A 288,358-nucleotide genomic window follows, 5' to 3' on the forward strand; every position below is an offset into this window, starting at 1 on the left:
TGCAGTAACTTTTTTCAACGTGCTTTTCCAGACGTAACGAGTGGCCCTGATGAATCGCAGGCAACGGAGACCAGCGTGTTTTCCCCCGCGGTCACCAGTACGTTATAAAGCTGACAAAAATATGTATATATTTAAAAACTGATGTGTAATCCTTAATGGTTTTGTTGTTTTTAATTGTAAACTTAAATTGCCCATGATAAAAATTGCACACTGGGCATTGTTCAAGCTGGGCAAACAATTGTTCATTATTTGTAGTGAAAACACTTTAAATAATTAATTGATGGTTTCTATTGTTTCATGGTTGCCTTGTGTATTAATTTCCATGTGTTTCTGTGCAATTTTTCTACTTAGAGAAAAGGAAAAGGGACTGTGACTTTTTTGATGCACTGAGGGACATGGAGGATGCTAACCGGGCCGTCCTGCAGCATGGACAAGAACAGCCTGACCAATACATGCAGCTGTTACTGGATGGCCAGGCCGAGGAGAGATGAGGAGGCAAGAGCTGGCATTCCACCACTCAGAAGCGGAAGAAAGCAGACGGCAGCAGAGGGACTTTCAGACCGGGTTTCTGTCTGTTCTTGGACAGTTTGTCCAGTCGTTCAAGAAGTAGCCACAATGACCAGCCGCTTGAATGAAGCATTTGCTCTACCACACTTGTACTTTATATATTGTACGTGTTGGCACAGCTCTTGGAAAGGTTACTGAAAAATACACTTTTTTTATATTGTTTTCACATTTTATATTTTCATTTTATTGTTCTAGTAATTTATTTGTCTTTGCACACTTTTATTTTAATTTTGTAAGAACTAATCTGTCTAAAATAAAGTAAAATGTGTAAAATGTCACTGTGTCTTTAAATTTCCACATTCTGACTATATAACCACATTCTAATTGTATTCATATAGTGTAGGAAGCAAATAAAAGGGCTGCTGCTCGCAAGTCTTTCTGAATATGCACATAAACATATCTAGAAAACCCAAATATTATATTTTTAAATGTATAACTATGTGAATGTAGTATAATAACTTATAACCACAACTTAAGTGAAGCCATAAGTGTGGTCCTGCTTCATTTCAAATTTGAGGAAGAAGTCTCTAAAATTATGCATTTAATGAAGCATATTGTAATACTAGTCATGTGAATTTTTTTTTTTTGTGAATGTTAAGAGATGTTATTGTGATAAAAAATAAAATACTTGCAGTCTAGTACCTAATCTTTCAACTGCTTAATTCAGTCTATTGTTTTCATTCAATTAACTTTTCACACGTCTATCATGACTGAAACCTCATTATCCTTTTATAGAAAATGTTTTGTTTTGGAATTGAGCTATTACAACACATTCAGATTTTGGATTGCCCATCATCCCATTTTGCATTGTAGTGTAGTAAACATAGAACTGACTACGCCACCTCCTTATTTAAGGCAGGAGGAGCCTTTTCACAGATAGTGGGATTATAAACAACAACGCTAGTTTGGCAATAATCACAGTTTTATTCTCATTATAACATCGCAATATCAAAAAGGGTTAAAACCAGTTAAAATATGTCTGTAGTAAAATATCCATAAAATCTGGATATTAGCTCTCCTCTAGAATGCAAGAAGGGTCGGGCCTGCTCTCATGCACCACCTGCCACCTGTAAGAAACAGAAGAAGAAAACAGAAGAAACCCACAGCATACACCGCAAATAAGTAATCTTTAAATCACCGTTTCAGTGCCAACCATCTAAACACCACACAGCAGTGCCACACACCACCCAGATCAGCCACACCAAGGGAGATTAGGTGTAAATGCAGGCCCGGCCCTGTACAAAGCCACTAGCACTGTAACAGAAGAAAAGGAGAGCAATTCCACACAAAAAAACAAATAACAAAAAGAACAATAATTTATATAACTCAATATTGAATCAAGATAAAATACAACCCACGAAAATGAAAACTTAAATACACAAGAAACAGTGGCTGGTCTGCCCTTTAGCGAAAGTACAACTGCAGCACAGTTATCCAATCTCAGCGCTCAATCCCCAAACATGATACAAAAGATGCAGTTATTCATTTTTTACGGTCTATGGTTCCAGCACAGCCGTCAGCCCATTGAAGGTACTACAGCAATAAATGTTTGACCCGCTTCCCAAACAGAGTGCAAAACTTCAAGTCAGCCTCTATGAAAGGGTAAAGAGGCTGCACGTCGAGCACAACTTCAACACCATACCAATCTAACCATCTGCTGCTGCAACTACTATTTATGCTTCCTCAGTCATATGATTAGACACCCGCACCTGAAACTCATTGCTGGAAAGTCCCCTCCCACAGCATTAAAATGGTCAAACCAGGTGAAAGTGCACGTTTAAATAAACAGTGTTGGTAATGTGTGTACATAATCAGCAAAAGCAGCGCTGCTTGCATCACCTACACTTGTTATTGTTGCAGACAGTATCGCGCAAAAGTGATTACTGTCCGTCGGTAACTGGGAGAAGCAGTCGCGCGCATTCCCACGTCACCGGACTAATTTGCCTAATCTCCCCGGTACTTTAGACCGCGGTGGAAACGCAGATTGTAGCAGGTCTGGGGGAGAAAAAGTTCCTGGGAAAAAAGTTCCTGGTACAAATAGTTCCGGGTAATTTCGGTGGAAACGCGGCTTTAGATCCAAAGACATGTGGAGTTAGGCAGACCCAGGTCCAACAATTTACAAACCAGTCTGTGGGGGAGGATGGTGTTGAACGCAGAGCTGTAGTCCACAAAGAGGAGCCAAGCGTAGTTCCCTTGCTGCTCTAGGTGTGTGCACTCTGTGCATCTATTTGCCCTGTAGGCAAACTGATGTGGATCAAAGGTGGGGGGTAAAAATGATAGGATATAGCCGCGTTTCCACCGAAATTACCCGGAACTATTTGTACCAGGAACTTTTTTCCCAGGAACTTTTTCTCCCCCAGACCTGCTACAATCTGCGTTTCCACCGCGGTCTAAAGTACCGGGGAGATTAGGCAAATTAGTCCGGTGACGTGGGAATGCGCGCGACTGCTTCTCCCAGTCACCGACGGACAGTAATCACTTTTGCGCGATACTGTCTGCAACAATAACAAGTGTAGGTGATGCAAGCAGCGCTGCTTTTGCTGATTATGTACACACATTACCAACACTGCTTATTTAGACGTGCACTTTCACCTGGTTTGACCATTTTAATGCAAAATGGGATGATGGGCAATCCAAAATCTGAATGTGTTGTAATAGCTCAATTCCAAAACAAAACATTTTCTATAAAAGGATAATGAGGTTTCAGTCATTCATGACAGATGTGTGAAAAGTTAATTGAATGAAAACAATAGACTGAATTAAGCGGTTGAAAGATTAGGTACTAGACTGCAAGTATTTTATTTTTTATCACAATAACATCTCTTAACATTCACAAAAAAAAAAAAATCACATGACTAGTATTACAATATGCTTCATTAAATGCATAATATTAGAGACTTCTTCCTCAAATTTGAAATGAAGCAGGACCACACTTATGGCTTCACTTAAGTTGTGGTTATAAGTTATTATACTACATTCACATAGTTATACATTTAAAAATATAATATTTGGGTTTTCTAGATATGTTTATGTGCATATTCAGAAAGACTTGCGAGCAGCAGCCCTTTTATTTGCTTCCTACACTATATGAATACAATTAGAATGTGGTTATATAGTTAGAATGTGGAAATTAAAGACACAGTGACATTTTACACATTTTACTTTATTTTAGACAGATTAGTTCTTACAAAATTAAAATTAAAGTGTGCAAAGACAAATAAATTACTAGAACAATAAAATGAAAATATAAAATGTGAAAACAACAATATAAAAAAAAGTGTATTTTTCAGTAACCTGTCCAAGAGCTGTGCCAACACGTACAATATATAAAGTACAAATGTGGTAGTGCAAATGCTTCATTCAAGCGGCTGGTCATTGTGGCAACTTCTTGAACAACTGGACAAACTGTCCAAGAACAGACAGAAACCCGGTCTGAAAGTCCCTCTGCTGCCGTCTGCTTTCTTCCGCTTCTGACTGGTGGAATGCCAGCTCTTGCCTCCTCATCTCTCCTCGGCCTGGCTCTCCAGTAACAGCTGCATATATTGGTCAGTTCTTGTCCATGCTGCAGGGTTAGCATCCTCCATGTCCCTCAGTGCATCAAGAAAGTCACAGTCCCTTTTCCTTTTCTCTAAGTAGAAAAATTGCACAGAAACACATGGAAATTAATACACAAGGCAACCATGAAACAATAGAAACCATCAATTAATTATTTAAAGTGTTTTCACTACAAATAATGAACAATTGTTTGCCCAGCTTGAACAATGCCCAGTGTGCAATTTTTATCATGGGCAATTTAAGTTTACAATTAAAAACAACAAAACCATTAAGGATTACACATCAGTTTTTAAATATATACACATTTTTGTCAGCTTTATAACGTACTGGTGACCGCTGGGGAAAACACGCTGGTCTCCGTTGCCTGCGATTTATCAGGGCCACTCGTTACACCTGGAAAAGCACGTTGAAAAAAGTTACTGCAACGTGTTTAAACACTGCAACGAGTTTAATAGATGATACCAAGATGAGATATTTAACTTACCTTCAACCCACTCGGATTCCTGGATGGTTTCCAACAACGCACTAGCCGAGTCTTTCGTTACCGCTGCCCTAGAAAAGGACGGTCTGTGTCCCAGCAACGCGTCCAGGCGGTCATACCACTTGTTGATACGCCGGTCGGAACCGCTCCGGTTGTTATGATCCTTTAATTTCTTGTAATCTTGTCTAATTTCTTCAACTTCTCTCTGCACTGTTTTCCAGTGTGACTGGAACCGAGTCGATATCTTCAGTTATACCTTTTCATTGCGGGTCGCCGTTTCCAGTTCCCGCTGGATGTCCTCCTCCGCATATATGCTCAATAAAGCCTGAACCTCGTCGTCGGTCCATCGGTCGAATTTTTTGTTGAACTCCATTGTTGCAAAAAAAATATTTACTGAACGCAAAACCCACGGAACCCACCTCGCAAAAGACTTGTAAATATGGCGATGGAAAAAAAAATAGCTGCGAGAGCTCAACCAATCAGCATGTTCAGCGCCCAAGTCCCACCCCCGAAAGTTCGGGAACTTTTGAAAAGTCCCACCTCGCAAGCAGGGCCGTTTGGAGGGGGAAATATTTACCCGGAACTTCATTTAGACCCTGGTTCCTGCGGTCGAAACACACCGAGTTCCCCCCCAAAGTTCCTGGTTCCGGGGTAAAGTTCCTGCGGTGGAAACGCGGCTTATGTCTCCGTACCAGTTTTTCGAAGCACTTCATCATGAGTGCTACAGGCAGGTAATCATTAAGGCTGGCAATGAATGGTCTTTTGGGCATTCATATTCAATTTTAATACATATTATTTTGATTAGATAACCTTCAAGTGTTTTAAAGAAGCATATGTTTGGATTTATATGTAATGATAACACTTTAAAATAATATTCCATTTGTAACATTAAGTAAGGTTAATACAATTTGCTGTAGAGGTATTATTCATTGTTAGTTTTATCTGTTAACCTTAATTAATGCACTATGAACTAACATGAGTGATCAAGGTACAATTGTATTGCTCAAATATTAATACATGCTGTAAAATGTATATTGCATAATGCATTTAGTTCACTTAAGGTAGCTAAATAAGCTAATACAAATGGGACTTGCAGTCTGTTATGACATTTACATACATGTTTCTAGGTTATAGCTAAAGAAACATTTATGTATAATATTATTTTAATGTTTAAATTATTTTCTGTAGAATTTTTTGATAGAACTTCTCATTTTAATATATTAATATTTACATATGTAATTTAGCAAATTTTCATGGTTCAGTACTGTTTTTTATTTTATTTCTTGTAATAAAGTTCAGCAGTGTTTTAATTAAGAGTGTTATTTTTTTTTAAACCAGTATCCATTTTAAAAACTATCGGTCGATAAATCGGTTATCGGCAAGTGCAGTCCAACCTTGTTATCGGTATCGGTAAAATCGATACTGGTACATTACAAATTAATTACCAGTGTCCAGTGTTGGGTGTAACAAGTTACTAAGTAGTTACTGTAATTTAATTACTTTTCCCTTGAAAAAGTAAAGTAAGGGATTACTCTTATTTTTTGTGTAATTTAATTACAGTTACTTCACATGTAACTGAACTAAATACTGTGTATAGACTGTAGAATATATATATATATATATATATATATATATATATATATATATATATATATATATATATATATATATATATATATATATATATAAATACAATAGTGGAATTAACAACTTAAAAATGCATGTTTGTATCTATCCTTCTCATATTTGTAATACTTTTGTCATTTAATAAGAATAATTGATGTATTTTTATATTATGTATTTAATTTAATTAAAAGAGCTGTTTAACGAAGTCGAGGTTGATATAGGATTTAGAAAGTAATTAGTAATAAGTAATGAAATACTTTTTGGAGAGGGTAATTTGTACAGTAATCTAATTACACTTTTGAAGATGTAATTAGTAACTAGTAATTCATTCCTTTTTTAGAGTAACTTACCCAACACTGCAAGTGGCTTTAGAACACACAAGCAATATACTATGAATATATATATTTTTTTCAGGTTTATTTATTTACTTCATTGAATTACCTTGGCTTATTCCTAAAAAATATACACTTTGTAGTCAATAACAATATAATTTATTACTTAGCTATACATTGTACATTATACTTTAAATTAGGCTACATAATGTCACAAAATACAGTATTTTAAATGTGCTACCAACTACATTTTAATTAATTACTTACTGACTTATTTTCCCAATGTTGAATGCATTTGTTTTCAAGGCCATTAAAATAAATTAAATGTAACAACGTAACTAATGAAGAGACATATTTCATTAACAAGCCCAACTTTTTTTATTTAAACTTCACATGGTTTCAGCAAAACTGAACAAAATGAACTTACCATGTTTTTTCATTAAAAGAACACAGGAAGATTATATTATCCATCCATCCATCTTCTTCCGCTTATCCGGGGCCGGGTCGCGGGGGCAGCAGTCTAAGCAGAGATGCCCAGACTTCCCTCTCCCTAGACGCTTCCTCTAGCTCTTCCTTGGTCTTCCCCGGGGCCTCCTCCCGGTTGGACATGCCCGAAACACCTTCCCGGGAAGGCGTTCAGGAGGCATCCGGAACAGATGCCCGAGCCACCTCAGCTGTCCCCTCTCGATGTGGAGGAGCAGCGGCTCTACTCCGAGTTCCTCCCGAGTGACTGAGCTTCTCACCCTATCTCTAAGGGAGCGCTCCGCCCAGCCACCCTACGGAGAAAGCTCGAGGAGTGTGGTTCCAGAGCCCAAGCCGTGCGTGGAGGTGATTCCGACTATCTCTAGTCGGAACCTCTCAACCTCACGCACAATCTCAGGCTCTTTCCCCGCCAGCGAGGTGACATTCCATGTCCCAAGAGCCAGTTTCCGTGTCCAGGGATCGGGTCGTCTAGGCCCCCGCCTTCGACTGTTGCCCGATTCGCTTTGCACCGGCCCCTTACGGTCCCTCCCGTGAGTGGTGAGCCCACGGGAAGGTGTCCCCACGTCGCTCCTTTGGGCTGAGCCCGGCCGGACCCCATGGGGGAGGGCCCGGCCACCAGGCGCTCGCATACGAGCCCCAACCCCAGGCCTGGCTCCAGGGTGGGGCCCCGGCTGCGCCGTAGCGGGCGACGTCACGGTCCTTGTTTTTGTTTTCTTCATAAGGGGTTTTTGAACTGCTCTTAGTCTGACCCGTCACCTAGGACCTGTTTGCCTTGGGAGACCCTATAATCAATGTTATTGATTATATTATTAAAAACATATATTATTGGACCAATTCCACTCTGACCCTCAACACACAAATATAAATGACACATTATATAAAATTTTCTGATGAGCTGCTCATTACACTTGCATCTGATGGCTGCTTTTACACATCAGAGACAGCTGACTGCAGAAACCCATGAAGAACAGCATCTGTTAACAGAATATACAAGAGATAAGGTCAGACAGCATGATCGTACAATTTTGTATCCATGTTTACATTAGTCTTAATTATTATTTGCCTCCAAACAGCAGGACTATTTCTCCCGTTCTTTTCGGGATCGCGTAACGTTAGGCCATTTTATTCCGGCCCAGTTTATCGTTGCCATCAAGCTCAGGCTGCGATGTCACTTCCGAATACCCAAGAATCAGCGATGTACTTTCCGCTTTCAATGTTTTATTAAATAAATAATGTTAAAGCTGCAGTCCGTAACTTTTTGCACTCTAGCGGTTAATAAACAGAACTGCATGCGTCTTGTGGAAGAACATTGCAGCCGTAGTTACTTCTCTCTGTTTATGTCTATGACGAGTCATGCAGGGACTGTGCTTCTCCGCAGCGGTTCCTACCAGTCCGGTCTGAAATAGTCACTTATTATAAGTGTACCATAATGATTCAGGGTAAGACAAAAACACGGTTTGGAAAATGGATTCATGTTGTACATTTTCATTATATAATTTTTGTAAATCTTGAACTTAAAAAAAGTTACGGACAGCAGCTTTAAGCGACATTGTACTTCACCTCCAAACCTCCCGTGAGTGAGCGAGCGAGGGAGAATCAGACAGACGAGTACCGTCAGCAGCTCTGCCTCTGATTGGCTGCAGGCAGTGAGCAACAAAATCTGATTGGTCACAGACCAAGTTGAAGAGACATTTAGATAAGACTCAACTATTCAACTCATATTGTCTTGCGTTGTATTTTAAGTGTGCTATAAGTGTGATATAGATGTGTGTACGATTGTAACACGATTCTTCTCTGCCAGTGTAAACTCATTAAACATATTTACACTTAAATAACTACACTAGGCCTTGTACACTGCATATATTTAAAAATGGGCTTTTAATGCATGCGTCATATTTGAACACTTTCTGAAAGTAATATACAATAAAGTACTGAAGTGAATTCAAAGAATTAATAAATAAACTTAAACATTATTCAAATTTAACATTAAATATACTACAACTTCAGGATATTAAATAATGTATTTTTAAAATATACTTGCAGTGCAATGACAATGACAATTTTGAGAATACAGTTTAAAATTAAAACATATTTTTTGTTTAAGTAATGTTCAAATAAGCACACTTTAAAAAGTACACAGAACTTCCATTTTAAGTATATTTTTCTAAAATATATTTTTAGAAAATATACTAACCCAGCAGGCACACAACGTCATAAGACGTTGATATTTGGTTACATTTTGGTTACGACGTCAGGTGACCAAAATTCAACATTAGCTCAACGTCTAATGCCAACGGTAATTTGACGTCCAATACCAACGTCAGCTGATGTTGATATTTAGTTGTTTTTAGATTGTGTTGTAAAGTAACCAAAATCCAACATTGAGCCAACGTCTCGAGCCAACGTCTCAAGCCAACATCATATTGACGTCAGATTCTAACATCAATAGACGCTGATCCCTTGTTGGTTTTAGGTTGTGGTATTAACTAACCAAAATCTAACGATTCTAAATCTCAGTCAGTTGTTTATTGCTTCTTCTCTTTTTTGTGTACATATTCACAACAGACCTAAGTAAATGTTTAGAGATCTTTAGGTTTTAGATTTTGGAATTGCATGTTATCACTTGTGTTGCCAGACACCTGGCAATCTGGGTGAGCCCATGACCTTCCATCTAGCACCAGAGTAGAACCAGTGTGACATCTGCATTAGATATGACGAACCTGACAAAAACTTTGACAACCGGTTCATAATGTGTTACGTATTATTAATTATTTGGACATTTAAATCCTTTTCTTTTATATCCACAGGCTGATGACAAATGAGATAATGGCCAGTTTCAATATGAATGTAATGCAACGTCTGTCCAACGTTGGAGGTTGATGTCAATCTGGTGTTGAGTTTAGAACCCAATGTCAGATAGACGTCAACATCCAACGTTGGACGGACGTTGCATTTTGGTTGAAAATGAAAATCGGGTTGACGTCAGAACCCAACGTTATATTGACGTCAGAACCCAACGTCAGATTGACGTCAACATCCAACGTTGGACGGACGTTGCAATTTGGTTGAAAATGAAAATCGGGTTGACGTCAGAACCCAATGTCAATCTGATGTTATGTTCTGACGTCAACCCGATTTTCACTTTCAACCAAAATGCAACGTCTGTCCGACGTTGGGGTCCAACGTCAATCTGACGTCATATTGACGTCCGGTGCCTGCTGGGAAAATACGATTATTTTAAAGTGTGTTAAAAGTTGTATTGTGAAAATATGATGCTATACTTGTTATATATTTAAAGATGGTATAATTTTTTGTTAGTACATTTACAATATACTATTGAAAAAGAGAATATATTAGAAATACAACAAAGTATACTTTATTCTCACCAGGGATTGAATATCATCCAGCTCTAAATCCCAGTTCACACCACCAGAGACTTTGTTGCTGCAACGGCTTCCAATCACAAAGTGACCTCATTTCATTCACAAAATTGAAGTTCAAAAAAAGTTCACAAGTTCACAAAATTGGGCGACACGAGTGACAATGTTTTTCCACAAAACATTCGTTTTAGCTGCAAATAATTAGTTTTCACAGTCAAAATGTGTTGATATAGTATATATTATTGATGCCTACTAGCAACTTCACTGTATAGCTACAAATGGCCTGTAGCAACAAAGTCAACTTGAGAGTTGGGTTGCGACAGTGCATCTGAAAAGTATCACAGCGCTTCACTTTTTCCACATTTTGTTATGTTACAGCCTTATTCCAAAATGGATTCAATTAATTATTTTCCTTAAAATTCAGCTGATTGGACATGATTTGGAAAGGCCCACACCTGTCTATACTGTACAAGGACCAGTAGTTAACAGCGCATGTCAGAGCACAAACCAAGCCATGAAGTCCAAGGAATTGTCTGTAGACCTCTGAGACAGGATTGTATCGAGGCACAAATCTGGGGAAGGGAACAGAAAAAAATTCTGCAGTATTGAAGGTCCTAATAAGCACAGTGGCCTTCATTATCCGTAAATGGAAGAAGTTTGGAACCACCAGGACTCTTCCTAGAGCTGGCCGCCCGGCCAAACTGAGCGATCAGGGGAGAAAGGAGAAATTTCCAGAAATTTCCTCTGGTCTGATGAAACAAAGATTGAACTCTTTGGCCTGAATGGCAAGCATCATGCCTGGAGGAAACCAGGCACTGCTCATCACCTGGCCAATACCCTCCCTACAGTGAAGCATGGAGGTGGCAGGAACTGGGACTAGTCATGATCGAGGGAAAGATGAAGGCAGCAATGTACAGCGACATCCTTGATGAAAACCTGCTCCAGAGCACTCTGGACCTCAGACTGGGGCAAAGGTTCATCTTCCAACAGGACAACGACCCTAAGCACACAGCCAAGATAACAAAGGAGTGGACAACTATGTGAATGTCCTTGAGTGGCCCAGCAGAAGCCCAGACTTAAAACCAATTGAACAGCTCTGGAGAGATCTGAAAATGGCTGTGCACCGACACTCCCCATCCAACCTGATGGAGCTTGAGAGGTCCTGCAAAGAAGAATGGGAGAAACCGTCCAAAAATAGGTGTGCCAAGCTTGTAGCATCATACTCAAAAAGACTTGAGGCTTTAATTGGTGCCAAAGGTGCTTCAACAAAGTATTGAGTAAAGGCTGTGAATACTTATGCACATGTGATTTTTTTGAATGTTTTATTTTTAATAAATTTGAAAAGATTTCAAACAAACTTCTTTCACGTTGTCATTATGGGGTATTGTTTGTAGAATTTTGAGGAAAATAATGAATTTAATCCATTTTGGAATAAGGCTGTAAACATAAAATGTGGAAAAAGTGAAGCACTGTGAATACTTTTTGGATGCACTAGTATAATAGTATAAAAGTCACTACTACTGCACTATGAAAAGTACTTATATTCAGCAGAAACAAACAGCAGAATAAACAGTACACTGGAGTGTTTACCAGCTAGCTCTTGTGTTGAATTAATTATTCATGCCTCATGAATCCAGACATTAACCTTTAAAGCAGGATGGCCACAACGATCCTTTACGCCTGTCAGAGTGCTTTCGCCCACTACTCGCATACTCACTCCAAAGGTCAAGAGGCTCATTTACAAAAATTGTGTGACAACACCCATAACAAAATAACCTTCAAGTTTATATGTCTATGTTCTAAAAATCATAAATTACTTGAGTGTACAAACTACTGTGTGAAAAACAAAGCAATAAGCCTGTGGAAACCCTTTAGGAGCAGTAATTTCCATTTAATAAAACAGTCATAGCAAAACTTTTAGTCCTGACTGATTTAAACTCAAATTGAATCATCACAATTTCATGTAAACAGAAAATACACAAACTCTAGATTCAATTTAAATAAGAAAACACTTATTATTTACTCACCTGTGTCTCGTGGATGATAGATTTTTTGAAGTAAATTGGGGTGAAAAAAGGTTTGCACATCCATGTAGAATTTAGCAAAAGTTCCCAATCCTTCTCTAATTGCAGACAAATGATTGATTTACGTCTTGTTTATGAATGAGCAGCACACTAATTCTTAGTCACAAAATGACAGCAATACTAATGTAACATAACATTTAAGGTGCACAGTAAAGCAGCAGCTCTCCAGCAAAGCTCATGTTCAGTCCCTTTTCTCCATTTGCATAAGGAGCTTTATAATGTGGGCAATGAAGTGAAGCCGCTTAACTCCGCAGAAGCAGCACAGAGGAACCATGAGAGATCAATGGGCTGAGAAACGAACAATATGATATATGTGCTGAACGATATGAGTTTTAAATGGACAGATAGATTTACCTCCTAACAACAGAATTAGCTCAGTTGTAACAGTCTGAAACAGTATCTGAAAAGTTCTTACATCACTTTACAATAAGGTTCATTTGTTAACATGAACTAATAATGAATCTTGCTAACATTAGTTAATGCACTGTGAACTAGCATGAACAAACCATGAACAGCTGGATTTTTATGAACTAACGTTAACAAAGATTAACTAATGCTGAACAGAGGTGTTGTTCATGGTTAGTTTCACGTTAATTAATGCATTAACTAATGTTAACTAATACAACCTTATTGTAAAGTGTTACCTATTTTATGATGATTTGCTAATGTTTTTATGCTATTTTATTTCCATCCAAAATCTTTGATCACAGAAACTTTAATTCATTTCAGATTATTGGTTTTCACATGAGGAGTTTGTGAAAATTGCATCATTCCTTGTATAATATGGAAGTCTAAAACATACACACATCATGAAAGCAAGAATAAAGGAAATAGTGTTTTTAATTTAAACCATAGACAGATACATTTCAAGTATGCATGTCACTGTTTTTATTATAAATAATTTCAATGCCACTGAATTTTTCCTGCCAGCAAATGGAAAAATTATGAAAGCCACAAAGCAAAAACAAAATGTAAGTTGTTCATTGCAGCACACAAGAAAAAAGAACAAAGAAATAGATGTCACATGGTAACCAGTACCGTAATATCATAGAGCAACTTTCGGTAGAAAACAACATCATTAAACAGTTCACTCAAAAATACTGACATAAGGTATAGTATTTCTCTTTGTATAAATCAGAGAACTCGATTTGTCTTCCCTTTTCCCAGTGAGGAAATTTAAAGCACATTTGTGGCACATTCTGTACATTATTATTATTATTATTATTGTATTGTTTACTATTATTATAACCACTGCAATGTGAACTAGTTTGTTTCTATTTAATGACATACAGAGACCTTTTTCCTTAGTCCTTAGGACCTCATTAAACATGTGGCAGAACATGCTCCATAGGATATGAGCAGATCGCATGATGGAAAACAAATGACCGCATAAGACTTTCTTTTTTAGACTTGTGCAATAAATATCCATTGGAAGATAATGCAACATATTCAATGGCAAGGACAAACCTTTGAAAGTTGCACTAAAGGAGTTGGATTGTACAGATTTGATTCACAAATATTCACTAATACAGTGAATGCAGATCTGAGGTAAACTCCAGTGATTGCTGGGGACTGGTTGGGACATCAGGAGGAAGTCTTGTTATAACCAACGCCTAAATGTTTGGACAACCACAATTGTGCCAACTGCAGTGTGGATGCGTAAGTGCTTGCTTTGGACCCGATGCACATTTTGTATTGCTTGGGCTCTAAATGCGTGTCACAGAAGACAGTATGAAAAATATGTACAATACCCGTTTCTTGAGAGCGAAACACTTTCAAGTCAGAATTGATGACTTTAGTGAACAAATCAACATCCTCTAAACCCCAGCCTTGTATTGAGGTGTCAAACCCCCCAGCTCTCAGCAAGTCACTTTTGAATATGCAGGTGACACCAAATCCATAATCTCGCCAGAATCCACTCTTCTTAGTAAAGACAAAGTTGCTGTCTTCAGGAGGGTCCCCAGCATAGACAATTTTGGGATCATACTGACTGAAGACAACAGGGAAATACACCTGACTTCCTTCAATAGTGTTGTCTCGACACCTCTGGAGGGTGTCGGTGTTGAAGACCAGGTCCACATCACAGAAAAACAGAAGTGAGTTGTTCCTCAGCTGAGAAGCGCCTATCTCAAGGGCCAGGCCTCGAGAAAAGTCTCCCGTTATAAGTATGAGAGACAGGTCTGCTTTTGGATATCGGTTGTGATATACTTTTATCAGCTCTAGATGTCTTTCCTTATCCTGGTTTGTATCATTGTCAACCAGGATTATGGATAGTTTCACGTTCTGGTTTGGGATCAGACAGATTCTCTCAAAGTTTTCCATGAAACGTACAAAGATTTCATAGCGACCGGTGAGCGGTACGAGGAAGTGGACTTTGGTCTGACTCTGGACTTTCGTGGACTCTGAGCTCTGGAAAGAAGAGAAGATCTTGAGCGAGCTGGAGAGGAAAGAGAGTGAACGAGTGTCACCGTTGATAGTGTTTTCTAGTTGGGCAACATCCAGTTCCTCTGCCTCACTGAAGAACGGTTGGCTGAAGGACTGCTGAAGGTAAGCGTGTCTCCGTACTGGCACTGTCACTTTCCTGCCCTTGTGCTTCTTGTAGAGCAGCAGAAGGTCCAAGATGTATTCAGCACCATGAAGTGGATCCACCCTTCTATAGCCGTATTGGATCTCCTTGAAGTCTATGACGCGACCTCGAGTTTTAGAGTTCTTATTGATCATTTCCATCACTTGAAGCACTGTGTCTTCGAGTGCTGAGCGAACCAGGTTTCCAAGGCCCTGACGGGGCGTCTGCTTCTTACTGGTAGAGTACAGGTGCCTACCGGTAACAAACTCCCACTCAATGACATCTTCCCGCTCTGTGGGCCGGTACCGTGTGTAGGAAGGTGGCGCCCCCAGTAGCTGGTCCTCCCACTGCACTGCAGCGTTGCTGAGGCGGCTCATGGTGACAACTTCACGGTGCATCTGAATAGTGCGGTACCGCAGCTGAGAGATCTTGCGACTGAGCAAGTAGCTGTGCAGCCGGTACTGATAAGCTGGACGCTTGTTGGGGTGCAACGTGATGGCATTGTGGATCTTGCTACTGTGAAAGTCCTGGATGAAACCTTTCTTGTTGTGTTCATAGTTCTCGTAGAACAACTGCTGCATCTGCAGAGAGAAGGAAGAAGAAAACAACAACAGACAACTTGAGTATTTTAGTGACTTTTAGTGAACACCCAAACCCTTACCCTTGTTTATCATAATAAAAAGCATGAATCCCTCCCTACAACAGCTTCCACTAGATCAGGGGTCTCAAACTCAGGATGATATTTTGAATATTTCTTCTCTTTTGTCTCGTGCACACTGCACAGTCTTCACACACAGACGAGCGCGTCAATCTATCGCTTAATGCCGTTGCTGAGAGAGACTCTATTCTTTCCGGTGAAATCACAAAACAAAATGCAAACGTGTCCATGGTCTTATTATACAATCATTGATGAACATCTTTGATTTTAATGAAGAAAAACTATATGAGAGCGGATTAGAACCCGGAACCTTTGACACGGTAGACAAAAATTCTACCACCAGACCACTAAAGAATTTGAAATTAAATTGCGGATCTATGTATTTATTCACTCACTCATGCGAAGAATATCGGGACTAATAATATATTTGATGCAAATTAATGCAAATATTGTATAAAAGATTCCCAAAAAGATTATTTCCCAACTAGAATTAGACCTAGAATTTCGCTCACTGTTCTGTTTGACCTGGTTACGGCCTTGCTGTGAAATAGTCTTCTATAGGCTATATTTAGTTCAAATTCAGAGGAACAGTTCATGTTCAGAAGAAACATTCATGTTAAAGAACTGTTAATAATAAAGATTGAGAAGATTGGATCAGTTGTGCTACTTTTTATTGGAATACTTGAAACACTTTTTATGTGTCATACTTGATGCGGCCCAGCCTGACCCAGAGTCTACCTCCAGCGGCCCCCAGGTAAAATGAGTTTGAGACCCCTGTACTAGATCCTCAAATCCTACTATTTACTATTTTGCAGACCCTTACAAAAAATAGGTATACTTCAAGTACATTTTATTAAGTTTTTAATTTGTACTGCAACTATGCTACAAGTGAACTTATAGGTATACTGCTAGTCAAATACTATGTTCCTATCTAGTTAAGTACTATTTTATACTTAAAATATACCTTCAACTGTACTTGAAGTAGATTTGATGTACACTACCATACACAATAATCCAGATACTCTACAATTAGAAACATATGTTTTCATTTTAAATCAATATTTTCAAACAAATTAGAAATTGATTAGAAAGAGTTTAAAATTGTACTGTTGGTGTGACTCCAGGAGCAGGGTTGGGAACCACTGATTTAGCAGACACTTTTATTCAGAACAACTTATGTTACACATTTATAACAAGCAATTCCTCACAGAGTCACCAAAATTATTAGTATACTATGCCAGGTTTATTAAAAGGAGTAGTTCACTTTAAAATGAACATTACTAAATAATAAAGGCCTTCTGAAGCAAATCGATGGGGTTTTGTAAGAAAAATATCCATATTTAAAACTTTATAGAGTAAAATATCTAGCTTCCGCCAGATCGTATTCAGCCTTCCATATTCAACTTATGAAAAAAGCGATGTATCACTAGAATGTAGCACAAGAGTTTTGAACTGTGAGAGGCGTTACACTTTCTGCATAAGTTGAATACGGAAGACGATCTGCTGGAAGCTAGATATTTTATTTTATAAAGTTTTCAATATGGATATTTTTCTCTTATTATGGATGTATGTGGGTTTTTTGAGCTTCAAACTCACTGGACTGAGTTTATAATGGCATTGCCATTATATTCCACGCTTATTTTCACGTTACCTTACGTAAACCTCGCTCCAGACAAAGATGCTATCAGTCTGCTTCAGCCATGTGTCTGCATCAGGTCAGTAATTACTTTGCATGTCTGTTCTAACTATGTGGAGTAGTGTATCAAATTAATGAGATTATAAACCCTTTAATTTAAACATGCTTATGTGAATATATTTTATATATAGTAGTTCTGTTTTTTTTGTTTTATGTTTTTTCTTAGAATTGACATAACTTTGTTTTCCTCAACGGAATTACTACACAACTTGTACTATTCTAAAACAACATACGGACGCAATAAATAACTACATTAAGGCAATTCAAATGACATTCTATGCATTTGTCTTGTGTAATAAAGTCTGTCAATCACCACTGGAGCACCATCCTCAGGCTGAATAATGTCAAAAGTGTGTCTGATGTGTTCAACGATTAGGATATAAAGCTTACAAAATGTTTATCAGGGAGGGAGCATACCCTTGTAAAGGTGTAGGGCTATTGAGGTAAGATATTGCCGTTCCAGTAAATATGATTCTGGTGGCTGCTGCAAAGTCTGAAATATCCAAAATGCCAATGTATGAGGTATCATTAAGAAATTACTGGAAAACCCAATTTTGTCCAGTAGAAATCTAGGTTGCCCACAAACTTATGACCATACAGTGGATCTCACACATAATGCTTGCTCACTATGTCAGCTTTGTGTTTAAGAGCATTATAAGACAGCGGTAGATCCTAGCATAAGTTATATATGGAGTCTAGGGCAGCAGCTCTCAGACACAGCTTCACTTCTCTAATGCTCTGAGAAGCTCCCTGTGCTTTTCTGCCCTGCCTTCTCTCACTTCTGCTGCTCATGTCTGATCTCACCTAAGGCCCTATGTGAGTCAGAACCACCACTGGTATGAGATTTGTACTGGAAAGCAGGACATGACTGTGTTCTAGCCAAGTTCAGCGCATGGAAATTTTGACCAGCCCCATTTAGCCTAATGTGAAATATTAACGGCTAGACAAAGAGACCATGTTAACTCTGGATATTACTTGAGAGAGAGGGGAGAGGCCTAAAAGAGAGGCCATCAAAACGGAGCACAGCTGTGCAAACTATAAATCTGTATGGCATCAGTGCCAGATTAAAACATTTTCAGCTCCGCAGCATTGATACTCTCATCCTCAAACACGCAAACCTGCAAGAGATCCCTCCAAGTGCGCCATATTTTGTATTTGAGAGATCTGTTAATCCACATATACAACCCCAAATCAGAAAAAGTTGGGACAGTATGGAAACCGCAAATAACATTTCTAAATTTACTTTGACTTGTATTTCATTGCAGACAATATGAACACAAAATATTTCATGTTTTGTCTGGTGTTTATTACTTCATGTAATTTGTAAATATGCATCCTTTCCTGTCATTCAGACCCGCAACACATTTCAAAAAAAGTTGGGACAGGAGCAATTTAGGTCTAGTAATGAGGTAAAATGGTTAAATAATAATGTGATTTGAAACAGGTGATGTGATGTCAACAGGTGATTGTAATTATGATTTGGTACAAAAGCAGCATCCAAGAAAGGTCTAATCCTTTAGGAGCAAAGATGGGCCGAGGATCGCCAGTTTGCCAACAAATAAGTGAGAAAATTATTGAAATGTTTAAAAACAATGTTCCTCAAAGAAAGATAGGAAGAGATTTGGATATTTCACATTCAACAGTGCATAACATAATTAAAAGATTAAAGGAATCTGCAGGAATTTCAGTGCGTAAAGGACAAGGGCGCAAGTCTAAGCTGAACAACCGTGATCTCCGATCCCTCAGGCACTGCATCAAGAATCGTCATTCATCTATAAGCGATATCACCACATGGGCTCAGGACTACTTTAGCAAACCTTTGTCAAGTACCACAATACGTAGTTACATCCACAAATGCCAGTTAAAACTGTACTGTGCCAAAAGGAAGCCCTATGTTAACAGTGTCCAGAAGCGCCGTCGACTTCTCTGGGCTCGGAGGTATCTGGGATGGACAATCACACAGTGGAAATGTGTACTGTGGTCAGATGAATCAGTATTTGAGGTATTTTTTGGGAGGAATGGACGCCGTGTGCTCCGGACCAAAGAAGAAAAGGATCATCCAGACTGTTACCAGCAACAAGTCCAAAAGCCAGGGTCTGTCATGGTATGGGGTTGTGTCAGTGCCCTTGGCAAAGGTAACTTGCACTTCTGTGAAGGCACCATTAATGCTGAAAAGTACATAGAGATTTTGGAGCATAATATGCTGCCTTCAAGAAGACATCTTTTCCAGGGACGTCCATGCATTTTTCAACAAGACAATGCAAAACCACATTCTGCACACATTACAAAGTCCTGGCTGCGGAGGAAGAGGGTACGGGTACTTGACTGGCCTGCCTGCAGTCCCGACCTGTCTCCAATAAATGCGACAACGAAGACCCCGTACTGTTGCCCACCTTAAGACTTGTTTGCAGGAAGAATGGGACAAAATTACACCTGAAACACTTCATCACTTGGTGTCTTCAGCCCCTAAACGTCTTTTAAATGTTTTGAAAAGGAAAACTTTTTTTGAAATGTGTTGCAGGTCTGAATGACAGGAAAGGATGCATATGTACAAATGACATTAAGTTGACCAGACAAAACATGAAATATTTTGTGTTCATATTGTCTGCAATGAAATACAAGTCAAAGTAAATTTAGAAATCACTTCTTTTTTATTTATTTGCGTTTTCCATACTGTCCCAACTTTTCTGATTTGGGGTTGTAGATGCAGCACGGGCAGTAAGCAGCTTTCTCCACACCTTTCTGTTACTTTAGTTGTCCTGCGTTTTTCCACACAGATTTCGTACCCTTAAAAAAACCTGTAAGAATACCGCTTATGCATTTACATGACCACTTAAGCCTTGTTCTTTAGTAGAATCCAGGTGTGTTAAACACTACTAACATCCTTCAAATGGCGTAAGGATGGCATTAGTGTTTACATGATGTTTCAGAACGCTGCTTTCAGCAAAACCCTGCAATAAATAATTTTCTTAAATGCATGTAAAAAGGATAAATTAAAATAGTCCTACAAGGCATATTTTTGAAAGTAGCATGTTTATCAGCATTGTAGACGAACCTCGTTTTATAGACATGACGTAAATCTTTATTTCAAGCTTACCTACAACACAATTTTTTTAATGGCTCAATTTATTTCTAAGAAAAAAAAGTAATAAATCCTCTATATTGTACGTTTAAACTCAGCTTCAGTGCACTTTGTTTCAAGGGCCTGGCCTCTTTAACACTTTTTTTTTTTCATCTCAATATAATCCCCTAGCTGAGTCATTTTCTTTCTCTCATAGTGAACAAACTCAAACTTGCAACAGAACAGTTGAGTCACCCTTACATGTGAACAGCTGATGACGTCATAACTCCTCAAGATGTCTTTAATTTCATGCTTGGAAGTTATGGAAAAAATATTGTTCTTCACCTCTAGCATGCATTATGATTATTAGTTTTATCCCATTTGCTAAACTCGATGACTCACCATAAGACGTCTCAAACAGCTGCACTACTGCTTTGATGTGCTTCTTGACAATCAGGGTCAAATATTAACACGTCATTTTCTGACCGGTCCTGTCCTGTACTTATGCATTTTGCTCTGTAAGCTTCTTCTAGCACGTCATTAATGATGTTGTGTTGCTGTTTGAGTGACTGAATAAACACTGGACTGTGGTGTAATTCCCTTTTTCACACCAGAACTCCAGACGTGCGCAATCACTGCAGAGTTCCCTCCAGTGTTCAGACTGTTCTACATCATGTACAGAGATAATCGGGATCCCCTAATGACCCTTAGCCCCCTAAGATCCTACTATGTTTTGATTATCAAGAGTGAATTACACTAAATTGCTTGCAACAATGCTCAGAGAGTGATCATGTTAAAGAAGGAATGCTAAAGCTCTATGACTAATTTCTAGCAGCTAATAGCAGTTTCATAATGTGATAAATGCTGATGTCTGCAACTTAACCTATGAGCCTTTTTGGTCATTTGTCTCCTGACAGGATGTAAATGGAAAGTTGGCTCTGGGTTTTAGTGGTCCGTTTATAAATACTGCAGTCGTCGGCGGTCGGCCGGTCCAGGATGTTTTGCATCAAGTATAAAGCAGCCAGTGTCACCAGAGCAAAACTCTAATTCAGACTCAGCTCTAAGAAGCATACGTTTGTAATTGGTATATATTTAAATAAGTGAAAGCAAAACAAGCAAAAGTGATGCTGGATCAGTGATGGGACACAGTAAATCTGCATTAAACCTGCCATGAAACATGTATAAGTCTAGTCATGTGATGTATCATGCACAGACCGGAGGAAATGTATAAGCCTCTGCAATGTGGAAGAGTAATAGAAAGTGTCAAGTCAAGTCTGGTCACGTTTATTTATATAATAGCACTTTATATAATACAGACGGTTTCAGGGCAGCTTTACAGTGTTAAACAGGAAAAACAGTGTCAGTATCGCAACATTTTTGAATTTCAGGAACCATTATCATTGGAACAGGAACAGTCATTTCCATTATAACTACAACTTGAATTCTACACCGATCAGGCATAACATTATGAGGCATGGCATGGATTCCACTAGACCCCTGAAGGTCTGCTGTGGTATCTGGCACCAAGATGTTAGCAGCAGATCCTTTAAATCCTTGAAGTTGCGAGGTGGGGCCTCGATGGATCGGATTGGATTTTTCCACACATTGCACAGATGCTCGATGGGATTGAGATCTGGGAAATTTAGAGGCCAAGTCAACACCTCAAACTCGTTGTGCTCCTCAAACTATTCCTGAACCATTTTTGCTTTGTAGCAGGGCGCTGAAAGAGGCCACAGCCACCGTTTCCATGAAAGGTTGTACATGGTCTGCAACAATGCTTAGGTAGGTTGTACTTGTCAAATTAACATCCACATGGATGGCAGGACCCACGATTTCTCAGCAGAACATTGCCCAAAGCATCACACTGCCTCCACCGGCTTGCCTTCTTCCCATAGTGCATCCTGGTGCTATGTGTTCCCTAGGTAAGCGACACAAACGCACCCGGCCATCCACGTGATGTAAAAGAAAACGTGATTCATCAGACCAGGCCACCTTCTTCCATTGCTCCGTGGTCCAGTTCTAATGCTCACGTGCCCACTGTTGGCACTTTCAACGGTGAACAGGGGTCAGCATGGGCACTCTGACTGGTCTGCGTCTATGCAGCCCCATACGCAACAAATTGCAAAGCACTGTGTATTCTGACACCTTTCTATCAGAACCAGCATTAACTTATTGAGCAATCAGTAATTTGAGTAGCGCGTCTGTTTGACCGGACTACACAAGCCAGCCTTCATTCCCTATGTGCATCAATGAGCCTTGGCCACCCATGACCCTGTCACCGGTTCACCACTGTTCCTTCCTTGGACCACTTTTGATAGATACTGACCACTGCAGAGCAGGAACACCCCACAAGAGCTCCAGTGTTCACTTGCTGCCTAATATATCCCACCCACTAACAGGTTATGTGATGAATAGACAATCAGTGTTATTCACTTGACCTGAATAGGTCATAATGTTATGCCTGATCTGTGCATATGTATATATTTATGTATTAAATATGAAGCAGCTCTAAAACAGAGAATATAAAATGTCAAGAAAGATATATAATGAAAGTTTTTATTACTTATAATTATTATTAGTGGTGTCAACAATAATCGATTCAGCGATGCATCGCAATGCGGGGCATGCACGATTCAGCATCGATGCGGCAAAGTGTCATAATCGATTATGTCACCGTTTATTTTCTGGCCTTGAGTTGGACAATAAAGTTGTGAAGTTTCAATTACTTCCAGGGTCATAACAACAACAATCAAGATGGCTGAGGCGGAGGGAGATGACCGCGGTAGACGGGTAATTAAAAACGCACCCAAAGCTTGGAAAGCGGACATCTGCACATTTCGGATTCTGACGCCGGCTTCACATCGCACGCGGTAGCAGGGCAGGAGCGGTGGGTATGGAGAGCGGGAGCCCGCGCCCCCATTGTGGATTCACACTGGCAGCGTTTGTCTCGCGCAGATATTGCAAATACAGACAAATATTGTACATTATGTCACATTTTCTGGTCTTCTCCTCCGAGCCCTGTCTGTCTCGTGCTTTGATTTATGATGGGCAGCATATGCTGTGATTGTGAAACACACGGGCAGGGCCGGCCCTGACCAATTTGCTGCCCTAGGCAAGATTTTACTTGGTGCCCCTTGTATCAAGGTTTAGCACTACATGTTTTCAGTCTAAGTTGTGGAAACACTCGTAATGTTTTATTTTTGTAATGCATTGATGTTTTATTTTTATTGTTGTTGTTTTATATGATGTCCAGTCCATTCTACCCCATCATTATGTTCATGATATTATTATTATTTTTTAAAGGCTGATGATAGTAAAACTGTACAAAAATTGCACCTATGCCACATTACAGCCTAAAAACAAAGAGCAAGAGTGCATCTAACATTCATGCACAAACTATTCATTGAGAACTAGCAAAAGTGTTTGTTTTCCAGTGGATGGCAGCAATCTTCCACTAAACTATGAGCATTCATGTTTTCACCAGGAATTAAACTGACAAATTTTGATATTTAATGTGAATTTTACATAAAATGTTGCTATTTTAAATAAACCTGTATATAAATATCATTACTAATTTAAAAATTCTATACACCCCCTTAAAACTGCACAACTGCAGAGTAAAAACATTAGGCTATTAAAAAAGTGATATTACATGCGTTTAATATTTTTATATTATTTATTTTTTACAAAATCACACTGGCTGTGGCCTCTGGAGAACCCAGAACAGCTGCTTGCATAAAGTTTAAAAATAACTGGAATTAATTAGCAAACATTAGTATTTTACTACTATGCAATTAAATAAACTGCTCATTAATTTGCCTACATCACTTTACTTCTGCCTTTACACTGCAAAAAATGCTCTTCTTATTTAGAATCTTTTTCTTGTTTCCAGTCCAAATATCTAAAAACTCTTAAATCAAGGTCATTTACTAGATAAGTAAAACGACATGACATTTTTCTTGTTTACTTGAAAATAAAATCAAAATGAAGTGAGTTTTTGCTTAAAACAAGCAAAATTATCTGCAAATGGGGTGAGAAAAATAATCTTATTTCTGTTTGGGACAGAAACAAGATTTCAATCAGAAACAAGATTATTTTTCTCACTCCATTGGCAGATACTTTTGCTTGTTTTAAGCAAAAACTCACTTCATTTTGATTTTATTTTCAAGAAAACAAGAAAAATATCTTCTGTCATTTTACTTATCTACTAAATGCACCTTGATTTAAGAATTTTTAGATATTTAGACTAGAAACAAGACACAAATACTAAGTAAGAAGAGCAGTGTATCCCTTATCTTCCATGCATCAGAGGGCTTCTGTCTTTTTTGACACTTCAATTCGGCCATCCGTCATAAATATTCAGGCAACTTTCACTGTGTCTACACCTGGCGCGAGCGGCCAAGCACCCTAAAAAAGGAAAGCAATCCTGTCTGCGTTGGATGCGGCGAGAGGCGGTGCGACACAACAAATTGATCGCACGTTATATTTCTGACGCACTTCAAGTAGCTCGGCGGGGGGAGATTGATGAGGCGGACCGAAGAGGCGGGGGACTTATTTACGTTTCTTTTGTTGCGCTTTATTTGGTAATATATTTCAAATTAATATTAAAGGTCCCATGGCATGGCATTTTTCTATTATTTTATAGTGTTTCCTGAGGTGTACTTATATTGTTAGTATGATTTTTACATCATAAAATGTCATAATTTAGAAATAAAAGGCACTTTTTCCATACTGCTGTTTGCCCTGTGGCTGAATGCCCTGCTTCAAGAGGCGTGTCTGCTGTGAGACTTCAGTAAAAACACCCACTGTTGTGATTGGCTGACATCTTTGGATTTGAAATGAGCGGAGGGGGCGTGGTTTAACGAGGTCTACGAGGCACGAGCAGGCACGAGCTGCTGCCAGAGAGACGGACCTGAGTTCACTTCTCATCAGTTCTCTCAGCATGTCTCAGTTCAGGGTGAACTGTTGTAGTTACAGCATATACTTCAGGTTATAAGTTTATTTCTAGTCGGAGGGGCTGTCACTCATGTCAGAAAGTTAGTAACTTTAGTAAATTATGGATCAGCGCTGACTCGAGACGCGAACCGTTTAGAACGATTCAGTCCGATTTGGTGAACTGGTTCGGTTCACTAAAAAGAACCGATTCAAAAGAATGATTCGTTCGCGAACCGGACATCACGGAGACGGAGCGATTGCTAACAAAGTTATTTATAGTAACTACTGAGTTATGAGAGCGCTGTCTGTCAGCGCGAGTTTGTGTTTGTATCCGAGAGTTCTGAATAAACACGAGTCCCAGTCACGCCGAGTCCGTCTTCATCATTATTCTACCAACTTTGTAACACATGCAATGTACCATTACAGCGAGATGAACGAGTTAGTAAGTATTGATTAAAGCATTATTTCTAGATATGTTCCAATCATATGAAAAGCGCCAGTGACGCGCATTGAGTACACAGCGCAAACAAAGACACAACAGCAGTAATCGAATGTAATCCAGTTTATTGTGGGGAAAGCTGGCTAGCCTAGCCGGATACCCTCACGCTTACCCCCCTTCTGCTTAATCTCACGCCGCGTTTGGTGCCTCCGCTGTGGGCCAGATGCAGTACTGGGGGTCGGGGATGTTGAAGGCCGAGCTTCGGCGTGCGTGAGGTTTATCTCTAAAGATGTGGCTCTGCCGATGTTGAGCAGAAACTCCCGACTGTATGCACATTTAAGAACAGATAGACTCGACGAGGACGTACAAAAACACTGACTCACAAGATAGAAAACACGAAAACACCGTTCTGTCGGGAGAGAGAGAAGCCGCAGCGTGTGCACGAATAATAAATAATAAGCTACACATAAGAAATCACTGATCACAGATCAGAAGGAACTGAAAAAAGACTTCTGTTTTCATTTGTACATCCAAACACTGAGAAACTGCCAGCATTCACTCGTTCACAACCCATGATCTCTCGAGCGCTTGCATGGGCGTGCCAGATTCTCTGGGTGGAGGAAAGGGAGGTAACCGTTCCTGCTTGGACGTCAAACCAGGAGACTTCAGGATTGGCTCGTCTGGCCTGTCATTTTCTCAAAGGCAGAGAAAGACAGCCACAACTCGTTTTTACACCAATCAACATTTCTATCCACTTGGGGACAATATTCAGGCTAGGGGAACTCATATTAATGTTGAAATACCTCATAAAATGAACATTTCATGCCATGGGACCTTTAATAAAATAGTATCAGTAATACATTTTGGCGCCCCTATGGATGAGTGGCGCCCCTAGCATTTGCCTATTCCGCCTATGCCATGGGCCGGCAATGCACACGGGGCACTTCACTACATGATTTCATGGTGAAATTTGTTATTTTCCATGTTAATCTGGTCAGTTTTGATCAAGAACAATCCACTGTGGCTTCAAATCAGCGTGAGCAGCGCGGCAAAAATAGACTCGGCGCCGAAACTATCGCGGCACTGCTGCTCTGCTCCTGCGATGCGATGAGCTGAGCTGCCGTGCCGCCTCTGCGCGCGATGTGAATGCTCTAATCTGTTAACATGGGCTCCGAAAAAATATGCGCTGCTTACGCCCTGCTAACGCCCTGCTAACGCGCCTGCCACACTAAAATCAAGCACGAGAATTGACGAGTCCCTAGTGTCAACGTTACTGTGTGTGTTGAACTGAATATTTTTATTGCTGGGTGCCTGGGTGGTGGTTGTTGTTACAATAGTGTGACTATAATTACAGATTAATATTTGCACGGGAGTTCATGAAGTGCCCTGTCTTAGAGCTTTTTACTGAGTGTAAAAAAAAAAACATTTATGTTCACTGCTGGAAAAAGTTGGCTTAGTTGGTTATTATTGCTCTATATAATTTCAAATGGTTCTAAAGCAGAGAGAAGAGAAACATTTCTCATTCAAAGCACTGAAAGCAGTGATTTATGTTTTCTTTTTCAGGTTTGAAAATGCCATATCCAATACCCTGTACCATTCAATTTTATTTTATTTAATGACATTTAATGTCAAAGATACATGAGGGTGATAATAGCAGCCAATACAATCTGTTGTTCAATATCTGACTGCTTGTATTGCCTCATGACTGATTAAAAATTTGCCTTGTTGTGTGCAGTAGAATTTTGATGCATCTTAATGCATCGTAGAATCGAATTGAATCGTTACCTGGTGAATCGTAATCGAATCAAATTGTGAGGGCAGTGCCAATGCACACCCCTAATAATTATTACTTCAAAAGGATTATTTTCAAATGGTTATTTTCAATAACTTTAACTGGTCACTGTTAATTTTATATTTGGCAAATATAAGCTGACTTTACACATCACCTGGTTTCTGTATTAAAGCATGTTAGACCCGCACTGAAGTAAAGCAGAGCAGATTTTACAGCTCAATTTCAATCTCAAGCCCATTTCCAATAAAACTCTGGTATAAATAAGAGGAAAGCGACTTTAGAATGAAGCTCTGTTATTAATGTTCTGCTTCACATCACATTAAAGCATTGAAACTGGCAACGGCTCCACTCACGCAAATCAATAATCTACTTTCAAGTCCATGATTCGTGTGGGTTATCTGCGATTGTGATTTGGTTTAAACCCCTGTGCAGCATTAAAACGTCTGATGATGATTGATGTCTTGAAGAGTAAACTGTATAATCACTGTTGCCATAAGCTTTGGTTTACTTATTTACAACCAATGTAAGGTTCATGCCCTTCCCTTACGCCAGTGGATGAGTGCATGTCAGGGTCAGGGGTGAGATGATGTCCACAGGTATGTGTCTACAGATAAGTTTTCAGAATGACCACAGAGTCTGGCACAACTGACACAAAGCAAAACTAGATTGCAAAACATTACACTGCATCAACGGCCAGTAAGGTGATGCTATATCTTTACAGATATCACGTGTGAATTCACTGCTAGGAATCTTAGAGTAAATAAGATTTTTTGAAAAAAGTCTCTTCTGCTCACCAAGGCTGCATTTATTTGATAAAAAACAGTAAAAAGATAATACTGTGAAAATTGTATTAATTACTACAATTAAAAATAGCTGTTTACTATTTTAATATATTGTAAACTGTAATTTATTCCTGTGATCAAATCTGAATTCTCAGCATCATTACTCCTTCAGAAATAATTCTAATATGATGATTTAGTGCTCATTATTATCAGTTATTATTTGATGCACAATTATTAACAATGGTTCTTCCTATTATCATGGTACCTTTTATTTTTCAGGATTCTTTGATGAAAAGAAAGTTCAAAAGAACAGCAGTTATCTGAAATAGAAATCTTTGTAACATTATAAATGTCTTTACTGTTGCTTTTGATCAATTTAATGTGTCCTTGATGAATAAAAGTATTTGTTTATTTTGTTTCTTTTTTTAAATCTTACACCAATGGTAGTGTACGGTGTTCACTAATGGTTACACCACATGGTAGTGTGTCACGGTTTTCACAAAAATATTAAGCAGCAAAAATGTTTTCAAAATGAATTGTAATAACTATTGTTAATTGTGCATCAATAATAACTGAGCATCAAATCAACATATTAGAACGATTTCTGAAGGATCATGCGACACTGAAGACTGGAGTAATGATGCTGAAAATTCTGCTTTGATCAGTGGAATAAATTACATTTACAGTATTCACAATATTCCAGTCTTTATAGTATTTTTGATTAAATAAATGCAGCCTTGAAAAGCAGAAAAAAAAAAAAAAAGAATTATTCCAAACTTTTGACCATCTTTCAGCTCTCAGGGCAGGTGTACTGTGGGCCGGTTCACAGATCACAGACTCCAGAAGCTTTTCGTTCAGATCAACCGCTCTTCCTCAGTGTTTCCTACATCCTTCGCCCACACCTGGGGACAGTGATTTGCTGAAGGTAATGAGTGAGGGATAAGCAGTGTCATTGTAGCATCTCTGAAGTGTATTGTAGCTGTTGGTGCAACAAAGCACAGGCTTATTTTCACCACATTAACTCCAATCGGAGGAGTCTCATTTGATTCTCCCTTGAGCTACAAGGCAATAACACCATTAAGACCTCTGCAATTTCACTCACAGTCGGGGGGTTCTGTGTTTAGACGCTGTTATTCGTTTGCATGAGGAGATGAGAATGTGAGTGGAGAATGAACAGAGATTTTAAGTCTTCAGAGGGACAACTGCTCATTCAGTTTCTCAGTGTTGTGTTTCCTGCACAGCCAGTTCAGAACAAAATATGTCCGCATCCTCCATGTGAGATCAGCCTTATAGGAAAATGTTGCTGTTTCAAATTCAGAAAGAGAAATTTATTAAATGTATTAAAATATCAAATGCAGAAGCTCACATGTCAATATAATCTGGCTGGTTGTCTGTAATGGAGAGCTTGATCTAACACTCCCTGGACTTACTCAGGTTTGGGGTGTAGGACTGTTGCAGGACTGAGGTAGGCAGCAGTTTATGAGTGAAATCCAAAAGGCATTTTTGCACCATTTAGCCCTATACGCACAGGATTGGTATTATCTGGGGACCAGATGTGATTTAGAAATTACCCCCCATAAATCTGTATAAAGTTTTCCTCTCTCTCACTACCCCCATCGGTGGGGTGGCAGTGCCACTGGCAGGCCACCTCCGCCCTGCGCTCTTTGTGCACGAGGGTAGTTCTGAGCCGAGGTTGAGCTGTGCACAGCGCTGGCCCTTGGCCAGACGATGTCCACCCTGGTCCAGAAACACCATTGACCCGGATTTGGTCAGGAGCTGCTCTCCTCCGGAGGAGGGCCGGGGGAAAACCATTGGTAATTCTGTTCTGCCACTGGTGTTAAAAACAGCCAGTGATACCCAAATTCTTGAGAGCAGTTCAAATACCTCTGGGTCTCAGGAGTTCAGGAATGTCTGCGTGTGACGCTACAAAGCCTCCCCACTCTCATTCCCCTCCCCACAAGAGGGCGAGAATGGCAGTGTGTGACGCTACAAAGTCTCGCCACTCCCATTCCCCTCTTCTCAGCGGTACAAGGACGACAGTGTGCGACACTATGCCTCGCCGCTCTTGTTCCCCGCTGAGGAAGGAGGTGAGGCAGACCGTGTGCGACGCCACAAAGCCTTGCCACCCTCAGCCCCTCCTTCAATCGGAGAGTGCGCTTGCCGGTGTATGACGCTCCCATGCATTGTCACCCTCTGGTGCCTCTCCAAATCGCCAGCAGGGGGTGCTGGCTGTGGGGATGCACATAAGCGGCCTTCCCACACTTGCACAACCCCTCAGCGGAAGCAGGTAGTGTTGCACAGCACACTCAGACCCACTTCGGGCCGCTACCATGCTGTCCGAGTCGGGTCCCTGCACGCCGCTACGCTGCGGGTACGTCTGTGGTGCTGTTGGTCCGCTTGCACGGTCACTGGGAGCCTGGCTAGTGCTTCCCAGCCCATCTCGCTGGCTCGTCCGTACCATCAGACTCGGCTGTGCGATTCAGTTCGCCTGGCGCTCCCCGGTTCACTTCACCTCCGTGTCGAAGGAGGACGCCCGTGCTCAAGGTGGAGATCGCAGTCCTACTGGCGAAGGACGCGATAGAGCCAACCCTCCAGCCGATATGAAGTCCGGGTTCTACAGCCCGTACTTCATTGTACCCAAGAAAGCGGCGGGTTATGGCCGATCTTGGATCTGCAATTCTTGAATCGGTCCCTTAAAGAAATGCCGTTCAGAATGCTAAACGCAGAAATGCATCTTCAGGTGCATCCATCCCCAAGATTGGTTAGCAGTGATCGACCTGAAGGACGTGTAGTTTCATGTCTCGGTTTTCCCTCCACGCAGACCATTCCTACGCGTTGCATTCGAGGGACGGGCACATCAGTACAGAGTCTTACCCTTCGGGCTGTCCCTGTCGCCCCGTGTCTTCATGAAAGTCGCGGAGGCGGCCATTGCTCCCATGAGAGAGCATGGGGCACCTCAGCCGTTTGGGGTTTCAGATCAAGGGAGAAAAGAGCAAACTCTGCCCCACGCAGAGGATCTCTTTTTACTGCTGGACTCGGTCGGTCTGACAGCGCACCTCACCGAGGAGCGCATCCAGTCTGTGTTGAACTGCTTGAACTCGTTCAAACGCAGGACGCGGTACCACTGAAACATTTTCAGAGGCTCCTGGGGCATATGGCATCCGCAGCCGCAGTAACGCCGCTGGGATTGCTTCATATGAGGCCGCTTCAACGCTGGCTACTCAAACGAGTCCCGAGATGGGCGTGGCACAGCGGAACCGTCCGTGTCCAAGTGACGCTGAGTTGCCGCCAAACCTTCAGCCCGGAACCTGTTCGTCGATTGGTGCTCTTCTCGCCGAGAAGACCCCCGAAGATGTTTGATCAGTTCTGTGCTTTCCTTCCTACAAGATGGTTTGGAGCAAAGGCTGTCTCCCTCCACCCTCAAAGTTTATGTTGCCACTATCGCCGCTAATCATGACATGGTAGATGGAAAGTCCTTAAGTAAGCATGTTCTGATCGTCAGGTTCCTGAGGGGGGCGAGGAGACTAAATCCGCCTCGCCCTCCCTCTATACCCTCTTGGGACTTAACTCTGGTGCTAACCGCAATGCAGAGAGCGCCCTTTGAGCCTTTGCAGTCAGCTGAGTTATAAGTTATGTCTCTGAAGACAGTACTCCTGACTGCATATGCCTCCATCAAGAGGGTAGGGGACCTGCAGGCATTTTCGGTTGGCGAATCGTGCCTGGAATTCGGGCCTGGTAACTCTCATGTAATCCTGAGACCCCGACCTGGATACGTGCCCAAAGTTCCCACCACTCCCTTCCGGGACCAGGTGGTGAACCTGCAAGCACTGCCTTCGGAGGAGGCAGACCCAGCCCTAGCTTTTCTCTGTCCGGTTCACGCCCTGTGGACTTGCGTCGACAGAACATAAAGCTTCAGGACCTCAGAGCAGCTCTTCGTCTGTTACGGAGGACAGCAAAAGGGAAAGGCTGTCTCCAAGCATAGGATGGCCCACTGGATAATGGATGCCATCGTCTTGGCGTATGAGACCCAAGACGTGCGCTGCCCGCTCGGGTTAAGAGCCCACTCCCCTAGGGGTGTTGCTTCTTCCTGGGCGTTGGCTCGTGGCGCCTCGCTGACATATATTTGTATAGCTGCGGAATGGGCGACACCTAACACGTTCGCTAGATTCTATAGCCTGCGTGTAGAGCCGGTAGCTTCCCGTGTGCTCGCTTCCCATAGTCAGTAACACCGGAGTACCCGTTCTAGTGTCGGCTTGCTGCGCCATTCCCTTCCCCATGGAACGGATACGTGTGCTTATCTGCTCCAGTCGAGTTCCCTAAGGATAGGTGAACCCTGTCGAGTCCTCCGCCACCTGCAGCAGTCGGATGTGGCGGAGCATCCGACGCCAGGTTTAACACTCGTATGCATTGGTGGAACTTGTGTTAGGCTGGGTTCCATATGTTGTGACCCCCATGGCGGTCCCATATGTGTATTCTTCCACGGTACAGCTCCCTACGGCAAGCTTGTATCTTTCCTTCGGCAGAGCTCCTCTGCTGTCCCAGTACGGTGTTGTTTTCCCGGCGTAATTGGCCGGGCCACCCCTGGTACTTCCGTATGTTGCACTGCCCAAGGCCAGTCCATAAGTGTATTCTCCACATGGTAACTCCCTCCGGGCACGCTTCCCAGCGTTATCCAATAGTCTGCTGAGTGGGTCTTGTGGAACAGCAGTGTGACTCTCCCTGCATGAGTTTTCCCGCCCGGTACAGACGGGGTCTGAGGGGCTCTTCGCTGGGCGCTGGAAGTGGTAGTAACTGTGGCGTTTTCCAAAGGGAAAAACAATAGTGCGCTGCTCTCGCTTCCTGTTTATACCCACAGTGCTGGGCGGAGCACGAGATGCAAATCTCACACGCCAATGGCCCATTGGCCTGTTCTCTAGATCTCGAAGCTGATAGGGGCTCCCTGAAGTGATCCCAATTCGTTGGTAACCTTCCGACGTACGTCTCCGTTCCCTCCTTCAGGGAACGAGGGTTACCATACGTAACCAAGACGTTATATGGTGTATAGCGATATGACCCAGCACCCAAAATACTATCAAAGCATTCCAATGCAGCCTCCATCTTCGCGAAAGATGGATAAAAAGGCACGCAAGAAACCTCAAAAAAAATATATATACGAACCCACCAAATCCTGGCCAAATCACAGAGATGCCAACGATACACACAGGACTAATATTTTCACAGGACCTCTGTGTTCGGCAAAATATGGTGCACTGTGGGAAGTCATTCTAAACGAAAGTGAGCAACTTCACCCTCCATTGAGTGCCCTCCCAACAAGACTGCTAGCAAAGGGTACATGTGATCATTTCAAGGTTTCAAGATTATTTTATATTTAAGAATGTGTTTAATAGTAGTTATGGCAACAATCTGATGACATCGTCCTTCATTGCTTCCTTCAAGTGTGTTCCAAATGGCCACATTATGAGTTTCCACTTTGGAGTGAGTAGGGCATAGTGATGTTCACTTCCAAATGGAATTCACTCAATAAATATATACATGCTTACTCTTATGATTGGTTGGAGTACATGAACATGCTTCTACCTAACCATTGTTAAGAACTCAAAAGTCATAGCTCTCAAATCTTTCAGCATATTTAAACTTGCCACATCACTTTTGATCATGAGACATGCAAATAATAGATTTGAGAGCTCTAGTGGAGAGAAGCATCATTTACTACTTATCTACTTATCTCTAGTGCTCATTTCACAGAGTATCATGCTTCATTTTCATGTTAGGCTGACTTTGAACTGCAAATCACTGAAGTTCAAATATGCTCTGAGCAAGAATGGAATTCAACAGCAAGAAGAAAAAAAAACTACATAATCAAGGGTCATCAATCAAGGGTTTTGTGAAGATCTTAACACTACGCAGACATTGATTTGCCTTTGAACTTCAGTGTGAACTTCAGACTGTAGACCATGATATTCAGCACTCAATACTGGAGAGATGAATAAACGTGGACATCTCTTCCTCAGAGAGGAACTGTTCAGAGACATCTCTCTCTTGTGATGTAGAGAGCTGGTCTCAAGCTGAGTGATTATGAGCCAAATCATGGAACATTCACACACTTTAAAAAATTCTGGTTAACTGTAGCCAAGTTTCCATCCACTTTTTGTGCTGTTTTGTTATCAACAAAGTGAATATGCGTTAAAAAAGATTGCAAAATTAGCTGTCTCCAGCCTGTTTCCATCCAATGGGCCTTTTACTGATAAAATGGTGTGCATAACATCATCCCTAAAAAAAAGTTGTTTCCATATATAATTTCGCAAATTATATTCTATCTTTCGCATCCCAAATAAAATGCAAACGTCTGCCTTGTCCACCCAATCAGAATGTAGGAACAGATAGTGTTAATCTCTTTTTAAGATTCGTGCATTGATTAAAAAATGGGTCTCAAACTTGCAGCCCGCGGGATGATATTTTGTGGCCCCCTACTTGACATCAAAGTTTAGTGTTAGTGCGGCCCGCACGTTGTTCTGAAAAGCACCTTTTTGCTGAGTCGTTACGTTTTCCGTGCTTGCCACGCTTGCTGCCTCCTTTGTGTGTGTGTGTGAGAGAGGGAGAGAGTTGGCTTGCCCCTCCCTCATGCAGCAGTATTATTGGTTGACACTGTGTGATTGACAGGAACAGAATGTGAGGCTGATCAGACAGTCGAAATGAATGTGGTCCAAGCGTGTAGCACTCCTGTCAGAAACTGAAGCCTCCGCGCCTCGATCGCCCCCAGGTGGTTGGTCCCAGCTCATAACCCCCGCCCCTCCGTGTTTTCTAGTGGACGCGAGACAAACTAAACAATTAAATTACATTTAAAATATTTTTTTTTCCAAAGTCGGTTTCTGTCATTCTAGGCAAATTTTATTCCGATGATTTCATTTCAAGTGTTCGTTTTTTAAATAAGTTTAGTTTTAGTTAGTTATTTGATGCTATAAAAACGGGGGGTGTGACATGATTGACAGCTGAGATTGATGGCTTCTCTGAGTGAAGTTTTCACTGAGGCACTAACAGATTTTTTTTCGGTCCCAAATCTGCGCAAGATGTCAGCGCCATATTAGGACCTTCAGAGGCTTCCATATTTTTTTACGCTCTATGATGTGGTCTAACAGTGCTCGTCAATGTCAAAATGATTGAGATGGCCAATCAAATCACGTTCTCTTTTGGCTCGTGCACAGTCTCCACACACAGACGAGTGCGACAGCGCGTCAATCTATTGCTTAATGCCGTTGCGGAGAGAGACTCTATTCTTTCCGGTGAAATCATAAAACAAAATACACACAAACATGTCCATGCTCTTAATATACAATCATTGATGAACATCTTTGATTTTAATGCAGAAGAAAAAGAAGAAGAAGAAAAAAAATATGAGAGCAGATTAGAACCCGGAACCTTTGACATGGTTTACTACAATTCTACCACCAGACCACTAGGGAATTTAAATGCTAACAGTGGATCTATGTATTTATTAACTCATGCGAAGAATCTCGGGACTAATAATATATTTGACGCAAATTAATGCAAATATTGTTTGCAAATTATTTCCCAACTAGAATTAGACCTAGAATTTCGTTCACTGTTCTGTTTGATCTGGTTACGGCCTTGCTTTGAATTAGTCTATTATTTTAAATAAAATTAAAATCATTAATTATTTCATTATTACATAATTATTTAATTTCTATAAGCTATATTTAAAAAAATAAAGTAGGCAAGAGAAGCCTATGTTCTGAAGAACCGTTCATGTTCAGAGGGAAAGTACAAATTCAGAGGAACAGTTCATGTTCAGAAGAAACATTCATGTTGAAGAACTATTAATAATAAAGATTGAGAAGATTGGATCAGTTGTGCCCCTTTTTTGGGGGGGGGGGGGATACTTAAAACACTTTTTTTGTGGAATACTTGATGCGGCCCAGGCTGACCCAGAGTCTACCTCCAGCAGCCCACAGGTAAATGGAGTTTGAGACCCCTGGATTAAAACAATCTGAGGTGGGGCTCTGTGTTGAAAGGTTTGATGAAGGGCTGTAGAATGCCCCAGACAATCACAAAAATAACACCAGCAGTATTTTTTCCTTTATTAACTGAAAGGAGTGGCGCGTTTCATAGCCTACTCATGCGCTTCAGACTTTAGCAGAAAAGCAGAGGCAGACAATCACCCGAGCGAAAACGGGCAAAAATATTTGCGTGCTAAGGTGTGAATTACGAGGAGTTGTATTCGGGAATATGTATCTTGTGTAAATATTAATATACAGCTCTGATTTGATTTGATTCATGCCAAGTTGATATTAGCTATAAAAAAAAATGTGCTCGCTCATTTAAGAATGAGCATTTATTGCATGGACAGAGCTAGAACATAATGTAAGTGTTTAAAATGCATATGCATAGTTCAGTTGAAACCTTGCAAGCCAAAGAGTGCAAGGTTTCAACTGAACTATGCACAGGGATGGGCAGTATTTCAGATACATGTATTTAAAATACATATTTGAAATACAAAATACTACTTTGTATTTTAAAGACTTTGGAAAAAATCTAAATGTAATTTGTATTTAAATACATTTAAGATGAGTATTTTTTTATTTTCAAAATACTCCAAATATTTTGAGCCAGTCAACCACTTTATCAGGATGCTGTTTTTTCATGCATCAACTTTAAACCAGACACGGCCTCCCCCCAACCCCAACATTCATGCACAACTTTTCTGTAACAAGGATGTCATGGTCAATTCTACTTATTGATTAAAGTAGCTTGTCAAATGTGTTTGAAGCATTAACGTTACTGCATGTTAGGGATGGGTGATATCATATGACAATACATATCGTAGATTCATAGCGATGATAATTGTGAATCGATGGAACTTTTTCTAAATCGTTTACATAGATAGGCCTATCGAGGTAAGCAAATATATCTGTGCAGCTTTTAGTGGGCAGTAATAATTGGAATGGAAAAAGACGCAAGGGCGAATGAGTTATTGGGTGTGATGTGATTTGTGTTATTACAACTGCCACAAAATGAAATTCAAATTCACACTTGCACGTTTGGCAGGCAGTTTTTTTTTTTGTGCGCGCTCAAATAAACTTGTGACTTAATGGCCTTTTTAACGCAGCAAGCGGTGGAATAGGCACACAGTTGCCACTATCTCTTTAGCTTTGTGTAGTTGAAGCCACTGTTGCCAACAATTTTTCAGGGGAAGTTGCTAAAGGCAGATTGAGTTGTTGCTAAAAGTTGCTAAATGACGTTGTGACGTCATTTGCGCTATGACGTCATCATGTAATCGCAAGGCAAAGCTATGCAATTATGTAACGCATAGATATTATTTGAAATGCTAATTTAGATTTGTTTGTAAAATAAATTAAAGCAATGTGTTAGTTAATATGTACGGAAACCCACACATGACGTGCAAGAAAAAAAAAGTAAATTGTGCGCAAAATTTACTCATTTGTTCCCTCGATTTATAAATCATGTGCATGATTTAGCCTACTAGTTTTTTCCTGCATGTCATATGCAGGGCTCCGTAAATATGCTACCTAAATGATCTTCCAGTTTTTACAGCGATTTCCACATTTCCACAGCGATCTTAAGGAATTATGAATGAACTGCTCGGCCTATTGAGCTAGCTTGTATGTGTGTTGTTTGGATTAGAGTCGCTTTCCAGAAGTTGCTAAAAGTTGCCAAATAAATTTAAAAAATTGCTAAATTTGTTGGTAAGTTAGTCTGAAAAGTTCCTAAATCTAGCAACAAAATTGCTAAGTTGGCAACACTGGTTGAAGTCTTGTTTATACTTTCGCAATTCGCATGGTTCTGTACGTCGGAACCTGCGTGCGCTCCTCAGTAAAGTAATGATTGACGTGCTCTCCGTTGTATAATTCTGTGAAATGACAGTTGTAGTTCAGTAATGGCGGCGGTGAAAGATGCGAGTGTGTGGCACCCAGTGTTGGCTACTTTAACACTACTTCCGCGGGCTGTTTTTCATGTCCGCGGGTTGATGCGACCCCAATTATGTGATATTTAGCCCCGGGAATGCGAAGGGAACCCTACCTGGACGAGCGAGCGAGACATGGGAGAAGCAAGCGAGATCGGTGTGCGTGATTGAGAATGAGACACACCGCTCTCGAGTCCTTTCATGAGGGAGCACGGAGGCATATAAGGACGAGCGACACCAGTGAACGTACAGAACAACCACTTCTCTTTTATTTAGCCAACACATTTCAAGTTAACGAAAATGAACAATAGACAGCAATTACTATGTTTCATTTACAAATAATTTGCATTAAAAAAAAAATAATAATAATATAGAGAAATTGTTCTGTGCATCCCGGCCACGACTTTACATTCAGCCTTTGGAGAAGACTTTCGGTAATGGACCGTCCTCAGTGAGCGACATTCATTCATTCATTCATTCATTCATTCATTCATTCATTCATTCATACATATAAAATACTTTATTTTGCAGTAAAGTCAGCAGTTTTTGTTTATTTGCATTTTGACTTAGAGTTTTGAGTGACAGATGTCGCATTTGATTTAGCCTATTTTTGTCTGTGACATTTTTTAGCTATGGTGTTGACAGTAGCCTGATAAGAAAAATAGCGGGTGAGCACGGAGTGAATTTGAAGCATGAGCGGGAGGGTGCGATGCGGAATAGATCCTATTGCGGGAGCGGGACGAAAAAACAGCCCTGCGCAGATCTCATTTGTATTTAAAGAAAGTGCAGAAAAAAGAAAGATAAAAGAAAAAAGAAAGAAAGAGCAAAAAGGGAGAGAATGGACTGATTCCTCTTCTTGAGAGAATGGTTGAGAAATAAATAACATTTATGCAAGTTAAAATTGGGAAATTAAAGTTTATCTTAGGGCAGGGAACTGGGGACTGTGCGAATGCACTAAACGTTTTGTTTACTTCAAGTTCAAGCAGTTGCACTGTTGTGTTCAATAGTATCCAGGCTACAATTGAGTTACCGACCGCTACCGTCTTTCACTGGTAAATTTAAACCCGCGCCGCAAGAAATCTGATCGAGTGCCACGGGAATGCGGACCAGTCAAATGCTGTAGTCACCAGTGTGCTATGAATTCTGGGATAGGGTAGGCTGCAAAGTTGTGCAAAGGTTCCATCTGCTGTACCCTTCCTTTGCCTGAGAAACGGAGGGCGCATTTTGAAGTCGCTTTCAAATTGCGGCAGCCTTCGTCGCGCCGATGTGACGCAATCGCACTTCAAATGTGGCCTTCAGAGGTGCAGCTTTCACATTGGGACACCCTTCGTAGTGCCGCTATGACGCAATCGCACTTCAAATGCGGCCTTCAGAGGGTGCAGCCTTCACATTGGGACACCCTTCGTAGTGCCGCTATGACGCAATCGCACTTCAAATGCGGCCTTCGAAGTGTGCGCCCTTCACTTTGGGACACAGCTACTGTGAGAATAAGGCGAACGCCGCGTGACATACGTCACGACCAAACGTTAGCGATTGGTTAGGCAGATCCAGAGTGACTCTTGGCAGATCCAATAGTTTTAAACTTCAACAGAGTTTCCGCCTTCAAGGAAGTAAACTCTTGTCAATGGAGAGTAGCCAGACTCTATGTACAAATGAAATGTACAAGAGTCTGGTAAGACCCATAGACAGTAAAAGAAATGGACAGAGCGACTCCATACACTTCAACGGGGAGAATTGAAGTCAGGTAGAAGCACTCACTTCCTGATGGCTGAGCGTACTACGCAGCCTCAGACTGAGTTTGACGACGTAGATGTGACGTGATCAGCCTGTCCGACAGTGGCAAGTCTTCTAGTAGTTGTGCAACGTAAAATCTGAATCACTGAATCTCGCAGAGACAGAGAGGGTGAGCAGGAGCAACTTTTGATGAATGAAGCAGGATCTGCAACATCTCTATCTGCGTTTATGCCTCCACGTCCCCCCGATTGCCTCATAGACAGTAAAAGATTGCCTACGAGCTTCTCCTCGGGTCTATACGGTAATTTGCTCAACAGCGGGACACAGTCGCGTGGTTATAACGCAATCGTTAGCCTATATTTTACAAAAACAGCTTCAACGGGGCGATAGTGTAAGATACAAGGTAATGGAGCCTTTTATACATTGTCGTGTTTGTTTAGAAATAAACAATGGACGAATGGAGTCTTTAAACGCCTCAGATGTAAAGATATTCACTGTCAAAGTGAGGCCAAAATGAATGGGAGTCAATTGGATGCTAACAACAGGTGATGGCTTGGTTAGCAATGGCCGCGCCTATGGGTGGTACGCTTTCCGGGGGCTGGGCTACCCCCTTGGTAAGACCAGGCTACGATGACAGGAAGTAGTTTGCCGAATAATTTGTGAAACACTCGTCTCGTGAGAAGTTTGTGAATAAATGGATTTCTTCACATATAATCTGATTAGGTTGTGGGTCATTTTGAGGACACATGTGATCGTTTTTTAGGTGCCTACACTTCTTAAACCCTAACCAAATAATCAAGTTAAACCCAGTAAACTTGAAATTGTGACTTGTTGTGACATTTGAACAAAACATATTAATGAATAGGCCCAGATAGGTTTCAGCCTAATAGGGATACCTGCACTGAATTGCCAATTTCACATGTATTTTGTGTATTTTCAAAATACAAAATACTGTACATCGAAAATCATAGAAAAGTAGTGCGATGGAATGAAAAAACACATTCTGTGTAGCATTTAATTGCCCCTTTCCACGCAAATAAATTTGCATTTAACATTGGCTTCCATTCTGTTTTCTTTCCAAATTATCACTAGAAGACATCTATAGACAGTAGAAGAGAGGGAGAGAGAGATAGAGAGAGATTTGATTTTCAACAGAACTGTATTTGTTCACTTAATCATCCATACAAATACACAATTCTACAAAACCAGCTTAATATTCACATGACAGCAATGTTCCACATTAAACACAAAAAATCATTCCAATGTTGGTGTAAAGATTAAATTGTCCTCAAATAATGTACACAGAGTCTCATTATAGCACCACTGGTCCAGAAAAAACTCACAATTATTCATAGCTTTATAGAATTTATAATCAACCAAAATTCTGGCCTTTACAAACTCTTTGAACATTAAAAGTACTTCTTGTCCTGATTTACTCTAAATTTTGTTCTTTCTGCTAATATAAATGGCCAGTTTAGCTTGACCCACCAAAAAATTTAAAATCTGACTTTTCTTTCTAATCAAAAAGTAATATTTTGGTCCAAAAATTAAACTCTTAAATGAGAACACTTCTCCAAATTTAAAAAACAAACCCGTAAGTACACTAAATAAATCAACCAATCTGTCACATTCCATAAAACAATGAAAAACAGTTTCTCTCGTATCACAAAAAGGACACCCACTCTGCACATTATGATTAATGACAGAAATAGGGATGAAACGGTATGAAAATTTTACATCACGATTATAGTGACCCAAATTATCACTGTTATCAATATTATCACGGTTTTGTTCAAATGAGATGAAAGTGTTCAAAAAGAACAGATGCACACACTTAAAACATTTCAACAAGTTTTATATTTGAAAATCAACAAACAACAAATAAATAAAGCAGCTCTATGCACTTTTTTAAGCTAGATTCTATTCAGTGGGATTTCCTTCCTTATAATGGCCGTCGTCAAAAGCAACGCATAAATAATAATAATTTGACGTAAATCTCTAATATTATCTCTGTAATATTCTCAAGCAATATTCTCATCAGTGTTCAGCAATGATGCATTTAAATCTAGCATATTTTGTGTAAGAGCCCAAACAGTATCCTAGTGAAATAATGCATATCCATATTTCCATAGATTTGACAGTTTATTTTATTAAATATCAAAATGTGTGCATCATACCTGACACCTAAATGAACACTTTACAGTCAGTTTTATGACTGTGATTCTCTTCAAATGCTAGTGAAGTTTGAAACGTGTATAACGTTACCAATGTTGTATGTAACTTTAGAGACGGTCCCTAAATTCGCCTGCGTTATGCCAGTCATATCAGATGCGCTATGGTTCTGTGTTTTTTTTTAAAAACCATTTTCGCTGCTGAAATAGAACAAAAACAGTCAACCACTGTATGATGAGTGAATCTCCTGCGTAGGCTACATCGCACGTTTATCTCTGCTTTGAGTGCAGATTTCAGTGAGAGCGGCGTGCGCTCTGAACAAAACTCCGGCTAATCTGAACGCCTCTGATTATGAGATATTGCATTCATAAACTCAATAGAAACACGTGTAAGTTGTTATAATGTGCAACGCGATTATAACAGATGGCTTTTGAGAAGACTATAATAAGTTCAACAGCCAGAGTGGCTAGTGTGCAGCCGAAATAACGTTACACCCGCAAATGGCGGTTGTTAATGTCAAGCCCTGATTATTATCCCTTAAATGTGAAAAGGAAGTTATGACGTTCGCTCGGCGGCTGCTATGACACTTGTTCACACTGCAGTGAGAGTACAGCATTTCTGCTAAATAAAACCGGAAACCGAGGGTAACGCAGATATGACGCAATCGTCAGGCGACTCCCTCAAACGCATAGCTCACACGTCCCGGCTCCTTGGTTAAAATAGCAATTTCTCACGATTTATAAATAGTTGGAAACATTTGGGATATTCTAAGTACTCAACTGAACAAAATATATAACACTGGCCTAGTGGTTTTTGGATAGTTTACTGCAAAAATCTTACATAGTTCACCTCTAATAAAGACTACATTTATTTTCTTAACTGTGCCTTTAAAATCATTAGATGCCCATCCACCACATTTTGAACTTTATAGGATATTGGGATAAAATTCTTCTGAAAAAGAACAGCCACTCCTCCACTAACTGCAGTTTTATGGCTCAGTATTATTTCACCATCCCATTCCTTCTTCCACTCAATTTCATGTAAGGTACTTTGTCCACCTCTGATAACAGGGGAAATTTCAATATCTGGGAAAATATCTGTATTATCAGGGATAAATGTTCCTCTACCAAACTCTTCTAAAAGTGTCTTTTCTTCAGCAGTTTTAAAAAAGCAGTTCCAAAAATTTTAGCAAGCCTGTCAAGAATTTTTTTTGCAAAATGTATGGATCGAATTCCCAAAAGGGTAGCAACTTTGTCAGGTCTCTATAAATCACTTCCTGGTTCATTTATAATGTTTTTTAATTTAAAAAGCTTTTTACAACATAATAAATCTGATAAACCAGGAAAATCTTCCCCAGAAACATCAAGACGAGCACTAAACACAATTGGCTCTTCCAACAACCAATACAGAGAATTAGCTGGTTCCATCCAGCGATATTTAAAAAAAAACCACACTTTAAATAGGTTTTGATAAAAAGCAGGGATTTCAACAAAATTCAATCTTTTATGATCCAATAAAAACAATGTTAAATCCATGTCCATATTACCTAGTCTTTTCAAAATGCTTGATGCCAATGGTCTCCACACAGGTGAATACGGTCCCATTAAAAGTTTCTGTATATATCGGAGACGGTAAGTGGCTCTTCTGCTTGCAAGATTAACCAATCCTTGACCTCCTTCGTCCTTGGGCAAAAACAAAATACTCTCAGGAGTCCAATGATATTTGTCCTCAAAAAAGTTCACCAGTTCTCTTTGAATATTTACAAGGAGTCCATTTGGAGGGTCCACACAAGCAAGTTTATGCCATAGTGAAGACGCCACAAGTTTATTAATTATAAGAATATGCCCTATATAAAGACATCTGAGGGAGTAACCATCTCCATTTTTCCAATCTGCCTTTCATTTTCTCAATTAGACCTTCCCAGTTTTTCTTTATGAAGCTTTAATTTCCCAGATAGACACCAAGATACTTTAAACCACCTCTTTTCCAAATCAATCCTCCAGGTAAAGTGGTAAGATCTCCACTCCAGTTTCCCACTAATAGAGCTTCACTTTTCCCCCCAGTTGACTTTAGCAGAGGAAATACATTTAAAATCATTAACAATTTTACATCATCTTTTCCATTTACAAAAACAATAACATCATCAGCATAAGCTGAAAGATGTAAAGAGTTATTACAACCAGGGAAAACCAGACCTTTTTAAATAGGTTCGTAATGTCTGAAGTAAAGGTTCGATGGCTAGGGAATAGAGCATACCAGACATGGCACATCCCTGCCTAACTCCCCTCTGAACTCTGAATGGAGCACTCAAACCACCATTAATCTTAAGAACACTCTCAATGTTACAGTACACAACCTTAATCATTGATATAAAAGAAGGGCTAAAACCAAAAGCCTCTAAAGTATTCCATAAAAACAGATGTTCTACTTTGTCAAACGCTTTCTCTTGAACGAGAGAAATCAGACCAGAGTTAATTCCCAAGAGTTTAGAAGCATCAAAAATATCTTTGATTAAAGCAACATTATCAAAAATAGATCTGTTGGGAATGCAATAAGACTGATCAGAATGTATCAGTTTACTCATAACTTTACTAAGTCTTGTGGCCAAAGCTTTAGACAAAATTTTATACTCTGAACATAAAAGTGAGACAGGGCGCCAATTGCCGATACACTGAAGATCACCTTTTTTAGGTAACAGTGTGATGACTGCTCTCCTGCAGCTTAGTGGCAATAGTCCTCCTTTCAGACTGTCATTAAGAACCGTCAGCAGATCATCTCCCATGACGGGCCATAGAGTCTTATAGAACTCAACAGGTAGCCCGTCAATTCCTGGAGATTTGCCATTTTCCATGCTCATCATGGCATTATGAAGCTCTTGCAATGACAAAGTCTGTTGCAGCCCATTATTGGACTCTTCATCCACCTTTGCAAGTCCTTCAAAGAAATGATCAGCATCTGCACCCCATTCCATCAGTTCAGATTTATACAGGTCCGAATAAAACTCTACGGCACAGCTACATATGTCAGCAGGCTCAGTGAGCTCTTGTCCTGTAGCTGAGCGTAGAGAATGAATCAATTTACTTTGACCTTTTTTCATTTCCAAATTAAAAAAGAATTTTGAAGGAGCATCCATTTGGCCCACAGTTTGAAACCGTGAGCGGACTAAAGCTCCTTGTGCTCGTACTCCCAACAGATCTACCAACATCGCCTTTTTTTCTTCAAATCATCAACATGTTTTTTTATTTTTTGTAAATGCCAATAAATCCTGCAAAACAACAATTTCCATTTCTAATGACTTCATTGACTGGGCTATATCTCGAGTAACATTTAGAGTGTACTTTTGACAGAAATCTTTAATAAGAACTTTCCCGCAATCCCACCATTGCAGTAAAGAAGCATATAAGTGTTTTTGCTGCTTAAGGGTTTCCCCAAAAAAACTATAATTATCCAATACATTTTTATCATTTAATAATGAAGTATTAAAAGTCCAATATGCACTCTTATATTTAACACTTTTCATTAAAACACTGCACAGAACTAAACTGTGATCAGAAAACCCCACTGGAATAATTTTACAAAAATTAAAAAGATTGCGTTGATACTGAACACTATAAATTCTGTCAAGTCGTGCCAAAGAGATAGAATGTTCAGTACTATGAGCCCAAGTGTACTCTCACACATCTGGATTCATACTTCTCCATATATCACACAAATCATGGGTCTCAATCAGTTGTCTGAATGTTCTCTGAGAAGCAGCATGTGGTTCTATATGATTTCTATCCAACTTATCATTGGCAGTACAATTAAAATCTCCACCTATAAATAACAGCTCTTCTGGATTTAAATCCTTTAAAACAGCATCCACCTTATTAAAGAAAAAAACTTGTTCTAATCCCTTTGTAGGTGCATATAAATTCAAAAGCACCATAGTGGTTTTCTCAAATTTAACTTAAAAAAAAGGCCACCTATTATTTCATCTACCTCACAAGATAAAGGTAAAAAAATTTTGCAAACAAAACAGCGACACCTCCACTAATAGAGGACTTGTGACTTAGTGACAATCTGTCCATCCCATTCTCTTCTCCAGTCCGTTTAATTTTTAAAATCACTGTGTGTTTCCTGTAGAAACACAATATCAATTTGTTTTTGTCAAATAAACTCAAATAACATCCTTCTTTTATGAACATCTCTGGCACCATTTAAGTTTAAAGTTCCGATTTTAAAATTTGTCATATTTATTTTAGAGACTAAAACAAAAGAAATGAGAAATAAATTTTTTTTGGCACTATTTCAGAAATTGACAGCTTCATCATCCTTAAAAAATTAGTTTGAGTTTGTTCACAAGTTTTCTAAGACGATAAACCTCTACATCTTGAAAGGCTCCCTCTTTCATTAGATATCTCACATCATTAATGAATTGTTTACAGTCAGGGAAAAAATCTTCAACTTTCACTCCTTTCATTCCCTTTGTTTCTAGCAAAAACTTGCTAATGTCTTCAGCTCTATATAAACAAATCAAGTTTTCACTTTGAGAACTTATGGATAGATCTGAACACTGAGACACATTTGAATCAGAAGAATCACTGTCTGATCTCACAGTCTCACCACCACCATCATCTTTCTTAACTTGTTTAATGGCCTTTCCGCTCCTTTTTTGTTTCTTTTGACTGGGATTTTGAAAACAGATTCTGCTTCCTTCTCAAATTCAACATTATTGTCTTCTACTTCCATTTCATCAGCGTCTGTCACACACAGGTTTCTAGAATGTTCAGCCTGCTCATCAGACTTCGACAGCATATCATTTTCACAAGGTTTAACCATCTCTGTTGTGTCGGATTTATTCTTAGTATCCAACTACAATCAGCCCTCGCTCACTGGCTTCGACCACAAATACAAAGACAAATACAGTACGTTAAAGAGAAGATTAAGACAAATCTGATTTTCTATACAGAGAGGAGCCACATTTGGAAATGTGCTATTAGTAACCATTTCCCATACACTAAGAAGAGGGGAATCTGTAAAGGTTGCCAGATCAGTGTTTTTGACTCAGCTGAGCTCTCCTCACAGATCCAAACCATCAATCTCTACAACAGTGGAATGGTCTTAATTCAAGGGAACGAAGCTAGTCTCCATGCTTTCGAGAAATAATTTCCCCTTTTAAAACAGACAGTCCGGGAGGAAACTGCTTGCACCGAGGAGGAATCTGAAGAGGAGAATGGACTGATGCCCTACTTTCCAGTCAGCACATCTCCTGCTCTATTCCCATTAAAATGGTTCAGCTTTGTTTTTAATGTCAAAGTAGTTGTATTTCGTTTTGTTTCGTTTCTTAAGTTAATTTAGAAAAATGTTTGGAGCAATGTTTGCAATTTTCACTTTAATCAAGGGGGTAATCCAGCCCCTGGAAAGCATGCCTTCCATAGGGGCAGCAATTGCTAACCAAGCCATTACCTGCTGTTAGCATCCCATTGACTCCCATTCATTTTGGCCTCACTTTGACAGCGAATATCTTTACATCTGAGGCGTTTAAAGATTCCATTTGTCCATTGTTTATTTCTAAACAAACACGACAATGTATAAAATGCTCCATTACCTTGTATCTTACACTATCGCCCCGTAGAAGCCATTTTTGTAAAAATGTAGGCTAACGATTGCGTCATAACCACGCGACTCCGTCGCGCTGTACCGTATAGACCCGAGGAGAAGCTTGTAGGCAATCTTTTACTGTCTATGAGGCAATCGGGGGGACGTGGAGACAAACGAGATAAACGGCGATAGAGATGTCACAAATCCTGTTTCATTCATCAAAAGTTGCTCCTGCTCACTCACTCTGTCGCTACAAGATTCGGTGATTCAGATTTTACGTTGCACAACTAGAAGACTTGCCACTGTCAGACAGACTGGCGAAGACTTGATTGGCTAGGATTGCATTTTCAATTCCACATTGAATTTTGCTACATTCATTGCGGGACATATAATGAAAATGCAATCGCAAATATCTTAACTGTGAGTGTAAATGCAATTAAGAAAAATTACATTTAAATGATCATTTTGCTACAAATTTTGCTTGAACATGTTAAACACATTTAATAATTTCTGTAATACATTTTAATTTTAATTTTGCAACTTATAAAGTGTTAAAATATATGTTTAAATTATATGTTAAAACTAGTGTATGAAATAGCAAATGTAAATTGTACTACTCAATTTGAATTATCATTTTGCAACAAATGTTACACACATATGTAAAATGTAAATTTAAATACTGAAATGCATTGCCATTTTACATTATTGCATTGCCATTTTGCATATTACATTGCAAATTGAATTCTGCGACTTATAAAGCGTTAAAATATATAATTAAATGATATGTTAAAACTAGTGTATGAAATAGCAAATGTAAATTATATTATTCAATTTGAATTATCATTTTGCAACAAATGTTACACATGGTATGCAAAATGTAAATTTAAATACTGAAATGCATTGCCATTTTACATATTGCATTGCCATTTTGCATATTACATTGCAAATTGAATTCTGCTACACATAAGCTTCCATACTTTCCTGATCATAATCCTTCATTTCCCAGGGATATTCTTTTGAGCTTTTCTCTTTTGTAATTTCTCTCAGGCATCTCTCTTTCAACAGTCTTTCTACAAATCTCCCTCTTGCTCGTTCCCTCTCCTCCACCATCATACGCCCCGTAATGCTGATTGGCTACACGTTTGTTGTTGTGTCTGGTTGTGTCAGACCAACCAACTGTCAAACAGCGTTTTTCAAATACTGCTTACCCCTCCTTTAAAAATATCTTAATTTTTTTTAAAAGATGAATCAAAGTTTAGGGAACTACGCGATGGTGAATAATTGATGACAATATTTTGGTAACGCTTTAGATTACAACTCGAAAAGTTTTTTTCTTTCTGTAATTATAGTGTAACAAAGTACGTACGTTTAGATATAAGTGAACAATATGTAATATTTGGGGAATAAAGGGGCAACTACCAGGAAAATTATCAAATTATTTATACGGCAAGTATTTATTATTACGGGGAAATTATCTGTGTAGTTACAGGGTAAGCATGAATCAGCGGGTTGTAAATTAAAGTGGTGTTTGTTACTCTCGTTTCATGTAGTTACCGGGTAAATACAATAAAAACACGAACGCAATCTGATATCACTCAGAAACCTTAATTTGAAAAACAACTTTCAAAAAAGATTTACAACACTTCTTATTCGTTTATCTTGCTTGGCTTCATCCTCTTGTTTCTCTTCTTTTTTGTTCTTGCCGCAGATGCTTAAGAAGGAATCCTATGTCTCTAGCTATTCTGTATTATGTATTAAAATAAAATCCAGTACACCCAGAAATGTCACCATTTACTCATCTTTTACCCTCATGCCATCCGAGATGTATACGATTTTCTTTCTTCAGATGAACTCAGAAAAATAAATAATCTCTGCTAATGAAAACTCATTTGGGTTCCTAAAAGTTCAAGCATCAAACCGCACATACAGCAATAACTACAGTAATCCATGATCCCAATGGATGAATCAATGTCTTATAGGTAATGTCTCATATAGGTAATGGAAAAACTTTGCTTATCACACAAACATTAGTTTGGACAAATGTACTGTACATTTTATTTAATTAGGTCAATTTTGAAGCTTCATAAGTTTTGTCATTCCTTGTATGGAAAAGAGTAGAGAGAAAATTTTACTAAACTTCTCTTGTTGTGTTCCACAGAAGAGAAAAAGTCATACAGGTTTTGAACGACATGAGGGTGAGTACATTTTTTTGACATGTAGTAAGAAGTTCTTGTATTAAAGGTGTCATTGCAGCAGTCTGGTAACTTGTAAACACAGCGTTCTATCCAGGTGGACAGATATAAATCTGTGGAGGTGGAAAAAGGGATCCTAAGTAAAAGTCAGCTTTTTGTTTCCCGAAAGCTCTTAACATTTTGGCAACGTGTATCAGACTGTCTGTGAATCTAATAGTCTTTGGATTGATGCCTGCAGTCTGAGCTCAGGATCGGCAGATAAATCAAGTGATCAGAAGCGATTTTCTTCAGCCTTTCTGCAGTGAACTCATCAGCTCATGTGACTGCTCTTAGCTGTTTATGTGAGAGATTATATGAGTGAGTTGAGAGCCTTTAGGTGGGAATAAAGGCAGATTTTCAGGTTGGTCACAACAAACTCATCGAGCATAGGCGGGGAGTGAACTTCAGGGTAAGGTTTTTTTTTCTTTTAAAAAAACAAACATTTAAATAGAATGTCATGAAATGGTTTCAAGTTGTCATATGGCAACAACCTACACATCCCAGCATAAACCCTCACAAGCACTGGGCAAACACTTCTGCATTTTGAGAGGTGAGTGGATTCTGACTTAACCCTAAAGCCCTCTTGGGGACACATGTGGGCAAAATATTTTTTTAATTTAAAAAATATATACTTTCCTTAATCTGAGCGGTACAAGACTTGGCTACTTTTCCTAAGTTTGCCACCTGAACACGTTGTTTTTTTTTACATTTTTACTTTTTTACTTTTAGTGCTTGAAAAACAACAACTCCTTAATCCCTTTGTGGACAAAAATGGGCACCCATAGGAATGAATGGGAAAAACTGTAATTCCGAGCATTTTTATTCTTATTTGTCCAATAAAAATCAATAAATCCAACACAATGCAGATCATACATGCATACAAATGAAGGAGTGAACCTATATGCAACATTCTCAATGTGGCAAACACACTCTCTCTCACGCGCACACGCACACGCACACACACACACAAAAGCATTGCATTGAAAGCCATTGAATTTTATTGTTTTATTTTTGTCAAATAAAAAACAGTCACTCACACAGTCACTCACACATACACAAACAAAGGAATTAAATGAGCCAATAACTGGGAAAAAAAAAAAGTTTGTTAAAACATTGGTTTACAGAGTTCAGCCCATATGCAGCCATTGAGTTCTATTGCCATCTAGTGGCTATTGATAATGTAGCTTTAAGAAAGAATTAATACCATCATAGGTCACCAGATGTCACCAGTCACCACATTTTTAGGTTTTGGCTCTCTGGACTTGCTGATATGTTTTTTTTTCTTTTTACTGAAGTTAAAGAAATTTTAAATATAACATAAAAATAAGCAACATTTACATTAAAAAATCGTACTTTTAGGAGGTAAATAAATTCACTAATACCCCCCCCCCCCCCAAAAAAAAACCAAACAAACAAAAAAAAGTCATAAATAGAATTTATTTTAATCGAAGGTGGTGATATAATATTGATTTTAAAAAAATGTTATGCGAGGGGGGCTTGGGGGTTAAACACGTCTGATTGGTCATTGCGTTCAGGAAATCAACAGATATGTTTCTGATTGGCTACATTGCTTAAAGCAAAATCATGTTGTAAATAGAAACCTTTGATGCTCTCAAGAGCGCAAACGCCAAATCTGTTTTGCCAATGTGCCATTATTACAGACATAACTGATCCTAGACCAGCAGTTATGGACAGCTTTTCCTTCTAAAAAGCAATCAGATGCAGCAGCAGTCAGTGGTTTGAGTGAGCAAATTACAGGCTAGTCTCAAATCCATGGCTTTGCCCGGCCTTCCACACACTCTGCCTATGCCATCGATTCATTCCGTTTTGAGCTCAACATCAGCAAACATAAGCTGTAACCCAATTTCATATACTGTCCTTAATAGTATGTGAGAATTACTTTGCCCCCACTGTAGCCAATGGTGCTCAGATTATATATCTTCTGTTGAATTTTTTAAATGTGCATCTTTGCATGTTTTAAGGCTAATTTCACAATACTCCCCACCACCGCTTATGCTATGGAAAACCAGGAATTTGTTACAGTTGTAGAAAAATAAATGGTGAGCAATGTGAGGCTGAAGCTGCCAGGTGAAGTCAATTTAAATTGAATAAATTCAGTATTTTAAAGTGGTCATGACATGAGACATCAAATTTTCCTTGATCTTTTAACATATAAGAGGCATTTGTTTCATTAAAACATCCTGCAAGTTTCATAGCTTAAAATGCCCTCATTATGAAAAAAAGCATTTGTGCAATCAAGCTCCAAAACCGACTTATTCTAATGGCTGATTCCGGTCTACAACTGATGTGAATATCACATCAAAAGTTATTAGAACCCATTATAATGACAGATGCGGTCTACACTGTATACAGTATACAAATGTGTGTGTTCAGTTTCTAACAAATTTACACGCTTGAGCAACTCCTGACAACAGGACAAATGGAAGAGTGAATGAACATTCGCTTTGACGCGTCCAGTTTAAACAGCTGGTTTGCGTCTCTGTACAGACTTCAGAAGGATCCCAGCGTCAGGAACAAGTGGAGGTTTATTTTTAATTGCATCCTGAATCGCGTTGGAGGATAATACAGTGCATCCGGAAAGTATTCACATCGCTTTACTTTTTCCATATTTTATGTTACAGCCTTATTCTAAAATGTATTAAATTAATTATTTTCCTCAAAATTCTACAAATAATACACCATAAATGACATCATGAAAGAAGTTTGTTTATTTGCAAATTTATTAAAAATAATTATGTACATAAGTTTTCACAGCCTTTGCCATGACACTCAGGTGCATCCTGTTTCCACTGATCATCCTTGAGATGTTTCTACAACCTGATTGGAGTGCAGCTGTGGTAAATTCAGTTGATTGGACATTATTTGGAAAGGCACACACCTGTCTATATAAGGTCCCATGGTTAACAGTACATTTCAGAGCACAAACCAAGCCATGAAGTCCAAGGAATTGTCTGTAGACCTCTGAGACAGGATTGTATCGAGGCACAGATCTGGGGAAGGGTACAGAAAAATTTCAGCAGCATTGAAGGTCCCAATGAGCACAGTGGCCTTCATCATCCATAAATGGAAGAAGTTTGTAACCACTAGGACTCTTCCTAGAGCTGGCTGTCCGGCCAAACTGAGGGATTGCAGGAGAAGGGCCTTAGTCATGGAGGTGACCAAGAACCCGATGGTCTGGTCTGATGAAACAAAGATTGAACTCTTTGGCCTGAATGGCAAGCATCATGTCTGGAGGAAATCAGGCACCACTCATCACCTGGCCAATACCATCCCAACAGTGAAGCATGGTGGTGGCAGCATCATTCTGTGGGGTTGTTTTTCAGCAGCAGGTACTGGGAGACTAGTCAGGATCAAGGGAAAGATGAATGCAGCAATGTACAGAGACATCCTTGATGAAAACCTGCTCCAGAGTGCTCTGGACTTCAGACCAGGCCCGTCGCGACAAGGCAGGCAAACCAAGCAATTGCTTGGGGTCCCGAGCTGACCTGGGGCCCCAAGACAACGACAGGTTAAGAATAAAATGAAACGACAAACTGTGTGAGCGCCCCTTTGATAGTCAATGCAGCAATGACACTGTTATCGGGATCCCCCTTAAGGGGGCCCCTCTCAGTAGTCGCTGACAGCAGCCAGCCAACCACGCGATCTCTGCTGCCGGCAAAATACAAAACCTCCTCGGCAGTTATCATGAAGCGGAATTTTAAGCTTCAGGAAGCCAGAAAAGAAAAAAGAGAAAGGAAGAGGAGGATAAGAAAAAACAAGATAGTGGTAAGTGATAAATTACACTGGATAAAATAGCTCTTGTCTTGTACAAAAATGGTGTAAGTTTGCAGCAGGTAACATTAGGCTAGCAAAAATATGTTTATGTTAGCTATCGTTACCTGCCTGATGGCAAATGCTGCTTGTAACGAACAGTTAGTGCAACTTTTTTTTTTCGAACGGACGGAATATGGTTACATACTGTAATATGTTTTTTAACGGGATAAGGAAGACGCAGATCTGTTCCAGAATCACTGTTTATTGTATTTAATGACATGACATTGCTATAGCTTTGTAATAGGTTTTGATGAAAGTGGCTTAGCATGCTATACTATTATTTATGCTATGCATAAATAACCTGGAATAGTTAATAATATAGCATGCTATATTAACTATTATTATAAACATTATTTAACCAGAAAGAGGCAGAGGAACATGCTTTTTTCATAGCTTATCTCAATGTGCTAGTGTCGGGATATACGGTAGTGACAGTTTGCAAATATGACATTATTTTTATAAGTTACCAATGGATCTTGAACAATTACTTTATTCTCTAGCAATTTTTACACGGTTACATTTTGAAGTACAGTATCAGGACAACCCACATGTTTTACTGGTACTGTTTATTAACTATTTGACAAAGTAACTATTTTACAAACATTTTTTAATGATACAGTGGTGTTTTTTGCAAATGTTTTCAAATTTTATGCACAGTTTATGCAACAACAGTATTTGCACTGTAAACCTTTTTATTTATATAAAGTGTGGGTGAACTTAAACTGTATGGCTATGCTGTGGTTCCTGTAGGCTTTGCGTGCTTGCGGGTGGGATGAGTTTGGGTATTGGGGGGGCCTCCATGTCCATTTTGCTTGGGGCCCCCAAATTTCTTCAAACGGCCCTGCCTCAGACTGGGGGCGAAGGTTCATCTTCCAACAGGACAACGACCATTCTGAGTAAAATAATGAATTGAAGCCATTTTGGAATAAGGCTGTAACATAACAAAATGAGGAAAAAGTGAAGTACTGTGAATACTTTCCGGATGTACTGTATGTTTGTTCAGAGCATTTGACAATAGATTGTTTTATAATCGAGGCACAGTGTAATGGAGAGTTTGCAAATATAAAGCAGCTAACTGTATTGGATCTGACAGCAACATCTCTTACCGTCAGTAAACAATTTCATAATGCTTTGTCTGTAAATGACAACATGTTCCCTTTCAAGGGAACTCGCGCTGTGTCACTGCTTTGGGAACGCCTCTGCGTGATTGCGTTGTGAAGCACGTATGTCATCAGTCCAATAGAGAGACGGAATGTCATAGGCGGGTGACGTCATAGACCCGGAAACTATAAAGCACACCGGCAAACATACCCCGTTAGCTTCTGTTGCCTTCAACAAGTGCTCTGTGTCATTGTTCCGGTCATTTCTGTGTTGTGTCTGAGTTCAGACTTTTTTGTTTTCTCCCACAAAGTTTGCACTCACACTGACAAAAAATAAGATAACTTATGGCGAGTGAACAGCATTTCAGACAATGTGTTCCTCCCTGCTCACACTACATCACGAGCGGGGATACACATTTGATGTGTGTTGTTTGTTTGGGTGAGCAGCACTGCCGGCTGCGAGCATTGTGAGGCGCTGCCTCTTTGCGTGCTGTGATCCCGCCGGGTGCATTCTTCGAGAAGGGTGTCCCGGTTCGCATTCCCCACGGCACGGGTCCCGCTGCTGCTGAGGCTCAGCGGCGACTTATGTTGTAGGGTTCGCAAAAGGATCTGTCGGAGGGGCTTGAGACGGGCCCTGCCCTATCTCAGCCTTCACCTGGCAGATCCAGCACCGCCTCTCTGGGATCGGGAGCCCGCGCTGTGGATTCTACCACCCCGGGAGCGGCCGCGGTGTTACAGTTATCTTCCTCTGAGGAGATTGATATCTGTAGCATCGATGCAGGGGGTGAGGACTCGCCACTTCATTCCCCTTCAGGCGAGGAGCTAATGGATGTGCTGAGCAGAGCTGAGATTACACATAGATTGGCCACAGGCCAGGCCAGCTACACGCTCTGTTCAGTCTCCACGTAGGAGTCTGCCGTTTTTCCCAGACCTCCACACCGAGGTGTCGAGGTCTTGGAAGCGGCCCGTGTCATCACGTATTTTCACCCCACATACTTACGTGTACTGCAATATCGCGGGGCTGAAAAGACACGGTAATGGTCAGATGCCTCGGGTTGAGCAGACGCTTGCGAGCCATCTCTCACCCGAGTCTGCATCTGCCATAAAGGCTCCGACTTTGCCCACAAAACCCCTTAAAGTGACATCATCTTTTGTGGGCAAAGCGTACTCGGCAGCAGGTCAGGCCGCTGCATGTCTGCACACTATGTCCATCGTGCAGGCATACCAGGCTGATCTGCTTAGAAACCTGGGTGAGAGCCACGAGATCGGAGTTGATACCATCAATGAGCTCCGATCTACAGCTGATCTCGCTCTCCGGGCCACCAAGGAGACGGCCAGATGCGTCGGCCGTTCTATGTCAGCCCTGGTGGCCACGGAGAGACATTTGTGGCTCAATCTTATGGAGATTAAGGAACGGGACAAGAGCTTTTTGCTTGATGGGACGCTGTCTCCGGGAGGCCTGCTCGGTGACGCCGTCACCACTGTTACTGACAGGTTCCTGGAGGCAAAGAAACAGGCGGCGGCGCTCAAGCAGTTCCTTCCACGTAAGCCCGTGCTGCTGGGCGGGAGCAGCAGACGCTGAGTACAAGCTCCTCCCATAGGGCGCAGCAAAAAGTGAGTGTCGCCACTCGTACACCCCCTCAGAAAGGGTCGTCCGGTGCGTGGCGCTCACAGGCGCAGGCTTCTAAGCCAAGGGCTGATCTGAGGACAGTCCTTGTGGCGAGGAAGGCTGTGTCTAAGAAGTCCTGACGCCTCTGGGCCCAGGACAGTGAGGGTGATCCCCTCACTGGGGTCATTCCGCCAACCCCGCCCGAGTGCCGGGGCGTGGAGGGGCCCCACGGGTCATCCGAGGATGGCCAGCACCCTCTTCGGAGGGAAACTATGCCGTCGAGTCAGTCGTTCCCTGCCGGTTCGCCGCTTCAGGGCGCTGCACTCGCGGTGCAGAGTACATCAGAGGCCAGCCTTGAGAGGCTGGTACCTTTAGTAGATTTTGTGTCAGAGTGGGAGAATCTGCCTCACATATCTCGTTGGGTCCTGCGATGTATAAATTTGGGGTACGCCATTCAGTTCAGATGCCATCCTCCCAGCTTCAACGGGGTCCTCTCCACTGTGGTGGACCCCGAGCAGGCTCTGGTGATGACTCAGAAAGTACAGACTCTGCTGCAAAAGGGGGCTATAGAGAGGTATATGTTAGGTCTGATGGCAGCCGCGTCCAACGTGATTCCTTCGGGCCTGCTGTTCATGAGGCCGTTACAGTGGTGGCTCAAGACCAGGGGCTTTTCCCCGAGGGGAAACCCCTTTTGCGTGATCAAGGCAACACGGCGGTGTCTCCGCACCTTGGTTATGTGGAAGGACCCTTGGTTTCTGACCCAAGGCCCGTCCCTGGGGGCACCGTGTCAGCCTCCCTGACGGGCTGGGGGGCGACCATGAGTGGTCGCTCGGCCCAGGGTCTGTGGCAGGAACACCAGCGTTCGTGGCACATAAATTGCCTGGAAATGTTGGCGGTGTTTCAGGCCCTGAAACACTTACTGCCACATCTCAGGGGCCATCATGTGCTTGTACAGACAGCACATCGGTGGTCTCCTACATCAACCATCAAGGGGGTTTTTTGGTCCCGTCGCTTATACAAGTTGGCGCGACTTATCCTCCTTTGGGCTCAGGAAAAATTGCTGTCAGTCAGGGAAATGTACATCCCAGGGAGACAGAATGTGGAAGCAGATAGTGCTGGGCGGTATGACCAAAAATGTATATCACTGTATTTTTCTAAATTATATCGGTTTCACGGTATATGACGGTATTTTTTCCCCTATGCATGACTGGGTGTTAATCACATTTTCTACTGATTAAGAGAGGAAATACTGCAGTAGATTGACTAGAATGCCCTATTTTACTGTCACGACGAGTGAACAATTGTAGACAAATTCCACACTTAATAGGCTTACATGTTTACAAAGCCTCACAAAATGATGCTGTGGAGAGACAACAACCAATAAAACACAGACCTGCAACACACTCAGAGTCATACTTACAGACACCTGAATATTAAAAGTTGAGTTGAGGGCACCTTAAGCATTTAAAAAATCTAACCCTATATAACAACAAACTGCCAAAACGAGGAGAAACGCGGATATTTGCAATACATTTAAGAGCACTCTCTGAACGAATGACACACATCAGTTTAACACAGAAAGAATAAACCAGTTACTTTTTTGGCCATTCTTCTTTGAATTTTCAGTTTATTTATTCATTTACATTATTCATTGTCTTTTGTGTAGCAGAATAATATATCGTGTCAGCGCGGTCGGGATCAGACATACGGTTGTATCAGTGTAATCAGTGCATACATTTCATTTTAATAAGACGTGATGAAATATGCACTCATACACGCTTCTGGTTCATGTCTAGAGCACTAGAGTTTATGAAATATGTCCATAAAAAACTTAAAACGCGCTCGCTCCGGTCTATATCAGTGCTATATGATCCATGTGGTGAGCGTTGTTAAACCCATCACGGCGCTCCGCGCAGAAACCGCTCTCTCTCGTGCGGCGCGTGTAGTTTGAATTCAATACTGTAATCAAGGGCTGAATCCAAATCGCCCCCCATAACCTCAAATATAGCATTATTTGGAGGGGACAGTGCTTTGTAGTGGTGTCCGAAACCCTAGTGGACGTTATTGAGTGCACTCATTCTGTCTACCGCAATAACGAGTGTACAGCCGATGTACACACATTGCCTGTCCGACTTCAAGCACGTTTTCATTCACTCCTTCAAATAAAGTGATAACAGGGAACAGTGAATGAGAGTATAGGATTCAGCCATAGGTTGTGCTGTAATGTGATCTCAACTGTGCTCTGACTGCTCTTACTACAGTGCATCAATGAAATGGGTCCCCTCTCAAACAATGATGCGCTGCGCCGTGTTCCGAACGTTGTTTAAGCGACATATTGCGGTATCATCAAAATTAAGCGACGTATTGCGGTATCATCAAAATTCATATCATAACAAAAGTAAATACCGGTATTCGGTATGAACCGGTATACCGCCCAGCACTAGAAGCAGACATCCTGTCGAGGCAGGGGCCGAGGCCCGGGAAGTAGAGACTCCACACCGAGGTGGTGGAGCTCCTTTGGGAGAAGTTCGGCAGGGCCCAAGTGGACCTGTTCGCCTCTCACGAGAATGCGCATTGTAGTCTGTGGTTCTCCCTGTCGCCCCCAGCTCCTCTCGGACTGGACGCGATGGTACAGGAGTGGCCGAGGCTGCCCCTGTATGCTTTTCCCCCGATTGCTCTGCTTCCGGGAGTTCTAGAGAGGGTGCGTCGGGACAGGGCCCGTCTTCTGCTAATAGCCCCGTTCTGGCCGGGCCGGGTATGGTTCTCGGACCTACTGAACAAAGATGGCGCCGCCGTGCTCGGTCGCCGTTCAGGTCGCTCCGCTAAGACTTTGCTTTTATTTATTATTCTACTCTCTTTTACTCTCCATTTTTTCCAACGGATCATCTGCTTTGATCTGTTACGACAGCAAAACACTTCTGGAAATTGGTTACCGCTACACTGACCTGTTTCAGGACACTTTCTCCAATCTTCCATCTGAGATTCGCCGGGACGCCGAGTTGAACAATGGCCACTCGAGTCGACGGCGAAGATTCAAAAAACACCGCGGGAAACGCGCTGGGATCCGCAACAGACTGAGAAAAAGAGCATTCAGTCCTCCTCTCCCGAGCATTTTGCTCGCAAATGTCCAATCCTTGGAGAATAAGATGGACGATCTTAGAGCCAGGATAAGTTTTCAACGGGACATGAGAGACTGCAACATCTATTGTCTGTCCGAAACATGGCTCACGCCAGCGGTCCCGGATACAGCCGTGACGCCGTCCGAGAACTTCTCTGTTTTTCGGATGGACAGAACAGCCGAGGCCGGGAAATCTAAAGGCGGTGGAGTGTGTTTCATGATAAACAAGAAATGGTGCGATCCTAGGAACATCTCCATTCTTTCGCGATCCTGCTCGCCTCACTTGGAACATTTAACTCTCATGTGCCGGCCTTTCTACCTGCCGAGGGAGTTTTCCTCGGTCATCGCTACTGCCGTTTATATTCCACCACAAGCAGACACGGGGCTGGCTTTATCTGCCCTCCATGATGTGACCAGCGGCTTCATAAACAAACACCCCGACGCTGCTTTCATCGTCGCGGGTGATTTTAACAAAGCAAACCTAAAGAAAGTATTGCCAAACTTTCACCAGCATGTCTCCTGTCCCACACGAGGAGCAAACACACTGGATCATTGCTACTCTCCGTTTAAGAACGCCTACAAAGCTCGTTCACAGCCAGCTTTTGGCAAATCGGACCATGCCGCCATTTTCCTCACACCGGAATATAAACAAAGGCTCGTTCAAGAGCCCCCGGTGAGGAGGGAAGTCAAACGCTGGTCATCCCATTCAGAGATCACGCTACAGGCAGCTCTTGATGACGTCGACTGGGACATGTTCCGCGCGAGTTCTGAGGACGTCAGCGAGTTCACAGAAGTGGCGCTCTGCTTTATTAACACACTGACAGAGCAAGCCACACAAACAATAACTATAACGTCCTTCCCTAATCAGAAACCGTGGGTGGACAGTTCAATTCGCACTGCAGTAAACTCGCGCACCACCGCTTACAATGCCGGTCTCCTAACGGGGGATATGAGGGAGTACAAAGCTTCATGTTACGCCCTCCGGCGCGCCGTTAAAGCCGCAAAACTCCGCTATAAAGACCGAGTGGAATCTCATTTCCAACTCAACGACTCCCGGCGGATGTGGCAGGGACTGAGAACCATCTGTGCTTTTGGAACTAAATCCTCTGCAGAGGTGAGAGCTGATCCGTTACTGGTGAACGAGTTAAACTCTTTCTACGCTCGCTTTGATGGTAATCGCGGCAGCGCGACTCCGGCGAGTGACGCGTCAGAGAGAGTCCCTCAGAGCAGCAACGGTCACGTGATCTCTGTCTCGGAGGACGAGGTTCGGAGGGCACTCAAACGTGTGGATGTCAGGAAAGCTGCTGGGCCGGATGGTATTTCAGGTCGTGTTCTGCGGTCCTGTGCTGATCAGCTCGCAGGGCTCTTTACATCCATATTCAACGAGTCCCTTGCTACATCTGTTGTCCCCACCTCCTTCAAACGATCCTCCATCATCCCTGTACCTAAGATCAGTAAACCCTCTTGCCTAAATGACTATCGTCCAGTGGCTCTCACATCTTTAGTCATGAAGGTCTTTGAGAGACTCATTAAAAACAACATTTGCTCCTCCATTCCTGACACTTTGGACCCTCTTCAGTTTGCCTATCGTCCCAATAGATCGACTGAAGATGCCATTTCTCACGTCCTTCACTCCTGCCTCACTCACATCGACAGCAAAAGTGGGAACTATGTCAGGCTGCTATTTATTGACTATAGCTCAGCCTTTAACACCATAGTTCCCATTAAGCTAACACACAAACTCCTGGATCTAGGCCTGAATTCTTCTCTCTGCCTCTGGATTGAAGATTTCCTCACTGGCAGACCCCAGGCGGTGAGAGTAGGCCAGTTCACCTCCACCTCCATCACCCTGAGTGTTGGAGCTCCACAGGGCTGTGTGCTGAGTTCCCTGCTCTACTCTCTCTACACCCATGACTGTTTGTCCACACACAGCTCCACCTCGATCATCAAGTTTGCTGATGATACTGTTGTCCTGGGTCTCATCTCCAACAACAATGAGACGGCATACTTGGACGAAGTGGAGCAACTGACATCATGGTGCCAGGACAACTGTCTCTCTCTGAATGTTAACAAGACCAAAGAACTGATTGTGGACTTCAGGAAGAGACAGCATCGGTCATACTCCCCTCTCATGATCAGCGGGACACCGGTAGAGAGAGTGAGCAGCTTCAAATACCTGGGTGTGAACATCTCCGAGGATCTGACCTGGACTACACACATCCAGACACAGGTGAAAAAAGCCAGGCAAAGACTGTACCACCTGCGCCAGCTGAGGAAATTCAGGGTTTCACCAGCCATCCTGAAAACTTTCTATCGAGGGGCGATAGAAAGTGTCCTGACTCAGTGCATCACAGCGTGGTACGGGAACAGCACCAGTCACGACTGCAAAGCCCTGCAAAGAGTGGTGCGCTTATCCGAGCGCATCTCAGGCTCAGCTCTCCCGTCTCTGCAGGACATCTTCACCAAACGCTGCAGAGGTAGAGCTACTAAAATCATCAGAGACATTAATCACCCTGCAAACTCTCACTTCACCCTGCTGCCATCTGGTAAGCGCTTCCGTAGCCTGATGGCAAAGACTGAAAGACTCAGGAGGAGTTTCTTCCCCCAGGCCATCAGACTCCTGAACTCAGTCACGTGACTCACTTCACCCCCGCACACACATAAACATACAGTCTTTCAACATTAACATCCACATACTGCAATTGCACTGCACTTTACGTCCCTATTGTTACTGCGTAACAACCTGTAATAAACCTTGCACATTATACTTCTTTATATATACATATTATATATTTTATGTTAACCACTTATTTTTAAGTCTACAGTTTATCTCACTTATCATATCCACATATTTTTTATATTTTTATTTTTTATCTTATTTCCTATTTTTATCTTTTACTTGATTTATTTATAATTCTACTTATGTTAATACTTTTTATTCTAATTTTATTCTATTTCTATTTAATTTCTTGTAACTGTTATTTGCACTGTCCATGGAGCGGACCTGTTTACATTTCACTGCCAGTTGTATATTGTGTATATAACTGTGTATGTGACAAATAAAACTCTTGAATCTTGAATCTTGAAAACCTAGTGTCTCTCCTTGACGGCTCTCCCCTGGAGATTCCGATCAGGAGGGACCTTCTCTCTCAGACGGGCGGAGTCTTCGTACACCCCCGCCCGGAGCTGTGGAAACTGTGGGCTTGGCCTCTGAGGGGGCCCAGCTCATAAGTTCCGGTCTCTCAACCGAGGTTGTTGAGACCATTCTACACTCCAGAGCTCCCTCTACGAGGAAACTTTACTACCTAAAGTGGAGACTCTTCCCCTTATAGTGTCGCGTTCGCCTGCGGGATCCAGTTAACTGCCCTGCGAGCGTGGTGCTGGAGTTCCTGCAGGAGAGATTCTCTGCTGGGTTAGCCCCCTCCACACTGAAGGTGTACGTGGCGGCCATAGCAGCTTACCACACTCCTTTGAGTGGAGTTTCTTTAGGGCGACACCCGTTAGTAACCCAATTCCTCCATGGAACCTTGAGACTGAGACCTGTGACATGCACCAGGGTGCCGGCCTGGGACTTATCCATCGTCCTTCAAGGCCTTTCCGAGGCTTCCTTCGAGCCGCTCAAAGAAGTCTCTGAGAAGTTTCTCACTCTGAAAACTATATTTCTTCTTGCTATATCTTCCCTTAAAAGAATAGGGGACTTGCAAGCCCTCTCTGTTGCACCCTCGTGCTTGGAGTTTGCCCCGGGTATGGCTAAGGCCTTTCTCTCTCCGAGGCCCGGGTATATTCCGAAGGTCCTCACTAATCCTGTGAGACCTGTTGTGCTCCAGGCCCTCTGTCCTCCTCCCTTTACGATGTCAGACCAGGAAAAATTAAATCTGCTTTGTCCCGTTCGCGCACTAGACACCTATGTCCACAGAGCTGCCCTGTGGAGGAAAACTGATCAGTTGTTTATTTGTTACGGACCTCCCTCAAGAGGGGGTCCAGTCTCAAAGCAGAGAATGAGCAAGTGGGTGGTCAGGGCTATCTAACTTGCTTATGTGGCGGCCGGACAGCCCTCCCCTTTAGCTGTTTGGTCCCACTCCACTAGGAGTATGGCTGCCTCTAAAGCTCTTTTAGCAGGGGCCTCCCTGCAGGAAGTTTGTGATGCGGCGGGGTGGTCCTCGCTTCATACTTTCATCAGATTCTACGAACTGGATTTGAACGCTACTCCTGGGTCTCGGGTGCTCGCCTCTTAGCTCATGCCACAGGCGGGCATCCAGACTCGCATGGGGACGTGGGTATTCTCGTTCCCAAAGCGGTGACGCAGCGCGAGTTCCCTTGAAAGGGAACGTTTCAGTTACAACTGTAACCTTAGTTCCCTGAATAGGGAAGAGACGCTGCATCACCCTGCCATACTCCTCGCATGCCCGCAAGCACCTTGTTTCAGGCCTTCTTCAGAAGCTAACGGCGTGTGTTTGCCGGTGTGCTTTATAGTTTCCGCGTCTATGACGTCACCCGCCTATGAGGTTCCGTCTCTCTATTGGACTGATGACATACGTGCTTCACAACGCAATCACGCAGAGGCGTTCCCAAAGTGGTGACGCAGCATCTCGTTCCCTATTCAGGGAACTAAGGTTACAGTCGTAACCGAGACGTTTTCAAAACACGTACTTGCGTGCAATTGGGAGGGGCCGTTGATATGTTTCCCTATTCAACAATGTTGGCGTTCAATGACTAACCTTAAAGGAGCCGCCCCCCTTAAAAACATATTTCAGACAGAGGGTCAGAATGAGGGTTGAAAATAATCATTTTCTGTATATGTATATTTTTTTTCGCTAAAAACTTTTTAAACAAACTTTAAGGAAAATCTTAAATCAATAAAAAAATCCATGTCATGACCCTTATAAAACAATGAATAAAGGCTATTAAAATTCTGAAGAACATTCTGCATAATTTGACATGGCAACTTCTCACGCATCAGTAAGGCGATTCCAGGAGAACCAATGAGGCATGTTCTCACTCACCAAGCACACACCAAGGCTGCACTTCTGTTTGTTGTGCTCTATGCATGTGTGTTGATCAATGTTTAAATGAGAATAAAAGCCTAATTTAAATGAGCGTTCATTTGTGTCGTTATGATAGTCTATTCAGAATGATGTGTCTAGTAATATTGAGTGCATTTATCATTGTTATTTGAATATTTATATTTAGACCATCAAATGTAGTTAATAGGTCCACAATAAACAACAGTGTTTGACAACAGATAATAGCAGAGACAGAAAACATCTATGCGACTGAAAGATGAAGAGTACTGCAGTCAACACTCCATCTGTGAGTGGGTGTCGCTCCTCAGAGAATGCCGGGTAAAGATCTCCAGCAGAGATGCTGCCATGTGTGCTGTCAAACTCATTTATACACTATTATATGATTTCCTCAATTCCTGTTTCAGATATATTCAATGAGATGTTAGACTGTTTCATTTATTGATAAGCAATAAACCGTCTTCATAAGAAGATGTGCTGCTGATGCCTTTATGATTCAACAAGAAATAATTTTTTCACTTCATTTGTACCTTCACAAAAACACGGATCTATCTGTCCAAACAACACATGGCCTGACATTTACAGCTCATTTGTCAAAAGTAGACTGGATGCACATTTACTTCATCAAACAAAGTCAATCCCCTAAAACTAAAACGCATTATGCATTCATCAAAAGTTGTTAACTCCTTTTTTAATTTCATCTGTGGCACTCTAAACACATTAGCTGGCAGAAAATAACTGGTAGAAAGACAAATATTACAAGATGATAATTCAACGAGACACTCGGAGTGGAATCTGAAGTGGCAGATTATTTTTGCAGTTTCCTCTTGTGATGCTAGTGGAGCTGGAATTACACACTTCAGCTTCCATGTTTGATCAACAAACACTTTTATTTTCAATTGAGTAATGTTCCTCACTCTTGTTGACTGAAGATATGAAGTAGTCAGAGTAAACTGACTAGAGCTGCTGTTTGCCACAGTTCATTTCACATCCTCCTCACATATAGAGCTGTCATTCACCAGTCGTCTGTTGGAATAGGAGCATAGGGACATGGAGAACAGAGACCTGTACGGCATATTTAAACAATATCAAGTTTTCTGTAGGTTATGCACTTCTGCAGTTTACATAACTGTGAATACTGTAGACCCAAAGGAACTTCTATGTAAACAGAGGCCTGTCAGGACTGAAGACAACTGCATGAGTAGAATAAGAATTATAAGAAACTGAACAATGCTGGTTTCCATTCCATTAAATGTCTCTGTATGTACTTGAAGAAGTGCTTTGTTCGTGTACATAACAGTAACAACTCTGGGTTCATATCGAGGTGAAAATCAGTAGCTCAGAAATGCAAGAACCGCTTGACCAATTCCTCAATGATAAAGTATTTACACCATGTCTTAACCAGATGCAATGCGATGCGCATGGTCCAAAAGGGTTGTACTTAATATCTTAAATCGTCATGGGTGTGTTTTGGGCGTAGATATGCTAACCAATCATAAACCAATCAGAGTCTCATCTCCCATTCCCTTTAAAAGCCAGTTGCACTTGCACCATGGCGGAGTCGCTATTTACATGGCGGAATTTGCGAACGTAAACACTGATCGCTTCTCCAGAGAGGAATCCTTTTATTTTTAATATTAAAATGTTTGTGTGCTGTGTGTGTAATAAGCAGAGTGTACGCACGTTGTGTACCCGCCTATAGGCAAATACTACTTACGCGCTCTTTAAATAACAAAAAATACTGACTTTAGACCAGGTTTTTGTTGTTTAATGGCAAAGTTGCTTTCAGTTGCCTCAAATTAGCAACGTGCCAACAATGCGCCTGAACACACCTTGTTTTAAGACCAGCACGCCCATGGCCAAATAGATGGGCGCAAGTGCATTTGCTATTTAAACAACGTGACGCTGGACGTGAAAATTATAACTGCGTCGGGTTGAGACTAGCAAAAAACACTTGCCTGCCATCGCATTGCGCCAAGTATATGATAGGGACCTGTGCGATACGATTGCAGCAACAAGCAATTTGTCTCTCCACACCAGAACCAACACGACTATGAGACGCAAAAAAAAAAAAACAATCTATAAAAAATCACAGCAAATCAGAAGAGAGTGTGGGCAGATTGCTAGTGTTTTAAAGGCAAACACTAGCAATTAAATGGACAAGTACATAATAAAAATTATTCAATTTTAACATTATTAAAAATACATACTGAGTGAATAAAACAATCATTGTTCACACTGAGTTCATCTTTTGGAAGTTCTTATTTTGAACATTATTATTCAGATACTCCAACAATATCGACCGGCTATAAATCGGAAACAGCCGGTTTTGTGCTCAAAACACAGAATTAGCAACCAGACGGTTTTTTGTTTAATTTTGTGCTGATCTCTATTCCAGACTTGCACACAAACTGCATTGCAATCATTTGTATGAAAATATTACGAAGTCTGTTAACAGGACGTTTACACGAGATGGGACACGCTGAAGACGGATGCAAAGAGGAGAGTGCAGACACGCAGCAGAGAAAATACCAGACACAGTGGGCCTAAATTTTACTCCTCCCAACAATACTAATAAATAAATGTGTGAGTGTGTTATACAGTGGGGAGGACAATATTTGATACACTGCTGATTTTGCAGGTTTTCCAACTTACAAAGCATGTAGATGTCTGTAATTTTTATCATAGGTACACTTCAACTGTAAGAGACAAAAACCCAGAAAATCCCATTGTATGATTTTTAAATAATTAATTTGCATTTTATTGCATGACATAAGTATTTGATCACCTACTGACCAGTAAGAATTACGGCTCTCACAAACCTGTTCGTTTTTCTTTAAGAAACCCTCCTGTTATCCACTCATTACCTGTATTACGTTACCTGTATAAAAGACACCTGTCCACACACTCAAACAAACAGACTCCAATCTCTCCACATTGGCCAAGACCAGAGAGCTGTGTAAGGACATCAGGGATAAAATTGTAAACCTGCACAAGGCCGGGATGGGCTACAGGACAATAGGGAAGCAGCTTGGTGAGAAGGCAAAAACGGCACCGCAATTATTAGAAAATGGAAAAAGTTCAAGATGATGGTCAATCTCCCTCGGTCTGGGGCACCATGCAAGATCTCACCTCGTGGGGCATCAATGATCATGAGGAAGGTGAGGGATCAGCCCAGAACTACACAGCAGGACCTGGTCAATGACCTGAAGAGAGTTGGGACCAAAGAAAACCATTAGTAACACACTACGCAGTCATGGATTAAAATCCTGCTGCGCACGCAAGGTCCCCCTGCTCAAGCCAGCGCATATCCAGGCCCGTCAGAAGTTTGCCAATGACCATCTGGATGATCCAGAGGAGGAATGGGAGAAGGTCATGTGGTCTGATGAGACAAAAATAGAGCTTTTTGGTCTAAACTCCACTTGCCGTTTGGAGGAAGAAGAAGGATGAGTAAAACCCCAAGAATACCATCCCAACCGTGAAGCATGGAGGTGGAAATATCATTCTTTGGGGATGCTTTTCTGCAAAGGGGACAGGACGACTGAACCGTATTGAGGGGAGGATGGGTGGGGCCATGTATCGCGAGATTTTGGCCAACAACCTCCTTCCCTCAGTAAGATGGGTCGTGGCTGGGTCTTCCAGCATGACAACGACCCGAAATACACAGCCAGGGCAGTGGCTCCGTAAGAAGCATCTCAAGGTCCTGGAGTGGCCTTACCAGTCTCCAGACCTGAACCCAATAGAAAATCTTTGGAGGGAGCTGAAAGTCCGTATTGCCCAGCGACAGCCCTGAAACCTGAAGGATCTGGAGAAGGCCTGTATGGAGGAGTGGACCAAAATCCCTGCTGCAGTGTGTGCAAACAGGGTCAAGAACTAGAGGAAACGTATGATCTCTGAAATTTCAAACAAAGGTTTCTGTACCAAATATTAAGTTCTGCTTTTATGATGTATCAAATACTTGTGTCATGCAATAAAATGCAAATTAATTACTTAATACAATGCGATTTTCTGAATTCTTGTTTTAGATTCCGTCACTCACAGTTAAAGAGTACCTATGATAAAAATTACAGACTTCTACATGCTTTGTAAGTGGGCAAACCTGCAAAATCGGCAGTGTATCAAATACTTGTTCTCCCCCCTGTAGCCTATATGTTATAGTGATGACAGCGCTACTGCAGAACGCATCGCCGCAGACAGCTGCATGAGTATCTCTTCAGCAAACTGCCACAAATAAAAGTGAAAGTTGCAGACGCTCAATACACAATCATCATAATTAAAAGTAAAGAAACTAAATGATCTTACCAGTGCTTATGACACACTCTCTCCTATTGCGGTCTTTGATTTTGAAATTAGCTGTTGATCAATAAAATGCAGCTCATATTTGTTGATTTCGGTGACGTGAACTCCATTAAAAAATCATATAGCGCAGGAATTGAAGATCAGATTTATATCCGTTTTGCGTAGACACATTTGTGAGCAAGTGTAAATGGAATTGTTCTGATAAATCAGATATCTGATCTGTAAAAGCGCATGAAGTAGACCAGGTATAAATAGGCCCAGCAAGATCACTGTTCGCGATGCTTAAAATATAGGAAGAAAAATATAAATATTGAATTGGGGAGGGGGGTTACATGAATAGTGATAGTTTCGATGGCATTTTTACAGCAGTACCCAAAGAAACCCTTCTTTTCCATAAGCACCACTTAGTGTCAGAGAGTGAATTTGCATTTTTATTCAGTCCATATGTTTTTGTTTTGTGCAGGTGTGTCTTATGCAACAATTCCACAAAGCTAAAGTCAGACCATTCTGTATTTGTCTTGAAATTATGCAATCTAGTAAAAAAAAAAAAAAAAAAAATGCTCATGCTACATGTGTGTATCTTTGTTTGGATTGTGATTAAAATGCAGTGGTTGGCTCTAATTTCAAATGGCACATTTTTTTAAGGCCAGTTTGGCCTGTTATAGAGCAAATAAACAACAAATACATTTAACAAAGAAAAAAAATTGTCAGCTGGTATCGGAAATAACCAATTTGCTCGTAAAAAAAACTCTGAATCGGCCATGAAAAATCTACAGGTAGATCTTGCCTCTCATCAAGGCTGAGGTCAGGGATCTTTGGCTTGAAAAGATTGGTGACCACTGCTGTAGGGTTTGTAAATATTTAGTTCTTCTCAGGACTGTAGATGTTTTACATGCCTCGCTTCACTCAGAACAATGTTTGAGCGGGAATATAAATGAGCACTTCTCCAGCAGCGCAAGGTTACAGCAATGACATCCCCTGCTGTTCTACATCCGTATTATGATGAAATATTCAGGTTGACTAATGAGGCTAGTGAAATTAGTCCTGACACTGACCTTTGACATTCTGTCCAAAAAGGCAGACAGTGTAACATGGTGCAGGGCTGCACACTGCTTCCTGTTGTCTCTGGTCACAGTAAAATTTTCAGAGAGGCCGAGGGCCATGATGCATTTGGGCAGGCTGTTTATCATGCCGGTGTGGTGGGCAGTGGAAGTGGGATGCACAATGTTTATAATGTGGTTTGTGTGGTGCAGTGTTTCTTGTTCTTGCAGTCATCGTCTAACACTGGTCCTCCGTGTGTGGGTTGTCAAATCTCATTCACTTCATTACAATCAAATCTGCCGTCTTGATGTTGCACAAGAACCAATAAAGTTTGTGGACTTTTTTCTTCTTGTCCTGATACAGGTCTTGATTGGAATGACATGTAGGTGAATAAATGATAGCATTCAGACCCTTTGCTATGACACTTTAGCTCAGGTTCACTCCATTTCTCTCGCGCATAATTGAGAATAGTGCGCGAAAATGAACTGAGTTCTCTTCCTCATCTTTTTGCACAGCACACAAACAGACAAATACACACAAAAATATGTCAAAATATTCTCATAAACACAATCGGTTATGTCTTAAAGGGTACCTATTATGCTCCTTTTTACAAGATGTCACATTGGTCTTGGGTGTCCCCAAAATGTATCTGTGAAGTTTCAGCACAAAATACACCACAGATAATTTATTATAACGTGTTGAAAATGTAATTTTGAGGCCTGTCTATAAAAAGCGCTGTTTTGGCGTGTACCGCTTTAAATGTAAATGAGCTGCATATCCCCGCCCTGTCTTTAGAAGAGGGCGTAGCATATACATCTCTCCTGAGCATGGCAGATTGCATACAGGTCTCACAGGGAGGGTCTATGTTAAAATGGCAGTGTCAGTCAAACCTTGCGGGCAGGCCTTTGCAGTGTGATGTCACACTGCAGAGAATCTGAGAACAGCTTGTTCTGAAACACTGCTTATGATATTTGGGGATTAAAAAAAAATACTGGGTGGATTTTTATCGTTATAGGTCGGTTGTTTACACACACTGTCAACACACATTTGTGTTCAAACATCATGTAAAAATGGATTTTACATAATAGGTGCCCTTTAAGACAGTTGAAAAGAAAAGATAAAAACATGTCAGTAGCCTATGGGATACATGCAGCTCTTAAAGGGTAACTAAACCCCTGCTCAGAGCTTAACTCCACCCACTGGCAAATTTTGAAAAATGCTGGAAAAGTAGGCAGAGCCCAGCGGAGACAGAGGGGACGAACCGAGGGCGGGGCTCAGCGGAGGGTGTGCACCTGAGACCCGCAGTGATGGATTGATTGACAGCTGTCAGACTCGCGAGTCACAAAGATGGAGAATGACTGGAGTGACCCCAGCTTTGCAACAGAGCGGTCATTCTCCTACCTTCACCTGAAGTGGAGGAGGGTGGATTGTCTGTAGACACAAACCTGGAGCCTTATCAATGCGAGCCGCTGGCTCAAACTGCGTTAACTCCCGATGCAGACGATGCTAGTGAAGCAGCCGCGCAAGAGAACTGACCTAATCTATGAACAGTCAAATCCTTACACTGAATGCCACTAAAAATAGATCAGATATCTGATATACATACAATGTATTTTCATTCAAATTAACTGAATCAGCGCAGCAGCGCAGGACCAATAAGTTCAGACCTAAAAGCCTATTATAAACAGATTTCCTCAAATAAGTTAGACTATAGAATATACGCAAGCACGTTACAGTATTGTTATTCGTTACCGTGTCCGCGGCAACCACTTGCGTGTCAGGGTTTGAAAGTGCGTCTCATGTATGAAAATGATCTGTACACATGACGGGCGGCAATAATATCACAAGAAAAGCCTGACGTGTACTGACAACTGCATTATTTAACCGTATTTTCTTCAATACAATGTTAAAGCAAGTGTCAAGTCAGTTTCATTCATAATGTTTCTACTTCATGTAATATGACAGTTCATATTGGAGTGAAGCCGTTCTCATCATGTGATTGGGGGAAACATTTCTGAGGGCGTGGTGAGCTCGTGCCAGGGGCGCGGATAGTGAGCCGTTGGAAGTACCATCCTACGTCACGATGTACCACAATGTCCAATAGGAAAATTCAACTGCAGTAGCCACCGTTCAACCTTAAGAGGGCAGCACTTTGGCGGTTTTACACCATATTTTATAGAATTAAAACACTTTATACTCAAATGTCAAAACATTTACTCGAATCAATGAACAGCATTAATAAAGCCCCAGTATTACAGATCATTAACTAAAAAAAGTTGGTTTAGGGTTTAGTTACCCTTTAAAGTAACGGCAGATTTTCCTGATGCTGTCCCTATGATAACGTTAATCAAACAACAAAAAACTTTTGTAACTATACTTGTAATGTATAGCCTATATTTTATTAATAAAGTGCCATGTTATTTTACAGTTGATTACAGTTTCTGTACCTGAATACCTGAAAATGTTTTATTTCAATTGTATCTTTTGTTCAATTGTATTTATTTGTGCAATTGCTAATACGTTTATTTGTTCTTTTTTAATTACCGAGTGTTTAACCACATTGTCTTGTCTTAATGCTTGACATTTATATTAGTTAGGCTAGTTGTCTTTGCGATGGTATTTTTAATCAATAGGCAAAAGTTCCTTGTCTGTTTTTGTTCATGGTATTCAGCTACAATGAAATGTTTTGCAATAAGACTTAGAATAAATGTGAATGATAAATTTTTCTGTTTACCTTGTTGGAATCGCAATTAGGAATCTATAAGAATCTGAATCGATAAGCAGAAACTGAATCATTAAAATTCAAACGATACCCAACCCTACCATAGACCCTCCCCTCGAAGAAATCAGGACATAATTTGATGAAAGAAGACAAAAGAGATGGATTAAAACAGCAGGTGTAAACAGAAATGCGCCTACCTCATCTACTTGTGATTCGATCGACCAAAATGCATCTTAACACCAGGTGTAAACAGGGCCTATGGTGTATGGAGTTGTAGTGGACAGCACATTCCAGGGCCCAGTTTATGGCAGGGCCACTCTCTGTCCATAACAGTGGACAAAGGTTTGCTACATTTTGATTGGATCTTGGTAGACTGAGACAAACAAACTGTCCAACGCCATCAGATAAGATGCTATGACAACATCCAGACACCTCTTAGAGGCTAAAAAGACCAGCTCTTGTACCAAGCCCAGGAAGGACAAGACATCTCATTGGCCCAAATGCAGTACTTGCCCTTCACCCACATCCCTAATGTTCTGGTCTATGACTGCCATAAAAATTCCACAGGACCTCAGCAGTAGTGGGTGAAAGAAAGACCACAATGATTCATCCAAATCCAGTCATAACTATGTTTGGAAACCTTAAGACTGATGTAAACTACACACATCCATTTCATACTTATTCAGAGAAATAAGTATTCTCAGTGACAGCTATTTGTAATGCAACATCTTACATAGAATCAGCTGTTAATGAACAAATGAATGAACAGTTAAATTTTTTCCCATCATATTTGGTTTCTATTTGTTAAGAATATTGCCAAGGGTATTCTGATGGTGGTTTGGAAAGTGAGAAATGCATTGGTAAACTTTAAAGACACTTTAAAGACTTCTAACTGTGTACAGTATGCAAGTGAGTTCCACAGGAGAAAGGAGGGTGAGTCTCACTGTGGACCCCCTCTGATGCCAGCAGCCAATTGCAACACTGGAATGGAGAAGCGCCAAATTGCAATCTCCTCCTATTCGGAAAAGGATAAAGGTACCCTTTCAACAGACACACCTCGTTTCTGAATTTCTCCTTGAGAGAGATTGTGACAGAGCAACAAGTTCTGAGTCTCCCCAGCAAGGATGAGACTGTAACAGTTCACCACGTTCTGAGTTTCTCCTGCAAGGATGAGACTGTGACAGAGCAACCAAGTTCTGAGCCTCTGGTTCATCCAGAGAGACAACAAAAGATCCAAGGATCTGAGTCTACAGCCTGTGAGGCAGCAACAGATACGACCACGTTCTGAGCCTCCAGCCTGTGAGGAAAGAGACATTAACAACCACTACGTTCAGAGTTTTAGTCCAGCGAGACTACAGCACGTCCCGAGTCTCCATGCCAGAGAGACCAAAGCAGATTGACCAAGTCCTGAGTGTCTGACCCACAGAGTCAAAGGACACACAGAGACATTTGCAACAAGGTTAAGCTCAGGAGAGCAAACCTTCACTTCAAGGTTCCTTCGTCTGCGTGTTCCAGATTAAGGACCTTCTGCACCTACTTCAGGGCCTCATCTGCGTGTTCCAGATTTTAGGACCCTTTGGTGCTCCAGGAGATCAGCATCCCACAGATCTTCATGTTCAAGACTGTTGAAACGGATTCCAGCTCCTTTCCCACTGCATTGTCACCCAGCACAACCAGTGGAAGAAGTCACCTCCATCGGACTGCTTTCTCAACCAAGTGGAATGTAAATATCACTTAACCAAACCTCTTTCCAGAGACCTTGGCATTGTTGTATATTATCAGTATATGATTTTCTAATTTACATTAGAGTTAATTTAACTGATGCTAGTTAATACCAAATAACCTTTCGTTATTTGTTTGATGCATAATAAGGTTCTTCACCTTAGTTTCAGAGAAACAACAGTTTATCTTTCCATAAGATAACGCAACTCTTCCATAGCCACACTCACCTTAATCACATGTATTTTATGGATCTTATGCACTTTATTCCTTTATCATTCCTTGTATTCACTTAGTAGTTGTGTTAGTTATTCTTGTTTATCTTTTGTTAATAAAATCTATTTTATTACAATTGTGACTTACTTGTGCTGATAATACAGAAAAGGCTCTACAAGTTAGAAATCTCACCAATCTTTCAGATAAATCAGCTGACCAACTCTCCCCACTTTACATTCAATCTAAAATGATTGAACAGCCTCCTGTGTGGAGTGTTCTCATAGAGCCATGGTAAAAGACCTTGACTAGTGTCCCAAACTAAGAGAGGGGGAAGGTGGTCATCTGATGTACTCATAACCACACCTTAAGTGACTGGTGATCCAAAAATCACAACGTCAGCGGTGACGTGAGTACCAATCACTACCTTACTTAACGTCCTTGGATGGACGAAGGTAAAATCACTACATAATTGGCGTCCCTTGTTTGGGCCCAAAAGTGAAATTATTACAGAGTTTACACTGTGTAACAAAATGTAAATATTTAGAAATAAAGAAAAATCCCTTTGGATAAGTATTATTAAAGACATACACCTGTCTATCCATGCAATATCTTGGATAGACAACTTTTCTTTTTCTTTTTTTGCCACACGAATATTGCTTGGGCACTTTAATATTGAGAATAGGCAACATATTTCTATCTGGATACTTTAGATCGGTCTTGGCCCTGTGTCTTACCTAGCTGTCCATTAGTGGCAACACTGCCCAGCAACATTGCTCAAAGAGTTGCCCCGGTGTATCACCTTTACACACTTATCAAAGAAGATCAAGATCACATAAAACTATAAGACCAATTCATACAGTTTTATCTCATTTAGATAAATCCACCACTGTACATTTGGCAGTTTTGGATAATAAAAGTGTAAAATGAATAATGTTGAATTGCCAAGAACCAGCATTCAGTGTATGCAATAATACTAATAGCTGCAGCACAGCATCATCAATTATTCTGTTTCACAAGCACTAATAATATCTCCCACAGCTCATAATATTAGGCTGTCTATAGAAATAAATCACCAAATGAATCATAATGTGCTGTTAGGAAATCATTCACGAGAGGAACACATTTGTCAAATACAGACAGCATAAGAGTGCGGAATGTTCTCAGTGTTTACCAGGAAAAAAGGCCCTACACTACAATAAAATCGATTTTATCACGATATCAAGTGCAGTATTTAAGTGGCTCATATCCTGCTGCTGTTAGGTCTGATGAAATGAAGAGGAAGGATGGAACACAATTATGAAAGATAAAAGAACAAATCACACAGGCTTAAACAGATCAGTGCTCAAAGACAAATTCAAGCCTAAATGCAGTCACAGCTTCATCTGGCAGCCCAAAAAGCAAACTCATAATTTAGAATAATAGGACATTGAATAAATCTCATAAAACGTATGATTGATGATGGTCAGATATCTTTTTCTCTCAGTGCTTTCTTGCCAGTAAACCATTTAAAACCAAATAATTATTATCTTTTAGGTTAGAATACTAATTAAAATCATCCCAAAATGAGATCCAGTGAATATCTGCATTAACATGATATATTTAATGACAGCTCAATACAGTACATACAGAACACATTATTAGCATTGGGGCTGTAAAATAATAATAATAATAACAGTAATAAAAATAAGGGAAGGTGTCAAATATTAGCCTTCATCACAGACAACATCATGAAGGTTATTTTCTACTAGCATCTTTTTGTTTGTGTTTAGTCAAAGCCTTTGAATTGTGAATACAACACTCACTCTCATCACACCATTATTCTTTACATACTAAGTGATCATGGCAAGAATAGATAGTGTCTCTTCATTCGTCCTCAGCATATTACTAAGCTAATGCACGCATTGAGCATGATCAGCTTTACTTCTTTGTGACGGTTTATGCAGTGTTTTGGGTAATGGCTGCGTTTTTGAGAGTTATGTGGGTGTTTCATACTGAAGTGCTCCAGGAATATCAAATATTACATCTGCATAACTGACCTGAGCAGTAAACAGCCTGAAGTGTTAACGCATCAACCATTATGAGGCTTCACACCGAAACTGCTCTGCGCTGGGCTGCATATGAAAAGGAAAGCAAAGCTTTTTTCTGGACTGAGAATAAAAAGCACACTACCACTAAAAACACTGCTTCTATTCTGATATACATTGATTATTACAAGGCTTAAGTCTAGTCCCAGACTACAATGCATGTTTGAGCTGTTTTAACTGAAAGCAACTTGCACTGAGATATCTTAAAATATGTCACTGCCATTGTTTTGTCTCAAGATACACACCGGTGATATTTTTTCTAAGGCATGTTTATAAAAGCTACCCTGGCTTAATCTAAGCCCTGTCTATGAAACCCAGCATACTATATAATATCTGATTTTAACCTTCCAAAATCAATCTATCCTTAACATGAGGAGAGGTACATAAGCATGAGGAGAGGTACACAAGTCCAACAAAATGTAGCTGTGGGCTGAGTTCCCTTTCAGTCGGTCACGTTCGACGTACGTCGGACGTCACCGACGAATTGGGATCACTTCAGAGAGCCCCTATCAGCTTCAAGATATGGAGAACAGGCCAGTGGGCCATTGGCGTGCGAGATTTGCATCTCGCGCTCTGCCCCGCACTGCGGGTATAAACAGGAAGCGAGAGCAACACGCAGTTGTCATTCACTTCGGAGCCGAACTGCCGTTAATTCTGAGAAAACAGACGCAATTCTTCAAAAGAGAGAATTTCGCTTCAGCAGAGAGAGAAAGGAGGACGTGGGGATGCTCGTGTTGGCAAGACGGCACAAAACTGTGAGACAGCGTGCTCACCGCTGCATTCGGCAAAAACTGCTGTTCTCACAGCACCACAGAAAATTTCTGAGTTGGTTCGGTGAGGGCGTTCCGTTACAGTGAGTGCAGACACAGGCTGAACCTTTTCCCTGTGTTCTGCCGTGGTCATCCCTGGGTGCTTCAGCACTAAGAGCGTTTCCTCACAAAAGGGTACACGGGTGTGACACTGCGTCTTTTTCAAGATGTCATTCCACCCGTGCGTTTCTGGATGCGGTCGTTCCCTATCGCCTGCTGACGGTCACAATCGCTGCATCACGTGTCTGGGCATCCTGCACGTTGAAGCAGCGTTTGCGGATAGTTCATGTTCCCACTGCGGGAACATGACTATCTCGGCGCTTAGGTCGAGACTCACCTACCTTCGGGAAGGCGGAGTCCCTGATCGACCTGAAGGACGCGTACTTTCATGTCTCGATTCTCCCTCAAACACAGGCCGTTCCTACGATTTGCGTTTGAGGGACGGGCATATCAGTACAGAGTCCTACCCTTCGGGCTGTCCCTGTCGCCCCGTGTCTTCACGAAAGTCATGGAGGCGGCCATTGCTCCCATGAGAGAGCGTGGTGTTCGCATCCTCAACTATCTCGACGACTGGCTGATCCTTGCCCAGTCACGAGAGCAGTTGTGCGAACACAGGGACATGGTGCTTCGGCACCTCAGCCAGTTGGGGCTTCGGGTCAACTGGGAGAAGAGCAAACTCTGCCCCACGCAGAGGATCTCTTTTCTCGGGATGGAGCTGGATCCGGTCGCCCTGGCAGCGCGCCTCACCGAGGAGCACGTCTAGTCAGTGTTGAACTGCTTGAATTCGTTCAAATGCAGGACAGCGATACCACTGAAACACTTTCAGAGGCTCCTGGGGCATATGGCATCCGCGGCCGCGGTAACGCTGCTCGGATTGCTTCATATGAGACCGCTTCAACGCTGGCTACACGACCGAGTCCCGAGATGGGCGTGGCACAGCGGGTCCCTCCGCGTCCAAGTGACGCCGGGGTGCCACCAAACCTTCAGCCCGTGGTCGAACCCTTCGTTGCTGCGGGCCGGAGTGCCCATTGAACAGGTGTTTAGGCATGCTGTTGTCTCCACGGATGCCTCATCCACGGGCTGGGGTGCCACGTACAACGGGCATGCAGTTTCGGGTCTGTGGACGGGGCCTCAACTGCAGTGGCATATCTGTTGTCTAGAGTTGTTAGCGGTTCGTCTTGCACTCAGCCGCTTCAAGGAGCCGCTCAGAGGCAATCACGTTCTGGTTTGCGTACATCAACAAACAGGGTGGTCTACGCTCCCGTCACATGTCACAACTCGCCCGCCATCTCCTCTTATGGAGTCAGAAGCATCTGAGGTCGCTTCGAGCCATTCACATTCCGGGCCTGCACAACCGTGCGGCCGACGAGCTGTTGCGGTTACCAGTGCTCCCGGGAGAGTGGAGACTCCATCCCCAGGCGGTCCAGCTGATCTGGAGTCACTTCGGGGCTGCACAGGTAGACCTGTTCGCCGCGACGGATTCGACCCATTGCCAGTTGTTCTATTCCCTGACCGAGGGGACCCTCAGCTCGGATGCTCTGGCACACAGCTGGCCCCGGGACCTGTGCAAGTATGCGTTTCCCCCAGTGAGCCTTCTCGCACAGACACTGTGCAAAGTCAGGGAGGACGAGGAGCAAGTCCTGTTGGTTGCTCCATACTGGCCCAACAGGACTTGGTTCCCAGAACTAGTACTCCTCGCGACAGCACCTCCTTGGCCCATTCCTCTGAGGAAGGACCTCCTGACTCAGAGACGGGGCACCCATGTTTGGTCCCAGGACGGGACACGGAGGTTCTAGGTGGCCCGCCACAGAATGTGGTAGACACCATCACTTCCGCTAGGTTGAAGTGGAACCTGTTCGTCGATTGGTGTTCTTCTCGCCGAGAAGACCCCCGGAGATGCTCGATCGGTTTTGTGCTTTCCTTCCTACAAGATGGGTTGGAGCGAAGGCTGTCTCCCTCCACCCTCAAAGTTTATGCTGCCACTATCGCCGCAAACCATGACATGGTAGATGGTAAGTCTGTTGGGAAGCAGATCTGATCGTCAGGTTCCTGAGGGGGGCGAGGAGACTAAATCCGCCTCGCCCTCCCTCTATACCCTCTTGGGACTTAACTCTAGTGCTAACAGCACTACAGAGAGCGCCCTTTGAGCCTTTGCAGTCGGCAGAGTTGAAAATCCTGTCCCTAAAGACATCCTGTCCCTAATGATTGCATTGGCATCTATCAAGAGGGTAGGGGACCGCAGGCATTTTCGGTCGACGAATCGTGCCTGGAGTTGGGGCCGGGTAACTCATGTAATCCTGAGACCCCGGCCTGGATATGTGCCCAAGGTTCCCACCACTCCCTTCCGGGACCAGGTGGTGAGCCTGCAAGCGCTGCCTTCGGAGGAGGCAGACCCAGCCCTGGCTTTTCTCTGTCCCGTCCGCGCCCTGCGGACATACGTGGACAGAACGCAAAGCTTCAGAACCTCAGAGCAGCTCTTCGTCTGTTAAGGAGGACAGCAGAAGGGAAAAGCTGTCTCCAAGCAGAGGATGGCCCACTGGATAGTGGATGCCATCGTCTTGGCGTATGAAATGCAAGACGTGCCCTGCCCGCTCAGGTTAAGAGCCCACTCCACTAGGGGTGTTGCTTCTTCCTGGGCGTTGGCTCGTGGCGCCTCGCTGACAGATATTTGTAGAGCCGCGGAATGGGCGACACCTAACACGTTCGCTAGATTCTATAGCCTGCGTGTAGAGCTGGTAGCTTCTGGTGTCCTCGCTTCCCATAATCAGTAACACCGGAGTGCCCGTTCTAGTGTCGGCTTGCTGCGCCATTCCCTTCCCCATGGAACGGATACGTGCGCTTATCTGCTCCAGTCGAGTTCCCCTAAGCTTAAGCGAACCCTGTCGAGTCCTCCGCAACCCACGGCAGTCGGATGTGGCGGAGCATCCGACGCCAGGCTTAACACTCGTATGCATTGTGGAACTTGTGTTAGGCTGGGTTCCATATGTTGTGACCCCCACGGTGGTCCCATATGTGTATTTTTCCACGGTACGGCTCCCTACGGCGAGCCCGTGTCTTTCCGAGTACTGTGTTATTCCCCCGCTGACTTGGCCGGGGCCACCCCTGGGACTGCCGCATGTTGTACTGCCCAAGGCCAGTCCATTCGTGTCTTCTCCACATGTTAACTCCCTCCGGGCATGATGTGGCTTCCACAGTGGGCCCTCCGGGCACGCTTTCCCAGCGTTATCCAATAAAGGTCTGCTGAATGGGTCTTGCGGAACAGCAGTGTGACTCTCCCTGCATGAGTTTTCCCGCCCGGTACAGACGGGGTCTGAGGGGCTCTTCGCTGGCCGCTGGAAGTGGTAGTAACTGTAGCATTTTCCAAAGGGATCCCAATTCGCCGGTGACATCCGACGTACGTCGAACGTAACCGACTGAAAGGGAACTTCTCGGTTACGTTTGGTAACCATCGTTCCCTGAAGGAGGGAACAGAGACGTACGTCCCGTCGCCACAGTTGCTGTACCATCACTGCATGGCCGAGTCACTAGTTCGGCTCCTCAGTGAAAAACAACTGCGTGTTGCTCTCGCTTCCGGTTTATACCCGCAGTGCGGGGCGGAGCGCAAGACGCAAATCTCGCACAGCAATGGCCCATTGGCCTGTTCTCCATATCTCGAAGCTAATAAACAAAATGTCAGTCTACTGGGTTGCATGCAGCCCATTTACACTACCAACATCGCATATCTGAGCTGTCTTCATTTGACAGGAAATGGAATACATAATAGAGCGTTGCAAGGATGACATTAAACACCGGAAAACTAATTCGCCACTGTTTTCCTCAAGATTTTTCTATGGGTTTTATAATGTTTTTTTTCCCCAATGAGTATAACTTGACGATACTTTGACATTTTGTTCTATAGTGAGAACTGCACACACTAGGGATGAAACGATTACCGGTTTCACGATAAACCACGATAAAATTTAGTGACGGTTAGTAATATCGTAGAAAATTTAATTATCATTAAAACCGCGTGTGATTATCACGATTGTGAAAACTCGCGGTAAATCTTGTCCAGTCAGCGTCAGTCTGGCGCAGTGCACGGCTGTTTTTGAATGAGAAGAAATGGAAGAAGGCAGTGACAGCGCCGGGAGATTTTTCAGCCTTCTAAAAGGACCAAATCTGAGGCGTGGTCATATTTTGCCTTTTACAAAAGTCCTGAGGGAAACTTAATCGAAGATGGTCACCCTGTCTGCAGAACATGCCAGAAGAAAGTCGCTGTAATAGGGGGAACACTTCAAAACTACGAACGCAAGGCAAGTGGACTTTGACCTCAATACCAAAACTATGTCTGGCAAATAATATGAAGCGAACGAATTCAGACAAGACTAGGGAGACATTTAAGGGATAATATTCAGGGCTCAACCGCCATTTGCGGGTATAAGTTAACGTTATTTCGGCTGCACACTAGTCACTCTGGCTGTTGAACTTATTATAGTCTTCTCAAACGCCGTCTGTAATAATCGCGTTGCGCATTATAACCACTCACACGTGTTTCTATTGAGTTTATGAATGCAATGTCTCATAATCAGAGGCGTTCAGAGCGCGCGCCGCGCTCACTCCCTGAAATCTGCACTCAAAGCAGAGATAAACGTGCGATGTACGCAGGAGATTCACTCATCATACAGTGTTGGACTGTTTTTGTTCTATTTCAGCAGCGAAAATTGTTTTAAAACACACAGCAGAACCACAGTGCATCTGATATGACTGGCATAACGCAGGCGAATTTAGGGACCGTCTCTAAAGTTCAACACAACATTGGTAACGTTATACACGTTTCAAACTTCAATAGCATTTGAAGAGAATGACAGTCATACAACTGACTGTAAAGTGATCATTTAGGTGTCAGGTATGATGCACACATTTTCATATTTAATAATTAAACTGTCAAATCATATGGAAATATGGATATGCATTATTTCACTAGGATACTGTTTGGGCTCTAACACAAAACATGCTAGATTTAAATGCATCACTGCTGAACACTGATGAGAATATTGCTTGAGAATATATTTACAGAGATAATATTAGAGATTATATTTACGATAAATTATTATTATTTATGCATTATGCGTTGCTATTGAGGCCATTAAGGAAGGAAATCCCACAGAATCAAGCTTAAAAAAGTGCATAGAGCTGCTTTAGTTATTTGTTGTTTGTTGAATTTCAAATATAAAACTTGTTGAAATGTTTTAAGTGTGTGCATCTGTTCTTTTTGAATACTTTCATCTCGTTTGAACAAAACCGTGATAATATTGATAACCGTGAAAATTTTGGTCACTATAATCGTGATGTTAAATTTCCATACCGTTTCATCCCTAGCACACACGCTTCTAAAGTTTCTTATCTAGTTACCCATTAGAAACATACTTTTAAAAATAAATAAACATAACTGCTTCAAAATGCACATTTTCAGTATGGATGGGTGTAATTTACATTTACAAGTAACATACATTTACATGTAAACGTCCCAGTATGTAATATGTACTCGATAGCCTATTCTTTATTACCAGCTATGCATTCCGTTAATCTTGTGAATTGGTAAGTTTCTTCAGGGCGTGAAGAAATATAGAGCTGAGTATCGTCAGCATAACAATGAAAACTAACGCCATGCTTCCTAATGATATCTCCCAGTGGTAGCATGTACAGGGTGAGGAGCAGCGGTCCTAGCACTGACCCTGTGGTACTCTATACTGAACTTGTGATCGGTGTGACATCTCTTCATTTACTGCTACAAACTGATAACGGTCACATAGGTATGATTTAAACCATGACAAAGCAATTCCACTAATACCTACATAATTTTCGAGTCTATTCAAAAGAATGTTGTGGTCGATAGTATCAAATGCAGCGCTAAGATCGAGTAACACTAATAGAGAGATACAGCCACGATCGGATGATAAGAGTAAATCATTTGTAACTCTGATGAGAGCAGTCTCAGTACTATGATACAGTCTAAATCCTGACTGGAAATCCTCACAGATACCATTTCTTTCTAAAAGGAACATGATTGTGAAGACACTGCCTTTTCAAGTATTTTTGACAGAAAGGGTAGATTGGAGATTGGTCTATAATTGACTAATTCTGTAGGATCAAGTTGCGTTTTTTTAATAACTGGTTTATTAATATCCAACTTAAAAGTTTTCGGTACATATCCTAATGACAAAAATGAATTAATGATATTAAGAAGAGGATCTATGACCTCTGGTAGCATCTCTTTTAATAGCCTAGTCGGTATAGGGTCGAGCATACATGTTGTTGATTTTGATGATTTAACCATTTTAGCCAATTCTTCCTCTCCTATAGCAGTGAATGAGTGTAATTTTTCCTCAGTGACACTATAATGCACTGTCTGATGTGATACTGTATTAGACGGCTGCATGGTTATAATTTTCTTCCTAATATTATCAATCTTGTACATAAAGTAGTTCATAGGGTCATTACAGCTGTGCTGTTTACAAACGTCAGAAGTTGAAGCTTTATTTCTTGTTAATATAGCCAATGTATAGGGTTGTGTTTGTTTTCTTCTAAGAGAGTCGAGAAATAAGCAGATCTAGCCATTTTTACGGCCTTTCTGTATGCAATCATGCTCTCTTTCCACGAAATGCGAAAAACCTCCAGTTTTGTTCCAGCCTCCAGCTGCGCTCCATTTTTCTGGATGCTGTTTTAAGGGCCCAAGTGTGCTCGTTGTACCACGGCGTTGGACTATTTTCTTTAATCTTCTTGAAGCGCAGAGGAGCAACTTTGTTTTATAATCGAAACCGAAACTACTGCTGTTGAATTGTTTTTGAAAGACACGGTACAGACACATGAAATAATTTGGCCAGTCATCACTGCTATCTAGTAGGCAGTCATTGCTGTATTTTAACATTATTAGGAGGACATAAAGGGTCACAATATCTACTATTTGCTTAAAGTATATCATGGATGTCTTCAAGATTGATCACGATATAAAATCGTCTGATCGCCCACCCCTAGATCACAGTATAATTAAATTATCTTGCAAGACACATAAAGTGAGGTGGCGGGCCGGTTTTGGGCCACGTGCCTTTAATTTGATGCGGATATTTCTGGACATTTCTGTATATATGCACTTTATTATCTAATGTTGTACTTATGGAACAATATACAGTTTATTATTATTAAAATCATATTATTCGTATTCTCCTTGGTATTATTAATGTGATGGTGTAAATATTGTATAATGTGCTCTGGGAAATACATGTTAAACAAAAGATGGTGGATTCATGCTTTAAACTATCGGGAGAATAACATTGTTATTGCATGGAGTTTAATACATGCTTCAATTGGGTTAATTTAGAGTTTGTGTTTAATTAATTATTGGAAGATTGTGCGTCTGTACTGGAAATAAATGTTGAGGGGTTTTTTTTTAAATAATTTATAATGACGCGGTGATTTAAGGGAAATTACTGAATAAGTAAATACCTTTGAGATATGCTCAAATGTACTGTCGGTCAGTTTGTATTCTTTGGCTCCCGTGTTAAAGGATTAGTTAACTTCAAAATGAAAATTTCCTGATAATTTACTCACCCCCATGCCATCCAAGATGTTCATGTCTTTCTTTCTTCAGTGGAAAAGAAATTTAGTTTTTTGAGGAAAACATTTCAGGATTTTTCTCCACACAATGGACTTCAATGTCAACCAAAATGTTGAAGGTCCAAATCAATGCAGTTTCAAAGGGCTCTGCATGATCCCAGCTGAGGAATAGGGTCATATATAGCTAACCCATTGGTCATTTTCAAAAAAACGTCGGAAAATCACGCACAATCACGTCGGAAAGGTCACACTAGATGTGGGCAGAAGTACTACCAAGCAATTGTCTGTTCCACTGTCACATTCATAAGCAGTTGTCTGCTGTCCACTGTCACATTCATATGTGTATCTACTGTATGTACTTTTATGTGCTGTATTATGTCTTGTGTTTACTGTAGTCCCTAAATATTACTGTAGTCCTAAATGTAATAGTTTTATGTACATCAGCACCAAGATCATTAGAATAAATTCAAATCTAATCTACAGATTTTTTTCTTTCATTATTTAGCCTTTTCCTAGTGTCACATCTAACAATTTTCTGTCTGAAACACAGGAGATTACAGTACTGAACACAGGAGCTCAGCCTGTGAGAACGGCTCCTCACTCATTCCAGCTGGACTTCATTCAGTTGGTACTTCAAACTGAACTTAGAGGGATGGGGGCATTTTTCCTCCAATGTCACCTTGGCATATTCTTAAATTTTTTTATCTGTGCACATCAAAATTAACGTGCCTCGTAATCTTGAATCAGAATAACTTCCCCTCCTCTTGCAGCGACATCTCTTCTCTTCACTTATGACAAGGGTGGAACAACTTGCCCAACATTTATTCTTGTTCCACAAATCGTTTCACTCAGATATACGTCACTATACAGGGAAGAAAATATCAGCGCAACTTCTGTTTCATCTCGACTGTAATGCAATTTTGTAAATGATTGTACTAAATTAACTTGTTAAATTGACAGGTTTCATTTAAATATATACATTCAAATGGAAATGCATAGTGACATTTATTTGAGCACAAACATTTTTCTCAGTAAAGACGGATGAGATGAGTTTTCTTTATTTGCTTGCTTCTCTTGCATTGCAAATGTGGCTTAGTTTGTATTGCATCTTAAATCATATTTAGAAATATAATGTCTGTTACATGTTTAGTTGTATATCAAATCCCATATCAATGTTTCTAGAGGATATCAACAGAACATTAGGGCTGTAATAGCCATGTTTTCTTTATATCTTTATATGTGGACAGTTATTGTGGTCATCTACAGTATAATGTGTGTGCGAGTCAATGATGTCATGAATAGTTAAACTCATTCCATGTATTGCAGCAGCTATTTCTCTGGTGGTGTTAAATACATCCAGGGGCTTTGTTCAAATTATGCTTATTAAATGGATTCAAAACCAACAGTATGTACAGATATGATGATTGTATGCACAGGTATGATGATTATAAATCACATATGGCGAATGCATGATTTTCATCAGACCTTTTGTTGTTTTTATGGACGGAGAAACGGCACAATTATGATTACAAGTATTTTTAGCTGCTGATATGATGAGGAGGAACACTTCAAAGGAGCGATCCACAGAAATCCATGAATGCTAATTGCAGCCGTGGGACATCTTCAGTAACATCCACAGCAATGCACATGCGATACAGAAAGACGAATTTAAAAGATGTATATTATGTTCCATTGATCAATACACTTGATAGTACAATGAAAAGCATACAAAACTGCCATTGAAGAATACTGCAAAAACAATGGGTAAGCAAATTCCAGACAACAGCACATCTTAAAAATCGGAGTGTCTATTTACACTAAGTGCAAATATCCCGCCTTATTGGCAAATGCTATGTACACTAACTCCGCCCACTGATGTCTGGTTGGGCCAGACTGTTTACAGTAGCAATGGTGTAGGGGTAAGGTGTGTGGCATGAAATGTTGACGCAAATCAATTCAAGGTTCGAATCCTGCTTTTGCCAAACACCCTTTTACCATCACATATCAGATCAGAAAGGCATTTATTTTCAATAAAAAATAAGAAAATATTCCAAAAGTGGATATAAAGTGTCTGACGTGTGTTTAATAATAGTGTTTATTGGTTAGGGTCAGAGGTATGTTTGGGGAGGGCTTTTTTGTGCATATAAGGTGGCATCCATTTAATAATTTTAATAATAATAAAAAAAATAATATATAGATATATATTATATAATATATATTATATAAATAATCATTTACACTATGTTATTATTGCACACCGTTTAAAGGAACAGGCCGACTTTTTGGGACTTCAGCTTATTCACCGTATCCCCCAGTTAGATACGAGTTTGATAAGTCCATACATACCATTCTCATCTCCGTGCGTGCCATAACTGTCTGACACACACATCGCTAGCCTAGCTTAGCGCAAAGACTGGAGGTAAACGGCTCCAGCTAGCCTACTGCTCAATAAGTGACAAAATAACACCAACATTTTCCTATTTACATGTTGTGATGTGTATAATTACAGTTTCTAGACCGATATGGTTAGGAACTATACACTTATTCCTGTGTGTAACTTTGCTGCCGTACCATGGGTGCAGGAGGCGCATTGATATTACACAGCGCCTGAAAATAGGCTAACTTCCGTCAACATAACCAACGTGACAACCTGCTTGCACCGAGAGCGTGCTGGGACTATTTTCAGGCGCTATGTAATTTCATTGCGCCGCTGCACCCATGGTACGGCAGCAAAGTTCCATGATTACTATGCAGGAATGAGAGTATAGTTCCTAGACATATCGATCTAGAAAATCGCAACTTTTCATTTTCCGTCGGTCTTCGTACACGATGTAACTATACACATCACAACATGTAAATAGGAAAATGCTGGCGTTATTTTGTCACTTATTGAGCAGTAGGCTGGAGCCGTTTACCTCCAATCTTTGTGCTAAGCTAGGCTAGCGGTGGGTGCGTCAGACAGAGTTATGGCACGCATGGAGATGAGAATGGTATGGACTTACTAACTCTTATCTAACTCTTTAACTTATCTAACTCTGGGGAATCCGGTGAATAAGATAAAGTCCCAAAACGTCGGTGTGTTCCTTTAATTATACAACACTGGAGGTGCAAATAGTATCTGCCACTATTTATAAATATAAATATCATCTAACTATTACACTTAATGCAAAGAAAATACAGCTTTTTTTTTTACAATAGAATATATCACTATTTTCACTTAGTGTAAATAGCAAATCGCTAGGAAATGCTGCTATTTTCACTTAGTGCCCTTAATTCCCTCATGGATAATCAGTCCTTCCAGAAAAATGCGGCATTTTAGTGATTGTTGCGGGCAAAAATCCTTGATTATGCAGCACGTTTTCTTAAAAAATGCGATCAATTATGCGGGATATTTATGCAATTTTATGCAAAGAAATTGCGGGAACTTGCAAAAACTGCAGTTAGATGAAAAAGAGAAAAAAAGTGATTCCCCCAACACCCTGTTCACATTAGGGTACTACCTTAATGTAAAGAGTCATTTCTTATGACTTCCTGTGATAAGCAAGCACTACATCACAGAAAGTGCTGGGAATATTTAAGTTCTCATCTTGTTTTATTTCAGACCTTAATAAACACATGGCTCAAACTTACAAAACATTGATGAGTCAAACAAGTTCTGTAGCTTTACAAAAGGAATATGCTACAACTTCTGTAAAAATTAATAAATAAAATATATATTTTTTTAAATGTGTGCTTCCTGTTTTACAGACTAGGCTATACAAAACAGACATCTGTTAAAATAAGTGCTTCCAATGCACAAAGTGCAATCTCTTACTGTAACGTAAAAGTACATACTACTATTATACTTACAACTGTAAGCTTTTTGAAACTAGTATGATTTAACCCACTGGTAACAAAAAAGTGCAATCTTACAACTGTAAAGTTGCATCAACTCCTGAATGAAACTACAACAGTCCACTGTGAAAATGAAAACAGGGGTTGAATCCGAAATCGCCCCCTAAAACCTCAATCACTACTCCCTACGTCAGTCCACTAATACAGTTCACTTGAAGGAGTGAATGAAAACGAGTGCGTGAAGTCGGACAGCCGCTGTGTGTACATTGGTTGAACACTCATTATTGCGGTGCAATGTGGGATTGAATAAGTGCACTCGATAACGTCCACTATGGTTTCAGACACCACTACAAATGGCTGTCCCTTCAAATAATGCCCTCAGCGTATATCTGCGTAGCCTCTAACACTGGCAGGGTTTGCAGCTTTTCGATGATGTTCATGTCGCATAATTATGTCACTTCATAACGTTCCCATGGCAATAGGGGGAAATGGCTGCTCTTGTGTGAAGTAAAAGCAACATTTTTCAACTTTCTGCTAAGATATATGTGACTCTTTTAGCAACGAAAATGCAGGGATTATGAAATCATGCAAGCCCGCATATTTTCCGGCCGGAAATCGCCAATTTATGCGGCGAAAGTGCGGCGTATTTGAAAAAACGCAGCCCCCGCATAAATATGTGGACTTTGGCTGATTATGCATTGAATTCAACGATCGCATAATCACGTTTTTCTGGAGGGACTGGATAATGTGCTTTTAAAAAAAAATATTTTTGGGTCTTGCCAAAAAACATTGGCATCCAATTTTTACTGCCAAAATAGGCTACACACTATTTGTGATCAGATTATCAAAAGATGTGAGTTATCAAAAGATATAAAGTTATACAGCACTCCAGAACTCCTACTAGTGACCAACAGTGCAGTGATGAAACTGCTGTCAGTGTAAATGGGGCTGATAAATAAATAACATGGTTTATGGTGTTCTGGCCCAGTATCAGTGTTACAAATCACTCATACTATTTGATTTAAACATTCAGGAACAGCCTGAAATGAATCTTCATGGGATGTCGAACTGTCAACATGTCAAACATATGTTCTACAGACAAACTGACTTTAAACATCTGGGCATTCTGGCCTGACCGAACGTCAGTTAAACTGATGAGTACTTCTGTAGATGATGTCATGACAATAATCTGTAACATTTAGGTCTACAGTAGGCTATAGCACATTGTAGACCAGGGCTCGCAAAATCGCCCGCCCGACGTCCCGGGGCTATGCGTTTTCCAGCCGGGCTACCAAAATGTATCACTGCACGGGCTATCTTAAATAGTGAAATAAAATTCCTTTCTTGATGTGCAGTGTTCACTCTCTTGACTTGTTATTTGAAGGAAAAATACGATCGCGGAAGTTTTAATCATGCTGATTTGACCGCAGAGAAGTTTAACTGATCGGTTTTACACCGCACGCGGAGGCAGCGCAGAAGCTGTGCGTATGGAGAGCGCGAGCAGCACGTGCCCGTTGTGCTTTCACACTGGCAGCATTTATTGCTGAACCGCTGCGCTCTTTCCGCTGTTCTCCTCCTCCCTCGTCTGTCTCGTGCTTTGATTTATGATGTTTACACAGTCATATACAATAAAAGAGCCTGCACAGTGACAGGAAATAAAAATTAATGCAAAAAACCTGCCTACCTTGCTTACCAGAGCATGTCAGCAAAGCAAAGCGGAGCTTCACTCATGAACTGCTCACCGGTAAAATGACGTGCGCTCAAATCCCGCTCCAACATGATATTTCTCTGTACTGTAGCCTACTATACTTGTAGCCATTAAAACACGTATTTAGTTTCAGTTTAAATATTATAATGTTATTTTTATTTACGTTGAAGAGTGAACAGGACACATAAGATGCATAATATGTCAGAAGACATGAGGGTCTTCAATAAGTTCAATAACACTTCAATAAGTTTTGTTTTGTTGAAAGCCTTTCTTTAAAGTGAATTTCGTTTTGTATAAATTGTATATTAATTTTAATAAATGTTTTATCAACCAAATTGCCCGGATTTAATAAATAATAAGCAAATAGCCTATAACAGACAATGACATGGAGGCGGCGGCGCCGCGTGAACAACGGCTTAAATGAACAACTACTATAAAAAAGAAAAAGAAAACTTTAGTCAGGGACAGCCCTAGCTATTTATTTCAGATAGGCCTATATTTTATCCAACATGTCACAAAGGGCATTCTGGGTTGATCGCGCAGTGCTGAGCGGAATGAGCTTTAGAAATGAACAGAATTTCATGGTAAAATGCAACGAACGTGCATTACTTTTTTACTTCCATTTTCAACTCTTCAGGGAAAACCAATAAAGGAAAACATATGCCTAGAACACCTCCGAGTGGTCATTATATAAAACACGAAATAATTATTTTTAAAATATTAAATATTGGGTAACATGGGGTTCATTAGTTAACAAGAACTAATAATGAACTGCACTTATAAACCATTTATTTATCTTTGTTAATGTTAAATTTAACATTTCCTGATGCATTATTAAAATCTTGCTAACATTAGCTAGATATTTATGAACTAATGTTAACAAAGATTAACTAATGCTGAACAGAGGTGTTGTTCATGGTTAGTTCATGTTAACTAATGCATTAACTAATGTTAACTAATACAACCTTGTTGTAAATTGTTACCAAATATTGTTTAATAACTTAGCAACTCTGTGAAACAGTGTATATGACAGTAAACTAATAAAGCCTATATCCAGTCTTAGCTTGGGTTAAACATATTTAGTGTTGTGTGTACAGGAAGCTGCACTGATGGAAACAGTGACAATTTAACAGTGTGTTTAGACTATTAAGGAAACGTAATTTTGCCAAAGAACTTACTACTTTACATTTATTTTTTTGTTGCTGAATGAAAGAGATTGCATGTGCAGTGGAGAAAATTGTGAAAATCGATGACACTGTGTGTGTGTGTGTGTGTGTGTGTGTGTGTGTCATAGAAATTTCCGTTCAGTTAGAACCAAATACATGTTTTTGTTTGTGTTTTTGATTGATATTTCGACTCCAGTCCAATTTTCTACATACAAATTGTCTTTTATTCGGGCTAGTTAAATTATTTTCGGGCTACCAAAATCTTAAGAGTGCCTGCCCGAAGGGCTACCAGGCATTTTGAAATTTTGTGAGCCCTGCTGTACACACAGGACGTGTGTGCAGATTACAGAGAAGAAGAAAAAAAGACAGGACAGACAGACAGATGACAGACAAGAGACAAATGACTTTGTGTCCAGTACTGCAGTGATGAAGAGCTTCACATTTACTGTATTTTAAAAAAATATTGCTACCTTGCTGAAAAATCTAGCATAAACTAGCATGAATAAATCCCATGTTGCTCCAGGCCAGTTAGAGCAGGTTTTATGCTGGTCTATCTGAGGCGATCACATTTTTTGCATAGATTATGGAGCTAATTATAATTTGTTTAGGGGGATGAGTAGAAAAAGGGCCTTGTGACACCCCTGGTACCGGCAACATGTGAGAAGAGCTGGTTCGCGAGAAAAGGTAAGGGTACACTTAGGGGTGTACCGAACATTAAGACAAAACATTTCAATCTTATAATAGAGATTCTGCTCTTATGGCTGGTAATACACAGCAGTAATAAATCTTCAGTGAAGACTTCTAAGCCTTGAACAAACCAAACAGCTCTGAAATGAATCACCACATTACAGCATTTGATTTAAAGCAAAAACGTGTTTGAAATTGGCAAACAAAGGTACAAGATACTTACTAGTGGAGAAATGATTCACGTTAAAATCACATTGATGTATTAATTATAATGCTACTGTGTCTTGAGAGGTTCATTCATTATTGATTTAAATCAAGCAACGGTGTTCTGGCTTTTTACCGGTAAGTGACCATTTATACATCAGCAGCAAAATACCGGTAAATTCAGTGATGTCAGTCATCGGAAACTATCTTTAAATCACACATTTTTAGTATAGATTACGGCAGACCAGGGACGTGCACAGGAATTTTGAGGGGCAGTTGCCCTGACCTAAAAAAAGGGCAAAAACGAAATGCTAAAAACGAAATGTGAGAAACCAACTATCCGTAGACATGTAGCTTAGTTTGCTTAATATCGAAAGCCAAATGGGTCAGAATTTGCGTGCTTTTCACCGCCATATTAATATTAAAACGCCGTTTTCATAACGCCGCCAAGCGTTAAATAAGCGCCGTCAGGCGTTAAGTTAACGTCACACGCCGCCACGCGTTAAAATAACGCCACTCGCCGAAAGACGCTAAGTTAACGCCACACGCCACTCAAAATGCAGATTTATGAGCTCATCTACATGGGCACACCTCTACTGGGTTTGAGAACTCTACAGCAAGTCAGAGCATCCAGTTTGCAAGAGCACGAAGATGGCAATGGTTTGCAACGTTAACACACTGTATATGATATACTGTACATGTGAAGTGTAAATGCACATACATATCAACACCAAACTACACGTTTTCCTGTTTTCTAATATTATAGGCTACTGGATAGTGTGTTAAATTAGAATTAAAGTAGCACAAGTGAATGCACATTTTGTATCTGTATATAACAAAGCAACATCAAAATCTTTCCACATAGCCTACACCAGTTTGGGAATCACTATTCTCTAAGTAGCCTATTTATAGATTATAATAGATTAAATTTATAGTCCATCCAAAAATATAAATTCTGTCATCATTTGCTCACTCTTTCAAATCCAGTAGGCTGCGACTTTAATACGCCCGCAAAGCATTCCGGGAAGGCGGCGCTGCATTTGAACAAATGCCGCACGTCAAAAAAGCTGACCGAATTAATCCGTTGAACGCGACGTGACGCGACTATCCAATAGAAGTAGAGCACATGGAGACAGAGGGAAGTCTCTCTCCGGTCCTTTGTTTTTCATTCCCCGCTGGCTCAAATGCACGCCCATGCCGTTAAACTTGAGGAACGCCCATCAAAATACACATGAGGGCAAGCGTCACAACACCACGCTTCAGTCGTGCCGCAAAAGGGGATCTGTATTGTCAGGTGCCGGTCGCGTGCAGCGCTGCAGCCACATAAACAGAGTTTGCCCTTCCCCCCTACTGACTTTCACTTTCGGACGGGTGCCCGAATATGGAAGTGAATGAGGCGTGCGAATCTTTTTTATTTTTTATCTAGGCCTACGTGAAATTCTGCATCCATTGTACGATTTTTTAATTTATTTTTTTCCACCTCGGAAGGGCAATGTGAGTTGAGAAGGGCATATGGGCAGTTGCCCGGGCAACCTGAGCAACCCCCCTGTGCACGTCCCAGGATTATGGAGCTAATTACAATTTGTTTAGGGGGCTGAGTAGAAATGGGGCCTTGTGATGCCCCTGGTACTGGCAACATGTGAGAAGTGCCGGTTTGCAAGAACACGTGAGGGTACACAATACCTGCCTTTGATAAATGCCGCGGATGAAAACGATCGTCATTAGAATAACACGCCCCTATATATTCAAGCCTCTGCCTCCCCCACGCCCTCATTTTACGCCATGGACACACGGAAGACGGCAAAGAAGCGAAACTTCTCTGACGTGGAGATCGAGACCATCACCAGGGAAGTGGAAAAAAAACAAAACTGTTTTATTTGGGAGTTTGAAGAGTGGGATTAAAGGCGCCCACAAAAAGGTGTACGGTGGAAATCCAGTTTAAATAGCTGTTTGGATGAGAAATTACCTACCACAATTCATTATTTTACAGCACGTGTTTTGAAGTAATTAGCATTTAATTTCGTATCACATCACATGTATTGGGGTGTACAATAGTGATGATGATGTGGAGTACCATTCATTCACATTAATAATTGCATGACAATTTGTAAGATTCTTCTTATTATTATTATGATTTGTATTATTAATGACGCTTAATGTTATTTAGAAGAAGAATGTCGTTATTATTATTATTTATTTTATTATTATTTAAAAGAAGAAGAATGTCATTTTTATTATTTTGTCAGTCTGAATTATTTTCAGTCCCAGTCTAACCCTGAAACGTCAGGTAAAGCGCACAGGCTCGCAACTGGAGGAAGACATACAAATCAAATGCTTTGGTAAAGTCACACAAATTAAACATCGAAGTCCATGTTGCACAAAAATAAACACTGAAGTTTATAATTACTATATCCCTATTCGCATGGGATTAGTAGCCTATGTGGGGACCTCTGGTGATTTGTAATAATTGCAGGGAATGTCTGATCTTAATCCCGTGCGAATCGGCCATGTCTGTAATATGTAAAGTAAAAATTCCCCCACAAATGACCTACCATATTTCGCCAAACACCGAGGTCCTGTGATAACATTAGTCCCGTGCTAATCGGCATCTCCGTGACTTTAGAATTTGGGAGTAAATTGCTTGAATTCTGTGTTTAATATTATTCTTAATGAAAAACACAAAAACAGAACAGTACAATGACAACTCGCTTAAATGGGCACTTTTACATTTAGCTTTGAAACTGAATCTTCCGTCGTATATTGTTATTATTTTGCTCAGTTACGTTTTTAATTGCGTCTGTTCTCTAACTGAACGAAATTATTTTTATTACTATAAAACAATCAAAATGATATCGATACAACTTTTTATAATTTCATACAGCTATATCTATAACGAAAAAACATTTTCAAGTCTTTACATCATATCCGGGAGATAAGTCAGTAAATTAGAGTAAAATCACAGCTTATCCCGTGCGAATACGCCACGCAAAATTCAGATGTGGGGGAGTAATTTTTAAATCACACGAGGTCCCCAGATAATAGCCTACTTATCTCGTGCGAATAGGGCTTTAGTTGTTGTTGTTTTTTTTCAGTGGGTCATAATATAGAATATCTTTGTCAGTGGGTTTTGTGGTGTTAGGAATTGTTTTTCTGCGCATTTTCGCACTAACTCAAAACGTGCGTACACCACCTCCTGAGCTGGCGTAGGATTTGAGCGTGCCGTACGCCAACGTCCATATTGATAAATCTCAAAGTCACCGTGGTTTTGGGTGTACGCCAGGTGTACGCTAGAAATTTGGTGTACGCACTTTTGATAAATGAGGGCCATTGTGATTTGTGATTTAAGATTTTGGTCATAATGCCCACCCCTAGGTATGATACAGCTTAAAAGATACGTACCGGCCCACTTCGAGCACTAATGTTGTTAATATCAATAAATTTACATCTGCATACAAACACAAACTCAGTGCCTTACTGTCAAATTTCCATGAGACAAATTATGTAATATTATTAGTAAATGCACATTGTAAAAATCAATCCACTCTCCCTATAAACACAGGCAGAATTTCCTGCTCTGTGTGACATAACAGATCAATTTAATGAAACTTCATGATGGATGACTGTTCTTGCCATGACACAGGAAGCGACCCACATCTAATCACACTTCTGGTGTGGCCTCATCTAGATGAGCAGATCATTGCTGACAGTGACAGGACAACAGCATTAAAAATCTGTTTAAATTATTGAGATGTCCAGAGGCTTACCTCACAGAAACTCATTAACCCATGCAAATAATGCTTGATAGTTTTGTATGTAGAGAGCACCAACAATGAATCTGATTCAGAACACAGTGTTTTTAGCCTGGGCTACAAGATGGACAGAAGCAGCAGAAGACTATCATTGTATGGGTCAAAAGATAAATGTTGTTCACTTTTGTGACAAACAGCTGTTAAAGCAAACCTGGAGCATTCATTAGAATATTGTCTGTCAGTGTATTATCATACTAAATTGATCTATACGGACAATGGAAAACAAATGCTTGCCAATGCCAACTAAGCATCAAATATCACTACAAATTGGCTTTGACTAGTGTGGAAGGTAACTTTTTTAGGAAATGCAATAAAAAGCACTTTCTAAATCACACCAGAACAGTAGCCTGACCCTGGCAGTGTTTTTTTTTTTTTTTTTCTTGATGTAACTAATCTGAAGAGATATAGATAGTCTACTTAAGAAAAGATGATTGACTGTTGTTTTCTCTTAGCAAGCTGAACAGGGTTTTTTTTCTGTTATTGTCGTAACTCCAGAACCTCATGTGGCAACATATTCCTGCTGTTAAACCACTGAAACTACTATGAGGAACAAAATCAAGATGGGTCAGATTTCATTATGATGTTGTGAGTGACACAATGACCTGCAATGATATATGGTGCTGTGTGTTTTAGGGACTGAGCATGTTTTGAAAAACAAGGGGTTTTAATTTCTTAATTTCTATTAACTAGATCAAAATCATCATGTGACCGTTCCTTTAAAGGATGTTCAGCAATATTATCTCTAATGAAATGGGACAAGAGTCAAATGTTTAATACACTTCCCTGTTGACCTCATCCATAGCACACTATCAATCATCACATACAATAATTTAAACTCATCAGTGTGTATAAACGGATAAGCTAGCAAAGGTCTAGTAAAGACCGAACATTTCAGTGATCTTAGATCATTTAATCCAGATATTTAAATCCAATCCGCAAATTCGTTTGAAGAATCAAATTAGCCAGACATCAGTTATCACGATTTAAAGATCTGGGATCTGTCAAATAATCTCAGATGTATTAAGCGAGGTACGAAGAACGGACCCCTGGTGGTGTATGATGTTTCGCAAAGACACTTGATTTCAGAACATGTTGCCGTGTGTTTGGATTTTGGAGGCATCACACGCCTCCAACTCGACAGGAATGCAGTAACAGGGATTGCTCATTAACCCCGGCTCTGGCTTCCAGAGATGAAATATGGATTTGTCTTTCATTTTATTTTTATTTAATTTGATATTTCCTCTTACTGAAACACTTAAGAATTGGCCTGTCTGTACCTCTTACTGAGAGAGAAGCACATAGTATCAGCGTGTTTTGGTGAAGTGTTTTGTTGATAGTTAGTTAAGACTCTCCAACCTTGGGAGAGCGGTGATTCTAGGGAGCTTTTTTGTGTGTGTGTTGCATGATCTGTGCAGGCCTAATATTGAAGATGGACATTTTCTGCACACGACACCAGACCTGAAGACACCTTTCTGCAACCTCCGAGGTCAACAATGATCTAATTCTATTTATGGGGCGACAACTAGTCTACCTAGTTTAGCGGTATGCTCTGCTATCTATCCTTGTGTGGAAATTTACCATGACTGTGTATCTTCTCTGAACCAATCAGAATCATTCAACTTGCAGTAATGACGTGGTTAGACCTTGAAAACAGTATAACTGTTCAGAAATTGTGTGTACGATAGGCAGAGTCGGGGAGGCTGGTAGAGGGAGCGTGGCCTACGAACTCTTGAAGCTGGCTTCTGCAGATGAAACTGCAAACTATTCTTCAGTAAATTTTTCTTTAATTAATTACACACCTGACTCTTGGTCTTCATTTTTCACTATTGGTCCTGGGTCCTAAGCTGTTACCCCAACAATGCACAAATATGCTGTACACACAAGTATCTCTCTATTAGTGTTACTCGATCTTAGCGCTGCATTTGATACTATCGACTACAACATTCTTTTGAATAGACTCGAAAATAATGTAGGTATTAGTGGAATTGCTTTATCATGGTTTAAATCATACCTATGCGACCGTTATCAGTTTGTAGTAGTAAATGAAGATATGTCACACCGATCGCAAGTTCAGTATGGAGTACCACAAGGCTCAGTGCTAGGACCGCTGCTCTTCACCCTGTACATGCTACCACTGGGAGATATCATTAGGAAGCATGGCGTTAGTTTTCATTGTTATGCTGACGATACTCAGCTCTATATTTCTTCACGCCCTGAAGAAACTTACCAATTCACAAGATTAACGGAATGCATAGCTGATATAAAACATTGGATGACTGGTAATTTCCTGCAACTCAATTCAGAAAAAACTGAATTTTTAATTATTGGACAAAAAAGCTCCACAAGTAGTAGCCTAGAATACTGTCTAACACTTGATGGCTGTTCTGTCAAGTCCTCGTCGTCAGTGAGGAACCTGGGTGTGCTCTTTGATACCAATCTTTCGTTTGAAAGCCACGTTTCTAGCATCTGTAAAACTGCTTTCTACCATCTTAAAAATATATCTAAATTACGGCACATGCTCTCAATGCAAAATGCTGAACAGTTAGTTCATGCGTTCATGACCTCAAGGCTAGATTATTGTAATGCTCTACTGGGTGGTTGCACTGCTCGCTTAATAAATAAACTCCAGCTGGTCCAAAACGCAGCAGCTCGAGTTCTTACTAGAACCAGGAAGTATGACCATATTAGCCCAGTTCTGTCAACACTGCACTGGCTGCCTATTAAACATCGCATAAATTTTAAAATCTTACTTATTACTTACAAAGCACTAAATGGTTTAGCTCCCCAATACTTGAGCGAGCTCTTAACACATTATACTCCATCACGTCTACTGCGCTCTCTAAACTCTGGCCAGTTGATAATACCTAGAATATCCAAATCAACTGCAGGCGGTCGATCCTTTTCCTATTTAGCTCCGAAACTCTGGAACAGTCTTCCTAACATTGTACGGGAAGCAGACACACTCTGTCAGTTTAAATCTAGACTAAAAACACATCTCTTTACTGTGGCATACACATAAAACACTTTTTCAATGAAATGATTGTTAGGCTGCATTAACTAGGTCAGCCGGAACCGGGAACACTTCCCATAACACCTGATGTACTCGTTACATCATCAGAAGAATGGCATCTACGCTAATGATAGTCTCTCTGTTTTATCCCGAGGTTTACTGCAGTCAGCCGGATCCGGGCCGTACCCAGTTCAGATGGAGGACCTGCGCCCAGAGAAGACCAACACAGGACCCCGAAGTGTCTGAGAGACCGTGATTAGACTCCCCCTGAAACTGCCTCATCGACACGGCATCTCAATAAACCCGTCTCCGGCGTGTTGACTCAGATTGTTCGAATATTACAATTAAATAATACTTAAATCGATATGTCATCCTCAATAAACCCGTCCCCAGCGTGTTGCCTCCGATCATTCGAATATTGCACTTTAATAATTATTTAATCAACATCATCCTCAATAAACCCGTCTCCAGCATGTTGCCCCCGGTCCCTCGAATATTCCGATCTATTATGACTTCTGAGCTGTAAAGATGCCAGAATAATAATAATAATAATACGCTGTTTGTTAATTGGCCAGAGGAGAACTGGCACCCCGACTGAGCCTGGTTTCTCCCAAGGTTTATTTTTCTCCATTAGGTCACCTAATGGGGTTTTGGTTTCCTTGCCACTGTTGCCTCTGGCTTGGCGTGCTCAGTTGGGGACACTCAATTTTTTCAACTAAACATTTAAATAAATCTAATTAATAAACTAAATTAACCATTTAAACTAAATTACTGATCGAATTATTGATCTAAAGCCCACACTGTCACTGTATGATAATTGAAATGAACTGATGACATCAGCGTTTTTTCCAGAATGGCTGTACAGCTGAATAAAATTATGCTGCATTATTTTCCTGTTTAACACTGTAAAGCTGCTTTGAAACAATCTACATTGTTAAAAGCGCTATATAAATAAAGTTGACTTGACTTGACTTGACAAGCAACAGCGTTGAAAAAGCAGCTGAAAAAGCTGCGTCGGTCATAGATGATCCTGATCAGCGCATATTTAAAAAGAAAAACTTTTAAAACCTTGCCGGAACCAATTTACCGGTATTTTTGAAAAGGTCCTGTTCACACATGATCTGTAACCGGTTATTTCCCAGTAAAGACTGTATATGTGAAACGTCTCCTGATAATTCCAGAAGAAGAAAAAGCTTCCAAGGACATTGGTGAGTTCTACTTGTCCACTCCATTAGTTTAACCTTGCCTGCTTTCACGTCACAGTTTGCTCTGGCCAGCAGGACATATATTAAGAAAGGCTTTGATGTCCCCATCATTTAGCAATGCCTTTGGGAGGACATACATTTCCTGTTACAAAAGCTCAGGCATATTTCCTACTTCTCGTGGGAACGGTTGAGCACACTGGAATGGATATGACTGAAGGTAGTGAGTGCTGCCCGTCTCTGCTACTCAACTTCATAAGTAGATCCTCTGAGAATACTTCACAGGTGGCATACTTCAAAGAGAGCATGCTCATCAAAGATAAAGCACATAATGAGCTGCTCACAGATCATCATGATTCACTGATGCCGTTTGATTCTTCCCTCACATGCACTTCTGAGATCCATTAATTTAAAAGTCCCATATTTTTCATATTACATTATGAAGGCCTATTCACAACAAACAGGAATAGTTATTGTAAATGTTCACTGCAAATACCAATGGATCTTTTCACGGTCTCTAGATAGGACTGACCAATATGATTAGAGTTTTGGCTCATGTGTCCCAAACTGTTTCCAGCAATGGTGGTATCACACCGAAAAAAATCAGAAACCAGCATTGAAAAGGATGTGGAGCTGCCCACTCTCTGCAGTTAGAAGAAGCAGTCAATCTTAAAGTTCACACTTCTGTAGAGGGACTAAACTCAGACCTCTTTCAGTGCCCTCAAAAATAAATGGTAAACTGAGTGAATAGAACACAGATATCTCTGTATTCACATGTCTCCATTTCAAGGTTTATAACATTATGGGTGATGCAGTAATTTACTATTACCATAACTTTGACTCGCTTCCTGCAAATTTACTTTCTATTGACCATTTGGATATCAAAGCACATGTGATGGAGAGAAGTTCAGCATTCCTAAATCTAGTATTCCTGGTGATTGAGTCTAACATTACACATAGAGTGAAGTAGAAAAGAGAAAGTAATTAAATTGGATAGACCCTGGAGGCAGCAATCCAAATGTTCTAGGATGATACATTTACCAGAAGAGACATCTTCTGTTTTTGAAAAACAGAGTATACTATGAGTACACCATTACCCCATTGTGGAGGCACAACATTAGGACATTGTAGGGATAGAAGTGGCTTGTCGATTTCTGTCTGTTTACTTATATATATACATAACATGTATGTTTGAATGACATAATCTGACAAGAATTTGCAGTCATTTACAGATGGCAAAACCAGACTTTGTGAATTACCTCAGGAATTATTAAGAACTCATAACTAAGTAGGCCTACTAACTGTGAACTACCCATGCATTTATATTGAGTAATCACATATATTGGGGGGAAAAAAGGTGAATACCGATTTAAGTATGTCATGAAACGTTATCCATACATATGTAACTATGTAATGGAGAGACTTCTAAACCAAAGTTTTGGATTTAAGTTTTAGAATGACTAGCGTTAGTCATTCTAAACTAAATGGAGATTATTGGTCATTGATTGCATTGAAAAAACACTCCCAATGCAGAGGAGATAGACAAAAGGAAATGTTTTATATTTATTTAGTTATTTTTTCAAGTTTTTCAAAATCAAGCCACTACATCACAGAAGCGCAGTTCTTTGTTTTTACCTGCCCTTAAAGGGGCTATATGCGTTTTTCTGAAATTTAAACTCGCGACTGACAGCTGTGGCCAAAAAACAGAACTGCTCTTATTTTCTGCTCGCTCTCGCAGCGGTGGTGACGTCACATCCGCAGACAGCGCGGGAAAAGACGACCCGCCAGAAAATAGGAAAAATAGGATACAGTCTTATAGGTGCACCCACTGTGAGCGGACAAGGTGTCAGTATGCTCATCAGGAGATGTTTGAGTCATAAATGGTAAAATAAAAAGGCTATTGTTACGTTTATTTTGGGGAAAAAGTTGCATATAGCCCCTTTAAACAACCCATAAAATTGCTTTTCATGTCAGCTCAACTCACCAGCTAGTACTGCATTAAGTATTTCATTTGTTTTTTTTGTCTTAAATAAAGTCTATGCTTCATATGAAATCTAATGAAGATCGCACTCTCTTTGTTTTTGTTTTTAAACGCCTGATTTCAAACTCATTGACATTTGTGAGGAAACAGCTGATCACTTTATGAATTGGCAGCCTGTCCACTTATCTTTAATGTGCTTTCTATTAAACATTAGAGCCCGACCGATATATCTGCATTTTCAAAACTATCGGTATCGGCATTTATGATGGCCGATAAATGAATACAAAAAAAAACTAAACTATGAGTGTTGGCGTTTCATAGTTTGTCCACCAGAGGGCACTCTACAACGTGCAGATTGACAACACAGCTGATCCAGCGGAGTCATGCTGCGCCTCGCGAACATTCACAACAGATCATCCGTGAAGTGCATGGTAAGGTGGCAACTGTCACGAGACATACATTGCTTGAATAACAATTAAAAGAACATCCCCATCAGTTCTCTTAACTCAAATAAGCATGACAAAATTTGTGACTGTCAAGTTCAGGTTTGCTGTTACATGTAAGCCAAGAGTGAAACGGAATTAGCTTACGTTAACTTGTTACAGTATAGTTGACTGACTGTCAGTTAACTCGGACAATGTGACTGAATAAGATTCTTTAATAGAGTGACAGTTTGACAGCATGAGACGTATCATCTCTCCCCTGCCCGTTATTTTGAAAAAAGTATGTTTACAATATTTTGCCGATCATTTCTAAAGCTAGACTTTAGCTAACCACAAAGCTAGCTAATGCTTGGCTATCAGTGGAAGACCGCTAACATTAATGCGCTTGGAAATCACAACAAATTTTTCTGCCTACATAAAGTAATGATTACTGTATTTATAACTAGTATATTTGTAGTTACAGTCCTTGCATTGTAAGTTAGGCACTTGGAGTGAAGGAAAGTGTTGCTGACTTTGTTCAGACGCAGCATTAACGAGTCACATAATGGATTTACTGCATCATCAGTAGTAGATTTTAGAAGGCAGGCAGAAAATGATTGAAAATGGTTTGTTGTAGCTTGATGGATAGAATTAAAAAAGAGTGCATGTAAAGGGATAAGCAAGTTGACATTGTAATTATAAGGTAGCTCATATTTATACTGTATATATAGTTTATATTTTGCTGTTGTTGTTATTTATCAGAACTTATAGAACTTAACTGAATATTTTTTTCCCAGTCTTGCTCAGTTATATTTATGAAGCTTACCACATCTATTAATACTTTATAGATTTTTTGTTTTGATTTTGTTATTGTGTTTTCGTCCAAAGGACTTTAAGTTTCATATCTTAAGTTTGTATTTTTATACATTTTATTTATCAGAACTTTAATATATTTTTATGCTCTAAAACAAACAATTTTATTTTTAAACTGCATTATCATATTATTTTAGAGAGGCTGAGGGATAATGAATAACTACAAATAAGGGAAATTTAAGTTTTTTTTACGTGTTTCTGCGTATATATATATATATATATATATATATATATATATATATATATATATATATATATATATATATATATATATATATATATATATATATATATATATATATATATATATATATATATATATATATATATATATCTCGGATTTTTAAAATCACCAAATATTTGTATCGGTATCGGCCTTAAAAATCCTTTATCGGTGGGGCTCTATTAAACATTCATGTTGGAGTGAGCTATATTTGGAAATTAAAATGAAATAAATGCTTTTATAAGAAAAGTCACAGAGAATAAGCAAGCAGTGATTTTGATGATCTGGCTTATTTCTGATATTTTTGTTTTGGCTAGATAAGTTGGTAACTTAAATGTGTCATGAACTGGCTTTTTAAAAATTTGTTTGAGTTCAACTTATGACGTTCACGTGGTTTTTACATTCAAAAGCATCATAATGAATAAGTTATAGGCTATTTTCTACCCTGGTTTTGAGGCTCTCTCAGGAAACACTGGGTTTTGATGGGCGTGCCGCACTGAAGACTTGGAAGTAAACGCCCACGGCTAGGATTGGATAAGATTTGCATATTTAAATGAGCTTCGGCTCCTTGAGTTCACTGTGAGGGATTGTTTTGAAGCATGTGGGAAAACGGCAAGCGGAAAAATTCGTCCGACAGGGCTCGCAAAACGTCTTTATCAAACAAACACAATGATTCATCTCTCATCCACCCGCGATTGATTGGAATGATATTTTTTTATTACTTGGCCAGCCCGATCGGTGGATATAAGCGCAAACCATGCATCACACACATACACACACGCACAAAGGATTCTCCAGCCTGACAGCATGCTAAGGTATGTTAAGTTAGACACGTACACATAATCATTAGATATCAAACGATCTGTAACAATGCAATACTATCACATATAAAAAACATGTTTTACTCACATTAGTGTGTTGCTTCATTCATTCATGTAATCTCATCCTGTCTGCAAATCCAGTCTCTAGTTTACAAACAAATCCGTGATCAGAAATGAAGGAACAAACGCGCAAAGTCTTCACCACGTGAGCTGGATATTCATTAAAAATAAAGTTCATCCATGCATTCATAATATTGGAATCCGAATTAAGCTTATGCGGTATGTTTAGAAATTTGATACGGTTTAGCTCCATGTAGGCCTGTGTTATGTTAGTGTCACGAGTCGTGGGCGGGCCTACGAAATCAGGCGTTGTTCTTCTTCTGTTGAGGCGGTGCTTCACTACACTCAGATGTCATAGCCTGGCACATTCTGAGATCGAACGTTTGCTGGGCCTGGTGTCTATAAAAGCTTTTCTTTGACTAATAAGGAAGTTTTCAGCTCTGAAACTTATACGATATTCTTATATTACCATGACCTGTTATATATCAAAAGCTCAAGAGAAAGTTGACTTCTCAATTCATGACCCCTTTAAAAATTTAGTTGCCAAAATGGTTGGTGAGTGAAAAAGTTACGGTTATATGGTTATAATGTTACTGATGCATCACCAAGAGTGTAATGATCTGAAAATCAGCCTCTCCACAAAATGTTTGAACCCTTTACTCATTTCTCTTTTAATGTTTAAAAATGTAATAATCAGGACTAAAAAGTTTAATTATATAAGCCTCAAACTCTTTAAAAGCCATAACAAAATAACGCTGCTCATTTACAAGCTTATTCACATGACACTGACAAACTTCATTCATCCCGATGGAAAGTATATTTACACTACAACTGGGTTGAAAATATAAATGAATTGATTTTAAGTAATCTCCATTTTAAGGAACCAATATTGATTGATTATGCATGAACAAAACTTCACTAAACATTATTTTTAGCCCATCTCCCATTCAATGTTCACAATAAGCTTTGTGCTTTGGTACTTTTGACATGAAACAGTCTCAGTCTCAAATTCTGTCAATGAATGAACGAACAAATGAACATCAAAAGGCATGTTGAAATTCTTTTATACATGTGCATACGTATGTTTATGTATAATTTCTTATTCTTATTTATTTAGTTTAGTTTATTTATTATTATTATTATTATTATTTTATAAAAAACATTTCTCATGGCATCTGTCTGTATATAGTTCATGGGAACTTTGATATGTTCCTGGTATGTGAATACATTTAAATAAAAAAATTTGATCACAAAAAAAGGCATGTTGGAAGATAGAGTGCAACTTACTCAAATGTATTATGTCTTATTTAATTGCTTGGAAAATACATCAAAAAACAGCTTGTGAACAAAGTCATGTAATGATATTTACCTCAAGAAAAAGTAATTCAGTCTCTATAGTTTGTTAGTCAGCTAAAAAAAAAAAACTCCAGAGTGGAGAATTGATAAATATATTACTATTACATACACATTATATTTTTTACTTAATTTGTAAGTGGGCGACTAATTTATTGTATGTTTGAATATCTGTCATGAAAGGTTTTTGTATGACAACCACCGTTTTAACGTAAACGTTTTATACAAACGATTTTTATATTTAAAAAGGTTAAAAAACTGCCTTATGTAAAATAAAATAAAAAGTATGTTTGTATACCACTTTTTATTAGTTTTTATTGCTATAGTTTTTATTTTAATGTTGATTATCACATTTACAGTGGGGAGAACAAGTATTATTTGATACACTGCCGATTTTGCAGGTTTTCCTACTTACAAAGCATGTAGAGGTCTGTAATTTTATCATAAGTACACTTCAACTGTGAGAGACGGAATCTAAAGAATCCAGAAAATCCCATTGTATGATTTTTAAATAATTAATTTGCATTTTATTGCATGACATAAGTATTTGATCACCTACCACCCAGTAAGAATTCCGGCTCTCACAGACCTGTTAGTTTTTCTTTAAGAAGCCCTCCTGTTCTCCACTCATTACCTGTATTAACTGCACCTGTTTTAACTCGTTACCTGTATAAAAGACACCTGTCCACACACTCAATCAAACAAACTCCAACCTCTCCACAATGGCCAAGACCAGAGAGCTGTGTAAGGACATCAGGGATAAAAAATTGTAGAGCTACAGCTTGGTGAGAAGCTGTTGCCGGAATTATTAGAAAATGGAAGAAGTTCAAGATGACGGTCAATCTCCCTTGGTCTGGGGCCCATGCAAGATCTCACCTCGTGGGGCATCAATGATAATTAGGAAGGTGAGGGAACAGCCCAGAACTACACGCCAGGACCTGGTCAATTACCTGAAGAGAGCTGGGACCACAGTCTCAAAGAAAACCATTAGTAACATCTCAGGGGGGTGATGAGTCGGCCCACCGGGACGATGTGAAGCGGCTGTCATTGTGGTGCAGAGACAACAACCTGCTCCTGAACATCAAAGGAGTTTCAGAAGGAAAAAAAACAGACATTCAATCCATATTCATTGGCGGGTGGAGAGGGTTACAGATTTCCGTTTTCAGTTCATATTGAGAAGGAGCCATTCTGCCCAGTAAGTGCTTGTCAATTTGTTAATTTTATCTGGTTAGTTGGTAGTTAGCTAATGTAATAATAGCTAAAGTAGCCACTAGCCCATGGTTCACCAACATGGTGCCTGCTGGCACCAGGTCGCCCGCAAGGACCACATGAGTTGCCCGCAGGTCTGTTCTAAAAATAGCTCACCATAGCAGCTGCGTTCAGTCGCTTCTGTGTTTATTTAAATGAATCGATATCGATACAATACGATATGACTACGTGTTCGATGAAAACCAGAATCTGAATTAAAATGTGTTTGATTTAAGCCTACATTTCAAAAATTTGTGTCAGAAAATGTATTGTTTTTAAGCCTTTGGCACGTACGATCACACAGGTGTAATCAGTATAGGCTGGTCCCTGGAGCGTATGATCAAGTGCATCACCTGATCAACAGAGACAGGCACGCTCAGAGCTGTCATATATCACAACTTTTCAGTGTTTTCAACCACATACTGTTTATTTTAGGTTTCAAACATATAAATTCACATAAGTACTAAAAAAACAATACATTTAGAGTTTGTAAAATACACACTGATGTCTATGGAAGAGGTAATAATAATCCTTTCCATTATAATTCGACACGTTTTATTCATATCAGATACACATTGTAAGTAACTTCAATGTTTACTCTATTCTATTCCTAGTTCACCAGCCACTTACTTTTAAGTATTTCGGGAGAAGTGGATGAAATCACGTGTTGTAAACATAGAGGTTGTAAATCCAACAGATCCGATTCTCTGAACTGCGTCTGTGGCACAAACTAATGCTGCCTTCACGTGCTATCGGAAATTTGATGATTTCGTGAAATCGTGATTACGAGCGCATTGCATTCAAGTTTCAAAATGTGAGGGCGTTCATGTGCAATGTTTACCTAGGAAACTCGTATTTACGATAATTCCGAGAGCACGTGAAGGCAGCATTACACGGCGGCGCCCATCGCGCATACAGCTCAACTAACGCGATCGTTATAAAGGTGTTTAAACAACAATATACATCCACTTGCATGTATTTGACAATCGGAATATCAGATATTTCATGCCATAGCTAACACATTTGTGAATATTCTGAATAAAAAAGGAAAAAATGACAAAAGCAGATCATCATTCATTCAGCGCTGTTGCTGCTGCGGTGTGTCATGTGACAAGCAATGACGTGTCACCATGGAAACGCCGCCCCCCTCTCAAGTCCCTGTAGTGCGCGCGCGCTGGCTTTAGCGGTGCATTCAAGGGCACTCGTAAAACTGATGTTTGTTGTGACTGCCAGTCTGCCAGAGTTCGGGCGAGCGCGGAGAGGGGAAATCTATATCATCTATATCGTTGCTTTTTTCGATAGTAATATCTTGAAAGTTCATATCTAGATATAGATACGATAACGATATATCGTTCAGCCCTAACATGGGCTCAGGACTACTTTGGCAAACCTTTGTCAAGTACCACAATACGTAGTTACATTCACAAATGCCAGTTAAAACTGTACTGTGCCAAAAGGAAGCCCTATGTTAACAGTGTCCAGAAGCGCCATCGACTTCTCTGGGCTCGGAGGCATCTGGGATGGACCATCACACAGTGGAAACGTGTACTGTGGTCAGATGAATCAGTATTTGAGTTATTTTTTGGGAGGAATGGATGCCGTGTGCTCCAGACCAAAGAAGAAAAGGATCATCCAGACTGTTACCAGCAACAAGTCCAAAAGCCAGGGTCTGTCATGCTATGGGGTTGTGTCAGTGCCCTTGGCAAAGGTAACTTGCACTTCTGTGAAGGCACCATTAATGCTGAAAAGTACATCGAGATTTTGGATTTTCGAATTGACTTGACTTGACATAGCCTTGACATTGCCCAAGAAAAAAATACTTGGGACTTACTTGAGACTTGCACATCTGCGACTTGGTCCCATCTCTGGCTAACTGTGTACTTTGTATATGTACATTTCTGAAATACATAACTTGGACAGTCTCCTCTGATAACAAATCCCTTTAAATTGTAATGTAAATGCATGCATTTTCTGTGAAGCTGCTTTGAAACGATATGTATTGGGAAAAGTGATATACAAATAAATGTGAATTGAATTGAATCTATATGGAGAACAGTGGTTATATCCTTATCTGTAAATGTTACTAATTCATGCAAGTATTTCAATTTTGCATGAAAGCGCGTCAGTCTGACATTAAGCTTTAAACTAGTGCTGGGCGGTATGACCAAAAATTTATATCACATAAATACCGGTATGACTATTTTTTTTCCCCCTATGCATGACTGGATGTTAAAGCACATTTTCTACTGGCAGTAGATTGAGTTAGAATGCCTATTTTACTGTCATGATCAGTGCATATTTTAGAAAAAATTCCACATTAGAGTTAATACAGGTGTGCTGCCCCCTTGTGGGAAGAGTTATTTGTGTTTTGAGTTTCATGTGTTTTGTCCACGCAGAGCCTCCGTAGTTCAGTTATTCTACTAACAATCCTTCAGCAAGTCGATCTCCAGAGTGTTAAAGTCTGTAAATCATTATTTTGGTCCCTGGCAATTATCTGTCTGTAAGTATTTGTTTGATAGTGATCTTAGCTTCCTTTATATTCCAAATTGAGTAATTTTAGCATGTTTTCTATTCCTAATTTGTAAGGAAATATGTGACGCTAGTACTGTTAGCTTCCTTATGGCATTTTCTAATGTATATTAGCTTTGTGCTATTCTCGCGCTAATGCGATCGTTTTTGAGGGTTTAGTTAATTCTAAGCTACTTATTTTATATTTGCATTGTATATTCTCCTTATTGAGATTGTAATATGCTTTCTCTTTGTTTCTGTATGTTACAGTTTTACAGTCCTTCCAGTAAAACACACTAAAACAGCAAGATGCTTCCTAGTTCTTTATTGGAGACTGTTAGCTATCTGTAAAGCTAGTTCACACACACTAGTAAAGGCAGAATAGTAAAAAGACAGATGGAAGGTCAGCCAAAAGTCGATACAGAAGACAACACTGCTGTCCCGGATCGCCAAAGCACATACAGCAACGTTGGTGACCTGTGGGAAACAAGATCGAACTGTTCCAACATCTCACTGGGCCAGTCAGCGGTCACGTGCCAGTCAGCTGTCACGTGCCAGTCAGCGGTCAGGTGCCAGTCAATGGTCCAGTGCAAGCGTTTTGGCAGCAAAGGCACGTGCTAGAGCAGCTGCCGCTCAAGCACAGGCATCATACGCTGACAGAGAAGCAGAGGTGATAAAAGAAAAGGCCCACATCGAAGCTGAAGCTACAAAAAAGAAAGCAGAGCTCAGCACTGACCTCCTCAGACTGCGTCTACAGAGTGCAGCTGCAGCTGCTAACGCCGAAGCAGAGGTCCTAGAGGCAGCAGCCGTGGATGAAGGTGGAGATACCTGGTTTCCAAAAAACAGCGACAACGTCGTCGAACCCATACCAGTTCCACCTCCACCGGCTAATACCAGCTTTGACTCTGCACAAGCTACCGCACAAGTGCTTCCAGCAGTCCAACGAGTAAAGTACAGTGGTGATTTTGTGCAAAATAAAGTCAAAGAGCTCAGCATACAAAACAGTGAGATTAGTGAATATCAGTTTCAAGAGTGGTGCATTCCTCACAGTATGGCAGCAACAGAGGAGCAGATCGTTCTAATGGCCAAAGCTTGTTCAAAAATGCCCTTTTCACATCTTACTCGCAGCATCCAACCCCAGTTACTACTGACCACACATTTCAGCCACGCTCTATGAATCAGTCTGCCCCTTTCCAGCCCAGGCTATCGTCTGCACGCCCTGTTGTCAGTGCAAATGAGTCCAATTCCCCAGCCACATCAGATTTAGCTAAATATTTGGTTCGCAGAGAGTTGGTTAGCTCAGGGCTCCTGACGTATGATGATAAGCCTGAAAATTACTGGGCCTGGAAGGGATCTTTCGTGCACGCTACAGAAAGATGTCTATTTATCCCCGGGAGAGGAGTTGGATCTCCTCTGCAAGTGGTTAGGTCCCAAATCATCAGAGCAAGCGAAACGATTAAGGGCTGTACACACCTACGATGCCACAACTGGTGTCAAAATGGTGTGGCAAAGACTGGAGGACAGTTATGGGTCCCCTGAAGCAATAGAAAATGCTCTCCTGAAAAAGTTGGAAGATTTTCCCAAAATCGCAAACAGAGAAAATCACAAGTTGAGGGAGCTTGGCGATCTAATCTCAGAGCTTGATGCTGCCCGTGTAGATGGTCTCTTACCTGGCCTGAGTTACCTAGATACGTCCAGGGCCATCACTCCTATCGTTCAAAAACTTCCATTCCACCTCCAAGAGAAATGGATTACTTCAGCTTCTCACTACAAAGAGTACCACCACGCTTCATACCCGCCTTTCCCTGTTTTCGTGAAGTTTATGTGCGACAAAGCTAAAACTCTTAATGACCCAAGCTTTGCCCCCTTGCTTTCTGCTGGTTGCCCAAGTGTTTATAGGCCTGAAAGACTGAGCAAGCCCAACTTCAAAACCACAGTATCTGTTCGGAAAACTGAAATAACTGCTCCAAAAGGTCGTGGTTTCAGAGCAAAGACCTTGGATGAGAGAAAGGCCATTCTGAAGGAAAATAATATTTGTTACAAGTGCTGTTCCTCCGTCAACCACATGGCAAAAGACTGCGACACAAGTGTACATTTTTTTTGGTGTCTATCATCCTCGCAAACCTAACCAGATACGTGTAGTGTTTGACTCTAGTGCCACTCACGAACACACGTTTCTGAACAATGTTTTGTTGACCGGCCCAGACATGAACAACACACTTATTGGGGTCCTCTTGCGTTTCCGCAAAGAACCTGTGGCAATCACTGCAGACATAGAGCAAATGTTCTATTGTTTTGTCATTCGTGAGGACCACCGCGACTTTGTGCGTTTTCTGTGGTACGAAGGTAACGATCCCACAAAGGCCATCAGAGAGTACAGGATGACTGTACACGTGTTTGGAAATAGCCCGTCTCCCGCCATAGCAACATATGGTCTCCGGAGGGCGGCGCTGGCTACACAAGAAGAATACAGTGAGGAGGCCAAACAGTTTGTCCTTAAAAACTTCTACGTTGATGACGGATTGGCTTCCTTTTCTTCAGACGCCAGCGCCATCCAAACTTTGAAAAGCACCAAAGAAATGCTTGCAGACTCTAACATTCGCTTGCACAAAATAGCCTCCAACAGCCCAACTGTAATGGAAGCATTTCCATCAGAAGAACGTGCAAAGGAACTGAAAAACCTTGACCTTGGTGCAGAACCCCTGCCCTTACAGAGAAGTTTAGGGCTTAACTGGGATTTGCAATATGACTGTTTCACCTTCATCGTGTCAAGAGAAGACAAGCCATTCACAAGAAGGGGCATTCTTTCTGCTGTTAACAGCCTGTATGATCCCCTTGGGTTTGCAGCCCCCATCATCGTACAAGGCAAGGCTCTCATCAGAGAATTGTGCTCAGAGAACTGTGAATGGGACACTCCACTGCCAGCAGGAAAAGAGGCACAATGGAAATCTTGGAAAGACTCGCTTATGTCTCGCAAATTCCTAGACAGTATGTGAACACATCACTGCAATCTACCTGTCAACGAGAGCTGTGTCTTTGCAGACGCTTCTACATCAGCCATATCAGCAGTGGCGTACCTTCGAGCCATAGACACCGAAGGTCACGTCCACGTAGGCTTCTGCATGGGCAAGTCCAAATTAGCTCCTAGACAAGTCCACACAGTACCTCGCTTGGAGCTATGCGCTTCAGTTCTGGCGGTGGAGCTGGCAGACATGCTACTAAGTGAACTTGACGTCGAAATTCACAAAGTGAAATACTACACTGACAGCCGAGTAGTCTTAGGCTACATCAACAACAGCAGCCGAAGGTTTTATGTCTACGTCGCTGTAAGGTGGTGCCGATAGGTCTGGGCCGAGAGATGCCATTCAGTCTGAACAGAGAGACCGTGATTTCCCGGAAACAAAGGACTTTTCCAAAGATTACCATTTGAACACTTCCCCAAATACACAACAGCCCCACCCGAGACGCATCACACTGAGACACACACACCACACATCCACACCCTGCACAGCACCCTCTGTATAACTCACTCTCACCCACACTGAAAACTCATTCAAAATCTATGCAACGTTAAATGTATACAATGTGTAACTATGCATGTTTAGTATCATTTGAAACGTATCAGTGCGTCTGGTAAAATGGTCTCATTCTCCTAATCATAATGCAAACCTCCAAGAAGTTATGTAAGTTGATAAAAATACTATGTCTCACCAAAAGGTGACCCCCCACAGATCATCTACTCAAGTGCCTCCTGTATGTAAATAAATGCCCTCCTTTGCAGATGTCAGAACCCATTCAAACACAGATCCTGATTGCCCATTTGTGACCCCCCTGGATGAGGGACCAAAATCTAATTATAACCTCAAACACCACCATTTGTGGATTGATTGAATTATCTGGGTATTTAAGGGAAGGTGATACAAGAATCGTGGAATCTGTATTGAGATTTCCCACACTGCTTGTGTGTAGTTTTTCATGACCAGGTAAAGATTTCTAGAATCCTTGATTCTTGAATTATTGTTTCTGTATATGATTGATTGATGCTTTTTTACTCTTTGAGTTGACTTTTGATTGATGTTTCTTACCTGGTTAATAAATCGTTATGCTTTAAACTTACTGCAACGCATTTTGTGTTCTTAACTCAGTATTTCATGTTATAACCATAACAGTACGGATATCTGCTCAGGTTAGTTTAACACAGACTAAGACACGGTTTTGGTGAAGCTTAAAGAGCACACCGGATTGATGTTTTAGAGCTCCGACTAACACATTGGCGCTAGGTATGTATACTTGGACTGTAGAGGTTGATAGGCTAAAAAAGTCTTTCCGTTTAGAACAATAGTAAATTGTTAGACCAATCTAAACAGGGCAACCTCAATTCCTGATTATTGCAATACTGTTCTAATTAACGTATACGTGGGAAACCACGGCATGATTATAGAAAGTTATCATCAGAATTAGCAAGTTGGTCGCTTGATTCTGTGATAATGGTCATGGCCTCTGATTGGAAACAGTTTTGCATTAATTAAGTGAATTCAGATCTAAGGGAACTGAATAAAAATATTCTGGAATGATCAACGTATTGCACGGGCGTCCAGAATATCAGTGTGTCGCCTCTGCCTTGATGACCAAGACTGACTAGTCCGTAACAGAGATCGTAAACCCGGCCGGTGCGAAACTCTAAACCGTTACTGGAATCTTGAATGCTGAGTATAACATAAGATAAACGATTTAAATTGAAAGACAAAGTATAAATCTAAAGTTAATGGTTAACAAAATCATTTAACACCTTTTCATTTAATGGAGTCAGATGAAACAACAAGGTAAATACATACAAAAGAATGTGTTTAAATTGAACTGTTTTATTGTGTAAAAGGAAAGACAGCGATACGCAGAAACACCTTCTCCCTGCCATTGGACGCCGAGAATTGGACCAGTGGGCGGGGTTTTACAGTCGCCAACCGTGTTCCTCGAATCAGAAGGTCATCTGAACCCAGTCAGTGGCACTTTGTGAGCATCAAAGTCCTCAAATCAATCCTGCCGATCATGGAACACGGCATGTGCCAGCTTCACTACTGAGTTCTACCAATTGGTTGACTGGTCCAGACTTCTTGTGGAAAAGCGATGGGGAGTGTCCTCGTGGAATCAAACAGCTTTCAACTTGTGGAACCTGCCACAGACATTGAAGTACGCCCACAAGTCTCTACATTTGCAACTAAAACTGTGACAAAATTGCTCGGCTCAGTCAGGTTTGAACGCTTCTCCAGTTGGAAACGTCTTACACAAGCTATAGCCAAACTCATTGAAAAGGTCAGGTCTTTCTCAAAAGCTCCTGAATCAAATGAACCAAAGATGGACGCTCTAACACAAGCAAAATTAGTGATTGTACGAACTGTTCAAGGCGAGACATTTGGAAAAGAATTAAAAACTTTGAACAAAGGAGAGGACATACTAAAACACAGTCCACTGAAGAATCTCAATGTGTTTTTAGACAAAGAAGGACTGGTGCGAGTAGGAGGACGTGTGACTTCTGCTGATAGAACTCAAGAACAAAGCCAGCCCATCGTTATTCCAAAGAAGCATCACATTGCTGCTTTGCTGGTTCAGTTCTATCACAAACAGGTTGTGCACCAAGGTAGACTCATCACAGAAGGAGCTATCAGGTCTGCTGGACTGTGGATCTTTGGAGGGAAAAGGTTGGTGACAAATCTTCTCAACAAATGTACAACCTGCCGCAGGTTAAGAGGAAATGTTCAACAACAAAAGATGGCAGACATTCCATCTGATCGCCTCATCCAATCTCCTCCTTTCACACATGTTGGGGTGGACGTGTTTGGTCCATGGAACATCAGCATCCGCCGGACAAGAGGTGGTGTGTTAGAGAACAAACGCTGGGCAGTAATGTTTACCTGTTTAGTTACACGAGCAGTTCACATTGAGGTAGTTGAGTCTCTCTCAATTTCAAGTTTCATAAACGCTCTCAGGAGGTTCCTGGCCATAAGAGGCCCCACCAAGCTCTTTCGATCAGATTGTGGAACGAACTTCGTTGGAGCATGCAAAGAGCTTCAGATAAGTTCAGAAGATTCAGAGCTTCAATCCTACCTCAAAAATGAGGCATGCACTTGGAAGTTCAATCCACCTCACTCCTCTCACATGGGAGGGGTGTGGGAAAGAATGATCGGAGTGGCCCGACGTATTTTGGACGCTATGCTGCTGAAAGTTCACTCTCCAAATCTGACTCATGAAGTACTTGTGACGTTCATGGCAGAGGTAACAGCCATAATGAATGGTCGTCCATTAGAACCTCTGTCTTCCGACCCTCAACAACCCGATTTGCTGACACCAGGAGCCCTTCTCACTCAGAAAATCTGTCCGGTCTCTATTCCACCTGGAGACTTTGACCTAAAGGACTTGTACCGGAAGCAATGGAAACAGGTGCAAAGTCTTGCCAACTCATTCTGGAAACGATGGCGAGAAGAGTATCTGGCATCCCTTCAACCAAGAAGAAAATGGCAAGCAGATCAACCAAACTTAGCCATTGGTGACGTTGTTCTTCTAAAGGACACTCAGGTCAAAAGAAATGAATGGCCTACTTATTGTGGACACTTATCCTGGTCAAGATAAAAGAGTACGTAAAGTAGACATACGAATAATTAAAGAAGGCACTGCTAAGGTGTACTCAAGAACTATTTCTGAAATTGTGTTATTAGTTAAAGGTCAATAGTGATATAGCAGTATATCAGGCGGGGAGTGTGCTGCCCCCTTGTGGGAAGAGTTATTTGTGTTTTGAGTTTCATGTGTTTTGTCCACGCAGAGCCTCCGTAGTTCTGTTATTCTACTAACAATCCTTCAGCAAGTCGATCTCCAGAGTGTTAAAGTCTGTAAAGTCTGTCCCTGGCAATTATCTGTCTGTAAGTATTTGTTTGATAGTGATCTTAGCTTCCTTTATATTCCAAATTGAGTAATTTTAGCATGTTTTCTATTCCTAATTTGTAAGGAAATATGTGACGCTAGTACTGTTAGCTTCCTTATGGCATTTTCTAATGTATATTAGCTTTGTGCTATTCTCGCGCTAATGCGATCGTTTTTGAGGGTTTAGTTAATTCTAAGCAGTGTTTCCCCTACCATTGTTTTGGGGGGGCGCCCCGCCCTCCCAAAACGACCTCCCGCCCCCCCTGAATGAATGACAAAAAATATTTGTCTTTACGGTCGACAATAAGAATTGCCCGATGGTTCAGTGCCAGCGTGAAAGACACTCGGGCCAATGCTGCATCTTCACGGAAACTGATCATTTGAGCATTTTTAAGCCTTGCCAATTTAAATATTCAAGCGCTCATAGACGAGAAAGTGTGTCTCTCAGTTTGCTCGTCGCGAAGGGCAGCAACACACCACACACACACACACACACACACACGGACGGCCACGCGTCTTACAGCGCGCGAATATTCACACAAAATTATATCAAAATGACTGTCTTGTTGAGTATCATTGTAAACATAGTCGGTTAGGTCTTTTAAATGAACGTAAACATGAAATTTGTCAGTCACCGCCAGCATTTATGCTCATTTTCACAAGTTTTAATGGTCCACAGAATATCTAAACATGCAATATATCAAAAGAAAGAACAGACCCACTGTTTTATTCCAGCTTCATATATTATTTTTTTAATCAACACTTGAATGTTGCAAGTTTCATGAAAAAGCAACATTTTGAGCATAAAGCTGAAAAAATCACGTTTTTGTAAAAGACTACGTTACGTCCGAACGATGAACAAAACACAGTAGGTGATGGTGTCCATCAACACCCCAAAGCTTGACAGTCCTATAACTCGTCCTGGGTTGACATTTCATTCAATAACATTAGACAGTTGTGATTTACATGCTGTTTAATGGTGATGATCGCGTTATTTTACATATGCATCTGCTTACACATGATATCGCACGTTGCTTCTTCGGCAGTGTTTTGATCAGGAGATTCTGTTCTCGTGCAGGAAATGCGCTACAGCGCCCCCTACCGTATAACAGTGAAAACATGGAAAGACGGAAAATATCGTCATTGGCTATATAAATATTGAGATAACAAAAAGACAAAAAAAAAAAAAATCACTCACTGCTCTTGACTGAATAACTTTTAATAAGGGTTCATCTATATTTATATGCAGTGGCATATCATTTTATGCAGACTATGCAGTTATATTTTACATTTGATTACTATTTTTGTAGGCTACCTGACAATCTAGTTTTGACCTACATGAAAAGAACTGTTTATTTCATTTGTATATGTTTGTTCTGCTTTATTTATTTGTGCTTTTGCTCATAATTTGATTATGTGTTCTTATTTTATTACTGACGGTCTTTAACAATATAAAAAAAATATATGAGTTAGGATATTAGTTTTTAGAGTCATAACCTTATTTATTAAGCTTATATGGCTCAAAAACAATACTAGGCCTATTTTATTTTATTTGTCTTTTTTTTGTGGTGGGGTCAGTGAAAATTCTGACAGGGCAAGTAAAAATTTGAACCCCTGAAAAAAATCCTTAGCATTGAGCCCTGAAATATAGTATATATATTGTTTATATTTATTTACCAAATTAATTAATTTATTGTCTATGGCAACACCACGTATCCGTAACACTCCCGATCCGCGACACTAGTAGCCTAGTTTCGTGAGCCCCCCCCCCCCCCCCCCCACAAAGGAGAATTGTATATTCTCCTTATTGAGATTGTAATATGCTTTCTCTTTGTTTCTGTATGTTACAGTTTTACAGTCCTTCCAGTAAAACACACTAAAACAGCAAGATGCTTCCTAGTTCTTTATTGGAGACTGTTAGCTATCTGTAAAGCTAGTTCACACACACTAGTAAAGGCAGAATAACAGGTTTGCAAAACCCATCAAAATGATGCTGTGGGGAGACAACAACCAATAAAACACCGACCTGCAACACACTCATTATAGACACATGAATATTAAAATATGACCACGGAGAGAAAAACAAAAAAACAGTTGAGGGCACCTTAAGCATTTTAAAAATCTAACCCTATATAACAACCTGCCAAAACGAGGGAGGAACGCCAAAGAACAATTAAAAGGTTATTTTCAATACATTTAAGAGTACTACAGTCTCGTAACAAATGACACACGCAAGTTTAACACAGAAAGAATAAAGCAGTTACTTTTTTGGCCATTCTTCTTTGAATTGTCAGTCTATTTATTAATTTACATCAATGTCTTCGGTGTAGCAGAATAATCCATCGGGTCATCGCGGTTGTGATCAGACGTACGGCTGTAGTATCAGTGTCCTTGTTTGCATACATTTCATTTGAAGAAGACATGATGAAATATGTGCGCATTCACGCTGCTGGTTCGTGTTTAGAGTACTAGAGTAAATGAAATCTGTCCATAAAAACTTAAACGCGCTTGCTCTGGTCTATATCTGTGCTATATGATCCATGTGGTGAGTGTTGTTAATCTTATCACAGCGCACCGCCATAGTGGACATTATTAGGTGCACTCATTCAATCCCACATTGCACCACAATAACGAGTGTACAGCGGATGTACACACAACGGCTGTCCGAATTCACACACTCGTTTTCATTCACTCATTCAAGTGAATAGTTCATTAGTGGATAACGTAGGGAAGAGTGAATGAGGATTTAGGGGGCGATTTCGGATGTAATGCGATCTTAGCGGTGTCCTCACTACTGTGCAACAGTGAAAAAGGGACCTGTCAAACAGTGTCGCATTGCGCTGCCCCGTGTTCTGAACGTTGTTTAAGCGACATATACCGGTATTGCGTTATAATCAAATTTCATATCATAACAAAAATAAACACCGGTATTCGGTATAAACCGGTATACCGCCCATCACTACTTCAAACTTCACTGAACGAGCACAGGCGCAGCGCACACGCTTGTGCGTCAAACAAACAGAACGCAGCCAATAGGAAGACAATTCATTATCAGCGCAAAAACATTCATTTAGCTGAAATATCTGCTGTTGAACGATAAATTTAGGTTTAAAATTCAACATGTAATTCACGTATTTTATGAAGTAGTAACTGTAAAGGGATAACAGCGTGTAATTGAATATATATTTAAGATGTTTCTGAATGACAGTAACAGGTTTATTTATTGTATTTTATTTTACAGACAGACATACAGACCAAAATAGTGCAGTACCGAACAATCTAGTAATTCCATAATTCCAGAAGTGAAATACAAGTGTGCGTGTGTGTGGGTGGGTGTACAAAAACAGTAACAGGTTTTTGTCCATAGCGAATGTGTGTGTTCCTGCAGAAAATTCCTCTTATCTGCCAACTGTTCATGTTTTTTGTGTTTTTGTTTTTCTTTAATATAATTTTAATGTGGGGATTTAAACTTTCCTTTTGCATATTAACTTTTTTTTGCACTTAATATATAGCACAGATATACCCTTACGAAAATTAACCATGGGTCTATTAGATAGTAAAACCATGTTTTTTTGGCATTTGTATAACCACAAATACCAGTTAAACTATGGATTAAAACAAAATATGGTTGATTTGTGGTTACCATGGAATAACTACAATAACCATGTTTTATTTATTTATTTATTTATTTATTGTAATAAATGTATTTATTTATTTATTTATTTAGTGTGTTTTGACAGTAAAAAAGACACTTATCCAATTAATCGATTAATCAAAAAAACAATCGACCAACTATCAAAATAATCGTTAGTTACAGCTAGGGTTGGGTATCGTTTGGGTTTTTTTCGATTCCGGTGCCAAACCGATACTTTTAAAACGGTTCCGGTGCCTAAACGGTGCCTGAACCGATACTTTTTTTTTTTTAAAAGGCCACCAAACGAGGTGGATGACATTAAATGGCTTTTTATTTATTTATTTATTATTTAAATTGAACCATTTATTAAAAGTTTAATGTATACTTAAATGTATGAATATAAATAAATACAAAACACAATTTACTTATTTACAAATTATAATTGACATATTTACAAATTCACATTAAAACCTAAGCCACCCAACTACAACAAGCCTAATATAACTCTAAATAACAGTTACAGTAATAACAGCAGTCGTCTGTATTCTTGCTCTGCTACAAACCAGCTTCGAGCTTCAGCTTTATTTTGAAATATGATCATATTCTCTGGCTAAATATTTTAGAACGCATCACCTTAATGTTTCCATGGCGACGCGTCATGTTTCTCACATGACACACAGCAGCCGCAATAGCGCTGACAGCTCAGCTGTATCGGGTTTATTTCGTTTTTTCTTTTTATTCAAAATATTCACAAACTTCTTAACTGTGTCACGAACTATCTGATGTTCAAATGCGTGAGTGAATGTGTGTTAGTTGATCTATAAAGCGCAATGGGCGGCGCCATGTTAGTTTGCGCCTCAGAATCGGATCGGTCGGATTTACAACACTTAAGTTCATTCTCGTCTCACGAAATACATGAAAGTAAGTGACCAGTGAACTGGAAGAAGAATAGAGTAAACAATATAGTTACTATATAATGTGCATTTATCTGATGTGAATAAAACACGTAACGTTAGTCAAATTATAACCGTCTGAAAGGATTGTCATTGCCGCTTTCATAGACATCAGTGTGTGTTTTTTGCTAGTAGCCTACTTATGAACATTTAAATGTCTGAAACCTGAAATAAACATGATGTGGTTGAAAACACTGAATAGTTGTCATGAGTTGTGATGTGACCAGCGCTGAGCGTCTGTCTCTGGCTCAGCCAAAGCGCGAAAGCACGTTTGAATTTTGGCACCGAAATGAGGAACCGAAATCTGCGTTCTGATTCGGTCCGGTACATACCGGTTATATAAGTACCGGTGCCATATTGGAACCGGATTTCGGTACCCAACCCTAGTTACAGCCCTATTCGTGAAGAAGAAGAAAAGATTTTGACTCAATGACGGTGAGCTCGGAGCTATATACAGGGAGTGCAGAATTATTAGGCACGTTGATTTTCTGATCATATTTTTTTTCAAGGCACATTTGACCGATTCCAAACCACAGTAATCCTAATAACTACTATTGGTTTAGTATTTAATAATGTATAAGTGATATATAATTGTTCATGAAGGCTGGAAATGAAAAACACCTTATATTCAGGTGTGCAGAATTATTAGGCATGTTTTCTTTTACAGATAAATTGAGCCAAAAAAGAGATTTAACTCAGACTGAAAAGTCAAAAAGTATTAAATGCCCATGAGAAGGATGCAATACTAATGCAATACTAGACATTGCAGTTAAGGCATGACCATTGGACAGTGAAATGCTCATTGGGTCAGCAGGATCTGACAAAAACAGGTGGTGAAGAAAAGACACATGTTAACTGCAAAAGAATTAAGAATTAAGGTGAAGAATTAAGGGTGAAACCATCAGGAACCCTTTAGTCTCCAGCGCCACCATTTTCCAAAGCTGCAACCTACCTGGAGTCTCCAGAAGTGCAAGGTGTCAGGATCTCAGAGACTTCAGTTAGGTAAAGAATCCTAAAAAATGACCCCCACTAAATAAGAATCATAAGCTGAAGTGTTGTAAAATACATGAAGCCTGCTTTTTTATAGGCTTTATAGGTTTTATAGGTTGAGAATGACTCTTGAAGGACCAGCACCACATCCTCTAGTACCACTGTTTGAAGAATTCATCTTCCAGAATCTGTTTTTGTCAGATCCTGCTGACCCAACGAGCATTTCACTGTCCAATGGTCATGCCTTAACTGCAATGTCTAGTATTGCATTAGTATTGCATCCTTCTCATGGGCATTTAATACTTTTTGACTTTTCAGTCTGAGTTAAATCTCTTTTTTGGCTCAATTTATCTGTAAAAGAAAACATGCCTAATAATTCTGCACACCTGAATATAAGGTGATTTTCATTTCCAGCCTTCATGAACAATTATATATCACTTATACATTATTAAATACTAAATCAATAGTAGTTATTTGGATTACTGTGGTTTGGAATTGGTCAAATGTGCCTGGAAAAAAAATATGATCAGAAAATCAACGTGCCTAATAATTCTGCACTCCCTGTAGTGAAAGGCTCTGTCTTCTTTCACCTGCGTGATGCAATCAGACTTCAGTATTTGTGAAAGGAAGGGGATAACCCCCATAGCGTAGTAATGCAATGTTGAGAGACCAGCTCTAAACGAAATAAGAAATGCAGAATGAGTGGAGGATCTGGAGAATCTTACTCAAGGACCTGTCAAAGACCAGGAACATGTTTTAAAGTGCCCCTATTTGCTACGGTTTAGTCTCCTACAACAGGTTTACATGCATTAAAGGTCAAAAAACACTTTCATTAAATCATTTTCTCATAATATACACTGCACATCACCACATTGTTCAATGATTCTCAAACGACTCGATGGATGAATCAGTCTCTGTAAATCCCTCCTTTCCGCAAACTACTCTGCTCTGATTGGTCAGTTGGCCCAGTCTGTTGCGATTGGTCTACCGCTTACAGCGCACGTCGGAAACAAACAACCATTACTATAAACTTCATCTCAGTGCGGAGGTTTCCTAAAGCTCTATGATTTTACACACTGTGAAGACAGTAACGATGGTGTCATTTTTACCATGTCAATCCAATGCAAGTCTAATGATGAAACATTGGAAGAAATAGTTATTCAACCCGAACCTCCATCATAAGGATGACTTGAGCAGGACATTTCTCAGTGATACTCCTCATTTTGAGGTACATACATCAGCTGTATTTCCTCACCATCAGCATTAACAAGAGTATGTACATCAACAAACTTTAGCATCACTTTCATTTTTATTCTTCAGATGAAACAAATCTGCACAAGTGCAAAGTATGCCTTCAGAAATACCATGCTACATGAATATGGTGATAATATTGTACCACGGTATTTCCATCTGGTACAGCACAGTACTCTTTGTAAGCATGTCATTGAGGTATTAAAAGTAATGTTGCGAGTTTGTCAGTAAACGCTGTGTCAGTGTTTGTGTCTCGGAGGTGCTGAATACATTTATCTGCGACTTAAATGAATCAGTGACATAATGCTGTGTCAGTTCCTGTCCTGAGCTGCATGATAAACCATCTCTCAGATGGACCCGTCGGTCTGATGCACTGATACCGCTGTGATCATCAAGCCTCATATCAGTACCGGCCTACAGAGGCAACAGCAGCTCCGGGAATGTGGCCCAAAGCGAGAATCTTATTGTTTAGCCAGTCTTCTTTGCAGTGCGATGGAAAGTCTAATGAGGAAACATTGGAAGAAATAGTTATTCAACCCGAACCTCCATCATAAGGATGACTTGAGCAGGACGTTTCACAGTGATACTACTCATTTTGAGGTCCATACATCAGCTGTATTTCCTCACCATCAGCATTAACTAGAGTATGTACATCAACAAACCCATGCATAAATTTCTAATTTATTGCGGTGCACGTGCGTGAACTGTATTAACTGCATCAATAATGGTGCAAATGTTAGCCCTTCACTAACGTGAATGAAATAATTAAAATTAGCAAAACAAATCTTTCTCCATCCTTTATCTTTACTCAAAGTAGTTATAACGACAATCTGCAAGAAAGACATAGTTTTAGAGAATATTGGCCCACAGCTGATTTGCAAGACAGTAATAACGTGAGTTAACTGGTTTAAAAAAAAAATTGTTAAGGTGGTTCAGAGTCGATTCTTTCTTTTGGGAGACAATAACTTTATTTAATCGTGCACTTTCGACTTCACAACTTTGCAGAATGTTTACATTCAAAAACAGCTATATTACATACTGCATGAAAGGGAATATTTGAAAAACCATAATAGGGGCACTTTAAGCATATAGGGTTAATTTCATGTTGACTTTAGGTGTGTATATTGTGAGCCTGCTCCGTTTGACACACATTTCTCTTCCTTGATGTCACTGCCTTAGATAGCTGGACAAATGTGACCAAAACATTCCCATATTTATATGCGTGTGTGTGTGTGTGTGTGTGTGTGTGTGTGTGTGTGTGTGTGTGTGTGTGTGTGTGTGTGTGTGTGTGTGTGTGTGTTGAATGTAAATATTTGCTTGCTTTTGCTTATGTTAGTGGAAACATTTTGAAGATACAGTTCAACCCACACAACATCAAGCCTTTAGAGTGAGAGAGGAACATCAAGCCTTTAAGTCTGCAGGGAGGAAATCTGTGCTGAGGAATTATGGGACAGAAACACAGCTCACTCTCAGGGTGTTGTCACACTTTGTCCTTTTCAGGGGGTCTAAGCGTGGTTCGCGTGATTTTGGCCCATATGTGAACACTCCAAACAATCTCAGACCCCTTTAAAGCGAACCGAACCGAACTGAGACCATCTCAGGAGGTGGTCTGAGTACAGTTCGATGTCATCATATGATACGGTTCGCTAAAAACACGCAATCTGAACACAAACCGCTCTGGGCTTACTTGATTTTTCTGTTTGCGAATTCCAGTGTAGCTTGGTCATCAGATGCCTCCGTACAAATCGGATGTTCATCATGGCTGCTGCTTCTTGCAATTCTCTACAAATTATTCGTTCACAACTTACACTTGTTTATTGCAATTTCAACCGCTTCCAAAGAGACGCGGCTGCGCGCCTTGGCAGTTTAAAATGGTGTTACGAGCACACACACCTAAAGCGCGTGCACAGAAGTCAGCGGTCACAGCGCATGTACTAAACTGAATCTTTAGCGTCTTAGTGCATTTATTTTAAAGTGTCAAAAAAACAGGTGGTTTTGTCTTAAGTGAATGTAAACATCTGCATTACTAGCCTAATATAAGAACCAGCCGAGGACATCATACAGTGAAGAATAGCCTATGCAGTTTTATTTTTCATGTGATTATTCAATTTCTTACTTGATTGCTGTTTTTAGGCATACCTACTTCCCCTGGAAATTTTAAAGCAGTTTATATAATTTGCATCTTTTTTTATTATTTTATTGTATTGTTTATTTTTTGTATGCTGATGTTATCATTGCTTTCTGCAATAAAATAAACATGATTCAAGGAAAACAAATCCAAATAAATGTTATTTACAAAGGTGGATGTGTGATACAGCTAGTGCAAGAATATGTAGTATTGCAAAAACAACTTTTTTCCAAAAGATAAACAACTTAATTCAACAGCATTTGTAGCAATGCCATTTAAAAAAAAAATCTTTACAAACAAATATCTTGGTTACTGAGGCACAATGTAAGTGAATGGGATCAAATGTTGAAGGCCATAGGGTCAGCCATCAAACAATGAACTGGACTAGATCCAAAAAGCAACAGTATGAACACAAAGGAGTCTGAGACCACATTCCTACTGAAGAGGACCGAGTCCTCTTTCAGGGACTGGGACAGACTTCAGATTTAGAAACACGCATCCATACTTTATCTGAGAGTAGTGAGGATGTAACAGCTTTAGATACTGATTTGGATGCGAATAGCTTAGTGAACTCTGTACATTCTTCGGTTCCGGCTGCAGGGCCCCCGCAGCAGGGAAACTGGGTAACGGTGAGACGGCATAGTCGCAGATCAAAAAATTACTTTTCCGTTCCGGTTAGAACATCAAACAGGTTCTCCCCTCTCAGTGAAGCACCCACTGAGTATCCTGTTGAAAGTGCCCTAGTCATTGGCGTATAATCATATAATTAATATATAATTATATTACACGGAACGTGAAAATAGAGACACCAGCCACCATAGTCACATGTTTACCGGGAGCCAGAGCGCCTGACATCAAAGCAAATTTAAAAGTGCTGGCTAAAGCTAATCGTAAATTCTCTAAGATTATTATTCACGTCGGCACTAATGATGTTCAACTTCACCAGTCGGAGATCACCAAATTTAACATTAAAGAGGTGTGTGAACTCGCTAGTACGATGTCAGAGGCTGTTTATTGTTCTGGACCGCTCCCTGTAAAAAGGAGTGATGAGTTAGTTAGCAGACTATCATCACTCAATGGCTGGTTGTCTAAGTGGTGTCCGCAAAATAACATTTTTGTTTTTGAAATAAAAAGAACATGAAAAGTTTTTGGGGCAGACCTGACCTGTTGAAGAAGGATGGCATCCATCCGTCCTGGGGTGGTTCCGCTCTTCTCTCTAGTAATTTGGCACATAGTCTTAGAGCTAAACCTTGACTCACTAGGGCCCAGGTCAGGAAGCAGACAAACTGGCTAAAACAACCGTCTGCTAGCTGTCTCACGTCACCGGAGTCAGATAAATCCCAGCACATAGAGACTCTTTCACCTAGACTGTGTCTGTTCCCCAAATTAGTAAATACAAAAAAACATCAAAACCATTCAACAGTAAAAATTTAAAGCAGCACTAGGTAACTTTTCAACCTTTATAATATATTTTCAAGACTCTTGTGATGATACATCGACTTACAATAGGTTGAATGACACGTCTGCCATAGCCTGACGGGGTCTGTATCATTTTTAATCGTACTTTTAAACTTCGGGTTTCGGGTAGTAACCCGAGAACAAAAAGAACTACAAAATTCGACCGCTTTACGGCATATACGTCACTTCCACCACCACCCCCACTTCCTTAAATTCGGACGTGCGAGCCCAACTATCATTTGTTTGCCGAATGTTATAGTCATGGCCGAAGCAGCACAGAAAAATAAGAAAGCAAAGGTTTTGTCGGAGGAAAGCAAAAAGAGGAAACGAGAAAGTGATCGGATTAAAGGCAGGACAAGGATCAACATTGGGCCAGCGTTTGCTCGTTGGCGTGAGCTGAAGGAGGAGGGGCTACATTCTTGCAAGTAAATACATAAGACGTACAAAATCATATTTTAGGATACCTAACATGTCTGTGATATTTGTTTATTTGTCTTGCCTCAAGCTATAATGCAAATCAATTTTTCAAATTTGCAGATTCATCTATGGTAGCTTGATATTATAATATTGACGATATATGGTTATTACCTACCACTCAAACATTGAATTGAAGTATCATATAGATTCTGTAAAATGGTAACCAATAGACTAGGCTACTATAATGACACTGGCTTGTAAACGTGAGCATTGCGATCATTTGGCGTTTGAAAAAAAATAACACCCATGAAATTATATTCATATGACATGCTAAAACATATGCCACTGTACCTGGGATGAAGACATTTCACACGTGACGCAAGCAGAACACCTGCATGTGAACTCCTCCTGCAGTGTTCAGGGCTATCATAGTTGTCATGTCAACAAAGGCACGTGCGATGCATCCCCTAATGTAGAATGACAGTTTATGACAGTAGTAGAGGACAAAACTGTTTCCCAACTGTAGGGGGACCCCGAGAGCAAAACCTACCTAGTGCTGCTTTAATTGAGGTCCAACAAATAAACAACAGATATAATACAGATGAATAATTGATAAAGCTTGGGTTGCTGAATATTCGATCCCTTTCCCCAAAAGCGCTTATTGTTAATGATATCATTAAAGATAATAATTTAGATGTGCTGTGTTTGACAGAAACCTGGCTAAAACCTGACGACTACATTACTTTAAATGAGTCCACCCCCCCAAGATTATTGTTAAAAACATGAGCCGCGTCTGAAAGGTAAAGGGGGAGGGGTTGCTGTAATTTATAATAATATCTTCAGTATTATTCAGAAGTCTAATATAATTAGAATAATGAATTTCAAATATAGGCTAATTCCTTTGAAGTTTTGGTGCTTTATGTAACGTTATGTAGTGTACATGATAAACCCTGTTTAACATTTGTGTTAGCTACTGTATACAGGCCACCAGGGCATAATACAGACTTTATCAAAGAATTTGCTGATTTTCTATCAGAGTTAGTACTGGCCGTAGATAAAGTATTAATTGTTGGTGATTTTAATATCCATGTAGACAACGAAAAAGATGCATTGGGATTAGCATTTAAAGACATTCTAAACTCTATTGGAGTTAGGCAACACGTGTCAGGACCCACTCATCGCCATAATCATACTTTAGACCTAATATTGTCACATGGAATAAATGTTGATACCGTTGAAATTCTGCAGCAGAGCGATGACATCTCAGATCATTACCTAGTATCATGTATACTTAATTTAGCTAAGGTTGCAAAGCCGCCCCCTCGCTTCAAAAATGGCAGGACAATCACTGCCGCCACTAAAGATTGCTTTTTAAATAATCTTCCTCATCAGTATCATATCCTCAGCATCCCAGATAGCTTAGAAGAACTCAATGTTGCAACAGAAACTATTGACTCTATCTTATCCAGTACTTTAGACACAGTTGCTCCCCTACGCTTAAAGAAGATTAAATAAAATAGTCCAACGCCGAAAGCCACGTTTCTAGCATCTGTAAAACTGCCTTCTACCATCTTAAAAATATGTCTAAATTACGGCACATGCTCTCAATGCAAAATGCTGAACAGTTAGTTCATGCGTTCATGACCTCAAGGTTAGATTAATGTAATGCTCTACTATGTGGTTGCCCAGCTCGCTTAATAAATAAACTCCAGCTGGTCCAAAACGCAGCAGCTCGAGTTCTTACTAGAACCAGGAAGTATGACCATATTAGCCCAGTTCTGTCAACACTGCACTGGCTGCCTATTAAACATCGCATACATTTTAAAATCTTGCTAATTACTTACAAATCACTAACTGGTTTAGCTCCCCAATACTTGAGCGAGCTCTTAACATATTATACTCCATCACGTCTACTGCGGTCTCAAAATTCTGGCCAGTTGATAATACAGAGAATATCCAAATTAACTGCAGGTGGTCGATCCTTTTCCTATTTAGCACCTAAACTCTGGAACAGTCTTCCTTACATTGTACGGGAAGCAGACACACTATGTCAGTTTAAATCTAGACTAAAAACACATCTCTTTACTATGGCATACACATAAAACACTTTTTCAATTAAATGATTGTTAGGCTGCATTAACTAGGTCAGCCGGAACCGGGAACACTTCCCATAACACCTGATGTACTCGTTACATCATCAGAAGAATGGCATCTACGCTAATGATAGTCTCTCTGTTTTATCCCGAGGTTTACTGCAGTCAGCCGGATCCGGGCCGTATCCAGATCAGATGGTGGACCTGCGCCCAGACATGACCAACGCAGGACCCTGAAGTGTCTGCAGAGATCGTGTCAATCAGACTCCCCCTGAAATTGCATCGTCGACACATCCTCAATAAACCTGTCTCCGGCATGATGACTCCGATAGTTCGAATATTACAATTTAATAATACTTAAATCGATATGTCATCCTCAATAAACCCGTCTCCGGCGTGTTGCCTCCGATCCTTCGAATATTCCGATCTATTATGACCTCTGACCTGTAAAGTTTCCAGAATAATAATCATATGCTGTTTGTTAATTGGCCAGAGGAGAACTGGCACCCCGACTGAGCCTGGTTTCTCCTAAGGTTTATTTTTCTCCATTAGGTCACCTGATGGGGTTTTGGTTTCCTTGCCACTGTTGCCTCTGGCTTGGCGTGCTCAGTTGGGGACACTAAATTTTTCAACTAAATATCGAAATAAATCTAATTATTAAACTAAATTAACCATATAAACTAAATTACTGATCTAATTACTGATCTAAAGCCCACACTGTCACTGTATGATAATAGAAATGAACTGATGACATCACCGTTTTCTCCAGAATGGCTAGACGGCTGAATAAAATTATGCTGCATTATTTTCCTGTTTAACACTGTAAAGCTGCTTTGAAACAATCTGCATTGTTAAAAGCGCTATATAAATAAAGTTGACTTGACTTGACAGTGTGAACGTGAAGAGAACTGGGTCCTTTTTCACTTGGTTCACCTCTAGGTCCACTTAAAAGAGTCTGAGTTCGGTTCTTTTAAAGAGGACCCAAGTGTGAAAACACCCTTATGCTGCGTTCACACCAAACGCGAATAGAGCGTCTGGCGCGAGTGATTTCAATGTTAAGTCAATGGAAAGGCGCGTTGACGCGCGTCTGGAGGTCTCGCGACGCGGAAGGCGCGTTTTGCGCGGCGCGAAGGACGCGAATCCGCCTCATTCGCGCGTCCAGTTCACGCGAATGGCGCGAATTGTGCGTCTTGCGCGATATGCGCGTTACACGCGAATGGTGCTTTTGTGCATTCACGAGTTTGAAGCAAATTCGCTTCTGACGCCCGAGTTGAAAATTGAACTTTGGCGTCAATTCGCGCCGCATTAACCAATCAGGAGCCTGCTTGCTGCTGTCACGTGGTAAAGTGACGTGTATGAGAAACCCTGCATAAATTAAAAATAGTACTATTGTGTCACAAAATGTAGTTAAGACTTTTTCAGGAGGGAATGTAGTTGTTCAAATCTGTGGTTTATTTATAAAGAGAGCGCCTATTTAAAAAAATAATCTTGTGTTTTTGGAGTTGTGAGATCCAGGCGATCACCGGGCAATCACTGCTCATAACCCCGGCGAAGGCAGCCTTTCCTCAGCCAGTCCTTCTGGCGTCTGCCGCTGCTCTGATGGCCTGTAGTGGTTCGTTTTGTGTAGATCTAACGGCCGAGCTTTGCTCTCATGAATCTATAATTTGTTGTCTGCCAAATCGTTTTGACTGAGGGCAAAGAGAAGTTTCATAACTTTATATTTTAAGGATATTTAAATATACATGTAGTGAAGATAATGTACAGTTGCCTGGACCACATTTGTGTGGCTATTAATGCTTAATATATATGTTTAATGAAAATGTAAAGAGGCAGAGTGGTGTTTTATGACATTTCTCCTGGAGTGCCTTGAACGCGCGTCAATTTCGCTTCAAACGCTCGATTTCTACGCGCGTCCAATTCTCTGCGGACGCGCGAATGCATTCAAAATGTTCGCGCGTGAAACTAGACGCGGTAGACACGATTTTGACGCTCAATTCGCGTTTGGTGTGAACGCAGCATTAGAGTCTATAATCGATCATACTCCACCACATGAAATCAGTCATCAAGTCAAGACTCACAATCAAATGTGTAATGTTCAGCAATCTAACTGGTCAATATTCCTGTCATTCGATGTAAAATTAAAGACGTTTATTCTTGCTAACAATCACCAAATAAAGCCAATAACACAGCCAGCTGACTTTAGCATCACTTTCATTTGTATTCTTCAGATGAAACAAAAATCTGTACTTAAGTGCAAAGTATGCTTTCAGAAATACCATGCAACATGAATATGGTCATCATTTTGTACCACGGTATTACCATCTGGTACAGCACAGTACTCTTTGTGTAAGCATGTCATTGAGGTATTAAAAGTAATGATGCAAGTTTGTCAGTAAACACTATGTCAGTGTTTGTGTCTCTGAGGTGCTGAATACATTTATCTGCGACTGAATGAATCAGTGACATAATGCTGTGTCAGTTCCTGTCCTGAGCTGCATGATAAACCATCTCTCAGATGGACCCGTCTGGCTCTAGCGACCCCTGACGCACTGATACCGCTGTGATCATCAAGCCTCATATCAGTACCGGCCTACAGAAGCAACAGCAGCTCCGGGAATGTGGCCAAAAGTGAGAATCTTATTGTTTAGCCAGTGTTTCAGGGCTCGACATTAACGCTTGTCCACTTGTCCGGGATAAGTGGATTTTTTGAGGGGCAAGTGAAAGAGAATTTTACTTGCCTGACCGGACAAGTATCCTGATTAAAACGTCAACAACAAAAAATAACTAGGGAATCACCAAAATGCAAGAAAGATTCTGCATTCATTTAGTGTAAGTGATTCATGATTGAATGAATCGGTTGAATCGAAGATTCAATGACCTATTCGTAAACGACTGCGGCCCTGTCCCAAATGGCGCCCTAAACCCTCACGGTCTTCCTCTGAGTCCGCACTTTCACGACGTAATGTCGCTTTGACTGCCGGGAAGAAGTCCGCTGCGTAGCTCGCACCAGTGCAGGCTCAGCAGAAGTGCGCATCGAGGGCGCATATCGACCTCAAAGAGACCGTAGGGTGTCCCATTTGTCATTTTAGGTCTCAGAAGGGTGCTCGCGAGACACGTACTTAACGGACACGTGCACGCAGTGGCCATTGTAAGTCCACAAGACCGAAAGTGCACATGAAGTGTGCCATTTGGGACAGGGCCTGCCTCATTCTTGAATGAATCATCCGTTTGAATGAATTGTTTGAATGAATGACTCACTCATTAAGACGGTCACCTGCTGCTACCTACTGGTGGTTTAGTTTCATCTTTCCAACATTTCTTATTTGTATATTCAAACATATTTAAAACAATTATTATTTGTTTACAACATTATTTAATGCAGTTGTGTTTTTTTTGTGCAAATTATTTAATTTGATTTGTAACTTATTGTATTTGCCCTATAGTGTCTTATTCTAATTTAATTTCTAGATCCAATTACAAAAATAAAACGAAAGCTGAAGCAAAGCCTATATTTAATAAGATTATGAAAAAAATGCCCTTTATAAAAGGTAAAAATATCACAAATATGCAGATTTAAATATGTCAAAGCTGATTGAACACTGGTGAGATACTGCTTCAGAATAAATTATATTTACAACACAAAATCTTTTTTTTAAATTCCGGACAAGCACATTTTTTACTCGGACAAGTGATTGACAGATTTACTTGTCCAAAGGACAAGCATGTGAACCGGCTTAATGTCGAGCTCTGCTTCTTTGCAGTGTGATGGAAAAGAAGATAGAACCCCTCTCCATATCTAGAAGCAGCCAAAGCACAAACCCCATCCTATCTGAGTCTACAGGACCATTCATAGTGGGCACTGCTGGCTGGTGTGGGAGCTGCAGGTGAAAACGGTCCGTTTCTAGCGGTAATTTAGACTGGAGAGAAACCCATTTGATTTGAAAACTAAGTCAAATTTATTTGTATAGTGGGTTTTAAAGCAGTTTTGTAGAAAATCATGATGTTAATGTTTAAAATATCTTAATGCCTTAAAGTTGCATTTAGTAGATTAGAACTGGCCGATAATATAGTTTACATTTTGCAACAATATTATAAACAATTAAATATTTGAGATTTTCTATATTATATATATATAGCTTTATGTGATTATACTAGGGGTGTAACCATTATATGTGGGTGGGACAAGACCCACCCACTTTTTACGATCAATGATATTGGACCCACTCACTTTTATCAACTCACTTTTAATTCAGCACATGTCTGTTCACCTACCCCTAACCAATAAACACTTATTATTAAACATATGTTTAGGGGTAGGGGTGAGATGTGAAAATTACCCCCATTTAGTGTAGGGGTAAGATGCATGGCATCAAGTTTTGCGCAAATCGACCCGAGGTTCGAATCCGCCTTTTGCCGAACTCACTCTACTCCCTTTTCCCATCACATATCAGATCGGAAAGGCATTTATTTTCAATAAAAATGAAGAAAATATTAGAAAAGTGGAAATAAAGCATCCTCTAGTACCACTGTTTGAAGAATTCATCTTCCAGAATCTGGCAGTACGTTTTGGGAGTTCATTTTTAGTCCATCTCTGCAAAACGGACTTCAGGATGGACTAAAATGAACTCCCAAAACGTACTGCCAGATTCTGGAAGATGAATTCTTCAAACAGTGGTACTAGAGGATGTGGTGCTGGTCCTTCAAGAGTCACTCTCAACCTATCTGTCCATAAAGCCTATAAAAAAAACCTTCTTCATGTATTTTACAACACTTCAGCTTATGATTCTTATTTAGTGGGGGTCATTTTTTAGGATTCTTTACCTAACTGAATTCCTTAATTTTGTCTTGCCCAACCAGACATTTAACAAACAAGGCGGTATTTTTGTACTTAATGTAAATCGCATCTACTCCAGTAAAATTCTCCTGAGGACCCAACCACAGTTTTTTTTGCTTCCGACGCCCATGGGTGTAACAACACACTCCGCATTACCACCTCAGGTAGGCATTATTTTTCTAATTATTTAACCCTCTGGTGCTCTTCGGTCATTTCTGACCGGAAAATTTTCGGTGTTGAAATTCTAAAAATCACAGCTTCATCGGAATGATATGAAACTTGGTGACTTTATTGGCATTAGGTATGTGAACACACACAAAAAAAGAGGGCATGATTCGAGCATGCTAATTGGTCGTAAATAAAAAGTTTACCTTTCATTATCTTCGGTGACAAATGACGACCACAGGAAATGAATGGGAAATCGGCAAAAACACAAAAATTCACTGAATATTTGTGCGCACAATCTACAAATCGGCCACAATGCTGAAAAAAAGTACACAGCAGTAAAGGGATGACACTCTAAAACATCAAGAGTGGGATATTGACACATCCACTCACACACACGCGCACACACACACACACACCTATGAACCACATTTAGAATTTTTAAAAATCACAGCCTCATCAGAATGATATGACACTTTGTGACTTTATTGGCATTAGGACTGTGAACACACACAAATTGAGGGTATGATTGAAGCATGCTAAGTGGTCGTAAAACCTTTTGTGTTCTTCTGTCAAAAATGACACCCATAGGAAATTAATGGGAAATCTGCAAAAACACAAATTCACAGAATACAATCTACAAAAAAAAAGTCATCAATAGTGTGATATTGACACATCCACTCACACACGCTTATACACACACACACCTATGAACACTGTGTCTGTAATACAGAGCAAAGTTTATGGAATGTGAAATCCATTCAATAATTCAGTCATAATGCAGAAAAAGCTCACAAAAGTGAAGGGGTGATGCTCCAAATTTTCTCTATCTCTCACACACACACACACACACACACACACACACACACACACACACACACACACACACACACACACACACACACACACACACACACACACACACACACACACACACACACACACACACACACACACACACACACACACACACACACACACACACACACACACACACACACACACACACACACACACACACACACACACACACACACACACACACACACACACACACACACACACACACACACACACACACACACACACACACACACACACACACACACACACACACACACACACCAATTGGAAGCTCAGGCTTGATCCTTTGCATCTTTCTGAGCATTTTTTTAAAACAAAATCCATAATTCACATAAATTGTTATAATTGAATGAATGTTTTTAATACAAATTCTGAATTAAAAAAAATGGGTAGTAAAATGCTTCCTTGCTTTCTCTTCCTAACACAATGATTAGGTTTGACTTTATACATAATAATAATTATTTTAACCTGATTTCCAATGGCAAAAATAGACCATAATTATTGCATAAATATTAATAAGTACCATCAAATCATCTCAAAATACAAAAGAAAATAGAAAAAATATTATTCAAGAAAAATAAATTACATTGGTTTTACTGGGGTGGAGTAAGTTTAATTTTTTTGGTGTTTAGGTGTCCCGGTCACTTTGGACCGGGAAGATAAGCAAAGGAGCCCCCAAATAGGGATGAAACGGTATGGAAATTTAACATCACGATTATAGTGACCCAAATTATCACGGTTATCAATATTATCACGGTTTTGTTCAAACGAAATGAAAGTGTTCAAAAAGAACAGATGCACTCACTTAAAACATTTCAACAAGTTTTATATTTGAAATTCAACAAACAACAAATAACTAAAGCAGCTCTACGCACTTTTTTAAGCTAGATTCTGTGGGATTTCCTTCCTTAATGGCCGTCATCAATAGCAACACATAACACATAAATAATAATAATTTGTTGTAAATATAATCTCTAATATTATCACTGTAAATATATTCCCAAGCAATATTCTCATCAGTGTTCTATCAGACACATTTAAATCTAGCATATTTTGTGTTAGAGCCCAAACAGTATCCTAGTGAAATAATGCATATCCATATTTCCATATGATTTGACAGTTTATTTTATTAAATATCAAAATGTGTGCATCATACCTGACACCTAGATGAACACTTTACAGTCTTTTTATGACTGTCATTCTCTTCAAATGCTATTGAAGTTTGAAACGTGTATAACGTTACCAATGTTGTATGTAACTTTAGAGACGGTCCCTAAATTCGCCTGCGTTATGCCAGTCATATCAGATGCGCTGTAGTTCTGCTGTGTTTTTTTAAAACCATTTTCGCTGCTGAAATAGAACAAAAGCAGTCATCCACTGTGTGATGAGTGAATCTCCTGCGTACATCGCACGTTTATCTCTGCTTTGAGTGCAGATTTCAGCGTGTGAGAGCGGCGCGCGCTCTGAACAAAACTCCGCTAATCTGAACGCCTCTGATTATGAGATATTGCATTCATAAACTCAATAGAAGCACGTGTAAGTGCTTATAATGCGCAACGCGATTATAACAGATGGCTTTTGAGAAGACTATTATAAGTTCAACAGCCAGAGTGGCTAGTGTGCAGCCGAAATAACGTTACACCCGCAAATGGCGGTTGTTAATGTCAAACCCTGATTTTTATCCCTTAAATGTCACCCTAGTCTTGTCTGAATTTGTTCGTTCGCTTCACGTTATTATTTCCCAGACGTAGGTTTGGTATTGAGGTCAAAGTCCACTTGCCTTGCGTTCGTAGTTTTGAAGTGTTTTCCCTATTACAGCGACTTTCTTCTGGCATGCTTGCAGACAGGGTGACCATCTTAGATTAAGTTTCCCTCGGGACTTTTGTAAAAGCCAAAATATGACCACGCCTCAGATTTGGTCCTTTTAGAAGGCAGAACAATCCCCCGAGTGCTGTCACTGCTTTCTGCCATTTCTCCTCATTCAGAAAACAGCGGTGCGCCAGACTGACGCTGACTGGACAAGATTTACCGCGAGTTTTCACAACCGTGATAATCACACGCGGTTTTAATGATAATAAAATTTTATACGATATTACTAACCATCACTAAATTTTATCGTGGTTTATCGTGAAACCGGTAATCGTTTCATCCCTACCCCCAAACGAAGAGCACCAGAGGGTTAATAGCACTACATCTGTTATACCTTACACATCTGATGCTAACTTAAAGGGATAGTTCACCCAAACTCAACAATTTCGTTCTGGCCTGTGCCAGTCTTCTTCGTGGTTTATGTTGTAAATACAGTGCAGCTCCTGCGCATGCGCCGTGGTGCTCATGTGAACAGCATTGGCTGCCGTAGATCTCAAGAGCGCTGCACCATTTACAACGGAAACTGCATAGGAGATTGGCACAGGCTAGAACGAATTTGTTGAATAAAGTCATTATTTTTGTTTGTTTTTTTCACACCAAAATGTATTCTCGACGCTTCATAAAATTAAGGTTGAACCACTGGAGTCACATGGACTATTTTATCGATGTCTTTCCTACCTTTCTGGATTTTGAAAGTGTTCATTAAATTGCTGTCTATGGAGGGGCCTGAGAGCTCTCGGATTTCATCAAAAATATCTTAGTTTGTGTTCCGAAGATGAATGAAGGTCTTACGGGTTTGGAATGACATGAGGGTGAGTAATTAATGACAGAATTGCCATTTTTGGGTAAACTAACCCTTTAACATGGGGAACAGAGGTGCACTTCGTCTCCCAATACTTTACTAATAATTCACACTCCACTATATCATTCAATAACAGGAATACATTTAAAAAAAAGACAAGTGCACACTTGCCAAGAAGGGAACCACGTATAAATATAGCTATAGCTGCAATACACACACGATGGATGCCAGATCTGTTCACTCAGTACTGCTGAGATACTGTATGATAACTATTTTATGCAGGCGTAAGTCTCTGTCCTGTGGCAAACCACCAGTATCCCAGAAAAACACAACTCATCATCACAGCACTGTGTTTTTACATGCAGTATAACTTGTTTCACAGCAACCTCTCAAGCTGGGCGTAATACATGTTTGTCAATATGTCTGACATATATCATTTGTCCTTGTAGTGTCAATGACATGCAAAAACCTGCAGATTATCAGAAATGTTCATAGTTAAATGAAACCTGATTTTTAAATGAACTGGTAAGGGTTTATGTTTCTAGCAAATACGGATTAACATTTTAAACTCTCTGGTACCTCGGTATAAAATATCCGTACAAATAAGCAGCCTGATGAAAATAAACCAGGTCTACTTGAATAATAATTTGCAACTGATGTTGTAATAATATGAAAGTGCTGGCTTCAGGGTCTATCCTTGAGAAAACATGCACATTCCCACTTTTCTTTTTTCCAAGACATTTCAAGACATACACACAAGGTAACTTGGGCCGTACTATCTGAATTGCAGATATGTGTAGTGTACCACATCTTTAAATCAAACTTTAAGTTATCCACCTGAGAGCTTTGCCTAAAATGTCTGGAAGAAGACAACAATCTGGCAACTGATATTCAGAGACATCTAAAAGCAGAGGCACATTACAATGCAACAACAAATCTGAACTGACAAATAACTTGATGTCAATGTCTTAAATTGAATAGTGCAAGAAATAATGTAATGTAACAACATTCCAATAATCTGAAACATGGAGTAATAAGAGGTTAATATGCACTCAAACTCTAAGATTGAGCACCTAAAGTCAGCACAATTCACCCCATTCAAACCAAATTCCACAGAAGGATGTTAACCGGCGTTACCTCGTATGACCAGACGCACTGGGTCCCTCCAAAACGCCTGACGCAGCGTCCTATTTCTACATCTTCATGAGTAGTGTACATCTCCCTGAGACAGGACCCGATGTGAGGCACCATTCTGCGGAGAACCTCCCGGCTGAAGATCATCCCTGGACCACCCATGCAGAAGTTCTCTCCAGGCTCCAGGGCCAGTTTACCCAGCTCCTCTTTGGTACCAAGACCTGTCTGACCCAGATAAAGCGGTTTACTGCTGTTAAGAGAGCGAAGAAACAACTCCAGCTTCTCACCTATAGGAGGTAGAATCACAGGAGAAAACAATGAGGTTAAGAGAAAAATCTTACATAGCCATTTATATAAATTCTGTATGGCAAGTTATCAATGACTAATATTCTTAAACATACTAATATTAACATTAATTAATGCACTTAACATTTCTCATCAAGTGTAGAACACATTATAGACAGTATTAAGTCACATTAGATGACCTGTGAAATAAAAATATGATGTAAAATAGCTGTTATTCGGATACTGATGTGATTTTTGCATTAAACAAATACTATTTGTATGTGTCAAACCTTTTTAAAGAGAAAAAACTACTTTCTGCACCAATTATATGTTTATTGACCAATGGATATAGCCACGTAAATTGATTATGTGTATTTGAAAATCATCTGGGTTAATTAAAAACAAATATTTCATATTCATATTTCTACCCAGAAATAATAATAACAAATAATCCAATTAAGTTCATGGTTCTCTGATGTCAGTTAATGGTCCATGACATGCAGGCAAACAAAAAAAAAATTTTTTTTTTTTTTATGTAGTAGTGATTGTTTTTTAATTTCAAAATATTTATTTTAATTTAAAATGTTTATGATTTAATTACTTCATAGTTTTTTATAAAACTCACAAACCCCTGCAGTTCCATCACAAACCCCAGTCTGGGAAATCATGACGTAATGTAATATTTAAAGCACTTCATGTTAAACAATTTTTTACTTATTTATTTTCTTTCTCTTTTTATTTTTATATCAATATGGTACAATATCATTCTACTCAAATCAATGTGATAAGTAAGGTCAAAAGTTATCTAAAAATAATCCAAAAGTAGTCAAATATGTAATGTTGTTAGTAACTACAATTTTTGTCATGCAATTTGTAATCAGTGACCGATTACAATTTGTAAGTAATCTACCCAGCACTGATTATTTTCATTGCATTTTAATTTTACCCTTAAATTCTGATTACTGTAATATATAAGAATAATGTTATATTATTTAAATTGTTATATATTTAGAGATATTACATTTATTTATTTTTTAGATTAAACAAATCTAATCAAATGAAAAAATAAAAATCAAAGTAAAATGTCTGGATGCATTACAGTAATACGTATTTGGGAAAATTATTAAAATTGTCGTTAAAATAATGTCACAATGCAAAACATCTCAATGGTACAATAAGCTTCCAAAACTTTATACTTTCTATTAATTATCACTTTAACTCATTGTCATTATTTCAAAGTAGTTGTTTGTAGAAATATTTCCAAAGCTCTGTGTATGCATTAAAATGCTTCACTCTTGTTCTTCATATTCAGGTATTCACCTCTGATGTAGACATCGTCATCAGCCCTCATAAACCACTCATATTTATCCAAATAATGGTCGTGCATGTACTTCAACATCATGAAAGACTTCTTCTGAGGAGGGTATGAATCGTCCACCCCTGTCAGAGAGATGACGGGCACTGGAATTGGCAGGGGCACCTTCTCAGAGCCATCACTGGAGAAGAATTCCACCCGTCCAGGGATGCTGGGGGTCCACGTCCTGTAGGCAGCCACGGCCCTGGAGGCCAGATACTTCTGTGCTGTCATGACCCCCACATACAAGAAGCTATTAGCTGGAGGTACAGGTCCAACTCTGTCAGTGCTGTTCCCTGTCCTATAAAGCTCCTCTTCACCTTCATCACTGCCTTCCTGGCTGGAAAAGACTGGTTGCAGCTGCTTGTGTCTGCCACTGGTTGTTGAGGTAGTGTGGGTGGTGTCTGAAACTTTAGCCTGAGCCCTGTCGTTACTGTAGTACGTACACACGGAAGACCTTCTGTTCTTCGCACTGATCTCTACAACTCTGGGCACAACCAGCCACGAAGCGGCTGTGAAGCCCAGAAAAATCCCCACGATGACGCTCACCAACGGTCTTCTAGACCTGAGGGCCATCGCACAGTCAATACAGCAGATTACTCACATACAAAACTCAAACTGATATGTGCATTTTGGAGTCAAATGACTGACAGCTGATATTAATTAACGTCTGCAAAGCGCGTTCACGCCGCGCGACCGAATGTGAGTGTTGTCCCGTTACACGTGTGGTAAACATATTTCAAATGTATCGATCACAATATTTATCGGTTAAAATCGATCCAAGTGTTGATATCGCAGCTCTCTGGTCAATTATCTCTAGCTCGATGAGGAGAGTTTCTTATAATTCTTTCGGTAGCCGCCAACGGCGCGTACAATCCACATTACTGAAGTGAAAACACGTCACACTATAAAGTTGACGCTTCCTTTTCCAAGCAATGAAGGCTCGCGCTGTGTCGTTCTCCACTGAAGACACTGCTTCCTCACCTCACTATAAAAAATATACTGCATTCACGTAACCCTATTCTCCTCATTCTGGCGCTTCAGTCTCCACACACTCGCCATTTTCCTCACAGTTTGACGCGAGGAAACGGAACTTTTCCTCCACGTCTCTCAAGCATTTCTCCCGGTTTAAGCCTCTGGGCGCACTGGGGCCCGTTTCAGTAAGGAGGTTCAACCAACTCTGAGTTTAAACCTGAACTCTGAGTTGACTTACTCTGAGATGGGAAACTCTGAGTTCTGGGTTTCTGAACAGCTGAATTGAGGTCGTTCAATCAACTCTGAGTAGACTGACTCTGAGTTAAGCTCATGCACTCCAACTATGAAAAGCCACGATCAATGGAGCTCCGAAATTACGATTCACCATGGCAACAGCACCCGACAAAAAGACGTTTGCATACTTCCGGGTCAATACACAAGTTTAATTCTTAATTATTTGAATTAAGTTTAATTTTCATGGTATCCAAAAGACAAACAAAGAATGTGGCAGCAGCTAAAAATTAAAGAAAAAAAAACCTAAAGCTTTAAGCATAAAATGTTCATGGGTGTAGGTTTAATGACTTTACAAACATTTGACATATTAACTAAATATAATTCAGTGTCCAATGTGCAGCAACTTTTCCCATATAGACCCTTTTCACAGTGATGACGTGTTTTAATGGTCATCAATATAGTTTTTTGTATTATTTTTTTTTTATGTATGTACATTTATAACACTAATACTTTGTATTATATTACTTTTGCATCAAATTACAAAAATTAAGTTACCGCTGCTGTGAGAGTGTTTCTAATACAGTGTCTATGGGAGTGATGGTGAAAAATTATATCTTAATCATTATCAAAATTAGTTATCAAAATCACTCTATTTTTACCTCTTTTTGAAAGTTGTGAAATCACTATTGTGGAGTTTTTCTTGTGGAGACACAAAAATATATATTTAATGTATTCTCTCATTCACCGCTATAAGAGTTAACCCAACTATGACGACTTCAGCTTCGGAAACCCAGAAATGTGAAAAGGGTCTATGCTCTTTTCACATAATGAAATGTTCTCTGATCACACCTGTTACATTTATTAATCAGGGTAATGACATTAAACATTTGACTTCTACTCAGGCCAGCCAAACACCAGCACCACTGACAGATGAAGAGGAGATGGAGGAAGAATATTAACACCCAACAGGAAAAATAATAAAGTATTTGTAGGAAATAAAGATGACTATAAAAACATTTTAATAAATGTATTTAACAGCTGTGGTGGTGGTTATGCCATATATCTCGTACTACCATCTGGCAGCATCCTTCCATTCCATACAGTAATCAGTTTTCAGAAAGTGTGATGATGGGTATATGAGTGTCATAAATGCGTCCAACCACTGGAAATCCTAAAGGAAACTCTAATTATCAGGGATACTTCTAGAGGTTTATCAAGTGAACATCAGGATCCTTCCTGTATAAAAGGACATGCCATTTTTGTCACTTTGACAGTGTCCTCATGATCAAAATATGATTAATGAATGTTCCTGCAAAGAATGCTTTTCTTACTTTGTATTTTTGTCAAGTGGCAGAAAATTTTATTTGTTTTAAGTAAACTTCGCTTACTTTACATTTAGATTAAATTTATAATTTTTTGATATTTATACTTGAAATACGACCAAAATACAGTAAGAAAAGAATTTGTGCAGTTTGAATGAATGAATAAAGTATTTAAACACTGCTGGTGCTTTAAAAAGGGGGAGGAGAACAAAAGAAACTCTGGGTTTACCAAAGGAAACCTGCTCCTGACCAGGTTAGGTTCATAGAGTAAGTTACCCTGGTAACTGACTCTGAGTATAAGTTACCTCTCTTTCAGAAACGGGCTTGACTTACCCTGCTTTCTCGGGTTTGACATACCTCCCATTCTGAAACAGAAAACCCAGAGTTTCCCTTATTTCAGGGTTAACATACTCAGAGTTTTCACCTAACCTCCTTTCTGAAACGGGCCCCTGATGTAACGGGACAAACGCTCTTTGCTTCGCCTCAGTCACGGGGCGGAGCGAAGCAGCTGCGCGTTCTCTTCCCTGGCTGACGTTTGCAGGGAAATCCAAAGAAGGCAGGAATTTCACTGAGCTCGGCTTCAGTGTATTGACAACATAAACTACTTACACGATGTCTAAAAACCACAAGACTACGTGTAGCCTACACAAGAAATTAAAACAAATTAAATTAATTAAAGTAAAGTTGTAAGTGATGTTTTACTACTATGAATAACATTTAGCTTCTACCTGACATATATGACAAATTACATTGAGTGGCCTGCCAAAAAGAAGAAGAAGAAAATAAAAAAAAACCTTGGAAACAGCCTGGGCCAATGGTGTGAGTTTGGGGCGGGACTACCTAAAATATTGAAAACATTTGGGAAACCTGTTTGGAAGTAGTCATTAGCTGTTCGAATTGTCATATTTTCATCATAGTAGCTACATACATACATTTATGGAAGCTTGTTTTCGACACAGAATAAAAAATGTAAAAGATAATTGACTGTGTACACAACTGTGAACTAAAGTGAAATCGGTGTAATATAGCCTACAGTACCTACTATGAATCAAACAACAAAAGACAAACAGAAAATCATTCACTGCTCTCGACTGAATAACTTTAGTAGCTTTAATAAGAACACATTTCTTATTTAGATAAATAGAGTTAGTTAGATAAATGACTTCTGACAACTTGACATAATTTTCCCTATAATTCCTAACCAATTCAAATTGTGGTGAATAAGAATAAAAACAAAAATAACATTTGGAATGTTAGTTTTGCATCAAAATGTGTTTTCTAGATATTACTAACCACTTATCATAATTGCACTCCTAGTATCTCGAATACAGAGTTGTCAAATATACTTATATGATGTAATTCTTTTTTGCATACTGTGTAGCCTAGACTGTTGCCACATTTGGCCCAGAAATTAGACAGCTGCAGTTAGGGATGCACAATAAACCATCAGTTTGTGTCCGACTTCTATGGCATTCATGGTGCGTTGATGTAATTTTATAATTATGAGATTATTACTTGTAAAAAACATTTATGTTGTCATATAACTTTTTTAATAGATTTAGATTACTAAGACATGTATTTTTTAGACATGTGTTTTAGACTTGCATGTGGAATTTTAAAATTGTTTATTAGTCTTTAGGGTTATCTCAATGCTACAAAGTCATAACAATGGATTATAATTATTACCTGATAGTGAATGCCCACTTGGCTCTGTTGCAGATCATGTGCATCAAGCAATATATAAATACATCATAAAATATAAAAAAACCCTTTTATAATCCAAAATAACTGAAAAGAAGAGTGCATTCAAACTATAAATTTTATCAGTTTGCACATTCCCTGAAATAAAATCCACAAACTTGGCAGTGACAGCACCACTTCAATTAAAAGAAAAGGTTTAAAATGTAAAACTTGGTAGAAGTATATATTTCTACACTACCATTTGATCAAGGAAATTAGTATATTTAACATTGTAAAATGTTATTGGAAGAGACTATTTTTTTCAGCTATAATATTTCATCAACTATTTCTTACTGATCTTTCATTTTACAATATTCATAAATATGTGCATGTTCCACCCAGAGTTGATCTAACTAAATGAGGACGATACAAAGTTTGTTTCACTATGTTTCAGAATGAAAAAGACCCTTAAACCCTGGAGTGCTCATGGCATCAGCAGAACAGCTTTAAAATAATATCATGCTTTTTTAAGCTGTAAAATTACATCCACAAAGGCAACTAGAGGTCAACCTGGTAGTTATTATAGCTGTCGGAAATAGCAGAGCAGTGGTTTGCTCAAGAGAATCATTCACAGCACTCTGCAGTTAACCTGGCAGCTCAGACATTCATAGCGTTGCTGCTTTACAGGGTGGAGTCAAGACTTGAAGTTTGACAAGAAACAATTCACAGAACTCACACAGACATAAGTTACACACAGCAAAAGGAATTCTGCCTGCAGGTCATTCGGTGTACATGAAAAAAAAAGTTTGTATGGAAACTTAAGCAGTTATGTGAATGCCATTGTTTCAAAGTTGTTGTTTTGTTTTTTGTTTTTTTGCTGCAATTGGCTTATAATTACAACATAAAAGTTCATAATGAACAGAAGTTTTGATATGAAACTGTCTTTTGTATTATGACACCTCCTAGTGGTGATTTTTAGCCATTTATAGCCTGATAAAATTATCCAATCTGAAGCAATTTGAAGCTGCACATTCCAGTCACAAATAGTCACAAACCTCAGCTTTTATGTTTTTTTTTGTTTTGTTTTTTGCTTTGTTGATATATTCATCATCGTCAAGTGGTCTATATACATTTATAAAATTTAGTTTTGAACAAGAATCCTTTTATAAGGACATTGTAAGAGATGGCCCAGTGGTCATAGGAAATACATTTTTAACAAGCTGGACAGAGGTTCGGTGTATCTCAAAGAAGGTGGTTTTATTAATATGAAAATGAGAAAACATTTTTTTTTTACATGGTCACATATACTGAAATACAAAAAAAAGAGAAAAATCTAAACTACAACAATGTGCAAAGAATTTGGCCCAATCTGGAACAGGTCTATCCTTTGACCTTCAACAAACCAAGACTGGTCTTTAAACTCTACAGCTCCTTATTTATAAGGCCATAGCTCCACCCTCGACCTGTACCAATTGAACAAGCCAGGGCCAACCGTAGAATGCAATATACAAAAATATATAAAAATAATGGAACACTAAACATACACACTAAATAACAAGCAGTATAAACCCATGGGTACTTAAACACACTAGATAAAGAATATAAAAAAGGAAAAGAAAATAATCATTCAGCTGTTATTCCCCCTCTCCCAGACAAAACCACACATGGTTCAGTCCAATTAGGAGCATGCTAATGCTTTAAAAAAACAGTTTGATCCAGCTGGACTGTTTGTTGGTGCAGCCTGAAAATGGAAGGCCAACAGACAAAACAAAAGGTTTGGGGGATTCTCACAAGAAATAAAGGTAATTCTGACTGAAATTAAACTGGGTTGTAAGTTTTTTTAAAGGAATAATTGAACTGAACAAAACAATTACACAACACCTTCTGTTGTGTTAAGATGTTAAATGCCGGCATAATCAGGTAGTGATGTGTGCTTGTGTGTCAATTCATTATGTCACCAAGCTTAGCTTGTGACATTTCCCTCCCCTTCTCCAGACGCCTCGTGAGGTGTCCGTGAGAAGTAGTCAGCAGTACAGTTTTGGGTGCCTGCTCTATAAAGGACTTCAAAATCGAATGGTTGAATGGCTAAAAACCACCGTGTCTCTCATTTGACCCAACCAGGACAGGGCCCGATGATTAGTTTCCAGTCTAAATTTGCGGCCCAGCAAATAATAACGTAAGGAGTCCAGGGCCCACTTGATAGCCAAACACTCCTTCTCCACAGTACAGTATCTAGACTCACGGGGAAGGCGCTTCCTACTAACGTAAGCTACTGGACTTAGTTATCCTGAATCTCCCTGCAACAAAACGGCTCCAATGCCGTGCTCGGAAGCATCTGTTTGTACAGTAAAAGTCTGTTCAAAATCAGGACTCTGCAGTATTGACTCTTTGCAGAGAGAGTCTTTTAAGTCCTGAAAAGCAAGTTCACATTCATCAGTCCACACCACCTTGTTTGGTTTGTCCTTTTTGGTGAGGGTGGTCAGTGCAGCAGCTCGTGCAGAAAAGTTTGGTATAAAACGTCTAAAACACGTGTTTCCATTTAAAAGAGATTTCTGTCTTGGTCTAAGCATATAAAGAGGTGTGACAAAAGGTTCAGGGCGCGATACTGTAACGAGTTTGGCCCGTAACGCTGAGCGTCTAGATGCTCAGCATTATGTAATATTCAGAAGTCCGGTAAGCATCTTTCACTCTTTACTTCAGAGTATTTGATGTTATGAATGGATCGTCTTTGAATTGATTATGTAATTGGCATTATACAGTTACCTGACTGTTAATAAATTGTTACATTTTTATCTATTCTGACTTACTCTGGAATTATTAACTATCTCTATTATGAACGGGTATAATTTCAACAAAGGGTTAAACAGAATAATTATATGTGATTAACTATTAAATATAAATTACCAAATAACCAATTGGCATTCTAACTAAATCCGAGATTATGATAAAATGGAGTCAGATAAAAGATGAATTAGAATTAAATCCCTTTTGCCCAGCTGAAAAGACTGAACGCGCAGCGACCTTTACCCGCGATCGTAAGCCTCCATTGGAACGATTTCAGCGGGCTTACAATGGCAAAAGTGTAATTACACATTCAGCACAAACTGGGCTACCATAATATCTGAGCAACATGTATGTACATGCTTGTATTTTTGAGAGAATAATGTTTATGCATGGTTTTTGAAAAAAAAAGTTTTAAAATTAAAGGGTTAGTTCAACCAAAAATGAAAATTCTGTCATTAATTACTTACCCTCATGTCGTTCGACACCCGTCAGACCTCCGTTCATCTTCGGAACAGAAATGAAGATATTTTAGTTGAAATCTGATGGCTCTGAAAGGCCTCCATTGACACAATGGCACGGCTCACTCTCAAGACCCTTAAAAGGTACTAAAGACGTCGTTACAAAGTCCATCTCACTACAGTGGTTCTAAAATAACTTCATGAATCGGCGACAATAGTTTTTGTGCGCAAAAAACCCCTAAATAACGACTTGCATAGTGATGACGATTTCAAAAAAGGCATCATGAAGCTTCGAAGCGTTATGAATCAGTGAGCCGATTGATTCGGATCGCGTGTCAAACCGCCAAACTGCTGAAATTTGGCGATTCAAACCGCTGAATCGACTCGCTGATTCATAACGCTTCGAAGGACACTTTTTTCCCAGTCATTTCAATGGCAAAAATGTTCTGAATAATTTGATTTAGTAAACTATCATACACACAATACTCAAATATCATTTCCAGCTTCAGTTAATTTATGAGACGTGTGCAATGCATGATCGCCAGCTAAGGCTATTGTCTGTTATATTGGATTCTTATTAAATAAGAAGCAAATATATTTCAAACATTGATTAAAATTAAGATACAAGTTATACAAAACAAATTCACTTTAAAGAAGGCTTTCTACAAAACAAAACATTTAAACAATATGATGCAAAATACGTTTGACTGGTACTATATTTATAGCATCTGAGCAGACATTTGCGAATAAAAGCTTTATTGATGTGATACTAGGCAATAAACAATATATTTACAATAAACACATCATAATCTGTCCAAAACAGGCCAAATAAATCTTGTCTAAACAGTCTTGCGTCTAAGATGTACATTTTATGTTGCAGCAGGATTCATATTTAAACAGTCTTTTTGTGTTTAATATTCACAGATGCTAACAGAATAAACTTAGCCTACCTTAGTTACAATCAGCAGCTGGATCTGTAAATTATTCCAGGATTATTCTCAACGTGTCTCAAAACAATGTAGCTGAAGTATAGTGATTTACTTGATGTGTTTATTTGAGTTGATGTGTGGGCGTTGATCTGTTCTCATGGGTTGTGTCAGTATTTTAAAGGTGCGATGAATTGAGAAGTCAACTTTCCCTTGAGCTTTTGATATAGAAAAGGTCATAGTAATATAAGAATAAGAGGTGGACAGTAACAAAGTACATTTACTTGAGTACTGTACTTAAGTACACTTTTTGAGTATCTGTACTTGACTTAAGTATTATTTTTTAGGGAAACTTTTACTTTAACTTCACTACATTTGAAAGACAAATATCGTACTTTTTACTCCACTACATTTCTATCAAGGTCCTCAAAGTCAAAAGTCGTTTCTGTAGCAGCTTTGCAAGTCAGTGGATGATTTTTTTTTTCTTGCCAAATGCATAAATGTAAATGTTATCCCATCAGCATTATCATTTACCGCTATCACCTGTCTTTTATCAGACTTCCTTAATTATTCCCCTATTTAACCCTCTCGTGTTTGCTGTCCTGTGCCAGATTGTTTGTGTTTGTTACCTTGCGCTCCGGCCAGTGATTCTCTTGTCTTGTCTTTGAGAAATCGAGTTTGTTTCCCGTTTTTGAGGCTCCAGTGCCTGTTCGTGTTCCTGTTAGTGTTCCTCTCTCTCTCTCTCTGCCGCCCAGACTGTTCACTCGCTGTTCCTGCCTGGATTCCTCCCGTTCCCCGGCTCTGGTTTGTCTCGCTCCAGTTTCCCGTCCTCGCCCACCAGCTGTCGCTCTCTCTGCCGGCCCGCCCGCCCACCCGGGCGCTGCGATCTTCATTGCGGTCTGCTTCTTCAGCCTACATGAAACCGCACGGAACCGTGCTGCCAGCGCCCCCTGCTGGCTTTACTTTACTTTACTCTTTTGTTGACTATTTTTGCCCAGTTGAGTGCAAAGAACAATTAATAAATTAAGTTTTTGTTGTCTGCAATTGAATCTCGTCCAGATCCTTGACAGAACAATCTGGCCATGATGGATTCAGCAGACACAGACCAGGTCCGGACAGCACTCACCCAGCAAGGTGCCCTTCTAGGCCAGCAAGTTACACAGCTTACCACCACTTCACAGGAGGTAGAGTTTCTAACAGCTCAGGTGGCCGATCTTAACGCACGGGTTATTGAGCTCCAGCGAGGAGCCCCGGGGCCTCAACCTATCAACCCTCCTGTTCAATCTTCTCCTCACCGTGAGCCCGAACCGCATGCCAACAGCCCACCACCCTACGACGGGGATCCTAACTCCTGTCAGGCATTTTTATCTCAATGCTCTCTAGTGTTTGCACTGCAGCCCCGCCGCTACGCCACTGAAGACTCCAGGGTGGCGTACGTCCTAACTTTGCTTACTGGAAAAGCCCGTGAATGGGGACTGCCGTCTGGGATGCTCAAGCTCCTTTTTGTCGTTATTTTGAGGACTTCCGTGAGGAAATGATCAAATTGTTTGACCGATTGGCAAGGGGTGATGAGGCCGCTTCCAGGCTGGTGCGGCTCTCGCAGGCAGGTCGTTCCGTCACAGATTATGCTATCCAGTTCCAAACCTTGGCGGCCACCTGCGATTGGAATGAGGGCGCCCTGCGCTCCAGGTTTCTAGAAGGACTGGATGACAGCATCCAGGATGAGATTGCCACCCATGAGCTGCCCCGTGACATGGATTCCTTGGTTGACCTGGCTCTTCGTATAGAAGCTTGGATCCTTCGTCGGCGCCAGCGGCGGTCCGTTAACCCATTTTGGAGGTTGGGAGGGGGCTCCCTTCCCCAAGTCACCCCCGTCCAGTCTTCACCTCTCCCCACTGATCCTGAACCCATGCAATTGGGACGTCTCCGCCTCACACCTCAGGAGAAACAGGATCGTCTGGCTCAAGGTTTATGTCTGTACTGTGGGAAAGCTGGGCACTTTGCTATCAAGTGTCCTTTAAAAGCCAAGGCCCACCAGTGAACCGGGGACTCCTGGTTGGCGCATCTCCTTGTGTTAATTCCCTTTGTTCTCGCACACTGTTACCCGTCTCTGTCCAGCATGGGGGGGTCTCCAACTCCTGCCAGGCTCTCGTGGATTCTGGGGCTGAGGGCAATTTTCTGGACAGTGCTATCGCCAAGCAATGGGGCATTCCAGCCATCCCTCTCTCCTCACCCATTCCGGTGTGGTCGTTAGCTGGTCAGCTTATCTCCACCATTACCTACACCACCCCTCGCGTAAGTTTAGTTGTTTCTGGCAATCACCGGGAGGATATTGAGCTGTACCTACTGAATTCCCCGGGTGCCCCTGTCATCTTGGGGCATCCGTGGCTGGTGCAGCACAACCCTCACGTGGATTGGTCTGGGAGTTCTGTGTTAGCTTGGAGTCAGTTTTGTTTAGCGTCTTGTCTTGGTGCTGCTTCTTCTGGTTCTGTGTGTCCTGTTTTTCAGGTTGAGGCAGCAGACCTGACCGGAGTCCCGGCGGAGTACCGCGACCTTCATCGGGTCTTCAGCAGGTCCCGGGCCATGTCCCTACCGCCCCACCGGCCGTATGATTGTGCTATTGACCTCCTTCCAGACACTTCTCCGCCCAAGGGTCGGTTATATTCCCTTTCTGGTCCTGAACGAGAGGCCATGGACAGGTATATTCAGGAATCTCTCAATGCCGGTCTCATCCGCCCCTCTTCCTCTCCCGCCGGGGCAGGGTTCTTCTTCGTTGGGAAGAAGGACAGCTCCTTGCGGCCTTGCATTGACTACAGAGGTTTAAACGACATTACTGTTAAGAACAGGTACCCCCTACCTCTTATGTCGTCTGCTTTTGAGTTATTGCAGGGAGCTCAGGTCTTCACCAAGTTAGACCTCCGCAACGCGTACCATCTGGTGCGGATTCGTGAGGGGGATGAGTGGAAGACAGCGTTTAATACCCCTACGGGACACTTTGAATACCTGGTCCTACCTTTTGGTCTGACTAACGCTCCTGCTGTCTTCCAGGCCTTGGTCAATGACGTGCTGAGGGACATGGTAAACAAGTTTGTCTTTGTGTATCTGGATGATATTCTCATCTTTTCCCCTTCTCTACAGGTGCACACTCAGCACGTTCGCAAGGTCCTTCAACGGCTATTAGAGAATCAGCTCTTTGTTAAGGCGGAGAAGTGCGAGTTCCACTCCAAGTCGGTTACATTCCTGGGGTACGTCATCTCAGCTGATGGGATCAGGGCTGATTCCGCTAAGGTAAGGGCCGTAGCCGAGTGGCCAGTCCCCAACACCCGTAAGGCTCTGCAGCGGTTCCTGGGCTTCGCCAATTTTTATAGGCGCTTCATCAGGAACTTCAGTCAGGTAGCTGCACCCTTAACGGCTCTCACCTCCACCAAGGTACCTTTCAGATGGAGTGGTCAGGCTCAGGAGTCCTTTGATGTTCTTAAGTCCCGTTTCATCTCTGCTCCTGTTCTCTCTATTCCAGATCCTGATCGGCAATTCATTGTCGAGGCGGATGCCTCCGATGTTGGGGTAGGCGCGGTCCTGTCTCAGCGGAGCCATAAAGACGGGAAGGTGCACCCCTGCGCCTTCTTCTCCCATCGGCTGAGCCCCGCCGAACGTAACTATGACATAGGAAACAGGGAGCTGTTGGCAGTCAGGTTGGCCTTGGGTGAGTGGCGTCACTGGCTGGAGGGGTCGGCGCAGCCCTTCCTGGTTTGGACGGATCATAAGAACCTTGAGTACGTCCGTTCGGCCAGGAGGTTAAGTTCACGGCAGGCTCGATGGGCACTCTTCTTTGGCCGTTTTAACTTCACCCTCTCGTACCGGCCCGGTTCCAAGAATGTCAAGCCTGATGCCCTCTCTCGTCTGTTCGATGCTCCTGGGGAGGGGGCGCCGGCCGAGGCCATCCTTCCCAAGGGAGTGGTGGTTGGGTCTCTCTACTGGGACGTCGAGAGGCGAGTGGAGGAGGCCGGTCGAGGAGTGGAAGTGCCAGAGGAGTGCCCGGAGGGTCAGCTGTTTGTGCCGGTTGCGTTGCGTCTTGATGTCCTCCGGTGGGGCCACGAATCCAGGTTGGTCTGTCACCCAGGAATTCGGAGATCGCTGGCTGCCATCCGCCAGCGGTTTTGGTGGCCTTCAATGGCCCCGGATGTCAGGCAGTTTGTGTTGGCTTGCTCGACTTGTGCTCAGAACAAGAATTCTAACCGCCCGCCCGTTGGTCTGCTCCAGCCCTTGCCCATTCCCTCTCGTCCCTGGTCACACTTGGCCCTTGACTTCGTCACTGGGCTTCCACCCTCGAGAGGTAACACCGTCATCCTGACGGTAGTGGATCGTTTCTCCAAGGCGGCTCACTTCATTCCTTTGCCCAAACTCCCCACTGCCAAGGAAACTGCTCAGACTATGGTAGACCACGTTTTCCGGATTCATGGCCTTCCGGTTGATGTGGTTTCTGATAGGGGGCCACAGTTTGTTTCTAAGTTTTGGAAGGAGTTCTGTCAACAGATCGGGGCCTCTACGAGTCTGTCCTCAGGTTTTCACCCCCAGACCAACGGGCAGTGTGAGCGAGCCAATCAGGATCTCGAGAGAGCTCTCCGCTGCCTGACCTCCCAGAATCCTAGTTCCTGGAGTCAACAGTTGTCGTGGGTAGAGTACGCCCACAACTCCCTGCCTGTAGCGTCGACAGGTGTGTCCCCATTTCTGTGTTCTATTGGTTACCAACCTCCTTTGTTTCCCTCACAGGAACCCAATGCTGCGGTCCCGTCCGCCTTGGCCTTCATCCAGCGTTGCCGCTGCACATGGGGGAGGGCTGAGGGGGTCTTGGCCCAGACTTCCAGACGGACCAAGGCAGCAGCTGATCGACATCGGATTCCCTCACCTCGTTATGTGTGTGGTCAAAGAGTATGGCTATCCACCAAGGACCTGCCTCTCAGGGTTGCCTCTCGTAAATTGGCTCCCAGGTTCATTGGGCCATACCGTATCACCAAGGTTCTGAGTCCAGTGGCGATTAGGCTCAAGCTTCCCCCTTCACTTGGTCGGGTTCACCCTGTTTTTCATGTATCCAGGGTCAAGCCTTTGTTTAGGTTCCATCTTAACCCTGTTACTACTTCCCCTGCCCCCCCTCCCCCTCGCTTGGTGGATGGCTCTCCTGTTTACACTGTCAGGAGACTGTTGGATGTCAGACGCCGGGGCAGGGGCTTCCAGTATCTAGTGGACTGGGAGGGCTACGGTCCGGAGGAGAGGAGCTGGGTTCCGGCTCGGGACATCTTGGACCAGACGTTGGTCGAGGACTTCCGTCGGCGACGAGGTGAGCCCCTCCCTGGGGCGCCTGGTGGTACTGTCATGTCTTCGATCTGACTTGCCGTGTTTTGTTTTGTTTTGACAGTTCGCCATGTGCTCTGCTGTCATTGTGGCGTCTCCCCACCCCCTTGTTATCCCATCAGCGTTATCATTTACCGCTATCACCTGTCTTTTATCAGACTTCCTTAATTATTCCCCTATTTAACCCTCTCGTGTTTGCTGTCCTGTGCCAGATTGTTTGTGTTTGTTACCTTGCGCTCCGGCCAGTGATTCTCTTGTCTTGTCTTTGAGAAATTGAGTTTGTTTCCCGTTTTTGAGGCTCCAGTGCCTGTTCGTATTCCTGTTAGTGTTCCTCTCTCTCTCTCTCTGCCGCCCAGACTGTTCACTCGCTGTTCCTGCCTGGATTTCTCCCGTTCCCCGGCTCTGGTTTGTCTCGCTCCAGTTTCCCGTCCTCGCCCACCAGCTGTCGCTCTCTCTGCCGGCCCGCCCACCCGGGCGCTGCGATCTTCGTTGCGGTCTGCTTCTTCAGCCTACCTGAAACTGCACGGAACCGTGCTGCCAGCGCCCCCTGCTGGCTTTACTTTACTTTACTCTTTTGTTGACAATTTTTGCCCAGTTGAGTGCAAAGAACAATTAATAAATTAAGTTTTTGTTGTCTGCAATTGAATCTCGTCCAGATCCTTGACCACAGATACCATATCTGATAAGATAATTCCACGCAATGCCCTGTGGTCTGACTGTGCCGTTTTTTGTGCTGATCATTAATGCTGGACTTCATTAAAGCCTGTTATTTTCCAATTCCTGCCTACTGTGTTCTGACCGACACACCAGTGCGAGCACAGCTAATCTAAACCAGGGCAATACAGTCCGTAGTAAACTCAGTTACAAATTGGTCCTTCGAGCCGGATCATTGTGCTTGGACCAGAATGGATGAATATCAGGCTGAAGGTGCATGTCCTAAACGTTCAGTCCACCATCCCGCCTATTTGGAAGAATTTGAAGTTCAGTATCCAAATCAGACTAGAGCTTCTATAACGGCACAGCAGTCAATGGGCGAGAAGATTATCAGCATGATTTCAGCCACCAACGTACATACGAGGAGCCTGGCAGCCGAACACCTGATTCGTTAGATACAGGAGACCCAGAAAGAGAGCCCTGGTATCTCATCAAAGATCAGTGGAGAGAGAGAGAGAGAGGAGTATTTACCACAGATGGAGACTTATTCCATACCTCGAGAATCCAGGGAAAGATTGCATGACCTTGAAAGAGAGAACAGACAGCTTCGTCAAGCCCAACAAACAATAAAAGGAGGAAATTAGACAACTGTTGGATATCCAGAAAGGTATGCAAGAAATGATAATGGGAAACCAACCAAGATCAGCTTCTCTACTTCCTAAAGCCCAGCCATTAGCCCCAACACCTCCATTACCCTCACCTAGAACTGTCTACAGAGAATCATAGCAACCTGTTCCTAGACCAGCCCCTCGGGTCCATCCAGTTCCAGCCCCACGCAGACTTCCTACCCCACATAGTAAAGAACATCTTGAGGCTACAGGTATGGAGGCCCGCATTGTTCAATCCCCAGTCTGGAGTCATTACCCAGACAACTTTGCTAGTGATGGAGTGACTCATGTTCCTTCAACCATGCTTGACCCCTTTAGAAACCAACAGGTCTCACAGCAGTTGAAACCAACTTTGACAACCTCTACTCCTCTAATGCCTACTGTTTCTTCTCATTCTCAACCTTATGGGACACCTGCAAACCCAGTGGCATGGCAGTCCAGTTCAACTAGACAGGAGACAACTTATAGGGGTCCACAGCCGACCATACCTGACTTACTCCATCGAGACCCAGGTGAATTTACCCAGCTAAAGCTAGCTCTGGGTAACTTGTTGCCTGATGATACAACTGAGCTGTTTAAATATCAGGTGCTCGTTGATCACTTGAAACTCATGGAGGCACGCCTGATAGCAGACTCGTTCTTGAACTCGCTTACCCCATATACAGACACCATGGTGGCGTTGACTGAGAGATATGGCCGTCCTCATCAACTGGCTTTAAACAAGATAGCAGCTGTTATGGACTCCCCAGATATTCTGTCTGGTGACACAGTAAGCTTTGAGTGCTTTGCTCTCCAAGTCCAAGCACTAGTAGGCCTCCTCAAAACTTTGGGGTCAGAGGGAGAGGTTGAACTACGCTGTGGTTCCCACGTGGCGCGACTCCTCACTAAATTACCTCCAGAGAAAAAAAATGCTTGAAAAAAAATAAAACAATAAAAAAAGAATAATCTTTAGGGGAACAATAGGGCTCTGCGCCCTTTCAGGGCTTGGGCCCTAATAATCTTTAGGGGAACAATAGGGCTCTGCGCCCTTTCAGGGCTTGGGCCCTAATAATTAAAGTTGCGAGCAGCGATGACGGGCCCAAGCCGGTGGCACCGCCACGCTGGTGGCATCAGCATAACTGTGCACGGTCAGGCAATAGGCATTTAAACAGGAGAATATTTTAAAATTGTTCGAAATGCCACATTTACCGCAGCAGATGGTGCCACTATCACCACAAGCCACACCCATGATGTCATTTAAATGTAGATGAATTTTAATGTCATAGGATAAAATAGATCACTTTCAAATATGTGAAAGTTATCTTTTCCTGCTCAAAATTGTTTAAGTCCAGAAGGCCAGTATTTAATTCAAGCTATTTGTATTTTTTTTTTTTTTTTCTTATTCACACTAAAGTGAAAGTTATTTGTGATAGTCTATGATATGAAAGGGGTAAATTATCATCATCAAGAGAGAAAGGTACACACACAAACTCACAGGTTGAGAGAGAGAGAGAGAGAGAGAGAGAGAGAGAGAGACCCCCACCGCCCACACACACACACACACACACACACACACACACACACACACACACACACACACACACACACACACACACACACACACACACACACACACACAGGGTGAGCCTGAGAGTGAGGGGGAGGGGAAGGACTGAGAGAGAGGCACTCTGCACATTGAACAAGATTCACAAGATTTGAACAACAAAAATAAATAAAATCTAAATGGTGGGATAAAGTTTTTTTTTATTTCACTCTCTGAAAACATTACTGCAAAAACAAGGAGATTAAATAGGGAACAAACAAAAGAGGGTAACGAGGGAAGACAGGTGGGGCAAATTAACCAATAATCAGGAAACAAGGTGGGCGGGGTTAGACAATAGACACGAGCACATGGCACAAAGAAACACTTAACAAGACATGTGCTCACACCAAACATGACATGAACATGCAGCTAATGAGAACTCATCAGCTGCATGTTCACACAAAACATGACAACATAAAAGCACGTAGCCAGTGAAAAACACCAACCACGTGCTACACAACATAAGACAAAACATAACATGAAAGCACACGGCCGATGTAAACATGAACCGTGTGCTACACAGAACACAACACACAGACAGAAGAGCACACGCTCACATGACAAGACAGAGCGCACGAGAACGAGCGAATGCTCATTCTGTGCGCTCGAGACAAAACAAACACGCGGAGCATGAATGTCCGAATCCCAACACAAAACTGAAACCCAAACTAGACCGAAGTGCTGGGATCCGAACACCACGCCCGCACACAAAACACAAGGACAGAAGAGCACGCAGCTTGAGCATGCTCAAAGCTGCGCGCTCACACAAGACAAGACAAACAATACAGGAGTGTCAGGGCTCTGTCACAAACCAAGAGTAAACTAGACCGAAGTGACAGAACCCTGACACAAAGATGATTTTAATATCAGTGTCAGGTAAGAGTTAGATGCGTGTCTACATTTTATGGAAGTTTATTATAAATACCCACTTTTATAAAATCATGTAAAATTTACGTTTTAATACATTTATATTATATCAGTAAATAATTAATTTAAAGACATATGCATCATACGTGATCTTAGCAAACACATCACATTATGTTTTTATTTCAGATGTGCTCCAACAGTTGCCACTTTCAAATCCAGACTCAAAACACATCTGTTTAGCTATGTATTTACTGAATGTTTAAAATATTTTAAATAAATGAATATATTGATCTGAAAAATAGTATAGTCCTTTTAAATTAATCCAAGTTCAATTACCGAACATACAATCTTAATTTAATTTAAATCAAAATATGATTTTACAAGATATGAGAGAATTTCTGTTCCCCTTTTTTGTCCTTATTTAATCCCTCGCCATGGCAACATTTTTACTTATTCACGTTCAAACCAAAATATCTGACTTTCTGTTGGTTGGAACTAATGACTGTAAATTAAAAAGTTGTCCGGCTCAAAGAGAACAATATCTGTACCAAGTTTGGTGACTGGAAGATAAAACTAACCCCCCCACTTTTGTCAAAAGGTGGCGCTATAGAGCCCGTTTTTGGCCGCAGATTCCGATGTGTGTGGAAAGTTTCAAGAGTTTTTGAGCATGGTAAGGGCCCCAAAAGTGCCCGAATAGTCGAAAAAACAAAATTGTCCTTAGAAGAACAATAGGGCTCTGCGCCCTTTCAGGGCTTGGGCCCTAATTAAAAATAAAAATAAAAACAGGGTTAAAAAGACCCGGTTAAATTGCAAACAGTTTGGACAAAGCACAGAGCTCATTCAGTAAATACATAGCTAAACAGATGTGTTTTGAGTCTGGATTTGAAAGTTGCTACTGTTGGAGCACATCTGATCTGTTCAGGAAGCTGGTTCCAACTACGACTGGCATAATAGCTAAAAGCAGACTCTCCTTGCTTTGAGTGAACCCTTGGTATTTCTAACTGACTTGATCCTGATGATTTGAGTGATCTGTTGGGTTTGTTTTCTATCAGCATATCTGCAATGTATTGAGGTCCTTGGCTATTAAGTGATTTATATACCAGTAATAATACTTTAAAATCTATTCTAAATGTAACTGGAAGCCAGTGTGAAGACCTGAGGACTTAGTATGGTCATATTTTCTGGTTCTGCTCAGAATCCTGGCAGCAGTTGAAAAAGGCATCTCATTCAAATCATTAGTGTCTGTCTCCTACCTTATACACTGGGTTTGAGCTCTCGTAACTACACCACACCAAGTTCTACTCTGCACTAGATCTGACAAAATAGGGACATCCGTTCCAGCAGAATGGGGTAGGGGAGATTGGTGGCTACCCCTCCTCTCATCAGATAAGGCTGGCTGTGGATCTCAATATATACATCTGCTGTATGTAACTCTGTTTTATCTCCATGTACACAGACAATTGAGACCGTTTCATCCTTACTCCATACGTCCCTAGGGTTGTACAGAGTCTGTACCAAAGTATGGGAGCAACCTGTATATATCCGTGCAGTGAGTGGTTTGCCATTAAGCAAGATAGTTATAGTGGGCTCTGGGTTATGGGAATGAGTGGGGGAATGATTAGGACGGGCACCCAACATAGACTGGTTGTTTTGGGCTTTTTCAATGGGCAGAGGGGGCTAGTGTGACCAGGTTCTCCACAATTAAAGCACACATCAGCTTTGTCAGAACGTTGCCCTGATGGTGCTTAACGGTATAAGTCTTATTGTGGCTGTGCTTAAGTATCTTAGTTTGGCTAGTAGTATGAGAGTTTGAACCAACCCCAGTGCCCTCAGACTTACCTCTGGCAGGATGTAGGATGCCTGCATACCTGTAGTTTCCAGGGCCTTTTCGTGCAGCAATGTAGGCCTCAACCAGCATAGCAGCTTCTACAGCAGTGGAGGGATTTCGTTCTTTGACCCAAGTCCTTACTTCCGGGTAGAGCCCTCATAAGTATTGCTCCAACACCAGAGTCTCCATAATGTCTTCCTTGTTGCTACTGCCAAATTTGACCCATTTGCAGAACAGATCCTTGATGCGGACGTAAAGTTCTCTGGGAGTGTCCTCTACTGCTGTCTCGTGAGCTCGGAATCTCAGTCCATATGTTTCAGAGTTTATTTGATATTTTGCCAGGATTGCCTGTTTAACCGCTTTGTAGTCCTGTGTCAACCTAGGTTCCATAGAGACAAAAGTACTCTGTGCTTTACCAGTCCAGAGCTGTTTTCCCCGAAGTAGTAACCCCAGCTTGGGTGTGTTCAAAGTCCATCGGTATCTGGCTGACCTGATGTTGGATGACTTTGTATTGTTGTTCCCGACGTGCCGTCTCTCTCTCTTGCCTCTCATCACGCTCTCGCTGATATCGCATGAAACTCTCGAACATACAGGAGAGACTTGTGATGGCCCCTTCTCCTCCAGATGACGTAACTTCAGCAGTAGCTGAACCTCCAGTTGCACCTGGTCCCACCTCCACTTTGGTGGCATCTTGGTGAGCAAACAAAATCCAGCTTGTTTACGACCAAGGCTATCCCACTTCTGACACCAACTGTAAGAGATGGCCCAGTGGTCATAGGAAATACATTTTAACAAGCTGGACAGAGTTTCGGTGGATCGCAAAGAAGGTGGTTTTATTAATATGAAAATGAGAAAAACAAATATTAACATGGTCACATACTGAAATACAAAAAAAAAAAAACTGAACAAAACAAAACTGCAACAATGTGCAAAGAAAGGCTACACCAAGTAATTTGGCCCAATCTGCGACAGGTCTATCCTTTGGCCTTCAACAAACCAAGACTCTACAGCTCCCCATTTATAAGGCTAGCTCCACCCTCGACTTACCAATTGAACAAGCCGGGGCCAACCATAGAATGCCATATACACAAAAATATAAAAATAATCGAACACTAAACATATACACAAATAACAATCAGTATAAACCCACGGGTACTTATAACAGCTGAATGATTCTTTCCTTTTATTTTCCTTTTTTATATTCTTTATCTAGTGTGTTACTAGATAAAGAATATAAAAAAGGAAAATAAAAGGAAAGAATCATTCAGCTGTTATTCCCACTCCCCCAGACAAAACTACACATGGTTCAGTCCAATTAGGAGCATGCTAATGCTATAAAAACAGTTTGATCCAGCTGGACTGTTTGATGGTGCAGCCTGAAAATGGAAGGCCAACAGACAAAACGTCTCGGTTACTTATGGTAACCCTCGTTCCCTGAAGGAGGGAACGGAGACGTACGTCGGTTATACCGACGAATTGGGATCACTTCAGAGAGCCCCTATCAGCTTTGAGATTTAGCGAACGGGCCAATGGGCCATTGGCATGCGAGATTTGCATCTCGCGCTCCGCCCCGCGCCGCGGGTATAAACAGGAAGCGAGAGCAACGCACTGACGTTTTTCACTGAGGAGCCGAACTAGTGACTCTGCCATGCAGTGATGGTAAGGAACTGTGGCGACGGGACGTACGTCTCCGTTCCCTCCTTCAGGGAACGAGGGTTACCCTACGTAAGCGAGACGTTCCCTTTCAGTCGGTCACGTTCGACGTACGCCGGTTGTACCGACGAATAGGGATCCCTTTGGAAAACGCCACAGTTACTACCACTTCAATTCCACTTCAGTTCGCCAATTCCTGGGGAACTCGACTGGAGAAAATAAGCGCATGTATCCGTTCCATGGGGAAGAGAGTGGTGCAGCAAGCCGACACTTTAGAACGGGCACTTCAGTGTTGCTGACTATGGGAAGCGAGCACACGAGAAGTAACCGGTTCTACACGTAGGCTATAAAACCTAGCGAACGTGTTAGGTGTCGCACAGCCCGCAGCTCTACAAATGTCTGTCAGCGAGGCGCCATGAGCCAGCGCCCAGGAAGAAGCTACACCCCTGGTGAAGTGAGCTCTAACCCCGAGCGGGCAGGGCCCGTCTTGGGATTCATACGCCAAGACAATGGCATCCACTATCCAGTGGGCCATCCTCTGCTTGGAGACAGCCTTTCCCTTCTGCTGTCCTCTGTAACAGACGAAGAGCTGCTCTGAGGCCCTAAAGCTTTGCGTTCTGTCAACATAGATGCGCAGGGCGCGAACTGGACAGAGAAAAGCCAGGGCTGGGTCTGCCTCCTCCAAGGGCAGCGCTTGCAGGCTCACCACTTGGTCCCGAAAGGGAGTAGTGGGAACCATGGGCACATATCCGGGCCGGGGTCTCAGGGTTACCGGAGAGTTGCCTGGCCCGAATTCCAGGCACCATTCGTCGAACGAAAATGCCTGCAGGTCCCCTACCCTCTTAACAGAGGCCAATGCAATCAGGAGTAATGTCTTTAGAGACAAGATTTTCAGCTCAGCTGACTGCAAAGGCTTGAAGGGCGCTCTCTGCAATGCAGTCAGCACCAGAGTCAAGTCCCACAAGGGTATAGAGGGGGGACGAGGCGGATTTAGTCTCCTCGCCCCCCTCAGGAACCTGACGATCAGATCGTGCTTTCCTAAGGACTCACCATTAACCAGGTCGTGATTAGCGGCAATGGTGGCAACATACACCTTGAGGGTGGAGTGAGACAGCCTTCGCTCCAACCCGTCTTGAAGAAAAGAGAGCACCGATCTGACCGAACGCTTTCGGGGGTCTTCTCGGTAAGAAGAGCACCAGTCGACGAACAGGTTCCACTTCAACGCATATAGCCGTCTCATAGAGGGGGCTCTGGCGGAAGTGATGGTGTCTACCACAGCCTGTGGTAAGTCACCTAGAACCTCCGCGTCCCATCCAGGGACCAGACATGGAGTTTCCAGAGGTCCGGACGCGGGTGCCACAGGGTGCCCCGTCTCTGAGTCAGGAGGTCCTTCCTCAGAGGAATGGGCCAAGGAGGTGCTGTCGCGAGGAGCACTAGTTCCGGGAACCAAGTCCTGTTGGGCCAGTACGGAGCTACCAAGAGGAGCTGCTCCTCGTCCTCCCTGACCTTGCACAGTGTCTGTGCGAGAAGGCTCACTGGGGGAAACGCATATTTGCGTGGGCCCCGGGGCCAGCTGTGTGCCAGGGCATCCGTGCCGAGGGTTCCCTCGGTCAGGGAATAAAACAACTGGCAGTGGGTCGTGTCGGGGGCGGCAAACAGATCGATCTGTGCGGCCCCAAAGCGACTCCAAATCAGCTGGACCACCTGGGGGTGGAGTCTCCACTCTCCGGGGAGCACCGGCAACCGTGACAGCTCGTCGGCCGCACGATTGAGCGGGCCCGGAATGTGAATGGCACGAAGGGACCTCAGATGCTTCTGACTCCACAGGGGGAGATGGCGGGCGAGTTGGGACATGCGGCGGGAGCGTAGACCACCCTGTTTGTTGATGTACGCAACGGCCGCAGTACTGTCCGTCCGGACCAGAACGTGCTTGTCTTTGAGCAGTGTTTTGAAGCGGCTGAGATCAAGACGAACTGCCAGCAACTCCAGGCTATTGATGTGCCATTGCAGTTGGGGCCCCGTCCACAAACCCGAAACTGCAAGCCCATTGTACGTGGCACCCCAGCCGGTGGATGAGGCATCCGTGGAGACAATAGAATGCCTGGACACTTGTTCTAGAGGCACTCCTGCCCGTAGAAATAAAGGGTCCGACAACGGGCTAAAGGTTTGGCGGCATCTCTGCGTCACTTGGACACGGAGGGACCAGCTGTTCCACGCCCATCTCGGGACTCGGTCGTGTAGCCAGCGTTGAATCGGTCTCATATGGAGCAGCCCTAGCGACGTTACTGCAGCTGCTGCTGCCATATGCCCCAGGAGCCTCTGAAATTGTTTCAGTGGTACCGCTGTGCTGCGTTTGAACAAATTCAAGCAGTTCAACACTGACTAGACACGTTACTCTGTGAGGCGCGCTGTCATGGCAACCGAGTCGATCTCCATCCCGAGAAAAGAGATCCTCTGTACGGGACAAAGTTTGCTCTTTTCCCAGTTGACCCGAAGACCCAACTGGCTGAGGTGCTGGAGCACCATGTCCCTGTGTTCGCACAACTGATCCCGCGACTGGGCAAGGATCAGCCAGTCGTCGAGATAGTTGAGAAGGTGAACACCACGCTCTCTCATGGGAGCAATGGGCGCCTCCGCGACTTTCGTGAAGACACAGGGCGACAGGGACAGCCCAAAGGGCAGGACTTTGTACTGATATGCTCGTCCGTCGAATACAAAGTGTAGAAACGTCTGTGTCGAGGGAGAATCGAGACATGAAAGTACGCATCCTTCAGGTTGATCGCTGCAAACCAATCTTGGGGACGGATGCACCTGAAGATGCATTTCTGCGTCAACGGTAAGGCTGTTCTCGGCAGGGTACATCAACGTTGAGCGCCCGGTGATCGCCTGGATCTTATGACTCAAACAAATTTTCACATTTTCAAATCTTTATAAATAAACCACAGATTTGAGCTTTAAACAATTACATTCTCGGCTGAAAAACTCTTAAAGCTACACAATATCTGTAGTATTTAAAAAATTACGCAGGTTTTCATTGACGATTGCTTGTTGGGGCGAGATGCATTTTGGGATACCTTACTGTCTCAAGTCAGCACAAGTCACCTCTCCATACATCCTCGATAAAGTGGGTGGAGCAAGAACACAAAGAATGACACGTTAACTGAAACCCAAGTCACAAGGTCCCAGACTGAATCTATGAACAGTGCCCACATGCTGTGCTGAACCACAGGTCAAACACCTGGACACATTCATCCACCTGCTGAAGTCAAGCTACACACAACAGAAAGTATGTCTTTGTGGATTGTGCCACCTTAAGACTCAATGATTGTGGCCAACGGTGTCAAAAGGCCGACTGAAAGACTGAGAAAACGTACAAAATGCCAGATTGTCTGGTGAAAGACAATTACTCACTGATGCTGCGTTCACAACAAACGCGAATAGAGCGTCTGGCGCGAGTGATATCAATGTTAAGTCACTCAATGGAAAGGCGCGTTGGTTGGTTAACGCGGCGCGAATTGACGCCAAAGTTCAAATTTTTATCGTGCAAGACGCTCAATTCGCGCGAACTGGACGCGAATTGAGCGTCTTGCACGATACGCGGGTTACACGCGAATGGTGCTTTTGTGCATTCACGCGTTTGAAGCGAATTCGCGTCTGACGCCCGAGTTGAAAAATGTGAACTTTGGCGTCAATTCGCGCCTCGTTAACCAATCAGGAGCCTGCTCGCTGCGGTCACGTGGTAAAGTGACGTGATGATGTAGTTGTTTAAAGCTCAAATCTGTGGTTTATTTGTAAAGAGAGCGCCTATTTAAAAAAATAATCTTGTGTTTTTGGAGTTGTGAGATCCAGGCAATCACCGCTCATAACCCCGCCGAGAACAGCCTTTCCTCGGCCAGTCCTTCTGCCGTTTGCCGCTGGCTCTGATGTCTCTGTAGTGGTTCGTCTTGTGTGGATCTAACGGCCGATCTTTGCTCTCATGAATCTATAATTTGTTGTCTGCCAAATCGTTTTGACTGAGGGCAAAGATAAGTTTCATAACTTTATATTTTAAGCATATTTAAATATACATGCAGTGAAGATAATGTATGACGCTCAATTAGCGTTTGGTGTGAGAGATTGGCCCGTAACACAGCAAATGCTCTGTGTTACGTAATATTCAGAAAGTCAGGAAATCTTTCACTCTTTAGGCAATTTTGGAATATTTGATGTTATTTATTTTAAAACATAAAAGCTTGTTTTAGCCACTGTCTTAAACACAGCAGGTTACTGATATGGGAACCAACCAGCTCTCCGGCGCCACCTGGTGTCCCGGAGTTAAAACTACATCCTGTTATGGTGAAATTGTGCCCCCTAGCACCAGGGTGATATAACATTCTGAAAATAATTATTTATTTTAGGATTCGTCCATTTTTTCTTTTATTTTTTCAGCGTCTGTCTGTAGGTGTGTCATCAAACAAGCATATAAAACGACTCACAATTGATTCCATTTGTAGCGCCCCCTACCTGTCTTTACTGTAATTCAGTAGGACAGTGCTCCAGATTCATTAGCTAAATGCCTACAGATGTTGAAGTTAGGCCCCTCTGAAGTCACAATGAAATAATGTTCTTTTAGAAAGTTACTTAAAATGAAACTCTATATGCACCCAAGGTAAACTGGTAAATATAAAAGCTATAGAAAGAATAATACTCTGGTAAGAATAACAAAATGTAAATGATTTAATTAGAAATAGAAAATCAAAAATAGATAAAATATAGCTGAATATCAGAATGTGACATCACATTTATAAATCACCAATAGAACACTATCACACTGTATCTCACACAATATGCCAGGTGATAAACATTAATGACGTTGACAATAAGTCACAGAAACATGCACAGGGTTAATACCCTGGAATTAATGTATGTGAGTATCAAAACGTCACTCTCAATATTACCTGTTTTTCTGTGCACTTGTAACAACAATGAGTTTCGGGGGAATAATTAATTCAAATGGTATAAATATTCATGAGTCTATGAATATGATTTGCTTGTTGTACAGACAATATCAACGTATAACGGAACCTTTAATCATTTAAAAGTAACCTTTATCCAAATTGATTTCTTCATCAATTATCAATCTTACAAACCTTAAGAAACATTAATCTGCTTGATCAGGACAAAGAATATCTCTTATGTTTGTACAATTTGTATTACTGAAGTAATAATACAAGAAAATCAAGCTTAAATGGGTAGCTAAAATCTTACGTCTCATTGACTTCGATATTTGTGAGCAAAACAATACGGATTCACTTCAATGCAATCATTGGGTTTTAATAAAACAACTACAGTTTACAAAGTAAACAAAGTAAACGATTCACACGGGGGAAATATGCATATATATGTAGGAGAAAACAAACAATATGGTACAAACAAGGAAAAATGAAACTTAGCGAATAAGGGAAAAAGAATGATGGAAAGAGAGAATTAACAAGGGAGAGACACAGAGAGAGAGAGAGAGAGAGAGAGAGAGAGAGAGAGAGAGAGAGGGAGAGAGAGACAGCTTCATAGTCCTTTTCGCAAGAGCCCTCAAGGAATTAACAATTAATAATTCAGACAACCTTTTACAAGCAGTTGGATTGTGAAATAGAATACTTGCATTACTATGGCTTTTCATGTGAGTGTCTGAGTTCGAATCGTCGGGGAAGTTCGCTAAGGATTTGCGGGTCCAGGAGATTTCTTTGAAGTTTAGGAAAGTCGCTCCAGAAGTCTGCCGGTTTCTCTCTCCGTGCGGGGAGGCCTTCTCTCAGGGTTGGGAAGACCAGGGTTGGTCTTTCCCTCCATGGCGAAATGCCAAGAGGTCCTTTCTTTGTGGTGGCGAAAATGCAAAGAGTTGATGGTCGCTCCTGTTCTTATAGAGGGGATGGTCGACGCCCAAAGAGTTCAACGCTCCAATCTCTTGCGGCGATACGATGACGCCTCGGATCTAATCAGTGTAGATAATTACATCAACACACAGGCCCTTTGTTTAAGTATGATTTGATTAGGAAAGTCACAAGGGCTGTGAGGAGCTTAGACTTTGGCCCACCGTGCCAGATGACTGATTGAATCAGTACTGTTTCACACTGAATTAATTAAAATGAACCAATTGGTATACCAATATTGATATTAATTGTTGGGGGCCCACACACACTCACACCAGTCAATCACAACCCACCCCGTTGCAGGCCTGAATCATAGCTTGTGTTCGTGGTGGCCGGGAAACTGAAAATGGCCTCTTCACTCTTCTGAGCACAAACAAAATCAATAAAGATACCTCAATTTCGATGTGCAACCATACAGCGAATCCGGAATCCTGTAGCAGGCCTCGCGCAGCTCTTTGCGCGCGTGCGCTCTCGCTCTCCCGGCCTCGCACCGCTCCTCACTCTCTCTCTCGATCTCGATTGATGCAGACAGCGCAGCGGACACTAAAACAAGACCCATCGCCGTCGTAATGTTTTTTTCTCAGCGTTTATGAATTTATTTATTTATTTATTTTACAACCCCAAATCAGAAAAAGTTGGGACAGTATGGAAAACGCAAAAAAAAAAAAAAAAAAGAAGTGATTTCTAAATTTACTTTGACTTGTATTTCATTGCAGACAATATGAACACAAAATATTTCATGTTTTGTCTGGTCAACTTCATGTCATTTGTAAATATGCATCCTTTCCTGTCATTCAGACCTTCAACACATTTAAAAAAAAGTTGGGACAGTAAAGCATTTACCACTTTGTAATGTTGCCATTCCTTTTCACAACACTTAAAAGACGTTTAGGGACTGAAGACACCAAGTGATGAAGTGTTTCAGGTGTAATTTTGTCCCATTCTTCCTGCAAACAAGTCTTAAGGTGGGCAACAGTACGGGGTCTTCGTTGTCGCATTTTGCGCTTCAAAATGCGCCACACATTCTCTATTGGAGACAGGTCGGGACTGCAGGCAGGCCAGTCAAGTACCCGTACCCTCTTCCTCCGCAGCCAGGACTTTGTAATATGTGCAGAATGTGGTTTTGCATTGTCTTGTTGAAATATGCATGGACGTCCCTGGAAAAGATGTCTTCTTGAAGGCAGCATATTATGCTCCAAAATCTCTATGTACTTTTCAGCATTAATGGTGCCTTCACAGAAGTGCAAGTTACCTTTGCCAAGGGCACTGAAACAACCCCATACCATGACAGACCCTGGCTTTTGGACTTGTTGCTGGTAACAGTCTGGATGATCCTTTTCTTCTTTGGTCCGGAGCACACAGCGTCCATTCCTCCCAAAAAATACCTCTAATACTGATTCATCTGACCACAGTACACGTTTCCACTGTGTGATGGTCCCTCCCAGATGCCTCCGAGCCCAGAGAAGTCGATGGCGCTTCTGGACACTGTTAACATAGGGCTTCCTTTTGGCACAGTACAGTTTTAACTGGCATTTGTGGATGTAACTACGTTTTGTGGTACTTGACAAAGGTTTGCCAAAGTAGTCCTGAGCCCATGTGGTGATATCGCTTATAGATGAATGACGATTCTTGATGCAGTGCCGCCTGAGGGATCGGAGATCACGGTTGTTCAGCTTAGGCTTGCGCCCTTGTCCTTTATGCATTGAAATTCCACCAGATTCCTTGAATCTTTTAATTATGTTATGCACTGTTGAATGTGAAATATCCAAATCTCTTCCTATCTTTCTTTGAGGAACATTGTTTTTAAACATTTCAATAATTTTCTCACGTATTTGTTGGCAAACAATCTTTGCTCCTAAAGGATTAGACCTTTCTTGGATGCTGCTTTTGTACCAAATCATAATTACAATCACCTGTTGACATCACCTGTTTCAAATCACATCATTATTTAACCATTTTACCTCATTACTAGCCCTAAATTGCTCTTGTCCCAACTTTTTTTTAAATGTGTTGCAGGTCTGAATGACAGGAAAGGATGCATATTTACAAATGGCATGAAGTTGACCAGACAAAACATGAAATATTTTGTGTTCATATTGTCTGCAATGAAATACAAGTCAAAGTAAATTTAGAAATCACTTCTTTTTTTATTTATTTGCGTTTTCCATACTGTCTGTAGCAATTATGGGCACAGACATATAGATGAATGAATCTTCCAAATGATTCGATCAAATGAACATACCCTTCACAAAGCCCAATTCAGCTCCAGACCCCAGGAAATCGACCATCGATGGAGGCTCGATTCTGCCCGGAGCTACCAGTTGTAGAAAATAATTAACCGACTTCCTTTGGACTTTTGTCCAAAACTTAGTTAAAGAGGACAGAGGACTCGTTGTGATCACAAGACAAAAAAACAAACCAGATCTCTGTCTTTTCAATGACCGGTAAATTAACTCCACGTGACACAGCTAAAACTCCAAGCAAACTCACAGAAACTGTTACATATGGAGTGCATCAAATCATTGATTATTGGACTTTCATTCAAATAGCCTTCGACATAGCTTGTTAGTGTGTTACAACTGATACACGTGACTATTATGCATGTATATTACTCCCAATTCATGCAATTATGTAACTATTGAATGAGTGGATGAAAAGGCATCGTGTTTGATTTTTTTGTGTTCGTATGGGTATAATCCAACAGATGAGCTGAATGAAATCTTTATAGAATTGATCATGTCCTTATAGTATGAAATTAGGTCTAAATTTACTCCCTGCTTAAGAGCAGGAAACTAAATTACTATAGATAACCCAATTTAATGGGAGGGGTGGAGACACAGTCACCCCTGAAGCCTAATTGGCCAGAACCCATCCAGGGGATGGGCAAATATTTGAGTTTAATCTCAGAACACGAACAAAGAATCCAGTTCACGTCACAGCTAGTGCGCAGCCTGTTCAGAGCCAGCAGTTCGAGCCGGTTCAAGGCCTGTTCGTTTAGAGATGAGTTAAGTCCTAGCAGTTTGACCAGATTGAGTTCTGAACGGAGAGCTCCCAGGAGACGATCTGATGATCGTGGCAGACAAAGATCAGAGAAAATGGGTTAAACAACGATTTCATTCAGGCCATCTGCTTTTCTCTCACTTTCCTTTCTTTTACTTAAAGTTTATTTTCTTTCCGTTAAGTCTCGGGTTCTGTTAAGTTTCGACGCAAAAGTTACTCAACGAGTCTCCGAAAGCGCGCTTCAACTTCAAACAACGCCCACAAGACTTCCATCCAGCCGCCAACACGCCACGTGATTGGCTTCCCAAGACGTCAATCCGAGACACAACCAGACCTTCAGCGAATCAAAGATCCGGGAAAACCCCTGTCCAGCCAGGAAAAGGGAACCCCCCTTGTCAGACGACACACGAGACAAACGCAAGTAATGCCTCTAGATTCCCAGCTGAACTGGTGCATTAGATCAAATGTAATAACCCTGCCTAAGAAACGATAGGAGGTTAAATTACTGATCAATGGTTTCTTCAGGTCATGTGTCATAAATGCATATATTGCTTAGGATTTCATAATTTCTCTCTCTTAGAACTTATTCTTTCCTCACCTTCTTCCTTTCTGCAACGTGTGAATGTGCGAGTGCGTGTGTTTATGTTAGATAGTTTAATGTGTTAGAGTAATCAATAAAGTTCTGTTGTATTCAAACATAACTGTTCTTGTGTTATGTGCTTATCAATTTAATGTCTTGAACTGCCGATCTAAGTTACCTGGCTGTTAAATAGTGTTTCACTATTGTTCGGATATTAATATCTGCTGCAGAGTTGATAATTACGGCCCGTTCAAATGAACGCTGGAAGAGTCATTTGCTCGGCTGTAAAATAGACTCTCAAAATTCCCAATGAATTCATTAATTCATTCATTTGAGCTAAATATGCATGTTTCCCTTTAACAGAGCCCCCTTTAAGTTCTTACATATCGGCAGACGAATAAGTTAAAGTGTAAACATTAATTCTGAATTATTTATAAATTATAGTGTCATTCAAGTCTCTTTCACTTTAATTCAATTCCCCGTTGAGTTATTATTTTATCTGACTCATAGTCGCTACAGTCCCAACTTTTTCTGATTTGGGGTTGTAGATTTCATTAATTTTATTACGCAACCCAGCTTCCCGCTGGCTGACGTCACTCAAGAAGATAATGAAGACCACACCGTCGTCGTAAGAGATAGACGAGACGTACCTGACCCCACTCCGGCCCATGCTGAGGATCAAATAGTTTCTACCGACACAGCTTTAGACCAGACCCCCGGACCATGCGGAGAGCCTTTGAGAAAGAAGGATCATTCCACCTCACTGGCCAGTCCTGAGAGAAAAACAGTTTGTTTTACCCCGGCGATCAGTCCTGAGACCAGTCCTGAAAGGTAAACTCTTTGTCCCCTGCCACCGAATAGTCCTGCGACGAGTCTTGACAGTGTATTTCTTTATGGTAAGACTATCTACATTATTTTTATTTAAACTCAAATTGAGCCATACCATAAAGATTTTGTGTTATATTTCTACACAGCAGTCGGATGGTTGCCCTGAAGACGTGACTTGCTGGAATACGCTGGAATGCATCGCTTGGGAACAGAGTTCTTGGACAAGCACAAACGTGGGTCAAACACTGAAAACTGTTGGGGTAACAGCTTAGGACCCAGGACCAGTAGTGAAAAATGAAGACCAGGAGTCAGGAGTCAGATTAGTTAAAGACATATTTACTGAAGAATAGTTTGCAGTTTCATCAGCAGAAGCAGCTTCAGGAGGAGTTTGTAGGCCGCACTCCCTCTAACAGTCTCCCCGCCTCCGTCTAACGTACATACAATTTTCTGAACAGTTATACTGTTTTCAAGGTCCAGACACGTCATTACTGCCATGTGGAATGATTCTGATTGGTTCTAATAACATGCAATGTAAGCAACTTTCCACACGTAGACAGATAGGAGCATATATCACTAAAAATGCGTAGACTTGATGTCGCCCAGGCCCAGATTAGTCCTCTATGACCTCGGAGGTCACAGAAAAGACGCCTCCAAGTCTAGAATCGTCTGCCGAAAGGACCATCTCCAATACAGGATCGGAACAGAATCATGAGACGCACACACAAAGTTCCCCAGAAAAACAGTTTCCATCAAGGTCGGAACATCTTAACTAACTATCAACAAAGCACTTCTCCAAAACATGCTGATACTAACTCTAATCCAGAAGTGACTTTATTCTATTCTAAAAAGAAAGAAGAATATATCAAAGAGGTACATTTCTCTGAGTCCCCAAAGAGTCCCATAGCTGTTACATAGATGACCCCAGGGGTCACTTCAGTAAGACATACAGTTAACACATGCTGAGCTCTCTTCACTCCCTGGAGTTTTATTACAACACCAAGGACATTTGCCTGTCAGCACGTCTTGACACAGACTCAGAGCAGCACCTGAAAAATGTGGATTCAAAAGCACACAGCAACTAAATCACTACAATATCCAAAATCACTCCTTGAATATAGAGAACTGATTTATCAAATGTAGGAAATGGTTATAACTTGATTATCATTAATTCTTATTTTAATATTGAACATAAAATCATTCTTGAAGGATATGGGTCTGGTGAAGAGGCAAGTGATGTTTGGCTTGACCCTTGACCCTTCAATACCATCGTGAATTGGTACTCATGTTTCATCATCTTATTCTCGTCATCATAGATGGAACAGCGGAGTAAATTTAATATAGATGTAATCCATTAAACTTTTATGGTTGTAGTTGTTTTTTCTTTACCTATCATGTATTGATTTTTATATTCCATATATGCTTTGATTTTTTATACTCTATGATTTTGTAATATTTCATGTATGCTTTCTACATATACTCTATGATTTTGTGATATTTCATGTTTTGGTCTGAAATCTAAAATGGATGGGTCAAAAAGCTTTTGCGCAGACGGCACAGGACTGTCACCGGACGAGATTGAAATGCTAAGTATGCTGCTGGACGAGCTTTTAATGCTTCCGGATTCTTTAGAACAGTATTTGTTTAATCTAGAATCTTCACAACCCCCCGCTAATTTGGATCTTTTTGAACTAGCTGTAAATCCAAATATTAATTTGTATGATCATGTGCTAAGCGTAGACAACAATCCTGTTGTACAATACGGTGGTGTTTTAAATAATCAACTACCAGCATGTACCGACACTGACTGCGACAACACAGAGCACCCTGTCGATTATGATACTTCACAACCATCGACCGGCAACACGACACCCGCATCAGGTAATGCTGATGCTTTACGCGAGACTGACCCTAAACCACACAGACTCGATTACAAAAATTGTGATGAACCTCATCCCAAAATGGTGTTCCTGTATCTGCATAATGATTATTACTACATGATATTGAGTCTGACCGGGTTCTTAGGTTCGCCATACGTCTGTCAATTTTGTTACAAAAGTAACACCAACCGCAGAAACCATCAATGTACAATAAGCACGTTTGCAATGTCTGTTTTGACGATGGATGTCAGAGGTTCCCTAAAAGAATCATACATTGCCCCGATTGTTTGCGTTACTGTAAATCGAGCTATTGCTTCGAAATGCATAAAAAAAAACCTGCCTCCCGGTCAGGAATACCCTTCCTGTGATATTATAAAATAATGTAAGCTATGTGACAGACGTTACGACGTTAAAGCGGGTGGCAAGAAAACAAAACACATATGACCACAGATTTGAGCTTTGAACAACTACATTCTCGCCTGAAAAGGACTTAAAACTATATTTTGTGAAACATTAACACTACCAGAGGGCTCTCGCTAAGACCCATTCATTTAGCCACAAAAGGGGCAAGCTGGTATATCAGACTTTTGCCGAATCCATTCGGTAAGACAGTGATAACATCTTATTTAGATATAAGGGCTTTGAGTGTTGTTCTTTGCTCGGGTTTTAACGAAAAGGAAAAGTTTAAATCCCTTAAAACAGACCTATAGCTGATTCGAACGAGTGATGTTCCACGGCTGCATCCATTTTTGTAATGTACAAAATCTGCTTCACCGTCGCTGCGCTGTCGTCATCGTGTAAAGCCCGCCCCAACGTTTCTGATTGGTGCCGCGATTTCGAGGGATTAGAATTGGGTTTTAATGGGCTCTTTGCCAGACTTGCAGAGCAAATCTAAATTTGCCGGAAGTTGTCTGGGTTTTCCCAGGCTAGGGTTACGTAATAAAATGAATGAAATCTAAAATAAATAAATAAATTCATAAACGTTGAGAAAAAAACATTACGACGGCGATGGGTCTTGTTTTATCGTCCGCTGCGCTGTCTGCATCAATCACCCGAACCTGGGGGGCAAAAAATCCTGTTATGAATGGAAACAATTATAAGTCGTTTTATATGCTTGTTTGATGACACGCCTACAGACAGACGCTGAAAAAATTTAATTAAAAATGGACGAATCCTAAAATAAATAATTATTTTCAGAATGTTATATCACCCCGGTGCGCTAGGGGGCACAATTTCACCATAACAGGATGTAGTTTTAACTCCAGGACACCAGGTGGTGCCGGAGAGCTGGTTGGTTCCCACATCAGTAACATGCTGTGTTTAAGACAGTGGCTAAAACAAGCTTTTATGTTTTAAAATAATCTGCCAATATATCAAAAAACAGATCGATATGAATGATTAAAATACCAATATCTCAATGCTTTAAACAATAACGCAGATTTTAGTTATTGTTGATAAAACACACCAATACCACATTGCATGTTTACAGCATCATTGCATAACACCATAGCATTAAATATAGAGAAAAATACACACTGTTTTGCATTTTTGATAAGATAGAGATGATGAGCTGAGATGCTGTAGCAAAGTTTGTCCAAGTGGGTGAGAGACGATGCTTTTAGAGACAGGAAATAGGATGTATGGATGGCTACATGTTAGGAACTTAAATTGTTTTTTAAAAGATGTGGAAAGTTAGATGCAGACTCTCTAAACATGTAAGATGATTTTTGTGAACCCGTTTCATACATTGCGTTTTATTTAAACTGAAATGATTGGTTCAGTGGATTTTTTTGTAAGCTATTTTATAAACATTCAACTTTTGTGAGGTAGATTTTCATTTATATTATTTTAAAAGAACAAAACATTCTGTTCTTTTAAAATAATATAAATGAAAATCTACCTCACAAAAGTTGAATGTGTGAGCTGAATGTGAGATGTGAATGTGTGAGATACACTTCACAGTTTTCACAGTACAGCCGGATAAGCCCTGGAAGGGGGATCCTGATAACAGCGTCTTCAAAAGACAAAACCTTCTGTCAAAAACGTCTCGGTTACGTATGTAACCCTGGTTCCCTGAAGGAGGGAACGGAGACGCCACGTCGGAGTACCGACGAATAGGAATCTCGCTCGCGAGAGCCAATCTACTTCGAGTGTAACTAAACGAGCCAATGCACATTGGCATGCAATGATTGCACCAGGTGCTCATGCCACGCCGTGCGGGTATAAATGAGTCACAGGTGATTGCATCAAATCAGCCTTTTGCTGAGGAGCCGAGAAGGTAGACAGGCCCCCCAGCAGGGTACAGAGGACATGGCGACGGGATGTGGCGTCTCCGTTCCCTCCTTCAGGGAACGAGGTTTACATACGTAACCGAGACGTTCCCATTCAGTTGGTCACTCTCGACGCCACGTCGGAGTACCGATGAATAGGAATCCCTACCAAAGCGCCATGGCTTCTGCCCCCATCCAGTGCCCTGTGTGAGCCGCCTGAGCCCTCTTACCTGATGAGACGGGGCTCACACTGGGAAGTCCATCACTGCTGTTCCGCATGACCCGCTCAGTGATTATTGGATAACACTGGGAAAGCGTGCCCTAGAGAAGGGAACGCTGCGGAGCCCACATCGTACCCCACATCGTACCCCAAAGGAGTTAAGTGGAGGACAATGCTGAGCCGTAGCCCGCAAGGAGAAGGGGGCTCAGTCCCACTGCAGGGAAGGCTCTCCCAAGGGAAAGACACAGGCTTCCTGTAGGAGCGACCGTGGAAGAAAATATGGGATCCCCGCAGGGTCACTCATATGGCCCAAGCCCAATACCGGTTCTCAAGGATTCAGCGGCAAGGGGCCTGATGCCAGACGTTTCACCACGTCCGGCACCGAGGGAATATAAGCGCCGTAGCGCAGCAAGCCGACAAGAGCCGGGGCCTCTCAGTGCTTCTACCCGTTTGAGGTGAGAACACAGGAGGAGACCGGCTCTACACGTAGGCTATAGAATCTAGCGAACGTGTTGGGTGTCGCCCAGCCCGCAGCTCTGCAGATGTCTGACAGCGAGGCGCCACGTGCCAGCGCCCAGGAGGATGCAACACTTCTAGTAGAGTGTGCTCGCACTCTGAGCGGACAGGGCACACCTTGTGCTTGGTAAGCCAAGGTGATGGCATCCACTATCCAGTGGGCCATCCTCTGCTTGTAGACAGCCTTTCCCTTCTGCTGGCCTCCGTGACAGACAAAGAGCTGATATGAGGTTCTGAAGCTTTGAGTTCTATCCACGTAAACCTGCAGAGCGCGGACGGGACAGAGCAAAGCTAGGGCTGGGTCTGCCTCCTCCGGGGGCAGCGCTTGCAGGTTCACCACCTGGTCCCTGAAGGGAGTGGTAGGAACCTTGGGCACATAGCCAGGCCGGGGTCTCAACACCACGTGGGTATCACCCGGCCCGAACTCTAGGCACGATTCGTCGACCAAAAATGCCTGCAGGTCCCCTACCCTCTTGATGGAGGCCAATGCAGCCAACAGCAAAGTCTTCATACACAGAATCTTTAGCTCTGCTGACTGCAAAGGCTCAAATGGGGCATTCTGAAGTGCTCGGAGCACCAGAGCAAGATCCCAAGAGGGTATGGAGGGAGGGCAAGGAGGATTTAACCGTCTCGCCCCCCTAAGGAACCTGACGACCAGGTCGTGCTTCCCAACCGTCTTACCTTCTACATGGTCGTGATAGGCAGATATTGCAGCAACATTAACCTTGAGGGTGGAGGGCGACAGCCTACGCTCCAACCCCTGTTGCAGGAAGGAAAGCACAGACGCGATCGAATATCTTCGGGGGTCTTCTCGGCAAGAAGAACACCACTCGACAAACAGGTTCCACTTCAAGGCGTAAGCCTGTCTTGTAGACGGAGCTCGTGCCGAAGTGATGGTGTTAACTACCTCTTTGGGTAAGTCACCTAGAACCTCCGTGTCCCGTCCAGGGGCCAGACATGAAGCTTCCACAGGTCTGGACGCGGGTGCCAAAGGGTGCCCCGTCTCTGAGTCAGAAGGTCCTTCCTCAGAGGAATCGGCCAAGGAGGGGCTGTCGCGAGTTCTGGAAACCAGGTCCGGTTGGGCCAGTACGGCGCCACCAGCAGGACCTGCTCCTCGTCCTCCCTGACCTTGCACAGAGTCTAGGCTCACTGGGTGCAAGTAGGCTTACTGGGGGAAACGCATATTTGCGCAGCCCCTGGGGCCAGCTGTGCGCCAGGGCATCCGTGCCGAGTGTACCCTCGGTCAGCGAATAGAACCACTGGCAGTGGGACGTTTCTGGGGAGGCAAACAGGTTGACCTGTGCCACCCCGAACTGTCTCCAAATCAGCTGAACCACCTGGGGGTGGAGTCGCCACTCGCCTGGGAGCGCAGCTCGTGAAAGCTCGTCGGCCACACGATTGTGCACACCAGGGACATGAATGGCCCGAAGCGACCTCAGACACTTCTGACTCCAGAGGAGGAGATGGCGGGCGAGTTGCGACATGTGATGGGAGCGCAGACCACCTTGTCGGTTGATATACGCAGCGGTCGCAGTGTTGTCCGTGCGGACCAGTACATCTTTGCCCCATAACCGCGCTTTGAGGCAGCTCAGAGCAAGATGCACTGCTAGCAACTCGAGGCAATTGATATGCCAATGCAGGTGCGGGCCCGTCCAAACCCCTGACACTGCATGCCCGTTGTACGTGGCTCCCCAGCCCATGGCAGAGGCATCCGTGAAAACCACAGCGTGCCTGGACACCTGTTCCAGGGGCAGTCCGGCCTGAAGGAACGAGGGGTCTGACCATGGACTGAAGGACTGGCAGCAGGCCGGTGTGATGGTCACCCGGTGAGTGCCGCGTTGCCACGCCCATCTCGGGACTCGGCCGTGTAGCCAATGCTGAAGCGGTCTCATATGAAGCAGGCCGAGCGGTATTACTGCCGCAGCGGCTGCCATATGCCCCAGAAGCCTCTGAAACTGTTTCAGTGGAACCGCCATCCTGCCTTGAAACGTGTTCAGGCAGCTCAGCATCAACTGGACACGCTCCTCCGTGAGGCGCGCTGTCCTTTCGACCGAATCCAACTCCATACCGAGAAAAGAGATCCTCTGCACGGGGGCGAGTTTGCTCTTTTCCCAGTTGACCCGAAGACCCAACGGGCTGAGGTGTTTGAGCACCAGGTCCCTGTGTTCGCACAACTGATCCCTGGACTGTGCTAGAATGAGCCAGTCGTCGAGATAGTTGAGGATGTGAACGCCCTGTTCTCTCATGGGCACAAGGGCCCCCTCCGTGACTTTCATGAAGACACGGGGGGACAGGGACAGCCCGAAGGGCAGGACTCTGTACTGATATGCTCGACCCTCGAACACAAAGCACAGAAACGGCCTGTGTCGAGGAAGAATCGAGACATGAAAGTACGCGTCCTTCAGGTCGATCGCTGCAAACCAATCTTGGGGACGGATGCATTCGAAAATGCGTTTCTGCGTGAGCATCTTGAACGGTAGCTTGTGGAGGCTCCGATTCAGGACTCGCAGGTTCAAGATTGGCCGTAACCCACCGGTTTTCTTGGGTACAATGAAATACGGGCTGTAGAAGCCGATCTTCATGTCGGTTGCAGGGACAAGCTCTATCGCGTCCTTCGCCAGTAGGACAGCGATCTCCGCACGCAGGACATGGGCATCTGCGGCATTCACCGAGGTGAAGCGGACGCCCTTGAACCTGGGGGGGCGCCGGGTGAACTGAATCGCATAGCCGAGCCTGATGGTCCGAATGAGCCAGCGAGACGGACTGGGGAGCTCTAGCCAGGCTCGCAGAGACCGTGCAAGCGGGACCATAGGGACCACCGGCGTACCCACCGTGGGGCAGCGAGGTGGAATGCAGGTACCGGGCTGGGGCGGCTGTCTCGTGGAGGCGGCCCGCAGCGAGGTGTGAGTGTGCTGTGCAACACTTACCTGATTCCACAGGTGAGCAGGAGGAACGTGAGGAGGTCGTCCACTGCTGCCCGCTGGCGAAGGGGGAGGATGAGTGTGGTCCAGCGTTTGACCGGCCACAACTCTCCGAGCCCCCTGAGGACCCGGAGATGGAGGAAACTGCTCTTTTATTGAAAATTTGGCGGAACAGAAACAAAACGGAACACAAGATTCTCCTCCAGGCCCTCCTCCGGGGGATGGAGCGGTGCGGTCACCGTCTCCAGAAGAGCAGTCCTCCCCATCTCCGGGTCGCCTTTCTCAGGGCCGCTTGCCCTTGCCCCTGCCTTTGCCACCTCTCTTGGAAGGAGCCTGGACGGGCGGGGCGGCCTGCTTGCGCCCGGCTCCACAACGTCGATTTGGTGGAGGCTGCTGCTGCAACGCGGGAACGGAGGCAGACACAGGCGGCCGCCCTCGGCGACGAGCAGACTGAGGTGCTGCCGGTGGCGGGGTGGAGAGAGCAGCTGACCGCCGTGGCAGGATGTGACTGATGGCCTCAGTCTGCTTCTGTGCGGCCGAGAACTGCTGGGCGAAGTTATGGACCGCGTCGCCAAAGAATCTTGTCGGTCTCCCTCATGTCTGCCAGACACAGCCAGAGATGGCGTTCCTGGACCACCATAGTGGACATCGCACGACCCACGGCCTGCGCCATAACCTTCGTCGCATGAACCGCGAGGTCCATTGCGGTTCTCAGTTCTTGGAGAACTGCGGGATCGTGACCACCCTCGTGCAGGTTCTTCAGTGCCTGGGCCTGATGAACCTGCAACAACGCCATAGCGGAGCCTGCCTCTCAACAAGCCTGGTAGGACGGCCTCTGAGGGAAGCGCGCTCACCTTAACCCTCAAATCACCCGCGCTACTGCCTGAAGTAACCCTCTGTGGAGGGTTAGATCGAGGCAGAGGCACGGGGACTCCAGCCCTTGCGAGATGGAATCTAGACCACAACTCTGAGATGGTCATGTTCCCGCAGTGAGAACATGAGTCATCCACCAGCGCTGCCTCAGCGTGCTGAATGCCCAAACACGAGATACAGCGCTGGTGACCATCCCTCGGTGACAGGTAACCACCGCATCCAGAAACACACAGATAGAATGTCATCTTGAAAAAGACGAAAGCTCTATCTGTGTTTGCTCTTTCAGAAGGACGCATTCCTTGGTGCTGAAGCACGCAGGGGGCGGGGTCGTGGTGACACAGTCAGGGGGTGGGTGCAGTCTGACGTGCGCGCTCTCTCACACGAAGGCGCTCTCTCACCAGCCGTAAGAACGGCTTTTCAGCACTCTCCACCTAGCGCACCGAACCAGCTGTGAGAACAGCCTTTGTGATTGCTCTAACAAACAACACAGAGAGATGATCCGAAAACCACACAACCCGCTGCTGTGCCGTCACACTAACACCGACTGAAGAGATCGCTTCCGAAAGGCGGCTTCCGTCTTCAGTCAGGACTGCGAAGTAGTGAGTGATATCTGGTGTTACCATCTACCAAAAGGTTGATTTGATGCAATCACCTGTGTCTCATTTATACCCGCACGGTATGGCATGAGCACCTGGTGAAATCATTGCATGCCAATGTGCATTGGCTCGTTTAGTTACACTCGAAGTAGATTGGCTCTCGCGAGCGAGATTCCTATTCGTCGGTACTCCGACGTGGCGTCGAGAGTAACCGACTGAATGGGAACATGAATTATTATACCAACTTCAAAACCCCAAACCTTCTGTCAAAAAACATGAATTATTATACCAACTTCAAAACCCCAAACCTTCTGTCAAAAACATGATATATTATACCAACTTCAAAACCCCAAACATTCTGTCAAAAACATGATATATTATACCGTAGGGGAGTGGAGGGGAATCCCCAAGGTCAAAGGTTAATTCTGTCCTATACCGGCAGTCCCGCCCCCTATACCGGAAACCCCTCCCTATATACCGGAAGGTCCGCCCCCTATACCGGAAGTTGTCAAAAGGTCAAAGGTCAAAGCTATTAATCATTTTGACATTAGGTGTAGCATACTTACTACGTCCATACTCTCTGGTTTTAGCTGAGCATTTTGAGATTTTTTTTTGTGCACTGGAGGGCTTTTATGATTGAGACAGCCCTTAAAATTGCTCCCTGACTACTGAAGTAGAGATCTGAATGAAATGTACCTGTGTCTTATCATCACCTACTTTAACCTGCAGAAAGACACAGTGAAAAAACCCCACCATTAAAGCACAGTACTAAAGTGTGAGTCTAAAACCTAGTTATTCACATGAAAGAATATCTCTATCTACTTTAGCTGCTGATTTTCAACCAAAATGGTTTGCCTCCTTCTGTCTGTTATGGTTTAACTGGTTTCCTGTTATGGTTTTAACAGGCTTGTGCTTAAAGGGATAGTTCACCTTAAAATGAAAAAGTCATCATTTACTTAGACTGGTTTTGTATGCCCTTCCTTTTCTTTTTTTAACAAAAGTAGAGTTTTTTTTTTTAAATGTCCTGCTTGCTCTCGTCTGTATAGTGTCAGTGAATATTTCTCACAACTTTTCACAGCATTCTCTGTCCGAGACAGAGTGAACTGCGGCGCTAGAGTGTCATGAAGACCAAAGTGGAATATTCGACACGTTGCATGGGATCATTTTGCGTCTCTTTAAAAATTATTGATGCTGGTCGCTATTCACTGCCATTTTATATATATATAGAGTTATATATATACATATATATATATATATATATATATACAGTTTCTCTTTTTGTGGATGTGTGCTTGAGACAATGTCCAAATGTATGAAACTGAACATTTTTAAAAAGTACTCAACTGTACTACAAACCACACCCACTACAAGTTACTACTACCGCTACTACTTTTACTACTGTTACTGTTACTACTATTCCTACTACTACACATTGTGTCCCTTACAAAGAAACCTGTCTTCAGAGCTGCTCCCCCTGGGAATTGCTTATTTTGTCACTAGTACTTCTCTTCTTCCACTTTAGGCATACCAATCATTTAGCTCACAGATGATGAAACTCTATCTCTTTGTTTTCCCCATTTTTACAAGTAATTTAATTATGAAACTACACCCAAATCAACAAGTAACCTTTAATTTTATTAAAGGGGTATGGCTATGTTTAGGTTTAGGGTTGGGGGTAGGATTTGTAGCTGGATTTACCATACAATAGGCCAGTATTTCATTGTTAATTGTTAATAGCTGTTATTTCATACCTGATTATAATAGAGAACAATGTAATTTTGCCTTTCAAAATGTATATAAAAATATCATGTACTTGAAAAGATTGCTTCAATGGCTATCAGTGAAATCCACTTAAAACATACATATTTTCTGTTGTGTGAGTCGTCACTTGAAGTGTGCATTTCAGACACATCTGTTCACATGAAGATTGCACTTATTTTGCTGTTATAGTAATAATCTGACAAACATTAGCAATAACCCAACAGAATGTTTTTTGGTTTGCTTTTTTATTACATCACAAGCCTTGTGGTGTAATGAAAGACAAAACGCAATTTAGATATAAAAAAAATTGTTTACCAACTATCATATTGACCCACCCCTTTATACTATTTGACATGATGTGAAGTGTTTGCTTTTGTTCAGCTGAACTGTTAGATTGTTGTAGGAATTGATGCAGACTAGAGTAAGCGGCAGGCATGGCTCCATCAGTTTCTTGATTATGTTACCACTATTGGCACAGTAATGATGATCACTACTGCACAAACTAACAGAATGATGAATGCAAATGTTTTACAAATTTTATTCCTCTTCATTTCAGCTGCTTTCTTCTTGAGCAGAGAATCATAGCCGGGAGTGTAGAGATCTTCCAGCCAGAAGCTCAGCTCTCTTGGGTCTTGCTGAAAGACACAAGACACATTCAGAACATTATTCTTTCTGAGTTTACTGCGTTTTAATAGTAAACTGTGGGAATTTCAGACTGTGATAGCAAATGCTAGATCTTTTTTATTCAGCTTACATGATAACTAATGTATTTAATTAATGTTAACAAATGAGATCTTGTAAAGTGTTACCAAATAATTCATGGAATGTTTACCATTAAAATGGGTGATTAAATTAAAATACAGGATAAATAGAATATGAATTAGAGTGTCACCTCAATGTTGCTTATTATGGTTTGCATACAGCAAGATTATTCATGATTATTAATTGTTTACAGTTTGTCAAGGTTATTGTCACAGCAGTGTGTAGACAGACTGAAGAAGCAGGTAGATTGTAGCAACTCATAATGTAATAACTGCACACAATGTAAAAACTGCACATAATACGTATTACATTATTATTGTAGTATTCATAATGTATAATTTCGAAATCTAAATCAAGTCTTAAATTACCTGCGAAATGCAACATACATAAATATTCATGCAATTATTATTATGATTATTTGTATTAAAAATTATTCCTTTATAGAACATTTAAAAAATCTAAATCCAGTCTTAACATGCCTACAAAATCCACCAGATTACTAATACTGCTACTACTACTACTACTCTCCATAGGTGTAATTATTTTTTATACTGTACAAACCGTATCTTCTATCCTCCTACCCAAACCCTAAACCTATCACACAAAAATTCTGCATTTTTTCGTATGTTGTTTTAAGCCATTTGGTTTACAAGGACAGAGGAAGCGTCCTCATAAACTATGTTTACGCTTATGTCATTGCTCATGTTATGTCATTCATTATACCCATTTGTGTCCTCATGAATATTTAAATGCTGCATTTCACATGTAGTTTAAGACCGGCTTTAGATTAAAAAAAATGTACTGTAAGGGAATACTAATATTTTTATTTTTTTAAAGCTATTACAATAATGAAAATATGACATGTTTTTGCTGAGTTGATAATGTAATAATTTTCTCGTAATGTAACATTTTTTATTACATTGTGAGCTCAAAATTGTATTACATTTTGAGAAAATTAGCTTATGAACATTTTATTACAATAATAATGTAAAACGTATTACATTATGTGTAGTTTTTACATTATGTGCAGTTATTACATTAAGAGTTGCTACACAGAGGAAGAAGTATAAACGCAAACTTTAAAATCCAAAATAATAATCCATACGGGGCAGGAAAACACACCTTAGCATAAATGTGACCAGACAGAGAATGAATGCGAGAGTACAACATAAATAGGAACTCAAACAAGATGATTAATTGAAACAAGCAAAGTCATAATGACTGACACCATAGCAACCAGGAAGAGTGGGAATATAGACAAAGGAAGATAGGACCTGAAGAAATAAAAACTAAAAGTCCATCACCTAAACTAAACTGAACATAATGGTGACAGTTATTTTCCACAGGCTTAAGTGTCATAGAATCATAATCACATTAACAGAGCCATAGAACTTAAAGAAGAAACCGTGTTAATGTTTGAAATTAACCCAAACAAACATACCCCTCTTTTCATTGCTTGGAAATGCACAAACAGTTTGAGTACTATAAACATGGTTTCCTGAGAAGGGGAATTCAACACTGCGTCTTTGATTGATGCTATGGGGAACGGTGTCTGAAGCATGTGAGAAAACCCAACAAATATTATTGGCCGATGACAGTCCATGATTAGCAGTGCACCTGTGAGTATAAAAGGGGCGCCTGTGTTACATGTCATCAACTTTTTTGTCTGAAGTAGACTTGCAGCCAGGCCCAAAACATGGCTATGAGTAACAGTGTCTCCTTCCCCTTCTCAGAAAACCATGGTTAGTCGTAACCTGAGACATTCCCTTATGAAGTGAATCATAACACTGCGTCTTGGATTGATGCTATTGGGAACAAATGCCCACTCTGCCATGCTGGGGAATGCCTGCCTCTCTATGTGTGAATAATTACAGAAGATATCCATGGTTCTTTGCTCTCATTACAATGGAAATCTTAAATTTTAAATCCTTCCTCCCTCCCTTGCAGGCCAATCCAGCCTCAAAAACAGCTCAGGGGAATAAATGGCTCAGCTATGATACATTTTATCACCAAAACACTAGGGAATATTCTCCAAGGGAGACTATTTTCGACTACGACCCTGGGTAATACCACTTTTCAGGGGTGGAACAACCCTAATTCTCATACTGAAGGTTTCAATACAAGAACAACAAAAATATAGTTACCGAGATTCTTGCTATAGACTCAACCCCCATGTGAAGCCGCAGGGGAGGTGCAACTCTACGTATCTACCCCAGAATAAAAGAGACCAGACCCTACTTTAAGACCCAAGACAGTGAGGGAGGGAACACTTTACTCGAACTTGAGGTTCTAAAAGGCAGCTTACCCAAGGGATTTTCTGTAACCTTGATATTGCCCTTCCACTAAAGGGGAGCCAAAGAGACAGGAGAGACTCAACACCACAGGGGAGCTTAGCCCTACTTAAAGACACACAACACTCTGGGGAGGCAGCTCAAACCCCTTTCTACTGTAGGACCTGCTATAGCCTAGCCTGTCAAGCCAGACCCACATCAAGATTTGCCTGAGATTGCTCCTGCCTGATCGATTGCTCCTGTCTGCCTGCTGTGTCTGTTGCTCTGTAGCTCAAGTCTGTAGCTCTGTAGAGCCTTGCTTACGTTTGAATCTTTATTTTGATATTTCCTCTTTCTTCTACTGCTAAATATAACTTACTCATCACCATACATTGTTTAAAAATTGCCTATCACGTTAAATTTGAAATCGCTAGCTTTTAATCTAAATCACCATCACACGTTAGCATTTCGCTAGCCTGTTAGCTTGTTATCGCTGCACCCGGGTCTCCCTTTTTCTGAGTCCATAACTTGGATTAGTAAATTGTGTCCAGCAAACGATTGTGGTAAGTGGTAAGTTGGATTAATCAACAAACACGGTAAGTCATGTCTTCTCCTGTCATTATCACTTGCACCGCATGTCGCATGTTCAGTATAGGCTTCTCCGCTGGTGAACAGGGCTTCACATGTGATAAATGTAAGGAGATAGTTAGGCTGACGGAGATTTCAGAATTAGAAACACGCATCCATACTTTATCTGAGAGTAGTGAGGATGTAACAGCTTTAGACACTGATTTGGATGCAAATAGCTTAGTGAACTCTGTACATTCTTCGGTTCCGGCTGCAGGGCCCTCGCAGCAGGGAAACTGGGTAACAGTGAGGCAGCATAGTCGCAGACCAAAGAACCGCTTTTCCGTTCCGGTTAGAACATCAAACAGGTTCTCCCCTCTCAGTGAAGCACCCACTGAGTATCCTTTTTGAAAGTGCCCTAGTCATTGGCGATTCTATTACACGGAACGTGAAGATAGAGACACCAGCCACCATAGTCACTTGTTTACCGGGAGCCAGAGCACCTGACATCAAAGCAAATTTAAAAGTGCTGGCTAAAGCTAATCGTAAATTCTCTAAGATTATTATTCACGTCGGCACTAATGATGTTCGACTTCGCCAGTCGGAGATCACCAAAATTAACATTAAAGAGGTGTGTGAACTCGCTAGTACGATGTCAGAGGCTGTTTTTTGTTCTGGACCGCTCCCTGTAAAAAGGAGTGATGAGATAGTTAGCAGACTATCATCACTCAATGGCTGGTTGTCTATGTGGTGTCTGCAAAATAACATAGGGTTCATAGACAATTGGAAAAGTTTTTGGGGCAGACCTGACCTGTTGAAGAAGGATGGCATCCATCCCTCTTGGGGTGGTGCCGCTCTTCTCTCTAGTAATTTGGCACATAGTCTTAGAGCTAAACCTTGACTCACTAGGGCCCAGGTCAGGAAGCAGACAAACTGGCTAAACCGACCGTCTGCTAGCTGTCTCACGTTACCGAGTTGTCTCACGTTACCAGAGTCAGATAAATCCCAGCACATAGAGACTCTTTCACCTAGATATTATCATATAGAGACTGTGTCTGTTCCCCGAATTAGTAAATACAAAAAAACATCAAAACCATTCAACAGTAAAAATTTAATTGATGTCCAACAAATTAACAAAAGATATAATACAGATGAACAATTGATAAAGCTTGGGTTGCTGAATTTTAGATCCCTTTCCCCAAAAGCGCTTATTGTTAATGATATTATTACAGATAATAATCTAGATGTGCTCTGTTTGACAGAAACCTGGCTAAAACCGGAAGTCTAGTTTCAAGTATAATTCCTTCGAAGTTTTGGTGCTTTATGTAACGCTATGTAGTGTACATGATAAAACCCGTTCAATATTTGTGTTAGCTACTGTATACAGGCCACCAGGGCATAATACAGACTTTATCAAAGAATTTGCTGATTTTCTATCAGAGTTAGTACTGGCCGTAGATAAAGTACTTATTGTTGGTGATTTTAATATCCATGTAGACAACGGAAAAAACGTATTGGGATTAGCATTTAAAGACACACTAAACTCTATTGGAGTTAGGCAACACGTGTCAGGAGCCACTCATCGCCATAATCATACTTTAGACCTAATATTGTCACATGGAATAAATGTTGATACCATTGAAATTCTGCAGCAGAGCGATGACATCTCAGATCATTACTTAGTATCATGTATACTTAATTTAGTTAAGGTTGCAAAGCCGCCCCCTCGCTTCAAAAATGGCAGGACAATCACTGCCGCTACTAAAGATTGCTTTTTAAATAATCTTCCTCATCAGTATCGTCTGCTCAGCATCCCAGATAGTATAGAAATGGTAAATGGTAAATGGACTGCATTTATATAGCGCTTTTAACAGACCTACGGCCATCCAAAGCGCTTTACATTTTGCCTCACATTCACCCATTCACACACTCATTCATACACCGACGGCGGTGTCAGCCATGCAAGGCGCCATCCAGCTCGTCGGGAGCAGCTGGGGTTAGGTGTCTTGCTCATGGACACCTCGACACTCGGTCAGGTGGAACCGGGGATCGAACCACCAACCTTCCGGTTTGTAGACAACCTACATGAACCACTGAGCCACTGCCGCCCCATTTAGAAGAACTCGATGTTGCAACAGAAACTATTGACTCTCTCTTTTCCAGTACTTTAGACACAGTTGCTCCTCTGCGCTTAAAGAAGATTAAAGAAAATAGTCCAACGCCGTGGTACAACGAGCACACCCGGGCCCTTAAAACAGCAGCCAGAAAAATGGAGCGCAGCTGGAAGAAAACAAAATTAGAGGTATTTCGTAATTTGTGGAAAGAGCACATGATCACATACAGAAAGGCCGTAAAAACTGCTAGATCTGCTTATTTCTCAACTATCTTGGAAGAAAACAAACACAACCCAAGGTATTTATTCGATACAGTGGCTAAATTAACCAAAAATAAAGCTTCAACTTCTGATGATTGTAAACAGCACAGCAGTAATGACTTTATGAACTTCTTCACATGTAAGATTGATAATATTAGGAAAAAAATGTTAACCATGCAGCCGTCTACTACAGTATCACATCAGACAGAGCATTGTAGTGTCACTGAGGAAAAATTACACTCATTCACTGCTATAGGAGAAGAAGAATTGGCTAAACTCGTTAAATCATCAAAATCGACAACATGTATGCTCGACCCTATACCGACTAGGCTATTAAAAGAGATGCTACCAGAGGTCATAGATCCTCTTCTTAATATAATTAATTCATCTTTGTCATTAGGATATGTACCGAAAACTTTTAAGTTGGCTATTATTAAACCACTTATTAAAAAACCGCAACTTGATCCTACAGAATTAGTAAATTATAGACCAATCTCAAATCTACCCTTCCTGTCAAAAATACTTGAAAAGGCAGTGTCTTCACAATTATGTTCCTTTTTAGAAAGAAATGGTATCTGTGAGGATTTCCAGTCAGGATTTAGACCGTATCATAGCACTGAGACTGCTCTCATCAGAGTTACAAATGATTTATTTACTCTTATCATCCGATCGTGGCTGTATCTCTCTATTAGTGTTACTCGATCTTAGCGCTGCATTTGATACTATCGACCACAACATTCTTTTGAATAGACTCGAAAATAGTAAATGAATAGTGATAGTAAATGATAGTAAATGAAGATATGTCACACCGATCGCAAGTTCAGTATGGAGTACCACAAGGCTCAGTGCTAGGACCGCTACTCTTCACCCTGTACATGCTACCACTGGGAGATATCATTAGGAAGCATGGCGTTAGTTTTCATTGTTATGCTGACGATACTCAGCTCTATATTTCTTCACGCCCTGAAGAAACTTACCAATTCACAAGATTAACGGAATGCATAGCTGATTTAAAACATTGGATGACTGGTAATTTCCTGCAACTCAATTCAGAAAAAAATGAATTTTTAATTATTGGACAAAAAAGCTCCACAAGTAGTAGCCTAGAATACTGTCTAACACTTGATGGCTGTTCTGTCAAGTCCTCGTCGTCAGTGAGGAACCTGGGTGTGCTCTTTGATACCAATCTTTCGTTTGAAAGCCACGTTTCTAGCATCTGTAAAACTGCTTTCTACCATCTTAAAAATATATCTAAATTACGGCACATGCTCTCAATGCAAAATGCTGAACAGTTAGTTCATGCGTTCATTACCTCAAGGCTAGATTATTGTAATGCTCTACTGGGTGGTTGCCCTGCTCGCTTAATAAATAAACTCCAGCTGGTCCAAAACGCAGCAGCTCGAGTTCTTACTAGAACCAGGAAGTATGACCATATTAGCCCAGTTCTGTCAACACTGCACTGGCTGCCTATTAAACATCGCATAGATTTTAAAATCTTACTTATTACTTACAAAGCACTAAATGGTTTAGCTCCCCAATACTTGAGCGAGCTCTTAACACATTATACTCCATCACGTCTACTGCGGTCTCAAAATTCTGGCCAGTTGATAATACCTAGAATATCCAAATCAACTGCAGGCGGTCGATCCTTTTCCTATTTAGCTCCGAAACTCTGGAACAGTCTTCCTAACATTGTACAGGAAGCAGACACACTCTGTCAGTTTAAATCTAGACTAAAAACACATCTCTTTACTGTGGCATACACATAAAACACTTTTTCAATGAAATGATTGTTAAGCTGCATTAACTAGGTCAGCCGGAACCGGGAACACTTCCCATAACACCTGATGTACTCGTTACATCATCAGAAGAATGGCATCTACGCTAATGATAGTCTCTCTGTTTTATCCCGAGGTTTACTGCAGTCAGCCGGATCCGGGCCGTATCCAGTTCAGATGGTGGACCTGCGCCCAGAGAAGACCAACACAGGACCCCGAAGTGTCTGCAGAGACCGTGATTAGACTCCCCCTGCAACTGCCTCATCGACACGGCATCTCAATAAACCCGTCTCCGGAGTGTTGACTCAGATTGTTCGAATATTACAATTAAATAATACTTAAATCGATATGTCATCCTCAATAAACCCGTCTCCAGCGTGTTGCCTACGATCATTCGAATATTGCACTTTAATAATTATTTAATCAACATCATCCTCAATAAACCCGTCTCCAGCATGTTGCCCCCGGTCCCTCGAATATTCCGATCTATTATGACCTCTGAGCTGTAAAGCTGCCAGAATAATAATAATAATACGCTGTTTGTAAATTGGCCAGAGGAGAACTGGCACCCTGACTGAGCCTGGTTTCTCCCAAGGTTTATTTTTCTCCATTAGGTCACCTAATGGGGTTTTGGTTTCCTTGCCACTGTTGCCTCTGGCTTGGCGTGCTCAGTTTGGGACACTCAATTTTTCAACTAAACTTTGAAATAAATCTAATTAATAAACTAAATTAACCATTTAAACTAAATTACTGATCAAATTATTGATCTAAAGCCCACACTGTCACTGTATGATAGTTGAAATGAACTGATGACATCAGCGTTTTTTCCAGAATGGCTATACAGCTGAATAAAATTATGCTGCATTATTTTCCTGTTTAACACTGTAAAGCTGCTTTGAAACAATCTACATTGTTAAAAGCGCTATATAAATAAAGTTGACTTGACTTGACTTGACTTGACTTGGGTCTGGAAACTCACCATTAGCAGGGCTCAATCCCTGGGGCGGGATAAACGGTTTTCTTTCAAATTCCCTCAGCAAGCAATTTGATAGCGCCATGAGAGCCACAACCAACAAGAGCAAAGAAGAAGGTGAAGCAGAGCTAACGTTAGTTGATAGATTAAACTATTAAACTTAGTATCTGCTCTGCAAAACTCCGACCACATCTTCTTTTCTTAAGAATGACTTCAGTGCCGTTCTTTGTTCTTTTCTCAAAGAAAAGTCTTCCAGAGTCAAAGCCGATTCGAAAGACCACTCTTCGACAGCTTCTTAGTTTACAAGTAGCACGTAGAACCTCCGCAACTCTGTCGTGACATGTCGTCATTATGTTAAGCCCGCCCACCGACTCTATACACGATGTGATTGGCCTGCCCAGAGTTTGGTTTTTCCAGCTCGCAGGTCTACAGAGAGTGGCTAGACTACACTCGCGGCAGATTAGATTTGCTGCCGCTAGGGTGCGTCTAGATTTCTAGGCTAGCTATAGCCAGCATCTATGAGGTTTTTTTTGCAGCCAAAGGAAGTGACAGATAACAAAGAGGAGCACCCTCAGGCGAACTTCCTCCACTTGTTAGCATTGTCTCAAAGAGAATACACATCCCTACTTGACGAGGGGAACAATGAAGGAGGAGGAAAAAATGTGGAGGAGGGATATTGCTTCTCAGCAATTCAATCGTCTTAACTAAACCCCTTCTTATAAATCACCTCCCTCAAGTCTTGTCTTTTCCTCCTGGCATCATGCCTCCTCTGTGTTCTACTCCTCAAGGGAGGAGGAGAATGAATTGGCTTCTTCTGCCCGTGCCTCCAGCCCTCAGACTGTGATGGGCCAGGATCCCCAAAGGCTTTCCGTGAAGATCTGAATTGGTCCCGGATGTACTTCCTGAACACCGCTAACCGCTCCCTCGCCTCTCTAAACCTCCTGACCACTGTTTTAACAGAAAAAAAGCTCAGAGGGCGAGATCAGGGCATCAAGGAGAAAGTTTTTCTCTTTCTTTTTGGATTTATCTTTTTTTGTTATACTTAAAATATCAGATTACAAAAATCTACCAGTGTTGGTAGAGAATTAAAGAATTAAATTACTTACCTAGAGTAATCTACTGTTACAAAATATATTTTACAGCATGTATTCTGTAACATGGAATACACTTTAAAAGTAACGTCTTGGTTACGTATGTAACCCTCGTTCCCTGAGGAGGGAACGGAGACGTACGTTAGTGACTAACGAATGGGGGTTTTGCTCAGAAGCCAATTACCTTCGAGAATATAACAGCGCCCAATGGCGTGCCAATGCCATGGGTATGCGGAATTTGCATGCGTAACTCCGCCCCACCTCGTGGGTATTTAAGGAAGTACGCTGGCAACATCGCATTATGTATCTGCTGCGGAGCCAAGATCTGAACTCCGCGTTTCAGCAGCACAGCTGACGTGGCAACGGAACGTACGTCTCCGTTCCCTCCTCAGGGAACGAGGGTTACATAAGTAACCAAGACGTTCCCTTTCGTTCAGTCACTACGACGTACGTTAGTGACTAATGAATGGGGGTTCCAATATAACAGCACCACTCAGCTGTCTTCCAGTGCCCTGCGTAAGTGTGAGATCCCGCCATATAAGGGCCGAAGGACTCCCACTTATCACAGGAATACCAAGGTACACTGGGAAGCATATTCCAGTGGAGATATGCCAAGAGTGCCAACCCGTAGGGAGGACTTAGAGAGTACACATATGACCCGCTAAGGGCTGCATATGGAAGAACTCTAGGGTACCAGCCGAAGGTGGATTTTTAACCCTAGGGGTGGCAGGGGCTTGCCAAGGGAAAGACACCTGCTCACTGAGGAGGCTTACGGTGGAATACTCGGGTGGGGGTCGCCGGAGGGGAACCATGCACACGGGGCACCTGGCCGGACATGAGGGTCTGGGCTCGAAAGGGCAGACTGAACTGATGTCGGCGTCGACAGTGCTGGAGGAACTCAGGGCTCTCGGGGAGCTCACCTGAGGAAAATATCGCACGTATCCAGTCCGTGGAGTGGAATGGCGAGCAAGCGAAGACACCTGAGCCTGGTCCATTACCGGCCACTAGTAGAGGCGAGTACATAGCCGGACACTGGCTCTAATCGGAGATTGTAGAATCTGGCGAATGTGTTAGGTGTCGCCCAGCCTGCAGCTCTGCAGATGTCTGTTAGCAAGGCGCCATGCGCTAGAGCCCAAGAGGAGGCCACCCTCCGGGTGGAGTGTGCCCTCACACCAAGGGGACATGGTCGACCTTGCTGCTGGTAAGCCAAAACAATGGTGTCCACTATCCTGTGAGACAACCTCTGCTTTGAGAGAGCTCTTCCCTTCCGCTCTCCACCATAACAGACAAAGAGCTGGTCTGAGGTCCTGAAACACTGCGTCATGTCTACGTAAGTGCGGAGAGCGCGTACTGGACAGAGCAATGCCAAGGCTGGGTCTGCCTCCTCCAAAGGCAGCGCTTGCAGGTTCACCTCCTGCTAAACGGGGTGGTAGGAACCTTGGGCACATATCCAGGCCGGGGTCTCAGGATCACGTGAGAGTTAGCTGGCCCGAATTCTAGGCACGCTTCGTCAACCGAAAATGCCTGCAGGTCCCCGACCCTCTTAACGGAGGCCAATGCGGTCAGCAGAGCCGTCTTCATCGGCAGGAACTTAATATTGACCGACCGCAAAGGCTCAAAGGGAGGCCTCTGCAGAGCACTTAAGACTACTAAGAGGTCCCAAGAGGGAACGAGAGGAGAGCGAGGAGGATTCAGTCTCCTCGCCGCCCTCAGGAACCTGATGATCAGGTCGTGCTGACTTACCTTCTTGTCCCCCAAGAGGTCGTGATGGGCAGATATTGCAGCCACATACACTTTAAGGGTGGAGGGAGACAGCCTTCGCTCCAAGCCAGTTCATCCGTGCCGAGCATGCCCTCGGTCAGGGAATAATACAGGCTGCAATGGGAAGAGTCGTGGGAGGCAAACAGATCTACCTGTGCGTCGCCGAACTGTTCCCAAATCAGCTGGACCGTCTGGGGATGGAATCTCCATTCTCCAGGAAGTGGCTGAATCCATGAGAGCTCGTCGACTGCACGGTTCAGGTCTCCCGGGATGTGGACAGCACGAAGGGACCTCAGGTGCTTCTGGCTCCATAGGACGAGATGGCGGGCGAGTTGAGACATACGGCGGGAGCATAGACCACCCTGTCGGTTGATGTACGCTACTGTGGCCGTGTTGTCTGTCCGGACTAATATGTGTTGACCCTTCAGCAACGCTAGGAAGCGGTGCAGGGCGAACAGTACTGCCAGCAACTCGAGGCAATTGACATGCAGAAGGCGCTGGGGTCCTGTCCAGGAGCCCGCGGCTGCTTGTCCATTGCACATGGAGCCCCAGCCCGTGGATGAGGCATCTGTTGACACAACAATATGCCTGGAAACTCGTTCTAAGGACATTCCGGTCCGTAGAAAACTGAGGTTCGACCACGGGGAGAGAGTCTGTAAGCAGGCTTGAGTCACTGGGACCCGGAGCGTGCCAGACCGCCATGCCCATCTCGGGACTCGATCGCGTAGCCAGTGCTGAAGCGGTCTCATATGTAGCAATCCGAGCGGTGTTACCACGGCTGCAGATGCCATATGCTCCAGGAGCCTCTGAAATCGTTTCAGTGGAACCGCACTCTCGCTCTCGATTTGACGGAGGCAAGTCAGCAGTGACTGCGCGCGCTCTCTCGTAAGCTGCGCGCACATGGCGACCGAGACGATATCCATACCGAGAAAAGAGATCCTCTGCACGGGGCAAAGTTTGCTCTTCTCCCAGTTGACCCGAAGGCCCAGATGGGCTAAGTGTTGGAGCACTAGATCTCTGTGATCGCAAACCTGCGCCCGAGAGTGACTCATTATGAGCCAGTCGTCGAGGTTGTTCAAGATGCGAACCCCGTGCTGCCGAAGGGGCGCAAGGGCTGCCTCGGCAATCTTAGAAAAGACGCGAGGGGACAGAGATAGCCCGAATGGGAGGACCGCGTACTGATATGCCCGCCCCTTGAAGCAAACCGTAGGAACGGTCTGTGTCGAGGAAGGATAGAGACATGAAAGTAGGCGTCCTTCAGGTCGATCGCTGCAAACCAATCGTCCGGACAAACGCATTCGAAAAGGCGTTTCGCTGTCAACATCCTGAACGGAAGCCTGTGAAGGTATCGGTCCAAGATGCGCAGGTCCAGGATCGGTCGTAACCCATCAGCCTTTTGGGTACAATGAAGTAGGGGCTGTAGACCTCGGACTTCATCTCGGCTGGAGGGACAGGCTCGATCGCACCCTTCGCCAGTCGGGTGGCAACCTCCGCTCGCATGACAGGGACATTGGCTCCGACCATAGTAAGCGGACTCCCCGAAAGCAGGGAGGAGCCTGCGCGAACTGAATCGCGTAGCCGCGCCTGATGGTCTTCGCGACCCAGCGGGACAGTCCTGGAAGCTAAAGCCAGGCTCCCAGGAACTGCACCAGTGGGGTCCTTCGGACCACAGACGTACCCAGGGTGGGGCAGCGAGGAAGCGTTATCGGCCCGGACGTGGGAGGCGTTTGGGCGTCCCGGTGTGGGGGCATGGTTAACGGCTGCGTCCTGACAGAGGAGACCAGGGAAGGACGAACGTTCCACTGGGGTCTGCTCTGAGAGGAGGCTGGCGAGAGAGAGGGATGAGAGCGGCGTGGCCCGGAGGCGGCGCACACTGCCATCACTGGTCTCTGGGTCCTCAGAGACAGGGACATGAGTTTCCCAACATTTCAACAAGCGGAAGGAGAGGCCCTGCTAACATCCCCTGGGAGGAACTGAAACCCATCTCTGAGTTGTCCACCTCCAACTTGGCGTTTAGTCAGGCTGTAGAGCGGACTGGGCGTCATCCTGCAACCACCTCCACGGCTCGGCCCAGGTAAAGGCTGCTGCTGGGCCGGGCGGGAGGGGGAGGGCGCCCTCGGCGGTGAGCGGGCTGAGGCGACTGAGCCGGCGGCTGGTGCAGCAGCTGGCCGCCGGGGCAGTACGTGTTACAGCCTCAGTCTTTCGGGTGGCCGAGAACCGTTCGGCACAGTTCTCAGCCGCACCGCCAAAGAGGCCAGCCTGGGAAATGGGCGAGTTGAGGAGGCGGGCCCGCTCAACGTCCTCCACATCACCAGGTAAGGCCAGGTGTTTCTCCCGGACCACAGCTGTGGACAACGCCCGACCCAGGGAGCGTGTGGCCGCCTTCACCGCCCGAGGGGCGGGATCAGTGGCGGCATGCAGCTCATAGAAGAGCCCTGGGTCGGCTCCACCCTTGTGCATGTGCAAAGGGGCGGCAGCCTGCCCCATAGCTCTGCAGGACCACGCCACCGAAGTAGACGGGCCCACAGGCTTGGGAGGGTGCTTAGGACAGCCACGTCAAAGCCCTCTGTGGACACCGTAGTGCGCAACAGAGAGTTCAACAGTGGGGAGAGGGGGCCCCAGTGTACCCTGGGCCGCGGCCCCATCAAGGGCAGAGAAGGCGGAGGAGGCCACCTCGGGAGCGAGGACCGCGTGATCTCCTCACCGCGTGATCTCCTCATGCACCTCGGGAGCGAAAGGCATTGGGGGCGGGGCCCGACAGCTGTTGGGTACCGCCCCAAAAACCGATCGCGCAACCACGAGCACTCGCGACAGGGCGGAGTTCCACACCAGCGCGAGGTTCGCGGCTGCCCGAGATAACATGGCTGTCAACTCTAGGTCGGATCCGGCAGCGCTGACACACCCGAAGGTGGAGCACAGCCTAATCGTCATCCCCAAAGGACTCTAGCCCACCTTGAGATGCGGCGATCGACATCTCGTTGGTATCTGGAGTGTGAACGAAACGAACAGGGCATCAGAGACGGTCCCGCTGCTTCAGTCCAGCACTCGCGGGAAGCGATGTGCAAGAGGGGGGCGTGGCCCGAGGAATGATCGTCAGGGTTTTTAATACCACGGCACCGCCCTCAGGTCACCCTGGCCACCAGCCAAAGTACCACCTCTCTCGGAGACGGTAGATTGGGGTGTGGCAGAGGGGACTCTCTCTCCTCACGGAGATCACTGAGTCTCGACCGCGACATCGCGATGGTCACATTCCCGCAGTGGGGGATGTGTCCGCAGTGGGGGATGTGTCCACATGACACATCCACAAACACTGCCCGAACACAGTGAATGTGCCCATAGACAGCAACGGAGATTGATCGCACCCGGAAGTGCACGGGCGAACCGTCTTGAAAAAGACGTGCCACGCTCAAGCTCTTTTTGTGAGAGGAAAGCTCTGCAGAGTGCCGAAGCGCCCAGGGAAAACACACACAGCTGTTGCAGATCACTGCACAGATCAGCAGGCAGGCAATGTGAGATCGCTGGAACGCGCCGTCACACCAACACCCTGGAGAACCGCTCGTCTCAAAGACTGAAGAGAAGACTTCAGAATTCAGGCTTGTAGGAGTGAAGAGATGCTCTTGGCTCCAAAGCAGAAACATAATGCGATGTTGCCAGTGTACTTTCTTATATACCCACGAGGTGGGGCGGAGTTACGCATGCAAATTCCGTATGCCCATGGCATTGGCACGCCATTGGGCGCTGTTATATTCTCGAAGGTAATTGGCTTCTAAGCGAAACCCCCCTTCGTTAGTCACTAACGTACGTCGTAGTGACTGAACAAAGGGGAACTGTCCCAACCCTGACCATATCACATTCTCATAATCTGATGTTATTCAGATTGCAATATCCAGTGTGTCACGGGTGTGTGCAGGCAGGAAGGCGAAGACAGGTAAAGATAGTTCTCAAACGTAGTTTAATATAAGTATTCTCAATGAAAGCAGACAGGTACTATCACAACACATTTAACATAACTGAGATCGGACCGAGACTGAAGGAACGAGAGGAACTTATATGATTGTATATGACTTATATGATGACACACAGCTGACACAGATTAACTAATAATGATGGTAACCGGGGAGACAGACAAGTGGCGGGAAACAGAACAAAGGAACATGTGACATATGCAAACAAACTGAAAGTCCAATCAAACTGAAACTAAACGTGACTGTGACACAGTGTGCATTTGCTGATGTAGTACCTTCATATAGTCTGCCAGCTGACCGTGTGCAGTGTGTCTATCATAGTCCTGAATGGTCCAGGATGGTTTGGACTTGTTCTCCTCCGTGTGGATGATGTTGATGTGAGAATAGAGAGGGTTCTGCTTGATCTTTGGTTTTAGAGTTTGAGGAGTGATGTGTTTCTCGAGCTCTCTGTCTTCAAACACGTAACTGCCTGCTGGTGACTTTCCATCCTTTCCTCTCTCCATTTCCTACACATCACAATGAGATTGATGAAGAGTTACAATTTCAATAAAATGTTTGTTGTTGTAAAAAACAATTTTTGACTAGAGTGAATTCCCATGTTGGCCCATGCCCGTCAAGTCAAGTCAAGTCAAGTCAAGTAAACTTTATTTATATAGAGCTTTTTACAATTCAGATTGTTTCAAAGCAGCTTCACAGTGTTAAACAGGAAAATAATGCAACAGAATTTGATTCGGTTGTACAGCCGCTCTGGAGAAAGCGGTGATGTCATTAGCTCATTTAAATTATCATACAGTGACAATGTGGGCAGATCAGTAATTTAGTTGATGTATTTAATTTAGTTTAGTGATTACATTTATTTGGATATTTAGTTGAAAATTTAGTGTCCCCAACTGAGCAAGCCAAGCCAAATGCGACAGTCTTTGTTGATGCTCTATGTTGATGCTCCGTCAACAATCTCTCATGTCCGTTATTTCTTATTTATGCAGCCTGATTTCACATTTTTGCAAAGTGATACTGCTTCTTGCAGTTATTGTAGCAGTTTGGAAAGGAAATATCCTCCAGTGAGTTCCACTAAAAGGTTAATGTTCTAATGCTCAAGTTTGAAACAAATACAACATACCCCCTACTCAAAGGGTGTCAAATCCTGCTCCTGGAGGGCCCCCTTCCTGCAGGGGGAACTATATGTTAAAACATTTATTTTATAAGAGAAGGCAGAGTAGGGAATGTCAAGACAGGTATAGGACTCATGTACGGCATTACCACCAGCAAATGTGTAGCAGTATTTAATAATAGGCGTTGTGAAATATTGAGTGATATTGTAAATTGTCTAAAGAAAATAAACAATATCGATATTTTCTTTCTTTGGCTTTCAGGTTTTACCAATTATAATAAGACTTGAATGACTATGACCTCCATGCACTATGATGCTGATATAATGCATTTTAATGAATAAAGAGAAATTTAATTATTTTATTATAAGAATTGTATTATATTGTTGATTTATGAAAAAAATTAAATAATGACCTGTTCTCTCTATGACTTTCAGGTTTCAACAAATGAATTAGACTTGAATTGTAATGATTTATGAATACTGTGTATGCCTAATAATGATAATGCTTTTTATGATTGAAGGTAAACAAAATAATATTTTAATAAATAAATGTATGTATAAATATGTAAATGTATAAATAAATGTAGCGGTAAAAGAGCACAAATTGCTCTTTTAGCTGCAGATTACTGCTCACTACAGTGCGCATAAAAAACAAGATTAGATTTGAATCTGTTCATTAAAAAAACATCTCTATTGGGCATACATAGCAGTGATAGTCACAAAGTTTTTTTTAAATAAAATGTTTTGGTAACGCTTTAGATTACGGCCCGGAAAGTACTGCTTAAATAAAGAGAATTTACAGCATAACTAATGGTGGAACTATAAAGTAAGTACGTGTAGGTATAAGGGAACAATATGTAATATTGGGGGAATAAAGGGGTAACTATCAGAAAAATTAACACATTATTTATACTGTAAGTATCTTTTAATTAAGGGGTAATTATCCATGTAGTTACTGGGTAAGTATGAATCTATGGGCTGTAAATTAAAGTGGTCCTTGTTACAATTAAAAAAATGGTTTCAGAGTGATATCAGATTGTGTATGTGTTTTTATTGTACTTACCCTGTAACTACACGAAACAAGAGTGGAACAAGAACCACTTAAATTTACAGCCCAGCGATTCATACTTACCCTGTAACTTCACGGATAATTACCCCTTAATTAAAAAATACTTACAGTATTAATAATGTGTTCATTTTCCTGATAGTTACCCCTTTATTCCCCCAATATTACATATTGTTCCCTTATACCTACACATACTTCCTTTATAGTTACACTATAATTACCAAAAATTATGCTGTAAATTCTCTTTACTTACACAGTACTTTCTGGGCCGTAATCTAAAGCGTTACCCATTTTTTTAAATAAATGTATTATTTAACACGCAGGGTACCACTTTAGTCTAATTTTTTTCAACATTATTGAATGACTGGCATACTTTACATTATAATTTGTCTATGATGTACATGGCAAAAAGTAAATCATTTTGAAGAATTTTTACACAGCTCTTTTACATAGAGGGACAGTTTAATATCACTAAAGTTCAATACCTACCATAAAATCAGTTCATATAACAATACTCTGGTATGGTCTAGATAGAAGACCAATGTAGTGCAGAATGTGGACTGTTTTATGGTGCCTTTACAGTGGTTAATTGTCCTTTCAGAAGCTTGACATCTGTCATTTTATGGAATAGAGTGCCAATTGTGGAAAGAAATGTAAACATTCATAAGATGATGAAAAATATACTAAAAACGTCTCGGTTATGTATGTAACCCTCGTTCCCTGAGGAGGGAACGGAGATGTACGTTAGTGACTAACGAATGGGGGTTTCGCTTAAAAGCCAATCATCTTCGAGAATTTAACAACGCCCAATGGCAGTGCCAATGCCATGAGCATGCGGAATTTGCATGCGTAACTCCGCCCCACCGTGTGGGTATATAAGGAAGTACGCTGGCAACATCGCATTATGTATCTGCTGCGGAGCCAAGATCTGAACTCCGTGTTCCAGCAGCACAGCTGACGTGGCAGAGGAACGTACGTCTCCGTTCCCTCCTCAGTTCCCTTTCGTTCAGTCACTACGACGTACGTTAGTGACTAACGAATGGGGGTTCCAATATAACAGCGCCACTCAGCTGTCATCCAGTGCCCTGCGTAAGTGTGAGATCCCGCCACTTAAGGCCGTAGGACTCCCACTTAACACAGGAATACCAAGGTACACTGGGAAGCATATCCCAGTGAGGGAATGCCAAGATGCCTACCCGTGGGGAGGACTTAGAGAGTACACATATGACCCGCTGAGGGCTGCATATGGGAAACTCTAGGGTACCAGCTGAAGGTGGATTTTTAACCCTAGGGGTGGCAGGGGCTTGCCAAGGGAAAGACACCTGCTCACTGAGGAGGCTTACGGTGGAAATACTCGTGTGGGGGTCGCCGGAGGGGAACCATGCACACGGGGCACCTGGCCGGACATAAGGGTCTGGGCTCAAGAGGGCAGACTGAACTGATGTTGGCGTCGACAGTGCTGGAGGAGCTCAGGGCTCTCGTGGAGCTCACCTGAGGAAAATATCACACGTATCCCGTCCGTGGAGAGGAATGGCGAGCAAGCGAAGACACCTGAGCCTGGCCCATTACCGGCCCCTCGGGGGGCGAGTACATAGTCGGACACTGGCTCCACTCAGAGATTGTAGAATCTGGCGAATGTGTTAGGTGTCGCCCAGCCTGCAGCTCTGCAGATGTCTGTTAGCGAGGCGCCATGCGCTAAAGCCCAAGAGGAGGCCACACTCCGAGTGGAGTGTGCCCTCACACCAAGGGGACATGGACCTTGCTGCTGGTAAGCCAAAACAATGGTGTCCACTATCCAGTGAGACAACCTCTGCTTTGAGAAAGCTCTTCCCTTCCGCTCTCCACCATAACAGACAAAGAGCTGGTCTGAGGTCCTGAAACACTGCGTCATGTCTACGTAAGCGCGGAGAGCGCGTACTGTTAGCGAGGCGCCATGCGCTAAAGCCCAAGAGGAGGCCACACTCCGAGTGGAGTGTGCCCTCACACCAAGGGGACATCGACCTTGCTGCTGGTAATCCAAAACAATGGTGTCCACTATCCAGTGAGACAACCTCTGCTTTGAGAAAGCTCTTCCCTTCCGCTCTCCACCATAACAGACAAAGAGCTGGTCTGAGGTCCTGAAACACTGCGTCATGTCTACGTAAGCGCGGAGAGCGCGTACTGGACAGAGCAATGCCAAGGCTGGGTCTGCCTCCTCCAAAGGCAGCGCTTGCAGGTTCACTACCTGATCTCTGAAAGGGGTGGTAGGAACCTTGGGCACATATTCAGGCTGGGGTCTCAGGATCACGTGAGAATTAGCCGGCCCGAATTGCTTCGTCAACCAAAAATGCCTGCAGGTCACTGACCCTCTTAATGGAGGCCAATTCGGTCAGCAGGGCCGTCTTCATCGACAGGAACTTAATATCGAACGACCGCAAAGGCTCAAAGGGAGGCCTCTGCAGAGCACTTAAGACTACTGAGAGGTCCCATGAGAGCACGAGAGGAGAGCGAGGAGGATTCAGTCTCCTCGCCCCCCTCAGGAACCTGATGATCAGGTTGTGCTGACTTACCTTCTTGTCCCCCAAGAGGTCATGATGGGCAGATATTGCAGCCACATCCACTTTCAGGGTGGAGGGAGACAGCCTTCGCTCCAGCCCCTCTTGGAGAAACGAAAGCACGGACCCGATCGGGCATTTCCAGGGGTCTTCTTGGCGGGAAGAGCACCAGGTGATGAAGAGGTTCCACTTCAACGCATAGAGGTGTCGCGTAGACTCTGCCCTAGCGGAAGTGATGGTGGCGACCACCGTAGGTGGCAGGCCACTCAAACCTGCAGCGTCCCGTCCAGAAGCCACACGTGGAGCTTCCAGAAGACTGGACATGGGTGCCATAGAGTGCCCCGTCTCTGAGAGAGGAGGTCCGGTCTCAGAGGGATAGGCCAGGGAGGGGCTGTCGCAAGGAGTAGCAGTTCTGAGAACCAGGTCTGGCCGTGCCAATACGGGGTGACCAAAATGACCTGCTCCTTGTCCTCCCTGATCTTGCACAGAACCCGTGCGAGAAGGCTCACTGGGGGGAACGCATATAAGCGCAGGCCCCGCGGCCAGCTGTGCGCCAGTGCATCCGTGCCGAGCGTGCCCTCGGTCAGGGAATAGTACAGGCTGCAGTGGGAAGAGTCGGGGGAGGCAAACAGATCTACCTGTGCGTCGCCGAACTGTTCCCAAATCAGCTGGACCGTCTGGGGATGGAATCTCCATTCTCCAGGAAGTGGCTGAATCCGTGAGAGCTCGTCGGCTGCACGGTTCAGTTCTCCCGGGATGTGGACAGCACGAAGGGACCTCAGGTGCTTCTGACTCCATAAAACGAGATGGCGGGCGAGTTGAGACATACGGCGGGAGCGTAGACCCGGAAGGTGGTTGATGTACGCTACTGTGGCTGTGTTGTCTGTCCGGACTAGTACGTGTTGACCCCTCAGCAACGCTCGGAAGCGTTGCAGGGCGAACCGTACTGCCAGCAACTCGAGGCAATTGACATGCAGAAGGCGCTGGGGTCCTGTCCAGGAGCCCGCGGCTGCTTGTCCATTGCACATGGCACCCCAGCCCGTGGTGGAGGCATCTGTTGATACAACAACATGCCTGGAAACTCGTTCTAAGGACACACCGGACCGTAGAAAACTGAGGTTCGACCACGGGGTGAGCGTCTGTAAGCAGGCCCGAGTCACATGTACCCGGAGCGTGCCAGACCGCCATGCCCATCTCGGGACTCGATCGCGTAGCCAGTGCTGAAGCGGTCTCATATGTAGCAATCCGAGCGGCGTCAACGCGGCTGCAGATGCCATATGCCCCAGGAGCCTCTGAAACTGTTTCAGTGGAACCGCACTCTTGCTCTCGATTTGACGGAGGCAAGTCAGCGGAGACTGCGCGCGCTCGCTCACAAGCTGCGCGCACATGGCGACCGAGTCGATCTCCATACCAAGAAAGATCCTCTGCACGGGGGAAAGTTTGCTCTTCTCCCAGTTGACCCAAAGGCCCAGACGGGCTAAGTGATGGTGCACTAGATCTCTGTGTCCGCAAACCTGCTCACGAGAGTGACTCATTATGGGCCAGTCATCGAGGTAGTTCAGGATGCGAACCCCGTGCTGCCGGAGAGGCGCAAGGGCTGCCTCGACAATCTTCGTAAAGACGCGAGGGGACAGAGATAGCCCGAATGGGAGGATCGCGTACTGATATGCCCGCCCCTCGAAAGCAAACCATAGGAATGGTCTGTGTCGAGGTAGGAGGAGACATGGAAGTAGGCGTCCTTCAGGTCGATCGCTGCAAACCAATCGTCCGGACGAACGCATTCGAAAAGGCGTTTCGCTGTCAACATCTTGAACGGAAGCCTGTGAAGGCAACGGTTCAAGATGCGCAGGTCCAGGATCGGTCGTAACCCACCGGTCTTTTTTGGGTACAATGAAGTAGGGGCTGTAGAACCTGGACTTCATCTCGGCTGGAGGGACAGGCTCGATCGCACCCTTCGCCAGTAGGGTGGCAATCTCTGCACGCATGACAGGGGCGTTGGCCCCGACCATAGTGCAGCGGACTCCCCGGAAGCGGGGAGGAGCCAGCGCGAACTGAATCGCGTAGCCGCGCCTGACAGTCTTCGCGACCCAGCGGGACAGTCCCGGAAGCTGAAGCCAGGCTCCCAGGAACTGCACCAGTGGGGTCATTTGGACCACAGGGTGGGGCAGCGAGGCAGCGTTACCGGCCCAGACGTGGGAGGCGTTTGGGCATCCCGGAGTGGGGGCACGGTTAACGGCTGCGTCCTGACAGAGGAGACCAGGGAAGGACGCACGTTCCACTGGGGTATGCTCTGAGAGGAGGCTGGCGAGAGAGAGGGACGAGAGTGGCGCACACTGCCATCACCGGTCTCTGGGTCCTCAGAGACAGGGACATGAGTTCTTGCCCTCGGCGGTAAGCGGGCTGAGGCGACTGAGCCGGCGGCTGGTGCAGCAGCTGGCCGCCAGGGCAGTACGTGTTACAGCCTCAGTCTGCTTTCGGGCGGCCGAGAACCGTTGGGTGCAGTTCCCAGCCACACCGCCGAAGAGGCCAGCCTGGGATATGGGCGAGTTGAGGAGGCGGGCCCGCTCAACGTCCTCCACATCACCAGGTAAGGCCAGGTGTTCTCCCGGACCACAGCTGTGGACATCGCCTGACCCAGGGAGCGTGTGGCCACCTTCACCGCCCGGGGGGCGGGATCAGTTGCGGCACGCAGCTCATTGAAGAGCCCTGGGTCGGCTCCACCCTTGTGCATGTGCAAAGGGGCGGCGGCCTGCCCCTAGCTCTGCAGGACCACGCCACCGAAGTAGACGAGCCCACAGGCTTTGGGAGGGTGCTTAGGACAGCCACACCATGCCACGTCAAAGCCCTCTGTGGACACCGTAGTGCGCAACAGAGAGTTCAACAGTGGGGGGAGGGGGCCCCAGTGTACCCTTAGGCCGCGGCCCCATCAAGGGCAGAGAAGGCGGAGGAGGCCACCAAACGGTCGCGGGAAGCACGGGGACTTCCGGGACCGCGTGATCTCCTCATGCACCTCGGGAGCAAAAGGCATTGGGGCCGGGGCCCAATAGCTGTCGGGTGCCGCCCCCAAAAACCAATCGCGCAAAGTCATTACTAAAGGACTCCAGCCCACCTTGGGATGTGGCGATCAACATCTCATTGCTATCTGGAGCGTGAATGAAATGAACGAGGCGTCAGAGACGGGCCGCTGTTTCAGTCCAACACTCGCGGGAAGCGATGTGCGAGAGGGGGGCGTGGCCCGAGGAATGATCGTCAGGGTTCTTAATACCACGGCACCGCCCTCAGGTCACCCTGGCCACCAGCCAAAGTACCACCTCTCTCGGAGACGGTAGATTGGGGTGTGGCAGAGGGGACTCTCTCTCCTCACGGAGATCACTGAGTCTCGACCGCGACATCGCTATGGTCACGTTCCCGCAGTGGGAACATGACACATCCACAAACACTGCCCGAACGTGCTGAAGTCCAAACACATCGAGCAGTGAATGTGCCCATAGCAATGGAGATCGATCGCACCCGGAAGTGCACGGGCGAACCGTCTTGAAAAAGAGGTGCCACGCACAAGCTCTTTTTGTGAGAGGAAAGCTCTGCAGAGTGCCGAAGCGCCCAGGGAAACACACACACAGCTGTTGCAGATCACTGCACAGATCAGCAGGCAGGCAGCGTGAGATCGCTGGAACGCGCCGTCACACCAACACCCTGGAGAACCGCTCGTCTCGAAGACTGAAGAGAGGACTTCAGAATTCAGGCTTGCAGGAGTGAAGAGATGCTCTTGGCTCCAAAGCAGATACATAATGCGATGTTGCCAGCGTACTTCCTTATATACCCACGAGGTGGGGCGGAGTTACGCATGCAAATTCCGCATGCCCATGGCATTGGCACTGCCATTGGGCGTTGTTAAATTCTCGAAGATGATTGGCTTCTAAGCGAAACCCCCATTCGTTAGTCACTAACGTACGTCGTAGTGACTGAACGAAAGGGAACAGCAATATTGTGAAATTTTGTTATAATTTAAAGGTCCCGTTTTTCGTGTTTTTTTGAAGCTTTGATTGTGTTTACAGTGTGCAATATAACATGTGTTCATGTTTCGCGTGTAAAAAAACACAGTATTTTTCACACAATTTACTTATCTGTATACTGCTGTTTTCACTGTCCTCAAAACGGCTTGAAAGATTTCCCTGTTCTATGAAGTCCCTCCTTCAGAAATACGTAACGAGTTCTGATTGTGCCAGCGGTTTTCCGTGTTGTGATTCGACAGCAGTTTAGTGCACGCAGAGCGCATGTTACCGGAAAGGTCACGCCTCTCACCATAACGGGGATGCATGATCTCAATGATCTGTAAGTACAGCATCCCTGGGAAAGCCAAACAAAGGTGACTTGACTCCGGGATGAAAATAACAGCGTCTCGACGACATGGCGACAAACAAACTATACGAACGCAACCGAACGCAACACTTCCTATTCTCCACGCGGGAGCAGCAAGACCACGCCCCCTTTTTCGCGTGTTCTTGTGGGCGGAGGTTAGTCGACAAACTGCTCTACTGACGTAATTAAAGCAGGAAATACCAGGATGTAGTCCTAACCGGCCGTTCGCTGTAGGCTTTGAAAGGAAACTTCTGTTAGATAAAATATCTCGCTTGGCATTGAACTTTGAGCTTTATGATTTTACAGGTATTATAAATGCTCTAACAGCAACATTACACACTAACTAAAGTTTGAAAAATGGGATCACGAAGAACAGGACCTTTAAAATAACTATTTGAATATATTGTGATGTATTTGTGTGATTACAAATTTAAGAATCTGTTTAAAACTAAGGGAAGTACATTGTATTTAGCATTTAAGGTAAAGATAATGACATCAGATGAATTATTCTGTTAAGCAAAGTTTCCAGCAAGAGTTTTCTGTCAGTTCTTGTTCTCTTTATTATAAATCAAATGAGCCAGATTACTGAGAATCTCACCTTTTATCTTTAATGGCTCTTGGAGCCCCTGTCCCATTTTTGAATTGTTATGATGATTGGATTAGGACAGGTGACTGGTGAGTCTGGGGCAGGTCTCTTTACCTGGATACTTCATTTGCATGCTTTGTTTAAGGTCGTCACCCATTTGCTTTGTCTCCCCTGCACCCTAAAATCTATATAAACTACAATGTATACTGCCTTAGTAGACATGATGGACTGCAGCTACCGACAGCACGTGTTCTCAATAAAGAATCCTGCTGAAGATACATCCAAGTCTCCTGGTCTTCTTTCTATGTTTCCAACATATTCATGTGATGCAAAGATGAATTTTCAGCAACAGCATCTGAGAGTCATATGACACTGAAGACTGAAGTAATGATAATGAAAATGAAGCTTTGATCACAGAAATACATTACATTTTAAAGTACTTTATGAACAAATCTTATAAACAAATTACAAGCAGAAGCCCAAATAAATACAATAAAATTCAAATACAAATGAAAAAGAGTGTTTTAAGATTTTCAGGTAGGTCTAAAAGGTGAGCGTACACCGTGCGAGTTTGGACACTTGGGGGGTCGTGAGCCTTTGCACACGTTGCGAGTCAGTTTATCTGGTACATGGCATGACTGTACTAAAAAACGAGTCGGCGGTATTATTATTAATATTATTATTATAAAAAAAGACAAGAGTGCAAATTATTTGGTGAAAGCAGAGAAAAACAGTTATTCCTTTCAACAAAAACAACTAGAGAGTGTATTTGTGTGTGTGTCAGTGTACGCACACACCAGCCACTGGGCTATAATAATATTCATAATATCTAGGCTATGTGTCACGGCTGTATATGATTTGACAATAGAACAACCTATACACGTGTCAAAATTCTCTCAGAGTTTTTCTCAGAATTTTTTGAACATGTTTGAAAATGCTTGTAACATACTCGATTCAGCTCGCAATTCCTCTCACACAATGCGAGCCACGACCATACAAGCATCAACGATTTCCCCACAATTTAAAAAATATATAAAAAATCACCAGTGTGTGCACGGCTTAACAGTATGCAGGTACAGTCAGGAATACTACAGAAATTTAATAAATCAAAAGTTTCATTGTATAAATGATATATTAATTATATAAATTTTGATATATTTTTAAGATGGTAGAATGCAGTGTTACAGATGCTAGAAACGTGGCTTTCAAACGAAAGATTGGTATCAAAGAGCACACCCAAGTTCCTCACTGACGACGAGGACTTGACAGAGCAGCCATCAAGTGTTAGAGAGTATTCTAGGTTACTACTTGTGGAGTTTTTTTGTCCAATAATTAAAAATTCATTTTTTTCTGAATTGAGTTGCAGGAAATTACCGGTCATCCAATGTTTTATATCTGTCACGGTTCATGAATCTGCTGTCTCTCTCTCGTCTCGTGTTGTGTCTGTGGGCGTGGTCACTGATCACTGCTGATCAGCAGCGCCAGCTGGTTCCAATTGTTTGTGTCTTTATATGTGCAGTGACTGGTGTCTCATGTTGTCAGATCGTTGTGGTTTCCCCGGTGTGTGTTCCTGCCCTGGTTGTCCCTCGCTGTCGTCTGGTTCCTGGTTCCATGTTCTTCGTCGTGTTCGTTCTGGATTCTCCACTCAGCACTGGGATTACGGGCACCTTCACGAGGATTCACCACACCTGGATTGAAGTCCCTGCGTCACCATACCATCCAGCTTGTGTCTGTCTGACCACCTGTGTGTGTGTGTGGACTGCCGGTTTTGACCGCGAACCTTGTCATTTAATAAAGAGCGTTTTTCACTTGCATCCTGAGCCTGTCATTGTTACAGAACGATCTGACCAACGATGGATTCAGCAAGCGCAACCAGCTGGGATGAGTTCGCTGCACGCAGCATAGCGAGAATGGATCAACAAGAGGAAGGTATCGCACACACAGGTCGGGCAGTCCAAGCTCTTGTGACGCAGGTGTCCGAGCTCACCCATCAACTACAACTGCTAAGGACTCCCACTGCGCCACCCACACCGCCCGTGCAGCCTATACCAACGGAGGAGAGTTCCCCACGAGAGCCGCGATTGCCCACCCCGGAGGGATACGCAGGTGAGCCTGAATATTGCAGAGCATTTCTGACCCGTTGTTCAATGCATTTCTCCCTGCAACCACAGACATTTCATCTAGAACGGTCCAAGGTGGCCTTCGTTCTCACCTTATTGGCTGGAAAAGCGGCTCTTTGGGGAATGGCGGTGTGGGAAAGTCAAGACCCATGCTGCACCTCGTTCCAGGCACTCTCCGCGGAGATGAAGAGGGTTTTCGATCGTGCGGCGGCGGGTAAGGAGGCGGCCAGATTACTCGCCGATCTCCGCCAGGGAGAGCGCTCGGTGTCGGAATATTCCATCCAGTTCCGCACCCTGGCCGCAGAGTGCCGTTGGAACGAGGAGGCGCAGTGGGACAGATTCCTGCATGGGTTGGCTGACCGTGTCCAAAAGGAGATTTATATGTTGGACCTTTCAACCAGCTTGAATGGACTCATTGAACTGGCGCTAAGAGTCGATGCTCGGTTGAGCAGAATGGGCCGATTCCAGCAGAATCACCAGTTTCGTGGCGTGGAGGAATCCCGGTCCGGCAGAGGGGACACGGTCAGCCCCGTCGCCGATCACGAGCCCATGCAGGTGGGGAGAGCTCGGCTTTCCCGGGAGGAGAGAGAGAAGCGGAGATCCCAGGGACTTTGCCTGTACTGCGGTAAGCCGGGCCACTTCATCCACTCCTGCCCGGTAAAAGATCAAGCCCGGTAGTAACATTGAGGCTACTATCGGGTGGGATCTCCGCTGAGAAGACCTCATCATCTACACTCCTCCCGGTAAGACTAAGGTGGGCAGCTCACATGCACGACACCAAGGCATTACTGGACTCAGGGGCTGAAGGTAATTTTATGGACTTTAAACTGGCTCAAGGACTTCAGATTCCTTTCTCTCCACTCACACGCCGCATCTCCGTCAACGCTCTCAATGGCCAAGCACTACCCAACCTTTCTCACATTACTGACTCCATCACTCTCATCACATCCGGCAATCATACAGAGACCATCACATTTTTTCTCATGAACTCACCTTTGACCGTTGTTCTTGGACATCCGTGGCTCACCAAGCATAACCCCAGAGTCGATTGGGGCCACAACACTGTGTCTGAGTGGAGTAGTTTGTGTCATGAGTCTTGTTTAGTGTCTGCTTGTTCGTCTGTTCCTGTCTCTGTGTTCCAGGAGGAGGCAGTGGATTTATCTAACGTGCCCGTGGAGTACCAGGACCTGAGGAGAGTGTTCAGTAAGTCTCGTGCTGCTTCTCTTCCTCCGCATCGTCCCTATGACTGTGCTATAGACTTAGTACCGGGTGAGTCTCCGCCTAAGGGCAAATTAAATTCACTTTCTGTTCCAGAGAGGGAGGCTATGGAGAAATATATTTCTGATTCGCTAGCATCCAAATTCATTCGCCCTTCCTCATCTCCAGCGGGGGCGGGGTTCTTTTTTGTGGGGAAGAAGGATGGCTCTCTGCGACCGTGTATTGATTACCGGGGGCTGAACAACATCACGGTAAAGAATACTTATCCTTTGCCCCTGATGTCTTCAGCTTTCGAGCGATTACAGGGAGCATCCGTCTTCACAAAATTGGATTTACGTAACGCTTATCATTTGGTTCGCATAAGGAAGGGTGATGAATGGAAGACCGCATTTAATACCCCTAGGGGACACTTTGAATACTTGGTCATGCCGTTCGGGCTGTCCAACTCCCCAGCGGTCTTCCAGGCACTCGTCAATGACGTGCTGAGAGATATGGTCGACCAGTTCATATATGTCTACCTGGACGACATATTGATTTTTTGATCTTCTCTCCAGGATCACGTTCAGCATGTCAGACGAGTGCTTCAGAGGTTGTTAGCGAATGGGCTTTTTGTCAAGGCGGAGAAATGCGTTTTTCATGCACAGTCTGTTCCTTTTCTAGGGTACATCGTCTCGTCTGAGGGAGTGCGTATGGATCCTGACAAGGTTAAGGCTGTGATAGATTGGCCAAGTCCGGATTCACGTAAGGCCCTACAGAGGTTTCTGGGATTTGCCAATTTTTATCGGCGTTTCATTCGCAACTACAGCCAACTAGCCGCGCCTCTGACTGCCTTGACCTCCCCCAGAACGACGTTCAGGTGGTCCGATACAGCGGAAGCTGTATTCGTCAAACTCAAAAGCCGATTCGTTTCGGCTCCCATTCTCGTTGCACCTGTTCCATCACGTCAGTTCGTGGTGGAGGTCGACGCATCAGAGGTGGGGGTAGGAGCAGTTCTCTCCCAACGTTCTTCCACGGATGACAAGATGCATCCCTGCGCGTTTTTGTCTCATCGTTTATCACCTGCCGAACGTAACTATGACATTGGTAACAGAGAGTTGTTGGCTGTCAAGTTAGCGCTGGAGGAGTGGCGTCACTGGTTGGAAGGGTCAGGGGTAGCTTTCATTGTTTGGAACGATCACAAGAACTTAGAATATATCAGAACCGCGAAAAGACTCAACTCTAGGCAGGCTCGGTGGGCACTTTTTTTCGGACGTTTTGACTTCTCACTCTCGTACCGCCCGGGTTCCAAAAACATCAAACCCGATTCTTTATCTCGAATTTTTGATCAATCCGAACGCCCGTCTACTCCCGAGTGTATTTTACCCGAGACCCTTTTTGTCTCCACTCTTAGGTGGGAGATCGAATCGAAGGTTATATCAGCCTTAGAAGGGGTAACGCCTCCGCCCGATTGCCCACCGAATCGTTTGTTTGTGCCAGAGGGAAATCGGTCCGACGTTATTCAGTGGGGACATTGTTCCAGCATAGCTTGCCACCCAGGGGTGCACCGCACCAGTTATTTGGTAAGACAACGATTCTGTTGGCCACTTATGGCTCGCGACATCCGCAATTTTGTCTTGGCTTGCTCGGTTTGTGCCACTGGTAAAACTTCCAATCGTCCTCCGGATGGGTTATTGCAACCGCTGTCAGTCCCTTCGAGACCCTGGTCCCATATCGCTCTAGATTTTATTACCGCCCTCCCAGGGCAAGACGGTCATTTTGACCGTTGTGGACCGGTTCTCGAAGGCGGCTCATTTTATTCCTTTACCCAAATTACCCTCAGCCAAGGAGACAGCGGTTACTGTCATTGATCATGTCTTTCGACTACATGGCCTCCCGATGGACGTGGTGTCTGACAGGGGTCCCTAATTTGTGTCCAAATTTTGGCAAGAGTTTTGTAGACTTCTGGGGGCGAGTGTCAGTTTATCTTCGGGGTTTCATCCTCAAAGCAATGGACAAACCGAGAGAGCCAACCAAGACTTGGAGATAGTGTTGCGATATTTGGTTTCCAGGAATCCTTCCTCCTGGAGTCAGCAACTCTCAATTGTGTAGTACGCTCACAATTCGTTGCCAGTGTCATCCACGGGCCTCTCTCCGTTTGAATGTAGTCTAGGTTACCAGCCACCAGTTTTTCCCAGTTTGGAATCCGAGGTCGCGGTCCCCTCCGCTCACGCCTTCATCCAGAGGTGCCGTCACACCTGGAGCAGAGCCCGAGAGACTCTTCTCCAGGTAGGGGCGCGCACCAAGGCTAAAGCCGATCGCCACCGGTCGAAGCCTCCCGTATACGTCGTTGGTCAAAAAGTGTGGCTTTCTACTAAGAACATTCCTCTCCGATCCGTGTCTAATAAGCTTGCTCCTAAATTTATTGGCCCGTTTCCTGTCACCAAGATCATTAGTCCGGTGGCAGTCCGCCTCAAACTTCCTCCTGCGTACCGGAGAATTCATCCCGCCTTCCATGTATCTAAAATTAAGCCTGTGTTTCATGCACACATTAATCCGCCGGTCCCGGTTCCTCCCCCGCCGCGTCTCGTAGATGGGGAACCCACTTATTCGGTTAACCGTATTCTGGATTCGAGAAGGAGGGGACGCGGATTTCAATACTTGGTGGACTGGGAAGGTTACGGTCCAGAGGAGAGAAGTTGGGTTCCTGCTAGAGACATTCTGGATCACTCCCTGATCGATGATTACAATCGTCAGGTAAGTCCGTCTGGGAATGTCAGGAGACATTCCTAGAGGAGAGGGTAATGTCACGGTTCATGAATCTGCTGTCTCTCTCTCGTCTCGTGTTGTGTCTGTGGGCGTGGTCACTGATCACTGCTGATCAGCAGCGCCAGCTGGTTCCAATTGTTTGTGTCTTTATATGTGCAGTGACTGGTGTCTCATGTTGTCAGATCGTTGTGGTTTCCCCGGTGTGTGTTCCTGCCCTGGTTGTCCCTCGCTGTCGTCTGGTTCCTGGTTCCATGTTCTTCGTCGTGTTCGTTCTGGATTCTCCACTCAGCACTGGGATTACGGGCACCTTCACGAGGATTCACCACACCTAGATTGAGCACGATCACCGTCTGTCCACCGAAGTCCCTGCGTCACCATACCATCCAGCTTGTGTCTGTCTGACCACCTGTGTGTGTGTGATGACTGCCGGTTTTGACCGCGAACCTTGTCATTTAATAAAGAGCGTTTTGCACTTGCATCCTGAGCCTGTCATTGTTACAATATCAGCTATGCATTCCGTTAATCTTGTGAATTGGTAAGTTTCTTCAGGGCGTGAAGAAATATAGAGCTGAGTATCGTCAGCATAACAATGAAAACTAACACCATGCTTCCTAATGATATCTCCCAGTGGTAGCATGTACAGGGTGAAGAGTAGCGGTCCTAGCACTGAGCCTTGTGGTACTCCATACTGAACTTGCGATCGGTGTGACATCTCTTAATTTACTGCTACAAACTGATAACGGTCGCATAGGTATGATTTAAACCATGATAAAGCAATTCCACTAATACCTACATCATTTTCGAGTCTATTCAAAAGAATGTTGTGGTCGATAGTATCAAATGCAGCGCTAAGATCGAGTAACACTAATAGAGAGATACAGCCACGATCGGACGATAAGAGTAAGTAATTTGTAACTCTGATGAGAGCAGTCTCAGTGCTATGATACGGTCTAAATCCTGACTGGAAATCCTCACAGATACCATTTCTTTCTATAAAGGAACGTAATTGTGAAGACACTGCCTTTTCAAGTATTTTTGACAGAAAGGGTAGATTTGAGATTGGTCTATAATTGACTAATTCTGTAGGATCAAGTTACGTTTTTTTAATAATTGGTTTAATAATAGCCAAATTAAAAGTTTTCGGTACATATCCTAATGACAAAGATGAATTAATGATATTAAGAAGAGGATCTATGACCTCTGGTAGCATGTCTTTTAATAGCCTAGTCGGTACAAGGTCAAGCATACTGTTACAAGTAGACAGGAGGCAGACACAGATGTTAACAGGTATGGTAGTTTATTTGACCACAGTAGAGCATGGGAAGTGGAGTAGGTGAGTAAACCGGTTGATGGTAGATAGGATGGTGATATGAGAGAGAGAGTTACTGTCTTTTGGATTGAAGGTGGAATGACGCTGGAGCCTGGAGGTTTCTGGAGACTGGAGATCGCTGGAGACTGGAGATCGCTGGAGACTGGAGATCGCTGGAGGACAGAGGGACGGACAGGAACACACCCACACAGCAGACAGGGAACACGGAAGGAAGGAGACACGCTGGAGACAGGTAGTATCGATAGTTGAGTCCTTGAGGTAAGCATAGGTAGACGTATATGCGAACGAGACCGGACGTGGAGTGCTGTGTGCGTGTGCTTCTTATAGTGCTGGTGATGAGTGCCCTGATGAGGTGCAGGTGATAGTGATCAGTACTCTGGGGATGGAGTGCGCTGTGATTGGTGGAGGGTGGAACCTGACGTGTCTGTGACAGTACCTCCCCCTCCACGGCCCGCTCCAGAGGGCCGAGAACCCAGATGCCGTGGTGGTCGTCCTCTACCCCGCGGAGCTGGCTTCTCAGGATGACTGTCGTGGAATGTCTGGAGTAACATGGGATCTAAAATGTCGTTCCTTGGGACCCAGGAGCGTTCCTCGGGACCATATCCTTCCCAATCCACAAGATATTCCAGCTGACCACCACGACGTCGGGAGTTCAAGATCTCATTGACCTTGTAGGCCGTACCGTCCTCCAGGATGAGTGGAAGGGGGGGTTCGGCGGGAACTACGTCAGGTCCTGTGGGGAAACAGAGGGATGGTGAGCTTTGAGTAGTGAAACATGGAAAGTAGGATGTATACGATACCCTTGTGGTAGACGGAGTTGATATGTGACCGGGTTGACCTGCTTGGTGATGGGGAACGGGCCAATGAACCTGGGACTCAGCTTTTTGCAAGGCAGATGCATTCTGATGTCTCGGGTAGAAAGCCACACCAGTTGACCAGGCTGGAAGACGGGGGTGTCAGAACGCCGAAGATCCGCGACCATCCTGCGTCTGCGCAGAGCCCATTGCAGCTGATGGTGAGCTGAGTCCCAGACCCTCTCGCTCTCTCGGAACCAGTAGTCCACAGCAGGAACTTCGGAGGGTTCCCCATCCCAGGGGAACAGTGCAGGTTGGAAACCGAGTACGCATTGGAATGGGGTGAGTCCTGTGGTCGACTGCTTCAGGGAGTTTTGGGCGTACTCGGCCCAACCTAGGAACTGGTTCCAAGAGTCCTGGTGGTCATGACAGAAGGTACGTAGGAAGCGACCAATTTCCTGAACCTTCCTTTCCGTCTGCCCGTTTGACTGTGGATGATACCCCGAAGTCAGGCTAACGGCCACACCTAGGAGTGAAAAGAACGATCTCCATACTCTGGAAATGAACTGGGGACCTCGATCGGATACTATGTCTTCAGGTACTCCGAAGTATCTAAAAACTTGATTGAAGAGTGTTTCGGCTGTTTCCATGGCAGTAGGCAGACCTGGGAGTGGGATCAGACGACATGATTTGGAGAAGCGATCTACTACCACTAGGATGGTGGTATTACCGTCTGAGACCGGCAGGTCCGTGATGAAATCTACTCCTAGGTGTGACCATGGGCGTTCTGGAACGGGCAGAGGAAGGAGCTTACCAGCTGGAAGATGACGTGGAGATTTGGAAATGGCACACTCCCTACAGCCCTGCACGTACCTTCTGACATCCTTTGCCATCCCTGGCCACCAGAAGCGTTCTTTTAGCAACGAGAGGGTTTTATTGACCCCCGGGTGACCAGTACCGAGTGACGTGTGAGCCGAGTGAATGGTGGCAGTGCGTCGTGTCCGAGTGAGGTATAGCAAGCCAGGTGGACAACCCGGCGGAGGGTTCGTGGAGGCATTGGAGGAGGGAATGGTTTCTTCGGACCAGGTAATAGGACTTACTATGAGGGAGCTTGGAATAATGGGTTCTGGTTCTTTGATCTGTTCGTCAGGGGCATAAAGACGGGAGAGAGCATCAGCCTTAAGATTCTTGGTACCAGGACGGTAGGAGATGGTGTAATTGAAACGGGAGAAGAACATGGCCCACCGGGCTTGTCTGGGGTTTAATCTCTTGGCTGATCGAAGATATTCAAGGTTTTTATGATCTGTTAGCACCAGGAACGCATGTTTGGCTCCCTCCAACCAATGCCTCCACTCTTCTAAGGCAAGCTTGACTGCGAGAAGTTCCCTGTCACCGATGGAGTAGTTGACCTCCGCCGGGCTGAGCTTGCGGGAGAAGAAGGCGCATGGATGGAGTCTACTTGGCGTCCCCTGCTGCTGCGACAACACCGCTCCCACTCCGGTTGTGGAGGCGTCCACCTCCACGACGAAGGGCTTTTCCGGGTCGGGATGGACTAGGAGGGGAGCGGTGGTGAAGGCTTTCTTGAGGTGGCAGAAGGCGTTGGTGGCTGCCGGGGTCCAGGACAGAGACTTGGGTTTGTTGCGTAACATACTGGTGAGTGGATGAGTGATGGAGCTGGAACCTTTGATGAATCGTCGATAGAAATCGGAGAAACCTAGGAAGCGCTGGAGTTCTTTTATAGTGGTGGGTTCTGGCCAGGTGGTGATGGATTCCACCTTCCTCTCGTCCATCCGGATGCCACTGTGATCAATATGGTATCCCAGGAAAGAAACTGAAGTTTGGTGGAAAGAACACTTTTCGGCCTTGAGGAATAGATGGAACTGACGTAGACGGTTGAGGACCTCCGCAACGAGTTGGCGATGTTCGGCCTGGCTCCAGGAGTAGATGAGGATGTCGTCGATGTAGACTAGGACGAATCGATGGAGAAACTCCCGGAGCACCTCATGGATGAAATCCTGGAATACGGAGGGGGCGTTTACCAATCCATACGGCATGACGAGGTATTCATAGTGTCCAGTAGGGGTAATAAAGGCAGTCTTCCACTCGTCCCCCTCACGTATCCGGATGAGGTTGTACGCGCTGCGGAGGTCCAACTTGGTGAACACAGTGGCACCACGGAGATGTTCGAGGGCTGCTGGGACGAGAGGAAGGGGATACCGGAACTTAACTGTTATCTTGTTGAGGGAATGATAATCGATGCATGGCCGCAAGCCTCCGTCCTTCTTTGCCACGAAGAAGAAGCTGGACGCAGCAGGGGAAGTAGACGGCCTGATGTAACCTTGGACGAGGGCTTCCTGTATGTATTCCTCCATGGCCTTCCTCCGGGATGGATAGTGGGTATATCTTACCCCTTGGTACTGGTTCACCCGGAAGCAGGTCGATGGCACAGTCCCATGGCCGGTGTGGAGGCAGCTTGGAAGCCCGTTGCGGGCAGAAGATATCGCTGAAGGGGTCGTAACACTTGGGAACATCGACGGAGCGTTGTTCAACTGGACTTTCGATGGATGTGGCACAGAGAGTCAGATCAGGCAGAGATGAGGATGGAAGAGGAAGTTCAGTCAGACATTGTGAGAAGCAAGTGTCGCCCCACTTCAGGATTTCGCCCGTTTTCCAGGAGATGGTAGGATTGTGCTGCTCCAACCAGGGGCACCCCAGAACCACGTCAGCGGTCGAATCCTCCAGAACCAGCATGTGAGCCTCTTCCTGATGTAGAAGCCCGACCTGAAGAGTGACTGGTCCAGCCACGGTACGGACGTGCTTGCGACTGAGGGGTCTTCCGGTTATTGAGCTGATGCTGTAGGTGGTCGGAGACGGAGTGGTCTTGAGGCGTAACTGGCGGCAGATGGCCCCGGAGAGGAAGTTGCCGGCTGACCCCGAGTCGAGGAGCGCGACCACTGAAAGGGAGACATTAGCGGCAGTAAGGGTGACGACAGTGGTGAGTGGTTTCATTTTATGATCAGCAGGAATAATGGCACTCACCATGGGTCGCGGAGGTCGTGTGGGGCATTCAGCTATGACATGCCCAGGCTCACCACAATACAAACAGAGACATAGGGTCAGCCGACGGCGGCGTTCTTCAGGGGCTAGTCGGGAGTTCTCTAACTCCATGGGTTCGTGGGCTGGTTCTGGGGTGCTGACGGGCTCGGATCGGCGGAAGGGCACGTTGATGGGATACTGGTCCTGGTGCTCTTGGATACACGCCTGCATGCGAGTGGCACAGCGAATGGAATGCTGGATGAACTTCTCAAGGCCGATGGAGTCCTCGCATGCAGCGAGATGCAGCCGTACCCGAGGTTCCAATCCTTGCCGAAATGTAGTTATCAGCGTCTGTTCATTCCATCCGCTGACTGCTGCAAGTGTTCTGAATTGCAAAGCATAATCGTAAATAGACATGGATCCCTGTTTTAAATTATAAAGTTTCTCACCAGCTGACGAATCTGTGATTGGCTTCCCAAACACCTCCCGGAAGTGGGAAATGAACGCTGAGTATGACTGCGTTACCGCACCTTGTTGTGACCAGATGGAATCGGCCCACATTAATGCTTTGCCGCTGAGCTCAGAAATAATGAAGGCGATCTTTGAGGTGTCGCTCGGGTACAAGTGCGGCTGCATCTCCAGGACCAGTGTGCATTGCAGCAGGAAGCCGCTGCAATTCTCCGCCGATCCTGAGTAGGGCGCCGGTTTGGCCATGGGACTAGCATACGGAGGTAGTGAAGGAGGGTTGTTGACAGATGGGTTGGTGTTCGCTGGTGCAGGTGAAGGGACAGTAACTGAAGTGGGTGGTGGAGGAAATGTGCGCCGAAGCGCATCCACCAGTTCTTGAAAGGGATCCGGCTGGCTCATACTGGGTCCTCTGTTTTGGTCCAGTCTTCTGTTACAGTACACAGGAGGCAGACACAGAGGTAACAGGTAATGGTAGTTTATTTGACCACAGTAGAGCAGATGAAGTAACACAGGTGAGTAAACTGGTTGTAGATAGACGTTGAATGGATATGGTAGAGATAGTTACTGTCCTTTGCTTTGCAGATAGATGAACGTTGGAGCTTGGAGATCGCTGGAGAACTGAGGAGTTGACTGGAACACACCCACACAGCAGACGAGGAACACAAAGGGAAGGAGACACGCTGGAGACAGGTAAGTATGCGAAGAGAAGTCCTTGAGGTAAGCATAGCACAGAGTATATGCAAACGAGACCGGACATGGAGTGCTGTGTGAGTGTGTGTTATATAGTGCTGGTGATGAGTGCCGTGATGAGGTGCAGGTGATGGTGATCAGTACTCAGGAGATGGCGTGCGTTGTGATTGGTGGAGGTTGGAACCTGACGTGTCTGTGACAGTGAGACAGCTAGCAGACGGTCGGTTTAGCCAGTTTGTCTGCTTCCTGACCTGGGCCCTAGTGAGTCAAGGTTTAGCTCTAAGACTATGTGCCAAATTACTAGAGAGAAGAGCGGCACCACCCCAGGAGGGATGGATGCCATCCTTCTTCAACAGGTCAGGTCTGCCTCAAAAACTTTTCCAATTGTCTATGAACCCTATGTTATTAGACATCATCCATCCAAGCCTTGTCGCACCACCTCGACCATTGCTGGATGTGCATACACCTCTGCTGGCCAAGCAGCGTCTGCTTTACACTCAATGGCGATTCTCCAAGTGTATCAAGCAAAGCTGCTTAAGGATTTGGATGAGGCCGGACACGACTCTGCCACCTTCAGGGAGCTGCGCAACGCCACGGATCTGGCTCTGCGCACCACGAAGACTACGACGCAGGCCATTGGTCGCTCAATGGCCAGCTTGGTGGTATTGGAGTGCCACTTGTGGCTTAACTTGACCGAGATCAAGGACACGGATAAAGCCGTTTTCCTTGACTCACCAGTCTCCTCCACCGGTCTCTTCGGACCCGCCATTGATGGCTTCGCCGAGCACTTTGCAGCAGCACTTAAGTCGTCCCAAGCTATGCAACACTTTTTGCCCAAACGCTCCACTTCCTCTGCCCCGAGCCGTCCTAAATCAGCTCCAGCTCAGCAGCAGATGCCAAGGGACCCCATATAGCATTGTGACATTGAGTCAACGTTGAAATTCCATCAGAATCATCAATTTGGTTGAGGTTGAAATGTCAATGCTAAGTAATATTGGATCAATGTTGAAAATTCTATGCTAAAAAATAGTGGACCAATGTTGAAAATTCAATGCTAAATAATATTGGATCAATGTTGATAATTCCATGCTTTTCAGTGTTGAAAAGACAAACATTGAATCAATGTTGATTTTTGGTCAGCTTAATTCTCCACTGGGGAGGCTTACTCAATCTATCTGTCCCATCATTCAACATGTTAAAGGTCCCATGGCATGAAATTTTCATTTTATGAGGTATTTCAACATTAATATGAGTTCCCCTAGCCTGAATATTGTCCCCAAGTGGATAGAAATGTTGATCGGTGTAAACCCGAGTTCTGGCTGTCTCTCTCTGCCTTTGAGAAAATGACAGGCCAGACGAGCCAATCCTGAAGTCTCCTGGTTTGACGTCCAAGCAGGAGCGGTTTCCTCCCTTTCCTCCACCCAGAGAATCTGGCACGCCCATGCAAACACTTGAGATCATTAACGTTACTTGTGAACGAGTGAACACTGGCAGTTTCTCAGTGTTTGGATGTACAAATGAAAACAGAAGTCTTTCTTCAGTTCCTTCTGATCTGTGATCATTGATTTCTTATGTGTAGCTTATTATTTATTATTTGTGGACACGCAGCGGCTTCTCTCTCTCCCGACAGAACGGTGTTTTCGTGTTTTATATCTTGTGAGTCAGTGTTTTTGTACGTCCTTGTCGCGTCTATCTGTTCTAAAATGTGCATACAGTCTTTTCTGTTTAACATCAGCAGTCACATCTTTAGAGATAAACTTCACGCACGCCGAAGCTCGGCCTCCAACATCCCCGACCCCCAGTACTGCATCTGGCCCACAGCGGAGGCACCAAACGCGGCGTGAGATTAAGCAGAAGGAGGGTAAGCGTGAGGGTATCCGGCTAGGCTAGCCAGCTTTCCCCACAATAAACTGGATTACATTCGATTACAGCTGTTGTGTCTTTGTTTGCGCTGTGTAACGTTACTCAATGCGCGTCAATGACGCTATTCATATGATTGGAACATATCTAGAAATAATGCTATACTCAACACTTACTAACTCGTTCATCTCGCTGTAATGGTACATTGCATGTGTTACAAAGTTGGTAGAATAATGATGAAGAGGACTCGGTGTGACTGGGACTCGTGTTTATTCAGAACTCTCAGATACAAACACAATAAACTCGCGCTGACTGACAGCGCTCTCATAACTCTGTAGTTACTATAAATAACTTTGTTAGCAATCGCTTCGTCTCCGTGATGTCCGGTTCGCGAACGAATCATTCTTTTGAATCGGTTCTTTTTAGTGAACCGAACCAGTTCACCAAATCGGACTGAATCGTTCTAAACGGTTCGCGTCTCGAGTCAGCGCTGATCCATAATTTACTAAAGTTACTAACTTTCTGACATGAGTGACAGCCCCTCCGACTAGAAATAAACTAATAACCTGAAGTATATGCTAGTAACTACAACAGTTCACCCTGAACTGAGACATGCTGAGAGAACTGATGAGAAGTGAACACAGGTCCATCCGTCTCTCTGGCAGACTCGTGCCTGCTCGTTCCTCGTTAAACCACGCCCCCTCCGCTCATTTAAAATGCAAAGATGTCAGCCAATCACAACAGTGGGCGTTTTTACTGAAGTCTCACAGCAGACACGCCTCTTGAAGCAGGGCATTCAGCCACAGGGCAAACAGCAGTATAGAAAAAATGCCTTTTATTTCTAAATTATGACATTTTATGATGTAAAAATCATACTAATAATATAAGTACACCTCAGAAAACACTATAAAATAATAGAAAAATGCCATGCCATGGGACCTTTAAAGCAAATCCAAAACAGTTGGGTACATTTCTGTGAAATGTGAGCACATTCATTATCCTCAAAGGATGAATCTCTACCAACAAGTGTGTGGATTAACAAAGAACTACTACCATAAATTGAACTCAATGGGACAAACCAGTTGATTATTGTTAGGCATATTGTTAATATTAATGTTTTGATTATTGTTTTAAAATCTCCTCCATCATGGAAAACATCTCCAATCCTCTAATGTTTTCTGCTAGCTACAGCACATGCAGAGAGATATACGGAGCCCCTGAAGGGACGTGGTGGTGGAAAAAAATTAGGATGGGAGGATATTTTTTTTCCAAATCGTTTGCGTTCCCTCGCAAAACTTTTGCGTTCCCCCGAGAAACTTTGCGTTCCCTCACAAAGATATTTGCGTTCCCCCGAGAAACTTTGCGTTCAGCATGGACAGCATGGAAAACGCAAATAAAAAAAAGAAGTGATTTCTAAAAATATACTTTGACTTGTATTTCATTGCAGACAATATGAACACAAAATATTTCATGTTTTGTCTGATCAACTTTATGTCAATTGTAAATATGCATCCTTTCCTGTCATTCAGACCTGCAACACAGGTGATGTCAACAGGTGTAATGTAATTATGATTTGGTACAAAAGCAGCATCCAAGAAAGGTCTAAATCTTTAGGAGCAAAGATGGGCCGAGGATCGCCAGTTTGCCAACAAATACGTGAGAAAATTATTGAAATGTTTAAAAACAATGTTCCTCAAAGAAAGATAGGAAGAGATTTGGATATTTCACATTCAACAGTGCATAACATAATTAAAAGATTCAAGGAATCTGGAGGAATTTCAGTGCGTAAAGGACAAGGGCGCAAGCCTAAGCTGAACAACAGTGATCTCCGATCCCTCAGGCGGCACTGCATCAAGAATCGTCATTCAGCTATAAGCGATATTGCCACATGGGCTCAGGACTACCTTGTACAAACCTTTGTCAAGTACCACAATACGTAGTTACATCCACAAATGCCAGTTAAAACTGTACTGTGCCAAAAGGAAGCCCTATGTTAACAGTGTCCAGAAGCGCCGTCGACTTCTCTGGGCTCGGAGGCATCTGGGATGGACCATCACACAGTGGAAACGTGTACTGTGGTCAGATGAATCAGTATTTGAGGTATTTTTTGGGAGGAATGGACGCTGTGTGCTCCGGACCAAATAAGAAAAGGATCATCCAGACTGTTACCAGCAACAAGTCCAAAAGCCAGGGTCTGTCATGGTATGGGGTTGTGTCAGTGCCCTTGGCAAAGGTAACTTGCACTTCTGTGAAGGCACCATTAATGCTGAAAACTACATCGAGATTTTGGAGCATAATATGCTGCCTTCAAGAAGACATCTTTTCCAGGGACGTCCATGCATATTTCAACAAGACAATGCAAAACCACATTCTGCACATATTACAAAGTCCTGGCTGCGGAGGAAGAGGCTACGGGTACTTGACTGGCCTGCCTGCAGTCCCGACCTGTCTCCAATAGAGAATGTGTGGCGCATTTTGAAGCACAAAATGCGATAACGAAGACCCCGTACTGTTGCCCACCTTAAGACTTGTTTGCAGGAAGAATGGGACAAAATTACACCTGAAACACTTCATCACTTGGTGTCTTCAGCCCCTAAACGTCTTTTAAGTGTTGTGAAAAGGAATGGCAACATTACAAAGTGGAAAATGCTTTACTGTCCCAACTTTTTTTTAAATGTGTTAAAAGGTCTGAATGACAGGAAAGGATGCATATTTACAAATGACATGAAGTTGACGAGACAAAACATGAAATATTTTGTGTTCATATTGTCTGCAATGAAATACAAGTCAAAGTAAATTTAGAAATCACTTCTATTTTTTTATTTATTTGCGTTTTCCATACTGTCCCAACTTTTTCTGATTTGGGGTTGTATAATATGAATATAAATATAAATGTATATAATATGAATATGAAATAATGTATATAAAATAACACTTTTTGTTTGCCCCACTGGATGTTCTCAATGGGAAACCAAAGTGGTTCGCCCCAAAGCCACGTGTGCCAGTCTACATGGACAGTGAGCAGCAGCTAGCCATTCTGCACCTCAAAGCTCTGCTGGATAAGTCTAAAACTCAACTGAACTTCACAGATGAAGTGGAGTTAATTTGTAGTTCCCTTTCAAAAGCTACACTCAATGCTGCATAAGCTTATGCAAATGGGAAATGTATTTGACATAACCAGCTGTGAAAATAGTGTGAAAACACGTCAATGAAATTGACCCAAAATATATGCCTATAACAGTTGAGTTTCTAAGCTACTTTAATGACTTTACTTTAGTCACAGGATGGCGTTGACACTGCGTTTCTGTGCTGCTCTCTGCGCGTGATCTTCACGTGATGTGCGAGCTTCTGTCTGAGTGTTCGTTTGTCACAATATATCAGGCATTAGTTCAACATAATACACATCTGATGGTCTAAAATCGCTTTAATGTTCAAACTGGCAGGACTTAAAACAAATACAAATGACAAAGCTTTGTGAGGACGCAGGTGACAGAGGTCTGCCTTCAGGGCGCGCTTGCGTTGTCAGAGACGCGACATGGCTCGGCTCTCTGAGTAACAGAAAAAAGCTGAGCACTGAACGGAGATGTTTTCCGTGTTGTTGTTTTTGAATAGTGCACACTCGCTTTAAATGTTCAAACTGGCAAGAATTTAAACGCATTTACTTGACAAACTTTATGAGGACGAAAGTGAAAGCGATCTGGCTTTGGGGCTTGCGCACGCCCCGTCTGTGTATATGTGTGTGTGACAGCGCGTAGGCTATAAGAACGGCAATTAACTGACCTGTATAAACTGTGTAAAACATGCAGTTACTATAGTGATTCTGGACATCTATAAACACAGATAACTGCTCCTGCATCTCTCTGTGTGCCTGCAAACTGCACTTGATGTGACTGACGAGGTGGAGTCACATGACTAAAACCGAAATAACCGACATGGGAAAATTACGTCGGTTCGAGATCCTGGATTTCGGTTTCGATTATTTTTTTATTAATCGTACAGCCCTAGTTCAGTCCCCTCCCACCGAAGCTTAATTTGAATATTCGATCTTGATTGCTACAGAAGCTTCGAAGCTCAAAAAATGGTATTCAGACCAGCCCTAATGTTTAGTGACCTCATGAATTAACTGATTGGGTGTTGAACCCTGTGCTGAATATGTATCCTGTGTGTTGATGTCGTAGCCTGCTCTTTTCATAGTTAACCTATTGTTGATATTTATTAATTCCAAATCTCCAGTGAATTGTGCCTCTCATGATTACTTTAACCTGATGCCCCCTGGGTTTTAACATTGATTGTTTATAAATAAAATTGTTACATTTTGCCTCTTATTCATCTTATGTTTGAGTGTTTCTTTGGTTATTGAGCCCAATCAAATTCATGGTCCAGTGGAGAACCTGTAGATGACCCGTATTGTGTTTGGGGTCTGTTACATGCTCCTGCCTGATCGATTGCTCTCCTGCCTGATCGATTGCTCCTGTCTGCCTGCTGTGTCTGTTGCTCTGTAGCTCAAGTCTGTAGCTCTGTAGAGCCTTGCTTACGTTTGAATCTTTATTTTGATATTTCCTCTTTCTTCTACTGCTAAATATAACTTACTCATCACCATACATTGTTTAAAATTGCCTATCACGTTAAATTTGACATCGCTAGCTTTTAATCTAAATCACCATGACACGTTAGCATTTTGCTAGCCTGTTAGCTTGTTATCTCTGCACCCGGGTCTCCCTTTTTCTGAGTTCATAACTTGGATTAGTAAATTGTGTCCAGCAAACGATTGTGGTAAGTGGTAAATTGGATTAATCAACAAACACGGTAAGTCATGTCTTCTCCTGTCATTATCACCTGCACTGCATGTCGCATGTTTAGTGTAGGCTTCTCCGCTGGCGAACAGGGCTTCACATGTGATAAATGTAAGGAGATAGTTAGGCTGACGGAGAAGATTTCCGAATTAGAAACACGCATCCATACTTTATCTGAGAGTAGTGAGGATGTAACAGCTTTAGACACTGATTTGGATGCGAATAGCTTAGTGAACTCTGTACATTCTTCGGTTCCGGCTGCAGGGCCCTCGCAGCAGGGAAACTGGGTAACAGTGAGGCAGCATAGTCGCAGACCAAAGAACCGCTTTTCTGTTCCGGTTAGAACATCAAACAGGTTCTCCCCTCTCAGTGAAGCACCCACTGAGTATCCTGTTGAAAGTGCCCTAGTCATTGGCGATTCTATTACACGGAACGTGAAGATAGAGACACCAGCCACCATAGTCACTTGTTTACCGGGAGCCAGAGCACCTGACATCAAAGCAAATTTAAAAGTGCTGGCTAAAGCTAATCGTAAATTCTCTAAGATTATTATTCACGTCGGCACTAATGATGTTCGACTTCGCCAGTCGGAGATCACCAAAATTAACATTAAAGAGGTGTGTGAACTCGCTAGTATGATGTCTGAGGCTGTTTTTTGTTCTGGACCGCTCCCTGTAAAAAGGAGTGATGAGATAGTTTGCTAACTATCATCACTCAATGGCTGGTTGTCTAAGTGGTGTCTGCAAAATAACATAGGGTTCATAGACAATTGGAAAAGTTTTTGGGGCAGACCTGACCTGTTGAAGAAGGATGGCATCCATCCCTCTTGGGGTGGTGCCGCTCTTCTCTCTAGTAATTTGGCACATAGTCTTAGAGCTAAACCTTGACTCACTAAGGCCCAGGTCAGGAAGCAGACAAACTGGCTAAACCGACCGTCTGCTAGCTGTCTCACGTTACCGGAGTCAGATAAATCCCAGCACATAGAGACTCTTTCACCTAGATATTATCATATAGAGACTGTGTCTGTTCCCCGAATTAGTAAATACAAAAAAACATCAAAACCATTCAACAGTAAAAATTTAATTGACGTCCAACAAATAAACAAAATATATAATACAGATGAACAATTGATAAAGCTTGGGTTGCTGAATATTAGATCCCTTTCCCCAAAAGCGCTTATTGTTAATGATATTATTACAGATAATAATCTAGATGTGCTCTGTTTGACAGAAACCTGGCTAAAACCTGACGACTACATTACCTTAAATGAGTCCACCCCCCAAGATTATTGTTATAAACATGAGCCGCGTCTGAAAGGTAAAGGGGGAGGGCTTGCTGTAATTTATAATAATTAGATTAGATTAGATTAGATTCAACTTTATTGTCATTACACAAGTACAAGTAAAAGGCAACGAAATGCAGTTTAGGTCTAACCAGAAGTGCAATAGCAGCAAGTGCAGGATATACAATGGATGCGTAAGTGCAGGACATGGATATGTACTGAATATGTATAAATATGTATAAATAGAGAGACGTTATTACTATAAACAGAACTGAATTTACAGGTGAATATGTACAGTGAATAAATATACAGATGGCTATTACTATAAACAGAATTTACAGGTGAATATGTACTATGAATACAATATACAGATGGCTATTACTATAAACAGAATTTTACAGATAGAGGTATACAATAATATGTTAGGCTAATATGAGGAATAGCAGTGGATTAGGGTAGTGCAATAAATTATGGACAGAGCTATCCGGAAAAAAAAAAGTGTAAAGTGCAGTGGAAAGTGGTTGCATATTACAGTTAGAAGTACAGTGCAAAATGCAAATGTAAACATTGGTACTATAAATACAGTCGGCAGTGCAAATGAGCATAATCCAGTTAAGATATGGCAGTGCAAGATGCATATGTAAACAGTTGTTACTGTGATAAACAGTCGGTAGTGCAAATAACAAAGTGAAGGAAGATGTGAGGTAGGAGAGTTATCAGTTTATGAGGGAAGTGGATCAACGGGGGTTTGAGTTCAATAAAGAGACAGCTCTGGGGAAAAAACTGTTCTTTAGTCTGCTGGTCCTGGTCCGGTGGATCCTGAAACGCCTGCCGGAGGGCAGGAGAGAAAACAGTCTGTGGGCTGGGTGAGAGGAGTCCTTGAGGATGCTGTGAGCTCGATGCAGACAGCGTTTCCTCTGGATGTGCTCGATGGCAGGTAGTGGAGTCCCTGTGATGCGCTGGGCAGTTTTCACCACCCGCTGCAGTGCCTTGCGCTCCGCAACAGAGCAGCTCCCATACCACACTGCCACACAGTTGGTCAGGATGCTTTCTATTGCGCAGCGATAGAAGTTCACCAGGATAGCCGAGGAGAGCTGATTCTTCCTCAGTGTCCTCAGGAAGAAGAGGCGCTGGTGAGCCTTCTTGACCAGGCTGGAGGTGTTGGTCGTCCACGACATGTCTGCCGAGATGTGGGTCCCCAGGAACTTGAAACTGGAGACACGCTCAACAGCCATTCCATTGATGTGGATGGTGTCGTGTGTGCCTCTTGACTCCTTCCTGAAGTCCACGATGAGCTCCTTCGTTTTGGTGGTGTTGAGGAGCAGGTTATTATCAGCGCACCATGTGGCCAGGTGCTGGATCTCCTCCCTATAGGCAGTCTCATCGTTGTTGCTGATGAGCCCAATCACCGTAGTGTCGTCCACAAACTTGACAATGGAATTAGATCCATACACAGGCTTGCAGTCGGCGGTGAAGAGGGAGTAGAGAAACGGACTTAGCACACAGCCCTGTGGTACACCAGTGTTGAGTGTGATGGATGTGGAGCAGGTGAATCCTGAACGAACATTCTGGGGTCTGTCAGTTAGGAAGTCCAAAATCCAGTTACACATTGAGGTGTTGATGCCCAGGTCTCCAAGTTTGGCTATTAACTTGGATGGGATGACAGTGTTGAATGCTGAGCTGAAGTCAACAAACAGCATGCGTGCATACGTGTTCTTATGGTCCAGATGGGTGAGCACAGAGTGCAGTGCCATGGAAACGGCATCCTTCAGTATTATTTTTATCTTCAGTATTACTCAGAAGTCTAGTTTCAAATATAATTCCTTTGAAGTTTTGGTGCTTTATGTAACGCTATGTAGTGTACATGATAAAACCCGTTCAACATTTGTGTTAGCTACTGTTTACAGGCCACCAGGGCATAATACAGACTTTATCAAATAATTTTCTGATTTTCTATCAGAGTTAGTACTGGCCGTAGATAAAGTACTAATTGTTGGTGATTTTAATATCCATGTAGACAACGGAAAATACGTATTGGGATTAGCATTTAAAGACACACTAAACTCTATTGGAGTTAGGCAACACGTGTCAGGAGCCACTCATCACCATAACCATACTTTAGACCTAATATTGTCACATGGAATAAATGTTGATACCGTTGAAATTCTGCAGCAGAGCGATGACATCTCAGATCATTACTTAGTATCATGTATACCTAATTTAGCTAAGGTTGCAAAGCCACCCCCTCGCTTTAAAAATGTCAGGACAATCACTGCCGCTACTAAAGATTGCTTTTTAAATAATCTCCCTCATCAGTATCATCTGCTCAGCATCCCAGATAGTATAGAAGAACTCGATGTTGCAACAGAAACTATTGACTCTCTCTTTTCCAGTACTTTAGACACAGTTGCTCCTCTGCGCTTAAAGAAGATTAAAGAAAATAGTCCAACGCCGTGGTACAACGAGCACACCCGGGCCCTTAAAACAGCAGCCAGAAAAATGGAGCGCAGCTGGAAGAAAACAAAATTAGAGGTATTTCGTAATTCGTGGAAAGAGCACATGATCACATACAGAAAGGCCGTAAAAACTGCTAGATCTGCTTATTTCTCAACTCTCTTGGAAGAAAACAAACACAACCCAAGGTATTTATTCGATACAGTGGCTAAATTGACCAAAAATAAAGCTTCAACTTCTGATGATTGTAAACAGCACAGCAGTAATGACTTTATGAACTTCTTCACATGTAAGATTGATAATATTAGGGAAAAAAAATTTAACCATGCAGCCGTCTAATACAGCATCACATCAGACAGAGCATTGTAGTGTCACTGAGGAAAAATTACACTCATTCACTGCTATAGGAGAAGAAGAATTGGCTAAACTCGTTAAATCATCAAAATCGACAACATGTATGCTCGACCCTATACCAACTAGGCTATTAAAAGAGATGCTACCTGAGGTCATAGATCCTCTTCTTAATATCATTAATTCATCTTTGTCATTAGGATATGTACCAAAAACTTTTAAGTTGGCTATTATTAAACCACTTATTAAAAAAACGCAACTTGATCCTACAGATTTAGTCAATTATAGACCAATCTCAAATCAACCCTTTCTGTCAAAAATACTTGAAAAGGCAGTGTCTTCACAATTATGTTCCTTTTTAGAAAGATATGGTCTCTGTGAGGATTTCCAGTCAGGATTTAGACCGTATCATAGCACTGAGACTGCTCTCGTCAGAGTTACAAATGATTTGCTCTTATCATCCGATCGTGGCTGTATCTCTCTATTAGTGTTACTCGATCTTAGCGCTGCATTTGATACTATCGACCACAACATTCTTTTGAATAGACTCGAAAATGATGTAGGTATTAGTGGAATTGCATTATCATGGTTTAAATCATACCTATGCGACCGTTATCAGTTTGTAGTAGTAAATGAAGATATGTCACACCGATCGCAAGTTCAGTATGGAGTACCACAAGGCTCAGTGCTAGGACCGCTACTCTTCACCCTGTACATGCTACCACTGGGAGATATCATTAGGAAGCATGGCGTTAGTTTTCATTGTTTTGCTGACGATACTCAGCTCTATATTTCTTCACGCCCTGAAGAAACTTACCAATTCACAAGATTAACGGAATGCATAGCTGATATAAAACATTGGATGACCGGTAATTTCCTGCAACTCAATTCAGAAAAAAACTGAATTTTTAATTATTGGACAAAAAAGCTCCACAAGTAGTAACCTAGAATACTGTCTAACACTTGATGGCTGTTCTGTCAAGTCCTCGTCGTCAGTGAGGAACCTGGGTGTGCTCTTTGATTCCAATCTTTCGTTTGAAAGCCACGTTTCTAGCATCTGTAAAACTGCTTTCTACAATCTTAAAAATATATCTAAATTACGGCACATGCTCTCAATGCAAAATGCTGAACAGTTAGTTCATGCGTTCATGACCTCAAGGTTAGATTATTGTAATGCTCTACTGGGTGGTTGCCCTGCTCGCTTAATAAATCCAAAAACTCCAGCTGGTCCAAAACGCAGCAGCTCGAGTTCTTACTAGAACCAGGAAGTATGACCATATTAGCCCAGTTCTGTCAACACTGCACTGGCTGCCTATTAAACATCGCATATATTTTAAAATCTTACTTATTATTTACAAAGCACTAAATGGTTTAGCTCCCCAATACTTGAGCGAGCTCTTAACACATTATACTCCATCACGTCTACTGCGGTCTCAAAATTCTGGCCAGTTGATAATACCTAGAATATCCAAATCAACTGCAGGCGGTCGATCCTTTTCCTATTTAGCTCCGAAACTCTGGAACAGTCTTCCTAACATTGTACGGGAAGCAGACACACTCTGTCAGTTTAAATCTAGACTAAAAACACATCTTTTTACTGTGGCATACACTTAAAACACTTTTTTAATGAAATGATTGTTACGCTGCATTAACTAGGTCAGCCGGAACCGGGAACACTTTCCATAACACCTGATGTACTCGTTACATCATCAGAAGAATGGCATCTACGCTAATGATAGTCTCTCTGTTTTATCCCGAGGTTTACTGCAGTCAGCCGGATCCGGGCCGTATCCAGTTCAGATGGTGGACCTGCGCCCAGAGAAGACCAACACAGGACCCCGAAGTGTCTGAGAGACCGTGATTAGACTCCCCCTGCAACTGCCTCGTCGACACGGCATCCTCAATAAACCCGTCTCCGGCGTGTTGACTCAGATTGTTAGAATATTACAATTAAATAATACTTAATTCGATATGTCATCCTCAATAAACCCGTCTCCAGCGTGTTGCCTCCGATCATTCGAATATTGCACTTTAATAATTATTTAATCAACATCATCCTCAATAAACCCGTCTCCAGCATGTTGCCCCCGGTCCCTCGAATATTCTGATCTATTATGACCTCCGAGCTGTAAAACTGCCAGAATAATAATAATAATACGCTGTTTGTTAATTGGCCAGAGGAGAACTGGCACCCCGACTGAGCCTGGTTTCTCCCCAGGTTTATTTTTCTCCATTAGGTCACCTAATGGGGTTTTGGTTTCCTTGCCACTGTTGCCTCTGGCTTGGCGTGCTCAGTTGGGGACATTAAATTTTTCAACTAAACATCGAAATACATCTAAGTAATAAACTAAATTTACCATTTAAACTAAATTACTGATCAAATTATTGATCTAAAGCCCACACTGTCACTGTATGATAACTGAAATGAACTGATGACATCAGCTTTTTTTCCAGAATGGCTATACAGCTGAATAAAATTATGCTGCATTATTTTCCTGTTTAACACTGTAAAGCTGCTTTGAAACAATCTACATTGTTAAAAGCGCTATATAAATAAAGTTGACTTGACTTGACTTAGCTTACATAAACACCCCCATCACCTCAAAACAAAGACTCGTCTTTATTCTTCAGCTTTTCGTCGAGTTTGGAAGACACACTGAGTTTACCTTGGATTTTAGGCTGATTTTAACATGAGAATTTTTAAGGTAAAACATTTCTTGTCACTTATATTAGTGTTACTGATGGATAAACTTAAAATTGTAGGCTACTAGTTTAACTATTGCCAGAATAAAATGTGTGAAATCAATGGAAACATGTTGAAATATGAAATAGTTTGGCAACCTTTCAATGCTAAATAAAGATACATGTACGGCAATGCAATTTAAAATGCAATTTATTCTGGTCTTCAGTTTCACATGATCCTTCAGAAATCATTGTAATATGCTGATTTGCTGCTCAAGAAACATTTCTGATTGTTATGAATGTTGAAATCAGTTGTGTACGATTTTTTCAGGATTATTTAATGAATAGAAAGTTCAAAACAACAGCATTTATCTAAAATAGAAATCTATTGTAACATTATACACTACCATTCAAAAGTTTGGGCTGAGTAAGAGTTTCGTTTTTTTTGTTGCGGTTTTGTTTTTTGAAAGAAATTAATACTTTTATTCACAAATATGCCTTATATTAGTCAAAAAAAAGTAAAGACATTTATAATGTTACAAAATCTTTTTAATTCAGATAAATCTTATTCTTTTAACTTCGCTCTGGGTTAAATCTTTGATTTATCAAATAATCCTGAAAAAATACACAACTGTTTTCAACATTCATAATGATAAGAAATGTTTGTTAAGCACATATATATCAAATCATCAGATTAGAATGATTTGTGAAGGATCATGTGACATTTTTAAATTGTAAAAATATTTCACAATATTACTGTTTTTACTATTTTGGATCAAATAAATCCAGCCTTGGTGAGCAGAAGAGACTTATTTAAAAAAGAAAAAAAAGATCTAACACTTTTGAACAGTACTGTAGGTCTAAAGTCTTTATGTAAAGAAAATGTATAGTCAGATTACTTCTTTTAAGTTAAACGTGATTTTGTGAATAAGCTACAAACAATACATTCATCATTAAGTCTCCTCACATTCATTATAGTTCCCTCTGTCATATTCCTCATTGATATTCCCAGGGGAGGGGTCGTTCTCAGGTGTGAATCACTGCATTATTCATGTTGATCCACACCCTCCCCGCATACAGCCATTCTGACAAAAAGTGTCTTACAAAAGTTAAATGACTATATTGTTTTGTATGAATGAGTGATCAAAATGGCTTTCACATTGTTTTGAAGAAAAAACTATTGGCAACAACATCCCGTTCTGAAAAGCCTTGCGAACAAATGTTTAAAGTGTGTTAGATGGCCTTATTTCAGAGACTTAACATTTTAGTTTTTTCAAAAACTATGCATAAACATTATTTTCTCAAAACTACAAACTTTTATGTACATGTTGCTCACATATTACTGCCCTGTTTGTGCTGAATATAGTGTAACTTTAGCCATTAATATGCTTTAAAGCAACTGAAAAAAAAAACACAAATGTCAGAGCATGTCAAAACTTCTTCAGGGCCACAAAATAGCCTTAGGGTCCTAAGGGTTAAAGCAGGGCCGTGCACAGACATTTTGAGGGGCAGTGGCCCAAACCAAAAAAGGGGCACTTAAGGGGGTTGAGTATTTATGTTGTTGTATATGCTTCCAAAAATTTAATTTGTGCTAATTTGATCTCATATTTAATGTTTTTCAAAATGTACTTTATGTAGCAAATGAGAATTGCTAAAAATGATTGTTTATATTTTGAGAAGGGTCTTACTCAAAGTAAATAAAGCAACAGTTTTTCAATAACGGAAGATTATGTAAAAGTGTGGTATTTGGGGTAAAAGGCACATGATAATAAATGGTTTGCTGACTTTAATATTTGTTGACATGACATGGTTAGAATCAGATGGGAAATATCATATATTAAGTTGGTTGTCCACCTTAGAGATGATCAACATATTTACAATGAAAAAATATGATAATATATCATATATTAAAAAAATGGCTACTACTGTAAAGTATTATGGGATCTCATCTTTACTTTAAAAAATATTGTTCCTGTATTTTTAAAATATATTTTTATATTTATTGAACAATAATGGATTATATTATTTATCAAAATAAAGATTTATTTTTAACAAGTATTAACTTAGACATGACTAAAAAGCAATTTTTTCTTAGAGTGTGCCTTTAGCCCCATTGTACCCTACTATGATACAACTCATTTAGAACATTACCTTTTTAATTGTGTATACTATTAATATATGGTCTTAATAAAATATCATAAATATGATGTATGTTATATACTATTAACTCAGACAATTGAGTGACAAACTGTTTGCTAAATATTCTATATTCTGCTAAATATCCTATCTGATGATTTACCCGCTGCATGGCTTGAGCTTTGAATCCATATTTGCAATGTTGAATGGGCATTAGCCTCCCTTTGCTCTTTCTCACTGTCTTCTTTTTTGTGAAGTCTTTGTTTTTGTCTACAAAGTGTGCCGACAACAGCAAATTTGTTGTTATTTATATTAGATCAGATCAGGTACAATAACTTGATTAGACAATTAATTATCTTCCAAGAATGTGGATATTTGCACAAGTTGTGAGCACTATTAAAAGACCAGGGCCTGTATTCATAAAGAATCTTAATGCAAAGAGTAGCTCCTAGTGACAAAATTCTAAGAAAATTCTTAAAAATGTGGGCGTTTACTCTTAAAATTAACAAAAAAATCCTAGTAAAGAAAAAAGTAATTCAGAAAGCATCTTAACCCTTAAAAGAGGTCTTACGGTCAAATTTGTTAGGAGCACGGACGAGGACTTTTAAGAGGCTTAAGAGTTTCTTTAGCAGCGGAGAAAATGGCTGAAAGACAAAGAGGGAGAAGAAATGTGTTGCAGACAATGGATAACAGTGACTTAATAAGACGCTATAGATCGTGCAGGGATCATGTTTGTTGCATTAAACCCAACTTTCAAACCACCAATTAAATAGACATGCCAGCAATCAGTGTAATTGGAAAGAGCGGAACAATGTTTATAATTTTAAGCCAATCAAATACCTTATAGGAAATGAACAGCATGGTAAATAATAAAAGGATTTATATACACTGAAAAAAATTATTTGTTGAATTTACTAAAAAAAATTATCGTAAGTGGTCGCAATCAATTTATTTGATCTCAATTTAAACAAAAACACATGCAATTCCCATAAAACCAATTCATTTTTTAAAATTAAAATAAAAAACTAAATTTGAATTATTTAAACGAACACAAATTAATTATGCTTAATTTAATTTTTCAGTGTACAGATATATAATGTGTGTGTGTGTGTGTGTGTGTGTGTGTGTGTGTGTGTGTGTGTGTGTGTGTGTGTGTGTGTGTGTGAGTGAGAGAACGGTAAAATAGGACAATTTGCGCTTGTAAATTCAAAGTGACCCTATACTTATCCCATTTTTGGACAACCAACCAATCACAGTCTTCAAAAGACTGTGTCATACGTAGCAACGGGGTCAGCCCCACCTCTTCACTAAGATAAAAGTTTTTGTATTTTCCTTGCTCAGAGTTGCTCTCAGATCGGTCCCGAATAGCTCTTAAGCTAAGACTCCTACGTAAAAGTTTTTAAGCTAAATTAGGAGTTTTCTGAGAGGACTCTTAGAATCTTTATGAATACGGGCCCAGGAGCAAAACATTACCAACAAAAATACAAAAACAAATTACCAGATTACTAATTCCGCGGATCAACCACTGTCTGTAATGTGGATTGAAGTTTGTATGCTGCGATGCTGCGGAGCCAGCGGGAAAACACGGAGCAGAATTTGTGGATTTTTAGTGGAATAGAGCACTTTTATGGGAATCCTCCAATACTTTGGGCATGAGGAAGGGAAGGGGGGCACCTCAGCCGATGAGGGCAGAGGGGCAGTGGCTCTAGCCACCGGGCCACCCCCCTGTGCACGGCCCTGGGTTAAAGCACTGTTTTTAAAGAGTGCGCATGTGCGTATACCTGCTCTAGTACGTAAGGACAAGTCAATGATTGAATCTGTAAATAAAGCAAAATAAGTGAGAAAAATTAGAATTAGTCCTCAGATGCCATGTTCATAATTTATAGCAAAAAATCTAGCATTAATTCAACCTTAAACGGATTCATTAAAAGAAGTTATTACTCCACCACCTGCATGACATCATTAACCAACATGGTAGAACGCTAAATTTGCAACAATACGGTTTCAGGAAACAGTCGTCAGTAGCTAGTTGATTTCTTCAACGATGCATCGTACTATGGTAGTTAAGCAGTGAGTTGATGCTGTAATTGGTGCCAAAGATTCTTCAACAAAGTATTGAGCTAAGGCTGTGGATACTTATGTATATGCAATTTTTTTTCTTTGTTTTTTATTTTGAATAAATTTGCAAAGATTTAAAAAAAACTTCTTTCACATTGTAATTATGGGGTATTGTTTGTAAATTTGTTAGGAAAATAATGAATTGAATGAATTTTGGAATAAGGCTGAAACATAACAAAATGTGTAAAAAGTGAAGGTCTGTAAATACTTTCCGGGTGCACTGTATTGTACAAGAATATGTCATCTCACTGCCCTGACATCAACCAAACTGAAATCATTACTTGAAAAAAAGCATCTAAAGTCGAAAGAAATACAGCAACTCCTGAAGTGTTTATCAAGGTACTACTTGACAAATTTGAAAGGAGTGTATTAAGTCTAATGAGTTAAATTAGGTCAAATAAAATCCATAATTTAAAAAAGGTATCATTACCTTTTATTGAATTATACGCTTAGGGTTGTTTTTTTTTTTTGTATTAAGTTATATTGTGTTTAATAAGCAAGTGAATACTAAAGACTGAATAAATTGTGTTCCGGTAACAAATACTGTCCCTTAGTCAGACTGTTAGCATACAGACTCAAGCTGCTATAGAAACAGAGTTTACCTGTGAGTACATCCTGTTGTGCCACTGCCTTTGGCGAGACAACGCAGCGCCAATCTGGAACATTCCATGTGTAGCCGGCAGCATTCCCACATCTAGCTGCAGAAATTTCTCTGGATGATTGTTGTTCGGCAGGACGGCTATGTCCATTTTGTGACTTGTTTAAGACTGAAATGAGCCTTACTGAGTTTGATCTCAGTGTGAGTGTGTAATTATTCATGATGTAACTCTATCTGAGCCCATGTGATACCCCTATCCTGTTAGTAAAGGGCTAGTTCCACACCTACTGACTACTGACATGTTATGCAATTACCTCATCTTCAACACTGAGGGATATTTGTTATATGCATTTTCAGGTTTGATGTGTGTAATAACATAAAATAACACTATAATTTAAAGTACCATTTACCATTAACTTATTTGTACTTTCAAACAAAACTGTCCTAATCACCATCTTCAACTTCCCAAGTCACTTCACTAGTCATTAGTCACAGAAAAAAAACGTTTAAAAATATAACAAAACTGACTACAACCTTATCATTAGAAACCACTAACAACTCATGAACAAATCAAATACATTTTGATAAATAATTCCAAGAAATATCTACAAATAAGCATTCTAACTTTCCAGAGCTATTGGTCTATATAAAAATCTATAATAAAAAATGAGGAAGAACATTTAAAATGTCAAATAATATTTTTATTACGTTTATGAGCACTAAAATCTCTGAACGAATGAAACGTCCGTTTAACACAGAAAGCGTCTCGGTTACGTATGGTAAACCTCGTTCCCTGAAGGAGGGAACGGAGACGTATGTCGGATGTACCGAAAAATTGGGATCACTTCAGAGAGCCCCTATCAGCTTCGAGATATGGAGAACAGGCCAATGGCCATTGGCGTGCGAGATTTGCATCTCGCTCTCCGCCCCGCACTGCGGGTATAAAGCGGAAGCGAGAGCAACCCGCAGTTGTTTTTCACTGAGGAGCCGAACTTAGTGACTCGGCCATGCAGTGATGGTACAGCAACTGTGGCGACGGGATGTACGTCTCCGTTCCTTCCTTCAGGGAACGAGGGTTACCATACGTACGAATTGGGATCCCTTTGGAAAACGCCACAGTTACTACCACTTCCAGCGCCCAGCGAAGAGCCCCTCAGACCCCGTCTGTACCGGGCGGGAAAACTCATGCAGGTAGAGTCACACTGCTGTTCCGCAAGACCCATTCAGCAGACCTTTATTGGATAATGCTGGGAAAGCGGGCCCGGAGGGAGTTAACATGTGGAGAATACACGTATGGACTGGCCTTGGGCAGTACAACATACGGCAGTCGGCGGGGGAACAACACCGTACTGGGACGGCAGAGGAACTCTGCCAAGGGAAGACATGGGCTAGGGAGCCGTACAATCCAATATAACAATATGTTATTGGTATATGGGACCGCCGTCGGGGTCACAATACATGGATCCCAGCCTAACACAAGTTCCACCAATGCATACGAGTGTTAAGCCTGCACACGGAAAGCTACCGGCTCTACACGCAGGCTATAGAATCTAGCGAACGTGTTAGGTGTCACCCAGCCCACAGCTCTACAAATATCTTTCAGCGAGGCGCCACGAGCCAACGCCCAGGAAGAAGCAACACCCCTAGTGGAGTGGGCTCTTAACCTGAGTGGGCAGGGCATGTCTTGCGTTTCATACGCCAAGACGATGGCATCCACTATCCAGTGGGCCATCCTCTGCTTGGAGACAGCCTTTCCCTTCTGCTGTCCTCCGTAACAGACGAATAGCTGCTCTGAGTTTCTTAAGCTTTGCGTTCTGTCCACTTATGTCCGCAGGGCACAGACGGGACAGAGAAAAGCCAGGGCAGGGTCTGCCTCCTCCGAAGGCAGCGCTTGCCGCTCACCACCTGGTCCCGGAAGGGAGTGGTGGGAACCTTGGGCACATATCCAGGCCGGGGTCTCAGGATTACATGAGAGTTACCCAGCCCGAATTCCAGGCACGATTCGTCGACCGAAAATGCCTGCAGGTCCCCTACCTTCTTGATAGATGCCAATGCAATCAGGAGTACTGTCTTTAGGGACAGGATTTTTAACTCTTCCGACTGCAGAGGCTCAAAGGGCGCTCTCTGTAGTGCGGTTAGCACCAGAGTTAAGTCCCAAGAGGGTATAGAGGGAGGGCGAGGCGGATTTAGTCTCCTCGCCCCCCTCAGGAACCTGACATCCCAACAGACTTACCATCTACCATGTCATGGTTTGCGGTGGAGGGAGACAGCCTTCGCTTCAACCCGTCTTGTAGGAAGGAAAGCACTGAACCGATCGAGCATCTCCGGGGGTCTTCTCGGTGAGAAGAACACCAATCGACGAACAGGTTCCATTTCAACGCATAGCGGAATTGATGGTGTCTACCACATTCTGTGGCAGGCCACCTAGAACCTCCGTGTCCCGTCCAGGGACCAAACATGGAGTTTCCAGAGGTCCGGACGCGGGTGCAAGAGGGTGCCCCGTCTCTGAGTCAGGAGGTCCTTCCTCAGAGGAATGGGCCAAGGAGGTGCTGTCGCGAGGAAAACTAGTTCCGGGAACCAAGTCCTGTTGGGCCAGTACGGAGGGCCAGACACTTGCACAGTGTCTGTGCGAGAAGGCTCACTGGGGGAAATGCATACTTGCGCAGGTCTCGGGGCCAGCTGTGTGCCAGAGCATCCGAGCCGAGGGTCCCCTCGGTCAGGGAATAGAACAACTGACAATTGGTCGAGTCCGGGGCGGCGAACAGGTCTATCTGTGCGGCCCTGAAGTGACTCCAGATCAGCTGGACCGCCTGGGGATGGATTCTCCACTCTCCCGGGAGCGCTGGTAACCGCGACAGCTCGTCGGCCGCATGGTTGAGCAGGCCCGGAATGTGAATGGCTCGAAGCGGCCTCAGATGCTTCTGACTCCATAAGAGGAGATGGCGAGCGAGTTGTGACATGCGACGGGAGCGTAGACCACCCTCTTTGTTGATGTACGCAACGGCCGCAGTGTTGTCCGTACGGACCAGAACGTGATTGCCTCTGAGCGGCTCCTTGAAGCGGCTGAGTGCAAGACGAACTGCTAACAACTCTAGGCAATTGATATGCCACTGCAGTTGAGGCCCCGTCCACAGACCCGAAACTGCATGCCCGTTGTACGTGGTACCCCAGCCCGTGGATAAGGCATCTGTGGAGACAACAGCATGACTGAACACCTGTTCTATGGGCACTCCGGCCCACAAAAACGAAGGGTTCGACCACGGGCTGAAGGTTTGGCGGCACCCCGGCGTCACTTGGACGCGGAGGGACCCGCTGTGCCATGCCCATCTCGGGACTCGGTCGTGTAGCCAGCGTTGAAGCGGTCTCATATGAAGCAACCCGAGCGGCGTTACCACGGCCGCGGATGCCATATGCCCCAGGAGCCTCTGAAAGTGTTTCAGTGGTACCGCTGTCCTGCATTTGAACGAATTCAAGCAGTTCAACACTGACTGGACGCACTCCTCGGTGAGGCGCGCTGTCAGGGCGACCGAATCCAGCTCCATCCCGAGAAAAGAGATCCTCTGCGCGATGAGTTTGCTCTTCTCCCAGTTGACCCGAAGCCCCAACTGGCTGAGGTGCCGAAGCACCATGTCCCTGTGTTATAAAATATATACATAACATAAAACACACTTGCTCTGGTCGGGATAGGAACTGCAATATGCGATGCGAGTGTTGTTAAACCGCACAGTACTATTGCACAGAACATCTAACTGCGCAGAAAAATGAACTATTGCATTGACTTTGCAATGAGAAAACTCATTGGGTCCCATTCACAATGCATGCGTACGCACAAATTTGTGTGTGAAATCTGCATATGAATGTTTTCACGGACAAATCATGATCCACCAAAAACGTTTGAAAAACTGCAACCACACGTATGTAAAAAGCACTTTCTCTGTGCAGCCTTAAGAAGTTGCATTTCATCTTAACATGACGATAATTATATTACAGTATAAAACATTAAAGGGGTGATGAATTGAGAAATCAACTTTCCCTTGAGCCTTTGATATAAAAAAGTGCATTGTGATATAAGAATATCCTGTAAGTTTCAGAGCTTAAAACTTCCTTGATAGTCAAAGAAAAGCTTTTATTGACACCAGGCCCAGAAAACGATTGATCTCAGAATATGTCGACCGCTGACGTAATAGGATGCAGAAGCACCGCCTCAAGCCCGCCCACCGACTCGTGGAGCTAAACGGGTCGTGCTACCGAGCAATAAACATGGTTCCAGCTCACGTGCGTAAGACATTGCGCGTTTGTTCGCTTCATTTCACCACGGAATCGATTGTAAACAAGATACAGGTCGAGACTGGATTTGCAGACATATTGAGATTAAAACACAATGCTGTGCCTTCTATATTGGATCCGACAGGAACTGTGCAACACACACTTATGTGAGTAAAACATGTTTTTTATATGTGCTAGTATTGCATTGTTACAGATCTTTTGAAATCTATTGATTACATACCTTAGCACGCGGTCACAGGCTGGAGAAGGTGTTATTGGTTCATTTGTGATCAGACTCGGACTTGTAACGTTATGGGCCAGGGCTCGGACTTGACTTTTTTAAAAGCTCAACGTCCCCAGGGCTATGTGTTTTTCAGCCTGCCGACGGGCTATCTTAAATAGTGAAATAACATTCATTTCTTGCGCGCGCACGCACGTGTGTGTGTGTGTGTGTGTGTATGTGTATGGATCACGGTTATATTCACTGATCGGCCGACAACATTCCAATCAATCTCGGGTGGATGAGAGATTAATCTTTGTGTTTGTTTGATAAAGATATTTTGCGAGTCCTGTAAACGATTCCCCAGACCCTTTCAAATATGTAAATCTTATCCAATCATAGCCGTGGACGTTTACTTCCAAGTCTTCAGTGCGGCATGCCCATCAAAACCGACCGTTTCTTCAGAGAGCCTCAAAACCAAGGCAGAAAATAGCCTATTACTTATTCATTATGATGTTTCTGAATGTAAAAACCACGCAAACGTCATAAGTTGACCTCAGACAACAGTATAAAAAATAAAAAAGCCAGTTCATGACACCTTTAAATGGTTTAGCTCCCCAGTACTTGAGCGAGCTCTTAACGCATTATAGTTTCAGTTGAAAGCGGTCTCGTGTAAACTTTCTTCTAGAGCTACTGTACAGCCAAAACAATCTTTGTTGCATTAATTTCCTGTTATCACTGTAATGCTGCTTTTGAAACAATCTGTATTTTAAAAAGCGCTATATAAATAAAGGTGACTAGACTTGACATGTTTAAAAATGTTATCTGCTAAACTTATCCGAAGCATAGGGCACAACTGGACACTTATCTAGCCATTATATCAGACTTTAGTATGACCTATGGCAGAGTACCATAAATACTTCTCGGTGAAATCTGCCATGTATATTCAACGGTTCAATCAAAGACAGGACTGGTCTGTGGTAGACTTGACTTTGATAAGCAGACATTTTACCGTCCATCACGCTTTGCCTTGCACTTTATCTGCTAAACTTATCCGAAGCATTGGGCACAACTGGACACTTATCTAGCCATTATATCAGACCTTGCTATGACCTACGGCAGAGTACCATAAATATTTCTCAGTGAAATCTGCCATGTATATTCAATGGTTCAATCAAAGACCGGACTGGTCTGTGGTAGACTTGGCTTTGATAAGCAGACATTTTACCGTTCATCACGCTTTGGTTTGCTCTTTATGCAGTTCATTTATGCACAGTCCGTCTCTATGCCAGAGGACAGCTAAACCCACTACTTCATCATGCCGCCTAGTAAAAGACAATTCTGAAAAAGGTTAACCCAATGATTCATACTCCTATGTGTTATAACTTGAATGAAAGTGTATGCAGGTTCTCTAATTGTTAGTTCATTCATGCTTGCAGCTAGAGCTGCACGATTCTGGATAAATTGAGAACCACAATGTTTTTTTGTGTAAAATGGAGATCCCGATTCTTCTACAATTCTACAAAATAACATGCAAACTAGAGGTTCTGACAAAATGTTCATTGCTTTAGTCTATTGAAAAAATATTAAACTGAACTAAATTATTTTACACTGTTTTTAAACACTCACTTGTCGCCACCTCCTGGTGTAACGATAAGCAATACAATACACAAGCTACAAGTGCCAAAAGACTTTAAAAAGATGATTTTACTCTTATTTTGATCACAACCGTAGACATCAGTGTTTATACCTAAACTATAAATGTTTATCACAGTAACCTACATTTTTATACCATGTTATTTAAATGTTTGTAATAAATAAATAACGATGTGTGGTTGAAAAGCTGCTTCATACACTGTACATTTTCACGGCAGCTGCTCTCCCCGGTTCACTGCGAACGCAGTGTGATGAAACTTAAAAGAAATGAACAAAAACATTCTCTAAAACTAGGTCTCCTTGACATTCGATCGCTCACACCTAAAGCAGTTATTGTAAGTGAAATTATCACAGATAATAGCTTTGATTTACTATGTCTGACTGAAACCTGGCTTAAACCTAAAGATTTTTTCGGTCTAAATGAGTCTACTCTTTATACGCACAAGCCCCGTCTGATTGGCCGTGGTGGCGGTGTTGCAACAATCTATAGAGATATAATGTTACTCAGAAAACAGGACACAGGTTTAATTCATTTGAAGTGCTTGTGCTAAATGTTACACTCTCAGATATAAGAAAAAAATCCCTATTATCTTTTGCTTTGGCTACCATATATAGACCGCCAGGGCCCTATGTTGATTTCTTAAAAGAGTTTGCAGATTTTCTATCAGACCTAATGGTTACTGTCGATAAAGCACTGATTGTCGGTGATTTAAACATTCACGTAGATAATACAAACGATGCGCTAAGGGTTGCGTTTACAGATTTATTAAACTCCTTTGGGGTCAAGCAAAATGTAACTGGGCCCACTCATCGTTTTAATCATACACTAGATTTAATTATATCACATGGAATTAATCCTACTGATATAGACATCATACCGCAAAGTGATGATGTCACTGATCACTACCTTGTAACGTGCACACTGCGTACTGCTGACATTTTACATACTGCTCCGCATTATAGACCAGGTAGAACAATTCTCCCAAACACTATAGATAAATTCACAAATAACCTACCAGATTTATCTCAGCTGCTCAGTGTACCCAAACACACAAATGAACTAGAGGAAATTACTAGCAGTATGAGCACCATTTTCTCTAGTAGCCCACATTAGAAATGGTTGCACCGATCAGATTAAAAAAGGCGAGAGAGAAAAGTACTGCACCGTGGTATAACAATATTACTCACGCTATCAAGAGAGAAACTCGTAATCTAGAGCGCAAATGGTAACAAACACATTTACAACTATTTAGAATTGCGTGGAAACACAGCACTTCCCATGTGCATTACCATAAACTGATAGAAAATAACCAAAACAACCCCAGGTTTTTATTTTAGTACAGTGGCCAGGTTAACAAATAAACGCACATCACCTGAACAAAATATTCCAGTACAGTTTAGTAGTAATGACTTTATGAATTTCTTCACTAAAAAAATCGAAAACATCAGAAAAACAATTATAAATGTACAACCGTTGACAGGGTTTTACGATCCAGCCTCAATTATTGCCCCTGAAGAACAACTGCAGTGCTTTACAACTATAGGACAGGAAGCGCTAAATAAACTTATCATTGCTTCAAAACCAGCAACATGTTTATTAGATCCAATACCAACTAAACTACTGAAAGAGTTGTTACCTGTAGCAGAAGAGCCTCTTCTCAATATTATTAATTCATCTTTAACTCTAGGTCATGTCCCAAGACCATTCAAGATGGCAGTTATTAAATCTCTCATTAAGAAACCACAACTTGATCCAAAAGAATTAGCAAATTACAGACCTATTTCAAATCTTCCATTTCTGTCTAAAATACTAGAAAAAATTGTGTCTGCTCAATTATGCTCTTACTTACAAGAAAACGATATCTATGAAAAATTTCAGTCTGGATTCAGAGCCCATCATAGCACAGAAACTGCGCTGGTTAAAATCACAAATGACTTACTCTTAGCTGCTGACCAAGGCTGAATTTCAATACTAGTTTTACTTGATCTTAGTGCAGCATTCGACACCATAGATCATAAAATACTCTTAGATCGACTACAAAATTACACTGGTATTCAGGGACAGGCATTAAAGTGGTTTAGATCGTATCTATCAGAGCGTTACCAATTTGTCTATTTAAACAGGGAACAATCTAAGATAACGTCTGTAAATTATGGAGTGCCGCAAGGATCTGTGTTAGGCCCTCTGCTATTCTCAATATATATGCTGCCACTTGGTAATATTAAGAAAACATGGAATTAGTTTCCACTGTTATGCCGATGATACTCAGTTATATATTTCAGCACGACCAGATGAAATCTCTAAATTATCCAAGCTGAGTGTGTTAAAGATATAAAATATTGGATGTCCTGTAATTTTCTCCTATTAAATTCAGATAAGACTGATGGGGTGGCAGTGGCTCAGTGGTTCATGTAGGTTGTCTACAAACTGGAAGGTTGGTGGTTTGATCCCCGGTTCCACCTGACCAAGTGCCGAGGTGTCCATGAGCAAGACACCTAACCCCAGCTGCTCCCGACGAGCTGGATGGCGCCTTGCATGGCTGACACTGCCGTCGGTGTGTGAATGAGTGTATGAATGGGTGAATGTGAGGCAAATGTAAAGCGCTTTGGATGGCCGTAGGTCTGTTAAAAAGCGCTATATAAATGCAGTCCATTTACCATTATTACTTATTGGACCAAAAACTAGTAGGCCTACACAGAATCTCTAACATTATAACTTGCATTTAGAAGGATGTACTGTTACTTCATCTGCTACAGTTAAAGACCTGGGTGTTATATTAGACAGCAACTTGTCTTTTGAAAATCATATTTCAAGTACTACAAAAACAGCCTTCTTCCACTGTAGCGTGGCCACATAAGGGGAAGCATATTTATAGTAGATCAACTAATAAGAGTGATTAGTTGGTCATTTGTTTTAAATGCTTTCTCCTGTGTTCTGTATTTCTCCCTAACCTGTCTGTGTTATTGAGCTTTATCTCCCGTCTCGCGAGATTCGCTGCGGCTGGATGCAACTGATCGGCGAGAGTAGCCGCGTGCAGGCGGGGAGGAGCTGCAAACACAGACGTGAAGTCGGACACTTTCTGCTTCCCGCGGTGACGCTCGCGCTGCGTTTGTACACTTTATCAGCTGAAGTGAAATAAATGCAATATTTGGCAATACACAGATGTTTCAGAGACATTATTGTCATGTAATACTTTATTCACTGCTTAATACAGCGTGTGTTTTTACAAGAATAAAGTTCAACATATAAGCCTACACTATCAATGAAGTGGGGTCTGTTTTTAATCAGTTATATTTTGATAAACATGACAATATAACATCGCGACTACATGAAAGGAGGTTTTACTGTTATAAAAAACAGATTTGTGCGCATTAGTGGAGCTGAAGGTTTTAGAATAAACACGAAACACACGTGATCGCTGTCATGCGGTGAATCTGGCCAATCGTGGAACGGCTGTGTCGTCATCAGAGCCCGTGCAGCCTCATGCAGTCGCTCTCGAGAAACTGCACCGGCTGTAATCGCCGGCTGCTCTCGAATCGCTCTCGCGGCACTTTGTTGACATACGTCACTGTCACGTGGCGTCGGCGCTGCCTCAAGTCGGACAAAATTTCTAACCGGCATGCACTGCTTCAAGTCAGCCGCCGATCGGTCTGCGCATCGCTGGGTGAAGTCGAACAAGCCTAATATATAGTACCGGCAAACCGGCGATCGGGAGCACGCTCATTCATTCACACTGCGGACCCGATCGTATCGGATTACCTGGGTTTTTTGCTGGCTGATTTTTGGAGTATTGACTGCCGATCTTCTGTGGAGTATATCCGTTTCCTTGGACTCTGGATGACTCATTCCGGAGGACTTTAAACAGCTGGACAACACACAGATACTGCTCCCGGAGTTGTCAAACATTGCCGGTGAGACGGATCTGACTTTGTAAATAGTGTTAATAATTTGCTTTGTATTGTTTGTTTGCTTTATTATTATTATTATTATTATTCATATTCCTTTATATGATTATTTATTTGTATTTCTGCGTGGTATTTGTTTTCCAGCTTTTCTTTGGTTTCATTTATGTTATGATAACGAATGTCTTTTATTTTGACATCCGGTTGAGCAGAGGATGTGGATATATTGAGTGTTGTTCAAACAGTTCAGTATGGAACGAGGCCTAGATGGATAAGGTCTTAGCATCGACGGTTCATGGTGCAAGGAGTTTTTAGCTTCTGGTTTAAATGGAGAACAAGCTCTTACGGGTTGATTCCCGCGATGCATGATGGGGATGTTTATGGTGTCCAACGATGATCGCAATAAAGTGTGGGAATCACCAGTCCAAGACTCAATCCAATTATTAAGCCAGGTAGCTACAGTAAGAGCTTGCCATCGTCGATCCACTGTGTTGCTTCAAGGAACGCCATGGCTGAAGGAGGAGCTTTGATGTCGGAGCGCTCGTCGGGGACAGTGTGATTGCGTTCTTAACGGATCAAGTTTCAAGCAACGTTTCAGCAGATGGCTCTATGAATCCACGGGGAGCGATTTGACCGATTTAATGAACTGGCCAAGGCAAAGGAACTGTTACAAGTTGTTTGGTGGATCGCAGTGAGTACCAAAGACAAAGAAATGTATTCTGAAGAGACTCTTTTCTCGTTTTTCCCTGATTTAAAGGGCTATGAACATTGCTGCAATTAATTTGCCTATGTATGGACTAACGTGTATTGAAACGTTCAATTTCACATTTAAGGGTTAATGTTTTAGCACATGTGGTAAAGGTGAATCTGCTGAACATTTGTTATCAATCAACTTGAATGTTAAATGAGAAAAATGTCATTTTAATGTAATTTTAGTGAAATTTAAATTCAAGAGAAAATGTCAAAGTCAGATGCAGGTGCAAAAGAGGCCGATAGCAAACTTGATGGTCAGGTAGAAACTCAAAGTGAGAGTGCACACCGTTCAAAGTGCACGCATGTTCCTACTGAAAAAATGTTAGCTTATCAGCAAGAAGAGCTACAAAAGAAAGAGAAAAGGGTTGAATCTCTATATAATCATTGGAAAATAGAAGCTCGCAGTGCACGTGAGCATCTTAAATCAGATGCCCTACAGACTCAGTTAGCTATTTTGGTCGACACTTTAGAGGCGGCCAAGAACAAAGTTTTAAATGCCTATGATGACTTTAGAGAGCATGTCTCACCTGCTATTGAAATTAGGAGAAAAATGGACGCATGTGAAGCGGTAACAGCTGACATTGTTAAAATTGTTTATGAGAGAATATCAGGTGTAGATGGAGATTTTAATGATGTAAGGGAGAGAAGCTGTCTTCGCACCTTATTAAACCATCAATATGCCCACTCAATTTTTGGTTCAACAGTTTCACGAGTCAGTCAGAAAACTAGTAATTACTCTAGTCATCCCTCTGTCATGTCAAGCTTAGAAGTCAAGCGAGTAGATGCTGCAGCAGAAGTAGCGGCCAAGCAAGCTGTGTATAATGTTCTGCTAGAAGAAACAAAGCAAAAGGAAAAGATAAACCAGTCAGAAGAACAGCACAAAAGAGTCATTGATGGTGAGTGGAGAAAGCTAGAGCGAATTCAAGCACAAAAAGATCTAAAAGCAGCTCAAGCTAAGTTAGAAATCTATAGTCAAGAATTTGAGAAAGAAAAGATTAATTCACCCAAATATTGTAGTGGCATGAACGGATCAAAGTCTGATTTCCCTCAAGAAGGTATGGCAAAGCAAGAAACGTCTCAAAGGGTGGGTCATGAAACTAGAAGGGCGACAGTTCAAGCATTAGTGACTGACACATCGCTTCTTGTTCAAGCATTTCAAGACGGCATGGTTATGAGCAAATTGCCAGTACCAGAACCTCCTGTCTTCACGGGTGACCCCATTCATTTCATTGAGTTTAAACAATCCTTTACGGCCCTTATTGACAAGAGAACCATTTCTTCTGCTGATAAGATGTTTTATCTCAAGAAATATGTGAGTGGTCCTGCTAGAAACGCTTTAGAAGGAACTTTCTTCAGAACAGATGATGAAGCATATCAAGATGCGTGGTGCAGATTGAACAGTCGTTTTGGCCAACCATTCGTGGTTCAAAAGGCGTTCAGAGAAAGGCTGGCAAGCTGGCCTAGAATTCAGCCAAAGGATGCCATTGGTCTTCAGACTTTCTCTGACTTTCTAAATGCATGCCAGGGTGCCATGCCACATGTCAAAGGCCTTCAAATTTTAAATAACTACCAAGAAAATCAGAAACTTGTGTTGAAATTACCTGATTGGGCAATTAGCAGATGGAATCGTCAAGTCACACAATCTCTTTCTGAAAACCATGAGTCTCCCACTTTTAAAAAATTTGCTGCATTTGTGTCAACTGAAGCAGAGGTTGCTTGTAATCCAGTTACCTCCTTTCACACTCTCCGTGCCGCAGAACCTGTAAATGAGAAGGCAAGTCTGAAAGAGACCAACAGAAACCGAGTAAGAGTTTTCAGTACTCAAACGAACATAGAGAGTCAAAAAGTTACCAAACCAGTGAATAAGATTCTGTGTGTGCTTTGTCAGAAAGATAACCATCAACTTGACAACTGTTTCAGTTTTCTCAGCAGACCATTGGAGGAACGACGGAAATGTGTCCAGGAAAAGAGGCTTTGCTATGGTTGTCTCAAGTCTGGCCACAGCGCTAAGGAATGTCGCTGCCGTCTCACTTGTAATGTGTGTAAGAGGAGACATCCAACTAGTTTGCATGATGAGAACTTTGCAATGGCAATTAAGACTTCACTTCCTGCTGTTCAGTCTCAAAGTGAATCTAATGATGTGATGAATGCAGTGGCCTTAAGTGTAACTGGAGAAGAGCGAAGTACGGATACTTCAATGATTGTACCTGTCTGGTTGTCCACAAGGCAGAAACCAAGCTGTGAGAAACTGGTGTATGCGCTTTTGGATTCACAGAGTGATACCACATTTATTGATAAAGAAGTGTGTGATGCTTTACAGGCAACAACGTTTCCAGTGCAATTGAAGCTCACCACCATGCTTGGAAAGGATACCGTTCTGCAAAGTGACAGAGTGTCAGGACTTCAAGTCAGAGCATATAAGTCCGGTAATTATATTGACTTGCCACCTACGTACACCAAGGACTGCATACCAGTTAATCGTAACCACATTCCTACTTGTGATGATGCTAAAAAGTGGAATCATCTTACAGTCATTGCGGACAAGATGCCACCGTTGCAAGACTGTGATGTTGCTCTTTTAATAGGCTACAATTGTTCAAGGTCGATGACTCCCCGAGAAGTAATAACAGGAGGAGATGATGATCCCTATGCCATTCGGACAGACTTGGGATGGAGCATAGTAGGTTGTTCTTCACCACATTCCAATCTGCCTGGAATCAGTGGGCTGTGTCATCGCACTACGGTTAAGGAGCTCCCTTCTATCACTCCAGGTGATGTGATTCGCGTCTTCGAGAGTGAGTTTAAAGACACTGAAGAAGAGAGTGCAAAGGTGTCTCAGGATGACATTCTTTTTCTCGAGAAATTGAAGGAAGGGATATGGAAGAATGTCCATGGCCATTATCAAATGCCACTTCCGTTTAAGGTGAGACCCAATTTGCCAAGCAACAAACAATGCGTTATGGTTGGACTCAATCATCTCAAAAGAAAGATGCTAAAGGATGAGTTGTATAAGGAACGTTACAGTGAGTTCATGAATGAGATCTTTCAGAGAGGAGATGCTGAGGAAGTGCACAGTAGTGGCAAGGAAGGAGAAACCTGGTACTTACCTCATCATGGTGTCTTCCATCCAAAGAAGGTTGACAGAGCCAACAAAGTCAAGTCTATGCACATCAGTACTGTATCAAAGCAACAAAAGGCGAAACTTTGCATAATCAAATGTCTGCAATCTAGTTCCTACAAGGAAGAGCTGAAAGAAATAACGGGTGGGAGAAGCCTCTCGTCTCGCAGCACCTTGTACCCTCTTGACCCTTTCATGGATGAAGATGGTGTGTTAAGGGTGGGAGGCAGGCTTTGCCGTTCAACCTTTCCAGACTCTGTGAAACATCCAATAATAATTCCTAAGAATCATCATGTCACAGAAATGATTGTTGCTCACTTTCATAACAAAGTTGCACATCAGGGGAAAGGATTCACTATAAATGAGATTCGATCTAATGGCTTTTGGATCCCAGGGATCAACAGAATTGTAGCATCTTGCATCAGGAGTTGCTTTGTTTGCAGGAAACACAGGCGACCTGTTGAAGAACAGAGAATGGCTGATTTCCCCTCAGAGAGAGTGGTTCCATCACCTCCGTTTACATATACAGGCATGGACTGCTTTGGCCCATTTCTTATCAAGCAGAGCAGAAGTTTTTATAAGAGATACGGCCTTCTCCTTACTTGTTTTAGTTCTCGTGCTATACACATCGAGATGCTTACTGACATGACCACAGATTCATTCATCAATCCTCTGTGTTGTTTTATTGCCATAAGAGGTACTGTGCAACAGATAAGGTCTGATCAAGGCAGCAACTTCGTTGGCGCAAAAAATGAGTTGAAGGATGCACTTAAGGAGATGGACGTGGAAAGAGTGACAACCTTCCTACTGGAGAAGCAGTGTGACTTCCTTATGAATGCACCACGTGCAAGTCATGTTGGTGGTGTGTGGGAACGTCAAGTTAGAACTATAAGATCTGTGCTGAATGCGACTCTTGCACTTCATCCAGGAAGGCTAAATGACTCCTCTTTACGAGCTTTCTTGTATGAAGCAATGGCCATTGTGAATAGTACACCGCTTACCGTGGATTACTTGACTGATCCTCAGAGTCTAGCACCAATTACTCCGAATCATCTACTCACGTTAAAAACGACTGCAGCTTTGCCTCCACCAGGAAAGTTCATCCGGGAGGATGTGTTTGCACGGAAAAGATGGAGACATGTGCAGTACTTGGCGGAACAATTTTGGAGTCGTTGGAGGAAAGAGTATCTTGCGAGTATAACTGCCTGACAGAAGTGGAATGTGACCAGGAGAAACCTTCAAGTCAATGACTTTGTTATAGACCTTTTACGCACTTCCGCATTTTCTGACCGGACATGAAGGAGCAGCTCATTGCTGACATGTTTAATGTGAGCATTGCCAGGGTCAGCAGGGTTACCATTACCTGGGCCAATTATCTTTTCATGATGCTGGGCTCACTCCCAATCTGGATAAGCAGGGAAAAGGTTAAGTCCACTATGCCCCTTAAATTCCAGAGGTCATGTCCCAATTTCAGAGTGATACTGGACTGCACAGAAATTGCCCTGGAGACAGCCTCATCCCTGACCTTGCAGTCAGAAACATTTTCAAATGACAAAAACAGGACAACATTGAAAGGGCTGATTGGAGTTGCTCCCAATGGTTTGGTGACATTCGTCTCACCACTATACACTGGGTGCATCTCAGATAAGGAGATCACCAGGATCAGTGGAGTCCTTCCCTTGCTGGAGCCAGGGGATGATATCATGGCGGATAAAGGGTTCCACATTCAAGACCTCCTTGCTGACGTTGGAGCTAATCTCATCATTCCACCTTTTAAGCGTTCAGCTCAATTCAGCAAGGAGGAAACGGAACAAACCCAAGCCATTGCCCGCCTCAGAATCATAGTGGAAAGAGTGATCGGTAGAGTAAAGTCTTTTCACATCTGGGACTCTCCTGTGCCGCTCACACTGATTGGCAGTGTGAATCAGATCTGGCTTAACTGCTGTGTTTTAGCAAATTATCAAGGACCTTTTTGTTTTGAAGAGTGAATGAATTAATATTTTTGTATGTATAATGTGTTAATAGTATGTAAATAGTGTTCCCACATATTCTTAAACATCAAATTAAATGTAATTGTTATAGTCTTAATATTTTTCTGTTGAAATGTGACTGATTTCACTAAAACACTGAATAAACAATTAAAACAATTTTGGTCAAAATGATGCATCCTTTAATTTTTTTGGTATGTGTAACATCAACTGATTAATAACAACTTATTCAATAAATAACATAATTTACAATAGAAAATAACATTAAAGTTTATCAACAGTAAAACAGAGGGCAAAACTGATTGGTAAAGACAAGATTAGTGGAATTCTAGGTATGCATTCATGTATGTGCCATAATAAAAGAGATCTAATTTCCCTTTCATTTCCGCTATGAATGAGTCATCACGCCAAATTCTTTCCACAGTTAAATTTGTTAGGGAATCGGTAACAAAGTCACACCACGTCAGTCCTGTGATTGCCAGTTGGCCATGAACCTGCCAGTAGTACTTATGTAGTACCTAAAAGATGGCGCCGCCGTGCTCGGTCGCCGTTCAGGTCGCTCCGCTAAGACTTTGCTTTTATTTATTATTCTACTCTCTTTTACTCTCTATTTTTTCCAACGGATCATCTGCTTTGATCTGTTACGACAGCAAAACACTTCTGGAAATTGGTTATAAACAAGAAATGGTGCGATCCTAGGAACATCTCCATTCTTTCGCGATCCTGCTCGCCTCACTTGGAACATTTAACTCTCATGTGCCGGCCTTTCTACCTGCCGAGGGAGTTTTCCTCGGTCATCACCACTGCCGTTTATATTCCACCACAAGCAGACACGGGGCTGGCTTTATCTGCCCTCCATGATGTGACCAGCGGCTTCATAAACAAACACCCCGACGCTGCTTTCATCGTCGCGGGTGATTTTAACAAAGCAAACCTAAAGAAAGTATTGCCAAACTTTCACCAGCATGTCTCCTGTCCCACACGAGGAGCAAACACACTGGATCATTGCTACTCTCCGTTTAAGAACGCCTACAAAGCTCGTTCACAGCCAGCTTTTGGCAAATCGGACCATGCCGCCATTTTCCTCACACCGGAATATAAACAAAGGCTCGTTCAAGAGCCCCCGGTGAAGAGGGAAGTCAAACGCTGGTCATCCCATTCAGAGATCACGCTACAGGCAGCTCTTGATGACGTCGACTGGGACATGTTCCGCGCGAGTTCTGAGGACGTCAGCGAGTTCACAGAAGTGGCGCTCTGCTTTATTAACACACTGACAGAGCAAGCCACACAAACAATAACTATAACGTCCTTCCCTAATCAGAAACCGTGGGTGGACAGTTCAATTCGCACTGCAGTAAACTCGCGCACCACCGCTTACAATGCCGGTCTCCTAACGGGGGATATGAGGGAGTACAAAGCTTCATGTTACGCTCTCCGGCGCGCCGTTAAAGCCGCAAAACTCCGCTATAAAGACCGAGTGGAATCTCATTTCCAACTCAACGACTCCCGGCGGATGTGGCAGGGACTGAGAACCATCTGTGCTTTTGGAACTAAATCCTCTGCAGAGGTGAGAGCTGATCCGTTACTGGTGAACGAGTTAAACTCTTTCTACGCTCGCTTTGATGGTAATCGCGGCAGCGCGACTCCGGCGAGTGACGCGTCAGAGAGAGTCCCTCAGAGCAGCAACGGTCACGTGATCTCTGTCTCGGAGGACGAGGTTCGGAGGGCACTCAAACGTGTGGATGTCAGGAAAGCTGCTGGGCCGGATGGTATTTCAGGTCGTGTTCTGCGGTCCTGTGCTGATCAGCTCGCAGGGCTCTTTACATCCATATTCAACGAGTCCCTTGCTACATCTGTTGTCCCCACCTCCTTCAAACGATCCTCCATCATCCCTGTACCTAAGATCAGTAAACCCTCTTGCCTAAATGACTATCGTCCAGTGGCTCTCACATCTTTAGTCATGAAGGTCTTTGAGAGACTCATTAAAAACAACATTTGCTCCTCCATTCCTGACACTTTGGACCCTCTTCAGTTTGCCTATCGTCCCAATAGATCGACTGAAGATGCCATTTCTCACGTCCTTCACTCCTGCCTCACTCACATCGACAGCAAAAGTGGGAACTATGTCAGGCTGCTATTTATTGACTATAGCTCAGCCTTTAACACCATAGTTCCCATTAAGCTAACACACAAACTCCTGGATCTAGGCCTGAATTCTTCTCTCTGCCTCTGGATTGAAGATTTCCTCACTGGCAGACCCCAGGCGGTGAGAGTAGGCCAGTTCACCTCCACCTCCATCACCCTGAGTGTTGGAGCTCCACAGGGCTGTGTGCTGAGTCCCCTGCTCTACTCTCTCTACACCCATGACTGTTTGTCCACACACAGCTCCACCTCGATCATCAAGTTTGCTGATGATACTGTTGTCCTGGGTCTCATCTCCAACAACAATGAGACGGCATACTTGGACGAAGTGGAGCAACTGACATCATGGTGCCAGGACAACTGTCTCTCTCTGAATGTTAACAAGACCAAAGAACTGATTGTGGACTTCAGGAAGAGACAGCATCGGTCATACTCCCCTCTCATGATCAGCGGGACACCGGTAGAGAGAGTGAGCAGCTTCAAATACCTGGGTGTGAACATCTCCGAGGATCTGACCTGGACTACACACATCCAGACACAGGTGAAAAAAGCCAGGCAAAGACTGTACCACCTGCGCCAGCTGAGGAAATTCAGGGTTTCACCAGCCATCCTGAAAACTTTCTATCGAGGGGCGATAGAAAGTGTCCTGACTCAGTGCATCACAGCGTGGTATGGGAACAGCACCAGTCACGACTGCAAAGCCCTGCAAAGAGTGGTGCGCTTATCCGAGCGCATCTCAGGCTCAGCTCTCCCGTCTCTGCAGGACATCTTCACCAAACGCTGCAGAGGTAGAGCTACTAAAATCATCAGAGACATTAATCACCCTGCAAACTCTCACTTCACCCTGCTGCCATCTGGTAAGCGCTTCCGTAGCCTGATGGCAAAGACTGAAAGACTCAGGAGGAGTTTCTTCCCCCAGGCCATCAGACTCCTGAACTCAGTCACGTGACTCACTTCACCCCCGCACACGCATAAACATACGGTCTTTCAACATTAACATCCACATACTGCAATTGCACTGCACTTTACTTTACGTCCCTATTGTTACTGCGTAACAACCTGTAATAAACCTTGCACATTATACTTCTTTATATATACATATTATATATTTTATGTTAACCACTTATTTTTAAGTCTACAGTTTATCTCACTTATCATCCACATATTTTTTATATTTTTTATATTTTTATTTTTATCTTATTTCCTATTTTTATCTTTTACTTGATTTATTTATAATTCTACTTATGTTAATACTTTTTATTCTAACTTTATTCTATTTCTATTTAATTTCTTGTAACTGTTATTTGCACTGTCCATGGAGCGGACCTGTTTACATTTCACTGCCAGTTGTATATTGTGTATATAACTGTGTATGTGACAAATAAAACTCTTGAATCTTGAATCTTGAATCTTGAATGTGAACGTTTCAGACTGGCATGGCCTTCCTGCACCTTGAGGTGAGCAACCTGAGAAGGATCATTTTTTGTGCTGCTCTTCACCTCAACCAGGCCAAAAGGAGGCGACTCTGAAGGGTCATACACCCGACCGTCTGGACTGGCCCCGAGATGTGGTGCGTCAGGGTGAATGATGAATCCTGCTGGTAGCACATTAACTAGCATCAGTTAAGAATAGTTTGCCAGCACTTCAGGCTCCACCAGCAGACCACGCTTCATTGCAGCTGTTTGCTTTGTGGAGCCTCTGATCATCTGAATAGCTGCAGACTCCTGCTCTGCACGACACGCCCTACTACAACATGCATCCCAAAAACGACTGGCAGTCAGCCTTGGTCGCCGTAGCAGTGTCCACGCAGGACATTTGGACTGCTGCTGAGTTTCTTTTGCTATCTCGCTGGACAGCTGCAGTGACACTTCAAGAGACTGGAGATGCATTAACTGATGTAAGGTCGGGACGAAATGCAACCTAGGAAAAGTGTGCTGCATCAGAGGAAGAGATGGAAATTCTGGAGCCATGTGGTGTAGGATGAGGTCACTGGACTTCTTGGGTGGACAGTGATAGGACATGGGGGATCCACGAGGGACAGACCCAAATTTAGATGGCGTCAGCTCCATCTCAGAAACCCCATCCAATACAACAGCCATGAGAGGCTGGGGCTGCACCTGGCTTAATTTGCTTCCAGATGCCATCATATATGGATCTGGCAGTGGTCCTAGAAAAAAAGAGCAAAGAGATGCACAAGATTATTGGCCACACAAAAGAAAAGTTAGACATGAGTGCTATCACCTGTATATGCCTTGTACAGTGTGGACCTCAGACCGTTCTTGCCCACTGTTTTGGGCTTTTGCACCACCAGCTCACTAACAGGTTCAGGATGGATTCCCTTAAAAGTAGAAGATAAAAAGCAGTTACAGTCTGTAGTCACTACTAGGGGTGTTTTTATAATAATTTACAGTTGTTATAGATACACATAAGTTCTTAAATCATAATGACATGTTTATCACAAAACCCACCTGTGTTCTTGGTCTGTGCCATCTTTGCAAGCCGCTTGTGCAGGCCAAGGGGAGGGGGACAGCCTGCAGACCCAACTGTGAATAATGTGCGGTCTAGTACAGGATGGCAACTATGTGATTGCAGAATCCTTTACCAGCCGCACAACTGCAGGAGAAAGCTTTCAGGTTGGCACTTTCTGCCTCCAGTGATATCTAGACACAATAACAAATAGGTTACACTGAAGTCATACTTATGCTGTTACATCAATGTTCATAATAAAATGAAACTATAACTTTCAGTAGGGTGACCAGATTTGTGTAAATCTGAGTTTTATGTATGTATGTATGTATGTATGTATGTATGTGTATATATATATATATATATATATATATATATATATATATATATATATATATATATATATATATATATATATACCATAGACCGTAAAAAAATATGGACGACGCGACTTCATTGACTTCCGCTGGCCAAAGTTGAAGCTTTCATAGGCCCGCTCACGGCGCTGACATCTTGGGACCGAGTCTGCGCAGTAGCGATCTCGGGACCGGAGTTGCGCAGTAGAGAACAGGAAGTAGAGGCGCGATTATCAAAAGCCCGCCCACACTCTCGCAGATGCAGAACAATTAATTATGTTGGTTTGAAATAAACAGTTATGGAAGTGTAGAAATTAAAGCTAAAGCTCCAATCTCCTCCCAAAAATCCAGAAAAAAGTCCGTTAGTGCCTCAGTGACAACTTCACTCAGAGAAGCCGTCAATCTCAGCTGTCAATTATGACGTCACACCCCCCGTTTTTATAGCATCAAATAACTCACTAAAACTAAACTTATTTAAAAAACGAACACTTGAAATGAAATTATTGTAATAAAAACTGCCTAAAATGACAGAAACCATCTTTAGGAAACAATTATTTGAAGTGTAATTAAATTGTTTAGTGTGTCTCGCGCCCATTCAAATACATGGAGGGGTGGGGTTTAGGAGCTATACTGGGACCGGCCACCGGGGGGCGATCGAGGCGCAGAAGCTTCACTTTCTGACTGGAGCACTACAGGCTTGATATATACACACACACACACATATATATAAATAAATACACATATATATATACATACAGACAGCAGTTCAGTCTGTCCCCTGCTTAATAAGGTAGAACAAAACAAAATCCCGGATGATTTTGAAATTCCAGCCGACCCATTATTTAGGTATCAAAAAGAGGACGTCTGGTCACCCTATTTTTATTAAAGCAATAGTAAGTGAAGAAAGCACCGCAACCGCAGCAAGAAGAGTGAACACGCAAGAACGGGCAACTTTTTGAACTTTTGCCAACCGGCATTCTGTCTATAGTCAAACCTCCAGTTTGTGAGGCTCCTCGCTCTTCCTCATTGACCTGAAGCATCTACCTCTCACTACAACCTGTCCCTGGAGTATATTTGATACTATAACCCCATGCAACAAGAAAACATTACGTTTTATCTCACACAGAAATTAGGGATGGGCAACAGTGGTCGAGTAATCGAGTACTCGAACGTGACAGCGATCATCGATCATGAGAACGATGATCGCCCTGAAAAAAAAATATTTGTCTCTTTTTTATTGGTTATTGCGTCGTTTTGCGCGGTACCGGAGGTCTGATTGGTTAGCGTTATACAGCCTCCTGACCGCGGCGAAATAAAGTGAAACTGAGGCGTGCACTGCAGTGATGTCTGGAATCACTGTGATCATTGAATGGTTAGTGCAAGATGTGCAGCGCCAATCTGTCATAGCCTACATAACATTATAATGAGAACACGATGGAAATTAGAATGCTGTCAATGATCTGTGCTTAGTTCCCCGTGTATCAGCTGATCCACAGAGAAACTAGCGAGAACACTCAGACTAGCGCGTGAAGTTCATGTGCGCATTCGTGTCCTTTTCTGCAGATGCACGTTGTAAGATTGCTTTTATGTTTTCTATATCTGATTAATCTAATATAAGAAGCGTTTGGTTGAGCTTAATAAGATAGCAAAGCGCTGCCGTTTTACCGGCGGTTGTTCATTCTCTTCAGTTTCAGCTCAAACGCATATTTCATGCTCAACATTATGGTTTAGAGACAGTCATATTCTTTTTAGATATTTCTTTTTCAGAATCATTGATATTAGTAATGCAGCAGTGCTATTCTGTTCTCGTATTTTTTAACAGTAGACCTAGTTTATTTAAAGCTGTTTTTCGTTGTGAGTTCGAAAACGCGCAGTGATGTCTGTAAACACTTTGATCATGAATAATACAATTAAGTGCATGATGTGCAGAGTCAATCTGTCAAAGCATTATAATGAGAACACGATTTTAATAAAACGTTGTTTCTGTGCTTTCGTTGTCCGTGTATCAGCGTTGTTAAGGGAAGAGTGCATTCAAAATGTTCCGTTTCAAACCCTTCGCCTGTAAAATCTTGCACGCTGAAGTTCACGTGCGCATTCACGTCCTTTTCTGTTGATTTATGTCGTAATAGGTTCATAATAATCTTCATATTAATATTGATATATGGTGCGTTTGGTTGAGTTTATTAACCAGCTAGCAAGCTCTACAGGGTGGTGTTATTTCACAGTTTCAGCTCAAAGGCAATGCTCGAAATTACTGACTTGGTTATTTGAGACAGTCATTTTATAAAGATGTTTCTTTTTCAAAGACATTTATGCATCATAATCTAGCTGTTATTTTTTGTTTTATATGTTCATGTTTTCATATACCTGTTTTCATGTCACGTTTGTATTTGTCAACAACCTTTTTCATAACAGTTTTCATTATCTCAATGACGGACATGCCCCGCCCCCTGCACATGCCCCGCCCCGAGTACTCGAGTACTCGTTTTTGAAACCTATCGATGATCGAAATGAGAAATTGACAAAAATGCCCATCCCTAACAGAAATACACAACTTTACTTCGTAACGTTAAGTCACAACACAATGTCAGTAACATTTCACATTTACCTAGTAACGTTACAGCTATCATCATACAGCTATGTTATCTCATGCCATCTCACTTAAACATACACACGACATATTCACTGCGATGTGTTATACCTTATAATAAAAATTCACAACACAGTGATATGGCTAAAGCTAGCTGTAGCAATTTCTTCGTTACTTACCTTGGTAATTGTGGATAAACTCTTCGTGGAAGAATTTATATCCCTTGTCCAGTTTATTCCCTTTAGTGGACGAATTAAAATGTAACTCCACACTCTTCACCACATCGGCGCTGGTGAACTTCGGGAGAAAAGTCAGGCTAGTTGAAAACACTCTATCTGCCATTTCGCCGTCAACAAAGCTTACGCCGGAACTGGGTTTACGCTTCACTGACGTGTTTCCGGTTTTTGCGTAAATGGTCTATTATCAAGGAAGAGGAAGTGCCTAGAAACGAATGGAGGCTTGGCAGGATAAAGGACGTTGTTGTTAGCAGTGACGGGCTTGTGAGAAGGGCCAAGATTCTTCTAGGTGCCTCAAAGCTTAACGCAAAGGGCAAGCATATTAGTAAACCGTCCATAATCGAAAGACCAGTGCAAAAACTTGTTTTATTAATGGAGGGACATTAGGATCTTTAAGGGTTTATCATTGAGAAATTGTAAGATCAATGATTATTTTAATATTTCTAAACTCATGTTTCTGTATTTTAATGTTTTTTTGGGGGGTCATAAAGGTCAAAAGAAAAAAAAAACGAAAGTAAAAGAAAAGAGAAAAAAAAAAGGACAAAGGGAAATTATTCGTGCTTGTACACTTGGTGTGATGTTTGCACTCATAATTTGGTGGGAGTGTTAATAATTTGCTTTGTATTGTTTGTTTGCTTTATTATTATTATTATTATTATTCATATTCCTTTATATGATTACTTATTTGTATTTCTGCGTGGTATTTGTTTTCCAGCTTTTCTTTGGTTTCATTTATGTTATGATAACGAAGGTCTTTTATTTTGACATCCGGTTGAGCAGAGGATGTGGATATATTGAGTGTTGTTCAAACAGTTCAGTATGGAACGAGGCCTAGATGCATAAGGTCTTAGCATCGACGGTTCACGGTGCAAGGAGTTTTTAGCTTCTGGTTTAAATGGAGAACAAGGTACGGTCTTTGACTTCTGTTATCCGTGTGTTTTGATTGAATCATTTAGTTTATTTGTTTGTTTTCATGTATGTTTGTTTCATGGTTTATTCATTTGCTGTTTTTGTTTTTTGTACAAAGCTCTTACGGGTTGATTCCCGCGATGCATGATGGTGATGTTTATGGTGTCCAACGATGATCGCAATAAAGTGTGGGAATCACCAGTCCAAGACTCAATCCAATTATTAAGCCAGGTAGCTACAAATAGTACACGCTGGACATAAAGACTTATGCACCTCGCTCACACAAACACACACACACACTCACGATTGAGCAAATGTTATTTTGGGTATAATATGTGTCTTGTTAATACACTGGTGATTTTGTCTATATGATCTGATTTGTCTTGTGTTTTATCCTCCTCCATTATTTTGATTTATCTAAAAGGAACGAGGGTTCCCATTAAATAGTGTAAACTCCACAAAGCTGTTTAGTGGAGTGTTACATATTGGTGGCCCGTACGGGGAAGCATATTTATAGTAGATCAACTAATAAGAGTGATTAGTTGGTCATTTGTTTTAAATGCTATCTCCTGTGTTCTGAATTTCTCCCTAACCTGTCTGAGTTATTGAGCTTTATCGCCCGTCTCGCGAGATTCGTTCCGGGCGAGACGGAGTGTCACGTGATGACACGTCACCCAAACAGGAACTGGGAGTGTGTTTTTAAATATATAGTACCGGGGATCGGGAGCGCGCTCATTCATTCACACTACGGACCCGATCGTATCGGATTACCTGGGTTTTTTGCTGGCTGATTTTTGGAGCATTGACTGCCGATCTTCTGTGGAGTATATCCGTTTCCTTGGACTGTGGATGACTCATTCCGGAGGACTTTAAACAGCTGGACAACACACAGATACTGCTCCCGGAGTTGTCAAACATTGCTGGTGAGACGGATCTGACTTTGTAAATAGTACACACTGGACATAAAGACTTATGCACCTCACGCACACACACATTCACGATTGAGCAAATGTTATTTTGGGTATAATTTGTGTCTTGTTAATACACTGGTGATTTTGGCTATATGGTCTGATTTGTCTTGTGTTTTATACTCCATTATTTTGATTTATCTAAAAGGAACGAGGGTTCCCATTAATTAGTGTAAACTCCACAAAGCTGTTTAGTGGAGTGTTACATATTGGTGGCCCGTACGGGGACCGTTCTGTTTCTTTTTGATTTGTTTATTATTGTGGAAGTTTGTAAATATGGAGGAAGAGACAAATGTAAATGCAGAAAATGTTACACCAGCTGTTGTTGACAATGATAACGTACCTGGTACTAATAAATCTGGAGAGACACGCAGTGCAGATTTTACTGCAGGCCCGTTTGTCACTAGACGCAATCCCACTGGGGAAATAACATCTATGCTTAGCTCATTGTATATTACTGATGATGATGATGATGATGATAGCTGTGTAGTGAATGTAAACATGGTACAAAGAATGCAAACAGAGATTGATGGGCTCAAAGCTGATTTATTGGCTCTTAGTTCAAAAGTTACATCCGTTGAATAGGATTATAAGCACTCGCCTGACAGTTCACTTAATAGGGAAACTAGTTTCCGGGAGGCAGTGGACAATGGCTTAGCAGAGTTAGAGGATTTTTTCCGTCGCTCACTGGAAAAGTTGGAGACTGCTGTGGCTGATTGTTTCCTGAGAAGAGATGAAAAATGGGAAAATAAATTGAAAAAATTATGTTTCACCAGCACCCCTTCTCCCTCTAGATTACAGCCATATACCCCTTTTACCGCCATTTCAAATATTCACGATCATAGAACTCCGATACCAGCTACTAGAGTTAAATTCCCTCCATCTAAGACTGTTAATGCTACGTATGATATCTCCCATGCATCTCCTCCACTTACTGATGTGCTTATCCCTCCGGTGGTTCCAAGTTCGTCGTCCTTCTGCGGGCAGCCCCCAATTCGGCTGGAGTTTCCCACCTTTGGTGACTCCTGCGAGACGTCGGATGTGCTCAACTTCATCGAACAGTGTGAAAACTTTCTGGATATCAGGCCACTTCCCGGTGTGGAGCTTGTGGGCACCCTGAGTACGGTTCTGAGAGGACCTGCTCTGAGCTGGTGGAAAGCAGAGAAGAGCAAGGTAACAGATTGGCAATCTTTCAAAGAGGCTTTTATGTGTGCGTTTCTTCCAGATGATTACCTCACGGAAGTGGAAGATAAGCTGAGATCTCTGGTTCAGCAGCCACGTCAACATCTGAGAGATTTTGCCTATGATTACCGAGCACTTTGCCTGAAGTGGAAGCCTGATATCACCGAGGAAGAAATGGTGAGCCGCATCCTTAACAAAATTAATCCAAGAGTCACGGGCTGTCTAAGAGGGAAGGTGAGGACGGTGGAACAGCTGGTTAAGGTGGGCTCTATGGTGGAGAAGGACTGTATGGGGCGAAGGATTACTGACAGAAAGTGGACAGTCAGAATGGTAAAGAAAAGACCAATAAAAAACCACCTGAACGTCAGTTTTCCAAAAACTTGGCAGGACTCTCTATAGCTCAAACCCATTCACTAAATGCTCTTCTCTTGGTGCATGTAATAGTAAAAGGTAAAGAGGTGAAGGCAGTGGTGGATACAGGGAGTACTTACACACTGATGCAGGAAAACCTTTGGAGACAGCTAGGAGGTGAGGCTTCATCTGACACTACAGGTTCCCCTCAGCGCTTCATCATGGCCGATGGAAAGGTGCACCAAGCTATGAACCAGAAAACCATCTGCTATAAGTGGCATGATAAAGTGTGCAGAGTGGATACGTATATAATGAAGGATGATCACCTGGCGTTTTCCATTATAGCTGGCTTGGATTTCCTGAGGGCGGCTGAAGCCATCGTGGATGTCAGCCAAGGTAGATATGGCCTGAAAATGGGAAAAGGATATATGTACAATCCCTTCTTATCCACCCTGATTAATCCGGAGCTGTCCGTAATGCCGGTGGGTGAAAGAGGATCCCATAAGGCCACGGTTAGTCTTTACCACGCCTTACCTCACACCTGGGAACCAACACTCACAGCCCTGGACACTGAGGGTGCATCGAGATGGGACTCCGACAATCCCGAGGAGTTGTTGAAGCTGATGAATACCTGGCCTCGCTCCACGTCGAATGTTCTGGGCAAAACGTCAATGGAACATCACAAAATTACCCTATCGAATGAAATACCAATGAAATCTAGAGCATAGAGGGTCTCATCATTCAAGAAAAAGATCATTGATGACCAAGGTGACCAAATGCTAAAAGACCACATGTTGAACCTTCCTGCTCTCCATGGTCTTCACCTGTAGTCCTGGTCCCTAAACCTGATGGATCCTACAGGTTCTGTGTGGACTATAGGAGGCTCAACAGCAAGACCATTCCTGATGCTTATCCAATGCCGCTTATTCATGACATCTTGGAATCACTAGACGGCGCCACCTGGTTCAGTACACTGGATTTGCAGTCAGGATATTGGCAGGTGTATATGGAGGAAGGGAGCAAAGAAAAAACAGCCTTCATCACCAACCAGGGGTTATTCCAATTCCGATCCATGCCATATGGGCTACGGAATGCCGCTGCCACATTCCAGAGGCTTATGGAGAAGGTTCTGTCAGAATTGAGAGGAAAATTCTGTTTTGTGTACATAGATGATATTATCATCTATTCCCGATCATTACACTGCATGAAAAGTGGGATTTTCGACCCCGTAAACGCCTGTATACTCCTGGAAATCTCCCTAATTTTCGGCAGTTTTCGACAATTTAGAGGCAGCGAACGTCACGTTCGTCTGTGCCACAAATTGTCGTAAACGAACCATGACGTAGGTGGAGAGCCCCCCGCTGAGAGACCGCGCGGAGGTGCGACGCCTCTAATTTGCATATGAATAGCAGCGAAACCAGAGAGTCAACGGCCAGACTTGAATGTACTCACTCACTATTGGCTGAAGCCACTACATTTAAAAAAGAAAAATCCCTCGTGATTGGTTGGCAGATCACTGCAAACCAATCATTATTGGTCCCCCTGGCTCATTATAAATGTAAACCCCAATAATAATAATAAATATATAATTTATGTTGTAATAATTTGTTTCATATTAATGTTATTGTGCTATGAAGTATTCATACCATCAAGGAATATATGGGAAAATTATACGGACCGTGCCGTTTATTCAAAGAAAGAGCTTCATTTATAAGCATACAGCTGTTCATTCAAAGAAAGGGCTTCATTTATAAAACACAGCGGTTTACTCAAAGAAAGAGCTTTATTGTTAAACACACAACTATGTACAGTGCAGCAGTAATGTCTCGTAATGTAATGTAAAGTTCGTCGAGCTCCAGGCTGCGAGAGGGCGGTGGCCGCACAATCCATCCAGACACCCCGTCAACAAAGCCGTCTTCCTCGTCAAACATGAGTGCAATGGTTGCGGACTTCCAAATGTCCACCTCATCCAGCACACTCTCGCTTCCAGCAACTGTAATACAATCCATAAAGACAATAAGCAACCTGAAAAATACTCACATTGACAAAAAACGGATCTAATATAATAAATCTTACCCTTTTTCTTCTTGATCGACTCCGAGCTAAACTTCGCAGTTTCCGCCTGCTATGTAAGTTCAGGTTGTTTGTATTTGAAGCTCCGGCGTGTCGATTCATAATACGTCTTACAGGCAGCTGGAAAACAATTACATGAGACTGGTATTAATAAAAACAGTCACTGTAAAATTAAACAAGGAATGAGAAACACATTAGAAGTTACTTACACACAATTTCGTCATGATCAGCGGTTAAATCTGGACTCGTGGAAATCGCTCCAAGCAGATAAGAGCTCACGGCTTCGTTATGAGGCGAGGATAGTCTGTGTAAACAAAATGTGCAGTTTTAAGCTTGGATCTATTAACGCATCCATTTCTTTATACAGCTGAATAAAAGCATATTCTTTAAATCGTAACGTTACATTACCCATGCTGTGGTTCATAGCGCCTGCAGTTTGCCTCAGAGTTATGAAGACGAAGACAGCCTCCTGAAAATGAGTCCAAAAAGTTTGTCGCGTCCATGCAGAGATTGAGTTGAAGACGGTGTCCTGTCATTGTTGATCACGAAAAAGGAAAGCAGCAAAAAACATAAAAAAAAAAGTTTAAAGCTTGTCTTCTACGCGTCATGGCCATGACCTCGACCTCTAGGACTAGGGCTCTAATATGGAACGCGCCCGGGGCCAAATCTCTTTATACGAAACGCGTGACTTATGATCGTTTCAACCTTCAACACGCCCTGTTTTCCGCTTCAACGCAGCAATTTTTTACGTGTTTCTTTTGTATGTGTAGACGCGCACATGCTGGTCGTGTAACAGGCATACACACACACAGTCGACGCACAGTTTTAACATGTTAAGAAGACACATTTGAACGTGTTTCTTAACGCGCACATTCTGTTCATGTCGAAGTGTAATATTTTTTTTTTTTAAAGCAGACTTACCTTTAGATGTAGCCTAGGCTACATACATATTAATATAAGATATTAATTAATTGCTTAACTGACTACTGTGCTAGAGTAAAGTAGCCTAATGTTACAATGTATATTAAGTAAATGCTTAATATTATACAATTATTATAATTTATCTATATGGGTTATTGTTTGTTTTTTAAAGTTAGGCTATATATAATTTCTAAAAGTATAGGCTAATTTACACAGCACATATTTATAACTGAAAACACACACAACTTTATTCACTTTCACATAATAATGTTTTTGTAATTTGGTGTTTAGTTTGTTTATACTGTTCTGTCTCTGTTTTGTTTCCAGGAACATCTGATGAGTGCTATAATAAAATGACTTCATTATATTTAAAATATGTTTTGATATTCATTTTATTTATATTATTAATATTTTATTTACCCATAAACGTGTCTTTAGGAAGCCATAAGTTATAGAGACAAGAATAACTTTTGCCATTTAAATGCCACATTCATTTACTGAGGACCCATACAGCCAATGATCATGTGTGAAAACACATACATAAATTGATCACTTAGAAATCAAAACTAAGGTTTGAGAAAGAAAGAATATGCATACAACAAAATATATTGTTTCATAGCAGCTTCAGTAACAAGTTCAAAACAAATTCTGCTGTAAACCGGCTCTAACAAGCCAATATAGTGTCAATATTCAGCTCAGAAACATCGCTAAGCTACGAAACATGCTATCTGTCTCTGATGCGGAAAAGTTAGTTCATGCATTCATGACCTTTAGACTAGATTACTGTAATGCACTTGTAACAGGTAGCGCTAGTGATGCGCTGTAGCTACTCTTTCTTTATGGACCAGAATACTAGGTTCGCTACAGAGGGCAATAAATTAGCTAAGTCACACAACACAGAAACCAGACAGACCAGGAAAATGACTTTATGAAAATGATTCTTTACTTTTTTCAGGAAATTGAATGAATGTAAATAAAGTAAATGACAATAAACAAATAAAGGTATAGCCACCAATGAAAATGGTCTCTTTCCGTTAAGAAATGTAGGTTTTGAGCTCTTTTGTAGTTTGTTATCTAGTTATATATATTTGTATTATATTTGTTTACTTTGGTATTTAAATAGTAATTTTAAATAGGTTTCGATTTATTTAAATTTCTATTTTAGTTTGCTGTCTCTGTCTAACTTCTAATTTTCTTTGGAGCTTTTTTTATCACCTTATTTGAATCTGAATCTTTAACCCCCAAAAGAAAATACAATTTCAGTAAACATTACTCCAGGAAAAATAACAATTTAAATGAAAATAACAAAAATTAACAGTACTTCACTGTAGATGAACAGTTCTCAGTCCATGGAACAAGTGTCTCTTGGTGTAATTGTGCAAATGTCTGTAGTGTAAGCGTATAGTGCAATAATCAGTTCAATGCAATGTTGAGGTAGTCGATGAGAAATACCAATAAGGCTGAGTGAATTCCACTTGTGACAGTAGATAAAGGCACTGATCACTTGATGAATCAAGGACGTTCTTCTAATCCCTTTCAGGGCTCTCAAACTGGGTGGCTCGCCATCTCAGGATCACAGCTCATTCCAGACTCTCAAAAAAACCTGACCTGTTTATACAAACAGTGCCATGAACATCATAGGCCATTAATATGACATTTAAACAACATATTCTTCATACACAAACTCAAGAAGGTGAAAAATACTACTTGAGCATTCTTGTCACTCAATACCTTATAAATCATTTACATAAAATGATAATACTCTGCTGATTAGCTTTTTTAGCTCTTCAGAAATACAACACATACAGTTACATAACATTACACATACCATCTGAACAATAAATGCATCTAAACTCACATAAAACAACTCAAAAGATGAATATAACTCATTAACACTTCATTTTGGAGAAATAAACATTATATTATTTTGAAACTCACCAAATCCAGGGGATTTCAACACAGAAACAATCCACAACATCTGATTCAACAGCTCTCACAATCGGCAATCATCCACTTCACAATCATCAATCATCACACTAAAATGACCCAAATAACATTTATATAAGGGTTAAAATATCATATAACATATTATTTATGCATCTTTATCAAGGATGATTGTTATATTTGCCTTTTTGTCTGCTCTGATAACACCCGCGATCTGCGAAGCTCGTGCTCTCTCTCTACAATCGTTCCGTCTCATCTCAGTGACGTCATACTTTAAACATGCAGCACACTTTAATAATCAAAATTATTTTGATTATTCTAAATATTAATAGCACAGCAGAACAACGTTGAGAACATATTCAGCATTTTGAATGAAAATATAATTATTATAAATTATATTTATTTATTTATTAAAGGGGCTATATGCAACTTTTTCCCCAAAATAAACGTAACAATAGCCTTTTTATTTTACCATTTATAACTCAAACATCTCCTGATGAGCATACTGACACCTTGTCCGCTCACAGTGGGTGCACCTATAAGCCTGTATCCTTTTTTTCCTATTTTCTGGCGGGTCGTCTTTTCCCGCGCTGTCTGCGGATGTGACGTCACCACCGCTGCGAGAGCGAGCAGAAAATGAGAGCAGTTCTATTTTTTGGCCACAGGTGTCAGTCGCGAGTTTAAATTTCAGAAAAACGCATATAGCCCCTTTAACAGCTCAGTTCAGACCTGTGTTACACCCTCCCCCCTTAAGTCTATGCAAGTCCCATTGCATGGCTGTAACCTAAGGTTTTAGGGTTTGGAGTGTCTAATTGATCTAGGTTGTTCTGCAAGTGACTCGACAAAAGCAGTGTTCAGCCCCTGCAGCAATGATTGAATGATTGATATCATTGGGTTTCCCAACTCTGGGTAAGTCAGTCTTTTTGACTTCTGCTTCACTCTTTTAGATTTCCTTAGATGACTTTCATCCTCACTCTCCTCTTGATCCGTTTCCTCCTCAGGTTCAGATGACTCCAATCTGCTCCTCCGTAATAGAGCATCAGGCACAGTTTCCTCAATTTGCACAGCATGTGTTTCATTGTCCTTTTCCCTTTTGTTTCCACCAGGTACATCCAGTGTCTGCTGTTCTACTTGAGGTAAGTGATTTTTTTCTTTCAGGTTTTCCCTTACAGGTTCTGCATCACAGGATGAAGATTCAGCTTCAGGTAAGCACTGGGTATCAATTGAGTTTTTAGTACCAGGTAAGTACACTTCTTCGGATGGATCATTTCTTATGGGCACATCTCTTGCATTCACAATCTTTGAATCATCATTTGAGACAGATGTTGAGTCACGTGGAATTTGAATTTCAGGATCAGAGTTAAGAGGAATGTCTTCGGGTTCTTTAACAACATTATACTCCCGGATGAACCTCTCTGTGGTAATAGCTGGAATTTCAGAGATTTGGGGTACATAGTCATCCTCGTCAGAACTTTGGTAGCTCTCTGGATGTTCATCAGTTTCCTCATCTCTGCTTTGTCTGGTTACCCGTTTTCTCTGAGGTCTTGTCACATCATTTTCCTCTTCTGTAAGCGGAGATAGGAACCCGCAGGGTAACAACAAGTCTCTGTGTAGCGTTCGTAGGGGACCTTCTTGTCTCTCTGGTCTTACCGTGTAGACAGGTAATTCACCAGCACGACCCACAACAATATGTATCACAGGATCCCACCTGTCAGCCAGTTTATGTTTCCCGCGTACCCTCACATTTCTGACCAGCACACGGTCACCTTCCTCAAGAGCTGACTCAGTCACTCTGCGGTCAAAACGGACTTTGTTTCTTTCCGCAGTTTTGGCTGCATTCTTCTGAGCTAGTTTGTAGCTTTCCTGAAGGTGGGTTTTCAATGACTGTACATACTGTGAATGAAACTTGGGACTGTCATTATTCACTGTGGTGTTGAAGATCAAGTCTACTGGCAATCTTGGTTGTCGTCCGAACATAAGCTCGTATGGTGTGAATCCTGTAGTCTCGTGTTTCGTACAATTATAAGCATGCACGAGTGGTTTCACAAAGTCTTTCCAACATGTCTTCTCTTGAGTTTTCAAAGTACCAAGCATTCCTAGCAGCGTGCGGTTGAAGCGCTCGACCGGGTTCCCTCTAGGATGGTAAGGTGTAGTTCTGACCTTTTTGATGCCAGCGATTTCACAGAGTTCTTTGATTGTTTTGGACTCAAAGTCAGGTCCTTGGTCACTGTGGAGCTTTTCCGGCACACCATAATGAACTATAAAGTGTTCCCACAGAGTCTTAGCAACTGTTCTAGCTTTTTGGTTTGGGGTGGGAATTGCGACCGCATACTTGGTGAAGAAGTCTGTTATCACCAAGATATCTTTGGTGTTGCTACGGTCGGGTTCCAATGACAAAAAGTCCATACACACTAACTCTAGTGGCCGGGTGACTTGAATGTTCACTAGAGGAGCGGCTCTTTCCGGCAAGGCCTTTCTACACACACAGCGGCTGCAGGTCTTTACTCTGTTTTCAACATCAGTGGCCATCCTGGGCCAATAAAATCGGGATCGGATGAGATCAAGGGTCCGTTCTATTCCCATGTGACCCATGTTGTCATGCAGACTCTCCATGGTCATGGCTCTTAAGTCAGGTGGGAGGACGAGTTGGTAAATTGTGCAGTCTCCAACAGTTCTTTTGCGATAGAGGACGCCATTCTTTAACTCAAGTTTTCTCCATTCTCTCAACAGGAAAGGAAGTTCTGGAAGCTCACGTCTCAGTGCAGGTAGGACAGTATATCCTGATTCTAATTGAAGAATTACTTCTCGCATGGCTGGATCATCTCTCTGTTTTTCTTTTAACTCTTGTTCTGACATACAGGGAACAACTGAAGATCCTTCCATCTGCTCGTAATCGTCTGGAATCGCTGCTGGGCACATAGAGAGTGACTCAACAAGAGTGATACAACTGCTGTCGCCTGCTTGACATAAGGAATGCTTGTCACAGATTGCTTGGATTACATCAGTGGAAACCAAGGTGGGATTTACTGTTTCAGGTGAGTGGTACAAGGTGAACTGTCGTATACGATCTTGCTCCTTTTGAGATGTTAAATCATTCACCAGATCACCATGAGGCCGTCTTGAAAGTGCATCTGCGTCAAGATTGCTCTTGCCAGGACGATACTGGAGAGTAAAGGAGAAGGTGGACAAGGCAGACAACCACCTATAGCTGGTTGCGTCCAACTTGGCTGAAGTTAAGACATAAGTAAGGGGGTTGCTGTCTGTGATCACCTTGAAACTGCTCCCATAAAGGTAGTCGCAAAACTTTTCTGTAACTGCCCACTTCAGGGCTAGGAATTCCAGCTTGTGGGCAGGATATCGGGCCTCGCTCTTTGACAACCCTCGACTAGCATATGCAATCACTCGTAGCACTCCCTCTTGCTCCTGATAGAGCGCTGCACCTAGTCCAGTAGTGCTCGCGTCTGTATGCAGCACATACGGCAACCCAGGATCTGCAAATCCTAACACTGGTGCTTCGGTAAGTTTTGAGACAAGTGTTTTGAATGCTTGCTGGCAGTCAGCTGTCCATCGCCCTTCAAAAGGCACTTTAGGGTCAAGGTAGGTCTTTTCCTTATTTCTCGACTTGCAACTTCTCTGAAGAGGAGGATATCCCACAGTTAGTTCATTCAAGGGCTTCACTACTTTCGAATAGTCCTTGATAAATCGCCGGTAATAACCGGAGAACCCCAGGAAGGAACGCAACTCTTTCAGGTTCCTTGGACTTGGCCAGGTCTTAATGGCTTCTATCTTTTGGGGATCCGTCTCCACACCGTTTTCTGAGACGATGTGACCGAGATATTTCACTGATGTCTGGAAAAACTTGCACTTCTCCAATGAAAGCTTTAATCCATAGTCTTTCAAGCGTCCCAAAACATGAAGAAGGCGTCTTTCGTGCTCTTCTAGAGTATCTGAGAAGACAATCAAATCATCCAAAAACACTAGGACTTCTGAGAGGTTGATGTCACCCATACACTTTTCCATCAGCCTTTGGAATGTGCTGGGAGCATTAGTGATACCTTGGGGCATCCTATTGAACTCCCAAAATCCTAGTGGGCACACAAAAGCGGTCTTGGGTTTGTCTTTCTCTTCTAGTTCAATCTGGTAGTACCCAGATTTGAGATCGAGTACTGAGAACCATTTTGAACCTCGAAGTGCTGAAAAGGTTTCCTCCAAGTTGGGTAAGGCATATGCATCCTTGATGGTCTGTGTGTTCAACTTGCGGTAGTCAATGCATAGTCTTATGTCGCCATTCTTCTTCCTGACTACAACGATAGGGGAAGAGAAGGATGACTCAGATTCACGGATGATACCGGCATCGAGCAGTTCTTCTAGATGTCTGCGAACAGCTTCAAGATCGTTGGGATGGATGGGTCTTGCTCTATGCCTGAAGGGGGTTTCATCATGTAACTTGATGGCGTGTTTCACTTTGTTTGTTTGTCCAACATCCATGTCATGCAATGCAAAGACTTCAGGCATGGTGCACAGCTTTTGCGTGATTCTCTTCCTCCATTCGTCTGGCAAACTGGAATCACCGAAGTCAAAGCAGAGATCTTTGATGGGTTTTGCGTGGACACTTGACACTGAACAATCAGACTGCACGACATTGTGCGACATCACCTTTTGCAAAGCATGAATGTCTGCAATAACACTTTTGCCAGGGATGATAATGTCATGCTCTGTTTCGTTCTTTAACACCACTGGAACTTTACGTGATGGATGCTGAGGTAGGTTGAGTAAACAACTGGCAACTAGCAATCCTCCAGGGAAGGGTGAACATGAAGGAGGCTCCATCACAGCCCATTTTTCTGCTACTTGTCCTCTTACACTCACCAGTCCTTCAAGAACAACATTTTGACCCGCAGGAACAACAGTAGGAGTAACATCAGGGAGCCTAACGATTCCTATGCTACTGTTTACTTTCTGCTGGCGTCTGTATTCGATGGTCTGAATCACAGCTCTATAGCCAAATGGAACAGCTTGACAAACTGAATCATTGGCTTCAAGGTGCATGTCATATGCAAGATCCAAAGTGTTTGTACCTATTAGTACCTTTGGCTGGGCAGTGCCACCAGTCTCTGGGATAACCAAAGCTAGAGTCGACACTTCAACGTCGGACCCAAGGAAGTCTCTGGGGAATGCAATTTTCACCTCAACAAACCCCAGATAAGGTACTGATTGACCATTTGCTGCTTCTATTTCCAGCAGGTCATCCAAGGAAGTTATGCTTAATCCGGGCATATTTTGCTCATAAAAAGACTGGGAAATGGTAGTCACTTGAGACCCTGTGTCAAGTAGACAAGAACAAGGTTTTCCCTCAATGTTCACTTGAGCAGTGCATTTCGTGCCGATTAATCCTTTGGGGAGGCCAACTGGACGTTGTTTTCCATGGGACTTCAAAATGCTCATATTCGCTGACTTCTTGAGACTGGTTTGACAAGTGACAGCCCTTGTACGTCTCACTACAAGGGCTGGGCGGCGTTTAAAGTTCCTGAGGCACTTGGACCATACTGACTATCCCAAAGGGCTTGTCGCTCTTTCAACTGCTTTCTCTTATCGGTAACAAGGGATGGGTTTGGATCATTTTCGCAAATTGAAGCAACATGCCCATCTTCACCACATTGAAAACAATAGCCTGGCTTAGGCCTGTGAGGTTGCCTATAGTCAGCTGTAGGAGGGTCTCTGCGAACATGCGTGTTTGTTTGCTTCATTTTGCTTGAATTGCTGTTTGACTCTGGGTTCTTTTGTACTCTGAGCTTTGTCATCTGACTCTGGAGCTCGGTGACTTGTTGCTTGAGCTCAAGGACAGCATCGTTTGACGGCAACACATTTTGTCCTGTCTGCTTATTCTTTTGCTTAGCAAGCTGGCTCTGGAGCTTGGCAACTTGTCTTTTTAACTCAGCAACCTCAGTCCCTTCTGACAGTTCATTTTGGCTTAGATCAAGAGGGTTAGCGGTGACAATATGGGAACCAGCTCTTTGTCTCTGTACGCCTAGGTGCTGTCTCATGCGGCTTTCTTTAGTGAAGTGTTTGTTCTCCTCACTGCGCAACTGTAGGAGTAGCTCAGGGAATGGGGGTGGTCTGTTCCTTTTATGTTCAAGCTGAAGATTTGCTATTAGTGGGTCATCCCAACAACCCCGACAGAATTGTTTCAGAAGTTGTCGGTCAGCTTCATCAGCAGGAATACCGCCTCTTTTCATCACTTTGAGAAGGTGAGTGTGCAACCGTTGTAAGTACAAGGAAGGCTTTTCCCCTGAGTTTTGCAGCATATTCAGAAATTTTGCAAAAAGGTCATCACCGTCCTCCACGGTATCAAAAGCAGAGTCCAAGATATCAAGATAAGCAGCGGGTAAGGCTTTTGCACCTAACTGCTTGACAATTTCTGAAGCTGGTGGCAGCAGGCTGTCTAAGATCTTCCTGGAACGGTGCAAGTCAGAAAGTGAAGGGTCTTGAAGAATTAACTCCACACTGTTCCGCCAGGTGTCGTAATCAACTTCGCCCGTAGGACGAGGAACTTTGCCTGAAAATACTCTTAGCCTGAATGATGCACTAGAGGGTGAAACTCCATCACTTCTCACAATGTGCTCCACAATCATTCTTTGGACTTCAGGTGGGTTCACATCCTTTGCCTCAAGTGTGGATGCAAGGTTTTCTGCAGTCACTCTGTGGGCTGAATCAGAGTTTCGTCCTCCTTTTGAATACACAGTTTCTTTAGGTGGAGAAGGAATGTCAGATGGAGAAGAATCAGTATTCTGGGATGACTCAAGATCATTTGCGTCAGTCAGATTATCAGCAACGGAGGCAGCAGATGAGAGAAGCTGCTCTTTCAAGAGATCGTCAAAAGTTCTGCCACTGAGCTTTGCTATTCTCTTCAGTTCAGCAAAGTAATGGATTGTAGCATGTTCAGTTACTGCTGACGTATAGACACTTGACAGAAGTCTTATGTGGTAAGCAACATTGTGCAGGCTCTTGAAAGTGTAAGGCAACAGGGGTTTGAGAGTCACTAATGCAGAACAACTGCTGTACTCTACTATGACATCCCCATGGTAAGGCGATTTGGGATCGTCTATGCGAATGTGTCTATGTACACATCCATACTTGTTTAGGAAATCAGTCAGATCTTCATCAAGTTCTGTGTTTGTCAGTCCACTAATTATCACTGAGTTTTCAATTACGATGTTTTCAAGCTCAACCACTTCCATGTTGACACTATTTGCACCACTTCAAATTTTAAGTTATTCTCCTGGTCTCTTGTGTCTGTAAAGTTCCTGAAAATGTATTTATTACAATGCCCTCCTGGCTGGCTCGCCACTTACTGTAACAGGTAGCGCTAGTGATGCGCTGTAGCTACTCTTTCTTTATGGACCAGAATACTAGGTTCGCTACAGAGGGCAATAAATTAGCTAAGTCACACAACACAGAAACCAGACAGACCAGGAAAATGACTTTATGAAAATGATTCTTTAATTTTTTCAGGAAATTGAATGAATGTAAATAAAGTAAATGACAATAAACAAATAAAGGTATAGCCACCAATGAAAATGGTCTCTTTCCGTTAAGAAATGTAGGTTTTGAGCTCTTTTGTAGTTTGTTATCTAGTTATATATATATTTGTATTATATTTGTTTACTTTGGTATTTAAATAGTAATTTTAAATAGGTTTCGATTTATTTAAATTTCTATTTTAGTTTGCTGTCTCTGTCTAACTTCTAATTGTCTTTGGAGCTTTTTTTATCACCTTATTTGAATCTGAATCTTTAACCCCCAAAAGAAAATACAATTTCAGTAAACATTACTCCAGGAAAAATAACAATTTAAATGAAAATAACAAAAATTAACAGTACTTCACTGTAGATGAACAGTTCTCAGTCCATGGAACAAGTGTCTCTTGGTGTAATTGAGCAAATGTCTGTAGTGTAAGCGTATAGTGCAATAATCAGTTCAATACAATGTTGAGGTAGTCGATGAGAAATACCAATAAGGCTGAGTGAATTCCACTTGTGACAGTAGATAAAGGCACTGATCACTTGATGAATCAAGGACGTTCTTCTAATCCCTTTCAGGGCTCTCAAACTGGGTGGCTCGCCATCTCAGGATCACAGCTCATTCCAGACTCTCAAAAAAACCTGACCTGTTTATACAAACAGTGCCATGAACATCATAGGCCATTAATATGACATTTAAACAACATATTCTTCATACACAAACTCAAGAAGGTGAAAAATACTACTTGAGCTTTCTTGTCACTCAATACCTTATAAATCATTTACATAAAATGATAATACTCTGCTGATTAGCTTTTTTAGCTCTTCAGAAATACAACACATACAGTTACATAACATTACACATACCATCTGAACAATAAATGCATCTAAACTCACATAAAACAACTCAAAAGATGAATATAACTCATTAACACTTCATTTTGGAGAAATAAACATTATATTATTTTGAAACTCACCAAATCCAGGGGATTTCAACACAGAAACAATCCACAACATCTGATTCAACAGCTCTCACAATCGGCAATCATCCACTTCACAATCATCAATCATCACACTAAAATGACCCAAATAACATTTATATAAGGGTTAAAATATCATATAACATATTATTTATGCATCTTTATCAAGGATGATTGTTATATTTGCCTTTTTGTCTGCTCTGATAACACCCGCGATCTGCGAAGCTCGTGCTCTCTCTCTACAATCGTTCCGTCTCATCTCAGTGACGTCATACACGCGCATGGCTTTAAACATGCAGCACACTTTAATAATCAAAATTATTTTGATTATTCTAAATATTAATAGCACAGCAGAACAACGTTGAGAACATATTCAGCATTTTGAATGAAAATATAATTATTATAAATTATATTTATTTATTTATTAACAGCCAGAGGTGTCAAGTAACGAAGTACAAATACTTCGTTACCTTACTTAAGTAGAAATGTTGAGTATCTATACTTTACTGGAGTAATTATTTTTCAGCCTACTTTTTACTTCTACTCCTTACATTTTCAAGCAATTATCTGTACTTTCTACTCCTTACATTTTAAAAATAGCCTCGTTACTCCTATTCCATTTCGGCATGTTTTCATTCCGGCTTGTCATAAAAAATAAAAAAAAACTATCCAGATAAATCGCGCCATCCGGGCAGAGTGAATATGATTGTGGTTGGATGAGAAGGATAAACACAAACCATTCCGACACCCTATTGGGTTGTAAGCGATCAATCACGCCTGCACCTGCACAAATCACACACCATGCTGCCAGATAGGGCGGGTTCTCGTCGACGAGAGCACGCACTTTCAGCCAATCAGCGATCAGCAGGCAGACGTGCTCAGCCTCATTCATGACTTTAGCCGGTTTTTAGCGCGATAACTTTAGCTGTATATTCCAGTGATCGCTATGCCAGTGGCATAAATACACAGTAAGTTGTATCTACAGTAAAGAGTGGGAGAGTGACTCAACTCTCAAACGTGAATTACACCTGTGACTCGAAGACTCTTTAAATATAACCGCGACTCATGTCCATCATCATATACACACTCAGGACATCTGCAACTAGCAACCCCGAAAGCTGCTGAAAGAGCTTTAAATAAACGATTACTCCGTGTTGACTGTACTAAGTGCATGTGCCATGTACTTCACAAAAGACGTACTGTAGTTTTGTCAAAGCAAAGTGCAACACAAGGGTAAGCGCATTGTTGTTATTTATTTGTTGGCGGATTATTGTACAGTATCAATGAATTACGCATTTTGGCAGTGGTGTGTGCATTAACGTGTGAAATGCCTGTTTATTACATTGCTTTTTCCAATCTCTATATTGGGCACTTTTTGCACGTAAATTGGCTTCTTACTGTTGACATTGAAAATCTTGTGTTTTTCTAAGGGATAGCTGTTTTGACAGTTTCTACCTGGACATATAGTCATATTTGAACCGTTTTACTGGGATGTTTTTTTTTTTTTTAATCATCAATGTTATGCTTTAAGGAGATAAAATGGTAACTTACTTATCAACATTGATTGGTATGGCAATAAAATAATATCACATTATTTTGGCAGTTAAAGTTTTGGGTTTTTTTCTTCGAGTGACTAGTTGCCTATAAGTATTGTAAGAGGTGCAAAATTGTTATCAATAACCAGGCATGTTATCAATAACCATTTTTTTTTAAATATAAATGTACATTTGGTGAGGTTTTTGGGCTGGAAATTGTTGACCCAATCTGGCCACACTGATCACACATTCAAAAAATGGTTATTGATAACATGCCTCTGAATTTTGACTTTTTGCACCTTTACAATATTTATAGGCAACTAGTCATCAAATCTTCCACTCCATGAAACACGTTAATGCTCAGTAGTACACAATATGGTTCTTTAATGTATTTGCATTGTCCTAAAATGCGTTCATTTTCGATGGGAATATATGCGGCTGAAATGCGTAGTCAAGTGCATCTAAAAATGTTCAACATTAACTTTTTAATATAACATTATAGTCATTATGGCCTTCAGAAAAATGTTTTTTTGAGGAGGTGGGGTATGCACTGTGGCGCGGCCTAATCTTTTGTCCTTAAAGGGATACTTCACCCAAAAATGAAAATTCTGTCATCATTTACTCACCCTCAAGTTGTTCCAAACCTGTATGAGTTTTTGTTCTGAAGATATTTTGAAGAATGTTTGTAACCAAGCAGATAGAGCAACCATTGACTGCCATAGTATTTTCCCCTACTATGGCAGTCAATGGTTGCTCTATCTGCTTGGTTACAAACATTGAAGAGACAAAAAGTGTTCTATACTTCTACATATAATCTGCTTGGTTACAAAAATTCTTCAATCTTCAGAACAAACAAACTCATACAGGTTTGGAACAATTTGAGTAAATTATGACAGAATTTTCATTTTTGGGTGAACTACCCCTTTAATGGCATTTCTCCCCTTACATTACTTTTACTTTTATACTTTAAGTAGTTTTGAAACCAGTTACTTTTACACTTTTACTTGAGTAAAAAGCTTGAGTTGATACTTCAACTTCTACAGAAGTCTTTTTAAACCCCAGTATCTATACTTCTACCTGAGTAATGAATGCAAATACTTTTGACACCTCTGTTAACAGCTCAGTTCAGACCTGTGTTACACCCTACTAGCTGGCTGTCCTGCCTCCTCAATAAACAAGCTACAATTAGTCCAAAATGCAGCTGCTAGAGTTCTTACTAGGTCAAGAAAATATGATCACATAACATCAATTCTAACATCTCTACACTGGTTACCTGTTAAGTTTCGTATCAATTATAAAGTACGCTATTGCTACTGACCTTATAACCGTTAACCCTTTTTGGCTTAAGTTATATATCATAGGGATGGCAAGGCTTGATATTAACTTAGGTATAGGTAAAGAAACTAAGGCCCTAAATGGTTTAGCTCCTGTGTATTTAACTGATCTTCTTTCGCCTTATAACCCATCACAATCTTTAAGATCACTAAACTCTGGGCTTCTGGTAATACCGAGGATATCGAAGTCCACTAAAGGAGGTAGAACGTTTTCATACTCACCTAAACTATGGAATAACCTTCCTAATAATGTTCGAGGCTCAGACTCACTCCTCCAGTTTAAATCTAGATTAACCGTTAACGTGCTTTCGTGCCGCCGACGTCACACTGGATTTTTAAGAAATTTTGTGAGTGACACTCAACAACTCAAATATAAAAGCTAAACATGCCACATACCTTTGGAAAGCTGAGATTCTTGTGATTCGAATGATGTAAACCACTTCAAGATGCAGTGAACACAGCAGGCACAATCAGTGTCTTTGTCAGACCACCAAACTACTCTGACCGCCAACACATTATTTACAAATTCAAATTAAAAGTGTCCTGGTAATTCAAAAATCATCTGCCTCCTTGCAAAAACGCTGTAATTCCACTCTTTAGGGTCCAAGCAATCCAAATTCAGTGAAATATTTAGTCCATAACACATTTATATAGCAATAAACAGCCACAGAATGTAGTAGTACCATTTCCAAAAAGCGGAGAGTGCTATCCAGTCTTCTGTCAGCACAATATGTGATGAATGGAGAACTTCATGAGAAAACATAAACACTGCAGTTCACGGATTCTAAAATGGCCGCTTGACCTCTGCACTTTTGACTGACAGCTCATTTCAACCGATTGGGGCAAGCTGTGATTGCTTTGGAGACTCAGAGGCTGCGTCCGAAATCGCGTACTATGTGAGTATGTACTACATTTGAATTAGAACGTACTTCACGACCGTTAAAATGTACGTTTTATATAGTATGAATACGGGTAGTATGAATGGAGTACGGACGTACTGCATCCGCCATGATGGAATTGTGACGTGTCATAACAGCGCATGTCACGTGACAGACACTGTCATAACAGCGCGAAAATTTAAAGAGCCCATTCCACTGACTGCACCAACTAGCGATATTTTTAGTTCTGCTTTCCGCTTCGCGGGCATCGTTCAGCTACTCGCAGATCACGCCTACGTCGAGAGCTTTTGAGGAATTTCTCAAATAATGTAAGTATTATAATTTATTTAGCTATTAAATTTTACCTCAGAAAAAAAACAAAAAAAAACACAAACGTGAACAATGAGAGATGTTGATTTTTGGTAAAGAAAACTTACATTATTTGCTTGTGATATTATCATTGATGAATAAACATGAATTAATCAATAGAGATAAATATATGTGTGCGTGTCTCTATTGATTCATTCAGCTTGTCAGATACAATACACATGTATACATGTGTACATATGAAGACTTCAGATGTAAAAGCCTCTAAATGCCGTATTAAATTTTCTTCTAAAATGAAAATGTATCAAGCACGTATGTTTAGGTTCAGTAATTTAATTTTAATGGCAAGGTCCTTTTCATTGTCATGATATGGACATGATATCTTCAGGTAAAGTGAGTCCTCATAACTCTTTTATTATATAACTTTTTTACTTTTATTTAGAGGATGAAGTTAGAAATATATATTTTAGGGGTGTAACGATTCGTTTTAACAACGATACGATTCATATCACGATTTGAGGTTGTCGATACGATTCAAGGACGATATTGGTTCATTTAGAACGATACGATCCGAAACGATTCAGTGACTTGAAATCGATTCAGTAAATTTTTAGCCAAAAATTGTGTGACTGAAATAAATATCTGGATACTGGTCAGTGCAGGTTAAGTTTCCAAGATTCCTGTTGTTTCTTGTAAGGGAATCCGGTATATCAATTAATTATGGATATAAACAAACAAGTAAACAACAATAATGGCAAATGCATTCAAATTTTATTTGAATAAAGTGCAACCAACAGTTTAGGTTGAATTAACAGGAAGTTAACCTTTTCTGTTCTCATTTTCAATATTCAATACATTTTCAATAAAAGCACAGTAAGTGCAACCAACATTTCAACAGTAGGTTAACCTGCTACTTCTGCTTTTGCTATCCAACATAATAATAATATTACAATATTAATATCAAAAATAAAGTGCAACTAACTTCTCTTCAGGTTTAATTAATAGTAGGTTTACCTGCTACTTTTGCTGTTGTTTTTCAACATTAAAATAATACAAATACAATATTAATATCAAAAATAAAGTGTAACTAACTTCTCTTCAGATTTAATTAATAGTAGGTTTACCTGCTACTTTTGCTGTTGTTTTTCAACATTAAAATAATACAAATACAATATTAATATCAAAAATAAAGTGCAACCAACATTTCTTCAGGTTGAATAAACTGGCTGAACCTGCTACTACTCTCAGTTTAATAAACAAACAACATTTAACAAAAGATAAAATGTAACCAACTACTCTTCAATGACTCTGCAGATTTCTTTTTCAAAAATATCAACATGATCTGACCGCAGAACACTTCTCTGTGCGTTCACTATGTCGCCAGCTGTAGCCTACTAAAAACTCGCTCTGCTGGCACACTGGTGCCAGGAATGCACAGGTAACAAGCAAGGGTTGAAAGTACAGGTAGCTCTTTCTCTTGGTGGCTTGATAATTTCTCGCTCGTTGGCTTCTCCTCTGCCATGCGCCATGCTTTGTTTTGTTTTCTCAAGCCCCGTTCACACCGCCAGCGACACGCAGCGACAAAAGCGCTGCTGCTGGTGCGTTGCGATGATGTCACAGATAGGCAGACTGAATCAAGTAACGTTTAACGCCTTTATCATTAAAAGTGCTAAGAAAAAACATCCATATAAAGTCTGACGTGCTTAAATACGGGCGGCAGTGGCTCAGTGGTTCATGTAGGTTGTCTACAAACTGGAAGGTTGGTGGTTCGATCCCCGGTTCCACCTGACCAAGTGCCGAGGTGTCCATGAGCAAGACACCTAACCCCAGCTGCTCCCGATGGGCTGGATGGCGCCTTGCATGGCTGACACCGCCGTCGGTGTGTGAATGAGTGTATGAATGGGTGAATGTGAGGCAAATGTAAAGCGCTTTGGATGGCCGTAGGTCTGTTAAAAGCGCTATATAAATGCAGTCCATTTAACATTTACCATTTAAATCCAATACGTTATTTCCTATGATCGATACAATCGATTGATTACCTTTTAAAACGATGTTAGATCGATATATGTCGTCCGGAAGGCCAACTTGCCGAGCACAGATCGATGTAGTTAGATCATAGGAAAATAAATCGATACATCGATGTAGTAGATTAATCGTTACACCCCTAATATATTTGTCATTACAGTGAAATAACTGAACGGAAATATACAAGCTCGATAAAAAAAGATAATTCTAGAAGAAAATTTCAGATGGCACTTCAGAAGACATCTAAAGTCATCAACATCATTTTATATATATATATAATACACATATATACATAAGAAATGTATCATATACATATAAATTATATTTATAAATAAGTCAACACAGGAAACAAGTGTCTTCAAGTGTATTAAAACTGTATTCTAAAATAAAAGTATATACACGTTTACAGATTGTGAGCCCTACAACCTACTGCCACCTGAATGATGCTGTGCCAATTCTTCGGCTGTATTTTGAAGATGGAGCTGACCTCCGCCCCAATCTTCGACTTTCACGGCAGTCCATCCAGTCCCTGATTGCTGCGGTGAAACCTGATTGCGACCACGGTTGGGAAAAGGACATCGAGGTGCTGGTGTTCCTTTACTGGCTGGCCCATGCAGCATCATCCCGGGTAGTGTCACTCGCCTTTGACATCCCAAAGTCTACTGTGCACGACATTGTGCACATAATGAGCAAGGCAGTCATCGGCATTTTGAGGCAGCTCATCGCTTTCCCCAGCGCAGATGACCTGGAGGCAGTGGGGGCAGGTTTTGCCCAGCTGGCAGGGTCTCCAGCGTTCGGTGTTGTAGCTGGTGCAATAGATAGCTGTCACATTCGGATCAAACCACCAGCAAGTGACGTCCAGTGCTACTTCAACCGGAAGCTATTTAATTCTGTCCAGCTGCAGGCCATCACTTACCACAAGGGGAAGTTCCTCGACATTTTTGTTGGGTATCCTTGGTCTGTGCACGATGCCAGGGTGCTGAAGAACAGCCCTGTGTACGCTGGCCGCCTGTATCCACCTGCAGGAAAGTGCATCCTTGGAGATGGTGGGTATCCTTGCCTGAGTGCTCCCATCTGCCTCATGACCCCATACAGAGAGCCTGTACAGAACGCTGAAAACACGCTGGCGGTCCATTTTTTTCAAGGCCCTGGAAGTCAGCCCTGCTTTTGTGCCAGATGTCGTTGCATACTGCACGGTGCTCCACAACCTCTGTCTTCTCAATGGGGACATTGTTGATCCTGAAGTTGCGGAGGATGATGATGGCCCACCTGAACCCCGCAACACTGAAGCCAGCGCAGGAGAGCATGTGCGGGACAATCTCGCTGCAGCGGTGTCTGCACCAGGCAACTGTGTGCCTACTCTTCATGAGCACGATTACCTGTAAGACACTTTTTAACAGGTTATGTTTTTGTTTTCTAATCAGTTCTTGTTCTCAGATTGACATTGTTCCAGCTTGTCTATGTTAGTTATTATGTAAATAGTTGGGTGTGTGTGTGTGTGTGGGCACAGCCCCACAGTGTGCTGTGATGCGTACAGTGCAGTAGTAGTAGTAGTTAGAGAGGTGCATGGCTATCTGTGTGCATCTCTCTGGATCTTACAGCTCACTGCGCTGGACAAAGCCTCTCCAGCACCAAGACTCCTGTCGGGCCTCCTCGCGGCTGCACATGGTAACTGGGGATATTGCAGACCCAGCATGTGACCTAAAGCTGGTCTCTAATTGGTTTCTAAAGATCCTCCTCCGGACGCAGGTCGCTGCGTCCCTGGCGAATCAGAATTGGATGCGTGTTATTTTATCCAATCTGATTGGTTCTCGTCACCTGTCATTCAACTTTCCGCTCTGGCTACTAAAGCGAAAGTGCGCAGGCTACACAGTCACTCCGACTCTGCCAAAAACTTATGATGATCACTTTCGTAGAGATGGCAGCAGTTAAACCAAATTCTTTCACAAGGCGTTCGCTGGAAGAAAACAAAAGGATAAAGGATCCCAGACCAACGCGATTTACAA

General features: G+C 42.3%; 2 protein-coding genes across 2 annotated transcripts; one reads left to right on the plus strand and one right to left on the minus strand.

Annotated features, from left to right (window-relative positions):
- Positions 1-13,331: 13,331 nt before the first annotated feature.
- On the minus strand, positions 13,332-144,534 carry chsy3 (chondroitin sulfate synthase 3). The gene is made up of 4 exons (XM_079805363.1): positions 144,493-144,534; positions 141,481-142,659; positions 139,879-140,162; positions 13,332-15,655 (listed from the first exon to the last, which is right to left on the minus strand). Exons 2-4 carry the CDS (start codon positions 142,088-142,090, stop codon positions 14,093-14,095), a joined length of 2,457 nt encoding a protein of 818 aa, XP_079661489.1. The 5' UTR covers positions 142,091-142,659; positions 144,493-144,534; the 3' UTR covers positions 13,332-14,092.
- Positions 110,304-114,416, plus strand: LOC307118693 (uncharacterized protein). Its single transcript, XM_079804411.1, has 2 exons — positions 110,304-110,363; positions 110,642-114,416. Exon 2 carries the CDS (start codon positions 112,579-112,581, stop codon positions 113,365-113,367), a length of 789 nt encoding a protein of 262 aa, XP_079660537.1. The 5' UTR covers positions 110,304-110,363; positions 110,642-112,578; the 3' UTR covers positions 113,368-114,416.
- Positions 144,535-288,358: the final 143,824 nt, after the last annotated feature.

Source organism: Gobio gobio, assembly GCF_949357685.1.
Source record: "Gobio gobio genome assembly, chromosome: 22".
NCBI classification, from domain to species: Eukaryota; Metazoa; Chordata; class Actinopteri; order Cypriniformes; family Gobionidae; genus Gobio; species Gobio gobio.

Excerpts from the sequence above, each read along its gene's own strand:
- chsy3 (XM_079805363.1), bottom strand. The coding sequence starts at position 142,090 with ATGGCCCTCAGGTCTAGAAGACCGTTGGTGAGCGTCATCGTGGGGATT. Across the intron at positions 140,163-141,480 it reads TGACGATGTCTACATCAGAG|GTGAGAAGCTGGAGTTGTTT; the intron begins GTGAATACCTGA and ends TACCTCCTATAG. Across the intron at positions 15,656-139,878 it reads AGTGCGTCTGGTCATACGAG|ATGCAGCAGTTGTTCTACGA; the intron begins GTAACGCCGGTT and ends TTCTCTCTGCAG.
- LOC307118693 (XM_079804411.1), top strand. The coding sequence starts at position 112,579 with ATGAACAACACACTTATTGGGGTCCTCTTGCGTTTCCGCAAAGAACCT.